General features: G+C 38.0%; 2 protein-coding genes across 2 annotated transcripts in view; one reads left to right on the top strand and one right to left on the bottom strand.

Moving 5' to 3' along the window:
• Window positions 1–42,526: 42,526 nt before the first annotated feature.
• Window positions 42,527–164,333, bottom strand: ASXL3 (ASXL transcriptional regulator 3; the record flags this gene model as incomplete). The annotated part of the gene is made up of 12 exons (XM_080611937.1): window positions 42,527–46,195; window positions 48,870–50,817; window positions 55,799–55,904; window positions 56,534–56,630; window positions 76,821–76,984; window positions 81,477–81,596; window positions 82,510–82,627; window positions 95,384–95,505; window positions 106,504–106,615; window positions 107,950–108,058; window positions 140,052–140,134; window positions 164,280–164,333. 12 exons carry the CDS (start codon window positions 164,331–164,333, stop codon window positions 42,527–42,529), a joined length of 6,702 nt encoding a protein of 2,233 aa, XP_080468063.1.
• A 35,338-nt stretch (window positions 164,334–199,671) lies between these two features.
• The window catches only part of CCDC178 (coiled-coil domain containing 178), a gene marked incomplete at both ends in the record, with an annotated part of 158,756 nt that continues 114,429 nt past the window's right edge, over window positions 199,672–243,998 (top strand). The window contains 14 exon segments of the mRNA XM_080609705.1: window positions 199,672–199,729; window positions 201,621–201,748; window positions 203,816–203,850; window positions 206,240–206,334; window positions 207,660–207,866; window positions 210,818–211,038; window positions 213,404–213,546; window positions 218,347–218,482; window positions 218,486–218,500; window positions 231,041–231,142; window positions 234,296–234,409; window positions 238,269–238,373; window positions 240,034–240,081; window positions 240,085–240,165. Of these exon segments, the coding sequence (XP_080465831.1) occupies window positions 199,672–199,729; window positions 201,621–201,748; window positions 203,816–203,850; window positions 206,240–206,334; window positions 207,660–207,866; window positions 210,818–211,038; window positions 213,404–213,546; window positions 218,347–218,482; window positions 218,486–218,500; window positions 231,041–231,142; window positions 234,296–234,409; window positions 238,269–238,373; window positions 240,034–240,081; window positions 240,085–240,165 (1,488 nt within the window).

The following is a 243,998-nucleotide window of genomic DNA, read 5'->3' as shown; positions in this document are numbered from 1 at the left end:
GACAGTTCTGCGCCTCCCTGGTACAGTAATACCAGAAACATGTCATGGGAAGATTTAAATAGAAAGTGTTCCATTTAATGGGATTTTTGTCACAGTACTCTGGATCTCTTTAGCAGCATAAAATGTACATTTGAAGCACTGCCCTTTTGCCTTAAACTTCTGGCTCATTTTATTTTGCTAGTGCCTTAATGGTGGGCACCCTTTTTTTTCCCAAAGGGAAAAATGATCTGCAGCAGGTAGAAAATTTGATGACTTAACATGCTGCACTGATGACTGCTGAAGGCAAAACACCAGCCACTGCCTCTTCACTTTATCTATGTGCTAATATTATGGGATTAATTATGGGATTGTACAGTTAATTTCATTGAACAAGAACCTTACACAACACAACTAACATGGCATTGCTTCAACTGAAGATTTTTCCTTTGGCTTCTTCAAACCCCTTGTTACCCCAACTCCTTCCTACTATACAGAAGAAGCTCAGGGTTCATGTGTGGGACCTGAGATATGGACAGTAGAGGGGGGAAAACAGATGAGAATAACTGGCAAAGATGACAGGGGAAGGGAGGTTGATGAGAGGGGAAGAAGTAAAAGAGGGAAGGTATGCCTCTACATTTTTCATCATAGCATCGTTTGCTATTGTGTGCTTCAGTTTCAAGTACAAAATGTCATGATGCATGGAGGAGCTGCCTAGTCCCACCTGAGATAAAAATATTTCTTTCATTCAACAACCTGCTCTCTTTCCTAAGGCAGACAGTAACCCCATGAGTGGGTACTGCTTTTAGGAGTACTGCAAGATTCAAACAGAAATCAATTTTAATAAGTTCCGGATAAAGGATTCTTCTACCACCAGGAATACACGGTTCTTGACCAAGTCCCACCTATTATGTAGAGCTCCTTGGAGGCTCTTCCACACCCTAGGGCCAGTGGTGCACTCCCTCCCCACACAGAAATCAGTGACAGCATATTCATTTCCACTCTTTGGGCTGGTCACCATCCTCATAAGCAGAAATAAATCTTCATTACCCTACTCCGCTCCCTGGTTCCCCACCAGGGATTAAATCATGTTTTTATAGAAGCCAGTAGCTAATAAATGTTCAATATTTGCTTATGGCTATAACATATCTGAAGTTTTTAAATGCAGGAGGAGAAACTAAGTAGGATTGGAAACATGAATAAGTAATATAATGCAAATGTGATGTGCAAATCACACTATCATTATAAAAACTATGGAATTGCCCCATAGATGATACTTTGCTCAAACACAGACATTTGAGGGCAACAGTGAGGATGGGCCATTCTGTAAAATCAGAGTTATCCTTTTATAGGCACAGGCCTCCACATGGCATAGAACTGTATTGCTAAATAACTGAAATAAACATTATTACTTCAGGTTGAAATAAAGTTAGGTTCTCTGTATTCTGCTCACTAAGCAAGTAATTGCGCACTAACAACTTCAGTGCAGGCGTATTTGTAGCACCTTCCACTGATGTGCTGATAACCATCCTATCTTCCCATCGTTTTTGCTCTTAGAATCATAGAATAGTTAGGGTTGGAAAGGACCTTAAGATCATTTAGTTCCAACCCCCCAGCCATGGGCAGGGACACCTCACACTAAACCATGCCACCCAAGGCCTCATCCAACCCGGCCTTGAACACTGCCAGGGATGCAGCATTCACAACTTCCCTGGGCAACCCATTCCAGTGCCTCACCACCCTTACAATAAGGAATTTCTTCCTTATAACCAGTCTAAACTTCCCCTGTTTAAGTTTGAACCCGTTACCCCTTGTTCTATCACTATAGTCCCTAAAGAAGAGCCCATCCCCAGCATCCTTACAAGCCCCCTCCACGCAGCCTTCTCTTCTCCAGGCTGAACAGCCCCAACTTTCTCAGCCTATCTTCATATGGGAGGTGCTCCAGCCTCTGATCATCCTCGTGGCCCTCCTCTGGACTTGTTCCAACAGTTCCATGTCCTGTTTATATTGAGGACACCAGAACTGTACACAATACAATGATGTTTGTCTCTACAAGCCACTGGACATGACCATACACTATGACCAAGCACATTTCATATGCTTGCAATAAGCTGCCTTACGTACCTCATCATCTCCTCACTGGAGCCCCATCACCCTCTGCCAATGGCACGTCTGGAAAAGTGGGTTTCCATGGGCCATGCACAGCTGAGCTGCATGCGCTTTGTGTTGGCAACAGTTTTCTAGCTCTTCTTTGTGCCCAGGAAAGCCCCAGCAGGTGACACTTGCCTTTTCCAGTGGTGACGCTGCCCAGTCTCTTTGTAGAACCAGCTTTGCACTTGTTGAGATCCTTGTACTCTAGTGGAAGGAGTTTTGGCCATCGAAAGAGGCATGACAACACTAGGTGCATTTAAAGATTCAGAGACTTCCTTCTCAGCACCATGTAGTTCACCCTTCAACAGCTTTCACTTGAGACTTCCTCTGATTACTTTTTCTGTTCTACTTTAATCTTCTTCCTCCTCGACCTCTGTTGTTATTTGCTTTGATACATCATCTACTTGCAAAGTTTCTCTGTCCTGTTACCCATTTCATTTTTGCCTTTTATCTTCTGCCAGAAGCAGCATTTCCTTGGCCTTTGCACAGAAGTTCACCTGATGCCTCTGTTTCACAATTCCACTTTGAACTTTAAAGAAAAATAATTAAAATAAACAGTAAAAGTCACAATTCACAGCATTTGCTAACAGCTACTACTATGTGGTACCTAAAGTAACATTTTCTCCCCTTAAGAAGAGCTACCAGCAATGGACCAGAGCATCCCACTGAGTTACTCACTTTTTATAAGCTAGCTTTTTTGATCCATCTTAATTTATGTGTGCCCCGCCTTTCAGTTGAAATCTTGTCCTATTGCTCATCTCCTGCTACAACAAACGAAGAGATCATGTGCTAGAGGACAATTATTAGCATGACTTTTCTTGATTAAAAATGAAAAAGTGATTCAAAAAGACTTTTTTATTATTTTAAGGGCTTTTTTGAACTCCAGAAATCTGAATTTCATGGATGAATGACAGGGCAGTACTTCTGAAGTGTAATAATCTGCACATTATCCTGTGATGGTCCTGTAAGAGCTACCTTAATCACAAATGGTGCATATTAATGAAGGTCCTCACCAGATGAAAGAGAATGCTAAAAAGCAGATGAAGCTTGATGGAATTAATACAACCAACTTTGAGTCGTGCTCAGATTGAGTCAAACAGCTTCCAGCTTCACTTCTGCAAGAGGGGGAGGGGGAAATCCTGAGATGACAGATGCTGTGCACAGCAAAGCGCTCTCTGAAGAAAGAAATAAATCATTCATGTACAGTATTCACTAAAAACTGCAGGGGGCAAAAGACTGCAGGTTTTCCTTTCGATAAGGAAGAAAAATGCACATGTAATAATTGCTGCTGCAAACATACACAGTACACAGAAAGTCAGTCTGGGTATGAGTCAGTCCCTTCCCCATGCAGGAATGTGGCTAAGTTACTCCTGGGAATCTTCTCTACTAATAGTATTGGGATTAATTTGGTGCAAAACAAAAGGAATCTCTAACTTTCTCTTTTAAAGTTGTGAATTTCTATTAACAGTCCAAAATCCACAACTACCCACACTAACAGGCACGTGCGCGCAGTCCATCTGCTTAAACATGAGGAACAGCCACAGAGCATACACAGAGCAGCAGACAGAACTGGTTGGATGGGGTTTGCAGGAAGGGGGGTAGGTAGCTGTGCTGCAGTGCTCTCACTGTTGTCGGACTCATTAGTTCAGCAATGTCAGTGATTTAAGCAACTGTTGCCACAACCACATTCTGGGTAGAGTTTCTTGCTTTTCCTTGCAATACAAAACACAGTTCAGAATAGCAATCCTCTCACTGTCGAACTTCATAAAGCAGACACCCACTTATGTGCTTAAAGCACACAAGAAAAACAAACTGCTATGGTCTAATGTTGGATGGCCAAGGCCAGCTTGGATGGGCTTTGAGCAACCTGGTTTAGTGGAAGTTGTCCCTGCCCTTGGCGGGGAAGGGAGGTTTGTAACTGGATGAGCTTTAAGACCCTTTCTAACCCAAACCATTCTATGATTCTATGAATGAATGGCAATGGATTGAAAAGCATTCTATGTGTTGGTTCCCCCTCCTCATGTTTTGATTGTTATTACTTCTATTTCTGTAAGCTGCAGGACCCTCTCCCCAGCCAGAGAAACTTCCAAGTGCAAGGGCTTCCCTTCAGCCCTGGGGCTCAGGGCTGCCAGTGCCCATCCCTCCTGCCTGCTCCTCCAGCATCAATCCTGCACAGAGGCAGGAGGGTAAGGGCTACATGGCTGCCATGATCCAGCCATTTCTGGCTGGTTTATGGTGCCTTGATAGTTATTAGCCCCAGTAGAGGAGCTCTGAGAGACCACTACTGCTCTCTGGCTGAGTCACTTCAAAGAAGGAACAGTCTGTAACTCTTTTTGGCTTCTTTCCCTGAGTTATGGTCTCAGGGGTCAACTGCAGCAGAGTATCTGGATGTCTCATACAACAAAGTAACAGAAACACTATGCATCATATGCATTCTTAGAAGTGCATTAATCATTGTTAAGATATGTGTTTATATATTTCAAGGATCTGATTTTTTCAGTAGTAACATCTGTTCTTTTCAGCGGGAAGTTTGTGACTAATATATTTGTACCAATCTCAGTTAACAGAGCAGAGACCATAAACACACTTGCAGGTCAGTGTAGTGACTAATGTATAAGCCTGCCTGCTATGTACATGGAGGCGAGAAAACTCACCCAAAGCCCAGGCTTCCAGGGGAAAAATGACCCCATGATGAAACATGAGGACATGGTTTTCAACAGCAGGTGTTGTGTCTGATAGAGCTTGGTCTTGTAGCTTTCTCCTGCTGTCAGCAGTGCAGCACCAGTTTACTCCATTTAGGGACTGGGCCCTGCGTGTTTGAGAGGGTAAAATCTGACATGATTGTAGGTGTTTCTCAAATACCCTGGCCCTGCATCTGCTGGAGGTAAGGAAACAGTGGCATATCTTATCTCCTGGAGCCCTTGCTGCGATAGCTGGAGCACACATGCTGCTGTCAGCTAAACCCACAAATGGCTTAATGGCAGGTACATAATAGCCTGTTAGTAGAGGTTTGCCTGGGATGCTGGCAGGTGTTTACATGAAATTTTGCCCTGCTTGTCACAGCATAGGACAGCCAGCACCTGGCAACCTCCTGCCGAGCAGCATGGTCTTTAATTGCTCCGCAGCGGCAGCAGCAGCTGTCACCAACCTTGTTAAATAAACAACAGGTTCTGCACCTGCCTGAGCAGAATCCTGACCCGGCTCCCAGCCAGCCAGCGGGCACACAGGTAACTGTGCCTTCCCCGCACCACGGCCTTGGGGGTTAGTATGAGTCTATCAGTACTGATTTGTCCTTCGGCTGCGGAGGTTTGCCGTGCGCTTCTCTCAGGAGTATTTCATGAAGCCAGGTAATGTGAAAATCGCCTTAATTAGATTTGTGGTTTATGGATGGCTCTTGTCTCTATACGTATACATGCACATACACATACATAGGCCCAGATGTACAGGCACAATGGTACTGAAAGAAAATATCTATGGCACCATAGCCAACTGCCAGTGCCTTGTAGAGCACTTTGACACAGTACAGAACAATTCTGAGTAGCTTGTGGGGATCCAAAGCCCTGGTGGAGGACAGAGCTTTTTATTCTTCAAAAAGCGTAGCTGTGCAAAAAGCCTGATTTTTGTTAGGTATAGTCAGCAAAGACAAGAGAATGTATCTTGACTTGTAACACATGAGCTTGTTCTCTCAAGGCCACAAATGATTGTTTTATCATTCTGCTTTCTATCAGGTTTGATTAAGTCTTGGCATCTTGTTAGAGTCTACTGTAAATACACCTGCCTTTATCCACAAACTTAGCAAATCAGGAGGAATAGTGAAGAGGAGGAGGAGAAGCTACTTACTCTCTGCCAGGATACGTCCCATCAGGCTATTTTTCCCCTCTCTTTCATGCTGCTGAAGAAGACATGCTCTGATGGACACCATAGTTCTCTTCCAGCTTCCATCCAGTGGCTGGTGCCTGAAGAGGCTGCATGTAAAGCACAAGTGAATAAAAATGAATAAAGGCAAAGGTCCTTGTGATTCATGCATAAAGACAAAAGACACTGAAGGAGACAAAGTGATTACAGCAAGTGTAAGATAGTGGAATTCCAGGTGAATGCTTGAAAAAAATGCAAGTAAAATACACCATCCCAAACAGGTGACAAAATATTGAGATGGGCCACTTAACAGCAGTATGGGACTTAGTTTGGGCAGCACTCCAAGATCAGGGCACCATGCTAATCGGGCTTCCTTCTTTTGATCCATAGAGTAAGATTTCCTCCATTTACATGTTTTCTTGAATATTAAAAGGCAGAAAATACTTAATGGCAGCTCTTATACAGAGTTCTAACACAGAGACACAGAAAAGACCATCTGTTGGGTCTCTCAGCTACAAGAGAGCTGAAAAGGAAAAGGTGAAACAGGAGCACTGCATCTATTTTGTAGTTGTATACCCATCCAGACATATGGCTATAATAACTATGCTTTGGGAGCATTAAATTCCTGACAGGTACAAGTTATTTACTACTAATGGTTCACAAAAGCAAGCTGGCACAGCAAATCCCCTTCACACAGTCATACAGAGCTTCAGGTCTAAAAAACCAGTAATGATCATCAAGAGACTATTATTTGCATTTAGCTATTTTCCAATAAATTGCCATCAGCCTGCTTTGCAACCATAGCTGATTATAAATACAGTAACTGCTGTTGAAGCAGCATACTGAAATGCCTGCGTGCCAGCAGTGACCACAGTCTCTTCTCATGCTTTGCCTTTCAAACTCCATGGTGCAGAACTACTGCCCGAGCAAAATGCTGCATTTTTAATAGATCCCCTACTAATTACACATACGAGCTACAAAAGTGATTTTATTAAGCAGAAGTGCAGGTTTCAGCTAAAGTAGCACTGAGGGAATACTACCTCTGGCTGTTCGTGGGATCACGTTGCCTTCTAGTGGCTGGCCCCAGCTCCCTCGTACCAGAAAGGTTTCAGGATTGTCTGTCATAAACTCATCCAGAGGGTGGGATATTTTCTTACTTCCCTCTAGGGGAGAAGCAACTATCCAGCAAGACTCATGATCTGTATTGCTTAGGAGGCAAGAAAGAATAGACAGAAGAAAAATCCCTTTTATTCTGACATGTTACTGTTTGAGTGTCTTCCAGGAGAAATTCTGAATATCTCTCCACAACCTGTAGCAAGCCAGAAAATATGGAAGTTTGTGATTTCATGGTGCTGAACAGGCCTCTGCCTCCTGCAGGAGCACACAGAGAGAAAGAATAATTAAAACATCAAGAAAAGTGAAGTAATTTCTTCCAAAACACTGATTGCACAACACCCATGAGAACTGGAGCGGAAGGAGAGCTCCACGACCAGGTTTGCTTACTGGACACAGAACCATCTTAGTAAGTGGGGAAAAAACAGGTATTGTTGAGAACCAGAAATAGGTTGGGTAAATATTTAAGTCAACAGATTCAGGATATGGAAAGCAGGAGAAAAAGAGAGCTTACAAAGCCAGATGGGGCAGTCTGCCCTCTCAGATATCCTGAAGGAACAATTCACTACTGAGGCAGTCAACCAAAGCTCTTTTTATCTGCATTATTCTTCATCTGAAGTGGCTACCCATCAAATGGAATGGCTGCTTCATCAAAATACTTCCTATGGGCTTGATGTTGATAATACATGTTACCTTCAGGATCATATGCAGGGCTGGGTTCTACAATGCTTATATGCAAATACAAGAAGAATACAAGAAAATACAAGAAAAGCCCTTATGAGAAGAGGAATTAGGAATGACTGCAAGAAAACAGTGACTAAGGTACATCACTGAAAGGGAAAGACACATGAAAATGGCCAAGGCCATGGACCATTTGAAGAAACATGAATATGGAAGTAAATGTTTTTCCTCCTTTGATATTCAGAACTAAGGCTGGGATTAAAATAGAGGCTGGACACAAAGAACAGAGGGAGAGAAAACAGAATTACAGCTGAAAATTAGAAGCAGAAGCCAAATCACTAGAGGAACAAAGACTGGATCATAAAATCAGAGGGTGAAAGAAAATACGACAGCAAAATATAAGGGGCCTGTTACAAGAGAGCTGAAGAAAATGAAAAGAAAATGGCAAGAATTTTGAAGGACAGACTTTCAATTGCACAGGCTACAAAGAGCAAGTGGTCAAGGACAAATGCATGGGCCTGGAGAAGAATCCAGTCAGTGATTCAGCACTCCACTACCACCCTCCTGCTTCAACAAATAAAGAGTTTATCATCTCAGGAGAAATAAGGTCTTTGGTATTTATGACTACTGATTAACATAGCTAAGGAAATGAATGTTTAAATCAAAATGGGATGTTTTCCCTCAAGCTATTTTATTCATGTATGGAACAGCATTATATAATAGGTCAGATTAGACTGTTGCATAGTCCTCCCTGTTGGCTTCGCAATCTGTGAACATACTTGCAACACATGGCTGTGTCATTCCCACCTGTTCCACAAAACTCTGCTCATGCACACATTGCATACATAACATTGAAAAAAGCAACTTATATGTGAGCAGCAACTGCCTTCAATGCAATCTGCACCAGATGAACATGACAGAGATGAGTTATACCATGAAAAAGCCAAGTCTGTTCTTCTGTTCAGAGATCCGAGTACTGGCCCTTGGGAATCTGCCAGTTTGAAGAACGTAGCTCATCTTCGTTGAATATCCAAGCAGCAGGATTGGTAGAAATATAGGTTTCCTGTCCTGCAAAGTATTCATTATATAACTGAAACTCTGAAACTCCTGCAAAGTATGGGACGTTAATTGGTAGACATTAGTATACCTTTGTTTTTAAACCCAATAACAAAAAAATAGAGGCTCCTAATTGGATTTATACATAGTAAGATTGCATGACTTACTATGATCCCTTTCCCAAAGAGATTGCCATCAAGTAAGTGATGTGCTTTGTAGAATATTCCTTTCTGTTGGTCCAGTGAAGGAACAGATGCATACAAGACTGAATTTCAGCTACTGACTGACATTTCTTTTACCCCAGAGGCCACTGGTCACCTTTCTTTCTGTCTTGTTAGGTTCTTGGGTGACATCTTACTGCATGATAATTGCAGAATGACTTGAAACACACAAATACAGTTTTCCAAACTGTATTTCCAAACTGTCACGTGAAAACTCAGGTCACAGAGAAAGTTGTGGCTCAAAACTTAATACCATTTTCGAAGGAAGTGTCACTGAAAGTATACAGAGGGCTACCTCCTGGAAAGAGAAAATACCCTAATCTTCTGTAATCACTGTGGGCTATCTAATGGGATGACCTTGAATACAATATGGACCATCAACATCAAGCCTGTATGAAGAATTTTGTTGAAGAAGTCAACATTTTTTAAGTGTAGCCACTTTAGATGAAACTGTTTTCACATGCAGCTAAAAAGAGTTTGGCTGTGGTAAACAAAAAGGAATGCACTTGGTATACAGTAATTAATCACTGCAACAGTTTGCCACTAGCTGGAATAGCACCTCCCTCTAAAAACAATAAACTTACCTCTAAACTTTAGAAAACTATCCAACTTTAAAAACAGCAATGCCTTTTTCTTCAAGGAAGATGACAAACTCCCCTTGCAATATGTTGATAAACCTGATAAGGCAAAGGAATTTATATTTAATAATTCTACAATATGATCTTTCAAGAAAGTCATAGCATAGGTCAAATGAGCTGTAGTCGTGAGACAGACTGAAAGCAGAAAAGAAAGTGGAGTTCAGGTTTTAAATATAAAATCATTGGAATTCTATTAGATGAAGTAGTGCCAAGGGAGAATTCAAAATTTCTTAAATATTCTTCAGGTTTATCATAGCACATTGAATAAAAATCAAAATGGCTGTTCCTTCATCTTCCAGAAAGCATTAATAACCAAGGTAGGCAATGTGGAACAATATTACTGTTCATGGCTATGAATTTAGATATTCACACCATCATTCTGCTTTTCTAACTTAATTTATTTAATGAGAGACAAAAATAAAGGCTGGTAGCCCTTATGTCATCATCCCCAGCTATGCTTCACAGGGGCAAGGTTCCATTCCCTTGTGGCAAAAGCTTTTTCTTCCCAAGCAGGTAGTTCTTATTTTCCAGTGTAAACTGAGCTGCAGCGCTATGTAGCTCACTGTGTATATAGCACTTCATTATTATTCTTCCCATATTGCCATCAAGGCAAAAAAAAATCAGTCCCCTGGTACCCTGTCCCTGGCACCATATTAGTCTCTCTATTTGCAAGCAGTGGGAAGTTTATCTCAAAACGGTAAAATGCCATCTTGGATTCAGAAAAAATGACAGCATGTGGATGGCTGATTTCATATAAGGAACCCTAAAATATAAACCAAGCAGCTTTTCTAGGAGGAATCCCACTCTAAACAGGGAGAGTTGATTCATCAGTTTGCTTCCTTTTGACTTGATCACTCACTCTCAAATTGAAGTGTTAAAAGAACATCATGTTTTTTAAAACCATGAGGAACTCAGTGATGTCTACATGCCATTTGCTGTAGTCATTATGTTTTTCTGCCCACGCTTGAAGTTAGCTAGAAGCAAGCGAGCTCTGAATGAACGCTTGATAGCTGTGCTTGCATAAAGCTGGGCCCAAGCTAATAAGCCTTGCTAAGAATCAATATTTTGTTGCTGTAGGTTGGAGACACATTAACATGGCTGTGTAGCTCCAGCAAGGCTCTAACATCAGTGAAGTAAGCTCATGTCTGCTCAGGGTATGTGTGGATAAATTCACAGACAGAGGGAATAAGAGAAGCAAAGCAGATTTTACGTGCTACAAACAATAGACTTAGTGCCTGTGCTGCAGTCATCCCCAGCACCTCAGCCAGCACAGTCAATCTGCTGTTAGTAAGGAGGCACCAACTAATCCTTTTGCATCACGTCTCAGGGAGCACAGAGCCATATGACAGCTTCCAGAGTCACAGCTCCATCTCTGGTCTGCTCCTGAGACAGCCCAGCTGTACCCCAAGACTGCTGCAGGGGCCAGGTTATAAAGCCAACCATTGGCTTATTGTCAGTCTTAATTTTCAGCCACAGATTTGGTCTCTTCTTTTACATATATTATAATTAAGGTGATGTGAATGCTTAGTAATCCTGATTTACAATAATGACATATTATCCATTCCTAATTGCTATTCAATACAAATTATCTCCTGGGAACACCTGATAAGAACAAGTCTTAAAAGCAAGAACCAGAGCAACTATGTGGGATCTCAGACCACTGAGAATAGGGCAAGAGAAGGTCCACCGGAGTCAGAGGAGATAGCAGTACAAGCCAGTGGAAGAGAGGCTCCACTGGGCCTCTACTTCTTCATGGAAACTCCATAGCTGTAACACCAGCTCTGCATCTGATGCATCACTCTGGAGTGTGAGACACCACATGTCAGAAGTGTGCTGTGAAACATATGTTCATGTTTTCCCTTTAAGACAGAGTATTTCACATTTCATTTTTTACATATACTTTAGATTACAGATGAATCTATTGTACCAAAATATTGACAGCTACTTTCCAACATGGGAGACTGCCTCCCATGTTCAGCAAACTCTCCAGGCTTTTGACTATAAAACATTTCAGCAGGGTCTTGTATATTGATATTCATTACCAGTACAGTTTGCATAACAGACATGTGAACAGCCCAATCTATAATATCAGCTCATATTGACTAGCTATTTCTACCCTGAAGTAGGAATGTCAAGCTTCAATTGATTTCATATTCACGTGCTTGTGTAAACATAATTCAAAAATAACATGTACAAGATAAAGAACATATATACATACATACATTCCTATGTGGGGTAGCCTGGGGATGCACCATAGCACAAAACTGGTGTACCAGACAGAATTAGTCAATAAAATGCAAAGTATAACTTGCCACCTGAATACCCCATAAACTCCAACTGCTGCTGTCTGCTACAAAGCTATAGCCCAGTAGCTCCCCGGAAGCCACAGGAAGGCCAGTGAGAAAGGGTACAAAACACGGCGGACTAAGCTGGGGCTGCCTGGGAGGAGGAGTCTAACAAAGAACAGTGACTGGTTCAAAGGGATGCTCTGGGTACCAAAATTACCAAAATACCTCTCTCTTTCCTCTAGAGCACACTGAAGAAACAGACTCCCACCTACCTTGCACAACCGATTAGAAAACTTACACGACACAGTCTAAATATTTCATAGAATCATAGAATATCTCAAGTTGGAAGGGACCCGTAAGGATCATTGATCTCAACATCCTGCTCCTCCCAGGACTATCTAAAACTAAGCCATATGACTAAAAGCACCATCCAGATGCTCCTTGAACTCTGACAGGCTTGATGCCATGACCATTTTTCCTGGGAAGCCTGTTCCAGTGACTGACTGCCTTGTCAGTGAAGAAGTTTTTCCCAGTGTCCAACCTGAGCTTCCCCTCATGCAGCTTCATTCCTATTGCTGGTCACCAGAGAAAGAAGATCAACACCTCCCCATCTGCTCCCCAACTTGGGAAGCTGTAGACTGAAGTGAGGTCACCCCTTGGCCTTTTCTTCTCCAAGCTGGACAAACCCAGTGACTTCAGCTGCTCCCCATAAGTCTTGCCCTTGAGTTCTTCCACCATCTTGGTCACCCTCCTCTGGACATAATCTAATAGTTTGATATCCTTATATTGAGGTGCCCAAACTGCACATGGTACTTGAAAGATGTTGTGAATCACAGGACAGTTGCTTAATGCTGTAGGAAGAATAGCTTTTACCCTAGTCCTGGGAAATAATGACAACAACAAAATAATTAAAAACACACGACAGTATTCATAAACTTTACTAGATTTTTCTGCCTTTCTTGTGATACCACCACAAAACTACTGACAACATTTTCCAGCTATTTTCTTACCTTGTTTTGCTTGCTTTTTAACTAAGTAAACCCCATTAAATCCAAAAGCAAATGGCTCAACACAAACATTACCATTATAATGACAGTCTGAATGAAAACAACGAAAAAGGTCATAGAGCTAAGTAGTTTGTTTTACAAAAGAGAAAGGAGTTCCTTGGGCAGAAAAGAAAAAGGCACTTCAGCTGTTGTCTTGTCAAGTCAGGCCTAGACCCTCATCCTGCAGCTCTCCATTTCCACAATTTTCACTGACACTCCCCACTGGTGATAAGAGGGACCATATTTTATCCACCAGCACCCTGATGCTGTAAGATCTGTGTGCCCTACATTTTTATCTATTGAGGGCTCATCATCTAATATTTTCAAGGGAAAAAAAAAGAAGCTCAGTGATGAGAAGAAAAAGATATCGTAGAGCAGCTGCAGCTGTAATTGGCTGAAGGGCTAACAAATGACCTAATATTCTACTAGCGAGGATTTATCCAGCTGCTCACTGTTATGATTAAATAGGACTAATCCATCAGATGAAAATTGCTTCGCTGGCTCAAGAAATAAACTTACCTGTTTCTTAATAAACTTACCTGTTTCTTAATTTTGCTTTAATTTTATTATGGGAAGATAAAGCTCCACTTCTCTAAACCTAATGTTTGCTCTAAATTATTAACGGATAATTTTATAAATTAACACATAACCCTACTCTCATGGAGCTCTCATGATGCTGCTGTTTCTGATCTTTATTTAAAGCTGTGAATTAAAACAAAGCACTGGAAGTCACAGACTTCTGATCAGTGAATATATTTCATACCAGCTGGAGAGCCTTTTCCAGTATTTGACCTCTGAAATAGGAAGCTACCACAGCTATAATTAGCATTTGATTGATCACAATATATACATATCATTTTTCCATTTCTGATAAATGCTTTGCATTGTAAGATAAATATGCCCAATTAAATTGTAATCAATATGATTTTTGAAGTAATTTGGTCCCCATCATCAAAAATAATATAAAAGGAATGTTAAAAATGATTGAACCTGTGACAGTCCTCGCCTCATTTCTGTTCTTTCTCCTGATTCAGCATCTCAGAATCCTGCCCTTAAATCCTGGCTGGCACACAGGCTCCCTTTTCTCCTGACCACCTCAGTATCACAGTATGCTAGAGATTGGAAGGGACCTCAAAAGATCATCTAGTCCAATCCCCCTGCCGGAGCAGGAACACCTAGATAAGGTTACACAGGAGTGTGTCCAGGCGGGTTTTGAATGTCTCCAGAGAAGGAGACTCCACAACCCCCCTGGGCAGCCTGTTCCAGTGTTCCATCACCCTCACTGAGAAGAAGTATCTTCTCAAGTTTAAGTGGAACCTCTTGTGTTCCAGTTTGTACCCATTACCCCTTGTCCTATCATTGTTTGCCACTGAGAAGAGCCTGGCTCCATCCTCGTGACACTCCCCCTTTATATATTTATATACACTAAAATAAGGTCACCCCGCAGTCTCTTCTCCAAACTATAGAGACCCAGCTCCCTCAGCCTTTCCTCATAAGGGAGATGCTCCACTCCCTTAATCATCTTAGTTGCCCTGCGCTGGACTCTCTCCAGCAGGTCCCTGTCCTTCTTGAGCTGAGGGGCCCAGAACTGAACACAATATTCCAGATGCGGTCTCACCAGGGCAGAGCAGAGGGAAAGGAGGACCTCTCTTGACCTACTGACCACCCCCCTTCTAATACACCCCAGGATGCCATTGGCCTTCTTGGCCACAAGAGCACAGTGTTGGCTCATGGTCATCCTGCTGTCCACTAGGACCCCCAGGTCCCTCTCCCCTACACTACTCTCTAACAGGTCATTCCCCAACCTATACTGGAACCTGGAGTTGTTCCTGCCCAGATGCAGGACTCTACACTTTCCCTTGTTATATTTCATCAAGTTTCTCCCTGCCCAACTCTCCAGCCTGTCCAGGTCTCGCTGGATGGCAGCACAGCCTTCTGGCGTGTCAGCCACTCCTCCCAGCTTAGTGTCATCAGCAAACTTGCTGAGAGTACACTCAATTCCCTCATCTAAATCATTGATGAATATATTAAATAATACTGGTCCCAATACTGACCCTTGAGGCACTCCACTGGATACAGGCCTCCAACTAGACTCTGTCCCATAGACTACAACTCTCTGGCTTCTCTCCTTCAACCAGTTTGCAGTCCACCTCACTACCTGATCATCCAGACCACACTTCCTCAATTTAGCTATGAGGATGCTGTGGGAGACTGTGTCAAATGCTTTGCTGAAGTCAAGGTAGACCACATCCACCGCTCTGCCATCATCCATCCACCGTGTTATTTCCTCATAAAAGGCTATGAAGTTGGTCAAGCATGACTTCTCCTTGGTAAAGCCATGTTGACTGCCCCTCATAACCCTCTTATCCCTGATATGCCTTAAGATGGCACCAAGGATAAGGTGTTCCATCACTTTCCCAGGGATGGAGGTGAGGCTGACCGGTCTATAGTTACCCAGGTCCTCCTTCTTGCCCTTTTTGAAGACTGGAGTGACATTTGCTTTCCTCCAGTCCTCGGGCACCTCTCCCGTTTCCCAAGACTTGGTAAAGATGATGGAGAGTGGTCTAGCAATGACTTCCACCAGTTCCCTCAGCACCCGCGGATGCATCCCATCTGGACCCATGGATTTATGGATGTCCAGATTGATCAACTGGTCCCTAACCCAGTCCTCATCGACTAAGGCAAACTGCTCCGTTGACCTGACTTCATCTGAGGTCTCAGGGGTACAGGGCTCTTCAGGACTGCCTCCGGCAGAGTAGACTGAGACAAAGAAGGCATTCAATAACTCTGCCATCTCTGTATCCTCTGTCACCAGGGCACCCATCCTGTTCTCCAGTGGGCCTACCTTGCCTCTGGTGTTAGTTTTATCTGCCATGTATTTGAAAGAGCTCTTTCTGCTGTCCTTGACCCCTCTTGCCAGATTTAATTCTAAGGAGGCCTTAGCCATCCTAGCTGCCTTCCTACATCCTCTAGCAGCAGCCTTATATTCCTCCCAAGTGGCCAGCCCCTCCTTCCATGACCTATAAACTCTCCTCTTCCACTTGAGCATACCCAGCAGTTCCCTATTTAGCCACGCAGGTCTCTTGGCCCTCTTCCTTGACTTCCTACGTGTCGGGATGCTCTGATCTTGAGCTTGGAATAAGCAATCCTTGAATGCCAACCAACTATCTTGGGCCCCTTTACCTTCAAGCAGCCTTGCCCATGGGATTTCCCCCAGCAATTGCTTGAAAAGGCCAAAGTTTGCCCTGCTGAAGTCCAGGGTTGCAATTCTACTTGCTATTCCACTGGTCCTACCACACAAGATCCTGAATTCCACCATCTCATGGTCGCTGCAACCAAGGCAGCCCTCAACCTTTACTGCTTCGACCAGACCCCTCTTGTTAGTGAGGATGAGATCCAGCAGCGCTCCTCTCCTGGTTGGCTGATCCACCATTTGCATGAGGAAGTTATCATCCATACACTGGAGGAACCTCCTGGACTGTGGCTGGGTTGCTGAGTAGTCCTTCCAGCAAACATCAGGGAAGTTAAAATCCCCCACGACGACCACGTCCTGTGACTGTGAGGCCGCTCTCAGCTGCCTGTAGAAGGCCTCGTCAACTTCCTCACCCTGATCTGGTGGCCTGTAACAGACACCCACAACAGTATCGCCCCTGCCAGCCTGCCCCTTAATTCTCACCCACAGACTCTCAACTCGCTCGTCCCCTGTCCCTGGACAGAGCTCAGTACATTGCAGCTGCTCTCGCACATAAAGATCAACCCCACCACCCCGCCTGGCTGGCCTGTCTTTCCTGAAAAGGACATAGCCCTCCATGACTATATTCCAGTCACGTGAGCTGTCCCATCACGTCTCTGTAATTGCACCAGATCATAATCTCCTGACTTAACACAGGTCTCTAACTCCTCCTGCTTATTTCCCATGCTGTGTGCATTGGTGTACAGGCATTTCAAGGAGGGAGCTGAGCTCACCGATTTCACCCTAGGATTATAGGAGGCCTCCCAGTCTTCATCAATCCTAGAGTGCTGCCCCACTGGGGCAAGCCCAGTTACAACCCCATCCCCCTTCGAATCTAGTTTAAAGCTCTCCAAATGAGCCCTGCTAATTCATGCCCCAGCATCCTTTTGCCTCTGTGAGATAAACCTTTCCCACGTGCCATCATCCAGACTGGAGCCTTATAAAACCAGCTGTTATCAAAGAACCCAAAGCCCTGCCTAAAGCACCAGTCTCGTAGCCAATTGTTTACGGACTGAATTTTCCCATTCAATCTCACATCATCACCGGAAGATGGAAGAAGCGAGGAGAAGATCACTTGAGCCCCAGACTCTTTCACCATCCGCCCCAAGGCCCTGTAGTCTTTCTTCATCCCCCTCAGACTGTGGGAAGCAGCTTCCCCCCCACCTCTCTGGAAGACCAGCAGCGGGTAGGAGTCTGTCGGGTGCACCAGGCTGGGGAGCGCCCTGGTGATATCCCTGATCCGGGCTCCAGGCAGACTACACACTTCCCTATGATGAGGGTCAACTCTGCATATCGGGCCCTCTGTTCCTCTCAGAAAGGAATCGCCTACGACAATGACCTTTCTTTCTTTCTTGTCAGAGGCAGTCTTGAGGTGCGAAGTCGACCGCCTTTTCCTATGTGACCTTGTAGGCCGGCCCTGCACCACATCCTCACCTACCTCTCCTTCAAGATCCAGGGCCTCAAACCTATTACGGAGGGGCACCTGGGGAAGCAGGGCAGGAAGGGAGGAAGGTTGCCCATGACTCCGAAATGGAACTCGCTTCCAACCCTCATCATCTTTTTGGTCCCTTACCTCTGGGCGACAGCTACAGGGCAGGGGCTGTCTCGGGCCATCCCCCTCTGTCTGAGAGGACAGGGGGTCCATCCCCTTTTGGGGGGTATCTCCCTGGAACCGTTCCGACTGGCACGCCAGGGAGTTACTCCACCAGTCCATCTCCCTTTCACTGTGTATGTGCCAGCCACAGATCACTATTCTTTAGGATTCTGCTACTGGAGCTAATGGGGCATTTTCTACCTCATCACTATCTTTGCCTTAGTCGTCCTCATACTGAGGAGAAGTGCGATTCAAAGCCTTGAGTGTACTGCTATCAAAAGAACTAGAACTTTTAGTATCAGACAGTGTACTGCAGTATATTATACACCTTTGGCTAATTTCACAGTGCTTCAGCAAACAGTATGGGTCTAGTGCTAGTAAGCATCACTTGATCTGCTACTAATTACTGCCACCAGAATACATATATAAAAAAAAATAACTAAAAAGAAGGAGAGAGAAAGGAAGAAAGCAGGAAAACTGAACAGTCCAGGAGCTTCCACTTAGAGGAGGAGCTTGTTATGAATCCATTTAATGAGAAGAATGTTCCTTTTCTGGTGACATTTGTAAAAGCCAATTTCCAACACAGCATGTCTTTTTGCACTGAAATACATGACAAATCTTCCCTATAAAGCCATTCAAGAGCTTAGATCCATACAGACAAACAAAAATTAGTCACTGTGGCAGCATTTTCCTTCCCCCATTGCTCAGGTGACCTCCATCAATATCGTGGTTTACTTCTGTTCCATATGGCTGAGATCATGTTTCAGCATCTTGCTCCTGGAGATTGCTATGGCTTCGGTTCTGGGACAGCTTCACTACTGAACCCATGAAATATAATGGAAATGCTGGAAGATCCTTCAGGCGTGTTTGCTGGAATGGACCCTTAAAAGAAATAGAAGACCAAAGACTGAAGAGTTTGTGAATGTAAGATCCAACTTCCAAGTCTCTCTTAATTTTCAAAACACAATGTAGTTTAGCCACCAGAGAAATGGAACAGCAACCAAAGCTGTAACTTGACTTGTATTTCCCCAGATGGCAGTATCAGAAACAGCCTTTACAAGATCTAACTGGCCAAATAAAAGGTCAGATTTTGGTGAATCGCACTGTTTCTTGGATCTGACAGAGTACCTCTTACAAGATGCATGTTTCAGCATTAGAAGAGTTCACAATTTTACTCTGTTCAAATCAATAATTGCAAGCCTACTACAAACTGTAAGTATACAAATAATCAAAAGAATCAAAGAGTATCAAAATGATTAATATTTACTCTTAAATTTAATTTACATTTCTTTTAATGAATCAAAAGTGTGCTTTTTAGAGGAAAAATCTGCAACCTTGTTTAGTCTGATTTTCCATCTGCTCAAATAGAAGGCAAAAACAGAAGAAAGCACTAGCAAAAGGTGCTATTTATGTTAAGTGCAAGTGAATATTATTACTGAAAGAACTGTGTATAGATCTGGTCCTTCAGCAAGAAACTTTGACTTGAGCCAGCCTACTGTCTCGCCCAAGGGACCCAATCACCAGCCATGGGTTCAATTCAGTGTTCCTGACATTTGGTCCTTAACTCTCTCTGACATCTGTGGGCCCCCTGGGACCAAGCACTCCTGGCAGAACAGGAGAGATGGCAGCAGTTCCAGGGAATTGGTTTCGCGTGGGTAGGGCGAGTATTTTCTAGTGCTAAAATTCGTGGTAGTCAGCTCCCTGCTACGATCTCTCCCCACATCCTGTCTTCATCTTGAAGATTACATGAAACCTGTGCTCTGTGTAAGGCTCTGAAAAGCTGATCTAAAAAGGCATGTCAAGGCTTTTACTGTCATAAGAAACAGAGGCTCATAAAATTGTGATTGTTAGGCCTCCTCAGCCAAGTGAAGCCGGGGAAAAAATACGTATCTAAAGGTTTTAGTAAACACATCTGAATTTGCCATCTTGGATAACTGAGTACTGCAATAAAATGCCAAGGAGAGACTAATACATACTTACACGCTACTAATTTCCCGGTTTCAATAAATCCGATACAATAAAATTGACAGATGCTGTTTTACCTACTCAAGTGATTCATGAAGGGTCTGAAACTGTAATGCTGCAACAAGATATGCCATCTGTGCTAGGGTTTGGGGCTTTATTTAAGTAAAAAGAATTGACTGGCCGAAAACTGATGACAGCTCATGATTTGCCTAGCACAAACTGAGAAACTTGCCATCTTTACCTATACAAGTAAGACAATTACTGCACTTGCCTATTATTTTGCTATTCATTGTCTACCCAGACTGTTATTTTCAAATGCTGAAAAGAAAGAAAAATAGAACAAAGAACTAATTGAAATTTAAAGCAAAACCAGATATTTTTTCATGTCTCCTTTTAAAATTATGTTAATTGGCATGCATTTTTAATGACAACATTAGCAGCAAGTAATAAAAAGTCAGCAGGATCTACACATGGATAAATAACAACACACTAATGATAATTACATAAACCTTCTGTGTAGTGACATGTGGGTCAGGAATTGAATTTGCACTCTCAAATTAAATCATCTATCATGCCCCCACATCATCAGTAACAAATGTCACTGGTAGGTTTCATTCTCCCGTATCCAGTTGAAAATAATTCTCATAAGACCAGCAGAACATGGGGCTTCCGAACAGGACTTTATTCTGTAGTACCAGGAAGCATTTGACAGAATAGTCACATGAAATGGGCTGTTTGGGAACTCTGGAAATGGCATCTGCTCTGCCTCGCTTTAGGCACAGGTAGGAATATGGTTTGCTTACAAAGCCCGCAGTCCTGAGCTACACCAACATATGAAAAATAGAAGCTAATTTAATACCTGTTGTATTGAGTATAACTGGCAGCATTTGTGTAGCTGGGGGCTGCATGGGAGAAGGTCATGAGTTACCCTGGGCAGGTAACAGCTTTGAAACTGATGTGAGCTACCCATTGCCTGCCAAAACTTCAACATCAAAAGAGCATGTGGTGACTCTGTTCAAATGCATTTCAGGAAAAAATGGCAAATGTAAAGGGCAGGGGACACATGGGGAGATGCTTTCAGGCAAGTGCATAGAGGAGCCACAAGAAAGGACACGTTTTGGAGAATAGAGGTGACCCATGTCAGCTTGGGGACAATCTCAAGGGACTGCAGCCAGAGGTGACCCATGCCGTGGCAGAGGCACCCCTCAGGGACCATGGCTGTGGGTGGCCCTCACTGGAGCAGGGGAGAAATGAGGAAGGAGCAGCAGAAAGAAACCGTCAGGCACAGGACCTGCCTATGGGCTCAGTAAGGAGAGAACTGAGTATAATCCACAGCAAAAACAAGGCGAGATGACACTAATAAGAAGAGAGCAGAGATGTTTGACTTAAGATAAGCCTGGGAAAGAAGAAAAGAGGGTTACTTAAGTGTTTGATTTCTCATTTATGTTACCCACCCCAACACCTGAATCAGAAGATGGTGTTAATTGGCAGTAAGTAAATCAAGTAAAAATTCTACCAGTTGAGACTGTTTTGCCCATAACATCTGTGTCTTTTCAGCTGCGGTTGCTGAAATAGAAAAGATCTAGTGAAATGTTCTGTCAAGCTTGACTTATAAATTTACAATGGATGATGGAGAATCCACCACAACTTTTGACGCTTCAGGACCTCTCTACCATTTATCAGTTTCCTGTCACTGTTGGAAACATATATTTTAAACTGCTCAGTTTATCTTCCAACCAATAGATTCTGTTATACCTTCAACAAATAGAGTGAGCTATTAATAATCCATGTTCAAGTCACTTCTTTAACTACCTTCAATATTTAGATACTTTGAACCTTCAGAGTCTTTTATCTTCAGCTTTTCTAGTGTTAAAATCATTCTGCAGTTACTTGGCCATTTCTTACTAGGTTTTCAGTGTTATACATTTGTTACAGGCACCTGAATTGGTGGGGTTTAGCAGAATACGCACAAAAGTCAAACAAAGCAGTAATATTATGTTTACATTTCAATACAAATCTAAACAGGATTATCTGTTGCCTAGAGTTACATTAACTTGTTAAAGACAGTCTATTATAGAATCATAGAATACTTAGGGTTGGAAAGGACCTTAAGATCATCTAGCCCCAACTCCCTTGCCATGGGCAGGAACACCCCACACTAAACCATGTCACCCAAGGCCTCATCCACCATGGCCTTGAGCACTGCCAAGGATGGAGCATTCACAGCCTCCCGGGGCAACCCATTCCAGTGCCTCACCACCCTCACAGGAAAGAATTTCTTCCTTATATCCAATCTAAACTTCCCCTGTTTAAGTTTGAACCCATTACCCCTTGTCCTGTCACTACAGTCCCCGATGAATAGTCCCTCCCCAGCATCCTTGTAGGCCCCCTTCAGATACTGGAAGGCTGCTATGAGGTCTCCACGCAGCCTTCTCTTCTCCAAGCTGAACAGCCCCAACTTTCTCAGACTGTCTTCATACAGGAGGTGCTCCAGTCCCCTGATCATCCTCATGGCCCTCCTCTGGACTTGTTCCAACAGTTCCATGTCCTTTTTACGTTGAGGACACCAGAACTGCACACAATACTCCAAGTGAGGTCTCACGAGAGCAGAGTAGAGGGGCAGGATCACCTCCTTTGACCTGCTGGTCACGCTCCTTTTGATGCAGCCCACAATACGGTTGGCTTTCTGGGCTGCGAGCGCACACTGAAGCCGGCTCATGTTCATTTTCTCATCAACCAACAGCCTCAAGTCCTTCTCCGCAGGGCTGCTCTGAATCTCTTCTCTGCCCAACCTGTAGCTGTGCCTGGGATTGCTCCGACTCAGGTGTAGGACCTTGCACTTGGCATGGTTAAACTTCATCAGGTTGGCATCAGCCCACCTCACAAGCGTGTCGAGGTCCCTCTGGATGGCATCCCTTCCATCCAGTGTATCAACCGAACCACACAGCTTGGTGTCATCGGCAAACTTGCTGAGGGCGCACTCAATCCCACTCTCCATGTCACCGACAAAGATGTTGAACAAGACCAGTCCGAACACCGATCCCTGAGGGACACCACTCATTACTGGTCTCCAGCCGGACATCGAGCCATTGACCACAACTCTTTGCGTGCGGCCATCCAGCCAGTTCTTTATCCACCGAGTGGTCCACCCATCAAATTGATGTCTCTCCAATTTAGAGACAAGGATGTCATGTGGGACAGTGTCAAAGGCTTTGCACAAGTCCAGGTAGATGATGTCAACTGCTCTGCCGCTGTCCATCACTTCCGTAGCCCCATCATAGAAGGCCACCAAATTGGTCAGGCAGGATTTCCCCTTAGTGAAGCCATGCTGGCTGTCACCAACCACCTCCTTGATTTTCATGTGCCTTAGCATGCCTTCCAGGAGAATCTGCTCCAAGAGTTTGCCAGGCACTGAGGTGAGACTGACTGGTCTGTAATTCCCTGGGTCATCCATTTTCCCCTTCTTGAAAATAGGGGTTATATTTCCCTTTTTCCAGTTGTCGGGAACTTCACCTGACTGCCATGATTTTTCAGATATGATGGACAGTGGCTTAGCAACTTCATTCACCAGCTCCCTCAGGACCCGCAGATGGATTTCGTCAGGTCCCATGGACTTGTGTATGTTTAGGTTTTTAAGATGGTCTCGAACCAGATCCTCTCCTACAGTGGGCCTAGGGTCTTCATTCTCACAGTCCCTGCGTTTGCCTTCCAAGACTTGGGTGGTGCGGTCAGAGCCTTTGCCAGTGAAGACCGAGGCAAAGAAGTCATTAAGAACCTCAGCCTTCTCCAAATCCAGGGTAGCCTGTTCTCCTGATATCTTCCGGAGGGGGCCTACATTGTCCCTAGTCTGTCTTTTACTCGCTATGTACCTATAGAATCCCTTCCTGTTATCCTTAACATCCCTAGCCAAGTTCAATTCTAACTGGGCCTTAGCTTTCCTAACCTGGTCCCTAGCTTCCTGGACAACATCCCTGTATTCTTCCTAGGCCGCCTGTCCCTGCTTCCACCTTCTATAAGCCTCTTTTTTCCTTCGAATTTTCCTGAGCAGGTCCTTATCCACCCAAGGAGGTCTCCTGGCCCTCCTGCTGCACTTCCTTCTAGTTGGGATGCAACACTCCTGAGCTTGTAGCAGGCGATCCTTGAATAACAACCAGCAGTCTTTGGTCCCCCTGCCCTCTAGGGCTGTATCCCATGAAACCTTACTAAGCAGGCTCCTGAAGAGGCCAAAGTCTGCTCTCTTGAAGTCCAGGGCAGTGAGCTTGCTGCATGCTCTTCTCGCTGTCCTGAGGATCTCAAATTTGACCATCTCTTGGTCGCTGCAACCAAGGCTGCCCTGGAGCATCACATTTCCAACCAGCCCTTCCCTGTTGGTGAGCACGAGGTCAAGCATGGCACCTCTCCTTGTCACTTGCTCCTCTATTACTTGCAGAAGGAAGGTGTCTTTCACACAATCGAGGAACCTCCTGGATTGCTTGTGCCGAGCTGTACCATCCCTCCAACAGATCTCAGGGTGGTTGAAGTCCCTCATGAGAACAAGAGACTGAGGGTGTGAGGCTTTTCCTATCTGTCTATTAAATTTGATGATTGCACATGGAAGAGTAACACACATTTAATACAGCCTTTGTGTCTGAGAATTTAACCTTGGACCAATATTTGTTTTGTTAATTTGATATAGACTCATAGAATCTTAGAATAGTTAGGTTTGGAAAGGACATTAAGATCATCTAGTTCCAACCCCCCTGCCATGGGCAGGGACACCTCACAGTAAACCATGGCACTCAAGGCTCTGTCCAATCTGGCCTTGAACATCGTCAGGGATGGAGCATTCACAGCTTCCTTGGGCAATCCATTCCAGTGCCCCACTTTCACTCAGTTTTCATGGAGAAAATACGCATTTCTTCTCATAGCTGGTGCAGGTACACAAACAGTGGGGAAGCCATAGTTTCCTGAAAGTCCAGTTATACTTTTCAAAGTTCAGTCTGATTCTCAGAAAGGATAAACTAAAAATGGGGTTAATTACGTAGCAAAGTACAATACGCACTTATAGTTGAATATTGGGAAAATGTAGCCAGATAAATATTTCACATAAAATGTAAAGAATAAGCATTTACTTCTCAGATTAACCTGTCCCCTTTTTTTTCCTTAAACTACAAATATTAACTATGTATAGATCATTAATAGAATGAAAAAGAAGGCATAAAATATAATTGCCTGTTAGATCACCTCTCACCTCTTGAATATTTCTTGTCATTATCAGAACTCCATCAGAGTAACTTCTGATTTCAAGAAGTTATTTTTATCTTGAAATCCTAATTCCAAAAGTCTTAATAGACTTGGTCCAAGGCAAAGTTGCATTTGTTGATGTGGACTAGAGAAAAACAGGTGATTAGCCCAAACAAAAGTTTGCTTTATGTTTTTGCATCTCCACTTAAATAACTTCCTGGAGTGCAGTCACCTTTCCTAAAGCAATGACAAGAGAAAAGGAGCTATAAGTCACTGAGGACACTTGCCTCATTCAGCACTGTGTTTCAGGAAAAGCAGATTTAGACTTATTAGAAATTACATCTGCATGGCTAAAGGAATTTTAATTTAAATTCATTCAGTCTTATTGTTCAGTGCCTATTTGCTACTTTGGAACAAGTTTCAGTGGGATTTACGGATCCATAATCTGTGGATTGATTTTCACTTTTACCAATGAAATCCTATGCAAACACATTTTTTACAAGCATTATTCAGGCTTACTTCTCTTGGATATAGCATAAACAGTTTTCAAAAGAACCATTTTTGTCAGAAATGTCACCTGGGCTTTACCCAAAGTTACTTCTTAAGCGTACCAAAATATACCTTGGAATCTGGCTCATCAAATATCCTCATCAGATGTTTTCAGAGGCCAAAGTGGTGGTTTTGATTCTCTTGCAAGCCAAGATTTGCTTTCAATGAAGAATTAGAGGTGAGGTTGATGCATGACTCTAGTATGGAATTGGGAAGTGCTCAGAGTATGCATTCAGCAGCACTGGAACCAATATTTTAGATGTAAATCTTAGTCACAAAGGTTGAGTGCTCAGTTAATACCTAGGACAGCATCTCCTTTGCCATATATAACTTGAATAGGAGAGTACTGAGGAAAGCCAGAGATGGTATGAACACGATGTTCATCAAGGGAATTTTCCTTTTTTGTTCTTCACTGAATGTTCTTCCAGCAGGAAGTGGTGGGACTGTGCTTCACACAGATCATATAAGCCAAGAATGAGAAGGATTGTGTTGGGAATTGTGAGACTGCATAAACAGGGTTTTGGGGTTTTCACAGTCTGTGATTGAAAGCAAAGAGAAGAAGGAGATGTTTTTGTTTTACAAGAGCATGTAGTGACAGGGGAATGTCACTACACAAGGGGGAATGGCTTTAAGCTGAAAGAGGGGAGACTGAAATTAGACATTAGGAAAAAATTCTTCCCTGTGAGGGTACTGAGACATTGGCAAAGGTTGCTCAGAGAAGCTGTAACTGCCCTATCCCTGTCAGCATTGAAGGCCAAGTTGGATGAGGCTTTGAGAAACTTAGTCTAGTGGAAGATGTCCCTGCCTGTGGCAGCAGGGGCAGAACTAGATGATCTTTAAGGTCTCTTCCAATCCAAATAATTCTATGATTCTATGATACTCAATAGCTAAATAATGGAAAACAGAAGAAGAAATTCTCATTGTTACTACTTGTAAGTACTAATCATTAATAACTAATAACTACTACTATACTCTTGTATATTATATTATATTCTTTTTAGTATATAAAGAAATAACTCTTTTCTTTATTGTAATAAAGTTTTTGTTTCGTGTTAGAAGGAATTTTTTTTCCCCAAATTCTTCTAACTATTTTTCTATTTTCCATTTTCCTGACAGCTCTGCAGATGCAAAATTGCAGAAACAGAAACCACACAGAGCTGGTACGTGGTTTTGATGTACTGTCAAATACTGAGGAGTCCTATTAAAAGACCAGAATATAGTGAAAAAAACAAAATAAACATAAGAGAAAATGGTAGTCCTTATGTTAGAAAGATGAAATTGGAAAAAAAAGATAAGACCCTATCCCTATTCACAAAAAGAGGAGCTACTTGTTCATCCATGCAGACCTCCTGCTGGAGGACCATTCTTGAGATCAGAGTAAGTCATCCTTGAAAAGCAGCCAGCTCGCCTGGACCCCTCTTTTCTCCAAGGCTCTATCCCATGATATTCTCCCAGGCAGATCCTTGGACTTGCAAATGTATAAAATAACCACTCTTCATTTGTTGCACACCAAATTCGTCTCCATTATCCTGTTTAGATGAAAATAATAGGAAAATGAGGACTTTTCTTAGAAACCAAACACAGCCTGGTTCCCTCACAATGTCAGCAGCCAACAAATGTTGAGCAATTAAACTCTGAGGAATAAAAAGAATTAAAGGAAAGGCAGCAGATGCAGGCGACACAGCAGCACCAGACAAGTTAAGAGCAGTAAAACTGGAATGAAAGTAGACATGGAGGAGATTGAACCAGAGCGTTAGAAGAGGAACTGGAGAAAGGTTACATTGAGGAGGCAGAGAAGACATAATGAAAAAGTGAGAGTGTTTACACTATGAATGTTCTTACCTGGTGAGAAATCCAATATTGAGATTTTGCAGAAGACAATGAAAATTTCCAAACTGGAGAAATTAATTATTTTCTTTATTAAAGCTCTCCATTCTCCTTTCTATCTTCTGTGAAAGAAAATCTGGCTTTCAGAAGTACAGTTGACTAACACAGCATGTTCAGAGAGAATGAAAGAACCAAATTATACTGAAATAAAGTTTAGGTGATAGATGTGTAATGTTTAGGCCAACAGTACAAGCAAGCCACATCTGTGATTCCTTCTTGAGAACATAAGTGTGCTAAGCAGCTGAATGAGAAAAACTACTGGGAAACACACCAATAAGGAGATCATGAATAAAATTTGCAGCTATATTAATCTTAGGCTTATAGCTTCTCAATAAAGCACAGTAGCAAATGATAGGAGGAAGGGTATGTCCTGAAGATCAAAAGGCTAAAATAATTCTTTGCAGACTCAGCCCCATTCTTAAGGTTACCGTATTATTGCCTGAGATTTTCAGGCTAAAAGTGTGTCTATAGTGCACACGCAGCAAGTCTGATATACCCAGAATCCATCAAATTTACTTATGACCAAGGTATGCCCATAAAATTAATGCTTCTCAAGTCCTTGTACGCTTTATGCTTGTGCCTTCACACATCACCTATGCAACTCTCATACGGGAAATGAAGCCTATATATACACATCTTGACGGACACGTTGGCTGCACCTGTGATTGTAAATCAAGAAGAGTCCAGGACCTTTGCCAGCATTTATACATGATCATGCCTACTAATAGGCTAAAGGAATATCCTCTGCTGAAGTTCTGCCCTCTGCCAAGAAGCACCATTCCAGGAAAGTCCTGAGGCTGGATCTGCAGCTGGATCTGGATCTGGCGCTGGAGCTCACAAGCATTTCCATGCACAGGTAACTCCATAGCTTATCCAGAGCCAGCATGGCCTGCTGATCAGCAAGAAATTTGGGGCAAGGTCCTCCTACCTACTAGGGTAATACTTCTCAACAGAAAAAGACTTTGGCAGATATGCTCTGTGACTAGGATGTAACTTACATGCATAGCATATCCAATGCATAAGTAATTAACAAGTAATGGTGATAAACATAACCCACATACTTTGGTACAGTTTATGTGCTTATGCTGGGTAATGCAGCTGCATTCCCAGTTCCTTCAGTATGAATACTGTGGATTCATGCACCTTCTAGTGGGAGGATGAATATAAAGTATGTTAATAACTCTGAGGGTATAAGGAAGCAGACAATTATATAGTAATAATTTTAATATAATAAAATACCAAGTACTTTATTAATAAAACCCTAACATTTCATCAGTAATAAACTTACTTCTCCATGTCATCAATCTTCAATATAAAAAGTCCATGTGTATAAACCCCACACTCTTTGACAACATTTAGCATCAAGCAGCAGAAGGATTAATTTTGAGGCACAGATAAGGAGCATTTACTTTCTAAATGTCTGATTTGCATTTATTTCTTTTCCACTCCTGCATCCACTGAAGCTGAGACCTATCCTGCTTGGTAGAATGATAAAGCATTTATTTTCTGCACAGCTCCTTGGCGAAGTGACAGGGGCATCACTGCACCAGGCTGATAGCAGCAGCTGCAGTGTGCCTTTTGCTGCACTTAGCCTGGATGCTCAAATCTGGGGTCCTCCTGCACATGCATGTCAGTTCCAAACTAACCTCGATCTATCTTAAGCAAAAAACATCAAAACATAAATAATGCCACTGAGTTTCTTTGTTTTCTGTTTATGTGCTTTGAATATGACTGTCCCTGAAACAAGAGTTTTTACTTCATGCACTTGGAATCCTTCTGAATAAGGAGGCATAAAAGCATGTAGTAATGTTAGGGAAAACTAGTTTCATGCTCACTGACAATTGACAGAGACTGTTATGCAGGTAAAACAAAGGTTAAATTCATCTCAAACCCTATAATAGGGAACTAGTATGCAGTTACTCTTTCTAACACTGGAGCAAATAACTACAAGCTGCATAGCCACAGAAAAGCAGACAAAAAAATACTGAATCCTGCAAAATGTGTGGTTAAGGAAGAAAATGCAGCTAATTTTAATCCCCTCCTTATGACAGATGAATTAGTCCTTCAAAATTATTTTTGTACAGTGTCTGAAGGGCATTTAATCCCTTAGGCTCTCCAGTTTTTAGACCATACAGGCACTATGCTCATTATTACTGTATTGTTTCACTCTAGTTAGTATATCAGTTCATTTTCTGCTGTTCAGTACGAACCCCTCTTTTTGCTTCAGGGCTAGCCTTAGCTTGATAAAAACATGTGCTGTGTCAAAGCACTGTTTTCTTCACAATTTGTCTTTATGATCTTAATGTCATAGTTCATCTCTTGTATATTGTATATTATTAATCTTGAAAATCTTTAAATCCATTTGATCTTTGATTTTTTTAGAAACTTTAAATAATGGTTGGTAAGTATTTTAACATTTAGTTTTAAATTACTTTATGGGCTTGGATTGTTCAGGGAGTTTTCTTGTGTTTCTTTTTCAGTCCAACCAAAATGTTGAAGAAGTAAGTCAATTATACAGCAGGGAAGTGGTAAGCATAGCTAGAGGACAACTTCTAATAATGGTTCCTCTTCATGAGCACTTCTTTCCTTGAGGAAAGGTAGTACACAGAAAGCTGTAAGCTATAGTACAAGCATGTAAGACTGAAATCAGAAAGGCCAAGCATAAAATTAGGCCTGACCAGCAAAGAACATTAAAAACAACAACAAAAGTCACTCTTGAAACACAGAGATCAGCAGTAAGAGGAACACCAAGATGCCAGCTGATCAGCTACTTAATGGAGAGGGAAAGCCATCCCTAAAAATGTGGACTATGAACAGATAATTAGCACAATTGGTACCAGAGACAAAAGGGTACTAACTCAGTATGAATAGACTAGAAAGCATTTGTATGAGTGATATGCTTTAAAATTACATGGGCCTTCATTGGTTAGCACTTGAAGAGGTGGCCAATTCAGTCACAGGGCCATCAGGAGTTATCTTCCAGAACTGGTGAAAATGAGTGAAGCAAGGAAGATTGGGGAAGGATGAACATCATAACCACTTGGATTTCAAAAGAGGAAGAGCTAGGGAATTAGTACCACCAGCTTCATTTCACTCTGGAAAAATTCTAGCACAAGTTAATGGTTTATAGTTGCAGTCAGAGATTAAGTAAATCAGTTAAGGTCAACATGAATTTGTCAGGAAGATGCTGGGTTAACCTGGTCTAACCTTCTTCTGTGACAGAGTAACAGGCACCAGAGACCGAGGAGCAGTAGATTTCACATCTTGACTTGAGTAAAGCTTCTAGCACTACTTCAATGACATTTTCATAAGTAAGCTGGAAAAACATGGTCTAGACAAAACTGTTACCCATTTAGACAGAAGTGGGTGGAAAATCATTCTCACACAGTTGTAGCAGCAACCACAGCAGAGTCAGTTCTGGCACAGCTCCAGTTCCTTCCAGCATTTTAGTTAATGTGATGGGTGATGGGACAGCAAGTTGTGAACAGGAGGATGAGGCTCAATGACCTTTTGAGGCCCCTTCCAACAGGAATTAACCTGTGATACTGTAGTACTGATTCTCTGATTATACCTACTTGGGAAATACTGTCAGCTTATTGACAGGTAAGACTGGAATTTAAGATGACCTGGACAAGTTCAAGTTATGATTGAAAAGCTTAGGGTAACATTAAGCACTGATAAATAGACTATTCTACACTTAGAAATAATTATTTATTCAAATACAGGATGGGGAAAAAGCAACTAGAAGAAGTTTTACTGGGAAGGATGTAGGGGTTATTAGGACCAATGTGAACCAGAATCATAGAATCATAGAATAGTTAGGGTTGGGAAGGACCTTAAGATCATCTAGTTCCAACCCCCCTGCCATGGGCAGGGACACCTCACACTAAACCATGTCACCCAAGGCTCTGTCCAACCTGGCCTTGAACACCGCCAGGGATGGAGAATTCACAACTTCCCTGGGCAACCCATTCCAGTGCCTCACCAACCTTACAGTAAAGAACTTCTTCTTTATATCCTTTATTAACTTTATATAATCTAAACTTCCCCTATTTAAGTTTGAACCCGTTACCCCTTGTCCTGTCACTGAAGTCCTTAATGAAGAGTCCCTCCCCAGCATCCTTATAAGCCCCCTTCTGGGACACAGGAGCACAATTTTAGGCTCTAAGGCATGCAAAGCAGCCCTACGTCTCTGCTCGTGCTCAGCTGAGATAATGTATTCACTCTCGGGAACTGAACAGCAAAAAAGATTTGAACTAACTGGAGAGAGTCTGCAGAAGATCAATGAAAATGGTACGAGATTGGAAAACATGACCTATAAAGAAAGCTGAATATTAGGATTGTTTAGCTTAAACAATGGGAAACCAAGAGAGACAAAGTAACAGCCTAACTATCTAATAGGCTGCTGGAAAGAGGAAAGGAAAAAGTTATTTTCAGTGTCTGTGAAGCATAGATAAGACTGAATGGTCTTAAACAGCAGCAAGGAAGATTTGGGTTAAACGTTAGGATAAGCTCTGTAGCTCTAAGAACAGTGAAGCACTGGAACAAACTGCCTTGGTGAGTGGAGGCCCTGCAGAGTGGGTGAGGCTGACCACTGTCAGCAGGACTGCAAGCCTACAGGGGACAGTGGTGACAAGCTGGCCTTGATTTCTGGTAATCCTATTTTTCAGATTCTATAATCTATCAATAAAATCAGCATTCTTTTTGCAGCACCAGAAATACCCTAATATTTAATCCCAATTTAAGCATACTTCATAGCCCAATTTCCTATCTCTCCTTTGGTAGTCCTTAAATATATATATAATATTATTTTACATATAATATATTTATTATATTTATATAATATTTATATATTATTATCATTATATTATTTATTATATTTATATATTTTTATTATTTATATTTATATATATTTAAGCATATCACAATCATCAGATGCCAGAGAGAAGAACCCCTTGTGACTGATACCTCACATGCATTTCTTTCTATTCCTCCCAAGCACTATTTCATTTTCTGCCTAAGTGTCTATAAATCCTTTTATATTAAATATTGAAGTACCATTGGCAGTGGTGTACATATCATTCCTCCTTACTGTCACCTGCACACTTCATGAAGATCTTGATAATATTTCTCTGAAAATTTAGAAGATGCAGAATGCAGAAGGTCTGTTCCTCAGTTCCAGTAATACTGTACGAAGTCCCTTGAATCATGTGGCTATTTTCACTGCCCTTTGATTTTAAAGGAACCAGAAAGACAAATGCAGGTTTCCGCTACCCAGATGAATAAATTCTAGGTAGCATTGACATATTTAACTGAAATAGGTGCCACTGAATGTATTTCTAGATTAATTTTTTGAACTGTCCTATGCAGCGGAGAACATAAACCAGGGTTGCCTGGCAATACAAGCAAAGACTTCTAGAACCAGGAAACTAAAGCAAGGATCTTAAATTCCAATTTTGGAAAACTAAAGCAAAGACCCTTAATTTGAAAAATGTTGAGCATACAGTGACTTTGAAATTTGCTAACCACAAATACTGTAAAGTGCCTTCAAACAGCTCTTCAAACAGCCAGCAAATTATGCAGTTGTTTTGTTTTGTTTTGTTTTCCTTTATACAAATGCACGTAGTATGGGGAATAAACAAGAGGAATAAGAGATGTGTGCACACCTATGGGGGTATGATATCATTGGAATCACAGAAACATGATGGGATGGCTCCTAGGACTGGAGGGTTAGATAAAGAACTGGCTGGATGGCCGCAACGTCCAATTGGAGACCAGTAACCAAGTGGTGTCCCTCAGGGGCTGGCGTTGGGACCGATCCTGTTCAACATCTTTGTCAGTGACATGGACAGTGGGATTGAGTGCGCCCTCAGCAAGTTTGCCGATGACACCAAGCTGTGTGGTTCGGTTGATACACCGGAGGGAAGGGATGCCATCCAGAGGGACCTCGACACGCTTGTGAGGTGGGCTGATGCCAACCTGATGAAGTTTAACCATGCCAAGTGCAAGGTCCTACACCTGAGTCGGAGCAATCCCAGGCACAGCTACAGGCTGGGCAGAGAAGAGATTCAGAGCAGCCCAGGCACAGAAGGACTTGGGGGTGTTGGTTGATGAGAAAATGAACATGAGCCGGCTTCAGTTTGTGCTCGCAGCCCAGAAAGCCAACCGTATCCTGGGCTGCATCAAGAGGAGCGTGACCAGCAGGTCGAAGGAGGTGATCCTGCCCCTCTGTTCTGCTCTTGTGAGACCTCACTTGGAGTATTGTGTGCAGTTCTGGTGTCCTCAACATAAAAAGGACATGGAACTGTTGGAACAAGTCCAGAGGAGGGCCACGAGGGTGATCAGGGGACTGGAGCACCTCCCGTATGAAGATAGGCTGAGAAAGTTGGGGCTGTTCAACCTGGAGAAGGCTGCGTGTAAATCCCACAGCAGCCTTCCAGTATCTGAAGGGGGCCTACAAGGATGCTAGAGAGTGCCTCTCCATCAGGGACTGTAGTGACAGGACAAGGGGTAATGGGTTTAAACCAAACTGGGGAAGTGCAGGTTAGGTATAAGGAAGAAGTTCTTTACTGTGAAGGTGCTGAGGAACTGGCACAGGTTGCCCAAAGAAGCTGTGAATGCTCCATCCCTGGCAATGTTCAAGGCCAGGTAGGACAGAGCCTTGGGTGACATGGTCTAGTGTGAGGTGTCCCTGCCCGTGGCAGTGGTGTTGGAACTAGATGATCTTACGTTCCTTTCCAACCCTACCAATTCCATGATTTTATGACTTTATAATACCAACTAGCTGCGGATCTGGGTTTTATTAAATATTGACATTTCTCTCCCGATTCAGAGCTACCAAAGATTTCTCTATATTTGCGATTCTATGCAGATGCTGAAATTAAAAAAAAAAAAAAAATTGGCAGGATCATTTGTTCCAAAACCATACCTAAACTTCCTTTTCACTAGTCTTATGCTGACTGCATCCTTATCCAAGCTCCTTTTCAATGACGTACTATCTGCGTTGGCTAACACTCTGAGGATATTTATTTGGACTTGCTGAACTGTAAATGCTCACTGTTGGATGCATTCCAGAACTATGGTCTATTCTGGCTGCTATGGGTCAGCTCCTGCTCACACTCATTAAAAATTTGGAGGTTTGGACTTTTCCATTCAATAACCTAAAAGAAGTCAAAGAATGTATGTTACGATTATTGCATTTTCACAGCTAATTTTATTCTTTTCCCCAAAGACTCCATCCCTTTCTGCACAATGCATAAGTCAACAAGTGAAGGGTGAGACACTGTGTACACCATCTTTCCACCATTGCCCAGATTCCTTTAAAAGCCAGAAATGCACACAGCAATAGCGAAGATTCTGCACCATGGATGTTGGACTGAGAGTTCACTATCAGAGGACACGAGAAAGTGATTTGCAGGATAAATCGAAGCAGTTGGGAAAGAATCAGAAGCAAATAAAGACTTTTTACCAAGGCCCACTACTAAAAAAAGCCCCAAAATCCAAACAACAGGTATCTCTTCTTTTATATCAAAAGTCATTTTGCTTTGAGCAACCTGGTCTAGTAGAAGGTGTCTCTGCCCATGGCAGGTGGTTGGAACTGGATGATTTTTAAGGTCTCTTCCAACCCGAACGATTCCATGATTCTATGATTTATTTATCAATACAGCATGATTTCTTATTTATAAAGATCAATTATCCAATATATACTCAGCTTATTTTCAGGTGTGTTTTTTCTATGTAGGATTCTAAACTGCTCTCTGCTCTGGTGGTACGTGCACGAGGATGCTCAGAGACATTGGATGAAAGTTATCAGGTTTTTGTTGGAAAGACATGGAGATAAAGACTCTGAAGGCTGAACCAAGCTCTACAAGACCAGATCAAAGACACAGATTGGAAGGGCTTTAGAAAGGTGACCTGTACACAGAACTTCACATTTACCCAAAGTGTCATCAGCTTCCTAGAAGTACAATACAGGTATTTTCTCCCATGGATATATGAAACAGCTGTCAAGTTCATAATTTCTGGTGAGGCAACAGGCACCTCCCAGGCTGGGAGCACAGAGTTTCAGTAGTTATAAATAAATGACTGCCATTTAACTGAGATACAACAAACTCCTTTCATGAGTGTCTGCTATGTGTTTGTAAAGTGTCAGTGTCCAGATGTCTGAATTATCTCCACAAGTGTTGCTTTATTTCTGTGTCTAGCTTGGTTTCCATAAAGCTGTACTAATGAGGTACTCGGTCTCCACAAGCAGATACCATCAGATACCAGTGCCTGTCTACCTGCCTTATCACAGAAAGCTGTCTCCAAGGTGATGGTGCTCAAAGGTATTTGGTGGTCCTTCAGCTGGAAGCCATGTCATCAAACAAAGACCATGCTTGATGACACCCTCTGCACACCAAGCAGCGATACCTTTGTATTTGTGAAGTGCCTCAATGCAAAGAGCTGTGTTGCTGTCTCTCTTCATCTATGAGTGGCAAAGGAAACAGTAAGAAAAAAAAATGCCCTTGTTCTAGCCTGGGGATGAATTTTTTTCCAGTGTATCAGTACTTCAATTCCAGAGTGCACAACTCAGACAGCGCCAGCTGCAGGAAAGGATGATGTGAGCTCCGGGGCATCATTTGTATTGAAAGCCAAGTTCCATGACTGAGGGAGAAGGAGGGCTTGTTTTCACTACAACTGAAGCTACAGAGTGGAGACAAACAAACCCAGACATCCTGTGTATTAGCAGCTGGCTTTCTCCCTGCTGTATGCTTTTGCTGAGGGACAAGGGAACTTGAGAGACCACATCAGCATCTTTTCTCTTGATGCCATCTGCTGGCTCAATGCTACACAAAGTCTAGGCTGACCTAAAGGGAGCACACAGACTTAAAAGCAGTCACAAGGCCTAACTTACTAATGCTTATAAGGTCCTGAGCAAACATCAGAGAAAAGCTAAATAATTATATTTTAAGATTGTGTAAAAATACGCAGAAATATTTTCGAGTTTTAAAACCTAAAAACAACGAAAGTGACAAAAGAGAATATTTAGCTAGTACAGATTTAACATGGATTTGCATTACATTGCTCAGATGAAAAAAAGCAAAACAAAAGCTGTTACTGTCAGAAGCAGAGCTGGTCCCTGATTTTGCACAGCCCCATGCAAAAATAAGTATCTAAGCAGAATGTTAAATAATCAGCATGACAGTGCTAGTGGAGGGAGTTTGCTAGGTGGGTATTGGATATGAATAAAAGGTCATAGATTATAAACTACAAAGGTTGGTGCTGTCTTCTTTGAGGATTTGGACAGGTTTTGGCAGAAAGGGCTGCCATTTGCTGCTAACAAGACCATCCAATAGTATCACATCTGAAATAATGATCACAGTAGGCTGGGCAAAAGATGGTGTTTGGGATGTGCTGCACTGGTATTTCTGAGCAGGCTTACGAAAAAGCGATTCGTTGCCCACTCACTTGCACCCTAACCACTAGTACTCAAAGCTCTCTTTGCAGTGTAATATGATAAAAACCATTGTTTTCAATTTTTAATACAATGGCCACTGAGTTTTTCACTTCAGGAAGGCCTTCCAGACTTCAAAAGATAACTGGTTTGGGAAATATAACTTGTACTGGTTACCTTTCATGTACCATGTACATTTAAATTCTTCTGCTGTGGAGATGAGAAATAATGGATGCGTGTGCCTGGATTGTTGTTAAGTATGCTCTGGACAGGGTTGCAGACAGAGGCAAAGTACTAAAATGCACCCGACATTAACTACCCAAAACAACATATCACTTTCATCCACAAACTATTCTACTTACAACAACTTAATATACAACACCTAGTTTTATTTTACTAGTATAAGATGATAATACTTGAGTTACATCAGAAGTCATTCAAACTATGTCTTACATCATCGTAATTGAAAAATCCTTTACAAAGGACTGATTTTTCTCTCACATTTCTATTTCATATACCTGTACATACAATGGATGTGCACAAGCAGGATATCCTGCCTAAGGCACTGAACATAAAATAAATAAGCAAATGACAAATATTAGTTTATCTTTTTATTTTTTTTTCAGAATATTTTAATATCGAAGCCCAAGTTGTTATTTTCAAGGGATAAGGAAGGGGAAAAGGAAAGGGAGAAGAGAGAAGTTATGAAGACAAATTATTTTATTTAACTTCTGGTTTTGTGAATGGTCATTTCTGTAGGCAACAAAAGGTTGTTTTCTTAAAAAAAAAAAATAAAATAAACCAAAGAGCACCATTAAAGAAAGCATGATCCCTGAATTCTAAACAAAACACCGCCTGAACCAAAAAAATTGCTAAAATGCTTGTTTCACCCAGTCACATCCGGTGGGGTAACAAAGCAAAGCATAACAGCATTGAACTGTAGCAACCCCGCTGAAACCAACTACACCCCCTTCTGAAGATTCAGAGAACCACTTTCCAAGCTTGTCCTGTGGGAATAATATTTTCTTTGGTAGAGGACTGAAGGAGGGTACTTACTTCACTGAATGCAGATAGAAAAAATATCTATGCACGCTAGGGATCTCCCCAGTAAATCTGTATTTCTCATGCATGTTAGGTACGAGTGGATTTCACATTGCTGTTATACTGCAGGAGTAACACTGCCCTAAAAAGGCATAGAATGGCTAATGTTGAACAGATGTAAACATTCAGAATACTGACAAAAAAAAATACGTACACACAAAAAACCCTGTACTGAAAATGTGAATCGAGTTAAGTTTCCATAAAGCAGGAAAAATATTTTACAGCAGTACAAGAGAATTATGGCAACAAAGTAAAGCACTTTTCTTGTAACATTCATGAACAGTACAAATACAACAAAGTTATTCTACGGACTAAATTATTCTTTAACTATCAAATATAGTACAAAGCGAAATATTATGTGCTATAAAAGAAGCAGCTCCTTAAATTAGACTAAAAAAATGCTTTTTTTTTCTTTTCGTTGGTTTTACAGTGACAAAGCATGATGACCGAAGACAACAGGATTTCACAGATTCAGAAACATTTAGCTACACAGGTCCATGGTAAAGCCACTGAATATTTTGTTGCTTCCCTTTCCCCCAGTGTTCTGCAGAGCCACAGAAGAAGAACCGCTGCGCTGCTGCCAGGAGACTGCAGAAGTCATTCAGTGTTCGGAGCAGGGCCCTTCACGTGTGTCAGCTAAAATGATCCCTTCCAGTGGTGTTTCTCAGCTCATCTTGAGTGTTTATCCCGGTACTTCACCACACCTTGGAGAAACTGCTCAACCAGAGGCTACAATAACAATTCTGAGATTGTGCGTGTGTTTATAAGGGGAAGGGGGTGCAGCATAAGGTAATTTTACTTCAGAAATTGCATTATAAAGCACCATATGCACCAGCTTAAAAACTGTGCAAGGAATTGCAGGGTCCTGAAAAACCATCTGCATGTTCTGCAGCTTACCCTGACAACATGCACCACCCTCAAGAAGAAAGTCTATAGTACAGGGAATATACCTTTTGCTTTATGGCTCAACCTTTATTTTTGTCTTTTAAATGCTATTTCACATACTAGACCTCAGCAGATAAATAAAATGCAAACAGGGAGCATCCAGTTCACCATTTCTTAATTATTTTTTTTTGTTAAACATTATTTCAAAGGGAGTTTCTGCTTGGAAAATTAGTTCAGAACAGAAATACACGAACACACACACACTGCAAATGCCCTAACGTTATCTGCATATCTCACAGGTATGCAATTAAAACAATAAAGAGGAAGAAAAAAAAAGAAGAGTGTTTCTCCCTCTTACCCAAAAGTGCTGCTCCAGGGGTAGGAGTGGGGAAAGAATTTTGGAGATTTAAAACAAAAAAGTAAAGGTAAATTATACACGCTGGACATTGGGACACATACGTACGTACACGCAAACACAGAGCAGTGTGTTCTTAAGCCATCCTTTCACCACTTTTCAGTGCATAAACTATTAACACTCCATGGTGTAAACTGCAGGGTCATTAGAAAACACAATGACATTGGGCCTGGAACCTGGACAATTAAACAAACAGAAAAAAGGAGTCATTCGAAATTAACTTCTAAATGTGATTATGTTCTTATTGAAGACCAAGGGTCACTCTCCCCGAAGCATTTGTATGATACCAGAATCCAAGTAAGGTTTTCAGTCACGCTAGGATTCAGTCAGGCTCCCATATCACCGTAGATGCATTTGAGTATTTTAATATCCTAACACTATAATCTGCAACAACATTTCATGTCTGTTGCTAACTAATTGGTCAAATTTATTCGTGGTGCAACTCCAATGACTCAAGAATGAAAGGAGTGGAACTGCACTACGGAAGAGTTTGGTCAGTTGTGTAATACATAACATAGCACCATCCAGTCAAATGCCATTTTAAATAACATTTTATCACGACCTCACACATGCAAGTTGCAATCCTGATACAAAAATAACAACATGACATGAATGAGTTACCTACCACACTAGTACACTCTTAGCCTTCAAAGTAAGTAAAACTATTTTGTGGCTGGAATTTATTTCTGTATTATGTCAGTCAATACAAGAAGTATTTCAAGATGCAAGTGCAAACAAATATTGACTTATGTGCTGTGGACAGGAAAACCTGAGCTAGAAATAAGGATTCCCAGCAGGCTTATATAAACATAGGTTATTAGAAGTCTAAGACTGGTCGCTCTCTTTATTTTAAATAGAAGTATCCTACCTCTACCAAGTATAAATACAACGCAATACAATTCTGATACAAAGGCTCCTCAAATATGAATTTGATATGTATTAACTGACTACACTGATGCTTAATCACGAGTATTTTCCAGTCACTGTTTTGCCAGAAACTGGTGTAACACTGGATGCTGATTTCCATGTGCTTACTTCTAGCTTTTTGCTTGGCTGGCTTATTTTCCTACCAGAAGACCTGAAAGTGCTGAGAAGCCATTTCTTAACTCACATGTCATATTAAGGAGCACTTTTGTATAGAAAAAAAATAATATTATTGTATCAGCAACAAATTTGTTAGTGTAATTATAAATGGCCTTTGTACCACACAGTGTCAAAAATAATCTTGATATGTTGCTAGTTACAATAGAAGAGAACATCAAGGTGCACCATAGAGCTTCCTGTGACAGGAATGTATGTTGTAGATATTCCAGCTCACTTTTAAGACAATAAATGGCATTTATCATGTTTGTGAAAATGGTCCCACAAGAAAATAAATGTGGTTCCTCCATTCAGTAGAACCTCACTAATATGCACCCATGGCAGTGAGACCAGTTACAGCTTATGAATAAGTATGCAACCAAAGGTCATATAAAAAAAAGTGTAGTGGAAAATGTAGCGTACTTTTTATTTACTAAATGTAGTTCTATCATTCACATTAATAGCTCTGAATGCAATACTAAATGCATCACGAAATCCAAGCAGTATTACATCTCACACATTCTTACTACATTGCTCTCTGAAAACTGTGGAAGGAAAATCAGTTTTCTTGAACAGACTGTAAGGTCTCGGGATTAGTGAGGTTCTACAGCAATGGGAAAAAATAACATTTCTCTCTGATGCTGACATTTGGGCAGACCCAACCACATATTGGCAGATGGATGACTTACACTCCATGTTTTGTGTTCTTGAAGTGGGAGTAAGAAAACTCAAGGTATTTTCATCTCCCCAGCAACCGCATGTGCTTTATCCCTTTATAATATTTTCCTTTTAGGTGAACAGGGCCCCAAATCATTGTTTTTCTCCTCTGCTGTTATGGTGGCTAGCGCATCTGGAATGCAGCTATAGTCCTGAATGTAAATACAGTACTGAATAAATACTGAAGGTTACTTTAAAGATGCAGTATCCCTTTTAAAAATGTCTTTTGCTTCCAAATTTCTAAAAGGTATTTTTTCTAAAAGGTCTGAATTCCTTTGAGAAAACAAAACAAAAAAAAAAGTCAGTGCTGTAAGTAATTCTAAGAATTACTTTAAACAGTAAAACTCTGAGATGTTATTTAAATAGAGTAACTCATAAAAGAGGGAAACCAACTGATAAACTAATATTCAACCAATATGCAATTAAGACTCTTTTCTTATTCATTCATCATAAGAATGCATCATTTTTAGGCCATGGAAAGGCTAGAACATCCAGAATGTATTACATAAATTTGACCCTATATATAATACATATATTTGGGACTGACAAACTAAGCGGACAGATGAAGAGACAAATACACGTAAAGAATATTTGAGTGGGAAACAGGAACAGAAGACAGCTTTCTAATCCCCAGTAGAGAAGTTACTTTCTCCAAACTCTACTGAAGCCAGTGTGATCCTAGTGTTGGTCCCACTAATCCATCACATACACAAATCCTTCCCAAGGAATCAACAAGAGATGATAAGTAAGATGTGAGTTTTGTTGTCCCTGGCAGGCATGTAAGGAAACTCCACTAACAATGTAAACTGTTTTTTTTTTTCTCCAGGTGAAGTGGCTATATTTTAGCCCTATAGTGCTAGTCAGTTGAAGAAAGCAATCCTATCAGCAGAAAAACTGCAAACAGAACTTAGAAGCTACAACGGCCGATACCCCATACCTTGCCACTATCCCCTTCAGAACAGTCACGATTCAGTGTGTTATTCATTCTGCATAGTTACTCCACTTCTTGGAGTTAGTCTTCCACTGATTTTTAAGCTGCAGCTTGTATCAACTATCAGAAAGTGGAGAAAAAAATGTGCTGCACTTTGTGCAAATAAATAGAAGCTACGAATGACATGCATTAATGCCTTTTTTTTTTCTTTAGCACAGCAAAATAGCTCACTGAAGCTTCAGTAACAAGGATATCTTTTTTTTCTTAACTACTACAGGTTTCCTCTTCTTCCCAGAAAATGGCACTCAGGCAGGAATAACTAAATTCTGAAAGCACCATGTTGAAGAAAAAGAAATTAAAAATAATAATAAAAATAAATCAGTTGACTAATTGCAAACCATTAGTGGCCTAAACTGTTCCAATTTCTGCATTCCTTTGTCCTGCTTTCCCACGCTGATAAGGGATACTGCATCTTTGATTCAGTTCCTACCGTACAACCAGACAAGCTACACACAGTTTGGAAGGCCCTATGCAGTCATCGTGACAGAAGGCTCCGCAGCCTTTGCACACGATCATGGCTTTCAGCCTGCAAGAGCATTTCAGTTCCAGTTCATCGGCATTGCTACTGTCAGCAAATTTCTGAACCGGGATCTGCGCGTTCTGGTTAGACAGGCCTGTGGCAGCACTGGAGCCACTTCCTAAAATCCCAATCGATTTCTCAATTGCAGACGCTGCCCTTTTGAAGCTTGTGCTACCAAAGTGGATTGTTGGGTAATTTCCACAGAGCTGCTGCTGCTGCTGCTGCGGGTGCTGCGTCTGTATTTTCTGAGCAGCAAGTTGGGTAAAAGGCTTCTGTGGCTCAGAAAGTAAATAGGAAGAGAAATCTGCATTTTTTAATGCAAACGCTTTCAACTGTTCTTTCACTTCGTTCTGATCATAGGAAGCTTGTTTCATACCCATTTCGCAGCTGCTGCTTAAACCTTCCTCAAAAGAAATAGGTTCAGATTTTATATTGCTACAGATGCTTGCTGGCTGAGGCCAACTAAGTCTTTTAGTGGTTTCCATAGTAACTGTCGGTTGTTTTTGATCAGAGGGGACTTCTACATTTGGGTGAGGAGGGGGAGGAGGTGGCAGGGGTGGAGGGGGAGGAGGGGGATGCACTAATGTTTTACTCTGCAGAGTTTGAGAGGCACTGGCAATGTCATCACCTTCCTTGATTTGAATATTAGGGGAAAACACACTTCCTAGCCTCAGCTGGTGCGCTGCTGTAGAAATATTCACGTCTCCCAAGCCCTTCTGTTCCAGGTGTCTGCTAAAAGCAAATGCGTTGCAGCCAGGTGGGCCTTTTGAAGTAGTTTGCAACAAAGCTGCCGTGGGAACGGGGCCTCTCGCAGCCATGGACATTTGGTAAAAATGCTGTCTATGTGAGGTACTAGCTTCTGCGTGAAAGCTGCCGTTTTTATCAATGTGAAACAGGCTCTGCTGGAAACTGCATGAAGGCAACGGCCTCTTCTGCTGCTTGATTTCTGGGCTATGAGCGATTCGGCTTTGAATGGCATGTTTGTTTAGCCACTCCTGCTTAAATGGCTGACCATGCCCTATCTGATTGATGCTGGAACTAATTACACAAGGAGCCACTTTAACATCTGTGTCCATTGACACCTTCCCAGGCTCACATTTAATTTGAGCATGTTCCCCTACAGTCCTGGCCATCCTCTTTTTCGGGTGGTTTTCACGCTTTCTGATTTGTAGTGGGGCTATGCTGCCTGCTGCAAAGCCTTTACCATCTGGATTAGGAGAGTTGGAAGGATGTTCAACGATATTTCTCTCGGACACTGCTGTTTTACATACTGAGGTAGTTTGCAAAGGCAAGGGAAGCCTGTTAATTTCTAGTTTGGCTCCTGATCTGGGCTGCGGCAGCACTTTCTCTAAAGGCAGATTGCCTTGCAGTAACTGTGTCACTAAAGGATTGTTGGCCTCCACTGACGATAAGCGACAGCTTGAGCTCCCGGCACTGGTAACTCTCTTTAGAGTTTCTGTTGTCAGGGGCAGGGAGTCTTCCATGGAGTCCGCAATGGATGTCTTGGAGGTCTGCGGCGGCTGTGCACTCGTGGATATTTCTGCAGTCTGGGCAGGCATTTCAGATCCTGTAAAATCCTCGGTGTCCATCCTGAAGCACTTGTCAGACTCATTAGTTTCCGATTTAACAGGAACAGCAATGCTCGTCAAAAGACTCCTGGATTGCAGTTCTGACAGTTGCGTGTAACTGGAAGGTTCAGTTTTGACATTTTTCAAGCAGTTTTGCTCTGAGTATTCCTTATGCTTACTGGGGTTGAGGTGGCTGACCACTGGCTGGTCTGTACTCATTGCCTCTTCATCATGCCAACAAATTCTATTGTTAGTGTTATACTGATTGGCACAGGCAGCATCCGCTTCATTTTTCAATGCTGAAGGACCTCTTAATTGCTCAGGAAAACCTTGGCTGGGAGTAACCACCTCAATTAATTTATCTTGAGGAGAAAGAGGCACTTCTCGAAGACTTGAACAACCTGCCTGCAAGTTCTTGCTGTCTTGCTTTGTTGTAATGGTGATAAAACTGGAGCTGTGCTCAAGGCTTTCATTAGACACCACTTCAGGCCTGCTTATGACAGACACCTGAGGACAGGCTATACTTTGTAAGGCAGCTTCTGTCCTTACAGGTTTGCTCTGCAGGTCAATGCTGTTCTCTGCATTTTCAACAGAAGAAAGTGACAGACTGGAATTCAGAGTTGTAGTGTGGTCAACAATGACTTTGCAAGGTATAGACCTGTTCATGGCAGTTTGTGTAAAGGTCACTGGCGGAGATTTACCAGAGAGATCCATTCGGTTTCGTGCTCCAGAGGTTTTTTCTAAGAGATCAGCATTTAATTTAATAGCATTATCGTAAGAGCTTATTGTCACCATGTTACCAGTAAACATTGACATGGGTGGCCTTGCAACAGAATCGGCTACTGCAAGGGCCTCACTGCAACTTAAAGCTGACCTAACAGTAGCGTGAATGGAGACAGTGCTTTGCTCATTACACCCAGTTATGGCTATCTTATCAGAAGAAAATCTGTTGGTAGTCCCCACTGGAGGAATCAGTACAGAACTACCAGGGAGATGATTTGGCAAGTTATTTGCAATAGATGAAGCTGGCACAGTGGCATAATGAGTGGAGACTGCGTTATTCACATTGCTACTCGGTATCGGCAACCGTTTGTCATCAATGGCGTTTGATAAGACCGTATTGTCTATGGAGACTGGTACATTACTGTTATCAATACATTTTTGTCCAACAGTTATGCACGGAGTATCAGCCCCTTGGATGGTTTTCAGCATATTTATATTACAAGCTGAAACTGCTGTGTTTGCACTGTCAACAGACATTAAAACAGAGGATTTATCAACAGAACTTGCAAAAGAAAGTTCTTTAATTGCTCCAGACATAGCAGTGCTGCAAACACACACAGAGACTGAACTTTTATTATAAAGCACTGGCACACTGTTACTTTCAGAAGAGGTAGATGAAATAATTTTCTCACACAATTGTGGCATAGGTATATTTTCATCAGAACTGTGCACAGGTATCTCAGTAGCAGTTTCTGGTAATGTAGCTGTGCTAAGTGACTGCTGCAATAAAGTGGTCGTCTCACGGTGATGAGCAGACTTGTTGCTAGGGGACCTGCAGTTAGGATTAACTATAATGACACCAGTAGAACCTTCAATTTTTGTGTCAGTAGATGTTGGTATCTCCAGAGATGAGGTACTTTCCTTTGAGCTGAACTGCGACTTTGATTCTTTATTGGTCTGGAGTAAATGAGCTCTGGCTTGATGCTTTGCAAATAGCTTGGCCTTTGTTTGCTCCTTGATGTGTGCCAGAGTTCTTGTCTTCCCACCTTCGCACGGGGTCCCCATTGCTCCAGAGACTATGCTCGCAGCTGCTGCCACAGCTGCTGCAGCTGCAGCTTCTCTTTGGGCTCTTGCTTGCTGAGCTCTTGCTTTGATGTCCGCAAGAGTTCTAGCCCCAGTGTTTCTCCCGCTGCTGACCGATGTACTTGGGGAAACTCGAGGTTCTGGTTTAGAAACAGGTTGGCTCTTGATGATAAAAGGTGGTCCAATTTTTGAAAGCTGAATCTAAAGGAAGAAAAAACCCAATAATTTTAATGAGAACATGGACTTGCTAAAATTGCTATCTCTTAAAGGGTTAGAGAAATGCAATGAAGAGAATTACTGTTCAGTGCAGCTGACCAGAAAAATGCTAAAATTTAATCATATTTACACTTCAGTATTTTATCATCCACTATCATGAGTAACTGACATCTGTATTAGCCTACTTACATTGATCCTACTCACAGGAATACAGATTGAAGTGGATGACAAGATGACACTTATCTGATACAATTTGTCAGACCTGTTTTATACGCAGTGTATCTAACTGAGATGATCAACAAACCTAGTGCAGTGACACTGGAAAAAAGCCTAAGAGTAAGCACTTGCTGCAAATGTGTGGAAAAAATAATGACCATGTAGTGCTTTCCCTCCTTGGTCTTCAGAGATTAAGACATTAGGAACTGCCTGTCTTTCTCTCACATACCAGACAACAAATCTTGCCTTTAGATAGGATATAGTAGTGTCTCCACTGAGCTTGTTTTTCATGTTGCACCACAGAGCACTTTAAAGTAGTGGTATAAAAGAAGTGAATTACCAAAGGATACACCTTTCCCTTCCTCATTTGCAATTTTAAGAGACTTACTTTAGTCCATCGCTGGGATACCTCCTATACTACTGCATATCAAAAATGAAATCCTGAAACCTACACGTGTTAAGAATGCAAATATTAAAGTTTTAAATACCTAAAACTTTAAGCAAAATAATAACCTGCAAATTCACTGGCATTTTTAGTATGTTTACAGTTAGTCATATCTGTTTTCAGGATTAGAGGTTAAAGTCCTGGGACCACTTTATAACTTAAACACTCTCTCAGAATACTCAAAGGTTGGCAAAAAAAAAAAAAAGGAACACATGTTTACTGGCTGGCCACAGTAAGAGGACTTTGTGGTCAATGATGTGACTTCTCTTCTGAAAAGAACTAAGAAAAGACCTAGGTAGTATTTGTAGAAAAAGTAGTCATAAGGTATGATGGGAAGTGACAATTGTATAGCAGAATGACTTAGGAGACCTGGGGTTCCTTTTCTTCTTTTTATTACCAAGGACAGGGTTTCTTTTGGTGAGATGACCCAAGAGCCAAACGTTTGTTACACAAAAAGCCATACTAGAATTGATCGTACAAAATTATTTTTCAAAATGCTTGCCAATCTTGCAGTATTCTCGTTCACTGGCTGGAGGCTCCAGGGAGATTCAGCTCTTAAGACTGTGCAAGACTAACAGCATCTGATTTTCCATGAGAGATCAGTGGAAGTCAATATTAAGATGGCATTGTAGTATATAACCATTTATATAACCATATATAACCATATAACTCTATACTGGTCTGGAGGGCTGGGATACTTCACTTTTTCTAGCAGTTAAATTTTTGGTTTATAAATAAACAGTCATGCCTAATATTGTGAGTCTTTAACATTTACATGAACATCGAGTAACACAAACTCACAATCACTTCAAAACATTTTTCTTTCTGCTTCAGTAACATCTTTTTTCAGTTTCTGCTTTGCATGACCAGAACTGCTAAAGCTTTAAGTGCTTGATTATTTTTATTATTATAGTCATGACCTTTTTTATTCCCTAGTGATCCAGTTTCCTTTGTGCTTAGAGAGTGATTAGAATTTATTAGGCTAGTCAGAGACCTTCCAAATACAAAAGAATATCACTAAACTCAGAATGGACTAACTTACAATTGCATCACTGCTCGTAAAAATAAATTAGTTGAGATATGCTTCTGCACTAGTGATTAAAACAGTTAGCCTATTTGCCCTCCCAGCCATATTAACGATGTTCAGTGACTGCAGTAGTTAAAAATAAATGCAGAAAAGGGCATTTCTGAATAATCAGGAAGTAATATTGCAAAGTCAATAGCCTAAGTTCAGCAAATTGGATCTAAACCTTGGCTGATGTCATCAAGTACAAAATTAAAGGGGCCAAAACACTGAGCTTATATATAACTAAATCTATAGATTTCTCTGTTAGGAAAAAATGAAAAAGCTTTCAACTGGAATTTACTTCCTTACACAGCAGAATGATACACGTAAAAATGTTTGCTTAGTTGGTGTGTCTTTTTTACCTTTTGCTTTGCCATTAACAAAGATATGTATACATATATCAATTAGACACTTCCCCCTGATAGCCAGGTCTACAGTGAAATCTTCTACTTCAGCCCCCAAACCCTGGGCTTGCAAAGGGATCTCCAACTATTCTAACTATAGGTTCTCTTGGTGAATGAAGGCACTGGTGTTTTTCTTGGCATTGGTTATGGTAACATTTATTATTCATGCTTGCTGGAGAAGTCATATGCAGGAGAACAAGTGGATAATATAGCTGGGCAATAAAACATCCAAGTAGCACTGCGTAAAAGATGAGGAAGCTCTTGAATTAGGTTGAGTCATAGGTCCTGGAAAACTTTCCCTCACACAAAAGCAGTTCTGCAGCAAAGACCCGATGGAACAACTATAGGTATATTTATATCAGAAGTGATTTGGAATGGTAGGAATGTAATACTAAAGCGAAACCATCGAAACTAACACCCTTTATACCTCCACAAAAAATATACCATGCACTGTGTCTGCATGCTGTCAGTAGGAGGGAGATAATAAACCTTTAGCTTCTAAGCCAGCCTGTTTATTCATTACTTTACCTTAAGGGGTGGAACTCGAGGTTCTTCCCTGGGTGGCTGTTCTTTCTCAGATGGACTCGTTGATGAAGCACTTCGGTTAGGCTGATCATCATCTATTCTAGCTCTTTTCTCTTTGCAGATTCCAAAACTGTGCTGTTCTGCTGTTTTCCTCTTTGGGATTTCTGGGTCTCTACTTTCATTCCTCACTTCAGGTGATTTTGTGGGTTCTAATGACTTGGAAGAATGTGAATTCTCCAGACGGCTTTGGGTGCTGCCTGTTAGCTTGTGAGATTTACTTCTGCATGCTTCAGAGAATGTAGCTTTCTCTAGAGATGAGGTATATAGTTTATCATGTGGCTTTGATGGAAGCAATTCAATATTTTTGCCAACTGATACTTCGACAGCTACCTCTGATGGCAAGAGTGTACCCTTCTTGTCACCTCTTTGTTGAACACTGTGATTTTTATTTTTCATCACCTCTGGAGGAGAGTGTTCTGGGATAGATGCAATGTAGGATTTATCCATTTCAGAATGTGACTTACATGGCTGATCACTGAAAGTTTTGTTTTGGGGCTCTTCCAATACTGAAGTATCAGGTATAATTGTTAGTGGACCAACTTTCATATTTTCAGGGACACTATGAAGTTGCTTTGGCTGAAGAACAAGATTCTCTTCCTGAACCACCTTAGGAATGGCAGAGCTTTCTTCTTTCACAGTGGGAAGGGAGTCTTCTGACAAACATGGTGATTTCCTTTGTTGCAGAATAAGTCTTTCATTGCTCGGGGAATTGGAAACTGGAGATGTCTCTGATGGAAGAGGCAAACTGTTTGCCATGGATGCTTCTGAAGTTAGAAGAACAGAAGATACTGAAGATGTCTCTGATGTTAAAGGCAAATCGGACATAGGAGATGTTTCTGATGTTAAAGGTAAATTAGAAGCTGGTGATGCCTCTGATGTTAAAGGTAGATTTGACATCAGAGATGCTTCTGAGGTTACAGGTGAGGTGGACATTGGAGAGATTTCTGACATTAGAGGTGTGGGCAAGTTTTCATCACTGGCCTTTTGCTGAATATCACCTTCAATGTTTTCAGTACTAGACACTTCGGATGAGCAAGCTGTTTCAAGAGATGCTGGAGTACAGGGTTCCTCTGAAGTCGACTGAGTGTCTCCTCCAGGAGAAGCAATACAAACACAGGGTCCTTCTGGACTTCCAGAGGAAAAGGAAGTTTCAGAAATACAGGCATTCTCAGATGACTGCTCCTCAGGGTCACTTTGAAGCTCCATATCCACTGCAAAGCCTCCACCAGTGAACAAGGACCCTTCCACAGCAGTATTTTGCATTCCTGGTGCAATTAGCTCTTTTGCAGACTCAGAGTCCTTCTCTGCTGTATCACTGACAGAATTTGTGGATGAAGCTGATTGTGCTGGTGATACGCAATCCTCCAGCTGATCTATCACAACAGACATCTCTTCCTGAGGGCATTCTGACTTCAACTCCACTTTAATTTCAATGTGAGATACAGTATCAGTTACCTCATTCATCGTGACACAGGACTCAGTGCTGTCTGTAAGCTGTACTGCTTCTGTTTCTTCACTTGTGCCAGCTGGACTAACTGACTCTTCAGAAAACTCATGTTCTGTTTTGTGGTTCTCCTCTTGGCATTCATAAATACTTGTCTCAACCTCTTCAGCAATCTCCTCCTGAATGATTGATTCTTCAGGTATCAGTATATCCTCTGAGTCTGCTGTTAGATCCTTGGCAGGAACCTGTTCCATACTAGGAAGAGATGGACAATAATCTCTCTCTGGTAAGGGTGGAATTTTAGCACCTTTCTCTTCTTGGTCTTCAGAGGTTCCTTGCTTAGAAGGACCAGGTATACCAGAAGATCCACGCAGAGAATTGCTTTCATCTTCATCATTGTTTTGCACCGCAGTGAGTTTCATTGATTCCCCTCGTGACAACCCCAGTCTAAAACACACAAATAAAAAGGTCTTTTCAACACAGACATGATAAAGGAACAGGATCATCTTTCTTGCCCACATATTTTATTTTCAAAAGACAGATTTTACAGTTTAAAGTAATTAAGTGGTGTCTGACTGATTTTTACATGATTTTAAATATTTTGGAAACCTAACTACACAGATTTTCTTACCAGTTTTAAGAAAACTTGATTGTTTTAAAAATAAGTAATCTGTTATTCAGTATTTAACTATTTGGCACTTCAATGAAACAAAAAAGTAAGCTATACAGGTTCACCACTACTCACTCATACTATATTTAATTTTGTTTTTTCAAATAATAGCACAACACTGCAGTAGAATCATAGAATCATAGAATAGTCAGGGTTGGAAAGGACCTTAAGATCATCTAGTTCCAACCCCCCTACTACTACAGCATGCATTGCACGGGAAATGCACAACTCTGTCTTCATCAGTAACAGTTCTAAAGGAAATCCATTTTTTTCCTCTTACATCTGAATTAAGGGTCAACTCAGGCAGCACTATGGCTTAAATGCTGCATCTGAAATTAATAAGGGAAAGCATGCATTTTGGTTTTGCAATTTGAGAGTAAGTTAAATTTTTTTACGAAAATCAAAGCAACCCCACTTCAGCTTTATTTTACAAGTCAAGAGTCAATTATAAACATCTTGGATGACAGCTTGTGTGGTTTTGCTCCTTTCTGCCAGCAAATTAAATACTTTATTAAGATAAAAACTATTTCTAAATAAACATATTGATGTAGATACTATTAATTTGATTTCATTATAATTTAGAAGTTTAACATTCATAAGAAGCTAAAAAGACACATTTATAATCTATGAATTCATTCTCGGAGATGAAGAGTAAAGGAACTGTTTCTATGTATACTTCTCTTCTGAAGTTCTTTTTACCTTTGATTCTGAATATACTACTTAAAAAAAGTTTTATTACTTCAGTAGAATTAAAAAAAACCCACAAACCAAAAAGAACCAAATATCAAGGACTGAAAAAAGCGGCTATTAAAAAAAAAGTATGCACTCTGACATCCTTGTTTTCTTCTATGGACTGTGGGAGTAGAGGTGTTCAGCATCTTTAGTAAGATATTCCAAACAAACTTTGTGCATCAGCAGTTCCATAACACATTCACACAAAAGCTTGGTTGGAGGCCTTAAAAGAATTTTCATGGTCTTAAGGATCTTCTAATCTAATTAACAGAAGCTTGATCTCTGTTCTTATTTTAATCAGAAAAGAAAGAAAAATACAGAAATAAATGAGCATAAAAGATATACAGATATAATAGAAGCAAGATAACTTGCCGATGTACAACCAGAAGATACAGAGATCACAAAGCCCATGTTTACGGAAATACAGAATAAACTTATAAAAAATACAAACCTGTGGTAGTGCATTTAAAAAATACTGAACAGATGCATTACAGACATAGCTATAAATGAAATACCCAGCCTGGAATTTGTACCCCAAAAAGTACTCTTAAGGTAACTATTAGTATTACCTACTACTAGTCACCTAACATGCATTAAATCTCTCTACCTTGTGACATCAATATGCTGAGGAAAGATCCTCTAGAGAGCAATTCAGAAAAGCAAATTTACATCTCCTACATTGAATGCATTTCAGAACCTGTCTTTCTTCTATATAGACTACAGATTCCTTATATAGTGGCAGTTTAGGTTATAGGTTTAGGTGAGTAAAGTTTAATTTACCTAGGCGTAGGTGAGTAACTTACTTCCTCTATAATTCCTTGTGTAAACAAGCAAAAAAGAAAATGAGGAGGGAGAAGAAAAGAAATCCACTGCATTACTGAAAACTGAATCAGTGGTTTATTTTCTCTAGGTGGCTTACGTCACAAAAAGATATTGCCTGATAGTTATCTTTTGAAACGAAAATCAGCAAAGAAATGAAGGATGGGATAATGGATAAAGGTGAACGCAACTGTCCCATGGACACTGCACAAATACGCGCATTCCAGTAACATACTGAAGAAGAAGAAGTATAAGAAAAATAAGATTATGTAGGATTAAGGCCAGAAGAACATGTACTGAATCTCAATCGTTTTTTACAGTATTGAAATACTACCATCTTGAAGAAGACACTGCAGTGAAGAAAAAGGCTTTCAAAGAAGACTCAAGATCAGCATGCTTAAGGCAATCTCAGATTGCAAGATGAACAGTTGATTTGTCTTCTTCCTTAGAGATAAAGACACCTAAAGTTCACAAAATAGCACAAAAGTAGGACAGCAGTAGAGAGCCACCAGTGAAAGTGCTAAGGACAGGATTCAGCTGGTAAAGGAAGGGCAGTCAGTCGTCAAACCAAAAAAACCCCAGACAGCTACTCAATGACATACGGATTCTGATGTTCTAGTGTTATGAAAAGTAATACCGGGAAAAAATAATAATAATTAAAAAAAAGGAAAAAAAAAGAAAAATTAAAAAAAAAGAAGGATTAAATCAGCAATACAATTTAGAGGAGGTCTATTCAAAATTAAAGCTTTGATTTTGTGAGCTGGCAGTACTATTCTGACATTTAGCTCTCTCAAGATTGGGAAAAGAAATTATATATTGAGACAATAGACTACAACACTTGCCATCCTGGGGCAACAAGCCAGAAGAATGTAGATTTCTGGCAATTTGCATTAGCTGATCCTAGATAAATGACAGCAGAATGAAGTTTTTGTTATTTAAAGAAAGTCAGAACAAGGAAAAATAAACAACCATAAGGAAACGGAAAGAGAATATAAATGGATGGAAGTAAACTACAACTGACAGTCCCACATAAACAGCCTGGGTACAGATAAGAGCAAACACAGGAAACATAATGTACAGAGCCAGCATGGAAGAAGCACTCTAAAGCCTTTGAATACCATGAACTGAGGAGTGTGTAAAAATGTTTACAAAGATTCTGCATCTATTAATGGTCCTTCTCTAAATATAAGGTGAAACTTGAATTTACATATGGAATATTAAAAGATCAAATTAGCTGAAGTCAGAGCACAAATACCACACTGACTGTAAAGTAAGCAATTCTGACTGCAAGAGAGCCATTTTGCAGGCATGGCATGTGAGAAATAGCTCGGGAAGCTTTCAAAATCTGCAACTTCAGTCAATCTACATAGCTGAAAAGAGACAAAGTTTAAGTGAACTTAAAAACCAAACTGAAAAAAGGTGAGAGAACTCAAACAAGGTGGAAACTATAGCAAAAGCTAACATTCATTCAGTATATGAGAAAAAATACTTAAATCTGGCCAAGCAGCAAAATAGAAGGATCTGACGACGTAACAGCCAGAAAGAAGAATCCAAGCGAAACAACACAAGCTGGGGAAAGGGCAGGGCAGACCGGATTCAATACTGTAGTCAAAATGGAAATTATTGCGCAATATGACATTTTGCATAACAATGCTGATGTCAGGAACCTATCAACCCAAATGACATGTATCACTGCAGACTGAGTAATTATCTGCCAACCACTACAGTGCCCAGCGCTCAGCTAGCACGGCAGGACTGCTGGCTAGGTAAAATCATGAGTATCATTCTCTGTGCATGTGACTGAGGAAGAGGCTTCAGCTAGAGTGAGGTACTCATGCTTTGCTGGTACTAAACTTATTCTTTTCTTGACACGCACAGTGAAAAGCCACTATATTCCTTATTTAAAAGCCTAATTAATATTTTTTGATACTAAAGGGATCAACCTTTCTAGGTTGTAGTAGTCAGCACGTAGACTACATACATTGAGGTCTCAAAGCTGTTAAGCAAGAAATTAAGCACTTGACTATAAGAAAGTCTGTCCATTTGCTGCCTTGTTTTCAATACATTTCCCAGTGGTCCAAGGCAGTAGACTGTGAGAAGTAGCATTGTTACTACAGAAACACTTTAGCTAATGTCTTAATTTTTAAGCTAATCACTTATATGAAGGGTTCCCTGTGACCTGGATTTCCTAATTAAAAATATTTATGAACAAAACTAAGACATCTTGTGATGATGGTTCCCATGGCACAGTTTTGTCTCCTAAGTATTATGCATAAATTCCATTAAAACATAACAGAATATATATACAAAAAAATCAGTAACTTTTAAAGAATTAGCTTATATTTTATAATAATTAATACTTTTAACACTTAATATTAAAAGAAAGAGAGATGTAATTCTAGGTATTGATGGATTAACTTTTTAAAGCAATTTTATAAGGAAGATTATTGAATTTAAACCAAGATGTAAATCTCCTTAAATTCTGATTTTAAGAAAAAGGTGAATATAAGAACTGAATCTTCAGGTGCTCAGAATGCTATCTTTGTATCATCGTCAATGAAATTGTGCTGACTTACCCCAGTTATGCACCTGGAGTGATACTACCCCATTCATTTTAGTCAGTTAAGGGTATTTATTTATTTTTTGCATCGCACTTCTAAAATTAGACTGGTCATTGTCACTTTCATTTGTCTCTAGCTGATGTTTCTCCTATGTCACATATTCCAATCCAGCAAAGGGAGTCAGTCAAACAATAAAACAATAAAAAAATCTATTTGATTTTAGAAACTCTGCAAGTAGCTTAGAAAAAAATAAAATAAATAAAAACATACCACAGAAATATCTCCACTGGTCTTCCAGCCTGTAGTCTCTGTATTTATATTTTGCAGGAGGGGACAATTGCCCTAATGCTCTCTTTTAAAAGCTAATTAAAAATACTCACATGCTTCGGCATTGTGCCTTAAACTCTCCTTGGAATGAATTTTTAGGGATGAGTTATGAACCTTTAAAAATGCAATTGCAATGCAAGTGCAGACACACAGCTATAATTCTATCCACAACTTCATACACTGGGCAACGACTGCCTTTGATAACTGCTTTATTAAGTTTTACAGCATATGACTGTGCTATGTGAAGCAGAGAATTATATTTTCATTTCCTCCTAAAAGAAAATAATAAAAAAATGCTTTTATTTGCTACAATACTTACTTTTCACCATAAAACCTTTCAAAGAATTTTTCTTTCCAAGGTTCTGTTTTCTTTTCCTTTTCAATCTCTTGCCTGATGCGCAGCTGCATTTCTGGTGTAAATTCGCCTAAAAAACAAATACTAACATATTGAATAAAAGCTGTCAAGGATTAGCTTAATATGGGCAATTACAGATAGAAAGATGACACACAGTGATTTGTGCTATAGTCATCCAACAAATAAAAATAACGAAAAACAAAAGTGAGTGTGACATACAAAGATTTAATTTACTTGTCATGGTTTAAGCTGAAACTGGAAAGTCCTTGATTGAAGTAAGCATTACTTAGCAACAACTAAAAACACTGGTGTGTTATCAGCATTGTTCTCAGACTAAAGCCAAAACACAGCACTGCATCAGCTACTAAGAAGGAGAAATAAAACTATGGCAGCTGAACCCAGGACATTACTATATGATATCAGTATTTTAGAAGTATATTGGTGGGATTTAGTTGCATGCATTTATGTTTCCAAGGCTGGCAGTGATGAAAAAGCTTTGTTTCTTTTTAAACTGTCAGAATAAGCTGCCACAGCAAGCTGTAAAAGCATACACTAAGTTAAAAATGGAATCAGCAATTTTGCTGAATTACTGGTGTAGTACGCTTTCTATTCAAGAAGTATTTTTCAAATGTAGAAACACGGATGTTCTTCATAAAAACAATTAACCTTTGGTAAATCTGAGAACAAGTAGACAGTTACCTTCTGCCAATCGCTGTTTCCACCCTTGTGCTGCATATGCGAAGAATTCATTATTTAGAGCGGAACTACTGAGGCGCAGAACTCCATCACTTCCCATCTAGAAAATAAGCCGATGGAAGCAGAAGACAGTCTCAGAAATAGTGCCAGCTAAGATTACATAAAAAATGAGAGTTCCAACTAAGGGAAATGGGGATGGTTAGGGAGTGGGAATAACAAAGAAATGCCCTACTACTACTAAAACAGAATTTTCATTATAGTTGTTATTGTAAATTCAAGTAGGCTAATCCAGCAGCAGTGCGCTCTCTTCAGTCATCAGTATCCTGAAGATAACTCAGTTTACAACTGATTGATGTGTTTTAATCATAGCCGTCTGTCTTGAGCCTATGTCTAGAGCTGTTGTACACAATCAAAAATCAAGATCATTATTGTACTTGTGCATCTGCCTGGAATAAGGTACAAAATAGACTAATTAGATGTAATAAAGATAGCAACCTTGCTCTTTCTAAACAAACATAACACTCATGTCAGCTAATACGCTGTACTGGCAGAAGAGTGGATAACAGGTAACCTTAACAAAATAACTGATGTAAATTCAGCATTAAAACTAAAACCAGCTATACACATAATTTTATAGACATCAACAGTAAAAACTGTGGAAGAACATTATAATTATTTTTACCTTCTACATCTGTCAGACATACAATGCTAAAGCACCATTAAAAGTCCTAATCACAGTGTTTTCTACTATAACTTTTAAAGCTATCCAACTGTTAAGTTTTCTTTTACCATAACATTTAATGATTATTTTCAGGTTGTGATGATATATCCGGCTATTGAAAGAATCCCAGTAAATGTAAAATGTAATTATATAAAACAAATTAGCAGTGGGTATCGCCTCTGGCATGATAAATAAACAGACAATATAAACAAACTAAAAAATAAAGAGAGAAAGAGGAAGCAGCAGAGGAGGTAACATTGCTAGAACAAACACTCTCATTATTTTACATCCTTTAAGGTAACTAAGAGATAAATATTTGACAACACCATTTGTGATCCAGCATAAACCCCAGCACATTTTCCAGCATATTAACACATTTTAACTGCATAATATCCCCTGATCCTCAGTGCTTGTTTCTAACACGAGCCAGAAAGAAGCAGACGTGTTAGCAATATTAAATGATATTTAGCTGTATCTCCCTTGCTGAGCTCTATATTTCACTGACAATACTGGCTCTGCTTTCAGAACAGTCTTTGCTAATTTGCTCACTGCTTAGCTGACATCTTGTCCCACAATCATCTCATAGGAGTAAACCAGAAAGATGTGAAGTAGTAAAACAAGAAATAGTGTGATAAGCACGGACTCTGAAAAACGAGCAATGCTAAAGGCATTCTATTACAGCAAGAGAACACTATGCGCATGGTACCAGGGTCCTTCAGCTGGATATGAACCTACATGCTGCTTGTGATTTCCTGATATATGGCATTTTTTTGCCAACAAATCATAGGATTTGTATTGGAGTAGGGTGGATATATAATTCTACACTCTTTATGATGTGCATTGTGGAACACATGCATACTAATTACAGTTAGGCTATGACTAATGCTGAAACTGGAGAAAAGCTGGAAAGAAACAGTGAAATGTGAAGCAGAAGCAGCAAGAAAATAAAAACAGCGAGACAAGACAAAGGCCATGAAGAACATGTACTTATTGAATAAATCAAATTGGTATGACCTATTATCTTCTTTCTGCACAAATGAACTTTTACAGAAATATTTAAATTCCAGAATTAACATATTAAAGCAGGATTCTTAGATACCAGTGCCTCTTGCTTCTGAATACACAAACCAGTATATGGTTGAAAATGTCACTTACACGATTTCCTAAAAAGGTAAGAAAAGAAGTTACAAAGAAAAGAATTACAAGTTACTAAATAAGCAATTCTTTGTTCTCAAAGAAAGGTGCTGAAGCTACCTTCAGTTTCAACATAAAAGAAGATGAAACACCCACTCATGTCACCATAGGGTTTACTCCTAACTTCAGTAAATTCAAGATTTTATATCTAAGCCTGACAGTGTGTTGCTGGAAAGAGTAATATAGACATGAAAATGTTATTATTATATTTAACCTTATTTAACTGTAAGCTGTCTCTGAAAGGCATGGTCCTCCTGAAACTCTATTGCTCAGCTGATGCCAAACAGTCTAGCCATGTCAATAGCCAGATCAAAAAATCTCATAGGAAATTTGTGGACAATAATTTTCTGTTAAATCAGCAAGACAATCAACTTATTCTAAGGTCATATAATTATTAGACCTTATGCAAAGTTGAAATGTACTACAAGAGGTGAAAAGAGAATGCCACTTTTCAGCAGCAATCCACTTTCAGATTGCATTAAACACCAGACGAAACTGTAGCCAAGTGTGATTGAGCTATTTCGCTATGCTGCATAAATCAAGAACATTATGAAGACTGCCAAGTTATATTACCATGTGAATACAAGAAGAATAGTATTAGCTTTGTTGTAACCCTGTTGTTGTAAGGACATGAGAAAAGCAAACTCTGTAGGAAAAGCTACTGTATCTTTTATTTCATTGGCTAATATACTTGGAGAAAGTGTCAAGTTTTTGGGTGCACAATTTCTTACAAGGTGTGAAAAACAAACTGCAAACTCCAAGCTAAATGCTAGAAAGAGGTTCAACCAAATTTAAATGTTAACTAGTCCACTTGAGAGAGAATCACAAGATAGAACCTCAGAACAGAAAGCAAACGTTAGGAAGGTCATAGGTAAAGTTCATTAGTTTTTGTGCATCAGAAAAAATACCAAGTAATATGTACCTGTGGAAGAAAAAGGGGGTGGGAAGGTAGCGGGCAGAGAGGGAAGAAACGGAGAACAGCAGATATGGACAATGAGAAGATTGCAGTAGGTTATCTAAGAAGAAAAATTAGTATAGGTCAGCTAGCAATAGAACAAGAAATCATTTGTGGACTGTATCGGAAAACAGATGCACATTGCATTGAGCACTTTAGGTATTAACTGTAACAGTTTACAAGTATTAGGGAACTATGTTGACAAGACTGAAAATACAATGTTAAAGATGCTTAGGTCAAGAAAAGCAAGAAGTGCAAACTCAAAAAGTCTACTGAGTCACTCAAGTGACTTGATGATAGTCACTGCCTTTGATGAAGTGGCAGAGGAGGGAGGATCTTTCCTGAGACCTGTATTCATGGTATCACACAACTCATGGAAGATTTAAGTAGCTGGAACAGCTGAAACCTAGACAGAAGAGAACAGAATGACACAGAAGATGGAAACACACTAAATAATTAGAGGAGAAGCATCCATTTATTGTGACCTGATATGAAAGATTCATTTCAGGTTGAAACACTATGAAGAGAAGTCATCATCATCTAGACTTAATATACCTAATTTAGGGGAAGAGATATCAATGGAAAAGGCAGGAAATAAAGAGATGGCTAGTCTCAGTGACTTTGCCAAACTTGCTCAGAAATTTGAGATCAAAGAAAACTTATGCTGGGAATGGAAGAGCAAGAATTTATTCAGTCAGTTAAAGCTCAAGGAAGAAAGCACAAGAACAAAAAAGCTAAAGGAACTCATAATTGCCAAAGATCTAAAGTGAATGAGACATAAATTTTCAAAATGGTCAATTTTGAAGTACTAAGCAGAAAGCAGATACACACCAAATGAGGAAAACAACCCAAACTAAACTAACAAGAAATTCAATCGCTTAGCTATTTTTGATTCTAAACAGGGAAAAAATGTTTGAACAAATTAGACACAAAATGAGCAATTTTACATCTAGTTATTTTGAAAGAGTCTATCACAAACAGCAACTCTAACAAAGATGTTTTAGTATTTTCTCAATACTTTAGTCATGTGAAATCAGGCTGACATTTTTTCTGCTCTGCTAATTTGGAAGGACTAACAGCTAGCATATTAGCTAACAACCTCTGCTGAAATCTTCCTTTCTTGCCTCACCCAGAGAACTCATTTTCACCTAAGACAAAAAATTAAAGTGGAAATTGAAAATTCTGAAGCCAAAGGGTGTATCTATTCTCTAAACTCTGATGATAGAGACAGCACAATTAACCACTAGGTCTAAATTAGGATCTGAAGAAACATGACAATAAAGCAGTTCTTAAATACACTATTAATTTTTATGGTGTTTAAAAAATACTGTCCAAAAGAGACAGTGTGTTAATGAGGTGGAACAAAAACACATTCCTTGGAAAGTTTATGCTTTATTCTGTTGAGCTTTAAATTTCTGTTTTCTGATTATACACAATAGTTGAATTATATATTCTAATTAATGGTTCTCTGCAGAATTCACAATGGTTTTTAAAAGTTCCTTTTTTTATGGAAAGCAAACAAAAAAATACCCAACTGCAAAACATATCTGCTAAAATCCAACATGTGTTTGCATTACAAAGCAAATGTCAAATGCTCTTATCAAAAGGAACTGAGTAATCTTTCTATGAACAACTACTCCAATTATTTTCCTCCAAGTTCCACTGAAAATTCTCTTCTGACAATAAGGCAGAGATTACTTTTGTAGTTCAACTGCAGCACAGCGGTGGTTTAGTAGGAATACAGCAAGTACCACGTAGGGGTGTACTGTAGTTTACCTGATCTTGGCTAGAATGTTTGAAGAAAAGGAATTAGCAAATCTATTATTTCTATCTCTCCTTCAAATGATTCAAAAGCCTCCTAATGTATTTATAAAACTACTAATGATCTACAATATATAGTTCCTGTATAGTATAACATATTTCCTACATGAAAGCTTATGTGCGAACATAATGCCATTTGACCATAATACCTTACAATACAAAACCAAAAAATCAGGGAGAGAAGATTCATTCAAATTAAGTGTTCAGTACCACTCAAGTAATTATACACTTTCTACAAACTGCTGCTAACTCTCTTTTATGCTTTTATATTTTATCTCAGAGGAAGAACAGTTCTATAACTCATAGACTTCCCCAAGGGTATGCGAAAAGAATTATGTTCAAAGGATGAAAGGTATGAGAAAATACATTTTGACTCTTTTGCATTGAAGCCTCCAAAATATTAAAATTGAAAAATTTAGCAGCATTTACATCACACAGAAAAACCCCTACATTTTATTTATGTATGTAGAGAGACTCCACTGTTGTTGTAACATAGACCAAATGCTGTTCTCCAGTAATGTGCATCAGCATAAAACTGACCTGTGATGAATGTACAGTGCAAACGTAGCATCTGAAGATGCAGCAACCTTAGCGACTGACCTTCTGAAGGCAAATACTTTGAAAAGTTGGCCAGATAGCATGCTGGGCCTGGCTCATTTTACTCTTGACAATCATAGAGAAAAAGTTCACAGGTGACAAAGAAGACCTGTATCTGTATTTCCACCCCTCTCCTCTTCCTTCTCCCCTGCCCCCTTCCCCCCCTCAGATCTCTGACATTAAGGGGAACTCTCTCCAAGAAGCAGAATTGTTTGAGTCCAAGTACACAGAAATAAAGACTTAATTTACGTACTCTGCATCAGCACTCTGGAAGAGACAACTATGTCCACATTCATGTTTGTCGATCCTATAAATTTCCACCACTTTTCTACTGGTGATCATGAAGTCTGATGCATTAATTATTCCTTCCTGTCACAGTGTCTTTCTCAAAAAACATATCTCACTGTGCTTAACACCAAGCTTGGTGATTCATGTTGTAACAGGAATGAACTGCCTTCTCATTTAATGTCCCCATTTTTTAAAATAGGCTACCTGCTCAGATCACTTTAGCCACCCAAATACAGATGTAAGCCATAACTATTTACAGATATCAACTATCTTAATGGAAAACACTGACCATAGGCCTGAGATGTATGTGTGATGTTATTTATATACATGGCCCAATAGTATGGGTAAATAATAAAACAGACCAACACAAAACAAAGCAAAACAAAACAAAACAAAACAAAATAAAATATACTGTTCTTGGACCGCCCCAAACCAAGTTGACTTATAAAAGGAGACGTTAAAGAAGAGGCCACTGTGATGATAGTGGTGCATTTATCTCAGTCTTTGATGGTTGAACACGAATGCAAGAACTACAAATGGTACGTAGGAGGACTTGGAAGATTTACTTGACAACATTTTGACTTAATTGGCAAAATGGATATCTGATCATTCATATGAGTGATAGTAATACAAAATACAAAAGCTTGTTTGGGGATAAAAAGAAAGAAGAAATGACAACAGAATAGCAAAAAAAGGTTTTAAGTAGTAATACTTTCATAAATGCAGAATTCTCTGGGAGAATCCCCAAGAACATGATGTTTGGGAAAAAGGAGTTAAAGAAACCTCTCTGTACTTTAAATAAACAATACTGACCACACAGAGTGCAAAGCCTCCTGCAAAGAAATAATGTGGATTGTACAATGAGACCACATTGTCTTACTTATAACATCACTGTTGATCTCACAGCATGCAGGGAATGGAAATGAGGTCAACTTACTAAGCAAAAAATATCACAGCAGAACATGGTATAATAGGCTAAAACCAGACACAGTTGGCAAGGGACACATCAAACTCCAGAAGAAATAATTCCTTAAGTATATTAGGACCAAGATAATGAAGGAAAAAGTCTACTGTGAAACCCAGGGGTAAAAACAGAGGGATATGGAGACAAAACTTATGTTCATACTTCCTTTTTTGTATCCATTTTCACCACAAATCTGCTGCATTGGAGTACCAGCAACAAAATGGTGCATACCAGCAACAAAAGGCAAAAGGGTAAGATTTCATCCTTGCACAAGCAAGAATAAATATTACTTAACTCCATGCAAATCATCTGAGCTTGACAGACTAGCCTGTTAAAAGTCAAGTTATGTATCTATTTCAGAAATGTTAAAAGACAGATTTCAGATCAATGAATAAGTACAAAATTGTATGTGCTAGCTATAGGCATATAGCACATTTGTATCACCTATGCCCAAAGAAAGGGTTAAATAGAGCTAAGGACTTCCAGACTAAGTCAGCCTCAGAACAACTCTATGGTCTACACACAGACAACCAATTGTTTTTTTGAGATGCCTTAGGGTGCCCTAAGATACTCATATGGACACATTCTGGGCAGATGCAACCCAGAACCTACAGGGGACCTATAACCTTTTGAACTGAAATCCAGATTTCTCTTGATGGATTTGAGAATCACTTTGGAAACAATAGGGATAAGTAGAACATTGCGGTAGTGGCAAATGTAGAGTTTTGGACTCTTAGAGTAGAGAAATACAAAAATGAAGAAACTAAGTGGCTTTGCAATGCTTCTGTAGAAAAGTATTTGTGGCTTATGAGCACATGGGCTGATCACAAACTGAATGTAAATCAACCTTGCTATAAAATTGCAAAGAAAGTGAGCACAACCCTGGAAGTTATAAATGGAAGTACTGTGTAAAAACACAGAAATCAGTTCAGCTCTCCTCGGTGTTACTTACCACTTGAGATGGAGTAATACGTTCAATTTTGATTGCTGCAACTCAGAACTTGTATAAAAGTCTTAAGTAGAGAAATGAGGCTGAGCACAGATTTAAGACTGCAATAATAATGGCTGCTTCTCAAGACAAAGAAACAGGGAGAGGAGGAGTGGGTTACTGCCTTCATGTTTGAAGGCTATTGTAAAATTAATCCAGTAATCTCTATGCTCTCCACGTAGATGTCGAACTGAACAATGAATAATAGTCAGAATTGCAGTAAGAGAGATTCAGATTAGACATTGCAGAGAAAACTTGGAGAAGCTGTGAATTCTCCAACACTGCACATCAAAAATCCTTTCAGATAGTATCTATTAAAACCCCCAGACATTGTTGATTCTGCCTTAGTGTAGAGAAGACTAGATAAATTGCCCTTTCTTTGCATATTTCCTATGTCAAGATATAAAAGATGCTAAAGGAATTTAAAAATAAATTGGTAGAGCGTTTCAACATTTTCAAAGCTAAAGGGCAGTATCAAATCACCATTTATTACACCATGATTAAAAATAAAACTAAAAGTGCTCTTGCACACATTTCTCTTCTGATCAATTGCCAATCTTTTTTTTTTTTTTAAAGAAAGGTGCTTAAGTCAGTCCTTGCGTTCTGTCTTCAATGCCTCTAGCCTCTTAATGCCCTCCCAATGAAGTCACTTTCTGCAATCTAGTACAACTGACCACAGCTCATGCTTCACATCTGAAACAACCACGCATTTGGACAGAATGACCTTCAAAACCACTGCAGTTTCATAAGATAACGACTTAGATTTGCTTACATGCAACTTAAACCTTAGATTGCAATCAGTGCCAAAATATCTTAAACGGATGTCATAGCATGGAGCATTTCACAGCCTTCTGGATCTGCGTGTATTGAGGAGACTACTTCTGGAATCGTCTTGCTCAAACACAAACCCATTGTATTAGCCACCACAATTATTCTCCATGATGTCTGGAAGGAGCCTCACTCTGTTAGCAGTTGATAGCTTGAGACATATTAAAAGCCAAGTTAGATACTCTCTGTTCTTCAGGGCAAGTGTAGCATCATAGCAGAACAGGCTTCTCATTAAGCCAGCCAGGAATTCTCATTGGAAAATACAGAATGGCTGCAAAGAGTAGTATTATAAAGCTACATACTTTTCCCTTACTAATGCTTTCTAGAAAAAATATTACCATTGCAAAATGGACAACACACTAAAAAGGGGAACAGAAATTACTACTTTATGTGGTCTTGTCAGCCTCCGGAGTGTTTAATTTTTGACTGACACATTCTTCAGAAACTCTAACAATATCTGCTTGCACTTATGTATGACTAAATTGTATATAATAATGCAAAACAATGATTCTCCTGTTCAATACTTCGGCTAATGATCTGGGAACTGATTATGTCAGAAGTTCTCTACAGCTAGAGCTCTCCCTGTAAAATAACAGCTGGCAATCATAAAACCTAACTTTTACCCATCTAAAAAACACTTTTACATGAAATTGCATGTATCTCTAGTACGAAAATCAGTGAGGAAGTTTCTCCATTTCATACAGATACTGCTGACTGTTCAAGTATTCCATTACCTATCTACAAATAATTTTTCCACTTACCCAACTACCATTCAGAGATTGTGATAAATGGGACCAAGCTGAAAGGATGCTCTAACAGTTGGCAAGTCTATAATAGAAAATGACTGTGAATGCACTTGGGTAAGAAAAGAAAAGCAGCTGTAGTTGTCACAAAAAATCTGTAAGTTCTGTTAAACAATGGCTGCATTTCTGATGATGGTGTTTCTGCTACCCAACTCAACGTTAAGCAAAGATACTATATTTTTCAGCAGTCAAGACATATGTAAGTGGAACCATATGGTAACAATACCAGATAAAATCAGAGGCTGAACTAACCCTTGATATTTGCAAGGAACAGACCATGTGAATAAGGCTTGTGAAAGATCACATAATAGCCAATTAGTAGGAAAGTTGTTAAATAAAAGATGCCTGTTTCTAGCTAGTTTAGCTGGCAGAAGACTGAAAAGGGGGATTTTTATTTCTCATAAATATTGTAGTCCATTTGATATAACTGTGGCTACTACTCCTATATATGCATCCACCATCTTCTATTTGTATCAGTTAAATTTTGCCAGCCATCAGTTCTAACTTTTAGTACACAAATGATTTCCATGGGTTAGTTGCCTATTGTACAGCACTTGTTTGTTATTAAAGTTGCTGCTCTTCACATTTAATTCAGTTCTGGTAGACTAAAAAGCCCCCAACCAGTAATTTTTTCTTTAGATATTTTTTTATGGTTCACGTAAATTTTGGTGCCCTTCTCTGGATTCTTTCCACAGCTTCTGAAGTAAACTGGACATGCTTAATATCCAAGATGATGACTTAATACTATTTGTTTAATAAGTTTAGGCTAAGTCCTAGCTCTCAAAGGCCTTTCTTCATATGAAAGATGCTCCAGTCCCTTAATCCTCTCAGTGACCTTGCAGTCTCCAGTAGCTCCATCTCTCTGTGCTGGGGAGCCCAGAACTGGACAAGGCACTCTAGGTGTGGCCTTACCAGTGCTGAGTTACACTGGGTGGTCTAGCAACTCCTACCACGATGACATTCACTTGCCTCTTCTCTGACCATCATCCCTAAGACCTGAACCAAACTGTAACCCACCCTATAAAAGAGCTCCATATTCATATGCTGCGCCCTTTGAGGGCAACCACTCCCCTTCTCAAGTGAAGCAAATTTTTGTCAATGGTTTTGGCATACACAAAAAAGAGGAAGAAAAATATGTGCAGAGAAAGGCACAGTATAATATTGGAGAAGAGAAAAAAAAAAAAAAGGAGGGGAATGAATAGCAAAGAAGTTGGTAATTACCAAGTTTAATACAAAATGTTGATTTCAGGTCTTAAGAACACAGATGGTAGGAGTGTGGAAGAAGTAATGCAGTTGGAAGCTACAGAACACTTTAAAAAACAGGGCTTGCAAAACACCACAGAGACAAAAGGATAGCAACTGCTTCTTTGCCTGATGGTAAGGAACTTAGAGGCTTATCTCAAACACAAAAATAAATGCACACATTTGCACAACAGTACTATGACTGTGAAGAAAAACTTATCATTTCTGAAAGAGTTTCCATGTATATAAAGCCATGGAAAGCAGTTCTGAGTTTAAAGTAGGTAAGCTTCCAACAACACACAACCACCAGGACCTTTGTGCTTTTGTGACCACAAAACAGTTAAAACAGAGAAGTACACGAATTATAACACAGATACATGTATCACAAAGGAATACAGTAAATAGCAATACATGTATCTGATTTAAGACCTGCTCCCAGAACTACAGACTCAACCACCCCAACTTCACTTTTTAGGTAAGTGACGTGGGAAAACACCAGATTACACTATGTCTCTCACAGCAATTTTGATGTAATACAACTTGAGTGCTAATGTTGACTCTATATAATCTCTCTTCCATGGGTCTCACCTTCTTGCAGTAGAGTATAACCTGACACAGAGAATACAGCTGTTTTATTTAGTCCTAAGTTAGGAATCCTTATAAGACATGGACAGTGGCATTGAGCGCACCCTCAGCAAGTTCGTCGATGACACCAAGCTGTGTGGTTCAGTTGATACACTGGAGGGAAGGGATGCCATTCAGAGAGACCTTGACACGCTTGTGAGGTGGGCTGATGCCAACCTGATGAAGTTTAACCATGCCAAGTGCAAGGTCCTACACCTGGGTCGGAGCAATCCCAGGCACAGCTACAGGTTGGGCAGAGAAGAGATTCAGAGCAGCCCTGCAGAGAAGGACTTGGGGCTGTTGGTCGATGAGAAAATGAACATGAGCCGGCTTCAGTGTGCGCTCGCAGCCCAGAAAGCCAACCGTGTCCTGGGCTGCATCAAGAGGAGCGTGACCAGCAGGTCGAAGGAGGTGATCCTGCCCCTCTACTCTGCTCTCGTGAGACCTCACTTGGAGTATTGTGTGCAGTTCTGGTGTCCTCCATGTAAAAAGGACATGGAACTGTTGGAACAAGTCCAGAGGAGGGCCACGAGGATGATCAGGGGACTGGAGCACCTCCTGTATGAAGATAGGCTGAGAAAGTTGGGGCTGTTCAGCCTGGAGAAGAGAAGGCTGTGTGGAGACCTCATAGCAGCCTTCCAGTATCTGAAGGGGGCCTACAAGGATGCTGGGGAGGGACTATTCATCAGGGACATGGCAGGGGTTTGGAACTAGATGATCTTAAGGTCCTTTCCAACCCTAACTATTCTATGATTCTATGAAAAAATCCTATCATTCCCAACTGATCACTCACATAACATAAACAGTTCATCCTCGAATACAAAGCAAAAAGACATTCTGGAAACAGATGGTGAAAGTAATTCTGAGTATTACTTTAGTCCTTTAAAAAATAACCAAATTAAACTTAGAAGTAAAACATCAAAGGATAGAAAAGGAACCGTCTACTACTAGAGGAATAATTGCTTCAGAAAAGAGGAGAAAAGGAGTAAGAGTCTTTTAAAGAAAAAAACAAAGACCTTTTCCATCTTCACTAAAGTGGGAAATACGCCAAGTAAGACTAAAGAATTGCAAACATATGTTTTCAAAATGAAATATGACTTGTTAATTTTGACCTTGTCTAAATCAAGAAGACAAGTGGGATAGCTATATTCATTCCAGTACACTGTAGTGTCAAAAAAGACAATAGAATCCAATCTGGTTGAGCTCAGATGCAAGAAATTAAATGAAGAATTTAAGGAGAATAATAAATGTAGCAAAACTAAAAGATAAAGCATGTTTTAAAATGAAGCAAAACCCAAGTAAAATAGAAGGAAAACCAAAATGCAGCAAACAATACTAACCATATTCAAATTGTAGAAATTACAATTAATATTTATTTTTCTATGACATCCTTTACACAAGTACCAACCCCAAGCATAAGAGACCACATAACAAAGAGCAGGCATTTTTAAAGGTACTAGAAGATGCATATAAGCCTGGAAAAAAAAGGAGAAATAGAAAAACATACATAGATGGTGATTGAGGCAAGCAGGTATGAAACTTGTTTAAAAAGAAGATAGCTGGAGACTTTGAGAAAGTAAAACGTTATTAGTCAACAATGCTCACATGTTGGGGAAGGTACAGAAAAAAAGATGTAAACAGCCAGGGTCTATTCATCTAGCTATTGATAAAAATAAGAGACATATGCCATTGACCCCGAGAAGCAGAAGGTGAAGGGATGTTACACGTCAACATCTAAAATAAGTCTGTAATTTCTGATGAGTGTCATAAATGAAAGCCTTGCACCCAATCCCTTTTCTCTAAGTATTAGAAGACATTGCCCTCCCACGCAAAATCAGCTGCTATGCCCTTAACACAAGAGAGAACAAGCTAAAGAAAAATTGAATTTAAATAATTCAAAGAATACCAAAGTTATGAAATAACTACAAAAAACCCCCTCAACCTCTTTTTCCCTTATTTATTTAAGCAAAACAAATAGTGTGTGTGGGATAGAGGAGAAAGAAAGAGTGGAGAGAGAGAGAGACTGTGGCAGAAGTACAGATGGTTCAGTTCTGCTTGCTCTTCTTTTCACTGCACCTGCATCCAACATCCTGTTTCAAGTCCTTAGCTGTCTTCAGATTCAGAACTGTAAGGAATGTTCTGTTCTCCACCTAATTCCAGTGCAGCCCTATAGTGGCAACACTGGTGGAACTGCAGACCAATTCATACAACTAAATTACTAGCACTAGCAAGGAAGAAACAGTTGAAACAGTATACACTGCAGTAGTACAGTGCATCCTTATCAGTCACATAACCTGAAGTATCTCAGACCCTTGTGCCCATATATGTTACCATTTATGTTCACATATAAGTTATTCTCTCACAGTTCCTAGCATAGCCTTTCAAAAAGACACTTGTGCAAATACTTTCCCATTGGAAAGGGTGTTTTATCAGTTCCTTTCTCTTCTTAAAGTACCAATAATTTTGTTAGATGTAACTTGTTGGAAGGAAGGAGATGAGAACAAAGCTTCACTAGTTCGCATCAAAAGGAGAACCTCGAGCTCTGAGACCCTCACACACCAGAAGGACTTATGGAAAAGGTTGCTGCAGAAACTGCTGTGGCTCTTGTATTTTCAGCTTTCAGTGGGCACAGCACAATGTCCTGCAAGATGCTCTGAGTTGAGCCTTGCTACAGACAAAAGCAATGACTATAGTTCCACTAACAACTCCACAAAGCTTGTTCATAAAGGTGAGACACGCTTGAAGTGTGATGAGAGCTTGTAGCTAGGGCTTTAGAAATTAAACAAGAACTTCCACAACATGGATGCAGCATAGTGGAAAACACTGATTCATACCTCTGAAATACAGTGATGAAGCCTGCAAAAATATAAAAACCATGTCATCTAATAAAAAATGTAAATCTTCCTGTTCATATATGTAGAAGTACTGAGGAAGACCTCTAAGGATTATTGCAAAAAAGAAAACAAGAATTCCATTACCACACCAATCAGAGCAGCGAAATTGTAATGCAACTGTGGTGAGCCTTACTGCATTGCACTAGGGAAGCTAAAAGAATATTCCTGTAGCTAAAGCCAATAAGGGTTTTGAAGTAAAATTCTTCAGCTTTCAACTCATGTAAAGTGAAACTGATGTTTGTTTTTAATACACGACTGTGAAATGTGCAGATACACCATCCATACATCTGCATTTGGTAAAAGAGGTATTAACTTGCCGCACAAGAACAGAGGGGCCAGCCGGGGCTAGGAATCTCTCTGAACACCCCTGGATAGCTGAGGTCAGGAATCAGAGCTCCAGAATCTTATTGAAAAGGCAGCTTAAATGCTTTGAAATTTCTTCATCCATCTAGTATATAATATACCTATATTAAAACTACCATAATAAAGCTGAACAAATAAAGCACATTACGACAATGCCATGCTATTTACATTAACCAGTAAATCAAATTAAAAATATCAGTTAAAGGGAGAAATGTGAAATAAAACGACCTTCAGTTACTACACACACAGGGGTGCCAATTTTACAGCTTTTAAAATGTGTTTAGGTGTATAAGACACCTTACATTTAACCTTCTATTGCAAATGTTCTCCTCTGAACTAAGTCCTTTTGTCATAACCCGACAACTATTTTGGTGTAAAACTCAAACATTTACAGGAACATCATAATAAATATTTGAAAGCTACTGGTGATAAAGAATTGAAAAGGACAGCTAAAAGGTTGCAGTATTAGCAGAAAAGACAGCTAAGTAATATAAGGGTACCATTTAGCTGCTACTACACAATAATTCCATGGAGAGAAATGTAAAACAAACCTGGGAGAAAATAATACAAACAGGACTAATTTCTGCAGTTTGATGCTTTAAAAAGAAAATGTTGACATTCCAATGGCAAATATAATCTCAAGTACTGATAAAGTTAAGAAAGCAAACAAGATGTTTACACTGCTACAAGGAAGGAACTGTGAAAATAAAGCTTTGCTTACTCTTTTTTAATATAAAACTAATATAAAGTAAGATAGATCCTAAATAGTATTTGTATTATTCTTTTGATTGCAAAGAATCAAATAAATACTAAGTGTCAGAATGGCAGACACCAGACCTCTCTCCTTGTCTTTACATGCCTAACAATTTTGTGTATTGTTCCTTACCCACTCCCCACTGCAGAACTTTAACTGATGTGCTTGGGAGTAGGAGTAATTTGCGCACAATGAAAACAATGGTTACCTCGTGTTATCACTGCTCAAATAGTATGAACAGAAATTAAGCTGATTCATACTACCTGAAAACAAAGAGGTTCTGAAATAGAATTCTGTAGACAACCTCCTCACAATTACTTCTAACTATCTTAAACAGAACTGAGAAAATCACTAACTGACATTAACCTGTGCGCTTTTCCAACATGAGATGTGAGGGAATCCTTTCAAGGTGATATAATTAACCTGGAAGTGCTAGCATCTACGTAAACAGAACAGACCAAGACATAAACACAGAACCTACTCTGACCTTGAAGTGACAGGTTGCTGTAATGTTGTCACGTAACAACAATACCGGCATTGACCCAAGAAACAGTTATTAATTTGGAATTCACTGATTTAGAAATTAAAAGAAAGAGATTAAGGTGGGTTTTGACCCATTTTAGAGTCTTTTGATTTGTAAGTCATGGCTTTCTTTGTAGCAGATTGGTTTACTATAAACATGAAATATTCACAGACACTTCTGCAATACTACATGGCTTAAGTATTTCCATGAGAGTTTTTAAGTTTTGAATTTTGAATTTAAGTAACTACCCCAACTATCTATAAACTGTAGATAGGTTCAGAGAATAAAATAAAGGATTGCTAAATTTATTTCATGAAACAAGTAAAGCTAAGACCTGATAATTTTTACTAGGATATCTTCTACTGCTTTAAATGCTCTTTGTGAGTAGGTTCTGTCAGATAAAAGGACATTGCAACCTAATACACACTCTGAGGAGCCTCTGAGATCCTTCATGGGTGTTTTTGCAGAAGGAAATTCTCATCCTATGTGAAAGAGCAGGGCAGGTGCAAACCACAAGAGGCTCAGAAGAACTCAGTATTACCAGAAGAGAAAATACAGGACACGGGGTTAAATCCTCAGAGATCAGAAAGTTGTTAAGCATTTCTAGAGTCTGTGAAGACATTTTGTTTTCAGAGCATTCAGGAAAGAACATTTTGTTTAGCTCTCTAAGCATAAGTAAAATCACTTAAGCTTTCGGCCACTATTCAGATGAGGCAGCACTTCTTGGAAGCTTACTAACTACACGGGTGTATTTCCCCTCCTTTTGCTCATACCCCAGTGTTAACAGCAGGAATTTGACTCCCTAGTAATAGCAACAACGAAAGCTGGTATAAACAAGATCAGCTGCCATTCCTTTTCAGGATCCTGTCATATAGACATGTCACTCATCCTTGCACAACAGAAGTTGTTTAATTAATATTTAAAGAGACACTGATGCAGTATAGCAATCAAGGTACACAGAGAAACTTTCTCCTTTGAAGATGAGTATTTGCTGAGAGGTGGTCAGGAAGGCTTCTGTTACATGTAATTATCCGCTTGATGTATTAATATCAGAAGCAGGTATTCTTTGATGAAAATTCAATTGTTCTTCGGCTGTAGAATGTTCTAATTAGAACTGAAAAGAAAAATGCTTTGTTGGGATTTATGACAACTGAAATCTTTTGTGGAGAGACTTTGCTTTCTATATAGTTTCTATACCTACGTGCTTTCTTATTGCCAGCTCAGTCATCTAGGTCTCCTGGGGGATCACCCAACAGGCTTCTGTATCAGCTAAGCTTCAAAGTTTTTAAGCCTTTGACTCCCTATAGATTAACAAAGAGCTGAAAACCTGGACGTTCAAATTTCAGATATGATATTCTCAGTATCCAGTGATGCAATGTTTTGGAGCAGCCTGCTAAACAGACCCAAGCCTTGACATGGCTGCTCCTTTGAACAATGTCCACATACTATTTTGCTCTGAACAAAAATGAAAGCAAATCACTGACAAAACATATCTACCATAACTGCCAACTTGCTCCAATTTCTTTTGTAAGTATTCTGAACATAGAAAATTACACACCGGCCTCATTACTACTGAAATAAAATTTAAATTAATATAAAAGCTGAAATCAATTTCAAGTGTGAAAAACTGATGATACAACTTACCTTTTCCTAAGGGAAGAAAAAAAAAAAGTTATGATCCTGCACTTCTACTTTGACAAAAATCTAGCTGGAGTAGGAAAAAGGACAGCATCAACAACAGAGCTGTTCTCAATCTATTCTGGGACATCTTTCCTATGGCCGTTTGTTCCATAAGGGACTCTCATGGCTCCTGTTCCATAAGGGGCTCCCATGGCTGCCTGACAACCACCATAAAATTTGAACACTACCCCATATGCCAAAAAAAAAATAAATTATAAAACATATTCCATGTTGCTTCTGACTTGGTGCTGAACTTTTTTTAAACATATTAGACTAGCCAGCGTTGAGAGGGAAATAATTTATTTATAATAAACACCTGCACACACAAAGAAGGAAAACCTCAACTTCCTTCACTCATGGTTTCTAAAAATGCTTATTCAAACCGGCATATGCATGACAAGTTTCAGCTCAGTACAATTTAAGGAGGAGGAATTATACCACCCAGGAAAATGGTGTTTATGACAGAAATGACAAAGAATCATTCATCATAGGGTTTTCCTATGTGGAGCAGTAATAAAGCCTAAATGAGACTGCACTTCATTAGTAATTTATTTCACAGATCACTATATATGCACAAATAGCATAACTCTATTACATTTTTATAGTGCCATTTATTACAGTGCTTCACATACTATATCCACATGACAACACAGACATGCAGCTTTCTCTGGGGAAGACAGGAGCAGCCAACTGCAGAGCAACACACAGGCAGGAAACATGGGAGCCAGAAGAGCAGGAGCAGGAATTCTCAGGCAAAACAAGAAAAGGCCAATATAAAAAAACCTGAACCCTTAGAGATAGGCAGCTAACTCAAAAGAATAGTTTCACACCATTTTTGCTTCTCTGATACCCCATTTAACTTAGACAGTAGAAATAAAAGAGGAACACTGAACACCATTGCCTTGCCCAGTTGGAGTGACCAACACAAGAGACTCCCTGGTTGGAATTCTCTCTCCCTCTCACTTGATCCTTGAGCACTACACTGGCATTTTCCACTTGCCACATGAAGGAAAAGAGTATCAGTTCAATTGTTTTCATCAGTCTGTATCAGGGATGCTACTCTTTAGGAATAGCAAAGAACATATTCTCAGGTATCAAGAAAGGGATGCAATTCTTTCTCTACTAAGACTTCCACAAAGTGAGTATTTGAGACTATTTCACTCCCAACAGAAAACTACCCCCAAACTATCACACTTAGAGGCCAAACATTTCCATTAACTTTCCAGAAATGGAGACTCCTGCCTTCCAAACTCACATTAAAATATTGTATGCTATTACACTCCCACAGAACGCTGTGAGAAGATGACAAGACAGAAGGACACCTGTAAATGTCTCATAGCACATACTCTTTTGCAACTAGTTTATTTATGAAATAAATGTACAAATATGTAGTGTCGGGCCTTTGAAATAATACCTGCAATTCATGCATTATGGGAATGTTTTCTGAAATAAATACTAAAAAGAAATGCATTGCTTTTAACTACTGAGGTGTGATTAAATTCAACAAATATTCTCTTGATTTCTTTGCCAAAAACTCTGCTGTAAGAACCCTGATATGAAGTTAAATGACTTGTCAGTTCCAGAACTTCCCTTTCTAAAAATAAATTTTAAAGCGTGAAACTTCTTAATAAGGCCCTGCACTTGAAATATAATTCATGAACACTGGGATCTTCAGTGGTTGGAGAGAAAACATAATTTTACCTAGCAGATTTTATTTTTTTTTTATCTCTTCTGGTCAATTAACTAGAAATAAAAAGAAAAATCAAACACTTGCTGGGCACTAAGTTGAACTCTGTTTTACAGCAGGGAAAAGGTTTCTCTTAAAATTTGTCAATATTGAATTTGACTGCCTTGTGGGAGCCTGAGAATAAACAAATTTACATTGTTTCTCCTTACGGCTGTGGCTTAATGCTCTTCTACAAATGTTCTATTACCAAAGTGCATAATTTTAGTCCACAACATAGTGTCTAATTTGATAGGAGGCTGAGTACATCAATACATTTTTTCTTTCTCTTTTTGTCTCATACTGTATTGCTTTCCCTTGTGTTACTGTGGTAGACACTAACTACTAGCCGTTTAAGAAATTAAACCATGGCATTTAACATAATGATTAAAGAAAAAGGTTTTAATCAGTCATTTAAGCTACTATTAAAGTTATTTAAGTTATTATAGAAAAAGAGGGATACTGACCATCTGCAAAAAAAAAAAAAAGTAAAGTCTATTTGGGTCACTTAATGTGTCAGAATTAAGTACATGAGTATTTGCCATTGAAATTGGTAAGATTGTTTATAGCTGGAAGTCAGGCAAGTGAGTAAATGGTATTGGTTTGGGCTCTTTTTGCTATTTTAACTGCTAAACATGATGGAAGGATTTTTTTCTTGCTCTAAGAAGCCTGCAATCTGGCCAACAAATGCAGAAGGAACCAGACATTGTAAGAAACAACATGAAATTGAACTTTTATTTTCCACACAGTTACTCCCCAAATCATTCTCCTCAACAGAACTGATTAACAAGTCTTATGAGCCTGCAGCTGTGATGTCTGAACAAGAACTTCCTTACAAAAGGTGTGAATGAATGGATTCAGTGCACTGGAGCCAAGCAGGTGCATACATAGGCACGTGTAAAATGTGGGGAGGAGAAGAAACTAACAGAACTAATATTGACCTGGACATTGCTGGCAGAATGTCCGGGAAGATCGCAGATGAAAAGAGACTCAACGTAAATAAACTCTTGAAGATGAGAAGTTTACCTTCAAAAACATAGGTAGGAAAGCTGATTAAGAGATCTGGCAAGTTCAGAAGATCTGCTGGCTAGTTTCCATTTAGATAAATCAGGAACTTGCACAGTTTCCAGAAAGACAGGAAGCAGGAGCTGGCTGACACTTAGATAAACTTTAGTCATGCCACATCTAATAGTTCTACCCCAGAAAGTATGGAAAACTTCTTCTTACTCTTTCCTGTAACAATTCCTTGTCAATCAAATCAGCCTATGCATACACACTGTAAAAAAAAAATCTCATTAAAGGAAAAAATATTGCATGATGCTACTTACCTGCCTGTCTACTTCTGGAAGCAAAAGCAGGAGGTATTGTTGAAAATGCTGAGGTAAAGAAGCAAAGGTGTGTTTATTTATTAAAGCCCTCAGGTTAGTGTTCACTAGAATAGATCCTGGTGTTTCTATGTCAATATCCTCAGCTTTGGTCCATTTCAAATGTCCTGGAGTAAATAAACAGAAATAACTTTAAACATATAAAAAAGGAAGAGAATAAGAACAAGTCTTCTTTTTACATTTTTAGTTTTATTTTATAATACAGTAAGCTCCAGAAAAACAGTACTGTGAAAAGGGTAGCACAGCCTTTTCTAGGTGTATTAACAGCTTCTATTTTCCCTGTATTTGTCTCTTGAGCTCTAACAGGACCCATGTTCCAGTCAATATCACAGCTGACATGTTCTTACTTCCAGCTCAAGAGACCAACTCAACTCAGCAGCAGCAGCAAATTTCCATCATGATATCATGCAATTATAAGCATCTACTTCCAAGTAAAAGGTTGCTTGATGAGTTTGATGTGAATCAATCATTACACAGAGCTTCTCTTTTGCCATGCAGTGCACTATGGCCTATGTAACTTGTCCAACAGTGTCTGCTAAAAACTACCTGTGTGAAATAGACAGTGATTATAGAGATGAGATTATTTAATGTGTTAAATGAGTGTCTGAAAACATGAATTTTTCAGAATTATCTCAAGAATATGATCTAAAATGATCAGCACACAGAAGGCAGCAGTAGAAATGATCAGAGGTTTAGAAAACAGGGTTTGTGAGGAAAAATAAAAACATGGGAATGAGTAAGATAAAGACTCAGCAGAGGGAAGGGGAAATACATAAATGGTTGATGCAAAATGGTAAAGGACACCGTCTTCTTACTGTCCATACCTAATAGTAACGTAACTCTTGCAAAGTAAGAAATATTTTTGAAGATACTGGGAAAAGACAGCTTTCAACCACCAAAGACAAAGAGACACTGGATTAGATGCATAGGAGGGCACTACAGTCACCATTAGTGCAAATCTTCAAGAATATGTTAGACAAATACCTCTCACGAATGACTGATGTATGACTGATTGCCCTATGAATGATGAAAGAAATAGATGACCACTGGAGGCTCCTTGTGGTCTCATTTTGTTATTATTTCTAGGATAAAATTTAAAAGGTGCCTTTTAAAGCTCCTTAAAGTGCAATTACTGCTACCTGCTTCAGGATATATACGTACTGCTATAATTCCATTTTCCTCTCAGTCTTAACATACTATGATACTCAATATGTAAATGGAAGAAGTGGGGAGCTCAGACGGCTCAACAAACTCAAAGCTTCTCATCTTTCTCAGGAAACTTCTCCAGATTTTGTACTTTCAAAAATTTTAAAGATGCTACAAAAGGGGTGACATTGTTTTATAACTAAATAATACACAAACTCCAGCTGAATCTCTAAAAAAGCAATTGAAAAGATTATTCCAATGCTATCAGCAATGATGGCATTTTGCATTCACATAGGACCTCTCCACAAGGATTGCAACTGACATGTTAAAAAGAAGAAACATATTTTACAAATGGGTGAATTTGGGCAAACTGATTATTAGGAACTTCTCAAATGCTACAAACTACTTAACAGTAACACCAATAAAATTCATGCAATTATGCATTAGCTTTCTTGCAAGGCCTACAATAGGCTCCCCTGAAAGGCTCTAACATCACCCACAAAATGTACAAAGGAAAAAAAATGCAGATTTGTAAATTCTAAAAGCTTCCCTTCAGCCACAGCCTCCCACAAACATTCTTGCAATTTCCTTTTACTTTACAGCAGACAATACTAACTGAATAAGACAAGGATTACATTGCGCTTAGCACAAGATAACCTTTTCCAGCACATATTTCCATTATATACTGTATTTCAGTACAGCAACGACTCCATTACAAACAAATGAATGCCCTGGTTTAAAGGACAATTGTATGGAAGAAGTGCTCATTTTCATGAATGCATCACAATAAACTGTCCTCACCATCTGTTCCACCCACTAAATATAAATACGAAAACAAAACAGTCTCCAAGTGTAACACAAGTAGTATGATGTATCTGATTTTAATAGCTGTATATATACGCTTTTCTTTAATCAATACAGAATGCACATCCCTATCTGCTAAGTGACTCAAAACTGGAGTAACATTTTCCCCAGCTAATGCTTCATATCCTATGGAAAGACATACACATATAGATGATCTAAACTAAAACAAGACAAATGACTACAAAGTCAGTAATGTCCTTCAGTGGCAGATATTTTAGTAGTGCAAAAAGCCAAGACATTATCAGAAAGTCAAACCCAATTCTGTGTGTCTGGGTCACATATTTTCTGATTTTTTTCAAGTACTACTGCTTACAGGCTGCTATGGAGGTTTTATCAACTTTCAGAAGAAACGTGTCTTATTCCTAGGATGGTAGGCCAGTAACAAACTGTGGATGCCCAGGATAGGCATACTTCAAAAAAGAAACCCAAAACTGTTCAGAAGAACCACAAATTCTCCCCCCTCACCCTTGCTATGGCTAATTTAGGACCTTTAATGAAGCTCTCAAGTCTGTAATCAGTTTTAGCAAAGTATTTTGGAGTAGCATGGAAAGCAGTATTTCTGTGGAATACAAGAATATGCCACTACTTCAAAGCTAATAACTCTGGGAGAAGTTTATAACAAAACATATGACAATGGTTTTTACATCATTTTCCACAAAGACATTTTGAATCCTTATAGAGCTACAAACCAGAGTTTGAGGAGATCACTTCCCAGATCAGAAATACAACCTCAAAGATGAGAGAGAAACTCAAGCTTACAGCTTCTTGGAAAAGAAGAGATCAGTCTCCAGCACAGAGAATTAACTATGAAAAGGTTGGAAGCACTATGGTTCTACACTGAAATATAAAAAGCAAAATAGGAAAAGGATAGAAATCGCATAGATGGCAGAATAAGTTAACTAAAAGGGAGAAAAAGTCATCATATTTAATGGGAGCTCAGAAAGTCTACCAATCACAACATACAGTGAATGTCAGGCAGATCAGCAGAGTTTCAGACAATCAAACAGTGTCTGGAACTGAATTGTGCATTATATAGGACACTGAACCTATTCTCAAAGATGCTCAACAACTGTTGTACTAGTATCCCAAGAAATACATGTCATAAGAGAAACATTTCAGTAGGTATGAGAACAGAAGTCATTAAAATTTATACACAGCTCCCCACATTCCAAGCATGGTGTCCCAAAAGGCCAGAGGATTTTTTTTTGAAGTCTACAAAAAAATTTAATGAATTCACTCTCCATTTGGTACCATCAGCCAAAAACTGATGAAATATCTGAGGATGGGGAGGAATGTATACATCAAATTCCATATTTTAGCCTTGAATATAGAGCAAAGTTACAGGAAATCATCTGAAATTGAACATATCTTTGCATAGCAAAAGTTGTAACACTGAAGGAGTATTTTTGGGTTTGAATAATATCAGTGGATGAACATGAAGGACTAGCTATCCACCTAAGATTGATCAATAATCCGCAGAGAGATCATATAGGAAACCAAAATGCACTTTCATGGGAGGCTGTGATCCAATGATTGCAGGAACTGCCAGGAACTGCCAATAGCATATTTAATAACCAAGCTATGACATTTAGGAAGTAAAATACTTTCAAGGTATTTTACAGGATAGTTACACATAAAAATAAAACTAGGCCTGATCATTAATAAAGAAGAACAATCCTATCACCATGAAGACAGATGGCTGGATCATCCAGCCACTATAAAAATCTTGTTTGCTAACTTTTCCAATATGGCCATGTTGCAAAATGATTCAGTAGTCTGCTGAATGCAAGCAGTCCTTTGTAAAGATAAAGAAACAGTTATGCAATTATTCTACTTTACTTTAGCCGAGACAAGATTCTTAGTGAACACTACATTATCTTCTCCTTAGGGAACATTTCCAATTATATTTCCTGCAGAGCGGGAAAATCTGCCTATCTCATGAAGCTACTGAGAATTTACTCTTAGCATCTCTTCAGAGAAGATTCTTCATTAATTACAGATCATCATCCATGAATCTTGCTAAAAAAACACAGAAAATAAAACCAGAAACTCTATCTACCACTTCAAGAGATGTAGCTTCAAAATAATTAAGGATCCAACCGAAGAAACAAAGGAAGAGAATCAACCAAAAATTATATGCCAAATCTCTATATGTCATGGAATAACAGAAATGAAGAAAAGAAGGTAAACTTCTAATAGTGCAGGTACGTGAGCAAGTATGCTATTGACTTTGGGAATAAATACATATTAGACTGCAAGCAAATTTAACAGGAAGAGAGTATTTGCTACACGTGTCCCCGTCCCCCAGAAAATCATAATGCAGCAATCAGAAGCTAATTGCTAAATGACCTCTCTGCCTGCAGTTGCTTAGGTCTGCCAACCTTTAAAAAGCCACTATAGAAAAGTATTCTGGGGGGGGAGAAAAATTGCCCAAGGATCTTCCAGGTAGCCAGAAAGAAAGATGCTTTCTTCAGAAATGGTCAGCTAGACAGATAAACCAGAAAAATAAAACTTTTAGGGAGAACACAGTGTTTAGAAAAATATCAGTATTACAATAACAAGCAAGGTAATTATTTCACTCCTACTCACCTAAACCAGATTTTTTTAACCTCTTTAAGTGCTGGTTGGTTTGTTTTCCAGTTGGAGACTTTTGCCCATGTTTCATCTCTTTATCAGAACCATCTGCTTCACCATTTTTAGATTCAGATCCTTAGGAAAAAAATAAAAACCGCCAAACGTGATACTGATGCACTTGTACCAATAATCCCCCCAGTACCCCTTACGAAAATAGGATTTTAAAAAACCTGACATCTATTTGCTGAAAGGCAATACACCTTTTTCTGGTTACAATATGATTCCTCATCATCAGAGGAAATGGAAGTAAAAGCTCAATAAATCAATTAAGTGCTGAAAACTAAGGTTTACTGAACACTGCAGTCAATAAAAATGTTCATTGATCTAATAAAAATAAAATTTTCCTATAACGCCCACGGGATATCTTTAAAAATACTTTAACCACAATTTATGGGGCAGTAAAGTAATATAAAGGGGAAAAAAGATCATTCCTTTGTGAAGAAACATTTATAGAAGACTATACCTGGATATATAGATATACCTGGAAATAAAATTGTCAATTTCTGTTAAACATAGTCATAGAAATCTCTTAAAATGAAGCAACTTAACCACCAGAACTAAAGGTCAAGGTTATGCTGCAGTGATGAGCATGGTACCAGAAGAAGAAAAGCTAACAAAATGATCTGAGTTGAGACACAAATTCATATTCACAGAGAAGCTTGTCTTTTTTCCCCACCTCCACTTTTCGAGACACTGAATACCAGCATGTGGTCCTCCATCAGAGTTCCAGTGCCAAACAAAATGTTACTTTGCATTCCTTTAAAGCTGCTATTATCAATTGTCACTTAACTGCATGCCTTCCATTCTATATTAAAGCAAAATCTCTATCCTTCAGACACCAGATTTGATGAGGAAATATAGACATTAAACAAAGCCACCAAGTGGAAACATTATTACAGCAGATCCAAATTCTGTGTGCTACACAGCTGATTCAGAGGAAGGCTCTGTACCTCCAGCTGATCTTGCAAAAGGTCCTTTAGCTATTTACCTGAAGGAGAATCCGACTGCTCGTCAGACACCTTTAATGGTGTCAAAACAACACGAGGAACAGTCTTGTTTACCATCATTGAGACTCCATTTCTTCTTTTCTGCTGCTGTCTTAAAGCCTACAAAAACGATAACAAAATGTAAAAATGTAACAAAAAATAATGCTTTAAATGAATAACATGAGACATTTCTCTACCATTAAACTGAATCTCTTACAATAAGCACAATTTACATAGCTACTGACTTGCCAGAATTCATACTTGTCCCCTTTATGTCATTTTCCTTTTAAATATAAAATCAGGCTTTTTTTTTTTATAAAGAGAAAGAAGATGCACCTTAGATCATTTTCTAATCATTTTGACAATAAAGAAGCACATAACTATTTGCTCTACCTTAGCAGTACAACATGATAACCCATGGAATGTGAAACTAAGACTTCTAAGTAAAGAAAATGTAAAATAAATGTTTCAAAACCAGAATAAAAATGTGTATGTCTGCACATCACTCGCAGGTGCATCCTCTCAGTATACTGCTCAGTCAATCAAGTTAACACAGAGTGTCATCAGTATGTACAGCATGTAAGGACTACAGTATTGATGCACTCACTCAGCCGTGAGTAGTGCTGCACAAAATCACTGAACATGGCAGGAATCATTTATTTTCGTGAAGGGAATCAGTCCTAATCTTGGAAACCTTGCAGCACTTGGCTTCTGTCTGCTTGACTTTGGGCATTAACCTTCAGAACACGAACACGATGGTGTTCTGGCAAATCTGGGGAAAAATGATACAGGAATAAATCTCTACAAATGGAAGTGCTTTGTGTTTCATAAATGGATCAAATACAGGGTTGATAATGTAATGCCAAATATTTAAAGATTAGAAATAGCAAATACCTGTCAGGCTGTTTTATACAAAAAATGTTATCTGATTCCAAAAATTTTAAAACATACAGATATGAATACCTGCCAATTCATAGATCTGCAGGCATTACAATTGTGGAATTAATCAGAATGGGCTGGGCTTAATACAGATCTCTCCTATCCTTCTGTCTGTTTTTCTCCAATATTACTGTGCACACTCTTTTTATAACTGTGATTTGTGTTATGATCTAGGGAAGGATTTATTAAAGTAATACTATAGCACCAAGGGACATATTTTATATGAATTATCCCTGTAGGTTTATGAACACGAATGACTGATGCCTTGTAAGGTTTAAGTCTGTAACTTCAATTAATCTGTAATATCTTGCCAAAATGTTCACACAGCTAAATAATAATAATAAAAAAAACTCTCTGAAAATAAAATCGATGTCACTCTATTGCTCTAAATAACACACTACACAACATAAAATACACCAAGCCACACAAAAGCTATTTCATCAATTAACCTTTTTTATAGTACCCTTCTTAAAAGACACATAAGCACGCTGCAATAAAAAGCAAATTAGAACACTTGAAATCAAACAAAGAGAGGAAGCTGGTCAAATCTGCACTGAACCAAGGAAACAAGCAGAAAGCCACAAAGAACAGCCTATATTTCATACATCCGTGAAACAGAAGATTTCTACTCGTATTGAGCAAGCACAGCCAGACTTGTGGACAGAAAATACAAAAATTTCTCAAAAATTCCCCAAAATTCCAAAAATGACCCTCAGTGCACAGCCCTGCCAAGCTAACCAAGTGATCCTTATTTAAATAGTAACACAACTGAGACAGTAACAAATAGTCCACTAAAAATTAACTGAAAAGACAGCCAACTTCTGTGCTAACAGCATACCAATATAACCACAGCCCAAACTTTGAATTATTGTGCCCCACAGCCTCATTTGCCTGATGAGCACAGAGAAGAAATATCCATCCTCAGTGTCATACCCTGGACACAGGAGTAAGAGCCCAAATGATGTCCCATGTTTTCCTCTAGCTTCTTCTTGCCATTTCAAGATAATTTCCACCTCTACCAGGGACCATAGCCTTGTTGCCAGCATCCCTAAGGAAATACCATTATAATGATTTATAAAGCCACTGTGACAAAGGTAGATTCTTTGTAAAGCCTCAGAGTTGATTTTCAATGCTTTAGACATAACTGCCATGAATGACAGAAAGTATGCAAAAGTGTATCCTCCAACGGTGACAGGTAGGAAGCATTCGTACACCTTAGGTGACATGTCAGTGTGTCAGAGTGAGAGCAGCCCTACCCAGTCTTTGTCAGGCACACCACTTACCTTCTTTCATGACCTTCAGAAAGCCACTTGTGGACCTTAAGCATACATTTTTGCTACTAATCTGGCACTCCCAAGCAGCACAGGCCACCCCATGCTCACAGAGCATTACTGCAAGACAGCACAGTTCATCCCAGCACTGCCTTGACACTCAGAACCACAAGCAGTAGGGAACACAGATGGGAGCATGCAAGTGTTGCTACCAGAACTATTTACTTTTAGGCATAGTCCACTTCTGAGCTCCAGGTAAGCACCCAAACACGCGAGGATCAAGTACAGATCTTACACACATCATTTCCCTTTGACATACATTTGCTTTTCAGGGTTTCCTTTCCCCTAATATCCATTGTTTCACTGACAGTCCCTCCCCCATCTCCACCAGTTTAACAATGGAAGGAACTGATCACCATACAGGACACATAGTTATGTTTGGAAAACTGTATGGGATAACTCAAACTGACAGTAAAGCTACACACATGGACACCTGGAAGACAGGCTGTAGAATGAAAAAGAAACAAACCCAAAACCAAACAAAACCATGAAGAAATCAAAATCTAAGCCAAAGTTTTAACACAAAGTGCCAATGAATTATACTGTGCCCAGAGAAGAAATTAATTGTCTTCCCTATGCCTTTCTATCATAGAATCAGAATGGTTTCGATTAGAAGGGACCTGAGAGATCCTGTCATTGCAACCCTCCTGCCACAGGCAGGAACACCTTCCACTAGACCAGGTTCCTCAAAGGCCCATCTAACCCGGCCTCGAACCCTTCAGGGATGGGGCATCCACAACTCCTCTGGGCAACCTGTGCTAGTGCCTCACTACTCCCACAGTGAAGAATTTCTTTCTAATATGTATTCTAAATCTATCTTATTTTTTGTCTAAGAAAAATATGAGACGGGAGGAGGATACAAAAGTATCAAGTAAATAACCTAACATTTGATTTGCAGGGTAAAGAGATAGCTGAGATTTTGCTCAGTCATCCTGTTTACTGGGACTTAGTATTCCTAGCTAATCACAATGATTTAGTGTTAAATTCCTCTTTGAACTTAAAGCTCCAAGATCTGAAATTTTGGATAGACAAGTCTTTGCAAGATAACACTAGAACCAGCCCAGCAGAGGGAAAAATTGCTGACACCTAGGTACCAGTAAAGCCAAACACTAGAACAAGTTAAGTATAAACCAAGGGCACCCTGAGCAGCCCCTGCTAAGGATGAACATATAACTTCTCTACACTTGGCCTGAGGGATATTAATTTTAGGAAACAAGACTACTGTAGGATAAGACAAGAATCTTGTATCCAAAGATTAATTCTACTTAGCTGGGAAGTCGATGGGATTACTCAAAGTGAAACATACACCAAAGGTTTTGCTATATTGAGCTCTTAGTGCATCAAGTTAATTTACTGTTTTCCTAGCCATTATGAGCAAATAAATCTCTAGGTTTGGCTCTTACGGTGAAGGGAATAAACACAAAGTAGATGAGTCAAATTTGTAACTGAAGAAAATGAGGAATTTTGTAACACATTCCAAAGAAAAATGGTTCCAGATCTCACTGCAGATATAGAAACAGTAACTAACACGACTACATTGGCATCTTTTACCAACACACCCTTTTGCATCTCATCCATATTTAGAAATATATAATGTGCTAGCTAGGCTTCCTACAGACCTGCAAGAAAGAGCTGATGATTTTACCAAATGGTAAGATGTTGTTTTTACTATGGAAAGCAAGAGAGAAACACATATAGCACATATAATGGCTTACATAATGTATATTTTTCTTTAACAAGACGCTGTGTTTACATTTCAAATGTATTCAATCACTTCGCACTAAATGCTTCAGTTAAAAAAGCTGCAAGTTGTAAATTCCTAGAACTGATCACTGTTGAAATATTCTATAAAACATTACTACCATCCTATCTGTGCAGCACATAAATAAACAAAGAAAGAAAATTAAAGTTCACATGGGACACAAGTTAAACATTAAAAGCTCTAGTAAAATCACCACCGAAACATAGTACTTACATCCAGCCTTTCACAAGCAGGTTTGCAAAGGACATCTGTGAATCTCTCACACATAACGAGTATGGAGTATTCCCAGTATTCTCATTCATAAAAACGAACCAGTGACCATCTGTTGAATAACACTGCTATGGTCATTATAAAGAGTTTGGCATAATTAATTTGTTTAACGAAATTATTTTTCTTGCCAAAATCTTTAAGTAACCTATCACTCCATTTTCATCCAAAGAACTCAAAATAACATAAAAAAATGAGTATTGAACACACACAAACTCTGAAGATAGATGGCAAAAGAAAAACACCATACAATCAACAGCAATCTTCTAATTCCAAGCAGTTTTTTATAAGGAGGTGACAAGAGCAAGTCTCCTCCTCTTTTTTGGGGAGTTTATGCCCCTGCTGGAGGAGAGCAGTGTGTTGGAGGTTTCATGAATGCCATTATCTGTTCTTAGGAATAATCGTTTCATATTAAGTTGATCTTAACAAAGGAAAGACTTCTTCACCAATGTGACAAAAGGGTTGACTCTCTTTACTAAAAACTAATAAAGTTGTCTTTGAAGTAGGAATCAAAGGAAATAATATCAACTAAAAGGTAACTGGAGAGAGGGGAAAAATATATCCCCAAAAGAGCACCAAAAGCAAAATGTCAAGCTCTATGCTCTGGTTTTACTGCTACTTGGGATATGCTTTCATTATTTTTCTTTCCCACATCTTTTCAACTCAGAATGAAAACATGCAGCATAGAGATAAATCATTAATGCAGAAAACCATTTTCATTTGAGCTTAAATGTATGACATGCTGAGAATGTTAAAAATTAAGTTATTAACAACAAAGATATGTAACACTTGGCTGCATTAAGCAACATCGTCCCAGATTTCTATTTGTTCCATAAATGTCAACTCTACATTCTGAAACTCCTATCATGAAAATAACCTTTGAAATTTCACACATTATGGATCAGAAATGTAAAGCTATGGAATTCTTCCGTTCTGCCATGTGAAAAACACAAGCTATGATACACTGAGAAAAGTCTATTGCACAAAATAAATAACAACTCTACATCACGGTCATGGCTCCCAAATTGGCAAAGATGAAACAGATTTATAGTTTATCACTGACTCACTTAACATCACCATAAAAATACAGTCTTTGTCCTCTCTCTTATCCTCGTTTTGTTAGTAAAATTAAGACAGCCTTTAATTCCCATGTCTCTATTAAATTAAAATTTCTCAGTGGCAACCTTTTTCATGAATACACAGAGCAGTTAAAATAAAACAGTAAGCACCACAAATTATGAAGAATAAACACATTATTATTTTCAGGATGCCACTACTTCTTATATTAAACATACATTAAAGGCATGCAAACATAAGATTAAAACAGTAACGAAGATGTATTATGAAAACAGTTACAAAGCACGAAGTGCCAATTCCAGCATAGAGGAAATTAATTTACTTCCAACCAGACTTGTACACCAAACATAACAGTAATGGTGCCAAGTATACACAACCTCTCATTTGGAGATGAAGAGTAGTGGTAGAACACCAGGCAGGAAGTTTGGAGACCTAGGGTTTATTTCCAAACTCTGCTAGTATCTCCACATATATTCTTGTTCCATGCCATCTTCTACCCTGTGACACATATCTGTATTTGGAACAAAAATAATTTCTTGCTGCTTATTTGTTCTTTAGGTCCCCACAGTGGTTTGGGTCTTTCTGTACAACTACAGTATACATTAATAACTGGACATTTGTCTGTACATTGACCAACATTGAACTAAAGTGCCTGGACATCTGTGGTGCAGAGACAGAGATGTGTGTATTCATGTAAGGTGCCTGTACACCTGCAAGCCAGCACTGTCTCCTATAGCATTACAATAATGCAATCACAGCTACAGTTGCTGCAGATCATGACAGACTGCAAAATAAACATTTTTATTGCTTTCCCAACCACAGAAACAAGAGAAGGACAAAAAACCGTGATGTGTTCAACATCTGTTCTGCCTTGCATGTGAATGGGAATGACAACGGCATATGCATCGACTCAGAGACACTTCTTTCCAAAGAGTGTTTGTTGGTTTCTTTTTGTCTGTGCTTATTTTATTTTTGTATTTTTTTTTTTGTAGTATTAAAATAGTAATACCTATAATCTGAAAAGTGCTTTAAAAGGAAATCTGTTTCTTGGAACAACAAAACACATGAAGGTAAGGAAACAGTTTGTAGAAAGCAGTTTAAAAACCAACAAAAATAAAGGTAGCAACAAAATAAAATCACAAATAAAGAATACAAACCCCTTTAACAGTAATCAACATTTTCCATTAGGTCAAATTTGCAAACATACTCTGCATAGGGTCCAAAGCACACAGTGGGAGAACGGACTGCCATTCTCCAGTTAAAAAAATCTTGTCATATTACCTCTCCAAGAATTTAAACTGCACCAGTGTAAGCGGTTGGAGTGTAATGCCTTTCTGCCAAACATCCTGTTTCAGCTTGGGTTCTACCACATGCCCACACACCCTGAGCTCACAGCCTTCTGGAGACCTACCCAACAGCTCCCGGAGCAGCATTTGTAGATAGCTGCTCGTCAGCATTTTGTAGAAGGCTTCCTAGAGCTGTTCCAACTCCTGTCTTTCCCTGAAAAAGCCAACCATTTCTAGGACACACTTCAAAATCAAGACATGATTAATTTTCACCTGGGTATAATTTCCTGTTATAAACTATTCAAATCAAAAGCTGTTACTTTCATTTGGCCCAGAAGAATATACTCAGACATCCACTGCCACTATATGGAAAAATCATGTAACATCACTGGAAAAGCTTGACTGGGGCTCCCATCTCCATGATATTTGTCATAAATAGAATAGCAATGACCAATTCACCTTAAAGAGTTCTCCAGGTTACTTAAAGAAAAACATTATCAGACAAGTGCAGTGCTTAGAACTAGGCCACTATCTTCAGCTTGAATGTCTGAGACTTGGGACAAGTCTGTAGATGCAACTGCACCTACAGAAAAGAACAAAGAGCACTTTTGACCTATATTTGGGAAGGAGATTCCACCACACAGCAGTGGTAGATTTAACCAAAGGATATTTCATGCGATGACATATTTTGAGGGACACTATAGAGAGGCAGCTATACTTCAACACAGTACTGTTCTAATGTCACTTTAAAATTTTTTTTGATTATTTCTCCGAGTAAGAAATCGTGGAAAACACATTTATTAAAACAGAAAACATGCAGGATTGCTGCAAAAAGCATGCTATGCCAACAACCCCAGGGGAAACCAAACAAGCACAATGCCCCAGCAACTGGGAGCTAGTTGTTAAAAAGCGGTACAAAAAGAATACAGGGACTGTGTGGATTCCTATCCCTTTTTTTCTATCACAGATAAGGGCCGAGGACCACAGGGATGACCCAGAAGAAAGTCTCATAAACACTGTCTTGTGTCTTACCAAAGCACTGTGTTGAGCAGCTGGTACATGCTGCCTATGCATAGGGACCTTTAGAGGGACATACCGTGCAGCCTGCCTTCGGGCAATGCATGTACTCCCTGAAGAGCTCCTGCTGGAACTCTTGCTCTTCCAGCTTCTTTTCCCCATTATGCAGTCTCCCTGCCATAGTTTCTCTGTCCTCTTCCCTAGACTTGTCTTGGCAATCAGAAAATCAGTTTAGATTATCATCTTCGAACTTCCATTTTCCTGAATGCATTTTGTAAATTCCACTGTCCCTTCCCATGTCTCTCTAGAAGTCAAAATGCAACATGTTTTCCTTGCTTTCCATTTGTTGACAGGAAAATTTGTCAAGAATCATCACTTATGTTGCCAGACATCTGAACAAATGCTTCAGCTAGGGAGCCAGAATTCTCCACCTGTGGCCTTGGTAAATTTGTAGCATCTGAAATGAAACATAGGAAAATGGTTAGCAGAGACACTGAGAAACTGCAGCAAACTCTCTACACCAAGGAATTCAGTAGAGAAAAATACTTCTCAGTTCACAGTGGATTTTCAGAGTCTTTCAGGAAGACACCCTGTGCTCAAATCTAAGTGATAAGGACATAATCATAACAATCTTCTCTGTCACCTTTGGTTCTTTGGGGGCAAGGAAGGGCGAGGAGGATAGGCAAATATTATCAGGCTTGTATAAGAACATGTGAGTAGTTGCTCAAATGAGTCAAAGTATAGACACCACAGACAGACTCATTGGATTACTTCCTATGGACAGCAAAATGCTTCAAGATAACCCACATCTGGCTGTAGTCAAGAAAAGAAGTCTTAGGAGAATGAGTGTGGAGGTAGCAACACTGGTGAGTTTGCTCTTGTTCTTCTCTCAAAGCAAGATAAGCAGTGTGCCTGAGCTGAAGACAGGAAAGCAAATCCACACCAGCATCAAGGGAGATCAGGATTTTATCTTCAGTGCCACTTGGGCACCTGTGTTCTTAAAAAAAAACCAACAACAAACCCCAAAAAAACCCAAAACAAAAAACCCAAAGAAATCTTGATAAACTAGTCCTGTGAATTTGGGTAAAACGGGGCTGACTTACACTGTTCACCATTTTGCTCTGAAATTTAGTCTCGTTGTTTCAGATTGTGGGCTGGTTTCTAATAATAACTACACTAGGGCTAGAAAAGTCAGACCGAAATGTTATTTGGAGCTGTATAGGTCTAATGTCCTATAATTTAGAAGCAACGCATGAGCCAAACCATAATAACCCACAGCTCTCTTACTGCTTGGGGCCTGACAGCATCCACTGGAAAAAAGGGATGTGGAGTTTCCACTTCCACTATAAGACCAAATCATATGCATGGGTTCCATCCTTATCCATAAAAACTGCATCTACCCACTTTATGAACAAAATAGTGGCACATATATAAACCCAGCCAACAAGCATGCAGACAAAGCCCAAAGTTAAAAAAAAAAACAAAACAAACCATGGCAATAACATACCTTGTGTAGACTCCCTTATTTCCTGAGCTTCTCTCATCCCAAACCCACTTGGCTGCTGTCTCTGGAGTTTCTGTCTCTACAAAGAGATCTGGATGCCCAGCACAGTCTCAGACATGTCCTGGTCTGTATTCAGATCCTGAGTCTGAATGGAGTATCCTCTCTTCTCCCAACAGAAAATTTATGGGTACCCTTCTTGTTGCTGATTCCAAAGTGCCATAAGTGAGGCAGGATTTTCTTCCATGTCTGGGAGGTCTACTATTATCCCAGACATCGTTATAGTGCATCTTCGAGTTCTTTATCCTCTCTTGGTACTGCCCCAGGAAACAACTGGTACACTGATTGACAAGGTGCTCTTATATTTGGCTATCAGAGTCCAACAGACACTAATACCACCTCAATGTCCTGGATATTCACACATGCTCAGTGTTACCTACAAGAGGCCAGTTTGCAGGTGTGATTGTTCTTCTGAGAAATGTTCCAAGAACCTCTTGATAAGATACAGACAAATCTGTATATAGTGAAGACTTCCAAAAAAAGTATCAACTCAAGTCAAAGGAACAGAAACTGGACCAGAGAGGAGCATGGTAGGTACTATGCCATGAATTGATGTCCATACTTGAGTTAGCCTTGTCCAGAGAAAGAATAATTCACACAGTAGTGTGACCATGTACCACTGCTAGCAGATGCAGATGTAGTTCAGTACTTTCCAAGGAAGAGGTCCTTACATGGGTTTGCATGCCAAAACTCTCGAGTGTGAAAATGAGGTAAATCAGCATGGAACTGATCAGTACTGATAAGGACTTAGCATGTGACAGCATGCCATTAAACTTCGTGTCAAAGGTACTAGATCACCAACAGCTGGGTACACATACCCATGCACTTCCAAAAGCAAAAGGGAAACAGAAATCTGTAAAATCTGCCATTAGAAAGCCAAGCACAAAAGGCAGCTCTACACCACAGACGGTTTTGTCTAAACCCTCATGAATGGGAACTATTTTGTTGGACATTACACTCAGATACTATATGAGAGCAAAACTGAAACTCCCTCAAAAATGAAAAAGAAGCATGAAATACACTCAGTGGTAAAACACTCAAAACCTTTCTCCCAGTAAGGACACTACGGAAGGCAGTGAACTCAGAAAGTTTCCAGACCAAAATGGCAGCCCAGCCTTTGAAACTTGAGGACATAAGGTTTGACTTGTGCCACAGACCTTTTGAGAGCCTACTGCAACTGCGAACCTTCTTAGCCCCTGCAAAATACTCCAGATCCACTGTTACCTGAGAGAAATCAGGACCAAGAGCCAGGGCTCAGAAAATGCCCTTTCCTCTAAGCTCCCAGTATATCTCAAGAGATGCAGTGTTGTGACTAATTTGATTCATGAGAGCATTCTAAAATGCAGGCTGTTACAAGGAAATGTGAGATTGCTGTTTGCAATCTAAACCCAGGAACGAGCCTCTAGGATTCATTACAAATGAAATCATATGTACATCCAGCATATAATACTCTAAAGAGAATTAAATATGACTAGAAAGGTTAATAAGTAGATAAAAAGTGGAGAAAATCTTCTAATTCTAGCTCAGATCTTTAAGCAGTACTTCATTTTATCAACTTGCCTCTCACTTTAATTTTAATGGATTGCAAAACAAAACCACACAAGGTCAAGTTAATGTGAAGAACCCACTGTTTTTAAAGAAATTGAGTAGGAAACTGTTTGAAAGACTGCCTTGCAGGTTTCAAATTCTCTGAAGACCGCTTAGCAATAAAAAAGCAATAGCCAGACCCCATTACAACATACATACAGTATATATATGTCCGTATAGATTAAGCACTTTCCAAGAGCATGATGATAGCTCATCTTGTGTTACTTTAGCATGGTACCAGTAAGTTAGTATGAGTTGGAGGAGTGTTTCATAAAGTCATCTAGAAGTTTGTTGTGTATTCAAAGGTACTACAGGTTCTTCTTAGTACAAATGTTAGGTATTCTGTACCCATAAAAGCAATAGAAAGATTTGAAAGTGAAAGAATAAATTTCCAACAGCAATTTTATAAATAAAAATGCTGTTAAGATTTATCCACTGCTGCTACAATATCAAATTAAATCAAATCTACACTGTGTATATGGCAGTAGCCAACACCTGAAACTAGGGAAAACAAATCAAAAATCCACTACTATTCCACAATACAAATGTTCATTTGTCTAACACTGTGCATAGAGAAAACATTTTACTGATAGCTGTAATAATACCCTCATACTCCAAAGTACAGGATCTCATTACCATTAACTTAATTAAAACTAATTTATTTTTATTGATTACTTAACTTTCTGATGTTGCTCTAACCCTGATGCCTTAGGGGATGTTTTCTAAGCTTTCCATCAATGTTCTGACTTTTTATATTAATTAAGCTATTCTGATAGGTTTGCCCTCTGAAAGATTATTCTCAATGCTATACATCTCCTAAATGACAAACAGTAGAGCTTAAACAGTTATACAAGTTCAAACATTTGTGGCTTTGCTCTTTTTTTTCCCCTCCTTTCCCTTTGCCTGCTCCCTCCAGCCCTAAGAAAGTTCATATTTTGCAAAAGAGTACAGAAGAGTTTCCAAAAAGAGCGTCTTTTTCACAATTATCCACACAGATAGTAAGCTGTTATGTGCCCACTGTTTAATTTTCCTGACCAGACAGATGTGAGACCCCAATCCAACAATCTTTTCCAGTCCTCAAAGCCTTTAAGTACAAGATTGCCTTTTGTGAATGATAAAGGTCTCTTAATTTTAGTGGATTTAAACTCAAACCGCATGAAAAACTAAGCACAAACACTGAAGTGTTTTGAAGAGATGTGGACAGGCTTTGTTTAACTTAAGCCTAAATCAACAACCCAGCAACAAACTACCCCATGAAATACTAGACCTCCATTAACCTTAACTAAGAGAGCAGTTATGAGAAAACAATAAAACCACATCATCTCTATCCTAAACCTTTAGAAAAGTTGTATTTCATTTTTTATTGTGTTTACAAGACTAAATTTCTACATACTCAGAATTTAAAAAAAAAAATAAATCATTTTCTCCTCTCAATTTTAATATTTTAGCTTTTCTATTTGCCCAGCTGTAAAGTGAACACATTTGGCACTGTTTGGAAAATAATTTTCACATTGTTATGCTTTTCATTAACATCTGACTTTCCATAATCAGCTACTTTTGCCAGGTTTTACTACTTATTGCAACCTAAATCATCCAAATCACAAGTTATTAAAAAACACCCAAATCTACCCCACTTGTATACACTGTAGTGACATATACAATATGAAACAAAAATTACTTAACAGACCATAAAGAAAAACTGAACAGCGAGTATACCCAGATTCTTACCTATCTCCAGAACTTCTTTCAAAATGTTTTTTGAAGCCTCACATAAAAATTCCCACGCAAACGCTTATGTAGGAAAAGCAGGGGTGTGATAACGTAACCAATTCTGCTTATGTGAAAAGCATTTAAAAAACATTAAACTCACGAGAGACAGCAGGACTGCACCATTGGAAAAAAAAACAAACAAACAAACAAACAAACACCACTAAACAAAGTACTAAAAATGCTCAGAAATGCCTTGAAATTCTGTTGAGATGTTATTTGTCTAAGACTGACACATATGCTAAAGGGAAGCCAATTGACTATCAGTCAATACAAGCTTACCTGCTTAAGTGCTTTCTTTGTGTGCTGCTGGAAGGAAGATACTAGCTTGCTTTGCACTGGTGCATTAGTAAGGCTTGAATCACGATTGGAAGACATTTCTTCAGATGTCTGCTTTGGGCAAACTTCATAAAGAGAGAAAGAAAAAAAAATCAGAATACTGTTCTAGGGGTTACCTTTCCTGTATCTTGGAAAGTCCTGAGGACAGAAAGATGCCTGGAAACAAAAATGTCACTCTAAGAAATTTAACTAATCTTGAGGTCCAGATAAGCTGAAAATCTGGTCATATTCTAAATAAACGCATTGCTTCACAAATATTTGTACCTCATCACACCCTTTCTATGCAGTTCTGGAGACCGGCATATTTTCACATCTTGAAAGGTAACTGAAATAATTTAACTATGGTTTTCACACATTAGACAAAAATTATCTTTCTCACTAAGACATTTTTAATGGATTATTACATGTCTAAGTTTGTATTTATACAAGAGACATTGTCCTGGGTTCAGCAGCAGCAGTCAGTTTTTCTTCTTCTTAGTAGCTGGTGCAGCGCTGTGGTTTTGACTTTCGGCCTGGGAATAATACTGATAAAGCCGATGTTTTCAGTTGCTGGTCAGAATGTTCACCCTGACCAAGGACTTTGTGAGTCTCATGCTCTGCCAGGGAGGAGGAGAAGCCGGGATGAAGCAGGGACAGGACACCTGACCCAAACTAGCCAAAGAGGTATTCCATACCACAGCACGTCATGCCCAGGATGTGTAACTGGGAGTTCCTGGAAGGGCTAGATCACTGCAGGGTGTGGGTGAAGTACCGGTCGGTAAGCGGTTGTATTCTCTTCCTTGTTATTTCCTTTATCATTATTATTATTGGTGGTAGCAGTAGTGATTTGTGTTATATCTTAGTTACTAAACTGTTCTTATCTCAACCTGTGGGAGTTATATTCTTTTGATTCTCCTCCCCGTCCCTCCAGGAGCGGAGGGAAGAAAGGTGGTGGGGGGGGAGAGAAGTAGACTACGTGGTTCTAATTTACAGCCTGGGCTTAAACCACGACAGACATTAATGAGCCTGTCTTCTAGAAATATTTATAAATATGTAACATCGTGCGAGATTATAATGGCTTTTTAGGAGCCACACTCATCTATTTTATAAGTACTTCCTGGAAAAGCTAAGAACACACACTTTCCTGTTTAACGGGTAGACTGGAATAACATTCTGCAAAGAGGAATTCTGGTCTCTCAGGTAATCCACACTGCTACTTGTCAGCCTTCTAAATAATGTATGTTTTAATGAACACACACTACAGTACTTGGATTAAACAGCCTCTTGAATACATTGGGTTATGTGAGACAGAAAAAAAGTCTCCTCGTTAAAAAATAAAAGCAAATATGATTAATTGTTTTAAAACCCCAGCCTTATCAAATAGATATGAAAGCTGTGAAAATAGCTGGAGGATCCTATTAGTCTTCGTAGTCAGTAAGCTTGACTAAAAGGGCTGCAAAAACCTTTCTCCTCTTAATGCCTTGCATTACTATTACTCTCACCAGTGTCCTAAGACAGCCCAGCTAAAACAGCATTAGTATGGATCCAGAAATTAAGCAGCCTTTTTTCCTTTCTCGTCTGCTGACTCAATTCAAGTCTCTCTCTTCCAGCACTGCACAAAGCTGGTTTGCATGTTGGCATACCTTCTTTATAATCTCTGCAGAGGTATATGGTTTTTTAAGCATTGCCACAATTCACACATCTACCAGAACAGTTCAATGACACTCAAAGCAGCTGCAGACATGAGCCAGGAACAATTTTAGCCCAATGTTTCTGTTTGCCTATGGTTTTCTCCTCCCGTCCTTCAGTGGGACAAGCAGATACCTGAAGCAGCACTCTTAACTCCCTTGCCTTTAGCAATGTTTCATAGGAGAAATATTGTAATGAATTTTTCTTTGTGTTTGTAAGAAAAAAAAGATAGACACAATTTAGTTATCAGTAATTAACGGCCACCATAAGATGTATGTGATATAAAACATTAGTTTTCACACTGAAATTAAAAATAATTAATACTTGCCTCACAAACAGAGAATACACTTTGTTTTATGGCATTGGCAATATGCCAAGATGATTTTCACATTAGCTTAAAAAATTTCATTAGCAGATAAGACTAATCCTATTTTGTCACAAGATTTTTAACTGATATTTGTCACCTTTTTCCCTTATACATGAAGGATTTGTCAAAATATACAAAGAAGCTGCAACACAAAACAGATTCTGAGTTTACAGCATCACCTGGTTTAGATCAATTTTTTCCACATAATGAGCAAAGCTCCTATGAAAAAAGACAACTTAAAGGAGAAGGAAAGCGTCAGCAGAAAACAAACAATAGCTGGTTTATATAATCTAAATCACTGCAATAGCTAAGTTCCCGAGACAATGAACACCTACACCAACATAAAAACCTGACATTTCAAATTACTCAGCTTTAGTCTTTTCCCTCAAAGAGATTTTTTTAACCAGCAAAGTCTGAGTGTCAAAGAACTGAATTAAAAACAGAAATAGTGTGAATACACAAACCCCAGAGCTTAGGATTGGAGAACAAATTTTAAAATTCTGAAGGAATAGAAACTGCTACATACTTAACTGTCCCTCCTAAGAGTGGATATAACATGACCTGTCATGAAAAACTTAATCCTGTTCTCTGGGATGACTGCACCTCCTATCACCTTCTTGTTCAAGTGGGAAATTCTGATTTTCATTACTCTGATCTAGGACATTATCCAAGAGTCTGTCCTATTTATTTTGGTGGTAAAGTTCATCCTGGAGAGGTCTGGCAACACTAACTGATGATGCTCAACACCACAATAATTAATGTCAAAGTCATGATACAGCACAGGAATAAAAATAAACATAGTTCTAGATTAATTTTGTGCTTTCATTCATTTTTCTTTTAACAATATGCTGTGAAATTGTGACAGGGTCTATTACCTCTTATTTTTATCAGTACTTCAATTTTACATAAAAATATTATCAGTGTATTGGTTGCTTTAAAGCTTTGACAACAAAGTTAAATCAAGCAACAGGGATTGTTCTAGTGGGTGAAGCAACTGGAAATGAAACACACTGAAACAATAAATATCTTTCCATCATTGTAATCATTTCTGCAAGTACAGAAGGAATACCTCACTGGTTCAGGCTGGCTCAGTTTAGAACAACCCAAACCTAGTTCTTTCAGAGTTTTGAAAAACAAACTTTTTTCTGTAGTCTATGATTATAGAAATATATATGTGAGGTTGAAATCTGCTACTTAAAAATTTTAAAATTACATTGTGACTAGAGAAACTCAACTTCATTTATAAACAAATGATACTTCCTTTCTAAAATATATTTTGTATATTCTAAATACTTTCCTTAAAATAGTAAGAATTTATTTTAAATATTGTTTTCCATGTTTTAATTAAATTTACTTTTCCATTTCAAACCAGCTTGATATAAATCATGGCTATAAAACTAACCATCTTAGTAAATAAGAGATGTCATTGCCTATTTTCCAAAAGTAGAGGATACAAACATTAAAAATCTAAATACATTATGTTAATTTATATAATTGCTTAATAACTTATACAGTCTATTAACTTTATTAGCAAACAATAATGCTACATAATATTTAATACTTAGGATTTATTTAGAGAATAACCAAGATACTAATTGTTTACAATATGAATTGACTTTTCTGTAGGAAATTAAATACAAATATAAGACAATGAATAAATTTATTCTTTAAAACATGTTCTGCAACTTAGTTATTTAAATCAATCTGTGCTAAACTACAATGCCTGTGACCACAGAATATTGTATTTATTTATTTGTTCATTTATATGGATAACATCCGACTGATTTTCTCTGAATGGGTCAGAAGAAAAAAGAGGAAAATATGACAGGAAAATGTGTAAGTGTTTGAAATAAACATCAATAATCCTAGTGAAAAATTCAGTGCCTTAAAAACAGAGCAGGCATTTCTGCTATGCAAACCAAAGAACACAGTAACCTCAAAACAAACTCAAGAAGAGCCAGCGGTCTTTGTAAAACATACAACATTGGAAATCTGCAACTACTTTATCCATAAGCACTGAAGAGGTATGAATTTTATCAGATTCATGTTTGCTTGAAAAGCTTTATCAGAAAAGAATGCTAAAAATAAACTGGATGTTGGGCAGAAAAAAAAAGAACCCTGAAAGAATGTGACAGATGAAGGAAAAATATTTGGGTAGCAAATAAAGAGGATTCACCATTATTGCTACAACAGAAAAAGTGAACAAGAGCAGTTTTAAACCTACAGGAGGCATTTCCATTTAGTGGAGAATAATTAGGCTCCATTCTTTAAATTGGCTTCTTGTAGGGCTAGGACTGAGTGAAGAAATAAAGCAAAAAAGCAACTATTAAGCCATAAACTGTTAGGTTATGAGCTGGAAAAGCAGCTGGGTTTCTGAAGATAAGACCTCCTTAGTGAGTGTTCAGAGAGTGTTAACTGGAAGGATAGAATTAGAATTACTTAGCAAAAAGAGCATATCGAAAATGTTTTCAACAACCTCCATTTAAAATAACTTCCTCTCTTTCATTTCTCCAAGACAAGTTTTGGCAATTACTATAAAAGGCTATCCTTAATAAAAATCAGCAATGCTATCTTTTAATTTCTGTAATGAAAAGATTGCATCTCTGTAATTTTCTATTACCTTTTACCTTTCCCACACAAGAAATACAACACCTACACAAAAAAAAAAAAATAAATTAGAAGATGTGTTTCTTCAAAGAAACAATTTTTAAAGGAATACAACTCAAAATTATTCTGTTTCACTGCCACTGAAAGTTATTAGGAATAATTATAAACAGATTTATGAAACTAGATGGACAGAATTCCTGGAGTGCTTTAAGGGTCTGATTTTCTCAAAATATATAGCACAATTAATTCTGATTTCAGACAGACCATACTGATTTAAAATCAAACCAGTAAAATCAACAGCAGTTCACTCCCTTCTTTGTTACAGAAACCACAGCATATGAAAAGGATTGTTTACTAATGGCCACATGACAAAATACAAATTAATATTGCTACCATATGCTAAAGAATAGATTCTACCTCAAGCATAAAATGCATGCATTCACTCTAGAGATAGGAAACTTCAGAAAGAACTCCCTCAGGAAAACACACACATAAAATCTCTCTCTAAAATATCCATAAAATTCAGTATTATCTTTGGGTGACAAAGATCTACACTTGTATTGACATAAACTGTTACACTTTGCCAACACAGAGGTATGAAGTAATTCACCTCCATCATTCTTTGATCTCTAGAGCCCAACTTGCAAAATCTGAATAAGTCAGAACCCAACTGTTGCTATCAGTTCTTGAAAATGAAAACCAGTTTGGGAGTTAGTTAATTGTACAAGCTTGCCAAAACAAGCAAAACCAGATGCATATAGCAAGGGCACTACTGTGACTGTAATAATCTTTTTGAAAAGCAATACTAGTACTGTGAAATGACAAATAATACTGAATAGTCTTTTTTGGAAAAAGACATCAAATACCACATCAGTTTGGTAGCTTCCACTGAATTGCATTATATTCTGGGCACGCTTTTGAGCCCAGACCTTTCACAAAGCTTTGAAAACTGTGAATTCATATTCCAAAGGAAGTCAACATTTTCCACTATAAATATACAGTCTGTCATCACTAAGCCACCAATTCCTTAGGCCTCATTAACTCTACTGTACAGCAAAAACCCCTCAAAAATAGATGAGAAAGATCTCTCCCTCAAGCTCCACAGTATCTTCTCTCATTCTTATGGCTCCCCTCCAGTGGCAATGAAACAAATAGAAGTTAAACTTGACCCTGGGTACGGTATTTTTATTTTATAGTTACTTGCAGAGAGATGAAAAAACCCAAGCTACCAAACAAACAAAAAAGTGAAAAACTATCTTTCTGAATTGTCATCAAACACTCTTTATGTTTGAGCTGCTCTTCTGTTACTGTCCTGCTTTTAGAAAAGCCTATCCCACATGCAGATGTTGCCATGTGCAACAGATATTCAGCAGAATCACTCAGCATTATTCCCAAGAAACAAGATGCTAATGATAACAGGTTTCCCTGAGTTGCCAGAAGTTCCATTCCAGAAAGGAACTGAACATCTAAACGTGGACTCATGTTTTAAAACATGGTGAATGTGCATTCCTTACTACAGGAATGTAGTGTCTTTCTAGTCCAGAAGGCACAGGATGTTAAAAGCAGAGTAGCTACAAAAAAAAAAAAAAAAAAATTCAGGATTCAGCATGAATCTGATCCTCTATCATCGACCATTTGATCTACTATGTCTAAGAAATAAGTTCTGCCATTTCATGTTCGCAGTTGAAGAATCATAGAATCATAGAATCATAGAATAGTTAGGGTTGGAAAGGACCTTAAGATCATCTGTTTCCAACCCCCCTGCCATGGGCAGGGACACCTCACACTAAACCATGTCACCCAAGGCTCCGTCCAACCTGGCCTTGAACACCACCAAGGATGGAGCATTCACAACCTCCCTGGGCAACCCATTCCAGTGCCTCACCACCCTCACAGGAAAGAATTTCTTCCTTAGATCCAATCTAAACTTCCCCTGTTTAAGTTTGAACCCCTTACCCCTTGTCCTGTCACTACAGTCCCTGATGAAGAGTCCATCCCCAGCATTCTTGTAGGCCCCCTTCAGACACTGGAAGGCTGCTATCAGGTCTCCACGCAGCCTTCTCTTCTCCAGGCTGAACAGCCCCAGCTTTCTCAGCCTATCTGCATACAGGAGGTGCTCCAGTCCCCTGATCATCCTCGTGGCCCTCCTCTGGACTTGTTCCAACAGTTCCATGTCCTTTTTACATGGAGGACACCAGAACTGCACACAATACTCCAAGTGAGGTCTCACGAGAGCAGAGTAGAGGGGCAGGATCACCTCCTTCGACCTGCTGGTCACACTCCTCTTGATGCAGCCCAGGATACGGTTGGCTTTCTGGACTGCGAGCGCACACTGAAGCCGGCTCATGTTCATTTTCTCATCGACCAACAGCCCCAAGTCCTTCTCTGCAGGGCTGCTCTGAATCTCTTCTCTGCCCAACCTGTAGCTGTGCCTGGGATTGCTCCGACCCAGGTGTAGGACCTTGCACTTGGCATGGTTAAACTTCATCAGGTTGGCATCAGCCCACCTCACAAGCGTGTTGAGGTCCCTCTGGATGGCATCCCTTCCTGCCAGAGGAAGTTCTCTTAAGAGAACTTAAGAGTTTTAGGAAGTGCTGAAAACCAATATGTCTCAAGAGGAGTGTCCTGGGTTCAGCAAGTAGACATACGTTGCTCACATTTGGGCAAACATCAGAACTTGCGTTTGGGTTAGGTTAGGAAGGGAAGTCACTCTACCATAGGAATTGCTACATCATTGTGCATTCCACTGGCTTCCATGAAGACAATTTTTAATCAACAGTGCTCCGTGGCTGATGGATTAGCCCTGGCTTCAGAAACCCTAGGGACAAATGCTTTTTGAGAAGAGAACATTCTATTGATGGGAAAAAGGATATTATTGTCATCATTTTCTCAGGCAATAGTAATTGGGATTTTTATTCTGTAACTGACTGCATCTTTACATGCTGCCCCTGGATTTGAGGGAAATGGACTTCATGAGAAAGATATGAGACTGCTAGAGAGCTTCTACAGAAATCCCATTCTAAACAAAACCAACTGTAGTGTAAAGAGTTTCCTTAAGCCTTTGGAGAAGGTGGGGGAAGAAAGGTTTCTCCATAGCATCTGAAAAAACCTGAGGTGTTACCATTCCAGTTGTCAGTTTAGCAACACTGATGTGGAGTAACAGCTTTTGCAAAGTCATGTGTTTATAACTGTGAGGAATTTTTATTTTACTATGCTAATAAAATCATTCAGTAGCCTGCATTTATGCTGGGAAAAATGTGCTTGCTGGGGAATAATGTGATTCTTCTCTGTTTGAGTGTCAGCTGGTACTTTTTACACTGAAAGTGAAGACTATCATCTAAAAGCCCACAAACGGACTGAGGCTGTTGCTTAGGGTTTCATCCTCTGCTTCCAGCTAACTTTAAAGTGGCATTTTTTAAACTCTTCATATCTTTTAAACACTCTGCCAGAACTGGGGCCTCTGGACTCTATCACAGTGGAAACAAGAGCAAATAAAAATGCAATCAATCGGGCAATTAAGAATACAAAGTGCAAGGAATGCCCATCGTCATAGGTATCACAGATATTAAGGCTGAAAGGAGACATTGTAGCTATTGACCTTTTTTAGAAAACAAGTCAGAGAATTGCATAAAGCGTTTTTTGTACCAAATGAAATGTTACTTTTATGGCACAGAATAGATTCCTGGAAAGCAAAAAATCCAGGCTTTAGTGTGCAAAGCTTAATTGATAGACATCTTGTTAGATTTGGTCTGCTAGACCAAATATTTTCTACAGATACGTTTCCTCAAATATTTACAAACCAATCAAGTCACCACCTCATCTTTGATGAACTAACTAGACAGTCCCTATTAAATTTCCCAGAGCAAAAGAGGTATTTGTTCACGCAGGAGTTCATGCACGTCTTTTCTAAATCCTTCCCTATTTTTCTTCTTACAGCTGTACTGAATGCAATACATACACTACTAATCATTTAACTAGTGCTATACCCAAAGGAAACACTGTGCCTGTATTCTTTAATCAGTACTACCACATTTATAGACCAAGAACTGCATTGGACTAATTAGCAAAAGCATCTCATTCACGTTCAATTCATTTTCTGTTATGATCCTTAAATGCTTTGCAGATTTACTGGTTTATTGAATACATGTTTTCACTGCACCAATGTGACCTTTTTCATCACTTTAAACTCTTAAAAAAACTCAGGCTGTTGAAATGTAATCATTTACAAGGCAATCAAGAGGGGCCTCAACATTGTTATATATTATCAATATATTTAATCAAGAAGGCTTTTCTACTTTTCAAAAAGTATTGACAAAGATATTAAATGAAGAGTGGTCAACACACCCTTAAGGGAACAGCAACAATACCTACTGTGATGGTGATTCCTACACCTTTGCCGATCTCACAATTTGTAATTTTCAATTCACTTAAGACTGGCTGCACTTCCCAGGCATGGTCTTGTTTTTAAGCCAAGCATTCTATACTGTAAATGATATCACTCATAGAATTCCACATATATCTCAATACATACCTTTAACAACAAAACTTCTAGTCTCAAGAGAAGTGATTATCAAACATGTTTGATAAAATTATGTTATGTATCAGCAGACTGATACAAGATCTGCTTTCTACAATTCCTTATTAATCACATCTAGCATCAGCCTTTCTATATGTCATACAGACTCACTACTGCTATCCAATTTACTCTTTTTAAATATATTTACCACATGACAGCAAAAAAAAAGTCTTGCTTGCAAAAAGTTAAATGTATTGCGGTTTTCCAAGATTTGTTAAAGATGAAACATGAAGGAAAATTCTTAGCTTTTTTTTTTTAATTACACAATCTAGGTGTAATTTACTGCTCTAACCCAAATATTTTTAAATGTTTAATTTTAGCAGCGGCTCCTTTATGTTACCACAAGTCCTAGAATTATTTTTATTGCTGTAAACTGTGAAGTTACTATGCAGCCTCCTCCCAGTCAAAACCCAGCAGTTTTCTACTGGCATTCTGGCACCCTTATTTGCAACTTGCCACTCCTAAATAATTGCCAGGTTTTTGCCCCTATTTTTATTTGTTTATAACAAATAACATCAACATTTGCTTTCCTATCTGTACACTTACACTCCTTTTCACCTCTGTATTCTTCCTGTGACTTAGAGAAGCGTACATCAACAAACTGTGTATCAGACGGGAAGTGTTCAAGAACTACAAATACGCATTTGTGTTCACTTATACACACAGTCATCATAAGCATAAATCCATCATAAGCATAAAACCACTGCACATGCAGATTCCATTGAATTATATCAAAGAAAATGAAGAAACAGAGCCGATTAATAAGACTTGACTTTTGTCTTTCCTACTGAGCTTCAAAACTTCACCACCAAATTCACAACCTTAGTCTCAGGTAGTTCTCTTACTCCTGTTACTAAGCATTTTGTGACTTTTTCAATGCTGTTAGCAAGCAACACTGAAACAGCAGCACCAGTCCTGTACAGGTGCAGCATGGAAACTAAGATCAAACGCGATGTTTGTAGGAGAACAAAAAGCTGAGCTGAGCCTTTTCATGTTCTAGTTGTAGACAGGACACCCTCTCACCAGATACAAAGTGAGCCAAAACAGCAGGCTGCAGTCCAGCAGTGGAACAGGTTGTGAGAGGGCAGCAGAAGAGAACTGGTCAAGGAAATGTTAATATCAGAGGTGCTGCAAACCTTGATTTTTATAAAGAGTTCACTTTATAAGCATTACAAGAGTGCAGTTTTAATAAGAATATTAATTTCTATTACTTGCAAGTAACTGTAGGTGACTGAAGAACTGTGTTTTCTTTATGAGCCATTATTACCTCTCAAAAAGAAAAGATATTCCTAAGGTTGTAATTTTTAAGTTCTTGCAATGTTTCAGTTTGCCATTATTTCAGAAAAAAAACAAATGCACAGGATTTGATACTTCAACATGTCTTTATGTCAACATGGCACCCAGGAGAATCTCTGCCTGAAGCAAAAGAGTACAAACCTTTGTCCTGCGCCCAGAACTCTACTGAGGGACCAGCCCCACATGCCTACACTGAAAGGAATGAGGTGTCTACCTGATTATGGCAAGTCTGAAGCCTGGTAAGGCAAATTACTGTTGAGGACTAGAAAATAGCTGTGGGCAGTAGAACAAAAAAATTGCAAGCCAAAAAATTATCTACACAAAACACACCCAAGAGAACTACTCATTGTCTTTTACAGATCTAAGTCAAATAAAGGCACTTGGTGTTCCTGATTTCTTTATAAGGCCAAAAAGAGAGGGAGTCACACAAAAATAGTTCTGCTAAGTAAAAAACATTACTTATACTGTTTAGAAAATACACCATTAAAATGTTAAGTAAATAATACTTATTCTTTTCCCACCCTGTTATACTGAAATTAAAACACCTACCACCATTTTCTTCTCCATTGTTATTGTTTGTCTCAGCCATTTCAGTGCCATCTAATTCAGATTCACATCCTAAATCCAATGTTCCATCAGTAGGGCATGATGATTCTTCTTTCTACAAGTAAAAAAGAAAAAATAAAATAAAATTAACAGGAAAAAAAAAATCAATCATGATTCTGCTGCATCTCTGAAAATAGATTCCTGCAGTGTGCTCTCATGCTTACATTTCAAAAAACAGAATAAAATAAATATGCTTGATATGCTTGTGAGTTACTTCAGAGAAAGACATAAAAACAGACCTCCATGAAACAATCTGCAAAGCAAAAAAGCTATTTTGTAAAGTCATAACATACGCTTAAAAAAAAATAGCAAGAACTTCCACTTTTTTTTTTTTTTTTTAACAAAAGCAGACTTGTTTGGCTGTTAATATCCTAGTTTTCCAGTTGAGTGTCCACGATGCTGCAGCAAAACACAAATCCTTTAATGTTTCTTTTCTGCCCTTGCCTGTTTCCTGAATTCAAATAACTGAAGCAACCTGGAGCTCACAAGCATGGGAGTGATTGTGAATACCTGGATTTGTGCCAAGAATATCTCCAGATTTAAAGAAAAACAACAGCATTTGGTTTAGTAAATTAGGAAAGCGAGCTCCTGAAAACTATTAATTCAATCTCAGATACAGAATTTTTACTGATCTGGAGCAGTCAAATCTATATAGTTGGGTTTTTTTATTTTTTAAACCCTTGCATCAAATAAATCTGCCATAAATTACAAAAGATTCTTCCCTTCAGCCTAGAATTGTAATTGACTCTATTTAGATCGCAAACATAATCTCACTCCCTTGTTTCTCACCTCTGCTTCACATTCCTCCACTCCTATTGTGAAGCCACTCTAAGTTTGATCATGTACAGCAAAAAAAATTTCCACCCAGAGAAACCATCAGATACATACCAGAAAAAGAAAAATAAAAAGGAGAGATAAAGAAATAGTATAAAGGCAAAATTCTATCACTTTAATTACACTTGTTCTCAAAAGCAATGCTGTGACCTGTAAACTAAAAGCTGATTTATATTAGACTTGCAAACAATTTTGCACTAAAAATCAAACACTAATACAATTACTTAATGAGAAAGTCAGTGATCCTTTTGAGCTCACTGGCCATAAAACAAAGGCCTTTCTGTGAACAACTCTGAAAAAGCAGCATTTTAGCTAAACTATATGTTTTTCATACCATATGCCAAATTCAAGAACATGTCTATGCTTTCTAGGATAAAACATTCAGTGTTTACTTTCATTATAAATCCTTTTAAAAGACATCTGAAAGCAGTTACAAGGACTATCAGGTCATTTCCTCTTCAAAGAATCTAATCTATTTACCTTTATATCTATTGAGACATTCATAAAACGGATTAATAGCGCTATGTACTTTCCATATACAAAATTTAAACTTACTTTGAGAGCATAGAGTCCCGACTTCCCAGGGATTTTGAAGAATGTTCCATCACCTACACGAGTGTTAGTATGAAGCATTGCATTCAGGCAAGCTAATGGAGAGGTTCCACTGAAAAATAAAATTGTGCAGTCCAAGATTGAGTGCCTCTTGTAAAACTATTCCCTCGTTCTATTTTTTTAAAATTCATGCTTGCCTGGCTTCTTTTTTTTTTTTTTTTTTTGTGCCCCCCCTCCCTTTTTTTCTTAATTCTCTCAATCCTGAAAACATCTACATTACAATAACAGGCCAGTTTCAAACTTAATCATATGCATCTGTCCCTTAGGCTCGAGGCAAAAAGTCTGTGAATTATAATTAGGCTTTTCTCCACATTCTAAGAGATCCAAAGTCCAAATATTTATGTGAAATTACTTCATAAATAACACCATGAAGCCTCATTTTTAAAATGTTACAGACAATGTGGCTGCTGCACATGAATGATCAAAACAGTACCAAGTTCAAGGGCAGCTGCATCCCATAGGATGAAAGGCAACAAAAGAATAATAAAGAGCCGAGGAAGAACACATTTAAAATTAAAAGTGATATATAGTTAAGCCTTCTTCTCTCTTAACATGGTCAGCCTGCATTACTACACATAAATGCAAGCACATTTCTGCCTTCTATGAATCACTGTCTTTTCTAATTAGAGTTGTTTTAGAGATTAAGAGATTGACCTACTCAACGTAGTAACTGTAATACCACTGTAGAATGCATGTTAAGGGACTATTTAAAAAGAAACACACCACATTAAGGAAAAAAAAAAAGAGTACGTGTACAGAGGTGTCTTTGTAATATATGCATGTTTACATCAGAAAAAGAAAGCATATGTTTCTACCTTTGCTACACTTACACTATTCTGAAAAGTTGATCCAAAAAATTGTGGGAAAAAAATTATTTTATTTCATTTTAACTTAAAAATTGAAGTACAAGGTTTATAGTTGTGCTATCACATCTTTGTCCCCATTTACTGACTAATGTACACGGTGTACTCAGGGACTGAATCTGAAACTGTGCTTCCTCCCTGGAGTCCCTAGCCTGCACGCACACTTATCTTTAGCCATGTAAATATATTCCACTTAGTTAAGTGGAACAATGCCTGTGCATTAAAGTAAGTGTGATGCTAAGTACTTCAGGATTAATTATATATTCAACTATAAACCAGGAACATTACTTCAAAAGTCTGTCAGAAACTACCATTTTTTATTATGCAATATTATAACACAACATCTAATCTTCGTTGAAAATTGCATGCGTGATATCTTTTTATAAATGCAACTGGACTGAAATTCTATGAAATTCTATGAAATTGTCATCTTTCACATGGTAACACTTCCTGTTGATTTGCATGGCTCTGTTACAACAAAATTCTTCCTTACTGTACATGTGTTAATTTCATGGAAAGATGGAGGGTGTGATAATTGCACTTCCAGTAAAAATTACAACTATAAAGTGTCTTCAGGACAGGAAGTCTTGTCCAATATAATTTATTTACTATTTGTTACCTAATGTATCACATCACTACATCTAAAATCAAAAAGTACAGATAAAAATGCTGCTCGTCAATAAACACATCAGATATTTAACAGATATATATTTTACAATGTATTCTAAATAAAATCATGCAATATGAAAACTCTGGTGAGTTTTTGTTGTTTCTTTTCCCCCATGCAAATAAAACTAATTCCACATCTGGTTTTGATATAATACTAGAGCAGAATACAAAACTAAATAGAGTAGAAATATAATGATACTGCTAGCAGTAGCACATAAAACATTAAGCGACTTCACTGAGTTTAACGATTACTTAAAACAGTTTTGGAATAAGCAGGATACTTCTCTTTACACGTTTCCTTTATTGTATTAATGTTTGACAAGCAACGACACAAAGCATTTGAACCAGCAGTTCTGGCTGCGTAATTTCTTCCATATGTTAACAAACATAACGTGAAGCAATTTCAACTCTCACAGTCTTGGATCTTTTCAGTGAAACATTACCACGGACTAAGACTTTCTCTGCAAGATAGAAAGAACTTGCTGACTCTGCAGTGGAAGAGAAATGCAATATACCAACAAGAAACAAAACCGTGTGTGCATGTATGCACAATTTGTATCCTTCTTCAGTTCGGATGTAGATATTCTGGACACCACACTTATTTTTACATATCATTAACCAATTAAAATAATACAAGATGAATGAACCTAAAATAGAGGATTTGGCAATCTCTTATGACCACTACTGTGCTCACAGCAGATATCTTAATCTTCAAAGTCTAGCCAACTGGCAGATGGACAATAGAAAATACTCTCTGATTTACAAAGAAATCTGTAGCAGCTACTGAGCCAAGAAGTACTTTTAACTACTGTTATGCTTGTTTCATACAGATATCTGAAGTTCCTAAATAATTTGGCATGCAACCAAAGGGCCATATCTGTCCTTCTTGAAAACTGCCCTTGGGTATGACTATAATGAGCACAAAACAAACTACACATACTTAACAAAGTTGCAAATGAACTAATAATCTGGACATTGTGGGGTGGGATATATTTTGAGCTAGGAGCTCAAGCTGGAATTCCATGGTGTCCTTTATCACTGCTGTTAACCAGTGATTTGTATACTCTGACAGCACAGGGATCCTTAAAACACTGTATTAAAATTCCCAAATGTCACCCACAAGAGATGCTGGAAATGCTCACAATATATGTTATCACAACACATGTGACTGCAATTTGAAAAGCCAGCAACCAAAGAACCTATGATGCAGTCTTGTGTCTGAATCAGAGAAGTTTCTGAGGGATCCAGACTACTTATTGCATGTTTTCTAAATTCTCCCACAACCTAAGGACATATTCGTTCAGCTGAGTGCTGCTGGCATATATTAATACAGCAGCCAAAGACTGCCAAATATAAAGCTAGGTATCTTTGGATGTCAAAAATGGCGCAGAACCTATGTTCTTGAAATACTTCAAGTCAGTTCAACATTGATTCAGTTAAATCAAATTGGATATAATAATGCTGTTACTTTGTAACTTGGTATCTATGAATTTTTAGAGCCATAACAATATCCTGCAAGTTTTGTTGCCATAGTCTACACACGAGGAATATGTTTACCATTTACATCCTTAAGATACAGAACTTTTAAATTATTTATCCTCTTTTAAGTGAGATTGCTTTAAACCACTGCAGTATTCTAAAAGTTATTCAAACATGGGAGTCACCGTCTGTAGAAGTATGCCTTTAAGATTGCTCAGTTTTATAGAATCATCAGTTCATAGAACAGTTTGGGTTGAAGGGACCTTAAAGATCATCTAGTTCCAGCCCCGCTGCCATGGGCAGGGACACCTTCCACTAGACCAGGTTGCTGGTCATATGTTTATTTTATATACCTATACATCTATATATGCATACAAGCAGTATATTCACAACCACCCACTTTAAGAAGGTTTTTAAAATGGAAAGTTACTTACTTTCTGTAAAGGTGATATGAAGTTACAACAACCAGCAACATAGGAAAAAGAAAAGAAATAAATAATTAGACTTCTAATATAATTTTTTTTAATACAATTTGATCAAAGATGTCAGGCATTTCAATGTGTAATAAATGCTCTTTCCCAGAGCCACTATAATTTGGTAGTACTTGACACATCCTTCCAACTCTAATCACGAAATTCCTGTACATCACCAAAGCATGCTTCTCACCCCAACTCCCCCAGTCAAAAATATTTCCAATATTTTGTGATTCTGGGCTCCCTCTTCTGGTCATGCAGCCCGTATTACCTAAAAGCAAATGCTGCACTACACAGTCTCTACACAAAAAGCTCTGCAAAATCATGTAGATGAAGTACAGATTTCAGTCATTCTCTCCCTTGCCACCCTCCCCAACACCCTACAAAAATATGTAAAAACACCAGTAGAAACACTACTAACTTTTATATTGGAAACTTCTCAAACACACAGTTTTGTCAGAAACCCCCTCAAAACTTCTATGGTTATACTTCAAATTCGAATGGTCTTTGCTAGACTGCTTGCCAAGAGAAAGAGATTACGATCTTGGGAAAAAAGAAGTTTTAAATATGGAAAATAAGTTGACTAAAGCCAACCAGTACAGTGTGTCAGACAGTGAAAGTTGCCTCACTATGCGGACAAGGCACCTCGGGTCCTGCAGCAGGCATCATTTCAGCTGCTCAGCCCTCCCTGCACATGGCATAGCCCCCTCCCAGAGCTTAAGATATGTTCCCAAATCGAACAACAACTGTTGTAAGAGGAGCACTCAGCTATTGTAAACATGCTCAGTATTTATTTGTTTGAAATCATCTGCTCATTTCATACAGATCCATAAATAGTCACGCGGGAGCAACAATTTTTACTCACTGCTGGAAACAAAGTAAAACCAAAAGGCTTCAGAACTAATTTCTAGACTCAATATGAAGTCACTCAGAATAAAATATAATACATGTAAGTTACACCAGGTTTGGAGTACACAAGAGTAATAACAGATAAAGAAAGTAAAACTTATGAGGGAAGGCTGCAGAAAACACATTTGTGTGGTCCAGAAAAGTTAAAGATGCAATTGTAATTTTTCAGAAAAATGTAAAAGGCTGTTGAAGTCAATGGAGATAAATATTCTTCACAGTCACTGGGGGAAGAAAAAGAAAGTGCACAGATCATCTAAAAGTGTGAATGTAGCTGTTGATGTTTTAATCAACACCAGAACAGAGCACAGAAGTTTGTAAAATGACCTTCATTAGAAGATCAAATACACACCAGTCCTGGCTGGTACATATACTGGAACCTGTCCCAGTGTTAGTGTTTGTGTTGAGTGATCTTTTCAGCATACATCCAGCACTGTATCCTAGGATTCTTCATCTCAAATAAATCTAAATTTTGGTTAAGGCTGTGGTTAATGATATACCCTAAGTTTATTTTTTCCAATGTGTACAGCATCCAGAAATGCTGAAGAATTGAGTAATGTCTAGATGTGCTCTGCTCACTGAAGTGTTTCATGGAATAATGCACACAGTACTGGATGCCCAGGGTGATGAAGCCAAGTAAGATTTTCCCCAATCTTCAAAGAGCTGCATGTCCATGATCTTGGCAGCAAAATGTCTAAACTTGCTGTAGTCATGATCTAAATTGGGACAGACACACAAAACCACCAGGAACCTAAGCACCGATATCAAGACAAAGAAGATAGGCAAACTGCCACTGACCACTCTAGAGCTGCTTGCTCTCCCTGCAGCAGGCATTAAAGCCGGGGCTGAGGCAAGCTCTTCCATCCCAGGCTCAGGATGAAGAACTGGGAGAGGTCCATTCAACAGAAGACTGAAAAAAACCCCAGATGTTTTACTGTATTCAAATGATAAAGGCACAGATCCTTCCTTGGCACAGAGGGAAGTAGAGAGCACAGAGTAAATGGCTGAAATCAATGGTGATGACTGCAAGATTTGCTGCCAACCATCTACAAACTTTTCAGCAATAAAACCTCCAAGTTCATCTAAACAAATCAAATGATACGATGATGAAGACTCCACTGTCTTCCCCGGTTATTTTGTAGATCTGTACAGAGTGTGGGGGCTGGATGCCAGGTGCCCGTGAAAAGCGCTCTATCACTTCCCCTCCTCAACTGGACAGGAAAGAGAAAATACAACAAAAGGCTTATGGGTCAAGATAAAGACAGAGAGATCATTCACCCATTATTGTCACAGGCAAAAGGGGCCTAACTTAGGGGAATTAGTTTAATTTATTACCAATCAAATCAGAGTAGGATAATGAGAAATAAATCTTTAAACACATTCCCCCCACCTCTCCCTTCTTCCTGGGCTCAGCTTTACTCCCAGTTTCCTCTACCTCCTCCCTGACAGTGGCACACAGGGATGAGGAATGGGGGTTGTGGTCAGTTAACCACATATTGTCTCTGCTGTTCCTTCCTCCTCAGGGGAAAGACTTCTCACACTCTTCCCCTGCTCCAGCGTGGGTCCCTGCTATGGGGTACAGTCCTTCAGGAACAGACTGCTCCAACAGGGCCCCCCACGAGGTTACCAGTCCTGCAGCAAACCTGCTCCAGCATGGGCTTCTCTCTCCGTGGGGCCACAGGTTCTGCCAGGAGCCTGCTCCAGCTCAGGCTTCCAACAAGGTCACAACCTACTTTGGGCATCCCCCTGCTCCGGTTTGGGGTCCTCCATGGGCTGCAAGTGGATATCTGCTCCACCATGGACTTCCATGGGCTGCAGGGGCACAGCTGTCTCAGCATGGTCTGCACAATGGGCTGCATGGCAATATCTGCTCTGGTGCCTGGAGCACCTCCTGCCCTCCTTCTACACTGATCTTGGTGCTTGCAAGAGCTGTTGCGCTCACATGTTCTCATTCCTCCCTCCAGTTGCAATTGCCAGTGCACTGGGATTTTTTCCTTTCTTTTTAAGTCTGTTATCCCAGAGGCACTACCACCATCACTGATGGGCTCAGCTTTGGCCAGTGGCAAGTCTGTCTTGGAGCCAGCTGGCATTGGCTCTGTTGGACACAGGGGAAACTTCTAGCAGCTTCTCAAGGAAACCACCCCTCATATCAAGCCCCACCCCCCCCCAAAAAAAAACCCTTCCCACACAAACCCAATACACAGAGGAATACCAGCAGCAGTACATTTGTATTTAACGTTGGAAGAGAAAGCAAACTACACAGTCCAGGTAAAATTTCATTCAGAGTCATCCTTTCAATTGACTAAACGTGCTAATCCAAAATAAACCAATTTAAATTATCAAAGAGAAAACTTGATTGGAACAATCAGTTTAAATCTTGCGTTTGAATTTTTTCCATTTATTTTCCTATTCTGAGGTTAATTCATTCACTGCTTGAAATAATTAAAATGCCTCCCTCAGCAAATACATAGAGCTTTAATGTAGTATTACTTTTTGCTGATCAGGAGACTGTAAATGCATTCATCAATTATCTACTTTAACTTACAAAAATTAATCTAAGTCATATTTTCCAATGTTTGAAATAGCAATGACATCTTATTTACTAAATCATTACAAGTGCACTTATTTCTGTTAAGTAATTTTTAGAAAGAAACTAGAATTTGATTAAAAGATTGCTTTTTAAATGTTGAATGAAAAAATACACTAGATGTGTTGCATATAAAAAGAAAAAAAAAAGAGGCTTTCAAAATATTACATATCCAACATAATTTATTTAACAATAAAAACATTATCTTCTTGGTAGTGGGTAGTAGATAGCTAGGGATCCATCTACTATGTTTATAGATTATATATATATATGTAGTTTATAGACTAGTAAAATGGTAGAGGTGGTAGATCTCAGCATCTTACACAAAGCTTTTATTCATAAACTGGAACAAGAAAAAAACATTTCCTTTTTGAACTGTCAACTGGCTTCTTAATTTTTATAGGGATTACTAATGAGAACTACATAAAATACTCTTGATACCTACAGTAGGTGTGACTGTCAAAATTATTTATGTTCTGAAATCTTAACCACTTAAATAATAAATAAAGTCATAATTAAGCCTGAAGTTGTTTGCTAAAGCTTTATAGGAATTGAATCACATACAGGTTGAATACTATTTATACTGTTTGAATAAATTATACTTAAGGCTTATTCCTAATATAAGCTCTCCCAATTGGATCTTAAAATAGATTTTAATGGATTAAAAGACATTTCTTAAAAGGAATACATGTACTTTTAAAGGTTATTTATAATCAATTTTATCCATGTTACCCAAAATTAACATCAGTTTTGTTCTCATATGGGCAGCAGCCTAAAGAAAATTTTTATATCTCTGGTCCTACTTACGCTTCACATGTGGCCTTCAGCCTTCAAATATCAGAAACACAGCCACTATTCTTGAGCAGAGCAAGTAAGCCAGAAAGCTCACAGCTATCAGGCAGCAAGACAGATGATTTGGCCATTGTCTCACAGACTACAAAGCAAACCCCAGAATCTGATATGAAATTATGTTACTAGTGTAATGTATAATAATACATTATATTACTACTGACATCACTTCATACTCAGCACTGACGTAGATTTCTTGTTTTTCTGAACCAGATGAAGATAGTGGCAAGAATATTATTAGTATGACAGAAAATACAAGGACAGCTACAGACACACTAAAATGTAACACACTCATCATAGATACCCTGCGTCTGTCTCACAAGCTAGCAGAACTTACCATCAGCTTTCACTGAAGTTATCCCAAGTAGTGAATCCCAAATACCTAAAGCAGAAGAACATAGCAATGAACTTGAACTCTGCCCTTTGTAGCTTATGAGGGAGTTACAAGCAGCCAGAATCACAGTTGACTAAAGTGTCCAAAATATCACTAAGAAACTGAATCTTTTCATTGCCCTTCAAATGTGAAACAGTCTGGAGCAATATACTGGAGAGAAATTCAACATGGATACCAAATTCAAGCCAGGTATCATGAGAGGGTATTTTCTTTCTTTTTTTTTTTTTTTTTTCATTCCTTAGCAGGAAATCTCATTTACAAACTCAGTCTGGTTTTACATTTTGAATTTACCAAACCTGGATCAGGGAAGGAGATTATTCAAGTCTTCTGTGAAAGGATATATACATAAGCAAATACTGGAGATTATATCACTACCCTTAAGACCTATTCCTACCACCTGTAGGTTCTCCTACATGAACCAATCTCCCTCCAGGCCTTTTGTACACCTACACACAGCCATTGTGTGCAGTGAGTACTGACATTCACACATGCAACCAAGCACAAATGTAATAAACCTCCAGCCATATGTCATCATGTAAAAACCAAGGTGGACAAGTGAATGAAACTGCTGGCTGAAGGAAAGCATGACAAAAAGACGGGAGATGCTGGTAAGAAAACATGGCTTTGTTTCTTAGTTTAAGAGTTTGGCAGACTGGTTGCATTTACCCACAGCCAGTCATAAGTGACTAAGCAACCACACAACCAAAGATGATACTTAGGTTTCTTAGTAGAACAAAGCTCTCATACATGACCGTCATAGTTTAAGCCCAGCCGGTAACTCAGAACCATGCAGCCGCTTGCTCACTCCTCCCTCTTCTAACTCCCTGTTCCCGGAGGGATGGGGAGAAGAATCAAAAGAATGTAAAGCCCACCTGTTGAGATAAGAACAGTCCAGTAACTAAGGTATAACACAGAACTACTACTGCTACCACCAATAATAATAATAATGATAAGGGAAATAATTAGGGGAGAAAATATAAAACTAAAAGAGGACAAGGAAAACAATAAACACAAGCAATGCACAGTACAACTGCCCACTAACCACCAACCAGTACCCATCCTGACCTGAGCAGTGATCTAGACCTATTAGGTAACTCCCCCCACTATACTGGGCATGACACGCTGTGGCATGGAATACCCCTTTGGCTAGTTCGAGTCAGGTGTCCTGTCTCTGCTTCCTCCTGGCTTCTCATGCCCCTCCTCACTGGCAGAGCATGAGAGAATGGAAAGTCCTTTATCAGGGTAAGCATTACTTAGCAACAACTAAAAACATTGGTGTGTTATCAGCACTGTTCTCAGACTAGAGCTGAAAAGACAGCACTGCACCAGCTATTAACAAGGAAAAACTAACTGTTACAGCTGAACCCAGGACAATGACGACCCATACGTTTTTGTTCTAATTCCTTCTCAGCAGCCATGAGTTTGGCTCACTTTTGCAACCCACAGACTTACGGTTTTTTCACCTCTTAGCTGTGCTGCAGCACTATGGTATACCTGATCTTTCTTTTTTCCTCAGAGCTAAAGACTACTGAAAAAACATCAGATCTGCCCTCTGTGCTGTTCCATGGCCTTTGATAGACATTGCAATCAAGTTCAGCATTTCCACCTTTACCTTTAGCGCACTCTGTGGTCTGAGGCCAGAGTGTATGAAGCTGTGGTACCCTGTAACACTGCTAATGAATCTTTTTGATATCTAGAGCAAAGTAGATTGTATTTCCTGGTGCTGGCAGCCTGTGAAAATGTCAGATGGTGTCAAACCTGGTGACAATGGCCACAGTAATATTCCAGACAAATAAAAAGCAAATGGAGTTCATCTGTAGTAAAGCCAGAGCTTTATTATGACTCGCTAAAAACAATAAAATAAAAAGCTCCGGGAATGAAAGCTCATTGCAAATCTCCGTACTCCTTAAGCCAGTGAAGCTTTTATTTTTTTAAAACCATTTTCTCTCACAAGAAAACCTTTACATACACAAGTTCCAGAACCTGTATAAAAATTAAAAGTGTTCCTTAGTAGAATTTTACAGAGTTATTGCTGTGGATTGTCCCTGAAAACATCATTCTTCACAAAAATGTTTTTGAAGGAAAAATATCCTATGGAGATAAAAATTTACTCTGGGTTTACAGTGCATTTGAAAATAAGATGCTAGCAGTACATTTGAGAAGAAAAAATAAAACACATACAAACATATCATAACAATGCCACATTATACACTGCAGACAAAGATACAAACATGCTTTCCTAAATTTAAATATCCCTTCCCATTATTTTTGCTGATTTCCCTTGTCCTTCATCAGCCATGCATCTGAGTAGGTCTCCATGAATATCCTGAATGTTCTGGAAAGTACGCTTGAAACACTATGCCCCCTCTTAAATGATATTCACATATGGCAACAAGCATTCCTCAACCAGAAAGGAAATGAGAACAAAAGTTTTATAGAGAATGTTTACACTTTTCTGTGTTCCCTAACACCTGGAAAAACCCTAAGTTTTTCTGCTTTGTGCATAAAATTCTCATAGTCAATAATAGTAAATGCACCTCTGCACTCTGAATCTATACCATTTTGTTAGATGCAGTACAATACAAGAAAAAAGCAATACTAACAAAAAAAAGGCATTTTGAATATGTTTTTGAAAGACACATGCAAAGATTAAAGAGGATCTTTTGAAATTATCCTAAAAGAAAAATGTTTCAGGAAGAAAATTATCTCAAAAGAACAAGAGACCAGCATGCGTCAGAGATGGTCACAACAGCGAAGGTGTTCTCTGGACTGAAAACACCCTCCTCATTCAACATCACTTGAAAGAAATTATTTGATTTCTTTGTGCAACGAATTCTTATACAGGTCAAACAATACAGTTCTGACTGCTACTTCCTATTCAAGGATATGAGTTCTTTATTTTCTCTTTTAATAAACTATTTCCTTTTAACAGTTTTAACTGATTTCATTAAAAAGCAGTTGTACATTTTACATTTTTTACTCTAATATGAATGATCACCATGAAGGACAAAATTATAAAGAAGGAAAAATATGCATGAAAGAAACTCTGGAGCAGAGGTTAAAAAATGGATTTCTTAAAGAAACCATGGTTTTGATATATATGATGTCTTATTTTAGTATCAGATTTCATAGGCCCTTGTGGGTTTTAAATACATATGTTTAGAAAAATGAAGTAATGACTGCTACAATCAAAAATGTACTAAACCCAAGAAAAACATTGCCACAAAATGTGCAATGTATAAAATGGAAAAAAGCCACCCAACACTTCCAAATATTCTTGGCTTCAAGTTGGATGAAGCTTACTCCTCAAAAAAAAAATTAAGGTGGAAAGTAAAGTGACTACGCTGAACAAGACATAGTCAGCAATCACTGAATGTCTTTTGGCCTCTAAAATTTAATCATCCTACACAAGGGACCTCTATGAAGTTATCCCAAGTTTTCTTGTTTAATTTGGCTTTCTAATTGGCCAGTCTCCATGACTTTCTCTGTAGTGCTTTAAGAATATCGTGAGCATTATTGAGATATAACTTGTTAGTCAAATGCAAAATAAAAAATACCCCCCACTCCCTCCAAAAAAAGTTACAGCTATTTTTAAGAACAACATTCAGCTCCACTAAGGTTTGCATACTCATATAATTGTAGCCTAATTTATACTGGAAGGAACTTTCAGAAGACATCTAGTCCAACCTCCTGCTCTAAGCACAGCCACTTGGATCTGGGCCTTGTCCAGTCAAATTTTGTGCAATCTCCAAGAATGGAGACTTCACGGCCACTCTGGACAGCCTCCTCAGTGCTTAAACTGCTCTCACTGGGAAAATATTTTTCTTAGTATCAAATCAGAATTTTACACGTTCCAGTTTGTGTCTGTTGCCTCTCATTCTTTGCTTCTCATGCTGTCACTGTACAACCTCCAAGAAAAGCCTGTCTCCATTTTCCCTACACACTCCCATCAGTGAGGTGTGGACTGCCATGAAATCCTCCTGAGCCTTCCCTTCCGTGTGAACAAGCCTGGCTCTCTCAGCCTTTCCCCATATATCATTTGCTCTAGCCTCCAGCCATCTTGAGGAAACTCCACTGGACTCACTCAATTTCTTTCCTGTACTAGAGGGCCCAAAACTGGACAAATGTGGTCTTATAAGTGCTGAACAGAGGGGAAGGATCAGTTCTCTTGACCTGCTGGCCATGTTCCTGCTAACACAGCCCAATATGGGCTTCTTTGCTGCAAGGGCACATTGCTGGACTAACATCTGGCTTGTTAACCATCTCAGGTAATTCTCTGAGAAGCTGATTTCTAGCCTGTTAGCCCCCCAGCCAGTACTGCTGCATGGGTTACTATTTCCCAGATGAAGAAGTGTGCTCTTGCCTTTGTTGAATGCAGTTAGCACATTTTCAGCCATCTTGATCCCTCTGAACAGCAGCCCAGTCTTCCAGTGTCCCAACTGCTCCTTTCAGCTGGGGATCACCTCCACACTTGCTGAATGTGCACTCTGTCCCGCTGGCCAGGTGCTTAATAGCAACGTTCAACAATGACAGCCTCAGAATCAATGCCTTAGCAATACTGCTTAGTAACTGGTCACCAATTGCAGTTAACACCTTTGATCAAAACACTTCCTGCCCTGCAGTCCAGGTGAATTTCTATCCACCTTACTGTCCACTCATTGAGTTCCTATCTCATCAATGTGACTGTGAAGATACTATTAGAAATGCTGCCAAAGGTTTTACTAAAGTCAATGTAAACAACATCCACTGCTCTACTCTCATGCACTGAACTAGTCATCTGATCACAGAAGGCAGAAAGGCGGGTCAGGCATGATTTGCCCTTGTTCATTCATATTGGCTTTCTGCCACACTTACTTGACTTTCTATGCATTGAAATTGGCCATCTTCATTCACCAAGGAAGATAGAACAGCCTTCCTGGGCCTTTTTGTCCTAACAAGAAGTAAACCTCCAGCTACAGCAAATACACAAGGTTCGCTGATGGGTGCCTGTCAGAATATGGTCTCAAAAAATTACCAGCCTCTATTTCTTCTTCATTTACATGTTTGGCTGAAGTGCAGCAGGCTCTGATGTCTCACTGATAATCTTGCTCCCTCCTTCCAAGTCACTACACCTGTCCTTCTGTGCAAGGCAGAGAAACTTCCTTCTATTGACAGATGTCAGAAATTTCCAGCTTCCCAATCTCAGTCTCTCGTTTGACTATAATCTCTAGCTGCCTTTACTTCACATTGCAGAGCTTGGGTTCTTGCCTCTGTAAAGATCCTGCTGACATCCTGTTTGTCCCCTCTCAGACTGCAAAGTCTATTAATCTCCTTCCAGAGCTCCTTCACCTCGCAACTCAGCATCTTGACCAGAGTGCACTTGCCAGGGGTAAGCCACAGCACTCTCCAGTGCCAATCTAGACCCAGGAGTGCAGCCCTGGAGCTCTCTCTGAGCTAAGACCTCTGTGGTGCCAGGAACAATCGCTGATGACCATAGCACATCAATACCATCACTCCACAGTCTTAAGGAGTCCCACATTGTCCTGAGCTAATTTTCTGCACCCCATTGTGTCTCTCTTGTACTAAATGCTGTGATAATTGCTACTTATTTAGCTCCTCATTTCCTGGGCTCTGGGAGCTGTACTCTTGCCTACCAGTTATCCAGCTACTCCTCAAGCATTCATCAAACAGGTGCTTGACACTGCTTGGTCAAGTTAGCTGAAGTCAAAATACAGAGGTAGTCCACAACCATCAAGTAGCCAAAAAAAAGCAAGAGCTGACAGAAGCAAAATGCCTCCATGGCCTAGCCCTGACGTACAGCAGCAAGCCCCTGAAGATCCCAGAAGCAGGAGCTCCTGGAAGATTTTCCCTGAAGCTTCCTGAAGAAGCCTAGAAACCTGCGCAACTGCTATGTCTCTGATTAGCTGCCTCTGCTGGAGATCTGCAAAAGACACTGGAAAAGAACAACAAGACTTCTGAGCTGCTTCACCACCCACAGAGGAAGCCCATGCAATATCCAATAGTAGCTTCATTAGCTCTGTTGCATAGTGAAAAAGGGAATCGTCAAAACAAAGCGTTGCCAGAAAACCACTGTGGGCTGGGTCTAGTTCAGAAGGCTGAGTAGTGCTCCTACTTTATCATGCTACACCAGGAACACAATCCCGATGCAGCCACAGCTTCCAGGCATACTCCTCCCTTGACTGATTAGAAGAATCTCCAGCCTTTCTTATGATCCACAGCAGGGGCTTTTGTTACCGAAGCTGTGCCCATGACAAGACACAACCCTGCAGGTATGCCAGTGATAGTGCGTCTGTATACCTGTACATAAGGCAATGGAGCACTTTCTGCTTTCAACAAGGTTTGCACCAAGATTAATACTGGGCTCATGTCTCTTTCAGCCAACTCTGCCACTCAAAACAACCGGAGTGGCTTCCCCCTAAGGCAGACCACATGCTTCTCCCTCTGTGATATGTTCTCTGTCCCCTCGTCTTCCCACTCCCTTCCCCCTGCCCCCTTCTTTTTTTCTTTAAATCTTGATTATTTCCCCAACAGCCATGTGAATGCTTGTGCCAGTACCCATGGTGGTGGGCAGCCCAGAACAGGAAAAGCAGCTTGGAGAGAGCAGGATTATTCTTTCAGCTGCAATATTAATTTACAGTTACTGGAGAAGGATGGCCTCAGACTGACACAACTGGTTCCCATTTCAGACTCCTCAGAGCGATGCCTGTATTTCACCTTTTGTCAGTAACACAACATGCTCCCTCCAGCCGCTCCCGAACCTACATGCCAGATGCAGCTGGCTTGCCTGAGCTGTAACCCCTGGGGTTGCTACGTCTGGCAGGAGAAGATGCAGAGGAGGGGAGAAACATCAGTACCACCCTGCTGAGGGAACCAAGCTTGAAAGAGCTCCACTCCCACCCACATTCTTCCACTCGAGCCCAATGGCTTGTCCCTGCTCTCTCAAAATTTCAATGCAGTTTTCCAGTCGTTGCCATTAAAACCAATTGCAACTAGGTTCATAAAATCAGAATAGATGCTTACATACAGACATCTTCTTCCGCCTTCTCCCAGTAACAAAATGAAAACACAAGAAGCAAACCATAACAGCAATAAGACCTATTATAATTAAATATTTAAAAGTAAGCATATTTCAGAGAAAAGGCTTAAATTGTGGCAATATTTAACCGTTTAAACCAAGTAATCAAAAAGTATTGCTGAGCAAAGTTCACTAACTACAGTCTAAAACTCTTGTTTATATTTTATGAGAATTACAGATTTTTTCACTTCAGAAATCTTTAAATCTTGAATATGTTACTCAGTATTGAGCTACCAGACTTTAATATGAGTGCAGTAGGAGATTACTTTATTAAATAATATTTCTCCCTGATAGAATGGACAGCATTAAATCAAATTGCTATATAGACCTTAAAAGTGATTCATTTTTCTTTCTTTACCCTCACTAGCAAAAATCTTGTTGAGTTTGAGTTATCCTAATTAAATTGTTTTAATAACCTTGCCCATTCTTAAAAACTGACACATGTCAACATGCTGGCCTGCAGACATTTGTTAGGTGATGCCATTTCAGCCCCATCACCCATCTGCCTATGTAATCAATTTTCCAAATCAGTAAGAAAGATTTTAATGCTTATAACCATTTCTATGGAAATTTTTACCTGGAAAGAAGTTATCTATTCACTGAATAGCAATGCTGAAACCACTAAAGCTGAATTACTTAAACATAAGGATTTTACAGTTTTTACTTGATGGAAAGTAATTTCCGGGGTCTTGGTTACCACATACCAGCACCACATACAAGCTCTTCCAGTCAGTAAAAAATTTTAATTCCACTGCTAACAGCATTCAGTTACACATTCCTCATCCACAGTGGACTTGCTTGGACTTGTTTCTTTTTATCCTTTCTTTTCTCTCATTTTCATTTTTGTCTTTTCTTCTGTTCTTTCACTTTCTTTTCCTTCTCTCTCATCTCCCTTCTTTCTGCTTTCTCTTCCTCTTTTCCCCTTTTTTTTTTCTTTTCTTCCTCATTTCTCTCTCATGTCTTTAATTCCTCTTTGGCTTTCTCTCCCCTTTTCCTCTCTTTTTATTTTGTCTCCCTCCCTCCTCCTCCTGTCCCTTCTCTCATGTTCTCTCTGTTTTTTCCTTTCTGCTTTTTTCTCTTAGTTGTCATTGTTTTCTCTCTGTTCTTTCCTTGTATTTTCTCTTTTTTTCCTTTCCTCTCTTTTTTGTCTTCCCCCTTATTTCTTCTTTTTCCCCTATTTTCTTTTCCTTCTCCTTTTTTTTCTCTTTTTCTTCTCTTTCTTCTCTTTCTCTTATCTTACCTTTTTTTTATTTCTTTTCTCTGTCTCCCTTGCTTTCTCTTTCTTTTCTCTTCGGGTGGGTTAGCCTTGGTCAGCAGCCAAATACCCACCCAGCCACTAACTCCTCCTCATAAGAAAACAGGGAGAAAAAGATCTTGTGGGTTGAGATAAAGGGAGATTGCTTGCCAGTTACTGTAAGAGGCAAAACAGACTCGACATGGGGAAAATTAATTTATTAAAATTTGTGTTGACAGAAACAAAGACAAAAAAAGCCTTCCACAATAACCAAACAACAGCTCCCCACTTCCAGGCTCAACTTTCCTCCTTCACTTCTGATTCCTAGTCTACCTTCCCATCCTGGAGCAGTAGATGGGGGTGTAACCATTGGTCCATAACACCTCCTTTCCGCCTCTGCTTCCTCTTGATACTTTTTCTCTGCTCCAGTTTGGGCCCTCTATGGGCTGCAGCTCCTGCAAGGAGCCTGCTCCAGCCTGGGCTCTCCATGAGCAACAGCTCCTTCAGGAAATATCAAAATATTCCAGCATAGGGTCTGCATGGGCTGCAGTGTGGATACTTGCTTAGGCGTGGTTCTTCATGGGCTGCAAGGGAATCTCTGCTCTGGTGCCTGGGGCACCTTCTCCGCTCCTTCTCTGACCTTGGGGTTGACACTACTGTTTCACACTCTTTTTTAACCTCCTCATCTGCCTGAGTGCTAGTTTTGCCCTATTAAACGTACTACTGCAGAGGCATCACCACCTTGGCTAAAGGACTCACCAGTGCCCTGCAGTGGATCCAATGGAGTTGGCTGGAATTGTCTGTGTCTGGCTGGGGCAGCCCCAGCCTCAACTCATAGGGGACACTCCTGCAGCTTCCCAGTGCCTTGTCATGGACAACTCTTCTTTTTTTTTTTTTCTCTCTCTCCCTTTTCCTTCTCTCTTTTCCTCTTCTCTTTCATTTCCTATCCCTCTCTCTTTTATCTTTCTACTTCTCCATCTTCTCTACATCTTGTTCTCTCTCTCTTAATCTGTCTTCCTCTTCTCCTTTTCTTGGTCTTCTCTTTCTCGCTTTCCTCTCTCTCTTATCTTCCTTTATTACTGCATCCTGTAATGTCCTATTCTGATAAAAAAACATATTTCTTTTAAAGCAGAAGTATAATAATAAACCTCTTTATGAGGCAAGAACTGAAATCAGTACATTTCATTTAACTTTTGTTCAATTCCATTCAAAACAAAGAAAGTGTATCATTACAGTCCTTCTCACAAAAATTCAGGGGACTCTCCACACCTTTTTTCTTTGTTTCTTCTCTCTAGTTCTCAAATAAGGCATGACTTCTAACTGAAATGTCAAATTCTGGGATAATTGTGCAAAAAGTGTTTAATTTTAGCATCCAAAACACTGTATCCAACCCCAAAAGAGTAAAGGATAAAACATGAGAACGACCTATTTTTACATCTTCAGTTCACACTCAAAAGAAAACAATCAAAATCAAAAATCTATTGTATCACATGGAGGAAAGATGAATGAAAAGAAACACTCTTTCCCTTACAAAGTATTTTTCTCAATATTCTTGTATTTAAAGAGTAATTCAGCACTTGAGAATATTTTTCTCAACCGTCAACACAGGCATAAAAATCAAACTGATTCAAAAAGATCAGATCCAAAAGAAAATTACTGTTTGTTAGTAATATTTATTCCTACAAAATACTTCTCTAAGCAAGACGATACTTTGTAACTTTACATTAAAATAAAGGCAACTTACTACAACTGACTTACACATGCCAATTATGTCCTTCAATTATTTTTGTTAAGGGTTCTTACCTTATCTTAAAGAAAGCCTGAAAATACATACAGAATGGCAATCACATACATCCTGTACCTTTAAAAATATAGCAACATATGATTTATTGTACTGCGTCAGATTAAAATATTTAGGTGGATGTGAAATGTTCAAGTTTTATTCGTTGTACATAAGGGAGTTTAACTTGGCAAAACAGTATAGCAAAAGGTCTTTCCTTCCCCCAAAGGACTGAGCAGATACTTTTATGTGTTTTAACTTAATCCAGCTGTTGCAATTCCTACTTTTAGATGATCTTATTCTTTTTTGACTTACAACAGCTAATTAAGTTAGGAACTGAGAGATTTAAGTTTCTATTCAAATTATAACTAAAAGTCAGTCTAATTTCAAAATGTCACACACAATGTTTTAAAATTATAACAATAGTAACTATGAAATAACTGGTAAAAGCAAAGCATTGATAAGTAAAATAAAAGTTTTAGACTGGCCATTACTGACAGCCACATCATTCCATCTGAAAGAAAGCCTGATTATGCTGAAGTCATTAATAAAGTCCCTTTGAATGTAGGGACTGAGACACAGACACATACAAAGAAAGAGCCAAAGAAATGTAACATATTGTGGCATCACAAACAAAATTCAGTCTTCTGATCACTATGTCTAAATATTTTTAATAAATAATTAAACGGTAAGTATAATATTAAACCAACTGATAGTACCAATCATGTAATGAATTCCTGGATTGTAACCTGGGCACAAATAATCTTGTATCAGTAGAATCATAGAATACGAGGTTGGAAGAGACCTCAAGAATCATCTGGTCCAACCTTTCCAGGTAAAGCATAACCGAGATAGAATGTCCCAGCACCCCATCCAGCTGAATCTTACAAGTGTCCAGTGCTGGGGAATCCACCACTTCCCTGGAGAGATTAATCCAATGGCTGATTGTTCTCATTGTGACAAATTTTCCTTGTGTTCAGTGGCAGCCTCATCAGGAGTAATTCGTGTCTACCACCCCTCATCTTTTCCATGTGACTCCTTGTAAAAAGGGAGTCTCCATCTTGTTTGCAGCCACCCTTTAAATACTAAACATGGTGATAAGGTCTCCCCTGAGCCTTCTTTTTTCAAGGCTGAACGGACCCACTTTTTTCCTCATACAGCAGTCTTTTTGCTCATGCAGACCTCAGCCTTTCCTCATACAACAGGCTTCACAGTCCTTTGATCATCTTTGTGGACCTTCTCTGGACCCTTACCAGCTTGTCCACATCTTTTTTTGTATAGCAGGGACCAACTGCTATACAAAACGGAACACAGCATTCCAGGTGTGGCCTGACAAGCACCGAGTAGAGTGAGATGACAACATCTTTATCTCTGCTAATGATGCCCTTGTTGATGTAACCCAGCACCCTATTGGCTTTCTTTGCTGAAGCTGCACATTGTTCTCGCATGTTGAGCTTCTGGTTCATCAGGACCTCCTGATCCTTTTCCACAGAGCTGCTTCCAACCTGGGTAGATCCCAGTCTGTGCTGCTACTACTATGTTAGTTTATACAGCTCAGTACATCTGCCTAAATAATACTTTGATGTAATTGTTTACATTAATCACCTTAAGCTACTACTACAAACAGAGGAAGGTTAACAGTTGGATTGGGTTTAGCGGTGTTGATTTTGGATGAAGGGGACAGACAAAAGTATACATACAGTTTGAAGTTGCCTAATTTTCACCGGCTATGATAAGATTCCCTGTCTCAAAGCAAGCAGTCTTTAAAAAAGCAAACAACTTCCTGCTTGTCGTATATTCTTAAAGATATCTTCTCAAAAAGTTTCTTGCTGTCCTTTAGAGGTACTTTTTTTTTTTTCATTTGTGATGATTGTTGGGGACATGTTACTTTTGACATGATTGCATATTTGGTAATGGCTACCTAAAGTATTTATCAGTCCAGGTGTATTGGTAACATAAGAAAAAGAAAGAAAGCAGTAACAAGTAATGGGGGCCATTTGCAAGAGAAAAAAAATGATTGTCTAGATCCTACCCTTGTTTTATTTTATTTGTAAATGAAATATGAAGGCATGCAAGTTAAGCTATTTTAGGGGAAAAAAAAAGGTACAGAATGGTGTATCTTGATAGATTCCTGATAGCAGATAAACATACCTGAAAGAAGCTTATTGAAACATATAAAAGATACAGCAGTAGCTATGGATGCCATAAGATGCTAAATAGGGTGAAGCAGTTAGGTATTTTTGCTTGGTTTTGCTTTAGTAAGTACTACCTTCCAGGAGAAGTCCTACTAAATCCCATTTTCCTTTTCTCATATTATAAATAAAATGAAAACCAACAGAAATTGGGTAGAGGGAGAGGAGGGAGAAGAGAGGGGAGAGGAGAATATCAATTTGTCCTCTCTTTTAGCTGCTGAGGGCAAACAGCAAAACAGTTTTTAGAAATTTTTTGAGCTCCCTCCCATCATCTCTGCTATTGCAACAACTAAACAAAAGCTGTATTTGAGTATAATTTTGTAGTTTACAACTTTATATGCATATAAGTGCATGTGTATGCATAAAAAGGTGAATTTGTGGGTGTATCTATACAGTCAAGGACATGAGCACAGTTTCATACATACAACATTTAAGTTTTTACATATTTACACTTCAATTTGATATATATGTTTTGGTTCTCAGTTCTCTGTTGCTACTGCAAATATTTGCCAGCCACATGATTACTGCTTCTAGCATACAGCTATCATAAAACAGCCTCACTGACAATGGCAGAGTTTATATGGTTTACTAGCAGAAGATGGGAGCTTTCTATACCACTGAAAGAAAACCAGATCTTCCATAAAACATGTTTTTCCTTCACATGGTAGTATGTAAGCTAGCAAAAGATATTTAGGCACTTTTAAAATCTGTTTTGAAATAAAGAGTGTGCATGTAATTTACTTTTACAATAATTAAGCTGACTACTTATAAGATCCAAAATAAATAAAATGGAATTGCTATCAGCTAGCCTTAGGAAAAAAAAAAAAATCATACGAATGTAATAAAATTTTCTTCACAGTTACACCTGATCTTTTTCAGAGTACTCAGACAGCGAAGAGGCTTTTTTAGGCCTTGATTCTATAAAAACATACTTCAAAATTTTAAATTAAATATGCCAGTGCATGACTATAAGAGAGCTACTACAATTTTCAGCTCACGCAATATGAAAAATACGAGAAAATATATTTTTTCCTATTTTTTTCCCTTTCAGTTAAGAAATGGTTTAATTACAGTTAGACTGAAACACATACCTGGATCTTTATAGAAACATAAAAGACACCCACAGCAAACTGTTCCAGAAAACAAATTATTACTAGAAAATGATGCTTTCATAGAAAGCCTGACAATGTTTTCTTCTTTCACATTCAAGTAAAACACATTTAATTCAGTCTGCCAGAAACAGCTATGCTTCTGCTCTGTGAAAAATATGCTAATAATGAAAATAGGGACTTGACAATTTACTGAATACTAAGCAGAAAATTTGTAATGCATTGCCTGTGTTGTAGTGTTACTTTAGGTTTGGTTTTTTTTTTCCCCAGTTGCTATGGAACTGGCATAATGCCAGAAATAGCATTAAAAAGAAAAAGATTACACCATTTTGTGGGATGTTGTGCATGTCCCTTAAGACACAGTCTTTAAAAGTAAAGACAAAAGTCAGCTGTGAGATAAATGAAATTCAAAGCAGTAATAACCAATAGGTTTAAAAACTATCTTTTCAATGCAAAAGAGAAATACAGACAACAAAACTGAAATGGAGAAAAAAAATAATCCAATCCCAACAAATAAATCTCTATCAGCAACTAGCAAGTTAAAACCTAGAATAATTCATTTCAAACCTGCAAGAAAAAGCAGCTTCTTAGGTTACTCAGATGTTGCAACAAAAGCTCACCAATCCATTAAACCAGGCATGTCTTCAAGTTCCCAGCCAGACTTCAATTTTCACTGCAGGTTTTAAGTCTTCAACAGCAAAAAACTCTTTTCCTAAGAATATTTTACCAGAGTGTTCCTTCAAAAGGTGACTCCTTTCAGCTAAAGTCTCCATATCATACTGTGTTTGAAAGTTTGATATATATGGCTGCTCTTGACAGGCTTATGTGATGAATCGTATTTGCCAAGTACTTCTAAAAGAAAATACAGTAGATTATTCTTGCCTTTTCTAAGCACAAGAGAGCTGAACAGGGTTGCTGGCTACTCAGCAACAGCTCTTGCACTTTGCCCCTGACTAGCATACACTGATACTAAGCTCTCTTGCAGATCTTGTTTCTGACTTGTATTTTAATAAGTAGTTTATTACCTGTGTACCTTAATGTATGCGACAGATCGTCACATCAGAACAATGACATAAAGAAGAACACATTCTATCAAATATCTGTTTCTGAAAGATATTTTTGAAGGTTTTGTCAACAACGGACAACTATTATTGGAAAGCATTTCTGTGTCCTTACTCCTCTTAAAAAGATGCTGGCAAAGCAGGTCAATAAAGGTAGTAAAATCGAAGAGCATACATATCTACCTACCTTTCACACAGTCATGGTTCAGTTTATAGAACTGCAGGCAGACTTTGGATAAAAGAACAGGAATACCCTCTGCAGACTGTGGAAGGTCTCATGCACTATGCTATAGGACACATACTGTACACACACACACACACAAATCCCAACCACCAAAACAAACAAAAAATCACAAACAAACAAACCAAAACGCTGGCACTGCTGAGAGAATGGATTAAAGATCTGATGAAACTTCCCCAAGATAACTTCTGTGAGTATTTGATTGTTTTGAATGTGTTAGATCTCTTGGATATGCATAATTAATTTCTCTTTCTGAGACATGCACACAAACTTTAAAGCAAAATTACTCTTTGAAATACAGAAACATTAGTGAAAAAAGATCTGTAGCATATTTAAATATTGCTAAAAGAGAAGTTATACTTTCTAGAAGAAATGTGGGAAGAAAGTTATCACATGATATACACTTCAGGATAATGCTATAAAAGTATGGCAACACCAATGTATAAATCAGGAGGTTTCTCTTTTCATCAGCCTGAACCAGATTATTACTTTTGAGCCTCTTCAATAGTAGTCTACACTGAGACACAATATAAGAAAAAGACAACAAAACTTAAATTCTTAAACATCAAAATATAACAAGAAATTATTACACTATTCAAAAAAGCTACACTGAATTTGTTGACTAATTCAAACTATTTAGTCACAGCTGTTGTCTTCTTATGTTGTGCTTCAACATAAAATGGTCTTTATCAAGAAGTGTTGTCATTACTGCACAAAATAACTACTAAAACTTATAAGAACACCAGCACTTGCATCTGCGCTGCTATCCATTATTTGTTACATTTAATTTGCTGGATTTCCCCTTGTATTAAAAAAGAAATATATTCATATGGCATTCACATATTAGGGGGGTCTGAATTTCAGCAAGTTAGGCTGTGACAAAGAGGACCTGGGCATGCATTCAAAGATAAAATATTTCTGCAATATAGACCTTTAGACATTGAAACATGTTTATCACATCACAAAACAGAATTTTTTTTATTACAGCTAAATAAATTAGCTTTTAAAATTTTCACATTCCTACTGAATTATTATAACTTGGCTACCTAATGATCATATGCACCACTCTCGTTTACCAGTGAAGCATCAAACAATAAAAAAGCTTTCTACACTGCACTAGCATGATGTTCTTTGAGAAAATACAGGTTGGGCATGGGTGGGAGGAGCAGAAACCTAAGAAGCTGCACAGGTAAAATAAAATATGGAAAAATAACAATTATATATATATGTGCATATATATACATATAATATATATATAAAAATATTTTGATAGTACAAAGCAAGCAAGTATGTCACACAGGCTGGATTCCTCCCTTCCCAATGCAGACATGTTTTGCAGAGCTGCTCATAGATTTAAAGCAAGCAACTTTATTGTAGATATTTTTCAAAAATAAAAAAATAAAAAAAAACCCAAGCCTAAGCAACACTATTTCCTATTATTTTCATGGCAAGTGGAAAGATGGTTACAATATATGTTTTAGCACCCAGAGAACTATTCTACCAAATGGAAAACTGAATACTGAACACTGTAAGAGCAAAAATGTTTATGGAAAAATAACATTAACATCATAATCCTTAAAAAAAGAAAACAGAGGATCAGCTGCTCTGAAATCTCATTTTACCTGCACATTCAGGAACAGACAAACAGGGCAAAGTACAAAAGAGGAAGGCATATGAACTTTTCTAAACAGCTATAAATCACCTATTGAAGGTCCCATACATGATAAAATTATGGAGTTGTGGTTTTATTTCCTTATGATTAGTCCTGAAACCAAACTAAAGAAGAAAGCTTAGTTGGTCCTGAGCCAGAATGTGAAATAGATACTGAAATCTGGGATGTCCACATTGTATTACTTAAGAAAATTTCAGGCACAAACAGATGGAGGTTGAGTTCCCATGTATGCAAAGGGAAAAAGGATGACATTGGATTAGGGTAATTAGAGACCATGGGAAGGCAACTCAGTTTGAGAAAGAGGGAAGATTAATGCTGAATTAATACCATAGTAGTTTTACGGCTACATCGCTATCAAAACCTGAAATAATTATCACAAAGGTGATATGGGTGTCATGATGCAAGTTACGGTTCCAGTGCTGGAATGCAATAATGTAGGAAAACCCATCAGTTTTTACCAGGTTAGACTGCACTATGACATAACAATGCCAGGAATGCCTAGGCAAAAAGGAGCAGGCCTGAGATTTTCAGCTGGTAAATTGCTGCTATCACAACTGCCTACCAAATTAGGCAGTTTACTGTTATACTGGGAAAAACAGCCTTTCAAAGAGGTGTCTGAAGTGAATTTATGCAGAAAGACAGGTTGTACTGAAAGTTTGTTTCTTTCACTGCTTTACAGCCAAAAGCCACATCTCCAGAGGCATAAAAATCAACCTAATAATGCCAGGATAAAGAATGCAAAAAATTTTCTCTCCCTTTTCCCATCAAGGCTTTCTTTCAGTCCATTTCAGGGAATAATTACCTTCAAGACAAAACAATGCACTCCAGCTGAAGAGGCTCCCAAATAAATTCTATCAGACATATGCAACCACAGAGGCTTCTTAACTGTCTGTACTCTTCCATTAACAATCAGAGCCTTAAGACAAAAATTGTGGTTCTTTCAGTGAAATTTTTAAGAGCTTTTTGGTTTTTGGTGGGCATTTGCCTTTTTATTTTCCTTTTTTTTTCTCCTTTTTTTCCCCTTTTTTGTTCCTTTTTTCTTTTTTTTTTTTGTGTAAGTGAAAGATAAAAACTAAAATTTGTTAATAATTATGAATCACAATGGTATCTTGGAATTATTATATAGGAAAGGACGTAAAAATTTCTCTGTCTACATGCATATAGAATAAAGGAACTTGAAAATTATAAACAACAGGAGACAGTTGCCAGCTCATTTAGCCTATTTACAGAAACAGCAGCATTCAGAAGGGGTTTTATTTTTAAGTCAATAGCTCTAAGGATGAAGTATGCAAAAGCTTAAACAGACAGTGTCAAAAAGATCAAAGGATTCAGAAGTGAAGGTAATATTTGCAGGAGTACCATCTTACTTCAAAGCTTAAGACATACCCTGCACGGATCATGTGTTGTATTCCACTGATGACTCTTCTCAGAAGTTCAAAATGGGTTTAATTCTAGCTAACCCACTAGTTTAGTATTTCTGCACAAAGAGTGTAAAATCTAGTAAGAGTATCTTGAAATTTATTAGGGTCATACTTGGCTGCTTTCCCTGACTCAAAAGACATGATATGTTATGATATCATTCATGATAGATATTATCAACACAGCAGAGTGGAGAAAAACAGTGCTATTGCCAGAGCCAGTGGCAAGCACCTCAGTCTTCTGAAAGACTACTGTCACAACAATATCAATAGGTAGCTTAATCTTGTGCAGCAAAAGACAAAATATGCAGAGAGAAAAAGGAGGAGGAGGAGTTCGGACTGATGCCATGATTTTCATAGTTGAAATTAAGATCAACAAAGAAACTTCAAGAGAAAGAAGAATAAGATTCCTGATGAAAAATTAAAACCAGAATGAGATGAAATGATTTTTTTAACCTCTTTTGTGAATTGCCTGAACAGAATAGTCAGTCACTTGACAATATAGAGGTCGGTGACTCTAGCTGAACAGCAAAAATACTATGAAATTATCCCATTCCAGGGTTCACAATCCTGAGTGTAATGGAGGAGAAAAGCACATGCTAACAGCTGTGGGTTAAAATTGCACTCCAAAAAAATAAACATTGCTTGTCCCATTTTGAAAGTTTATTGGCTTTTAACTTGTACTGAGAATCTGTGGCTTTATTCTTACCCAGACAAGTCAATTTCCCAGCCTCACCAAGCAAACAAGAAAGGGAACTACAGAAAGCCAAGACATAATCTAGAGTTATTAGCATCAAACATTTATCAGAATTTGGCTGGATATTCTCCCCTAGGACTAAAGCAACATGTACGGCCCAAATACAGCAAGCTGACCTAAAAAAAAATCCATAGAAAAATATGGATCAAGGGATATGCTAGTTCATTGTCCTAGTTTAAGACAGGATCAACCAAATCTACATAACTCCTGACACATATCTAAATTGTTACTAGAGAGATTTAGAGATCTTTTACATCTCCCCCACAGTCCATGACAGAAATCAATTATACCTGTTACAAGAATAAAAGGTTCTTCGTATTACCTAATTGGAATCTTTTCTTGCTACAATTTAAAGGCCTTATTTCTTATCCTATCCATATCAGACATGCAGGGTAACTTTTTCCCTTACTTTTTTCCCTATGTTTTACATATTGGAAGACTTATCTAAACTAAATCTTCTCTTCCTTAATCCAAACACCTAAATCATACTAACTTATTTTTATCTCCCCGATGATCTTAAACAGTCTTCAAATGGTCCTATGCCTCATGAAGGTGCAGTGCCCCAAACAGAAGGGAGTAAATAGGTTATTCCCATTAGCCCTGCAGGCAATTTTCAGTTAATCACAAAAGAGGGCAAAACCAAGAATGGCACTAGGGTCAGAGTTAAATACAGCAAGAAATGAGGAAAATTAGAATTTTTTTTCTGTAAGAATCAGCAAAAATTTTAATACACGCAACCGACTTAAATATCCCCACTACGACCATGCAGGCACCTCTTGGAGAAAGAAAGACAGAGGGACAAAGAAGAATCTGGAAAGTTCCTGGAACTGTTGTTAGGAACAAAAATCCTTGAACAGAAGATGTAAAATGCAGTTAGGATGGAAGGCATTACTTAGGTTTGACATGACCCAGTGGGGAAGAAGCAGCTGAAAACATTTGAGTGTTCATGAAGGGATGATTCTTAATTTTTAGGAAAATAAAGGAGAAACAAAAATAAGAAAACAGGTTTCGGAAAATTAAATTTCAGCAATCTTACCCACCCACCCACCATGCACAAAGACATTTCTGTAAGCACACAAACAGGAAACTGGCCTGCTCTTCTGAGAAGGGGGAGGCACTGAGCTCTTACACCAAAAGCACAGGAGTGGTAGTGCTTTTTCTTTGTTGACACCTAATTAGAAAGGTGTCTGTGATTAGACAGCTACTAAAACCAACACAAGGAACAAACACAGAAAAAAACTATTACAAGATAGTTAAATTAGATGTTCTCAAATCAGTTAAATCTGTTGAAATTCACCATAAGGTATTTAGAGCTGACTAGACCAGTCTCCAAATTATCAATTGTCATTTTTGACAACTTGTAGAGGATAACAGTGGTTCTTAAAGACTGGGAAACATCTAATGACTAGCTTAAAAAAAATATATATGAAAAAAGGCAGGACCAAGAAAGTGGAGATGCAGCAACTGAATTTCAGTTCCCTCAAATTACAGAATAAAAAATATTTAGAAGAATTTAGCAGATATGAAGTTGAGTGATACATAGACCTGTCAAGTTACTTCAGATCTATCAAAATTTTCTTTATCACACAATAGCAGACCCTGTAGTTACAGAAGCAGCAATAGGTATCATATAGGCCAACTGAATGAGTCCTTGGACATAGTTTCTCATGCAATTTTCATAAGCAGAGAAATACAATGCTGCAAAAGGAAGCAAGCTCTGATAAGCAGATGACACTAAACTTGTAAGGGTTGCATACATGCTAAAAGACAAGACTACATGTTACAGCAATCTTAAATTTGAGAAATGGTCTGCAGAAGACCTGAGTACAATTCATAAGGTGAATATTAGACCTTAACAGGAATAAGTAACAGCAGAAATATAAGATGGAGAACAACTAGTGAGTCAGCAGCACAGTGGAAAAGGAGCACTAAGGCTAAAGCAGATCATATTCTGACTAGTAGTCTCTGTCACACTAGCAAAATCAGCAAAATCTTGTGCTAGGAGAGTCCAGCAGGTTCCAAGTCTAGAAATTTACAGTGGGACAGGGAATTGTTTTCAAAAGACTAGGTCAGTGGATGCTAGGAAGGAAAACTCAAGGCACTGTGCACTGGAGTGAGTTGCTGCCTATCTTCTTCGTAAAGAGATTTCAGCGTCCAGGTGTGTTGGCCTTTTACTGTTCACTAAAAGCATAGGCATGAATGTAAAACAAATACTTCTAACACTTTTCCTCATACTCCCAGAAGAAAACCATATATTTTCTACATCCCAAAAAGGTTTGCCTTTAAAGTTTTTGCTTTTTCTAGTTAGCAGGTGAACTGTCTGCCTGCTGACCATTTTACAACCAATCATCAAAACAGGAAAGATACTTAAAAAACAAAATTAAGATACAAGAACCTGGTGTATAACCTCTCACAGGACATGTCAGTAAGTTTTCATTTTGATTTCTAACATATATCTGCTTTGTAAATTTGGAATTTTCCTTCTATTGTATTTAATTGTTTGAGTAATAAAAAAACCCTAAATGTGCAACTTGATGTCTTTATTGCAAACAAAGAAAAGAAGCTGAATAGTCTGACAGTCTCTTTTTAAAGATTACACATAATGACAATGAGATTGCTGAAAAATCATATGTTATTCATTCAGATTTACTACCACAGCAAAAAGCTTTAGATTAATTAATGCTGCAATATATTTGAAAAATGACTAAGCCAATTAATCTCATTCATCTCTAAATGGAACAGTAGAGAGGAGAATTTTTTTAAGAACTTCATTTAGGATTGCCAAGGTTCTACCAACAATGATAATCAGTATAAAGTAATAAGTAAAGTATATTAAAGTAGTAACATATTGCTGGTACAAGTTCATACTTGTACACAAATCAATACAGAACACACAAATCAATAAAGAATAAAATATGCTAGTGCCATTCTACTGCTTATGACCAGGTGACTGCACATCATAAATTTACATCTCTTGCTCATCTTAGCTGGCTGAAACATAGAGACCAGGAAAAATCATCTTTAATAATGACAAAGGTACTATACTGGCAGAAAGGTACTGAAAGTAACTGCAGAGCTGGATGACGTGAATGGAAGACTAAATTCAAGGACACTGCAAACAGAACATTACTTATGCACTGAGGCCCAATCAACAAATATGCGCAATCGGAAGTTAAATGAGAATCCAAATACTTCAGAAAAATTAATACAGAATCAACAGGTTTTGGTTCTGCAATTGCAGAAGTTAGAAATTTTAGGCTAATCAGTTTAGGATGACTTAGCCTATAATGTAGGTACAATGTTTGAATTAAGGAGTAAAGAACATTGAATTTTAACCTTACCAGTTACATAGATAATCATAACCACATATGGCATCCTGCAATCAGTAGATACATTCACACACACCTGCACGTACATAGAATCATAGAGTGGTTAAGATTGGAAAGGACCTTAAGATCATTTAGTTCCAAACCCCATGCGATGGGCAGAGAATGTCTCACACTAGATCGTGTCACCCAAGGCTCTCTCCAACCTGTCCTTGAACACTGCCGGGGATGGAGCATTTATCGTTTCTTTGGGCAACCTGTTCCAGTGCCCCACCACAATACCATGAATAAAAATCAGAATGAATCTGAATCTCCTTTCCCTGCAACTCTCAGGTTCTTAGTAACTAAAGAAATTAAAGAATATCTAGCTTTGAATCTCTTTAAATGAATCCTCATATTATTCATTGTGTAGCAATTGAAAAGGGCATTCACATTTTATGTATTTAAATCAGAAAAACACTGCCTTCACTCCCTCCCATAGATTTTCCATACAAAAATTTGTTAACATACTGTTCACAGAAGCAAGAATTTTTAAGATTACAAAGAAATGCTATTATCAGGCTTGTGAGCCTCTCGCATGCAGTTCGCATATCACAAGACATAAGAAGAAAGCAATCCATTCAGTGCTGTGAGAAGCAGTATTTTAATAAAAATGGATTTTCAAAGTTGGGTTTTCTTGATTTTTGTTGTTGCATGCAAATCGTTGCAGCATAACACACATTTGGGTATTCGTTTTCAAAAGTTTTAATGCCCTTGTTTCCATGGTATCATTACTAAATATACTGAAAGTACTATTTCTTGACTGGCACTAAAGCATTTTATATCTGCAAAAGGTGCAATTTTACCAAAATACAGCTATTACAAGCATGTTATGAGGCTACTAACAAAGCAGTGCATGATTATGCAGTGCAAATGATCATGCAGAGTGTTCTGTTTTTTAAGAACAGTGAATTCAGTAAAAATATGTCCCATGGTTACTTCTGGTTCACCAGAATAAACTCAGATGTAATAGACATAATGTGTTACTACTACTCAACACAGGCTTTGAAGTTATCTTGTCCTAGATTTTTAGGTTTCACACTAAAAGAAAGTAATTAAAATAAAGGTGAATGTCTCCCTTTGCTTTGAGACAGCAACAAGTATTAAAACAACTTACTAGAATAGAGAATTTGTACTATAACATTTGGAGAAAAGGAAACTGCATTTTGTAGGAGGCCCCCACCAACCAAACACTTTTTCCTTAACTTATTTTACTTCCTGTCAAGTTTCCATCTGCAGGTCAATCAACTAAGCAGTCAGTCAACTTGAGCTGCACGTCAATATCAGCCAGGCATCAATGGAAGACAACTGTTTATTTCCAAAGGCTCTGGATTGCCCACCTATCCTCTAACAGCTTAATGATCACAGTTGAAATCTACATCCAAGGTATGCCGAGTTGTATCCAGCCTCTGAAGCCACACAGACTAGCTCTCAGAGTTCAAAGACCCCTCTCCCTCAAATCCCAATTCTTTATCAGCACAACCCCTGTCACCAGCATGTCTTAACAGTGATTTAAGTGCCAGACCACAAACCCAAGTGAGAAAAGGAGTGTGTCTAGCTCCATCTCATGTCTGGTTCATGCACATGGTGACAGAAGCAACCCACTTGTCAAGCTTCAGTCCTTAAGCAAAAATGAAGATGTAGCATTGGACTGCCTAAGCAGATAACGTTGTCTTTCTAAAGAAAGACCATAAGATTGGAGCTGGCCCACAGACTCCTTTTAAAAGGTAAAAAGTTAAGCCAGCACTAACCATTTTAAAAGCTGTGAACTAACAAACAAAACCCATCAGCTATATTTCCCACTTCGGTAGTGAAAATCAATTCAGCCATTAGCCAGCACTTTCTGTTTTGTAAAGATAATGTACCATTCCGAGATGGTTTTCAAAGAGATAGCAAAAATACAGAGCATATAAACACTGACCTTGTTTCTTTTAACCCTTCTTTCTGAATGACTTCCAGTATTTGTTTTGCAGTCATTGGTGAGTTGGGGTACTTTTCCAATGCCTGAAAAGAAATAATACATGTGTAAGTGACAAGACACAGCTGTCCTGTGAATCTGAAAGGTTATGGGATCATGCAGTTTTTATGTAGCTATTTGTGAAAGGCAGGGAACAGCAGTGTTGAGTCTGAAGCCCTCTGTCTGCTGGAAGGCCAGATACAATCCAGGAAACTGCAGCAAGATTTACTTGCTGCTTTTGTGCATCATCTGCTACATCTGCCTGGGAAAAAATCTCACCAGGTTCCAAATAAAAAAGTTGAAATATGCAACTAATTTTATGATACAGCAACAGAGTTCCTTTCAGGCAGGCGGGAAAAAAAAAACCAAGAAAACAAAACAAAAAAAAAAAAAAAAAAAAAAAAAAAAAAAAAGAGGCAGCTAGTCTTTTTGGTTTGGTTTGGTTTTAGAAGTATTTGAGGTCATTTGAATATTCTATACTTAGGTTTTGTCATGACCTCTGGAACAAAACTGGCTGAAATCTTCCATTTGTAAAGCAGGAGCTACTGTGAGAATTGGCACAGATAGGTTTCAATTTTAAAATACTTTTTGTTTCTAAAAAAACTGAAAAATTAAGTAGCCAGAACAGTCACAGCACACAAGATGCTACATGACAGAGTGCAGTATATTTTTCCAGTTCAGCTCCATTTTCCACTCCTTTGCCTTTTCCAATTGAGCCCAAAGTAACCCACTCCGCTCTACAGATACAACCACCTTGTACAGATTTTTCTGGTTTTCCACTTCCTTTTTGTCCCCATCAGTTTTAAGCTGTTGAACAAACAGCCACTCTTTTTTCTCATGTAAAGTGCCAGACTGACAGCCCTGGAAAATGAAATCTTTCAATCAGCAGTAGAAGGTGCAGCACAGGCCACAGCAATCAAGATTCCTAGAGAATTTTGCCAACATATCTCAGCCAGATCTTGCATTTCTACCCTGGGTAAGAAAGAAATCAGTTTGGTCTCCAAATTCATCCGATCCTGAGCTTCTCTCTAGTAGTTACCAAATGATGACAATTGTGAAAGTAGCTACTACTGTGTAGATACCTGCCCACTAGAAACTAGAGACACCATCACATCATATCAAGCAAGTCATCAAACTGTGAAGGGTGCTAACCAGGGCTGTAATTCAAGCAGCTCACCTAAATCTAAAGCCTCTCTACTCACTGCAACTTGACCAGCTCAGCCCTCTCCTGCCATTGTACACTTCTGATTTACTGCCTGTTCTCCCCTTTTGCAGCCAAAGCACAGTTTACTAAATCCTTCGGTTTTTGTTACAGATGAGCTTTGTAGCCTTTACCTTTCAGTTACACAAAGGAAAATGCAGAAGTGAGGGCTGCACTAGAAAGGTCTGGGAGCTGAACTGAGCTTATCTCATGTACATCAATAGGCAGGATTCAAAAGGGACCCATCAGGAAAGGAAAACCGAAAGGTGATTTGAAAGGAGAAAGAAGAGTGGGTAGGAAAGAGTATGGCAATGAGTACAGATGGAAGGAACTGCACAGGGCTGGGAAAAGGGCCATTGCACAGCAAGGGAAGAGAAATGATACGATGTGTTAGTGACAGAACCACAATGACACATTGGAAAAATGACAATGTGTTTAAAGATTAAGACTAGGATGAGGAAGGATTAATGGTGTGAAGAGACAAAAATGGAAACTTTAACCTTCAGAAAAAAGACAAAGAAAAAGGACAAGGTAAAATGAGAATACACCAAAATAAACGCAAAAGAAGAGAACTGAATTGGGAACGTTCCAGAGGGCAAACTGGAAAGGAGACAGAAGAGGAAACTACACTGTACTGGACACGGCTATGAAGGAAACTGTGTGCGCTTGAAATTGGGGTTACTCACTGTGGAGGATTCCCTGTTTCTCTTCCTGAGTACAGGCCCCTCAGCACACCTGGGCAGCTCCTCCCTGCAATTGAGAAAATTTGGGTAGCCCTGTCCCCTTCTCTACGACATCACATCCTACTCTATAAAGTCAGTAAAAGTGCCAAGTATTACCACGTGAGTTTGACAATAACGGGAAGGAAACAATAAAGCTATACAAGCATCAGAAGTCACCCTGTTCTGGACAATGGAGAAGGGAGAGCAGTTTGTGCTGAGGAAGCTGCACTGAACTGGTTGCGGAAGCAACGGCCAGACATACGGATGCAGAGGATCATCTTCACCAAACAACAATGGAACCAACAAGCAGGATGTACAACACGACTAGGAAAGTTTAATCAAACCCACAAGGCAGATTTCAAATACCACAGTATGAAGTGAACACAGTCAGAATATAATGACAAACTGAAATGCACAGTATGTTAGACAGGCTGAAAATGCTGAAGCAAACAATTGCCCATTGTATGGACTTGTTTTATGCCAGACATGTAGCGTGGGCTGCAGCTCATATACCCCTTGAATTTAATTCTGTTCATCCAACCCCCTAAAGGCTGTTATTTAAAGAACTATTCATACCCTAACTGAAAATCATTAATTCTCCAATTCAAACACCGCTTAAGTTGCAAATCTTGTTTTTGTGTACCTGATTAAGTTTTCTTTATCAGAACAAAGATTAATTTAACAGAGAACCTTAGTAAAGATGTTTATTTCTGCCCCTCCTACCATGCTGTCATGTCATGTGTGTTCTGTCCGCATTTTTAACCTACCCATTAATCATACTAAAAAAGTAAAAATAATTACTTGCAAAACATTTTAATGATGATCTCATTTTCTTCCCTCAGTTATGGAAAACAGCATCAGAGTATTATTTAAGAGTCTGTGAGCTAATGAATAAACTGAACTAATAATTGCACCGGTGTCTCTTGCCTCTGTATCTCACCATTAACACTGCTAAAAGCCCACAATCCCTTTTGCATTTCTAGTATTTTAAAAATATTATTAGAAATTCAAACTGAATTACTGTGCCTTAAGGCAAATGAAATGCTAAAATGCAGTAGCATAGTTAAGTCACAGACTTCTTGGTCAGAAAAAGTAACAGGCAGCAGGGTAGGAAGCCTTTATCTGTTTTAAGTATCTTTCTCCTTCCTCCCACTTAATCCACCAACACTCATATGGGCAGTGACTAATAACGCTGAAATTAAAACATGCCAAAGTACTGTCATAAAGAGTATGATTTTTTCAATGTATTTTATGTAAGAAGGACAATGGCAGAAGAATGGTTTGCATTAGCTGCAACCTCTATCACAGAGGATCAAATATGCTCTATTTATCCCTGCCATTCAACAACAGCCTTAAAAAGAGACTGCCACTAAATAACTGGGACAAATAATTTGATAACCATCATGACAATCTGGAAGAGAACAGAAGTAGATGTTGCACTGAACACATTCTTGGTGTTCATTCAAACCCTGGTTAACGGTTGAAAGAAAAGAGAACTCAGATCCTACTACACACAGTGGAAATCAAACCTCCCAGAAAATGGTAACAGCCTGACAAATTGTTATGTTTGTAACACCTACATGTACCAACTCATAACTTCAGTGATATTAAATAATTACAGAGATGCTACAAACACATACAGTCCCAATTTCATCAGAATAGTCATGTCAGTTATATGGGACAATAAGAAGTCCAAATTCCTTTTCTCACCATGGCATCTATTACCTTCTGTGCATTGACAACTGCTCAGAAAACTCAGTTGCCATGCTGGGGAAAAAACACTTTCCAGTGAATTGTTGACAAGAAAACTCCAGAGCAAAGACTCTCAGCTTTGCACAAAGAGAGAAATCCTGAATGCTCAGCTCGCCTACAAAATCAGAAGATAACCTCTATATCGTTAATGGAATGATTAGTTTAATCTGTATGCACACAGGTACTTGTGACTAAGTGAACCAGATCTACTCAATCGTTTGCATTTCAGCCACTAGAGGGGGCACAAGCAGAGGGACAGCACGAAGAGAGGAGAATTAAGAAGTCGGCCTTCTTGCCACCCATAAATATTCTTGCAGAAAGTGGGAAGGGTTGCCAGAGAAGCAGCCACTGCTGACAGAAAATGACTCTTCTAAACCAGAACCAAGTGTGGTCTGATGCTGTGCTATGGTCCAATAGCAGTAGGCAGAAGAGTCCAGTGGGCTTGTTGATGCTGACTGTGCAACCAGAATACAGTTAGCTGGAACCAGGCAGAGCGTCTTCTATTTCTGGAAGCTGCCTGCAGGAATCTCAAGGTCAGGTAGCTGACAAAAATCAGGATCATTTTATCACGTCTGCTTGGTCAAATTATAGGCTGAGCCACTACTCACAAACTGAAGCAATTCTCTTTAGAACATTATTTAAAGAAGTTGGGAGGAGAAAGGAACAGTACAGTTATTGCCAGTGCTCCCACTCAACAGCTAAAATACAGGTCAGGCTGAACTGGACAACTGACAACCTTTACTACTGAAAGACAGCAGGATAAGAGAACAGAAAAATAACTCTCCTTCTCCTAAGCATAAAATATATTTTCTAGCCACCCATTACTAAACTGATGAATCGAAAGATGGAGTCCCAAACAGGGTACAAGAACAGCATCCTGGAAAAAATCCAGCATTGTCTCTTCCAGCTGCTTGTGTGAGGTTAACAGGAGGACTGACTTCTATTGTGGGAAATGCCCCACTCAAATCTTTTGTATTCATTTTTGATTAACGGCTTTAGTCACTGGGGAATTATCAGCAGCCTGGTAAAAGTTCAAAGCCCTTTGTGTGAAGACAGAGGGGTAAAGGATTAGGAGAGAAGGGTAGGGCAGGGTACAGAGTGGGGGAGAAAGGAAGGGTATAGAGATAGATGAAGGGGAGAAAGAGTAAGACCTAGAAAAAAGAGGGTGCATGATACATGAAAAAGAGGATAGAGGGATGAAAATAAGAAGGGAAGATGCACTACAACCTATTTTAACATAAATTCTCAAACAGATGCTCATGGAACTCTTGCTGATGTTGATTAAAAAAGGTAAAAAGTAGTTTCCAAGTATTAAAATATTAAAAGAAGCTAATAGGAGTAATAATTCTTGTAGGACTTTTGACTTTGAGCAGTTGCAGTTACAATAAGGAAGCTCTAAAATCTGAGCAGAATAAGGTGCATTCCACAAGACATTTTTCACTATATACTCCATACTATGAATTTCTGTCTGTAATCCACACATCACTACACATAAAAGTACCATCAAGAAAGGAAAGTAACAAAAACCTAGCATGAACAAGAAAACAACATATAAAAATACCTAAACCTGCTGAAATATATTGTTTTAATAATCAGTTATGTGCATGCATGCTAGTCCACACTTTTTTTTAGGTTCAGAGGTAATGCTATTGACTTGTAGAGCTCAAATGGTTTAAAGTACAGCCAAACCCCATTTCTCCCCAGCCCTCTTTCAGTTAAAAGCACTTTACAGATCCTTTAGCATGAGCTACAGGGAACATGTGGAAGTTTCCTGCATGAGAATTTCTGCTACAGAATGTTTGCAAGTCAGTCTGAAGCCACCTAGGCTTTTCTAACCTGACACATACATACAGCGTTATCATCTCCTAAAATACTGAATAAAAGGAAAGAGCAAGAAAGAAGCTGAATGATTTGTTTGTTGATTCCATTGCTTTGACTGGCTGGTTTGAAGCTTGTTCTGAGATGTCTGGACCCTTTTATTGTTCTTTTCTTAATTTATTTATAATGTCATATTTTAAACTGATAGAAAGGCTGTAACAATGCTTTGAAATTCCAGATACATTGCATGCTTGACATTTTGAATTCAAAAGAAATTGGATTACAATTCAGTTAAAATTAAACATACAATTGTGTTATCCTGTTAAAAGGCACAAAAGCTCTAGCAGCAATAACATCTTGCCATTCCTAGTGGCCTCATACAGCACCAGAAAACACAGGGTAAAGTTTTCAACCCTAAACAACTGACTTATAATAACTTATTGATCTGGTCTGACATACTGAACAAAACGAAACCTTCGTATTTCTCTCAACTAATGCAATCAGCCTGTCCAAGCAACCAGGAACTTTCACTTAAAGGCTCTGTCAGCACAGATCCATAAATACCTCAGTGGCTGTAACAGGATGAACCCAGTGTACACACAGAATCCTATCAGATTTCTGTAAGATCAGGATCAAAGATACATACTCCACTGAGCAGGATGTCAAACTTGCTATGCTGGTATGGGCACCATTATTAGCAACAGGATTACTAGCGACGACTTCAGTTCAAGTGATGGACCATCCAGATTCTCAGAATGACTGTTCAATTCTGACAGTGCAGTCCAGCCTTCAGACCTCTGCTTGGCCATGCAAGCCATACCCCTTCTTGCTATCACAATACCCCATAGCCTCTCACTCTACCCAGACTTTCTCTGCATTCAAAGTGACATTCTCATCTTTTGAGGTGCTGCAATACCCCGTCTCCCATGTCTTCCACCTTTGTGCATCCCTACTGGAATACCTTTCTTCAGTTGTCCCTACCACAGTACACTCCCACAGTACATTCTTGTGTCTTTCACCTCCTGCAAAATTAGCACATTCGTAGAGATGCAGCTCATTGCCATGGGTTCGCCAAAATCCACACACAGGTACAGAAGTGCTGCCTAGGCAGTTGATACTGAATAGCTAGGCAGCAGCACACTGTAGCTCATAGGTGCTGACAGGTAATATTGTACTGTGAACCTCCCATGGCTTGTAGACCATATTCTCTGCTTATTTAGTTTAGAGTAGAAGTTTCAATTTCTATTTCAGTGCACCCAGCTGAAAAACATGGGCAAAGCTGTCTACAACTATGAATAATTATTGCAGAAAAGGGGCCAGGAGCAAAACACAGTTCTGTCACCCAACAACCTTACTAAAATCTGCATTCATTTGGTGCTCCCACAGGCCACAATCCTGAAATGCCTCTAATTCCAGCAGGGATAAAAATTCCCTTTTTGCACCTACCCCTTTACAAAACGAAGAGAGTCCATGCTTAGGTGACTAGAACTAATGGAGCAGAATGGATATGAGTGCCCTGTCAGCTGCCTTTATATTACAAATAACAGAGGAAAGAACTACCACCAGTGTGAACACATTAACCACTACTAAGGAAACAAGGGAAAAAAAAACAAAACTAAGAAGCACCAAACCCCAATCCTATTCACTTCCATACATGCTGTTTTCTTGACTGAAAGCTGAAAGAGTTGTTTGATTTCTTTTTCCTGAGACATTAAAAGGTTTGCTGTATAACTTACGTTTCAGAATAGAAAAATAATAAAAAAAAATATGAAGAGCAAAACTTCCCAGAAAAATCAACAGAGGATGAATATGTGTTTGTTTTAAAAGCCTTCATCACTTAATTTCCTCAGGCAAATGTAATGTGTAAGGGTTACTTTTAATGTGAGAAATAAAATTCCTACTGGCTACTCTCTGAATGTACCAAATTTAACAGGAAGTGACAGTTATGCCGGTTTTCTTGCCATTGCTTTACAATCAGAACTTATCCTGTTAGACAGTGTCCTAAAGATACAGACCTAAGATTTCCAGAAGGCAAAAAACAAAGCAAAAAAACAAAAAGTGGGGTAGGGGGGAGGGAGAATAGCAGAATACAAATAAAATATTAAAACTATGCACTCTACCTAAATAGTCTTATGCATTAGTTTAGGCCATTTTAAGGATTACATCAGGTAAAACTCACCCACTAAAAGGGTAAGATAAGTTTCATGCTGCAAATGACATTGACTCCATTAACGCACTACAAACATAAACTATCAAAAATCACTTCTGTAAAATTGTAAAAATCAAACTTCCATTTTAATTCTGTCAGATACACAGCATGAAACTACCTCATGAAATTTACAGCGCATTTTGATGCTCACATGAAAAGCCACTACAAGTCACACTGATCTTCTTAACTTCACAACAGAACTCCATAAACTTCACAACTCAGTTGTTTGCTCTGTTCCTTGCAGGCTGATACACAGTATCTCACCCTTCAAATTAACTGGCAGGTAGAGATGCAGAAAAACCACTAAGAATCTTTCTTAGTAATTTTATCCCAGAAAGACCAGAATGTGTCGAATGCGTGGAAAACTGGGAAAGAAATTCCTGAGAGGTGTATAGCAAGTGATAAAGCTGGAAAAATTAAAAGTCCCCTGCAACCACAGACACAACAAAAAGCCACTTTCAGTTCATTGCACCTACCTGTCCAAGTACTGAAGAAAAAACGGAAAACCAAATCTCCACAAATGAAAAATTATGAAAGTTTTGGGCTTGGTTTTGGGCTTTGGGGTTTTTTTTGTTGTTGTTTCTATTGGTGTTTGGGGTTTTGTTTGTTTATGTGGTTTTGTTTTGGGGGATTTAAAGGGGGGTGTTGGCTTTTTTTGAGGAGGTGTTTTTGTTTTGTTTGGGGGGGGGTGTTGCTGCTCGCCTGTTTATTTTAAATAGGTGAGTTATTCTTTCTCATCAGGATGGACAATAAAAAAGAGTAGTCTTAAAAGAGTCCTTGGGTGTAATGCAGTTTTTTCCTTCCAGAGCTTGCACAATTATTTCATTTCAGTTCTCATTAGTCTGAATCATTACATCATTGTGTACAGAACAGAGTTCACTGGCACAATACAGATCTACTCCTTAAATTGCTCTGAGAACAGATATGGTAAGTCATGTTTTTGAACTAAAGAAATACAGCCTTCTCATAGAATGTGTAAAGAAAGAATTCTTTTGTTAGCTGTCAGTGGGATTTTGCTATCTCTGTTAAATATATAATGGTTAGTGTCATAACAAAGATCAGCCATCGTGTTACGGCATTTATCTTCATGAGTGAAGAGAGGAAGGGCTACTGTGATTTATTCCGTCTCTCCTCATGAGACGATTAATGTCATAAGAGATTAGTCTTCACTACTGACTTGTACACAGAATAAAATAGAGGGCTGGAGTGGGATGCTAGGCAGTTTTAATTGCCACAAGTTTGGAAGCCCACATTACTTACAGATGGTACAGTTGACAATTACTCATCTGAGATTTTCAAAAATAGAAGAATATTTTGCTGTTCACTAACTCATATCCATTTTGTGTCATTTATGTGTTCAGTCCTTCTTATCAGTCTTTCCACATAGTCTTTTCCCCCATCTCATGACCTTAGTCCACCCACACTTGGTAGACTTAAATATACAATTTATTGGAGAACTGAAGTCCAGACGGGTGGTTTATATTTGGTACCATCTGCTTAAAGGTTTGGAAAATACACTATTTAGCCACTATTACTAAGGCACATTTGTCACAATACAGGCAGATTAGAAACAACACATAATAGCTCTGTATCGTGCTTGTAAAGGAGCAGCTTTCCTCAAGTTCTAAGAAAAGTTACATGCTCACTTCTTCCCAGAGCCCCTGTGAAATAATCTGACCTTTCTAAACTTAATAGTCTTTCAAAGGCCTGTCACTTTGGAGAAACGCACAGAGAATATTTTGTTTACATGCTCCGCACTCCTTCTTATGAAAGCAATTCAGATCATACTGTGGTAAAAAAAAAAAAAAACAACAACAAAAAACCAAACCAAACCAAACCAATAAGCAAAAGTTTTGTTAAAGAGGGAAGAATTATTTCGCCTCCAAAAGGGAACATGAATTGTCTGTATCTTCTTAAAATCTCCTTTTCTGGATACTGCTAAAATCATGCCAAGCTAGGTAAAGTTTAATCTTTGATATGAAAGGGTTTTTTTCCATTAAAACCAGCAAGTCTTTACTATTGATTTACATCAAATAGAACACATAATTAAAAAGCTCTCACTGTAAGGCATTATCTTTATCTAGACTTCTCAAGTATTGACTTAAACATTTTTATCAGGCTGTTAATCTCATCCACATATAATGTGATCAGCAACTGAGACCAGCCCCGACACTGAGACCAGCCAGGTAACAGGGCAACATTCTGGCAGAGAAGAAGTATCGTGAAACCTAAGGACATTTCTTATTGATGGTAAGTGGATACGAAAAAAAAATCAATGGGTCCTTATCAGCACAACTGTCTACCAGCTGTATGCTGATTTCCCTTAGAGATTTAAACCAACAGAAACAATCACTTGGCATAGGTAAACAAATTCAATAGGACCTCCAGCGTGTAAAGAAGAAAGGTGAACTGTGACTTTAAAACTAGAGCTCATAAGGAGACAAAATGCTGAGTGTTAAACCAACAGTTTGTAATCAAATCTCAAACCAAAATACAGAGCATGTCTTCCTCTATGCGAGGAAAATCTGAAAATGTTCAGGATGATCCACAGTTGTTGTGGATGCTTCAAACTCCTGACCCTGCTTGAAGGCATTGTTCTGAGACTGGCTGACCCCTTACAGTCAAGCTGGACAAGCACTGACAACGTTACAGTGAGAAATGGCCATCAGCCATACACATCATGCAACTACTGTCACCAAACTCCAGAATCACAACAAGTTAATGGATCAAGAGAGGAACCACAGAGGATTTTATAAAAGAATATAAATACAGAGACTTCTCTTAATGCTAGGCTTTCTGTTCAAGACAAGCTTCTATTTTTAAGGGTCCTTAATATCACAGTATGTTTCTTCTCCTAAAACCTCTCCCTATACATTCAACAGATGCAGCTGTTATGTGTCAGGACAGTAACTGTAACACAAGAAAAGCAAACCAAGAGAGGGTAAAACATGACTGTTATACAGTATATTCAGTCACTGGTTTTATTCTTCAAAATCACCAACATACATATACATGAGTATCCAAGTTTTCCTAATGTCACATCTCAGCAAATGCAGCAGTAAAAATCACCGGCTCCTACGAAAAGCCACTGGCAAATAAATTCCATGTCTATGGGGTCTAGGCACATCTTTTAAATTTAATATTTTACAAGTTGATAATACATGTTTTAGCTGTATCTTCCATTTCCCAAAAAAAATAGTTAGCAGTAAGTGAACAATAAAACTGTTTTATGGAAAAATGACACTGCATCATCTTGGGCATCCAGTGTAACTACTGAATTCATACTGTACCTCTGAAACAATGAGAATGAGTAATAAGATTAGCTTTACAGTTCAAACCCAGGAATGCAATCTTCCTTTAGCTGTGCCAGAGAACCTCATCCAAAGACGTAAGATTATACTTAGGAGATTTACATGCTATGTTCTCTGAGGTGAAAACAAAAATAAACCAAGGTGTCCAGACTCAGAAGAGAATTACCACTCTCTTACATTCAAGCACCACACCAGACAGACTTCTGGACATGGGAGATTCTAGGAAATTTTAGTTCTAGAAATAACTTGGGCAAGATAATTTGAGACTAATTCCAAAAATTCCAATAGGATAAAATTCCAAATGGATGAGATAATATTTCAGAACACAAATTGGTCTTTTTAATTCTGTCAAAGGGATTACTTAAAATTTCAGCAATATTCCTTTGGCTAAGATAGCCCATAACATAACTTGTTTTAAAAAGAAATAGAATGAGACATAATCAAAACACAGTATTTAATTTCCAAAACAGAGGTACTGACTTTTATACAGGACAGAACATAGATTTTTCTTTTTTTCACCTTGATGTTTCACTGTTTCACTTATACTCCCAAAGTTTGAGAAGAATCCAGACTTTAAAGACAAAGGTTTGGATATTTTAGCTGGTGAAATGGTAGCAAAATAAATAAATAAAACAGTGAAATGTAATTTTATCCTAGAATTTGGAAGGGGTTTTTTCCTTCAATTCTTTCATCTCCAGTCACAGGTAATTTTTTTCCCTCCCTTCAGTATATTTGCTATTCTACTTCTCATTGGTACAAGAACATCTTCATCCCTTCTTCACTGCTTCCCAGTGTGGCACTATCATTTTTCTCCCCAGGATTACATCAGTATCACCCAGGCACACTCTTTTCACCACATGACATGCCAACAGACATAAATTCAGTTTCATTTTCTTCTATTAATCCCAGAAAATGTATGCAAGTACTAAAAGTAATAAGCTTCAGACCTATTATTATGCATGTATGTAGCACTTAAAATCTGATTTTTTTTCAGAACATTAATCCTCAGAATGCTTTCCCTAGACCCCTTACCTCCCCCTCCACACCCATATTTTTGTATAAAATTAACTCGCATTTCACAAACTTTAACACATGAAGCTTCTTGCCATAACAGCTCTAAGAATGCTGATAAAAAACAAGTGCACTGACTTTTTTAATTTTTTTAAACCTCTCACTCCCTTTGCAGCTCTTTCAGAAGCATTTCCCAACCACTATGCATATATACCAACCTCAGTTATCTAGGCAGCCACTTTGTAGATCTGCTCAGAATGAAGACAGGAGATTATTTTACTTTATTTAATATTACTTTAAATAGCTTGAAGCATTCTCAGCTTAGACACTAATATAATGAGCGCATGAAAATTACAGTATGAAATGTAGTCGGTCCTCATTAAAATTGACTACATAGACATTTTGGTTTTTAAGTTGCTTTTTAATTTAATGGAAGTGTTAAAGATTGAGAATGGTAGTAAGAGGATGTTTTGATATTGTATCAAACAGTCTATCTCCAAGCAAAGTATGCAACCCTACACATTAATGGAGACAGAGACACAAGCCCTTTTTCTTTTATAAAAATTATTTCCTACAAAAAAATTCTGACAGGTCCCTGAAGGAAAAAATAATAAAATCCCACTAAGGCCAAACTAATTTGACAGATTAAGATATCTTAGATATTTTTTGGTTGGTTGTTCTCTTCTAAGCAGATTAAAAGACAGTAAGACAATGCTTTCCTGATCTAATTTCCAAAGTCCATACAAAACATTTCTGATCAACTGCTTTGACTCTATTACTCCACGTTTTTCTAGCTTCTCATCTCCAACTGAAGTTTTCAGTCTGTAGTTCACAGATCAGCTGAAAGACTACCTTTTTGCAATCTATGCAACACAACAGCTCAAACGATTGCTCATACACTAACTTCATCCTCAAGGCCTTTCACTCTGCCCAATCCTCTTATTGCTCATCTGCACTGTATCCTGCACCCTTTCAATCAGTCAAGCGTCTGTTCACTTCTCCCACATTTATGACCTCTTTCATTGGAAAACTCCCCAGACATCCCTATATGAGTTCTGCAGTCTCCTTCTCAAGTGCCACTGCTGCTGTGGGCCTGAAGGCTAAATTAACAACCCACAATGGTTACTGTGAACATCAAACACTTACTGTGAAGGGCTTATCATCGCACAGGTTCTGAGAAGCAACCTTGGAGGTGCTTAGTAAATGCAACAATCATCAGCAGTGCATGTATACAGCATGCAGCAACTTACATGGCCAGACTGATAAAATCTCCAAATTTACCTTGTGAATCCACAGCCTTCTAGTTCTAAGTGCTTCTACAAATATGCCAAAAAAGATCATATTTTAACAACACAACCACTTAATGGGGCTCATCATCACTGGAACACTGTATCACGGGGAGCCAGAAAGATCCGTCTTCGTAAGGTTACTGCAGTGCTCAAGCTTAAAGCAGTAATTCTATTTTCATTCAGGTTTTTGCTCTTTGGGGTCAATCCCATGGTCTAGAAACCGCAGTATTTGTTAACAGACTTTTACTAAGAAAAAGGAGCACTAGTCCAAGGCAGAGACACAGGGTTGGTTATCACTGACAAGTTCCACTTAGATAGGTAGCTCTCACTCCAAAAGCAATAGGCAAAATTGTCAACGAGTCAGCTGATCCTTGAACACCGGCTGGAGAAACAGCATTTTAGCATGAAGAATTTGATTAGCAAGACAAAACAGCCACATAACTGGACCAATCCAAGAGCTGGAGCAGTGTCCATTTCATGCTATTGCTGTCTATCCAAAATGATGCTGGGACTCATTATAGGCAGACAAAATGCCTCAAGCATGTACACTTGCTTCTGTGATTCGCCCAGTCAGACTCACAGGGCTGTAATACTTGACATTATATATATATATATGTGTGTATATGTGTGTGTGTGTGTATATAGAAGATTTAGGCTGCTAAATCAGGAATATGAGCCATCACATCAAAACATGCAATCCTTATTCTGTCCTCCCATCAAATATTTCCTATTGGGATACCTGACAAAAAGCACTTCAGCTATTGCCCAGGATGCTGCTGTTGCAGTATGATCTATATTCAAAGTCTCCAGCTGCACAGATGTAGTGGGCAGGGTGAAGTAAATCATCACAAGATTCGCCATCACTATTTTAAAAGATTAGTAGCCTTATAAAAGACAGCTCAAGCTCTACTACCACTTCCCCTTTCTTTTCTGCAATCTGGCCTGATGGACCCAAGCACTTGCTGTGAACTGCCCAGGCCATTCTGCTGACCTGTGTTTAACTGATAGGAGATGTTTAATAATGCAACACAACTTGACAGCACAGGGAACAGAACAAAAGGAAGACAACCAACCTGTTTGACAAGGATTGCCAATGTAGCAAAATTGGCTGCACAGATTTTTCTTACTTTTGGAAAAGAATAAAAATAAGAAATAAAATAAAATAAAATAACAGTTTCAAATCAAAATACCTCAGTACAAGAACAATCCAGGCAAATGCTTAGCAGTCCCTGGCATCTCCAGAAAGGTACACACTTGTGGAGCCATGCAACATCTTGAAATCAATTACAAAAAAGGTATTAACTTATCTTCAGTAGTAACTCATTTGAAAATGTCTTCAGCAGTGATTTACTGAGCTTATTCACAGCTAGACAGTAAGCCCCACTAAGTTATTCTACTTTCGGTTTTTTTAAACATGAGTGCTTGCAAGATGTCTCAAAACCCTGCATTATGAATGAAACAAATTATGAAACAGATTAGAATGCATTAAACACTACTGCTCTAAGAACAAACCCGCTGCAGCATTGCTACATCAAACTGCCAAAAAAATCCAGATACAAAGTCAAAAAAAGCCACAAAAAAGCAGAGAATGTGAATGAGCACCATTAAACGGATACAAAATTCTTAATCTGTACAAGAAAATTGATGTTTTCTCTCTAGTCACTGTTAGAGGAAAAAAAAAAGAGATAACGATGCATTTGAATTCTAAATCATGCCTGTCTGACAACTTTTCATTATCAGTTTATTCTCCTCCTTCACCCATTTTTTAAGAGACCAGATTCCATCAAAGGCCAGAGAACTCCCAGTTCCTATGAGTAATGAAAGTTACCAATTGATTTTAGAGATTTCACAAAACTAATTTGGGGTGTGTGACTTATTTTCAAGTCTAAACAGACAAGGTGACCTTGAGGCACTTTCATTTTTTATTATTACTGAACTAATGCACTAATTAAGATGCTCTTCCAACTCTAAACACTGAATTCCAAAGAAGTTCTCATTGGTCTTACCTGTCTAGAATTTCTGTATGACAGAAATATCAAATGAGATGAGAGAAGCTGGTGTGATAAACAAGTGTCATAATTTGGAGATAGCTGCCATAATCTTGGTCCAGAAGAATGACAGCACACTGCGACCAGTAAGAGTCTATTTTCTCTCATTACCCTTGCTAGGAAATATTAGCAGATAGAAGCAGTAACATGGAATGTTACATGCTCCTCTGACACAGCAATGCCAATAGATATCCCAGGAGCTGGTAGATAACTAGGAATTTTAAGGCATAAAAAGAATTAACATTTATCCAAAAATAGACATCAGTAGATGTATTAAAACATCTGGATGTGGAATTTGTTCAGTCAAAACTCTTGGAACTGAAATAAAAATAAACACTTAATGATAGATGAAGTTAAGTACTTTGGCAATACAATCGTAGTGGTAGAGCCTCTTGTACAAAGAAGGTTTAAGCCACAAAGGCAAGAACAAATCATACGACACATGAAGACTAACTGTGATTTACTGGAGTCTGCAGACATTTCTCAAAGGCATCCCATCAACAATAGTAAACCACTACACACAGGCAGGTTCTCCAGGCTGCTAAAAGAAAGATGAAATGGATGATTTTGACCTTCAAAAGGTTGATGTGTACTTTGGTTAAGGCGCTTTCCCCCTTCCAGACATCAAGTTAAACGGGAAGCTAACCAGGAAAAAACAATATAAACCCTGACTAGAATGACTGCTTCACTAAATTCCTGATGTTGTCTATTCTTAACCAAGATCCCAACAAGAATGAGAGAAAATAGCTTTGACATTAAGTTCTCCAAACCAAATTATCTACTAGCTCAAGACACTTGCCTGTCAAGGAACACTTCTGAAGTTGTAGATGTTTAAAAAACATTGTTATCTCTAAGTTGGACTGTACAGGATGCAATTATCATCCATAAGATAATAATTTCTAGAGCTGAGCCTCTACAAGCAATGAGGAGATTCTCATCACCACAGGCTTGGCTACACCAATCTATGTATATAAAAGAACAAGTTTTAAAACAAAGTGTGTAATGTGTGCCTTCTAAATAAATTATTCCAAAATCACAGACAATCTAGGACATGACCTAGAATTTCTTCTACAGAGGAATATAGTCCAGTCCTCTTAATTAGTCTGTGAATACCCTGAGCAACAAACTGAACTGTGGTTGCTGATCCTGGTAAATGTTGTCAGACAGAAACTAAACTCAATGCTACACTACAAAACAAGTCTCCTCAGACACCTGAGGTACAGGATGCCACATTTAACTCAGAATCTGCAATGTAACAGCTGAACCCCATACATTGAAAATCTCATCTAAAAGGTCCTCTAATATTAAAGAAAGCTACTGCCAGGGTCCACATAGACTGTGCCCTGCTGAGCTCAAACCATCAAGGTGAGCTGAACTCTTCACATTCAAAGCATGAAAACATTACACTACCCCCACCAGTTTCTTGTTCCAATGTCAGAAACAGCAGACCTTGCTTAGACTGAAGTGAATGATGCTGCTCTAGATCCCTCCACCACTTAAGTGCAGTTCCCAGCCCCAGTCAGTACTGACACCAAAGGGGATATAGGAAGAAGGCATGCACTGCCAGATGGCTTAACTGTCTCCTGATAGACATGACTCTGTGCTAATGTACTATAGTCGTAAGTGAATTTAGGTAGTGGTCTGCTTAAGGTATGGTATTTAGCAAAACACAGATCATCTCTTCAAACCAAGATTAGCTGCAGGCAAGCTATTAGCTGCCGAAGGCACATCTCTACCCTTTTCACATTCCCAGAAAGTACATCTCCTCCCAAGAGAATAACTCCAGCAATAGGAAACTGTCTAGCAGGGCTTTGCAAAGACAGAGCAGACTCAGAGGGCCAGTACCTCAATGACTTGGGTTTCTCTGGGGAAGGTGACTGTCATTCAAATTGATAAGAGATTAAATGGGCCACCTATGGCAAATCTGTTGTGCTTGAGCAGCATGTGGATTTGCTACCTGAATTAACAGAATAAGCAAATAGACTGTACCAGGAAGTACTGCTTAGAGCATGCACTGTTCCAGGTTGTTGTTCTGCCTTTGCATTACAAGCTGACTGTTCCAGAGTGAAGGCTAAGATAGTTTATTCCTTCAGTCTGTAAGTTCCTCAGAAGAAGCATTTTGTCAGTTTCAAATGGAACCTGTGGAATCACAATTTCCACTAATCACATCTTCTCCAAGGTCTTCCTAGCAGAAAAGGAGGACACTAGTTATTGCTATTTACAGAGAATGCCAAGATTATCAACATCATACCCAGGGAAAGGGAAAACATTTTGAAGCTTACAACTTCTAAAAAAAACCCGTATTACTCCAAACCCCAAGAGATCAAGTTTAGCAAATGCCTTTCCAAGTAATGTAATCTGCTGATCACAGTATAAAGAACAAAGAAAGCCTGAAGCTGGAAGTACAGTGAGTTTGGCTTTTCACCTTGAAGACAGCATGCTACCTGGTCCAGACTAGGATGCTGCAATGACACGGTGTGATCCAGGGAACTGATGAACTGGGCTAGCAAATCTAAACCAAACTAACTATGAAGGATGGGTAAGGCCTTGGGTGTCATTAGTGGAAACTATTTCACTGTGATTCCACTGTTTTCACATGCAACTGACCAAATCTTGTTTGTGACAAACTTGTCAGCTGCTGGAAGAAGCAAAAACAGATCAGTTATTTCAATAGAAACATGCAGTATGACAGGAAAATATTGGTTCTTCTATAGAGAAAGGTAAGCCAGGAGCCATTGAAAACATTCTCTGTAAGTGAGCATTAAATCAAACCTTAAGGCATGGAAAACAGCTTCACATTGTTAAGAAATGCTCACATTTAGGTTCCTGTAAGGGTTTTCTCCTATGTTATTCTGCTTTGATAGAAGTAAGGTCATATTACTGAGAACAGGTCCCATTCCTGAGCTGGGTTCCTGCCTTCCTAAAAGTCTGTGGTGCCGAAGGTTAAAGGGCTGTCTTGAGGTAAGTTAGAAACTTATTCCTCTCAATCTGCCCTAGAAGAATGCATAAGGTAAGATGAAATATAATAAATTTATATTTTATTGTAGATCACTTTTTAAAATAAAAAATATTAACACACACTGATTTCTGCATTATTTCATACTAACAAAATAAAATACTGACACTTAAAACACAACCACAGAAGGTATAAGAAAGAAAAAGTGCAGGTTCAACCTTGTCTAACAAATGCAAAAATTACTTTGAATAAAACAAATGGGAGGAAACCCTAGAGCAAACCAAAATAAAACATAGCTCTTCAAAGCAGCATTGATTTGGGATCAAAAGGAAAGGCCATCAGAACTTCCCAAACCACAATGTTCTTGCATGTCTGAAAAAGAATTAACTCAGAACAAATATGGAAATAATAGTAGGTCTTTGTTAAGCCAACAACAAAGAAATCCTTAATACCATAAAACAAAGTTAGGTCAAATCTACCATTTTTAAAGATACATGAAGCTCCTTCCACACAATGCTTTAAAATGCTATTTATAGTAACAAAAGCAAAGACTTAACATAAAAGTCAAAGGGATTATCATCAATGGTTTAACTATGCAGAAGTTAGTCTTCTAATTTTCTGTTTCATTTGTGGTCTTTGTATTTGAAGATGCAATGCAAAAATACTTCTATACAGCTACACAATCTGTTTCAACTCCACTATCTTAGAAGAGCAGATGAAACAGCAATCAGCTTTTGGACAGCCAGCCACTTTAAACAGTAACATGCAAGCTAACAATTCCAATGGACTTGTGTGCTTTTCATGTTCGGTTTGGTTGTGGGTTTTTTTTTTCCAGCACCAGTTTTCTTAATTAATTCATATAATTTTCTTAAAGTTTACAGGAACAAGAAAACAACTCTTAATTCAGAGCTGGATCCGGTTAGGAGATTAGTGCAACTAATACAAGAATTAAGGTATGAATATTACTCCCCCAATATACACAAATCACCTGAACCATGAGGACTCTCCATAGCACTGTGAAGTGCATATTCTTCAGTAACACAAGAAAACCTTTCTTTCAGAATGCAGGTTGAAGAAGGAGCAAAAATACTGGAGAGGAGGTCCAACATATGAATAACCCAACCCTACTGTTAGTCCTGATTTTCTTCTGCTTTATTGTTAACTAGTGGTAAAGACTTAACTGAACTGTGTTTCAAAACAGCACTTACAGGAAAGAGAAGAGGGCAATAATAAGGGCAAGCTATTCATAAAAAATCCTTTTAAAATGTTAACGTAAACTATCACCTTTCATGGGTAGATGTTCTGTGCTTCATACATACACTGAGCTCTGCATTCCTGAAGTGAGAAGCCTCCATTCCTTTTGTTCAGGCCTCTTTCACCTTTCTGTACCACAAATAACAAACAATTGTGTCTAGCAGCCAAGTGATAAAAAGTTGGATCACTCCTACCTACTTAAAACTGCTATGAATTCTTGCGTGGCAGAGTACCCTTGGACACATTTTGCTCTCAGTAATTTTTGTTTCAGTATTTTTTATGCAGTATCTTATGACATGAAATTATTAAGAGACAGAATTTGCTATTTTGTGACTTTCAGCAAGTTTAAAAGCAGCTGAAACTAAACCGATACAAGTTTCTTCAAGTGAAAGGAATCATTACAAATTGCTTAAACTACTCAAGTGTTTTACCTTTGTATTTAATTTTTATGAGTTCCATGTGTGACCAGAAAACTACAATATGGTTTCATCAAATGAGGATCAACTGAAAGACAGAGGAAAGACAGGATGTTTCTCCTCCTTCCTTTAAAGATTTTCTTTTGTTCTCATTTTTTTTAGTGCATCTCATTGTACTTAAGTGTATTTCTATCTTTGTCTATCAGACACAGAAAGAAATAAAATGGCATGGAGATAACGCCCAGGTCATACATAAGCACTGCTCTAGTCTGATACAAAGTAAAAAATGAGTTGACATATTGAGTCCACATCAAAGATATGCCCTTTGGCAAGTTGTAAAAACAGGTTGCAATTTTGTCCATAAAAATGCGTGTTCTACAAAATGGATTCTGTAACATGAACTGTTAGTGGTATGCCACCATTCCATTGATCCTGCACATGTGTTCATCTCTCAGGAATGCTTGTAAGCTGGGCTATGCCTTGCCCTAAGATAAGCAGGCTTGCATGAGGGAAAAAGCAGTGTATTGTAGACAGAAAGATTCAACTCTGCAGGAGACGTCTTCCACAAAATGCAAGTTTCAATACAGGACATGCCAGTGGCTCCTGCTTTACTGCCTGTAACACATACATGGTGTTTACAGTGAGAGCTGAATATAATGAGAGTCCTTTCCTGCTTATGTTTTAAAAATTTAGGGAACAGCTTGAAAAAAACCCGCCTTGCAGGAACTTCAGTTTTCAAAGACCCTTTAATCAAATACCAAAACACAGTAAAGGTACCGCTGAATGTCAGTTTGGAGCCTCGCCACTTAAGACTTACACATTATAATGTATTTTAAGACTGTCATGTAATATATTTTTCTAAAGTACTTCTGCTTCTTTCATTCTGAATGTGGGAAATGGAGAGCTGTGTAATGATTTCAGGCTTGAGTCCAGTTTTTGTACTCCTTTTTATCTGTAACTACTACATGGTGCATTATGAGTTTCAATATAGACTGAATATAGAGACATGACCATAGCCATTTCTCTCATAATTACTGTGAGAGAAATAGTAATAGAGAGTGAATGAGGCAAAAGTGTAGCCACAAAGATGATTTTATGACTATGAAACAGAACCACTATGAAGATGCTGTTGTACCATAACTGCCTCTCCCACAGATTTTCTGAACAGCTTTGAGTAAGGTACTTAATCTTTCCATGCCTCAACTCTGCATGGGTAAAGCAGAGGTCAAAATACTTAACTTCACAGGCATGTTATAACTATAGAAACATTTGCATTTGGGAAGCTACTGGGTGTTGCTAATAATAGCTATGTATGTACGACTGAAGCATAAAAGGAAAATAAATTTTTGCACTGAGTTTGAAAGGTGTATAGAAAATCAAGTAGCACACATCAAACAAAGAAAACAGAATGAAAAATCAGCAGCTCTAGTGAATGAACTTGAAGTACTTGAGGAAATTAGCATGCACGTATGTCCTTTAAAGTCTAGATTGTAATATACAGACATGCATACCAGAGTGAAAAAGCTAGCAATGTTACCTCTGTCATTACTTACTTTTTAGCACTTCACTTTGAAAGCCCAGTATTGTTGTAATGCAAGGGCTTTTGTAAAAAATTTAACACATAAATATCCATACATTTGGTGTGTTATTCATTCAACCTCCCATTCCTAAAATAATTCAGCAGCATACAATTTTACAACATATCGATTTAGGAAACTCATAACCTTTTTTTTTTTTTTTTTTTTTTTTTCCTTGTGAGTAGGTATCAATCACTTCATTGTTTACTTGCCTTTGGAAAGAAATTGATTTAATCAAACCTTGCAGTAATACATTATTGATGTACCCCAAGAAAACAAAGTCATAAGAAACCATCATGGTCCTAATATAAAACACTGTAAGGAGTGGCAGTTCTGGCTTCAGTCTTTCATTGTGATTTGCAAACATATGCCACTATACATGTAAAGCCTGGTGCAAGACTGTAGTTGGTCTGAGCAGCACTATGTATCATTCACCTAATGGACAACTTGAGACAAGTTCTCCACAACTTGGCAACCCCAGGAGGCTGGACAAAACCAGTGTGGACCATGTATATCTCCACCACTTGTATACAGCAGTGTATGATTTTTACTCAGTTTTAGCAAATCATGACCCTTCTGGGGGGAGCATTAGGTGATACAACATCATGATAAAAGTCTTGGCCCTTCTCCTCAGCACTGGCTCAGCCTTGTTCTCCAGAGGCTTTAAACTTTTCCATATATTGGATCACATGGGAATAGCAATTTTACTCGATACACAATAAAATTCCTTCATGCACATCTCTCAAACAAAATATATAGTGGCAACTGCATTAGCAACTTGAAAGAGTAAAGTTAGAACAGCATTTGATGTATTTTATAGACTCTTGAATATATGTTACCAGTTTAAAGCACAGAGAAAGTAGTACAGTAGCAACACTCACTGACAAAATTATTACGGCAAAGGTGACAGTTAAACTTCTGTTACAATTGTGAGAAATTAGAGGACAGTAGCGACACTGTATCAGAACATCGTTGCAAAAGCTGCAGTGTTACAAAATGCTGTAGGATGTACAATGAGCCATATCAGAATTTAGCACTGACCAAGCATATGAGAATACCTTGGTACAGCTTACAGAGACATCTATAGATAGTGTCCATCTAATACCTTAGAATTATTTACATAGGAGAGAGAGAGAGAGAGGCTGAACTTCCTATGCAGGAACAAGGTGAAATTTCATACAAAGTGAAAACATTTTTACAAAAAAATGTGCTTCACTACTAAACAAGCAATAGGAATAAGAGATGACTATCCATTACCAAAACCAGATGCACAGACATGTCACTTAAGCAATTAAATCTGTATCAGTGAGAAATAACAGATAAAGTTGGTGTAGACAAAAAAAGGAATATAATCAGCAGCCTATCCTTCCATCTTTGTCATCTTTCTACGCACCCAGCTGAAGCTGAACCAGACCCAACTTTGCAGAAGACACACATACAAATGCATACAACCATATATGATGCACTGTGTGTAAGTATTTGTTGTAAAATTCCTAGGATGGAGTGAACCTGTACATACTTCAAAACTGAAAAACAACATAAACAATGCGTGCTATCACACTTAGCAAACAATAATACAGAATCATGAAAACAGATACAGTAGTGTAAGGGAGACAGTTTCTTAATGAAGTGGGAATGGGCTAGGTCTCCAGAGCCACGGAGCCTTTCCAGAAGTGCGTCCGACTGCCCTGGATATTTCCCTGCACAGTGGGGGAAGCAGAGGGGGTGAAGGGAAATCCCAGGACAGAGTTCTCTCTAACGTCCTCACCCCTCACCCCGGTCCTCCTGTCAGCACTCATGGGATGATAAAAAGCAATTCGCGGGTATCTCACTTTTCCCTAGCACTAAAATGAGGGATTTTCGTGGGATGTCTGATGCGTAAACTTGGAGAGATAGAAACAACCCCTGGCTATCTACACACAGTCATGCAAAAGAAAAAAAGAATATAGGTATTTCCTCACACATACACCGCGGAAGGAACGTAGCTATTTCTCCTCTCCAGGCGGGGACGGGAGCGGGGCAAAGGGCTGCTGGTACCGCCAGCCCGGGCTCACCAGCACTGCGAGCGGGCTGCCCCGGCACCGCTGGGGCGAGGGGGGGGACCCCCTCACCAACACCACACACGGGCTCTCACCCTCACCCCGGGGCACCCCGGCCTCTCCCTTCACACACACGCACGCACGCACACACACACACGAACTCGCACGAGCTCCGTCGAGCCCACACACCCGCTCCCGCACAGGCGCTTCCTCACACTCAGGGGCACTCCCTTATACACTCACTCCTTCGCGCTCCCTCACATACACACACACACACACATACACATGCATACATGCATACACACGCGCTCTTTCCGCTCATTCTCCCTCTCACAGAGTTCCCTCTCGCGCGCGCACGCACACACACATGCACACACACACACATACACACACACGCGTACATACATACACTCTCCCTCAGGCTTCCTCTCACACTCTCTCTCGTTCTCTCTCTCCTCCCTCCTTCCCTCACACGCACGCTCGCCCCAACCGCCGGCAACAAAGCGGCGGGCAGCGCGCAGGGCTGGCGGCGCACGCACACTCACACACTCACTCACTTATACACACACAATGCTGCCGCGGCACCTACCAGGCGGGCAGCCTCGGCCCAGGTGCGGTCCTTCTTCTTCCTCTTGTCTTTCATGTTTGCATCTCATTGAGGTGGTTCTCGGGGGGGGGGGGGGGGGGCGGGGGGGGAGGGAGGGAGGGGAGCGGGGAGAGGGCGGACCAGGGAAAACTGACGGGCGGGAGGGGGGGCCCGGAGGGGTTCCGCACGGACAATGATACGGTGACACCGAGCACTGGAGCCCCCGGGGCGGGAGGGGCGGGAGAAGAGGAACAGGAGGAGGAGAAGGAGGAGGAGGGGAGAGGGGGCCGGGCCGGCTCGGCTCCCCGCAGCGGCGGCGGCACAGCTGACAGCTTGAGGGATGCTCCGCTACGCTCACAACAATGCACTATGACGTCACGCGGGGGAATGGCGCCCGCACCAAACATCCCCGCGGCGGAGCAGCCCGCCCGAGAGCGCTCCCAACGCCAAGCCTCGCGAGAGCGGCCGCGGCGCCTCTCTGTCCTGGGCCGGGGGGCAGCGGCGGGCGGGGGCAGCTCAGGGAGGGGAGCGGTGGTGCCGCACTACAGCTCCCGTGGTGCTGCGCGGCAGGCAGGCGGGCGGGGGGGCGGCTCCCCGGGGACGCGGCGCTGAGGGCGCTGGCGGGGCGGGGCGGGTGTCTATCGTTAGTGGTCGTGGCGCCAGTTGGGCACCTTCTCGACCCCCAGCTCTCGCGGTTCTCTCTGTTTCACTTCGAAACCCTTTACTTACGGCTGGGACAGCCCGCGGACTCGGCGGGGCCGGGCCGGGCTGGGCCGCGGTGAGCGGGGTGCCGTGGGGCCGGTGTCGTGCCTGTCTCCTCGGCGGTTTCCTCCTTGCTTCGTTTGGAGCGGCGTGCCGAAGTCTGACAGACCGACCACTGTCCGAATAGGTGCCGGCTCGGAGAGATCCCACGTTAGCGTTTCGGCTCCTGTTGCTGGAGCAGGAAAGAACATCTTCGTGTGCCAGTGTAAACAAAGGAGTTGATGTGCTGCGCTCATAAAACTGACGAGGGATGTGTTCTCTTCTTGGATGACCTCGGATTAAGATACACACGAAATGCGAATCAAAAGATTTAGCACACCTTCCTAAGTTGCAGGATATTATGGTTTCTTCCCCAGTTTCTTCCTCTCCACCTAATATTAAACTATATTTGCAATACTATTGAAATACGTTTGGTATTCGTTGTTCAGACTGAAACGAGTTACAAATTATTCAGGCTTTTGTGTACCCATCTGTTCAGCCCCTGCTCCCTCCTTCGTCTCTCTCCCAGCAGCACCCCTGTTCTGCCTTGCTGCCTTGCCTTTTGTAACTTAAACCTTACTTGCCCACAAAGGTACGATTTAATGGAGTGGAAAAAAAAAAATCACTCACAGCAACCACAATGCACAGGCTGTTTTATCTAGAAAAGGACCAGGCAGCCCCGAAGGAAGCAAAAGTGGTGACTTGGTAGTATTCCTAAAACAATTTTGAGTGCTCAGACGGTGTAGAGTGTTAACAGCTGCAGACTCATTTTGGTCTTCCTCCTCACCTTTCTGTTCCCATTGGAAATGGTACATGGAAGATAGTTCTTTGCCATGACACCTTTCCAGATTTCCTAAGTCATTTCGCCTTAAAATAAAAACAAGAATGAAAATTATGTTAAAACAGCTGTTTCTAAATTTAGTTTTGATTCCAGAGTATATAGTTTTGATCAGACAGTTTGAATATGCCTTCAAAATTGTCTTGAGAAAATACGTTGTTGCAGTTGGAATGTTTTAGGTTCAACAGTTAGGTTGTGTAAAAATTTTTGCAATCATCCAGTTGTTGAAACAGCTATATATTCATTTGTGACTTACTGAATGCCATCTTTGTCACCTTAGTAACATTTGGAAAGGAAATGATTGCTACTAGTATTACTTATTTGTCTGTGTTTCTTTGACTTTGTTTTCTGCCTCTTATCTCCTACTTCCTTTTTCTCCCTTTTGCACTTCCTCACCTTTAGTAACTGTCTAGTCCTCCACTATACAGGCTTTGTTAATGTCTCACACCCCAAGCTAAAAGCCTACATCTGCAGTAATTAAGTACCTCATTAAAACTGCCTTTGACACACCTTCATTGTTTTCAGTATTGGAAGGACAACAAAACACAAAAGCATAGGCAGGTTTGTCAGTAACTCCCATCATAAGTGGCTAGTTTAATACTGAAAAATGTTCTGCATCAGTTCGCCATCTGTTCACAGGTAGATGATGATCCAGTTGCTTCATGTACGTAACATGAACTGAACTTCCATTATTCAGGAGAGCTCTGATGTTGTGGCATTGATGTGCTGGACAGAGGAGGACATTTGTCAGGTAAAAGAAATTCCATGACTTTGTAAGATAATCTGACTTTGTGAATTTTTTTATTTTTTTTTTTTTTTTTTTTTGTTGGTTTCTACTATTGCCTGTTGCAGTCAGTATGAGGCTTTTATTTGGTATTTCTATGAAATAGAAATCTCAGCCTGGAATAATCTTTTTAGTATTACATTCTTTCTGTTCACCTAGTGGAGTGTCTATGCTGTCATTTCATTCTCTTGCATAACTCCTACAAAGTCCAGGTGCTGCCAAGTTCCTTCTGTTCACTTGCAAATGGTTGGAAAACCTATACCTACAGTTAATGGTACTGACTTTGCTGGAGAAGGCAAACCAAAAGAAAGCCACTTATGCTCGGCACTGTATCAGAACAGAGAGACGGTGTGCATTCTCCATCCTTTCATGGTGGAAAGAAGAAGAATATGCTCCTGAAATTAAGTATTTCTTACTGCAATTAATGTCGTGGCTGAATCCAGTAAGCACTGCCAGCATACACAGAAACCAAATGACTCAACAACATCACACTGCTGCTTTAAGGGACTTAAAAATCAAGTGCAAGTCTAGAGGCACAGCAGGAAAAGGTCAAGTTTAGCTTATGGAAGAAAGCTTTTCCTATTGATTATAGATAGTACTTACCTCATGAATTGGACCTGACACTACAAGAGATTGTACCCATTGCTTCTCTAACTGAATTGGCAATAGGAAAATTGAGAAATGGTGAACTGCATTCAAACTGCAGCCACTAGAACGATGCATACTACAGCATACGTAACACATGAATGTGTGTGTGCATATGTGTGTGAGTAAATATGCTACCGCTGTCTTCACAGCACTTTGTAATCCATACTGGATAACCTGTAAATACTGCAGAAAGATGTTATATTAAAATATATAATGAATTTCTACCTAAGCAATGTTTATGTGGCATTACAGTGCCAAATGTACAGTTTTGACTGTGGATGAAAGCAGTTGTTTATTAGGGATGAAGTTTTCTTGCATCACAACAGTCGTATGTTACTAAAATAACACTGGACACTGGTTCCTGAGCTTCAGTACTCTGAATGCATTTGCCTGCTATGCTACAGAAGTTTGACACTTGATGTTATACCATGAGCTACATGAAGAGCGCTGTTCTTGTTTCCTGCATAGAAAACTCACTTTTGATACATACGGGTAGGGTTTTTGGTTTTGTTTTTTGTTTGTTTGTTTGTGGGGTTTTTTTGGTTTTTATTTTTTGTTAGTTTATTTGGTTTTTGGTTTTTTTGTGTAATCCTGTTAAGCAGAAATTTGGGAACCACACTACATATGCAAGTGTGTATGTGTATGTACATATATGTGGATTGCTTCAATATAACAGAACCCTACTGCAATACAAACTCCAGTTTCAGCTCTTACAAAATAAATAGTATCAGCTATTACGTGGAAATGTTTACTCATAGCATGACAATTTGATCTAAAGTGCTGTTTTTGCAATGAAGATTATATTCCCTACAACTGAATGAGAGATGCTGTTACAAGATAATTAAAAAAAAAAAAAAAAAGCCCAAAATTGTACTGATGAAACACTGCATTTTCTGAATTAGTTTCAGCACACTGTTGACAAAATGCAAACCAGAATATTGGTTTTGTGTAGACTTAGGGAAGCCAGACAAAGCCATTGAGATTGACAGTTAACCATTTACAGATACTGATGCCATTGTTGCAGAATATGTTTTCTACTCTTGATTTAAAGAATGCATATTGCCAAGTGTCCAGACAACTTGAGTTTCACAGCATTTATTACACTTAACGGAACTTTTCTGTTTTGATCGTAAGCCATATGGACCTGAATCAACACCCAGAGCTTTTCAAATATGTTAATAATTCTTAATAACAAGCCTGAAATCTAGTATTATCTGGATGATGTTAGTGTATTTGGAAAACCTCCTGAAGCTGGCAGAAAAGAAAAACCCTACAGGCTGTATTTCAACATGTCAATACAGGAGGGCTGAAGCTGAGTTTTGCTAAATACTAAATCAGATGCAGAGAGTAGTCTTTTCTTGAGCAGGTCATCTCTCCACTGGGCCTGGAAAAGGTCATAGAACATGTAGAAGAGCTCACCCTTTCCAGAAAAAATTAAAAATAATTGCAAACGTATTTTTCAGGTCTCAAAGTGTACATTATCTATTCCTTCCTATGAAACGCTTGCAGAACTATTAACAACAATACATTGTAAAATCTAAAATTTACCCAACAAAGCAAATTTTCAGACAATGAAAGCTTTGACTTCAGTGTTCACCACAATTGTCATTACTTTTGTCTCAGATCAGGAATGGTCAAATGCTATAAATGCAAGGCTACTTCCTTTACTCCCTCCCAGCCCTCTGGAAGCCAGATAAACACTCAGGTCTTTATTATGGCATTGCAGTTGACCTAATAAACCTGATTGCAGCTGACTTGAGGTCCACTCTGCCTTCCCAACAGCTGTTAGAAAGATCTTGGGTGATACCCCCAGTGTGGAGAGCTTACCAAGCAGTTGCCTTTGAGTCGAACTGCGTCCAGGCAGCACTCCCTCAACCATGCTGGCAATCACTTTTTCATGCTAGGAATATGGAGCCACTTTTCCCCAAATCTTCTCTATGAGAAGACCATTGTGTTTGAACCACGAACAGTTAGTTTATAAGATACTGTAAAACTGTTGGAAAGAAAACATTTCATTGTGCATATACTACAGAAGAGTAGGGAACCTGTCTCTGAGGCGTTGCACTCCAACTGCTTACAGAGCACACCTCCTGGCAGTTGTGTTAACGACAGGAAGACTCAGAGGAGCAGGAACTGTCTGCAGATGGCTAGCAAGATTACTTTCATTTTTACATGACACAGTTTAGTCAAACCAAAACCACAGCAGCTCACAGTTTATCTCGTCTGCAGTTTTTTAGATGCTTATCTACCTGATTATATGGAAGTTGCTGTATGGATTATAAATATGTTTGCTACAATTACAGGAGAAAAATTTAAAGTTGTTTGCTTGTACTGTCTGATTTAACAGAAATAACATATCTTCCTGTCTAGAAGGTGATTCAGGAATTCCAAGTGCATGGATGCTATTCCAATACCACATTTCAGCCTACAGAATGAGCTTCACCCACAAGATAGATATGTAATAAAATGTCACTTCACATTATATGGACTTTTAGGGAATTTTAAGATGTGACCAGCAGGTCAAGGAAGGTGATTCTTCTCCTCTCCTCTGCTCTCGTGAAGCCCCATTAGGAGTGCTGCATTCAGCTCTGGGGCCTCCAACACATGAGGGACTTGCACCTGCTGGAGTGACTCCAGAGGAATGCTATGAAGAGGATCGGGGGCTGGAGCACTTGTGCTGTGAAGACAGGCTGAGGGCTAGGTTTGTTCAGCCTGGAGAAGAGAAAGCTCCAGGGAAACTTTATAGCAGCCTTCCAATACCTAAAGGGGACGTCTGAGAAATTTGGAGAGGGACTTTTTACAAGGGCATGTAGTGACAGAACAACAGGAAATGGCTTTAGAGTAGAGAGGATAGATTTAGATTAGATATAAGGAAGAAGTTCTTCACTGTGAGGGTGACTAGAACAGGTTGCCCAGAGAAGCTGTGGCTGCCCCATCCCTGGCAGTGTTCAAGGCCAGGTTGGATGGGGCTTTGAGCAACCTGGTCTAGTGGGAGGTGTCCCTGCCCATGGCAGGGGGTTGGAACTGGGGGAGCTTTAAGGTCCTTTCTAACCCAAACTATTCCATGATTCTGTGATTCTATGAATTGTGAAGGTGTCACAGAGGAATTACAAGCAAAATTCATACATCATGTTCATGGTATGTCTGAAGTTGTCACAACAAACCAGCAATTACTGAACAAGTACTGGTGGCCAGAACTCATTATGAAGAACTGAAGCTTGACATTAAAATCACTTACCACAATTAAGACAAGTGACTCATGCAGTACCATTACAGCCTACCCCTTACAATCTTTTTCTCCATGAATGACTGACATTACAGCCCCTTTGGGTAGTTACTCTAGCTGTCTAGCTATCTTTCTGTGATAGATGGCATCATAAAATGACCAAACGGAGCATTTACATTGTATGACATCTGCTGCTATAATCACTTTCTTGTCTGTTTTCAGCCAAGAATGAAAGCTGTAAGAATGGGTACCATTTAACTTCTTACAATGTTCATTTTTTTTTCCCTGGGAATATATATAAAAGGTTATCAAGTTTCCTTAAAGCCGATGAAGAACTAGAATGTTAAGGAGCATTTTTAAAGAGGCTTCACAGCTAATGTGGAAAAAGAAAACAAAAACAAACAAACAAACAAACAAAAAAAAAACAAAACAAACCAAAACAAAACAAAAAAAACTTGGAAGACCTTCTGAGTGGACTAATTACAAATTTAAGGAGTAACATATCATGTAATCACATAAATCATTTCCTGAAGTAATGCCTGGAGAGCTACACACACTGAGTTAAATGTTGCTAGATTCAGAATCTATAAACCTGCTGTAGTAGCACAGACACAAAACACACAGTCCAACACTGTGAAAACTAATAAAGATCATTGTTGCACTACAGATCTGCAATTCAAATTTGGCTTTGTAAGTGCAAAGCCTTCTGAAAAGGGAAGTCAGTTTATGTTTTCTCTCAAGCTCTTTGGAGCAAAAGGACTATGTACATATAAACTGCCTTTAGGATAAGTGCACACCTGCTTGCACCTGCTTGCCAAAGGCAACTTAGAAATATTTCAAATTGTTTCTGCATAGTATATTGCTTTCCCTTAGCTTCTCTGCGTTACAAGACAAATGAACAATATAGTCTGGTCAGCCACCTGCTAGCTGCAGATAACTGTCTGCACACCTCAGAAAGTTTTAGACAGTAGCAAAATATAGCACAGAGATGAAATGCGAGGTTATTAGCACCACAGACTTCCTAAAAAGACTACAGTTGATGCAGTATGGGTGGAAAACGGCAGAGGGCATTTCTCAGGTGCGTTGATGCGGAAAAACAAATTCAGTGTAGGGACTCTCTGTGTGTTTAGTCTAGGCTCTTCCTGCAGACGTGGTGGCGGCTTTTCTCCTTTGCTGCTCCTTTATGGCTGTGGAAGCAATCAGCAGTTATATCACACAACATATGATATGTTGGCACAGGTCAATAAACAGCTCTGGTTCAGGTGTATTATATTACATTTCTCTATTTGAGCTGTGCTGACTGCAGGAACAATTACCATCTTCTTTCCAGAAGTTAGCAGAGGAATCTACACATGCTTGGGGCAACTCTGCTGATTAAAGCCCTGTCTCTGCAAGAGACCTGGTACTCACCAATACTTGTAGCATTAGTGCCATTTTACCTAATGACTTGTATTCACTATTTAAATTTAAATATTATAAAAGCCAAATAAAGACCAAATAACATAGTTATGAAAAAACTACAGTTATTATCAGTAAAAATGTATGTGTTGTAATCTGGGACAGGGACTGATCTTTGTGAGTGTGATTGAAGTGTGGTAACCACAACAAACACTGGTCTGTAGGCATTACAACAACAACAATATATATGTCTAAGTTAAAATTATGCACATTCAACTTACATATCCTTTTTAAACTGTTAAAACTGTTAAGACCTTAGACCCACTGTAGGAGAGGATCAGATTCGAGATTATTTTAGGAGCCTGAGTGTGCACAAGTGCATGGGACCTGATGCAATCTATCCGTGGATCCTGAGTGAGCTGGTGAATGAAGTTGCTGAGCCACTGTCCATCATATTTGAAAAATCATGGCAGACAGGTGAAGTTCCCAATGACTGGAAAAAGAGAAATACTGGAAAGGGTACTGTGGCGTATTGAAGACCGACTCCAGTTCTGGTGAAATCTGAAGACCTTTATTTCAGGTCTCCCTGTTATAGTCTACTAAGTGCTAAGTAGTAACTTTCTGCTCTTTTACTCCCTTATCATCCCGATTTATCAAAACTAATAAGGGTTACAAATATTCACATTGTTTGATCTGTCTTTGAGATGCACATCCTGCTTTATCTTGCAAACTGTCTGCTTTGTTTTGCAAACCAATCTTTACCCTTCATTGTTCTCTTTACAGTTCCCAAGGCTTAGGCTGGACCAGGGCATTAATACCTGATGTTTTCTTTACCATTCCCAGGGCTTAAGCCAGACCAGGGCGATGACGCCTGGATCCATTTTGTTAACTATTTCTATCCCGTCACCCACAGGGGACTGGAACTAGATGAGGTCCCTTCCAACCCAAATCATTTTATGTTTGCAATTTTATGTATTTTTTTTTTATGTGTGGTTCTATGAAATAATAAGTTTAAAAATTCTATGAATATCACTCAAGAAACCCTGAGTCTTAATTAAAAAAAATATACTAGTCAGAACAATGAGGTTAAAAAATTTAATATGAGGGTGTTTGGTGCTTGATTTCTTCAATGGCTCTTCTGTCTTGTCATCAGCTACCTTCTGCTATATATCTCAGATAAACTTACATCTACACTAGGACAATCCTATTCCTACTAACTATACTCCAGCCATTCAACCACAGATCACTTATGCTCAGACCTTTAAGAAATAAGGAAAATTAATATTTGGCACCACCTTTTACATTTTGTAAGAATGATCTTCCCACTATAGCTAAGAAGTAAAACTTTCATTTCTATTCATATATACAGCTCATTGTGCTCATTATAGGCTACAAAACCAAATTAAAATATAATATCAATACTGATGTCATATGACATGAGCATATGACACATCACAATTTAGTTGGCATGTATTGGCCCAATGGTATTTCAAAATTTAAAGCAAAATGAAGTCTAAGTTCCTTACTATTCCCAGAACTATACCTTTTTCAGTCTAAAGTATGTGAGTAGCCCATTGAAGTTCATGAGACTGGTTGTGTTTAGGAAATATTTAAACACTAGTAGACCCAGGTGTCCAGCATGACAGCAGGTGTACTGGAAACTATTTGGCTGGATTGCTAAGGGCACATGGAGGAGACATATACTTTTTTTAGCAGAGCCTGTTGCGACAGGATGAAGGGTAATGGTTTCAAACTAAAAGAGGGGACGTTTAGGCTGGATTTTAGGAAAAAATTCTTCACAATGAGGATGGTAAAATACTGGAACAGGTAGCCCAGAGAGGTGGTAAATGTCTCACTATTGGAGACTTTCAAGGCCAGGTGGATGTGGCTCTGGGCAACCTAGATGATCTAAATAAAGATGTCCCTGCTCATTGCAGGGAGGTTGGACTAGATGACCTTTGAAGGTCACTTCTAACACGAACTATTCTATGATTCTGTGATTCTACATCTGGATCTGCTGCTTTTTTTAAGTAAGTTATTAAAAATGAAAAGTGAGTGCGATGCTTTTCTAAGTATGCCTAACAGATCTTGTAATAACATAGAGGGATAACTTAAAGAAATTAATTTTTGAGTTCTTTAATCTCCAGCCATTTTTAAAATGCATCCTTAAAAAAAATATGAGTTTAGAAAGTTAATCCTGGCTTAACAGAATTATTTTTAAATAACAATTTAAAAATAAATTAAACACATACTCAGCTGAATTTGTTTGTTCTTCTAGAAGAATTATCACCTATGGATGTTCATTGTCAGTACTGCAAGTTACCTGCATAAGTACACTGGGTTTTATGTGCCTATTGTGAAGTTTATGGATTGGAAACACTTTCACCAAATTATGACAAGTTACAGGAAGGCTAATTTGGAAAATTTAAGGATTTGCATGGCAGATGACTCCTCTTTTTAGAGCCTGAGGTTAGGGCAGGGACAGGAAGTAAAGGTTACAAGGCAGATTATAGGTAAGTGTGCAATTCATAATAAAGGTTTGTGGACTGTGAGCTTTTTAGATCAATCACTTCAAATAGCTGGCTTTTAGGGTATACTCAACAATAATAAGGAAATTATTTTGGGAAATGAATTAATCTAACACATGATATTAACAGGAGAATATCAGTTCTGATCAGCTGCTTTTATAGCTGAGTTGGTCTACTCAATTTGCATTTAAGAGAGAATTAAAATAGTCTTAGAATTTTCTGCATTCATCTTACTAAAATTTATGAAAAAGGAAAGAAAATAGTTATGCATAATTACTGAAAATGGATGCAAAAGAATGATATGCTGCATGCACAGCATCTATCCTGCCTTTATGAAGGCCAGCTATTTACATACACGTGGGAGAAATAACCAAAAATAAGACTTCTTATATAAAAAGGAGAAATTGCCTTTTTTTTTTGATGTAAAAAATCTTAATTGGTTATTTATAAAAAAAAAGTGATGTGTAAAAGGACTGCATTATAAGCAATTTTTCAGAGCATAAGATAATGTTCTATATTAATGTCCTGGTTTTAGCTGGGGTGGAGTTAATTTTTCTTCCTAGTAGCTGGTGCAGTGCTATATTTTGGTTTTAGTGTGAGAATAATGCTGATAACACACCAATGTTTTAGTTGTTGCTAAGTAATGCTTACCTTGATCAAGGACTTTACAGTCTCTCATGCTCTGTCAGGGAGGAGGGGCACAAGAAGCCAGGAGGAAGTAGAGCCAGGGCACCTGCTCTGAACTAGCCAAAGGGGTATTCCATACCACAGCACGTCACATAAACTGGGGGGAGCTGGCCAGGAGGACTGACCACTGCGCAGGGATGGGCTGGGCATTGATCAGCATGTGGTTATCAACTGTATTGAGAATCACTTGTCTTTCTTGGGGCTTTATTCCTCTCTCTCTATTTTCTCTTATTGTTATTATTATGTTGTTGTTATGTTTAATTTATTTGAATTATGAAGCTGTTCTTATCTCAAACCATGGGATTTTACCTTTTTTTTCAATTCTCTTCCCAGTCCCACTGGGGCTGGGAGGGGAGTGAGCAAGTTGCTGGCTGGGGTTAAATCACAACAATTAATAAGCATTGTGGGAATGAAAGCATCACTTACACTGATCTAGATATAATGATATTTCAGGTAGATAAATTGGAGTGATACAGTTTAGCAGCAAAAGGCATACTGTAAAACTTCCTTAAACAGAGCACTACATATGCTAGCTAGATTCTGATATGGAAATTTGTCACTGAGCAAGAGGCAAGCTCACAACCTATATATCATTTACAGGGCTTGCTGCATGACAATATATGTTAGCAGTTATACAATAGAATCCTACAGCAAAAATGCAAAGATGTGTTTTCAAGCTACCACCTGACAGGGATTATTGCTATGTTTCAGCTGATCAGTACTCACTAAGTGGCCCGACCACATATGCTGCAGCTGCATACAGTTGCAGGTCTATTCAGCCTATAATTAAATGTATCCTTGCAATTTCAAACAAAACTTGTTCATTTCAGTTGAAATGTTTTCCATTTTTTTTTTCCAAATCTGTTTTTTTTCAAAAACAAAAGTTTTGGAAAAGTTTTTCAGTTTTCCAAATCTGGAGTAGTCCAAGGTTGCTAAGAAATATACAACACTGTTCCTTTAAATAACTCTTCTGAAGACCAGTTCTGTAGACATTTACATGGAGGAATCATTTAATGCATCCAGAAGGTGATCAAAATATTTTCCTGCTTACAGGCCATAAAAGAGGCTAAGAGACCTGAACTGGGCAGAAATGCCTGAATCCAAAGTCACAAACCCCAGAACTTTTCTCCGAGATTTTCCTTGCTTGGAAATGCATCAAGTCCTGTGGAGCCTGCCTGTTGTGCTTCCCGTTCCATGCATGCTTGCTACCACGCTGCTTCTGTGCATGCCTCCTGTGTGCAGCCACGCAATGCACCTAGAAGTCCACCTGAAAGGTAATAAGCAGAGTATGATAGGACTCCTGGTTACATTTAGTGAAGTACTGAAAGAAAACAGTCTACTTTTAATCGAAGAGTTTAGCAAGGTGCTTAATACTCTACCTCTGAAAAACATGAAATTACTGTCTACTTACTTTAATGCAGTTACACTTTTAAAAAGAACAAATAAGCTAGCTGAAATATACAGATTTTCTTTCATAAGATCGAGTTTCACTCAAAGTTACTCTAGTTTTATTCTTGTGGTTCCCCATTCGATACTGAAACATTTTTTTCTTTTGGCATTTCCTCTGTGGGGAAGAGACTGGAACAAGAGTTTCACGTTCCAGAATAAATGGTTATTCTGGTCTGAACAAGAAAAACTGCGGTCGCTGCAGTCAGGATTGCAAACCAGATTTGGTTTAAAAAGGAAAAAAAGTCATATGTGAAATCCCATAAGGCACAAAAGAAGGATAATGTTCAAATTGAGATGATGCACTATCGCAGAAATTGTACACATAGATCCTGGCTCTGTTCCCTCTTTGAATCCCTGGAAGTCAGTTGTTTCTTCTCTAGCACAGTTCTCTGTCTCTAACTAGAGATATGAATATTTCATTTCTGTCTCCATTTGTCTTCCTTGCTTATTCAAATTGAAAGCTTGTCAGAACAGGGACTGAAAATCTCTTGGTATGTATACATCATGAAATAAAGTGGAAACCTGATCTTGGTTTGGTCTCTCAGGCTACCATATGAAAGAATTCATATATATTTCTATATATATTAAGGCAAATAGCAGTTGTGTGATATTTGAAAAATACAGTTTTCCTTATAGAATTATTACCTCACCTTTTTTTCCATATAGATATCTAGGGTAAGCCAAATGTTGAAATGTGGCATGTGAACAGTCCACTCTGTCAGACTGAGTGGGAGAAAATTGTCAGCTGGCCAATGACAGCAGCTTTCTGCATATTTTGCACAACTGGAACATCAGAAAGCTATGAACCAGCAATGATTTTATCAGACTGCAAAACTGACTGCATTTGGCAATTCTGTACAAGGGAGTTTTCTGCACAGACACAAACATAAGAGTATTGTGCTAGTAGCTGTATATCCTTTCTAAGGAGAATTCTCTTCCTCTATTTTTAAATAAGAAATTTTAAATGTATGGCTGGTTTGTTTTTTGTTTTTTGTTTGTTTTTTTTTTTCTTTTCTGATAATCTCATTTCTGAAGAGTTCAAGACTGAGAACAGTGAGGTGAATTGTCATACCTCTGTTCAGTTTCAAAGGGCCCCTTAAACTCAGATCTCAGCTGTCAAAATTTTGTCACTGAAAACTGCTAAACAAAACATGATAAATATAGACAAATGTTTTAAATTCAGGTGAAGTTGGTCAGATTTAACTTGAAGAAAATTACTTTTCAGAAAGTTACTCTTTACTGGTTAAAATATGAAATACTGGAGAGGCATTCAGACGTAGATTTAGTCATACAAGACTGTGGAGCCAACATGATTTGCCTTACTTATATAACTGCTGCATCTCTGCTTTCCAATAGTGAGACCGAGCAACCTGATTTCAAAGTCTAGAGGTAGGGAATAGACCTACACTATTTTTCATGTGATTTCAGGGAGAGGTACACAACGCTGTTCATGCTGTTTGCTTTGTCCCTAAAAAATACATACACTTTTACTATGCAAAGAGGTGGGGTTTTTTCATCATCAGTGAGAGGCAAAAGGTAAGGCGACCCTTGCCAGATTAAGTGATTTTTTGTGATCAAAAAAAGAGGAATAAAAAAATGTACATATAAAAAGTGATGTATTGACTTTTAGCTGCCATTGTTCCATTTTTCCTAGATTGTTGTTCTTTTAAAATTCAAACTTTCAGTATTCTTTAAACAATTGCAATACTGTTCTATCTGCTACAGCTGGGTATTTCAGCTTTCAGAATACTATTCCACCTGGAACTTACAGGTTTTGACCTTCTTCCCTAAATGCCAAATTTCATTAGCTTCCTGTGTTCAATAATCAACATGGCATATTTTCTTCCATATTGTAACAGTCTCAGTGGGTTCTGTAATAGAGTGATTTAAAATGTAAAAAGATTGAAATGCAGAACAGTTTGTATTTATGCACCTCTATTTATAATTGAGGTGGGCTGACCCTGGCTGGAGGCCGGGTGCCCACCAAAGCTGACCTATCACTCCCCTCCTCACTGAACAGGGGAGAGGTCCTGCCAGGAGCCTGCTCCAGCAGAAGTTTCCCATGGGGTCACAGCCTCCTACAGGCATCCCCCTGCTCCATTGTGGGGTCCCCCCTGGGCTGCAAGTGGATATCTGCTCCACTGTGGACCTCTGTGGGCTGCAGGAGCACAGCCTGCCTCACCATGATCTGCACCATGGACTGTAGGGGAATCTCTGCTCCAGCACCTGGGGCATCTCCTCCGCTCCTTCTGCACTGATCTTGGTGTCTGCAGGGATGTTGCGCTCACATGTTCCCACTCCTCTCTCCAGCTGCAATCACTCCTGCACAGTAACTTTTTCCCCTTCCTAAATCTGTTATCCCAGAGGCACTACCACAACTGCTGATGGGCTCAGCCTTGGCCAGCAGGTCCAACTTGCAGCCAGCTGTTATTGGTTCTGTTGGACACAAGGGAAACTTCTGGTAGCTTCTTACAGAAGCCACTCCTGTAGGCCCCCCCGCTATCAAAACCTTGCCATGCAAACACAATAAAGTACTTCAAATAGTTCACTGACATTTTATTTGAAAACGGAGGTTTCTTTTTCCAAATAAATAATTCAGATAATGTATTACATTTTCGTAACTCAGGAATGAAAGTCAGTACTATTCATAGTGCTGTTGACATGCCTTCTAGTAATTTATGGAATAATTATGACCATATTTGGGATACGTCTCTTCCCTACATTTCTGATTTGTCCTCCTTCAATACATCGTGACAATGTTGTTGTAATTCATGTATATTGTACAGACTGAATATATTTAAAGGCAGACAATTTGTTCCAGACAAATACATTAAAAATAGAACACAGCTGTTTGGGGCTCACTTTCTCCATGAGACCTTTAGCATAGACATTGGGTTAGTAATGAAGGAATTTTGCAATTCTACCCTTTATTCTTAGTCCATGAGACCACGAATGATAATTTGTAGTGAATCATTATCAAAATCTGTTTAAGCCTCCAAAGAATTCAGAGGATACATATATGAAGTGCTTTATTTCAGTAAGTGGGCGGTTGGCAGCATTATATATATATATGGAAATAATTCTTCAATAGCTTAGCCAAACTTTATACAAACATCTAGCCTTACCATAATTTTCTCAGATCTTGTTTTTCTCAGTTAAAAGAACTACACAAAGGTATAAACTTATTCCCTTTGCAGTGTTTCTAATAATTCTTCTCATGATTGTATATTACAAGTGGTTTAGTCTTTTAAGAACTGTCATTCATTTTGAAAGAGAAACAATATTTCAAAGAACAACAGAGAACTTTCAAATGACATTAATGAAAATTTAAAAATGGGAAAATAGACTCAAGGGAAAAAAATCAGTCGGAATTTTGCCATTCTCTTCATGAGGCCAGGATTTTTTCCAGCCCCCACTGTATAACCTGGGACTGTTGATTTTATACATCTTGTTTAAATTCATGCTTCTGTAGTTCATAGTTCATGGCTACCACTCCATGAGCCTTTGAATTTGTGAGGGCAACAATATTAACAAGTAAAAAGCACAACTAATGCTTGTCAACACATGTAACATTTTATAAGCCTCCGTGCATATTGATTCATTATCATCTAAAAGCAGAGTTCCATTAGAAGTGACATGGCTATTCACTTTGCAAAAACAGCTTGTTTTAAAAATTTCATTTGAAGGTAACAGATTTGTCATGTTCTCTGAACTGAGTAACTGAAAATGTAATTAATATATCATTATTAGGTTTACTGAAAGTAATAAACTTAATTAGCAGACTCCCTTTTGTTTAAATTGACAATTTTCTTTAGAAGACCATTGATAATTTATTTAAACCAATTCCTCATGAAAATTAAGTATTAATTATGAAATTAGTATTTCATAATGGTACCATAAAAATACAGATCAGATGCAGATAAAGACTGGCATTTTTAATTGTTTTTGTCTGCTACTCATTTTCTTTCATCATAAATGAATAATGGATTGCTGTCATAACAAGATATCCCAATAATATCAGAACATTTAGAAATGTTGACTACTGCTAAAATATGTCTTGTCACATTTACCTGGTGATACACAGAATTAAGAGAATAATTAGTCTCTGAATGCTGTTCAAAAACTCAGCCCAGAGAAACATATAGAAAAGAATCAGAGGTAGACTAGTGTCATAATTACATACCCTTTGGTAAGTGGAACTGTTATTAAATCTAGAGTGGCCAAATAGGGAGGTTTGACTAATTTTATTTTAATTATTTAGCATAATTTTTATGTGGTTAAGAATCACTTATGTTTCCTTTTCTCTTTGGTCAGAACCTTTTCTTGTAGAAAGCCATAGGAAAGATTCTCTGATTTGGGAAGATGTTCATTATTTAAATTTAACAGAAACTTAAACAGAACAGAAATACATCTGCGCTCCATGCATCAAATATATAAATATATAAACATCCTGTACCAGTGAATGTTTTAGATTATTTCAATATATGTAACAGCTCTAAAAATTACCAGGGACAGTGTTATTATGGGAACATGAGTCTTGAGAAACAAACTGCAAAACAAATATTACTAATGAATTGTGAGACCTTCAAATGAAGATGAGAAAGGTAACATGTTTCTGAATGCTCACGTAACCAATAGAGCATTACTTTGTGTAGATTTTGGTTTTGTAGGCTGTGAAGTCATTATAGAAAAGCTATTCAGAGAAATGGAAAAAAAAATTAGGAACGGAGTATTTTTGATTTTTGAAAATATCATTTTGGTGTTGAAGCAAAGGAGGGCTACATCATGAAAGGAAATAACTGACTTTATTAAAGGAAAAGGTTTCAATTTGATACGTACTTTTAAATACCATGTTGCTGGAAATGTGATCACTACATTCTGATTTAGAATGACGTCCCCTCCCCCTCTAATTTACATTTTATTTGAAATAAGAATTTCAGATTCACACTGCATCTACTTGCACATTTTATTTCACGTAACTCCTTCATCAGCCAAACACCTCTTCCTGAGACTTTGCTGTGCTTCCTGTAGACTGAATTTCCAGGATTCCTCTGGGTTCTCACTTGTGCTCCAACAAAGTAGGTAAAAATCCAGATGATAAAAATGGCAAATTCTAGCTAGACCACTACAGCATTTCTGGAAAAAAATATTTCCACTGTTAGCACTTTCTGAAAACTTCTACTGTTGTATCAGTTGATTCTATTTTAATCTATAACAGCTTTTATTTAAACTGTATCTGCTGCAGTACTTTTTTAAATGAAAGGTCCTAGCAGGTTGTTGCTATGGAACCTTTTTATCCAGAGAAGAAATTCTGTTTGAAATATAGGGATACTAAAAGCTACAGCAGTGATATATCCAAACTGCTAAGTGAAAACCACTAACGGCATTTTTAATTACTGTAAATAAATGAAATATTTATTTAAAATGTAATAAACTCTTTCTTGACAAGTTCATATGGCTTCATTTTTCACCTTTAAAATAAACATTGTCCTGAATGCATTTAACAAGTTTAGCAAGGATTATAAGTAAGATGGGTAAAATATTACCTTTCTATCTTTATTTTTTTCCTTAAGCTTGCACAGGCCAATAAAACAGCAAATCCATTTTTTCCTTTCCCTTTTGGTCTTTCATTATATATACTTCTAGGCAACTTCTAGAACATTCATGAGCATAACAGTAAAAATAAATCAAAGAAAATTCTGCCACTGTTTCTCCACAATGAAACAACAACATTTAGAATGCTTTCTCAAAATATGTTATATATACATATTGCTTATTTTTGCATTCTCACCAGATACTGTGCAATGAAAATACACTGCAAATAGAAAACTGTAATTTTATTGTTCAGTAATATCCATGGTGATAATTATGTGAAATCAGAATGCCAGTTTCTCCCGATAAAACAAACCTTATCTGAAATGTTCACTAGATTAAAAATCATTACATTCATTGCAGAGATTTCTGAAATTCAGGAAAAAAAACCTCATTATTGGATTCCTTCAAACTTTTCCTATGAGGGTTATTTTCATAAGTGTTCAAACTATAAAGTATAATTAAGGGTATAAGAGCATCACTGCTGTGAGTACCTTGGCTAAAGTCAGTACAAAAGATTTAAATCTTTTGCATCAGCTAGGAAACATGCCGATAGATAGAAAACACATTGCTTTCTCACAAGTCACTAAAGTGTGAGATGTTGAATCTGCTTTCTCCTTGAAAACCAATCAAAACTATGCAATTTTGTGATCTTAGACCTTTTGTGACAGAAGTTGTGAATGGCATCTAAGTCAGGGGAAATGTGTATTTGAGTATATCAGTTGCAGTCTGAAGAAAGTGAAGAATGTGATGAAAACAGTTTTGCTTTTTATCTATCTTTAAGTATTTGCCTGAAGTTTCATTTAATCTATATAATAAATAATTAAAAATATTATCGCTTGCCATATGTGAGAGAGAAGATTAAATTACTGGCAAAACTTCAGCTTTTAGACAGCTTCCAAGTTACTAAACACTTTTTGTTGCCAGGGGTACACTTTAGAAGGTATTCATGTTGGCTGTTTTTCTTATTGTTCAATTCATTGTAAATTCTATTAAAAAAAAAAACAACCTGAAAAAGCATCTCAAGTTTACACCACTGCTTTCTGCTGCTGTTATTATTATACTGTGTATAAATATCATCGTGATTTAACCCCAGCCAATAACTAAATACCGTGCAGCTACTCGCTGTGTATAACTATGGCCATCTGAGATCTTTTTATGTGTGAAGGTGTGTATAAATTAATTCACACTTAAGTCTCAACTAGAGCCTGTGGAAGGTTTGTCTTGTGGGTTTTGTATGCCTTTTGGGATAAAGATTCATGACACTACATTGTTTCAAAGTAAGAATTTTAAAAGGGAAGTAATGACACTGAATCAATGCAATAGCAACTGGTAGTGGTTTTGCTAATGGTTAATTTCTAGTTGGAGTGCTGACAATCATGTATTAATGTACATATTTCTGGATTATGTAGAAACACAGATCCATATTTTAATATTTCTTATACACAGATTTATTTCTTGGGAAAAAAACAAAAATCCAAGTCCTCAGCTGGTTTAAATCAATACTCTGCTTTGCTTATTTTCCTAAAATTGATCTTTATGTAATTTTTAAGTCTTAGTTTCAGAATTTTCCAATCCATAACTTACCTTTAAATGAATATTAAGTCAACCATAGTTTTACAAACAGTATAATGTCCTTCCACACAGTGATGCATTTACATATCTATTATTTATGCCTTGGTTTCTACTGTCTGTTTTAAATTACTTTGTGTATATTATGCCTGTAGCCTGTATTTGTGTGCGTTATCTTCACATGCCTCATCTTGTTTTCCTGCTCTGATCTGAGTGAGGAACTTTCCTGTTTAAATTCACAGCAGCATCTTCTGAGTTATTAACAACTCTGTCACAAGAATTTGCATCTCCCACCTCATAATGGTTGGAAGACAACGTCTGTCTCCCTGTACCATGTATTTTGATACCAGATATGATCTTTATCAGTTGTTCAATGCAAACTGATTTGACTCAAGTGAGAAACTCTATTCCTGTAGTGACAGTTTCTTTTAGACTTACAGGAATCAACAAAAATTGGTTAACTAGAAAGAGGAATATGAGTGTCATGCAGAATTCCCATTACAGTCAGAGAACACAACAGAAGGCATACACAGAAAAGCTAACCCTGTAAAAAAGTTTCTGTTAATCACAGAACCTGCATTTCAGCATGAGAAGTTACAGTTTTGTGAGAGGCCATAACTGTCATGTGCAAGGGTATTAGTTTAGGCAGCCAAGACACATTTTTCTAAGCATAATATTTGGCTTTCCAGCATTGTCATAACCGCAGTCTGTTCTAAAGAGAGTTGCATGAATAATTGAATATTTGCCTTCTCAGGCAAAGTGAAAAATATATGTGGTGGGAATGAGTCATAAAGAACCAAATTTGTGGCTTTTCACACTAGGAAAAAAGAAAAAAAGTTTTACACTAAATTAAACATTTTGTTTGTTCTGTTACACAATTTTCATTTTCAGGCACTTGAAATAAAATCAAAGCTTGTAGACATCCACCGAACTGCTTCTATTTTGTAAGCTCATTATGAAGCAGTCAACCCAGATGCAAGAAACCCGTATCTAGGGTTTCTTTCTACTTTGAGGAACCCTAACTCTCATTTGCAGTCCAATGAGGTATTAAAACTATGCCTCACCAAATCTGATTCAAATACTTCAGCATTTCACACAGCATCAGAGAATAGTTGAGGTTGGAAGGGACCTCTGGAGGTCATCTAATCCAACCTCTCTGCTTAAGCAGGTCTAAATAGAGCATTTCTGAGGCCATAATAATAAATGTGAGATTTATAACTTGCTGGAAATTCTTTTCCCTCCAGTTTTCATATGAAGCTCTTCAGCATTGCTAGAGTAACTATCTGAAGTGGCTTGTTTTGATGGCATTTGACTAGAATTTTTCCAATGTTAATGTACTCTAGATAATCACAGCACATCATTATAAAATTGACAAATGTATTAATAGGATAGAGTATAAAATTCAATAAAAAAATCCTTTAAAATATCTCTCTTTAGATCCTTCCATGAACTTTTATAGAATGGTCCTGCTACTAAGTGCTCCTTCCAACGATACAGATGTTTTTGGGGTGTTATTCATACCTAGCCCTTGACTGTAATTGAAGAAACTGAGGATGAGGCAGCAGTAGTATATCCTGCAGAACACTTCATTTTCCCCAACCTATGTATTACACAATGAGCTATAGGTGTGATACAGGAAGAACTTCCCTCCATCACATTAGGAGTTTCTCAAAGCTGCAGATTGGGCAACTCATTATGCTAAATGTAATTAATTTTGCACTACTTGATTTGTAAAGGGCACACATTTTGAAGTGAATCTGGGACACAGATTCTATTTTCTCACATAAGACAATACTGTATTATTAAAATTTTTCATAAAGGCTGAAAATATAAAACCTCTTTAAAAGGCGACCTCAGGGTCTGGTTTCTGTTCTGAAAATGTATTTAATGAAAATAGTGCCCTTCTAAACAAGTAAATTTTCTCTTTGAATCTCCTGAAACATTTGTAATGAATTTAACAAGCAATTGGGAGGGGTTGCACATGTCAGCTTTATATATTCCTATCAGCACTGCAGGGTGAGTAGGACTATCTTGCTGCTTACACATTGCCAAAATTTATGTTAAGCTATAGTCAGTTACACTTCACACATGTAATTAAAGACACAACTTGGACATCTAGCAATTTATTAGTGATGAAGTGTGAAAAGGAATTAAAAAAGAAGTGGAAAAAAGCTTATTTATATTACCAACATTTTGGTTCAAGGCAGTTTCAGCCACTTACACAAATCAGACTGGACAACTCCATTCCATTTCTTGACATGCAGCTCAGAGAGTTAGCACAGGAGAAGGGAGGTTGTTCAGTGTAAACTCGTGTGCTGAGGCTTTGAGTTGTAGATGATTTAAGGCACCTCATTCTAAATGAAAGCATTTGTTAAAATCCTAATTACAGTTAGGTGTAGAAATACTGATGTAGATGCTGGCCTGCTGCCTCTTTTGATGTGGTTTAACATCTCTCCTATATTAGTTCTTTCATCTTCTCCATTAGTGGAAAAGATACATAATGCTGTGTTTGCTTTTGTAATATTTTGTCATTCATGTACAAATTTCTCTTACACTGCAGAAGGGAAGATTAAGTACTGAATTTTAGTATCACAGTTGAGCATTCAGTCCTAAGAGCTTGGTGTCTTACAGCTTCTGAACGCCCTGGTGCAGTGCATGTAGGCTGAAGAAAGGGCACAATTGGTTCCACGTTTTCAAATTTTCCTGTTCTGCAACACGCACCATGCAGACCATCTGCCCTTCCTTTATGGATTTATCTTGTGTATGTTTTACTGACAGTAACAAAAGAAAAAATCAGCAGTTTTGTGCAATATTCTCTATTCTGTTATTTTACATAGAATCATAGAGTCAACTAGGTTTGAAAAGACCTTTAAGATCAAGGCCAACCATTTCTCCAGGACTGCCAAAACCACCACTAAACCATGTCACTGAGGGCCTCATCTACACATTTTTTAAACACTTCCAGGGGCAGCGATTCCACCCCTCCACTGGATTCCTCTGGATTATAAAATAAATCGGTGAAAAAAATCACAAAACAGTGTCATACAGTACATCTTCAGGATTTTTCTTATTCTGTTCAGGTCCTAATTAGGCTTTAATGAGGGTGAAAGGTTGTAAGAGGGCTTTTAAGAGATGTTCACTGCAAATACTTTGCTGGTATTATGTGAGCAGCTGATCTCCACGGCTTTTTGCCCATTTTATTTATGCCTGAATTCCATAATCATAAAACTTTAAAATGTCTCTTAATATAACTATACATGAGTAAAACATTATGTACTTAGTCCTGCTTCTTTTGAGCAACTCGTAGTCTTAACTTTTAAAGCATTTAACTGTAAGAATAATCTTTTTGCTATTCTAAGAAAAAAAAAAAGTACCAGGCAATGCTTTCTATGAGATTAATGAATATATTAATAGACTCTTGAAGCTTTATTCCCACTTATGAATAAATTATACAGCTAACTACAAAGGCACTCAACTTTTGGGTAAATCTGGTTTTTACTAATACCATCTAAATGTTTCAAATGTATCAGATAGCTGGCAGCTATTTAGATGATTTTTTCCTTAATTTCTTTAAGAAATCTACAGCTAAGGATGACCACAGTACTCTTATGATAGCAATCAGAAGATTAGACATGTCCTTTGTTTTACAATAGTTACCAAGATCAATAACTACTCCACAAGATCAAACACAGTAACGGTGAAACTTGTCATACATTTGTGATTCAAAACAGCTCCTTTTATTGCTGCGTTTTCATTTTCCCTTGAAGAAGCCTAGGAGAAGGCAGAAAATGTGTATTGCCAAATAAGTAGTGATAAATAAAAATACAAGAAATATGTGCAACCGCTTGAGGATCTGAAGCCCTGGATTTAGCCTGGAAAAGTAAAACTGCAGTATCTATCACCTTCCCTTATCTCCTTTTTTCAGTCTTGGTAAAGATAATTATCTCAAGATTAAAATTGTCATTTCAAAGCCTATAAAATACCTGAGAACATGGTATTTCTTCTCCTGATAACTGCTGCCCCACAGCTTTCCTGAGTACCAAAGGGTATTTTTTCGTTATCTGTAAAAAGGTATTTATTTTGAAATATTTATCTCACTGCAATATCATTAGAGAGATAAGAGTGGCTTTGAATTCTACAGAGTGTCAATGCTGTTCATTCCCCTCATTGCATGAATCACAGCATCACAGAATGGTTGAGGTTGGAAGGGGTGTCTGGAGATTAACTGGTCCAATCTGCTCAACATAGAGCCAGTTGTGCAGGACTGTTTCCAAACAGCTTTTGAATATGTCCAAGGATGGAGATTCACAACCTCTTTAAGCAACCTGTGCCAGTACTCAGTCAACCTCACAGTAAAGAAGTGTTTACTGATGGTCAGAAGGAACCTTCTGTATTTTGGGTTTTTCTGCCCATTGCCTCTGGTCCTCTCAGTGGGTACCACTGAGAGGAGCTTGGCTCCATTCACTTGGCACCCTCTCTTCAAGTACATTTACACATTATTAAGATCCTCCCTGACCCTTCTCTTTTTCAAGCTGAACAGTCCCAGTTCTCTCAGCCTTTCCTCAAATGAGAGATACTCCTGTCCCTTCATTGTCTTCATGATCTCCAGTATGCCCGTGTCTGTCTTGTACTGGGGAGCCCAGAACTGGACAGGCATGGCCTCACCACTGCTGAGTAGAGGGGAAGGATCATCTCCATCAACCTGCTGGCAACACTCCTCCTAAGGCAGCCCAGTGAGCCTTTAGAGGCTTTAGAGGCAAAGGCACACTGTTTTTTCCTGGCCCAGATTTACTAAAATAAAAAACTACTTACATCTTGTCTTCACTAAGATTATTTTGAGGAAGTAAGGTGAGGCAAGGTAAACTCCTCATCACCCCTGTTTCTTTTCTCATTAAAACCAAATAGACTGAAGTTGAACATACTAGAATGCACATAAAGACTAAACCAAGATGTGATGAGAAGGACAAGGAATGCAGAGGTAATTGATTTTTGGGTTGCCTCCTTTTTCTGGGGTGTCAAAAAAAGAAAAGAGGGCAACCTAGGAACAAATATGAGCAAGGCGCCCTTTGCCTGTTTCTCTAACTTAATTTTAACCTCCCACCTTTAGAATAAGCATAAAAGGCTGAGCATATACTTCTCATGTGGAAAACCAAAGTTTAATTAAGTCCCACACTGAGCCCTCTATGAGTCCTAGAGGACTCATATCCTAAAGACTATGCATCTATAAGTCCTCTTCTTAAATCTGAGTGAAATGGCTTTTCACATCATTATACAATCATGCAAGAATTTCTAGGAATGGATTTTAATAATCAGGACGGGCAGCCAGGTTGGTTAGCAGCTAATAATTTATATAGGGAATTAAACAGGCAAGGTTTGGCTCTATTCTTCAAGGTAGTAGTTCCCCAGTTTTGGACCGTGGCGCACTGCTAACCGTTACACATTTTCATTGCACCATCAACCTCAGCAGTGAAGTCTTAAGTGGGGAGAATACAGAATTCCCTGCGCAGGAAGACGGACAGTGTACGGACAGCCTCGCTCCCCGCTTATTTAGCTCCATCAAGAAACCGCAGAGGTGCGAGGCCACAGTGAGGGGTCCCTGGCACCCCGTCGGACCCCTCGGGGGTCTCCCCGCTTCCACCCTGGGAGAACCTGGAACGGCCTCGGCGGGCCCCGCCGGGCGCCACCGTCCTCCCGCCGCCCGTTAGACCCGCGCGCTGCCGCCGTTGCCACGGAAACGGGCTGCGGGACGCCGGGCAGGACGCGGCGGCTGGCAGCCTGCCCTGGCCGCGCGCCCGATTCCCCCGCCCGGCGGCAGCGGCGGGCGCCTCGCCGGAGCCGTGAGTACCGGGAGGCGTGGCTGGGGCCGCCAGCCAGCTGTGCTGTCGGCGGCGGGCGCGCAGGGGAGGGCGGCAGCTCCTCGGCCTGGCCGGCTTGTGTCCGGGTTAGGGGCGGGAGGGGGCCAGGCCGCTGCCGCCTCCCGCTCAGGGGGACTCCGGACGGTCCTAGTGCGGGACAAGTGCCCACGGGGCTCGGCGGTGGTGACGGCTGGGCCGCGGGGCGGAGCGCGGAGCCGCAGCCGCCGGGGGTACACGGGTCCGGCCCCTCTGCGGCTGCCCCGCGTCCTCATCGCCGCTTCTGAGTGCCGTGTAGGGGCGGTGTTTGGCACGTCCAGCTGCTCCTCATTCACTGTGTTGTCGTGGCAGAATATCATGGTTAGGGTTGGGAGGGACCTTAAATAGTCCACCGCTCATGCCACGGGCAGGGCATTTTCCACTAGACCAGGTTGCTCAAAGCCCCTTCCAGCCTGGCCTTGAGCCATTGTTACATTCCCTTTCAGACTTCTAAACACATGCCAAAAATGCACAAATTTGCAACCCTTTTTTAACAGGTACTAAAGCTGTTCCAGTGCGGACCACATCATATATCTACGTAAAAATCTAGAATGACCTGCTGCTTCTTTGAGAGAAGGATCAGGATACATTCATTTGAAAACCCTGGTAAGCACTGAGTAGGACGTGATATACACACCAAATGCTGTGTATATATACATGTAATAGGACTTGATGGGGGGAGTGTTTTGAACAGAAGCTGTCAAAATTGAGCCCTACAACTACAGAATGGGGAGACGAGCCTCCAGGATGAGAAATCATTACGAAGTGCGACTGTGATTCTGGAATACATACATGACCTTCATTTTCATTCAACCATTAGATAGATAAAGTCCAGCTATTTTATAGTCTTGTATTATAAAGTTGGTTCCCTAGTACAGAGATCAATTATGCAAATTTAACAAGCATCAGGGGTCCCTGATTTCTTTATTCATGGAATTATAGAACTGTTTAGGTTGGAAAAAGACCTTTAAGATCATCGAGCCCAGCCGTTAATCCAACACTGCCAAGTTCACCACTAAACCATGTCCCTCAGTGCCACATCTACACATCTTTTAAATACCCCCAGGGATAGTTTCTAAGCCAAAATATTGGTCTTTGTCCTCAGGAGGCTACACCTTGGAGGTGTCTCAGTGACGCCTGGGACAGCACCTACAGGGAAGATTTGTGCCCCTTTGCAGAAGCATTTGGGCACTGGTACTCTGAGAATAGGTTCAGTCAGGATGGCTTGTTGGGGCTTCCAGAATTAATCCCCTTTTCTTCTTGTAATGCTCGATGCAGCAGCTAAACCATCTTGGGGAGATCGGATTTTTCAGCTTATACACCAAAGTAGTCTCTGCCCTCTTATTGCTGAGTTATTTTTAACTGATTCAAATAAATTATGACACATAAATCTAAAGAGTTTTTAGCCTTCCCTTCCAAGTTTCAGGTACATAACAAATATTTTTTGCAGGCTCATGAACATGATGAGTCACAGCTGAAGAGGAGACTTGATTAAAAATTAGATTCCCCTCCCCTCGAGGATATCGTAATTATTGTCTCCTGTGGTTTTTTTCCCTCTTCAAAAAGCGAAATGCATAAGGCTAGAAAACATAGAAGGATTTGGTATGTGAATTATTCTAGAGTTTTATTACCTTCCAAAAGCTCTTGGGCTGTTTTCTGAAGCATGGGATCTCTTACTTTCACTCTATAATAACACCATGACAAAGTTATTTTGAAGACATTATGGAAAGAAGAGGTAGCTGTTACTACAACAACGATGATTGACCTCTAATTTATGTCTTGTTATGTCTTTGGGAAAATAATTAATTAGGAATGGGAGAATTCATGATAGAGAAGGTTTTAGTGGACTTGTTCAGACAGCTTATAGGGTTGTAGAGTTTTATTCACACTCTGGTCATGGTGAATGTATTAGAGGAAATAGGGCAAAAAAAATATAAAGCACTGTAAGCTTGACTGTTGTGCTTCAGCAGAATATACGCCAAGCAGCAATCCCTTCTTGTTTATCTGAATTGATCATATTGAGACATGAATTGGAAGTTGAGGGGTTGGCTGTGATCATAGAATCATAGAATTATAGAATAGTTAGTGTTGGAAAGGACCTTAAGATCATAAATTTACAACCCCCGCTCCATGGGCAGGGACACCTCACACTAAACCATGTCACCTAATGCTCTGTCCAACCTGGCCTTGAACACCGCCAGGGATGGAGCATTCACATCTTCTTTAGGCGACCCATTCCAGTGCCTCACCACCCTTACAGTAACGAACTTCTTCCTTATATCCAATCTAAACCTTCCCTGTTTAAATTTTAACTCGTTACCCCTTGTCCTGTCACTACAGTCCCTAATGAACAGTCCCTCCTCAGCATCCGTGTAGGCCCCCTTCAGATACTGGAAGGCTGCTATGAGATCTCCACGCAGCCTTCTCATCTCCAGGCTGATCCAAATGAAAATCCAATATGTTATCATTTTGGGACTGGTCATGTTCTTTCAGATTCCCTTGACTGGAAAATTGAATACATTTGCTAACACAATGAGATCCTTTATGAATATGTTTTTGGAAAATCAGAGATTTACCATAGTTTTGGAGGGTTTTGATTTGCAATTTTTTAAGATTATTCCTTCCTCATGGAGTTGCAGTGTGAAATAGTGCCAGTATTATCGACAAAATTGACACGTGTGTATCTTGAGTCTTCTTCTCTACTTAGGGGCTTTGAATTTTTGTAAATACTCTCATCTATTCATAGCTTACAGACTGTGTGAGATTCGAGTTTATCTGTAATATTTGGTATTAAGATGTAGATATGATGGTCTGTGTTACGAATTGCCTTTTGTAAGCCTTTTTGTAAAGCGCTTTTGGATGGAGTTAAGTAAAAACGGGACAGTAGCTGTAACAGCAATGGTAACAGTAACAGCACTCGAGATGATTGTTTCAGGTTTGATACCTTTCATCTAAGACAGGTAGGTCTGAAAATGCTGGCATGAAGACAAAGTGAGGGACAGAGTCTGCTTTTGAAGGGTGATTTTCAATTTGAACATGAGACAGAAATTTCCTATTCCACTTTCAGTAGTTGATGCAGTTTTAGATTAAATTATCATTTGAAAGATTGCTATCCACACTAACATAAAAAATTAATACTGCAATAGGTGGCCAAAATATTTGCTATCGTATTTAAGATCCAGTAGAAATTCTAATGAAACAAACACTGAATAAATCTAATGGTCACATTTCCTAGATAAAATGTTTCATGGATTAGGTAGTCTCACTTTGGAAGGTAGATGGTGAGAAAAAATTAGCTTAAGCAAGCAGCAGTTCCAGTCAACTTGGAAATGTTGTTGATTTCTTAATTATGATAACCTTTTTAGTCTTTGTTGTTGTTCTTTTTTTTTTTTTTTCTCCCCATTTTCCTTTGTCTCAGAGCTGTCATCTTCTAAGGTTATATTGCAGGACAGGTATAAGAATGTACTCTCAGTATAGCTGTGTTGAATTGTATAAGTTAGTCTTCCCTTTAATTTTGAATCCTTATTAAAAAAGCTCTCTGAGACTGTATAATTTAAAAATATTTTTCTAATAATTTTCTTTTTAAAGAAGATTTCTATATAGCATCAAGAATTAATTAGCTGCTAAGATCTGAGCAGTGCCGCAAAATACATCTGAGTCCAACTGAACAAGAATGTGTTTATAGTTACTCAGCACTCCATTTGAAATTTGGCAAGATCTTATCTTCAAACTAGAAAACACACAGATGCAATTTCATGTTATTTAGTAGTCTGTTGTGTTCTCTTTTTCATTTTAAATAGATTGTATGATCCTGCCAAATTTTCAACTCATTTTGTTTCTGTAATCTTTGCAACTAAAGTATTTATATAATATACATAATGGCTAAAATTACTATTTAACTTCAAGTCCCTCTGAAACATAAAGTAATAAAATACATACAGCTTAAGATGGGAAATCAAATAGAGATTGATCAGCATTTTAAAATGTTTGTTTCTTTCTTTGAAAGCATGGTATTGGCATGTTAAGCACAAACAGTATCTTATGAACAGCACTGTAGAACAATGGAGGCACACTGTGAGTAATAGTGACAGCAAGGGCTTCCTTACTACATGAATCTTTCTCAGTTTGGACACAACGCGTTGCTCGGAGGAGCTTGCCAGCACTCAGGAGGACAGGACCATTTGCAATTTGAATGATCTTGAGAAGTCAGAGAGTAGGCTGTAAATCAATAAGAACAAGTACAAAGTACTATCCATAAGCAGAAATAATGTGTACAGAGGACAACAGAATTATAGGTAAGTTAGCAAAAGACCTGTAGGTTGAAGAGCTAAACATTAAACCCACTATAATGCTGTTGTGATAGAAACAAGGGTTGTATCAGGATATGAAACCAAAAGCATTGCATAATACTTTTGTTGTTCTTAGTACTGGTGCGGCATCAGCTGGAAGTCTGTGGTGTCTTCAGGATCTGGATCTGGAAAGACATGGACCAACTGGGGAGAACTTGGAGGAAGAGAGTTGGAACAGCAGTTGGAAAGCATAATCTCTGGGGCAGGGGTGTGTGTAAAAAAAATTAGAAGAATTTGATCTGTTTAGTGTAGAGAAGGAAAGAGATGGAAGTTCTCAACTGTTTAAGAAGTTGTTTACAAGATGAAGGCAATCTGCTATTTTCTGTGTCCAGACAGATACGACAAGGAGATTATACTGTACATTAGGATGGCTAAGTAATGGCGGGGATAGTTGTTTGGTTTAAGTTTGGTTAGACATCTGGTAGAAATTGTCTCTAAAAGATTTTAAAACAGATTTGACAAGCATCCATCAGAAACGGTTTAGATTTAGTTGAAACTGCCTTGGATCTTTCAATCTATGGAGACATTATTTTGTAAATGGAATCTGTTTTTGCATTCTACTACACTTCTGTCATTGCTAAAAAGAGAATTGTAGTGAGGTGGGGGTCAGTCTCTTCTCCCAGGTAATAAGTGCTAGAAGAAGTAGTAACCTCAAGCTGTGCCTGGTGAGGTTTAGGTTGGATATTAGGAAAAATTTCTTTACAGGGAGAGTAATCAGGCATTGGAACAGGCTGCCCAGGGAAGTGGTGGAATCACGTTCTCTGGAAGTGTTTAGAAACCGTGTAGATGAGGCCCTCAGTGACATGGTTTAGTGGTGGATTTGGCAGTCCTGGGGTAGTGGTTGGACTTGATGATCTTAAAGGTCTTTTCCAAACTAGTTGATTCTATGATTCTATGAACAGAACTGGCTTAATTGTCAATAAGTGAAAAGATAACTTAAACAGTACTTAACTAAATGGTTTAATAAAATGCAGGAAAATATATGCTAATTATCATAGTGAATGAGTGAATTAAACAAGAATATGTTGTGTTATGTATATAAATACTTGAGCTAATTTTTTGTTTCTTCATTACTCTATTTTTAAAAAATGGAGTTCAAAAGTATCTTCATTTCTAATGCTCAGAATAAGAGATGTGATTTGTATGAACATATGCAGCAATTATGTCAAAACTAAATTTCTTCAGTTCTGTGGTTACTATGGTAACCAATATTCACTGTATTTCATTTAGACATACAACAGAATAGAAGACACTAGGTTTAAGATTTAATAATCTTTGCAAAAATATTGTTCTATATAGTACATGATATTTTAATTATGTGTAAGGGGACAGATCAAATAACTAACATGCTTAGTAGCACGAACATTGGTAGTAAGCATCTTTAAAACATATTTGGATGATTCTTGTGATAATAGAATTTGGATGCTCATTTCTAACAATCGAATTGAATTAGCTTTTTTTGCTTGAGCAGGGAGATTGTTCCTACTACTGTTGGATCTCTTTGACCTTGCAGCAATAAGAAAGAGAATAGTAATTCTATTGTCTTGTTTCTGGCCTTGGAATGCATGAGGAGAGACACTGAAATAGTAGATTAGGTAGCATCTTTAGACAGAGTTATGTTTTATGTGAAGCCATGTCACAGAATGTGAGCTGTTCTTAATCTTACCTGTTTTCTCAGTACTACTTGATATAAGTGTAATTCCTCTTTTCTGATTCATGTAAGAAAGGCGGAAGACAAGAATATATATGGAAAGACAAAGTGGATCATTCATGACAATGGCATGGAATACTGGGATTTAATTTCCTTATCTATTACAGATTTCCAGAGTCCTTGTTTTTCATCCTATTTAATTGTCTGTGGGTTTGGGTTTTGGTATTTTTTTTGTTTGTTTGTTTGTTTAAAAGTTCCTGTTTGCAGTAAGGTCTGCAGGAAAAGAGTAGGGGTTAAGTTTGAGTTGCAGACTATCTAGCTGGAATGAATGACAAGAATAGTGGAATAGTGGAAAAAAAATCAAATTGACTTTGATACAGGACTATTTCAGGGACTTTTATGATAGTAGTAAGATCTCAGCTGTAATATTTTTAGTTTTTGATTCCATTAGAAGTTTTTGAGAGTGCATCATTTGATCTTAATAACCTTAAAGCTTAAAGTGGCTGGTATAATGGAGTAGTTCTTGGGATCTTGTTCCTGTGGAAGGAATAAAATGCAACAAAGAATGTAAGGAATTTTGTCTGTCTTTGGTTGCTTTTAATAAAAATAATAAGAATAATTCAATAATTCTATTTTTTTTTTAATTAGAGTTGGTGATTTATGTTAGCCAGCTTATGAAATTTTACATGAGGCATTGTTTTCAAGAGTCAGCCCTGAGTATCACTATAACAGATTTTAATGCTGCAAATTTCTGTTTAAATGACACTGAAACATCTGCACTAACTGTAGTTTGGGGAAATAATTTCAGGAACATTAATCCCTTTCTGCGCATTCTGAAGTAAACCTGGGCTGCATTTCAGTGGTTAAAAGATTCACTATGTCACTTGGGGACAGGCAGAGATTGTGCAAGAAACATTAAGACCTTAAAACCAAAAGGTAAAATGCTGTATTTGAAGCAAGTTAACACTTTGAGATCAGCAAATTATAGAATAAGATGTAGATTGTTTGTGGAATGTTAAGCTCCTTTTAACTATGAATTAGTTTATAATTTTTATTTATGTTGACTGCATTTTGGGGAAGGAGTTAAAATTCCAACACAAATAACATAGTCACAGGGAACAGGAATCAATGCAAAGATTTTAAGCAAAATTTTTCTGTGATTTGGCCATCTCTATTGTGTTTATGAGATAGATAATCTCAGTTTGCACTTAGTTTACTTGATAGTGAATTAGGGCTTTGGTGAAGAGGTAAGTATGGGAGGTGATCAGAAAAAGGTTCTTGGAGAATAAGCTTTTTGTTAAATGTATTTATGAATATCCCAAGAATCTGACTGGAGAATGGCATTTATTATGAGAAATAGCAGTAAATTCTGGATTCTGGGGGTTTTTAATTGAAAAATATTTATTGAGGATTTTACTTTTAACAAAACTTTGTTAATTATCCTTCTATTTGATAAGTTGGTGTTAGAAATTTATTTTTAGACAATCATAAATTATTTGTGTTATAGAAAAGTACCAATAAAGTAACAAAAATGTTATGTGTGTTTACTTTAGCTATAGTCCTATTTAATAATATATACAATGTACATATATTTTTATAAATATATATACACGTACCTGATGAAAGAAATGCCATTTTTCTCTTCTTTATGGAGAAGCATACAATGACTTTGAAAAGGTATATACTGTATGACTAATGTAGTGGTTATCTTTGTCAGAGTGAGAAAATTAGTTTGAATTCTGTAAAACAATTTGTGCAGAATAATATTTCCTGAAGGTCATTTTACAGAATAACCCTTCCTGAAGGTCAGAGTTACATATTACAGAATTGTGAGTACTGACTCACTGGTTTTGTTTTATTTTATATGAATAGGGCAATATAAAAGAAATTTTTTAATTTGGATTTTGATAACTACATAACTGTGAAGATAAGTAGCCTAATATTTATATACACTGAGTCTAAGATTTTCAACAGATACTAAATGAGCTATGTGCTAATTTTCTTTGCATGAAATACTGCTTTTGTCATCAACTGCCAATTTGTCCAATATATTTTTTTCCCGTATTTTGTTATGTACAGTGAAATGCATCTCTGTGTTGTGTATATGATTCCTTATCAGGCAAGTGATGTTCTCACCTTTGTGTTAACTCATGCTTGCATATCACATAATAGTCTGTTCATAACTTGTTCCAGATATATTACTGGCTATATAAGCAACAACAAATTGAAACCATTTCTTAAGTTTTTCTTCTGGATATCCTTTTTTATGCAGTATTTTTCTCATCCTTCCTCCTTTCTCTAGAGCTATTCTGTCTGTCGATACTTATTTTCTTTGAATTCCTAAGAGTTTCATATTCTTTTGTACTCCTTGTTGGAGCTAATGTCGTCCATCTGGTCTGACTGTCAGGATGAGCCTGTTACAAAAGTAGAATTTTGTTTTGCGGAGTCCAAGAAGCTGACATCCTGTCATAGATAACGCTAAAAATTCCTACTTGCCAAATCAGCTTATTTCTTTGAACAACACTGAATCCCACCATTGGAAATAATTGTTTCATAAAATTCAAAAAGCCACCAAACTTGAAAAAAATAAGTACTAATGTTCAAATGACATGCAAGAATGGCTCATATAATACATTTTCCATACATTTCCTGAGGAGAATTACATAGCTGAAAATGTGGTGATTTGAAACTTTGTTATATGTATTATGAACTTTGTTTAATTAAAAAGAATATTTTCTATAGCTTTAGTTTGAAAGGCTTTGTTGGTATTGTTCAGAGTTTCCAAGTCAATTAATTAGTTTGTTATGGTAACAGAACACTAGTGGTGACTGCATTGCAGTGAAGAGAAGTTCATGTAGATCAGCTGTGGATTCAGCATTTCTTTTGGCAAGCTTGGTGCACTTAGATTAGTCTAATATTTCTTTGGAACAGTCTCGAGTTTGAGTTTGGTGGATCAATAAATTGAGGCATGGAGAGTGTGAATAGTGTATTTCAGTTTCACTCTCTCTTCTCTGGCTGGCTGTCTAGTTGGAACCTTAGGTAACTATTTTCTGTTTCAGAGAGCTTGGAATAAACGTTTCTCTATTTTGTAATAGTACTACTTACAAAAAATATGGAATGCTAAAATCTATAGTCCATGTAATATTTCTTTTCGTAGTATTTTTTATTGATGAACACTTAACATAGGCGTTGGGATTTTTTGCTTTTTTACTAGACAGTTTTTGTAAGTTGATAATAGTTGGAAACCACAATTTACTGTGGACTTCTAACATGAGAATCACACAGTCCAGGAAGTGTCCACCTGGATCTCATTATGACAATACAGTTATTTGTCAAATATATGAATTATAAGGGTGAAAAAATATTTTGGTAAATAACCTCAGCTTGATACCCTGGGGCTTAACTATCTAAGTTTTCAGCCACTATTGTTTTTCTGAATTATGTAAATTACAAATAAATAATGTTGGATTTGTTTATTGTAGTAAACCTGAGTTAGAAGTCTATATGCAAATAAGAAGCTATTTTCCTCTCTTACATGTCATCTGTCCATTGAGATGACAGTGTTTCAGACTGTAGATTTATGGGCTTCCCTTTGGTTGGCAGTTTGTTAATTAAATTTATCTCATAGGTTATGCATTTGCTTTTCACAATTTTCCAGTTAGTGTTGGTTACTACTGTTATGATAGATTCCAAAATAACCTGTATTTTAAAATATAATTGAAAATTTAATTAAAAAAATAAAATTTTTGAAAAGCCAGGTCACATAGGTTGAAAATTGGTTGGTTTTTTTTTATTGTCTTTCTAACTGTAATTTCCTTTGTTAAATAGGATCCACTGTGAGAGAACTGTTTAGTTGCTCCTTTTCCCTTAGAAAAGTGACAATGGAGTTGCTAACCTTTAAAAATAGTGTAGATATATCACTGATGGAATACTTTTTTTTTCTTTCTGATGAAAATAAGAGTTTTTAAAATGTGCATGTGTGTATGTATATATGTATTACTATTTTTCTAATCATGAGGCTGAAAAGTGCTACCAGCAAAAATGTCTGAAACACTATCATTTTCGTTTTCGTCTGAGGTCAGTGATGAGCCGTCCCAAGGTATGTCAAGTACATCTTTAGTTTAATGAAGGGCTTAAATTTAAGACATAAAAATTTATTTTATATTTTGTATTTGTAATATTTTATAACACTAGTCCTCTTTCTTGGTCCCCATCTGCCACGCTGCTGGAAAAACCTTCATACATTTGTGTCTGCATTTGTAGACTTCGAACGTCAGTCATGGACTTACTGCTGTCACTCCATCCTCTAATGATAGTTCAGTTTTCTACCTGAAAACAAAATTGGCTGTATTTCACTTCTCAATTTAATTTTTATTTTAAATTTAATTTTTATTTTAAATTTAATTTTTAAATTTAAATATAATTTTTCTAGCTTTCTTTTACAAAGGTTTTAGAAGACTTGCATATAAAAATGTTTGCCAAGGAAAGCCAAAGCAGTAACAGAGCAATCTTTTTTTACTAAAGCTCTTAAAAAGAAAACAAATTCTTTTTTTAATGGCTGTATTGTTAGTTGCACTAGTGATGTAAAGAAAGTACACATAATTTTTACAATATTAATGTTAATTTAGGAAAAGCAAAGAATAATAACAGTAGAAACAACTAAGTAAAATTAATGTTGTTCTCAAAATCTGAACTGCGTTGTGCTTCAGAGTGCAAGAAAGTTTCAAAGTCTATATATGCTTTGCTAGGATTGTGCTGTGTAGGCATTCACTGAAGCTTGCTTGCAGTAGAAACAGGCAGAACAAGATTCTATGATACAGGTTTTGATATCCATTTTAGTGGGCTGTTTTTTCAAGCAAATCTTGCAAACTATCTTTTCTATTTCAGTGAGGCTGTTTACAATAATGTTAAGTTAAAAGAGCCTTATGTAAAATACAGATTTTTAATGTTTTAGGCTAACACTTTAATTAAAACACTGAGATTATTCTTAAAAAAACAGCCCAAAACAAAACAAAACCCAAATCTGCATACTGTGTGTGAAGGTTGTCTGGTTCTATTTTACAGTTTAATCCCTATTACTGTGATTGTTATTTTTGGTTCATCTCCAAGGAACATTAAAGCAATTGTATCCCCCTGAACATAATTAGGTTACTGTTTCATGTTTGTAGGACAGCGTCTTAGACTTTTTAATAGCTCTATTGCTAGGTTTCAGTGTCTTGTTCCTGTCACCTTTCATTAGTGACCTGTGCAGTCAGATTCCCATTCTCTGTGTTAATTAAATAGTCAACATTCAATAGTGTGCCACAGTATCATTTATTTATGTGGTTATGTGGCTAACAGAGTTTAAAGAAAACTTAATTGTGAAATCTGCATGTTCTCATAAAACAGTCCATTTGTGTCATGTAGCTTGAAATTCCCAGTGAGGGAATTACTGTTCTGGAATTTCATCCCTTCATAAGGTCGAAACAAGTATTTGCTGGAATCAAGTATTAGGTACGTAAGAGTAGTCTGAGATTGCCTTTAAGGCCCTGTGACTTTTTCTGGTTTGCTCTGGGTGTTTCTATATAGAAGCCACCATTGCCATTTTTGGTTTCTGATAATTTTTTTTCTGTTTGGGCAAAACTCTTGCTTAGGACTAGTGTAAAATCACTAAAATAGATTTATTTGGGATTAATTCTGTATAATTAGTTATACCAAATTCTATTGTGACAATAGCTCTCTTTATGATATCTCATGTCTTTGAAATTATTCCTTCATATTTTAAAGCATTTTGGAATCTTCTTGTATTTGAGAGATTGTATTTAAAAAGGAGTAACATTTTGTGCAAAACTGTGCTTAGTAAGAGACATAGCTGTTACATTCTCTTAGTCAATTTCAAGGCAGAAGCTTACCAAGTTCCAAATTTAAGAAGTAAAATCAGGTATAAGAAAATCTGGTTTCATCCCACATGTGAAGTTTATCAGCCTTCTGGATTCTCTTTCCTTTTCCAGACAAGAACGAATGGATCACCACATGGCATCATGGCTCTGCTTTTGTAAATACTGCATTACCCTATATTAACAAAGTTATTCATCACATTCAGGAGTTAGAATTGAAGATAGAGAATTGTTTTCAACAGGTACATTTCTGATTAAAAATGGTCAAGTGCTTTTGATCTTTATAGGAACAAGTATATTTGTAAACAGGATTTAATTTCATTTATGACATTTCATTTATGACATTTAATTTCATGTCATATGTACTATCCAAAATAGTGCCCAGGAGGTGCATTTACAACTCATGATATGTTCTTAATCTACTTAACAGTTTTAGCAAATCAAACTGTCTTAAAGTCAATATACCACAATATCATAATGTAATATCAATATATCATAAAGATAAATTCATATATGACAATTCAGATGCACAGAAAGTCAAGTTGCTTCAATAATATCAATTATCTACAAAACAGTTTTTGATGCAAATCTTGGGTAGATAGATAGTCAAATTGAGCTGTATGCCATTTTCTGTCATTTATAGTAAGCTATATTTTCTTCCTGAACAGTACTTAACAATTCCTCGTTTCTTTACTCTTGTATTGAGAGACATGAATTTGAAAATGCTGTAGTTCTTTCTTTAGCAGTATGTGATGTTTCCCTAGCTTATATAGATTTTGTGTAAATAGAAACAAGAATAAAGGAAAGATAAAAAAAAAATGGGTAGGTAGATTAAGAAAGAATGCAATATATACTGATTTAAAGTATAGTGATATCTTCCCATTAACTTATTTGAGAACATAATTAGTATCATTTAAATAATTCACTTTTACTGGAGAAGTGTTTTCCAAATGTTAATAAATTTTGCATGTATCTACACTGCAGTAAGATGATCTGATCACTGCTTGCACAGACAAGTTATATTTAAATAATTTATCTCCAGTACCGACAGTAATGTTGTCATAGCAGCATATCAGAAAAACTATCTTAGATTAGTATTCCACAAACACTGTTAAATACTCTGCAGGGAGATTTCTGCAACTGCAGCATAGATACTAGAAGAATCCAAGGTGCATAAACTAAAGTCATATCTTGATTTACAGTCTAGACATTAATTCAATAGGAAATTTTACATTGCCTCATTCACCTTTATTTAAAATAATGTGAAACAGTGAAATGATTTTAATGTGCTGATTTTGTCATCAATATACATGAATTAGATGGATAAGCATTGACATGTCCAGATGTTTATTCATTTTAATGTTAGCTTAAATTATTTCTGTAAATCTTCTGCATATTTTCCACATCTCTTTTAACGTGTTGTTAGTTAATATACAGAGACTCAAAATAGTCTGAGGCCTCTAGATGGTGACATCATTATAACTATGAAATTAGAGGAGAAAAAGTGAAGTTGCCATAGTATTTCATAATGCTCTTAATCTAAATTAGGCGTATATACTGAAATTGGTATACTACAAATATATAGAATTTTGATTTCACTTGTCTATATCTGAATTTATTTACTCTGCTAGTAAGTTAAGTATTATCAGCAATGTGTCCAGTTGACATGGAAAACCTCATGTCCATACTCTTAAATTCTTACCTGTCAAAACAGGATAGACATTATGTGCACTGCTTCTGAGGAATGGTCTCTGACCCTTTCCAGTTCCTGAATTGTGTTTGGAAATGATTTGGGAATGGTTTGGGCATGTGGTAATTTCCTTTTCCACAGGTTGTACCGGGAGATTTAGTACCAGTTTAATGGTGTAGGTGTTCAAGTTGCTGGGCCCATAGAACTTCTCCAGCAGTGTTTGATTTACTGTTGTAGATATAGAAGAAAAAATATGAGAAGTTCAGGCAGAATCTCTGATGGAGTTTTAAGATTTAAAAAAAGTACAGAGATTGAGAAAAATAGAATTAACAGAGATTTAAAAATTAAAGAGATTGAAAAAAAAATCTACAAAATTGAGTAATGTAACATCTATGTACAAAAACTGGAGTTTATTACCAACCTTTTGGAGATACATAGCTTTTAGGAATTCGAAAGCTTTATAATCAGTTTAAAATGTTAAAAAGCTTTCATCTGTATGTACCCTAATTAGATCCTTTTCTGATATAAAATTCGGTGGTCTGTTAGGCTTTTTGTTAGGAAATAGAAAAAGTGTGTAACATCTGAGATGTGTAATGGAGTTTATGTTTTGATTTTGCAGTATGATTATGTGTTTAAGGAGGAGAAAACACCGTGGTAAGAATCATACATACAAAATCGTACAAAATAATGCATTTGTTTTAATATCAGATAGTTATTTGATGAAAATTAGTCTGTTCACATAGCAGACTTTTTACTAAGTTCTTGTGTAACATAGAATGCATCTAATATAAACATTCCTAGTGTCTGTAGGATCTAGTTACTTCAAAAGACCAAAAGTGTTTATGGGGAATTTCTGATGTTGTTCCTACTCAATGTTTAATTTTCAAAGATTCAAGATGATCGCAGGTCTCAGGACCACCACAGTGATGAATTTCTGTTAGTAAAAGTTGTTCAGTTATTCATACTTCTGAAATTGTACCAATTCTACCAATTATCTCAGGTACTTAAATATGGGTAAGGGTATTATTTTAAGCTCTTGTTGCTTGAAGTTTGGAACATGATGTATAAGCATACTGAATGCTTCTGTATACCTACTGTGATCTTTGTGAAGTTCTCTAAATATGGTGTATAATTTTCTGAATTTGCATAAAAGGTCAAATTTACTCTCATTTCAGCTTGGCTAGACACAAAGAGACAAGTCATTAAAAAAGGGAGTAGGACAAAAGCTTGGATGAAGCAGCCATTAATTCAACAAATGCTATAATAAGATGGGGAAAAGATCCCAATATTTTTTTTCATTTTTCTTTCTTGGTTTTCCTATACTTCATACTGTTAAGATACTTATTAAATAAACGGTTTTTGTGTTTTCAATGTAGTTTGCCAGTTTCTTAGGTTTAGTTAAAAAAACTGTGTGTTTAAGTAATAAAATTTCCTTGAACCACCAGTAGTGTTTATTAACTATGTATCCTTAAAGTCAGAAAGCAAGAGAAGATTCTCGTTAAAATCAAAACAGAACATACCAACTGCATTAAAAATAACGAGTTGGAGAACTGTTTTTTTTTTTTCTAGATGTTTTCACTGGAGATATCCAGAATATATATAATGAGTTGTTAAAGGTTATAAATTTAAAATGTAATTTCAAAACATAAAACTCAAGCTAGTATTTCCTAAATTTTACATATTGTCTGCATCTATTTCAAAATACACTAAAGAACTCAGACTAGTACACAATACAATACAATTCAAAGCCAAGTACTCAGAAATTACACAGAATAAGTCTGAATGTGTGACTTCAAATTGTATCATTCATGATGCAGGGTACTTTATCATGTAGTTCTAGTTATAAAGATTGAAAGAGGAGTTTGAAGGGGAGAACATATCTCATGCACTGAGCTTGTTGTCCTGGCTGTTTTGATTTGATTTGCCTACTTACCCAACTCCTGTTTATCAGACTCCTGCTTCTGTATCTAATTTGATATATATTCTGACACCAGGTCCCAGTTTCCCTGTCCAATGTCTTACTATTTTCTATGACTGCTCACAGATTTTTTTCTATTCCCTGTATTTTCTGTTCATGTAGGAAGGCTACAGTAGTATTTCTTTCAGTTTGCTTTTGGCATAGTTTTTTGTCTGGTCCTCCTTATGGAAAAAGAACTTTTTTGTGGAGTTCTTTCAAATATATAAGTTCACATTATGCATGTATGTGCAATGTAATACTGTCACTGGAGATTTCATCTTAGCTGCATCTGAAGAACCTTTATGTGCTCCTTAAACTGCACATGTGGGCATGAACAGGTGATGGTGATTCTTCTCCTTGTTCTCAGCTCCAGTAAGCTAATGAGCCTCTTAAGTTAGCATGACAGCTATGATTTGCTTGTGTTCTTCTTTAGCTACTAGTGTTACTTCTTTCCCCCTTTCACTTGCAGGTTAAATTTGTCCTGATCTCATTTCAATGAAGCCTGCCTCATTTCTGTTTTTGAGCCTCTCAGATTTCAAATGCTTGTCTCTTAGAAACTGATTAAGCCTTACGCCTGGATTGTTTATCCTTTGTATGTCTAAAAGATATTTTTTCTTCATTGTTGTCCCTCAAGTGACACTCACAGATACAGTACTAAATGCATCTGCTGCTTAGAAGAGTGGAAAGTATAACATATATGTATTCCGTATGTGTATATATAACATATATATGTATAGCACATATATATTCTGTATGTATATAACTTGGGAAGAGTAACAGCTTTTCTGCAACAGTTTCTCTTTGGCAAATCCTTAGGTATGAGAACAAAAATTGAGGATCTGTGTGAGTACAAGATGTAAAGAAATCTGTTTCTTGTATTTCTGTAAAGAAATATGAGAAAAGCATTTTACATGCTTTTCATAGAATTAATAATTCTTCTGTATGACTTGAAATTATTTCATTTAACTAGCCAGCGCTTCATGTGTAAAATTCAGGAAAGGAAATTTTGACTTAGTAATGTTTACTTAACAATGCTAATTTAAATTAAGTCTAAAATTTTTTAGTGAGAGTGGCTTTTCTTTACAGGGTACCAAAACAGGTCAGTGCTGACTCTACTGAAGATAACTGGTTATCATTATTCACCAAGTTGGATTTTAAAGAAGCTGATGTATCTTGTGAAGGTAAAAATATTTCATAATGCTCAGTCTGAGTGGTAACAGTTACTTATCCTCATTTAATATATACTTTGCATTTGTAATAATAGGTGCTTGTTGCCTGCTCAAAGTCTTATGTAAATGATGTGAGTATCCTTTGAAATCTGTGTGTATCAGCTGTCAATCACCTGTCAAGCTAAAATGTTATATTAAGTACTATTAAATCATCCTGTTTGCAAGAAGATAATTTACATTTCTGTATTTAGATTCATACTGTATTTTAATCCATCTAGGTTTTGAACCAACTAAATTATTTATAGTGGTTGTTGGAAATTCTAGATTTTTTTTTCCATTTAGGTTTTGTAACACAAATAAGTGCTTTGCCGTCACAGGATATTCATAATGTGTTCCCAACATCGAGTTCTGTTTTTACAGTTTGCATCTTTACTCAGATTATACAATTTTTAATTAAGTTTTAAATATTAATGAGATCGTGGGCAATTTTTTTAAGCCAGTGTGCAACCTTTTAAGTACTACTAGCCTGAGGCAATCCTGTCCACAGTAAATGGTGTGATAAAATTTCTGTTGATCACAGTGAAGCCGAAATTTCACTCCAGATTTTAAGTAATTTTTCTTCTTTTTGCAGTTTTTAATAAAAAAATTTAGGGAATTGTTGACTGTGGAATCCAAGTGGAAATATCTCGGACTCTGTAGTTCGTATAATTACTGTTTTTTATAGACCAGGACAATGGATGATGACCTCAAAAAATCTTTTGTCAAGACAAATAACTGAGGCATTTTTTGATACCCAGATTTCACAGAATGAAATTATTTCTATCATGAGTAAAACTGTGTTGTTGAGATATTATACTGAATATTCTTAGAACTCTGAAGACTTTAATGAAGTCATTAATACTTACTTAGGAAAATAAAATGAAATATGTATTCTTCAAAAAGTTGAGAGAATTAAGAACTTGTACTATTATTTAGATGATTACTTACCCAAACAATGAGGCAAAGATGAAAATTTTGTACCATCTATATGCACACATTTTTATGCATTCTGCTTGAGGAAAATCCTATTGGACAGGAAAGTTTTGTTTGTAGCCAGTTGTGCTTGTCTTGATAGATGTGAAGAGGCTAGCTTTATGTTGAGAAAGAAGCAAGAATAAACACTATATGTTTAAGCATTCATAAGAAATAATTGTAATGTAGTTTTTAAAGACATTAATATAACCAATTGTTCTTACTGCTATAGATGTGAACAGACCAACTCTGTGTTGAGAATGAAGCTTGAATAAAGAGCATATGATTAAGCTTTCATAAAAAATATTTTTAATGTATTTTTAAAGATGGCAAGGCATTAACCTTGAAGCAGGAAACAGAAGCTTTTCTATTGGATGTCACTCAGCTAATTAAGCGACTGGAGGCTGATTGTGAGGAGGCAGAAAAAGCTTTGGAGTTGGAAAAACAGCTAGGGAAAAAGCTTAGCGTGAAAATGGATTGCTTGTCACTTTGGAGGCTTCAGCATCTCCCTGCAGCCATGCAAAAAGATATTGGTATTTAAAATAAGAATATTTGTTATTTTTCAGTCAGTTTATTACCAAGAATAAGAATTATGATATGACTATAGTTGTGTTCACTGTACTATGAGTTCAGTATTTGCTCTTCTGAATTTTCTTGAATAAATAGCTGGTAAAAAAAGAAAAGGAAAGTACTATGAAAAGTTCAGCATTGTTTTAGAAGTAGCAGAAGAGCAGACATAACACTCTTAAGATGATAATGAATCATCTTTGGGGCAAGGAATGACAAGCTGAAACAGAATTATAAAATAATGCATTTGAGTTAAGCCATAGATTAAAGCACAGGTAAAAAGATATGTTTTGAGAAAAATTAAAATGTGATAAATTTTAACAAAATACTTACATATTTAGTGGGAATTGTTTGGCATAACCATTGATAGGTCTCCTTGAAATCCCAGATTCTAAGGACGTTTACTATTACCTTTTGTGATGGACTGGAATCTACAGAGTAGAACTAAAGAAAAAAAAAAAGTAGAAAGACCCAAAACCAGCTTGTTAGCAGGTGTGCGTTGTTTGTTTTCTGACTCATGGTGAGAAGCAGGTACTATCTGAACCTAGACTTCTAGATAAGTTGTGTAATTTGTAATAGTGGGTCTCTGGATGTAAAATCACAGTTAGAAATCAAGTCCATATTCTGGTGCACGTCATCCTGAGATCTTTGTCAAATACCTCACAATCCAGAGTGTGGTGACAGTGCAGGAGTCCTCCATAACTGTTTACTGATGAGTAAACACTAAGTGAAAATCACTGTATAATGGAGGCAAGCCAAGAGTTGTTTGGTCCTAAATGCTTTTTTTTTTTTCCTTTCTCTCTGCCCTCCATCCATACTCCTTATGGTCCCCCAGAAGGCAAAATGTCAAATAGTCCACATCCCTAGCAATATATGAGGAAAATGTACGTTTGCTTGCTTGTTTATTTTATCCAACGGCTAACTCTTGACTTGGAAACTAGAAACCTGTGTTTCAGGTGTTGCCAGTTTGCAAATTGCTTTCCTTGAAAGAAATTGCCTCTGGAGGACAATTTATGATGAAACAGAGAAGGAGATTGAATAAAGAATCAGAATTAAAATTCATTGATAGGACAGAAACTGCTTTCAGGAGAAAATCCTGTGGCAATTGAAAGATCAATTCTTCAGAAGGACTGCAAGTAGAGAAGGTTGATAGTCCAATCATTCTTCAGCAGGATTTGAGCTGCAGGATGTTTCTTCAGGATTTGAGCTGTAGAAATGTTACTTTTTACTTTTTGGTGTACTTACCTAGAGTGGTGAAGCTGTAAATAATTTTTGCATATTGCTATACGTTCCTGTTGCTTTTAGCTTATTGTTTAGCATTCTTTATAAATATAAAAAATTTGGAATACTGGAATATAATTAATATGCTTTCAGTTTTGTTGATATATGCAATGATACAGTATTTAAAATTAAAAAAGTAAGGACAAAAAGCCATCATGAAGCACGGCTGCAAAAATTAACCAACTATACTCCCTTATCTATGTCAGTACGCTGTTGTGTCCTTGGAATAAATTCATACTTTTTAGGATTATAATTTGTCATAATATAATCTATAAGACAAAAAATATGCTAAAATGGAATTTAAGATAAAGGGAAAAGAACTTCAGGGATGTTATAATTATCCCTAATCTAAGTACTACAAACCCAGGAGATTCTTAATTAAGAGTTTGCTTGAACCATTCAGAATAGACACTGACTCCTATTTCTTCAAACTTCCCTTGATTTCTGCTATTGCTAACTCCTCCTGCATCTGTGTCTTGTAGTATGTTCAGGTAATTGCAGTGACATAGCCTCTCTTGAGAAATTACCTCCTTTGAAATATAACAAAAATCCAGTGTAAACAGCGTATTATTAATCTCAATGTTAGGTATCACTTTGTACGATGTCAAAAAGCCACTTAGTCATATAATGTCTTTTTAACTTTTAGTAGCAATAAAATAATTTTGTAAATTTGTGATTTGTGTCTTGTTAGCATGGCAAAATTTATCAGCCGTCAAGGGATTGCACTGAATATTCCATAGCAACTTCTCAGAGCTAGAGAGCCTTTTTTTCTGAGTAAAACAAGCTTCTCTCTCTCAAATTTATGACAAAGTTTATTGCTCTGGAGACATTTTCTGTTGGTTTTGTTTTGTTTTATTTTTGCTTTTCTTATCTGATAGTCTTACTTTTCCTAGTTTAATACCAGTAATTTTTCCATATAGAACATTATCTGCTGCAGGACAACATCTCTCGTAAGTTTTTTTTTTTTTCTAAGCTAAATGAAATATATATTGTCATTCAGCAATCAGTGATCTTCTTACATATTTTCTGGTAAAGACTTACAGGAAATTTATGCAAGGTCAGAAAAGTAAATGCAGCAAAATTAATTAAGACTGACATACTTCTGTGTTGCAACATGAATACGTTTTGTTTGTTGGCTTTGAGTTTGCACCTTTAGTTTAGCTCTCTTGAGGTTATGTTTAATTCAGGCAATGTCCCTGAACTGAAAATAGTTGTCATATTAAGAAGATGTGGGATTTATGCTTGCCCTGCTCTTCCTCTGTACCCACATGTCTGTTGCTGGAGACTAGGAAGCTCAGTACAGCTGTTCTTGTTTTATAATAGCCTCCTCAAGATATGCCTTAAGGCTGGATGTTTTAATTTCCTTCGTAAAAACAAGACCACCCCTTGCTTTGAAGATCTGCTTAAATTACCTACTAAGATTATTAAGCATGAATTTAAAAACAGTTCCACTGCTAATGCAATATTTATGTTTTTATATTTGATGTCTTTTGTAACCAATGTCCTCTTTTGGCCTTCAAAGTGATTTACAGCAAAATTTTGCAAGTATTATGACAATGTTTTTACTAATCTCACTATGAATTTATGGTGTCACACAGATACTAACATTTTGTTATGCTAATTACCTTTTTAACAGAATATGATCTGCATGCTCAAGATATCTTGGAGCTACAATGGCATCTCGATTGTAAAAGACATCAGCTGCAACAGATACAAAACCAAATACTTCCAATAGAAACAGACAACAGAAAGATTCAGGAGGATATAGACTTGATGAAGAAACACAGCCATCTGCTGGAAGAAAAGCTGAATCTAGAGGATGAAGCTGTGAAGGATGTGTTACTGGTTTATGAAAAGGTAAATACAAACCTCAATAAGATGTTTCTTTTAGAATCTTTTCACTACATATATGGAACGTAATTCTAACTTTGTAAGTTGATTTCATGTGGGATTTTTCACAGGAAAGTACAAGGCACATATCTGATATTTGCATAGATTCTTCTCAGATTTCTTACAGACATCAGTGTTCCAGAATATTGAGATGTTAGAGGCTGTCAAAAAATATTTTAAAGATTTAATTATTTTTTAAGTGCTGATGTACGTGTTTACTTATTTGTTGATTGTACTTATTGATAATAATGTTGATAATAATTTTTATTTGTTGATAATAAATACCTAATGTGGATAATGTCAGGCTGAATTATCAAAGCGTATCAAATTTATAAATACCTTAAAATTGATGTCTAAAAAGCAAGAGATACTGTGTTATTTCAAGTACAGATTTTAGTACTAATTATTATGTTTTCTATATATTTTTGTATAGTAGCTTCTAAATACAGACCTAGAGATTAGTACTTTTTTAAAGGTAGTTACAGTCTAAAATAGTCTTTGGTTGTAAATGATTCTAAATAAATATTGTTTATTTTTCTTTCTTTAATTTTAAACTCATATTTTGAGGCCTCAACAGTCGTGAAAATACTTCTAAAATTTAAAAGTTAATTGCTGTCCTGGGTTCAGCAGTAGCAGTCATTTTTTCTCCTTCTTAGTAGCTGTTGCAGCACTGTGTTTTTGACTTTCGGCCTGGGAACAAAGCTGATAACACTGATGTTTAGACTGACCAAGGACTTTGTGAGTCTCATGCTCTGCCAGGGAGGAGGAGAAGCCGGGAGGAAGCAGGGACAGGACACCTGACCCAAACTAGCCAAAGAGGCATTCCATACCACAGCACGTCATGCCCAGGATGTAGAAATGAGAGTGGCCGGGAGGGTTGGAACGCTGTGGGGTGGGGGCGAGGTACCGGTCGGTGAGCGGTTGTATTCTCTTCCTTGTTATTTCCTTTATCATTATTGCTATTAGTGGTAGCAGTAGTGGTTTGTGTTATACCTTAGTTATTAAATTGTTCTTATCTCAACCCGTGGGAGTTGCATTCTTTTGATTCTCCTCCCTGTCCCTCCAGAAGCGGAGGGAAGAAAGATGGGGGGGGAAGTAGACTGCGTGGTTCTGATTTACGGCCTGGGCTTAAACCACGACAATTGCTTATTACACAAATAGTATGAGAATAACCATGAGTTAGGTGTGACCTATGAAATAGCTAACAGTTCTGTCAGTGTTAGGAGATATGTTCAAAATACTGGCTAATTATAATCAAGTTGGGATTTGGGCATTTAATCTTGTATTCTTTTTTCTTGTTAATGTCTCAGAAGATGATGTATGCAGCTAAAATATTGAGGTGTACTAAAATACAACTCAGCAAGTAGATTTTTTTTTTTTTTCATGAAACCTATTTTAAATACTTTTTTTCCCCACAGGTTTTTTTTTTTTTTTTATCTTTCTTTCCAAAAAGTGACACTACGTATTGCAAGAAGATAGATTGGTGTTACTGTAACTTATTTATATAATCCATTCCAACAACATTTCAACATTTCTAACTGTAAAGTAAATTATTTATTACTTTTATTGTGCTCTAATTTCTATGCTGTTTGTTACTAAAGTTTGTTTTTTCCTCCCATGGCCTTAAAAAAGCAGCTGATCCTTAATATTATTTGCAATTAAAACAATTATTTGATTTTGAATCTCTAGCTTTTGATATCCGGAGAACTAGTTTGAGCAGTGAGGTGCTAGATTATAATAAAGATTTTCTGTCATGTTATTATTTAATATTTGTAATATTTTTAAAAAGCAGAGACAATAGACATGTACATATCTCTATTTGAGAGTTGTTGGGAGCTGAGTGTCCCAATGCTATTTATGCCACTGAAAATTGTGTTCGTTGTCTGCACTGTCTGAAGCCCCTCTTTACATAGGTGACTTCTCTAGGAGCTGTTTAAGTAATGATTTTGTCAGATTACTGAGTGAAATCTCAGTGGCTTCTTTCAACATTATTTCTTTCTTTCTGCTCCAGAGGTCACTGTTTTCCTATGGAAGTAGCCACCTTTTCACAGTAACTTCAAAGTTTTGTGACAGAGTGAAAGCCCTCTTGCTAATGTTTTCTTATGTTAGGCAATCTTACAACACATCCTGTTGTCTTCGTCTAGGATTGTCTCTATTGCAGACATTGCAAAATTTGTTGTTAAGTTGCATGACATCACAAAGTACTACTTCAACTTTAAACTTCAATTATCAAACTCAAATAATCAGAGAAATCTTGAAATAACTTTTTATTTTAAACATTACAGACAATTTTTATATAACATCTTTCAGAAAACTTGTTTTATTTTCTTAGGTGTCAAAATTATATAGTGATGTTCGTTGTGAGCTCACGGAAATTCAAAAGACTATGAAAGAAATTGCTGAAGAGTCTGAAAAGAAGATAAAATCTGTGTCTGAGGAAACTAAATGTGCTGAGACGCTATTGCATCAATGCAAGTAAGAGCTATTAATTATAATGTTATAATGCCCTGTTAGTTTTAATGTTAACAAGGAAATGATAGAAAAAATGCTTTTAGAAATAATTATAAATTCTGGTTTATTTAATTATTTAAATCAATAAAATTATGCATAAAAGAAGTATTTGCATTGTTTGTCTTAGCTTCCATAAGCAGACCCATGACAATAAGGAAGGGGTGATGTCCAGAATTACATCCAAATGGAAAGTTTGTGAATCGACTCCTTAATCATACAATTTTACCTTATTTACTTACTTAGGAATTTTTAATCTGACAGAACTTTTTGCTATCATTCTTATTGACTGCACAAGTTACTTTCATTGAACATCAGCACTTATGGTACTGTAGTTATGTTATAACTTAATTTTTAACTTGCATATTAAACAGAACAATTTAGTCAACAATACATGCTTTTGAGCTTATCAAACCAACAGACTTTCTATATCTTTATTGGATTGCAAGGCAGCTTCTGTATGGCAATGTCTTATGTTGCAGTTTCCTCACTGTAACCTCTTGCCAAATTATTAACCCTTGAATTATCAAGTAGAGTTACAAGTAACTGTCGGCCACCACCATTAATGGCCAGTCACTGATAGTCAACTCTCCTTTCCGTTGCTGAACATAGACAAGAATCAGCATGAAGAATAACTATGCCAAAGAATAAGAATACCAAGTACTTTCATGTTTGGTAGGAGGTTGTATTCAACTATGGTTAGTTGCCAGGTTTTATTTGACAAAGTAGCAAGCAACACAGTGGCTTTTATCCCCTTGAGATGGGGAAAGTTTACAGGCATAATTAAAAGACATGAGTAAAATTCTGACTTGTTTCTTTTGTCAGCATGTCTGATTTTTTCCTTTTTTTGATTCTAACCTTTACAGTGAATTTCTTTGTCTTATCTTTATTGAGTTCAGGATAATTTTGTCACTATACTAGAGGTATTTATGCTAGTTATATTTTATTACCTCCAAGATTAAAAATTCACAGTCAACATGCTGAGTTAACTAAAGCTTAACTTTTTTCATTTCAGAGCCAAGTTCACAATCTAGAAAGAATATTAGTATATGAAAATTAAAATTGTAGTAAAAAATATAGCTAAACCCCAGGTATTATATTATATAAAACCTGAGACCAGAATTCTTTAATACCAATGCTTGTCAAAACTGAAGTGACACCTGGAAATTACCATATGATTCTCCAATTAAAATCACTAGTGTATCTAAACAAAGGGAGAGGTGTGTGAAGAATAAAAGATAATTCTTATTTTTGATGGGTATGAACCTGTGAATGCAAGCTTCACAATGTCTTCACAATGTTTGGAAATTTAATTATGTCTTAAAGATTGATATAGAGATGATCTGATCGAATGCTCATTAGCTCCTCCATGGTTTCCAGCTGAGAGAAATCAGACAGCATGGACTGAGATTCTGTAATTGGTTCAGTTCATTGCAAACCTCATGTTGATTTTAATTATGGGAAATATCAGGTCTTGAGTAAGAAGTGTTACCAAAAATGTAATGTGATTAATTGCCATGTATTAAGATACCCTGCAAATCAGTTTAGTGTTTCACTGGCCTATTTAGTGGTCTATCAAGTAGTCTGAATTACTAGCTGCTGGCCAAGAAGTGTTGGCAGTGGTTGTAGTGATCTATGGCTGGAGGTGTTTTTTAGTGTGTAATACCAGAATAAATAATGTTAAAAGTATGTTATGTCACTGTTCTTTATCTTTTACTATTCCAGCATATACCTACTATTAGACTTTGTTCTTTGTCAATTCATATTTACAAAGTGTGGTCAGCAGCAATTTGTTATTGTCCACCTGCAGGCAAATTGCTGTAGTTTGGGAGTCTAAGCCTTAAGATGTATGCAATGATAAATATTGCTGTGTATTGTGATCCTCTTTCAGTAGCCTGTATTCTCTGTGACTTTGGATTTTCACTTTGTTCTTTCTCTCTGTTTTCCAAAGCAAAATCCATTTTTTTCAATGTGCTTTCAGAAGACATATGTATGACTCCTTTTCACTTCTGTGATATACTTTTGTGAAATGTATTTAACGATATTGCAGGCAGTATTCCAAATTAAGCCATGTCAATGACTATAACAGGGATGGCTTACTCTTATTTTTTATTCTAATGCTTTGCATCCTATTTTTTACTTAATCCAACACCTTCTCGGCTTCTTTAGCTGTGATAAATGTTGATTAGACTTTCCAAATGTTTGTGGAAATATGTACATGTCTTTCTTGATTTGATACAGGTAATTCAGAATTTTAAGGTGCATTTAATCTCTCTGACCTTGTACTTCTTTTGAGTTCAGACACTAAGTAGTATGTGCTCCTTTGCTCTCCAGTTACTTAGCTTGTCTTGAAATTTTTCTGCAGTTTTTTAGTTCTTTTTGGCCTTACCTGTTGTAATCACATTATATGCAGGCCTTTAATTTTACTACTCCTTGCCCTTTCAGAAAATTTGTAAATATATCAAAGCAACAGATAGAGGATTTTGAGATACTATGCTGTTGACCTATTCTTTCAATGAATATTGATCGTTTAATCCTACTTCTGCATTTTTTTGTTAGTATTAGAATTTTTCATCTTGCCTTCTGACTACTTCACTTTTTAATAATCTTTTATGCAGGATTTTGTTCAGTTCCCTATAGAATTCTGTCACGGTGTCATAGACAGTGACATAATGCTTAGCAGTTATAGGGCAGTGTGGGCACTTTTCATGAGTTTTTTTGGTAGTCTTGGTGGAAATCAAGGTTCTTGGGATTGTTTCATGTGCAAGAAAGTGGAGTGTTTTCCTGTAACACGCCTTTGTTTTGAGGTGCATTAAAATTGCTTTAAAGGAACTCTTTGTACTTTTGAGAAAAGTCATACTGTAAATAAAATCCCTGTGATAATGACAATCTTTAATACTGGAAATCCATCACCTATACTGATAGAAATATACAAAGTATGTTTTTTGTTTCACCTAGTTAATTGATTTCCTATTCATATCACATGACAGTGGTGTAGACTGTTACACATCTTGTAACCTGTTTTGTTTGTGTAAATATGAATTAAACTAAAAATGTTAATGATAGTGGTGTTTTTAGGTATAGCAGCCTTTACAGGAAAACACTGAGTAGAAGACTGTTTTTCCGTCCTTCAGCAGGCCTACTGTTTCTTCCCCCTCAGCCATTTGCTAGACTGGTAATAAGTCATACTTACATTACAGAGGATGTAGACCCTTCAGCTGCCATCTGAGGAGGACTAGAATAACATGTGGTATTTATAGGTGTGATAAAGACAGATTTGTGACGGCACAGACTTGAAAGACTGTTCTGCAGTTGATACTCTTTTCTTTATACTCAGCGCCATCCGTGAGAAAAAAGATGAAGATTGCATGAAACTTGAAATACTGGGGCTGGGTAAATCACACAGCACAGACTGTTATTTTTACACATACTTGCTGTGGCTGGTAGTACTGTATTTTCCATGAGACTGTACACAGAAAGTTGTATCTGATAGGTAATATGAGAAAAAAAATTACAGTCTATGCCTGTTACATGTCTGTCATTAGAATAGTTCCAAGTATCTTTTTTTTTTTTTTTTTCATGGATGATGGGACCTAAGAAGGTAGAAGTCTTCAAAGTCTTAGGTTTCACACTTATGTTACATACATTCTGTGACATTTGGAATGTGACTTTGCAAGGTAAATCTTTACTACATCACTAAATGAAATCTTGGAAGCAAATAAGGGAAGAATGTCTATCAAATAAGCTTGTAGGAGTGGCTCTTGAATTAGTGATGAAGTCCTTTCATTCTTGTTCTTGGTTGTCTTACTGTGTTAAAGTATGCAACAGTTGTTCAAGAGGTCTTTTGGGTTACAGTGCAATAGATGTCTCTAAAACTCAACGGTAGTTAGTCTTAGTTCTGCTGCAGTGGATTTATTTTGCTATTTAAGGCATGCTTTGAAATATGTTATTGACCAAGATAATTCTCTGTGGAGCATGAAGGAAACTCCTCTTTTCTGCCTGCTGAAACAATTGTAAAAATAATGGTAAAGCACCAGGAGTCATTGTAAAACCTGATGAGCCTTTATCTCTTTTGCCTTTCACCAAATCCATGGCTGTAACAAAAGGTCTGTGCACAGCCTGGAGTGAGGCCTAACAATGTATCATAGAAGCGTTTTCATGACTACTGTTGTAGTTAATATTATCCCTTTCAGTAATTATGGCCAATTTTGCTTCTCATAATGCTGATAAATCTGTTACTCAGAGTGAAAGTCCTTATCCCCTCCTATGACCTTGCTTACTGTCTGCAAGTTCCTTGAACATGAGGAATTGATGTCAGTAAAAAATTTTCTCTACAAATGACATTTGTCCACAAAGTGACAGTGCAGTGGATTAAGTGAAGATGGCTCTGAAGTAGATTTAGCCACCAGCAGAGAAAGAAGTTCACTCATATTTTTTTTTATTAGCATGTGAGGTATGAAACAAAGTCTTGTGTTTAGCTATACAGATACCTGTTCAGAGGTCAAATTAGAAGCTGCAATGTTGGCAGGCAGCTTTAAATCCAAGTAAACTGGTAGCATGAGTAATTTTGATATCTGGCTGAGATTACATGAATCTGCCAGGGTAGATATTTTGAAATTCTCTCATGCATACCTGTTCAAGAAATGTAGTAGAGAACCAAAATAAATCTTTACTAATTCAGATCTGCTTTACATTTTCCTTTATGGAGAGGGACTGCCTTGGAGTATTTCCAAATAGATGGATTCACTTTGTGTGTATTTCTATTAGGAATGAGTTAAAGCAGTCTGAATTTATTTGGACCGAATACTGTATGAAGTTAAAAGAAACAGAGGAGAAGATTATAAAGGATGAAAAACACCTTGAGGAGTTAGTGAAGCAAAAAGCAGAAATCCAGGAAGATGCCTAATATTGGAACAGCAAAGTGAGTCTTGAATATTTATAAACAAGCAACTAAATGAGTATCTTTTACTGAAAAGTACATGAATGTCTGAATATTTTGTATGTTTAAGAGTTAAGGTCCTCTGTAAAAGTAAAAATACAAATACAGATTTTAAAATAACAAGTGGTAGATTCTGCAGAACTCTCATGTTCATTCTTTCGTTGTAATATTATTTTTCAGCTCTAATTATTAAAAATGTCATAAACATCTTATATTCTTTTAATTGACCTGGATATTTTTAGGTTTTGGGTGCATATCTGCTTCATATTTCTTATCTTCTTTAATCATCTGGAAGAAAGTGCAGACAGCACAAGTTTCCTCTTGAATTAGTAGATTTTTTGACCTGAGATGGCACAGATGCACTTTAACAGCATACATAGTGATACCCTATTTTACTTAAAATTCCCGTTTTCTGCTATATTTGTCTAGCATTCATTTTGAAATCTTCAGCAGTTTAAAATCTGGAGTTCCTTACTGTGTCTGACTAGGAGGTTTTGTTAATAGCTTCATATGTGGAACCAGTAGAAAAAGCCTAAAACAGAATTTAGATGACTACAACAGAATTTGTTATTTTTTTATATCTATGTGTATATGTGTGTATGTATACAAGTATAAATAAAGTATGACATCAATTCTCTTGTACATGCCCAGTCCTGCTGTGGTTTGAGCATCTAGATAGCTAGGTCCTGCTAAGGATCCAATGGAATCCAGAATCTAGATAGAGTATTTTTGAGAAGCTGGATCTACCAAGCATGCCCAGAACTTAACAAGAATTGTGAAGCACACCCCCCACCAAAGTAAAGATACAGTCATATTAGACACCCACGAATGGTCATCTTCTTGCGTTTTGTTTCCAGCTATTACAATTTTCTTCCCATTACTGTACTTGCACCAGCTACCATCTGATATCTAGAAAACCATAGTTTTCAAATACATCCAGTACTTAATTTTTTTATATTTTCTTTCTGGATGTTTCCAGCTGGGTTTGCTGACCCAATAAATTTCAGTAAGTTCTACTTGTATATTAAGACCAACACAAGTGAAAGAGAGAAATACACAACAGAGGTAAGGTGGAGCATGAAACTTCTCCATTCGGTGACCACCTTCGTTTGCTAAAGGTGAGCCAGAGTTAAGTTTAGCATAAAGCTCATCTGTTATTGCCAATTTCCTTCAAAAACAACTAACTGGGTAAATCGTTATGAATAATAATGGATTTTCAGAAATCTCAAAGTGATTCTTTTGATCATCATAGAAATATTACTGGGATAATGGAGTTACTTTGGAAATCAGGAAAATATTGGGATCATTTTCATTGATTTCAGTGGGGTTTGAATTGGATCCAGATTATAACATGACAATTGTCATGTACATCAACAAGTTTGAAGACAGAATTAATAATGTGAACTAGTATATTCCTGCATTTTTTCCCCTCGCTTTTTTATTTCTTGTTTTAATTCATGCTGGTTTTTCAATTTCATACAACTTTGTTTCATACAACTTTGTTACAACTTTGGACACTGTAAGGACAAGTCGGAAAGTATCTTACAAAATCTGCTCTTCATTAGATTCTTGAGGTAGCAGTAGGAAACTACATGCCATTTAAAGTACCTGTGTTCTAATTCTGTCCTGATCTTCCCACATTTGTTCTCTAACATCCTTATCAACCCTTATCCTGCATGGACTTGTTTGTTGTCTGGTCATGTTTGAGTTAGACCCTTACCTCTATGGCAATTGTATAGGTAAATTGCCAGGATAGGTGTATTTTTCCAGCCTCTGCAGAGGAATGAAAGGTGAAGGAAACAAAGCTCATTAGTTTCAATGTGAGCAGGTGTTGCCTTTATCTAGCTACAGCCACTGTAGATGTTTTCCTTATCCTGAAGTTGCTTGCTTCCCTAACACCCAAATTTTCCCTTGAGATCCAGTGATTGATCGTTGAATCTCTGCATGAATCTGTATTAGTATCTTGAGACCTAGAGGAACTAAAGGTATTATGTTTGATCCTTCTATGATGGGGCTACGGAAGTGATGGACAGGGGTAGAGCAGTTGACATCATCTACCTGGACTTGTGCAAAGCCTTCGACACTGTCCCACATGACATCCTTGTCTCTCAATTGGAGAGACATCAATTTGATGGGTGGACCACTCGGTGGATAAAGAACTGGCTGGATGATCCGCATGCAAAGATTTGTGGTCAAGGGCTCCATGTCCGGCTGGAGACGTGTAACGAGTGGTGTCCCTTAGGGGTCGGTGTTGGGACCGGTCTTGTTCAACATCTTTGTCGGTGACATGGACAGCGGGATTGAGTGCGCCCTCAGCAAGTTTGCCGATGACACCAAGCTGTGTGGTTCGGTTGATACTCTGGAGTGAAGGGATGCCATCCAGAGGGACCTCGACACGCTTGTGAGGTGGGCTGATGCCAACCTGATGAAGTTTAACCATGCCAAGTGCAAGGTCCTACACCTGGGTCGGAGCAATCCCAGGCACAGCTACAGGTTGGGCAGAGAAGAGATTCAGAGCAGCTCTGCGGAGAAGGACTTGGGGGTGTTGGTCAATGAGAAAATGAACATGAGCCGGCTTCAGTGTGAGCTCGCAGCCCAGAAAGCCAACCGTATCCTGGGCTGCATCAAGAGGAGCGTGACCAGCAATTCGAAGGAGGTGATCTTGCCCCTCTACTCTGCTCTCGTGAGACCTCACTTGGAGTATTGTGTGCAGTTCTGGTGTCCTCAACATAAAAAGGACATGGAACTGTGGGAACAAGTGCAGAGGAGGGCCACGAGGATGATCAGGGGACTGGAGCACCTCCTGTATGAAGACAGGCTGAGAAAGTTGGGGCTGTTCAGCCTGGAGAAGAGAAGGCTGAGTGGAGACATCATAGTAGCCTTCCAGTATCTGAAGGATACTGGATTCCAGTATCTACAAGGATGCTGGGGATGGACTATTCATCAGGGACTGTAGTGACAGGACAAGGGGTAACAGGTTAAAACTTAAACAGGGGAAGTTTAGATTGGATCTAAGGAAGAAATTCTTTCCTGTGAGGGTGGTGAGGCACTGGAATGGGTTGCCCAGGGAGGTTGTGAATGCTCCATCCTTGGCAGTGTTCAAGGCCAGGTTGGATGAGGCCTTGGGTGACATGCTTTAGTGTGAGGTGTCCCTGCCCATGGCAGAGGGGTTGGGACTAGGTGATCTTAAGGTCTTTTCCAACCCTAACTATTCTATGATTCTATGATTATGCCGCATACATCATGTATGAATTAGGAGGCTGTGTGTGCTTACAGATACTGTGAAGTCTAAAGATTTTGCTAGAGTACATTGCAATGTACCCTACGTACGACTATAGCAGCAGACCTTTTAAATAATCAGATCACTCTGAGGTGCACCAGACATCTGCGAGTAAGCCTTTGCAGACATAATTTCATGTTGAGCTCAGTTTACTAAGGTTATTACAGTTTTTTTGCAATATCTTTGAAAAATCATGGAATAGACCTGTTTGCTTGTGAATTTAAAGTAAGGTAAAGTATGTTTCCTTCATTTAACAAAGTGAATGACACCCTGTATTAAAGTAAGAAAAATATTCTGGCCCCTGTTTCAGCTAAGAAAATGTGTCAACAGTGCCAGTGTGCTGTGGGTTTGCAGATTAAGTATCGGAAACAGTGCTGCATATCCTGTGAAGAACCTTACAGTACCATTTAGATTTATCATTCTAATTCAGCAGGTACTCAGTGGTAGTAACAATTTTTCAGTAATACCATCCTTCTACAAAGAAACGTTCCCTTGAAGAATATTAAGTTTCAATGATACAAAGGTTACATTCTGTCAGTCAAAGCAATATCAGTGTTTACCTGTAGGTTTTCTGTATTTGATTCAGTTCGTTTTTTGCTGTGTAATCTAACAGTCTAATCAAATGGTATTTAAAGTTTACTTCTACTAAATTTTTTTTTTCTATATAAATAAACTGGTTTATGTGATCTAAGAATTCTGCAAATAGCAATATTATTTAGAAATTTTATTTATTCAGTTGAATGGCTAACCTGTACCACTGCACTGATATGAAGCACCCTAGACATTGTCATTTATTATAGAATTATAAAATAGTGTTGGAAAGGACATTGAGATCATCTAGTTCCAACCCCCCTGCCATGGGCAGGGACACCCCACACTAAACCATGCCACCCAAGGCCTCATCCAACCTGGCCTTGAACACCGCCAAGGATGGAGCATTCACAACCTCCCTGGGCAACCCATTCCAGTGCCTCACCACCCTCACAGGAAAGAATTTCTTCCTTATATCCAATCTAAACTTCCCCTGTTTAAGTTTGAACCCGTTACCCCTTGTCCTGTCACTACAGTCCCTGATGAATAGTCCCTTCCCAGCATCCTTGTAGGCCCCCTTCAGATACTGGAAGACTGCTATGAGGTCTCCACGCAGCCTTCTCTTCTCCAAGCTGAACAGCCCCAACTTTCTCAGCCTGTCTCCATACAGGAGGTGCTCCAGTCCCCTGATCATCCTCGTGGCCCTCCTCTGCACTTGTTCCCACAGTTCCATGTCCTTTTTATGTTGAGGACACCAGAACTGCACACAATACTCCAAGTGAGGTCTCAGGAGAGCAGAGTAGAGGGGCAGGATCACCTCCTTCGAATTGCTGGTCACGCTCCTCTTGATGCAGCCCAGGATACAGTTGGCTTTCTGGACTGCGAGCGCACACTGAAGCCGGCTCATGTTCATTTTCTCATTGACCAACACCCCCAAGTCCTTCTCTGCAGGGCTGCTCTGAATCTCTTCTCTGCCCAACCTGTAGCTGTGCCTGGGATTGCTCCGACCCAGGTGTAGGACCTTGCACTTGGCATGGTTAAACTTCATCAGGTTGGCATCAGCCCACCTCACAAGCGTGTCGAGGTCCCTCTGGATGGCATCCCTTCCCTTCAGCGTATCAACCAAACCACACAGCTTGGTGTCATTGGCAAACTTGCTGAGGGCGCACTCAATCCCACTGTCCATGTCACCGACAAAGATGTTGAACAAGACCGGTCCCAACACCGACCCCTGAGGGACACCACTCGTTACTGGTCTCCAGCCGGACATCGAGCCATTGACCACAACTCTTTTCATGCGGATCATACAGCCAGTTCTTTATCCACCGAGTGGTCCACCCATCAAATTGATGTCTCTCCAATTTAGAGACAAGGATGTCATGTGGGACAGTGTCAAAGGCTTTGCACAAGTCCAGGTAGATGACGTCAACTGCTCTGCCGCTGTCCATCACTTCCGTAGCCCCATCATAGAAGGCCACCAAATTGGTCAGGCAGGATTTCCCCTTAGTGAAGCCATGCTGGCTGTCACCAACCACCTCCTTGTTTTGCATGTGCCTTAGCATGCCTTCCAGGATAATCTGCTCCGAGATTTTGCCAGGCACAGAGGTGAGACTGACTGGTCTGTAATTCCCTGGGTCATCCATTTTCCCCTTCTTGAAAATGGGGGTTATATTTCCCTTTTTCCAGTCGTCGGGAACTTCACCTGACTGCCATGATTTTTCAAATATGATTGCCAGTGGCTTAGCAACTTCATTCACCAGCTCCTTCAGGACCCTCAGATGGATGTTGTCAGGTCCCATGGACTTGTGTACGTTTAGGTTTTTAAGGTGGTCTCGAACCAGATCCTCTCCTACAGTGGGCCTAGGGTCTTCATTCTCATAGTCCCTGAGTCTGCCTTCCAAGACTTGGGTGGTGCGGTCAGAGCCTTTGCCAGTGAAGACCGAGGCAAAGAAGTCATTAAGAACCTCAGCCTTCTCCAAATCCCAGGTAGCCAGTTCTCCCGATAGCTTCCGGAGGGGGCCTACATTGTCCCTAGTCTGTCTTTTACTCGCTATGTACCTATAGAATCCCTTCCTGTTATCCTTCACATCCCTAGCCAAGTTCAATTCTAACTGGGCCTTAGCCTTCCTCACCTGGTCCCTAGGTTCCCGGACAACATCCCTATATTCTTCCTAGGCTGCCTGTCCCTGCTTCCACCTTCTATAAGCCTCTTTTTTCCTTTGAATTTTCCTGAGCAGGTCCTTATCCATCCAAGGAGGTCTCCTGGCCCTCCTGCTGCACTTCCTTCTAGTTGGGATGCAACACTTCTGAGCTTGTAGCAGGTGATCCTTGAAAAACAACTATGAGTCTTGGGCCCCCCTGCCCTCTAGGGCTATATCCCATGGAACCTTACTAAGCGGGTCCCTGAAGAGGCCAAAGTCTGCTCTCTTGAAGTCCAGGGCAGTGAGCTTGCTGCACGCTCTTCTCACTGTCCTGAGGATCTTGAATTCGACCATCTCTTGGTCACTGCAACCAAGGCTGCCCTGGAGCGTCACATTTCCAACCAGCCCTTCCCTGTTGGTGAGCACGAGGTCAAGCACGGCACCTCTCCTTGTCGGCTCCTCTGTTACTTAATGGCAGGTCACAGGTCACACTAAAGGACAGAGTGAGGCAGGGATGCCTCATTCCTAGGAAATTAATTAAGGAGTTGTTCATACCACACTTTATCATTCAGGAGTCCAGGGAGACTGAATCACCCAGACTCTTCTCCACATACTTCTTAAATCTTTCAGAAAACTGATGAATTTTCAAGCACTGCTTCCCAATGATGCTGATTCCTCTCCTATGCATCAAAATTTCCATGTGTCAGCTAAATCTTTTTTTCATTATAATTCATATTATCAGTTTGTTTCTTAGAGGTTTGCAGGTTTTATTTGCTTTGAAGTTTGGGCTGTTGCCCTCTATCATATCCTCTTTTCTAAGTGATTCATGTTAAGTCTGCCTTTAAGTGTTTCTGATCTTCTGTTGGCCTTACACTATGTCTGGCAGACTTCCTATCAGATGTGTTTGGAAAAGGACTTGATTTATGTCCCTTGCAGGTTTTCCAGAGCTCTTATTTAGTTTGCCTGATGGTATTTTTAGATTTCAATATGCAAAGTTCAGGATCTTTTCTCTTTTGTTTTTTTTTTTAGATATAATTTCAATTTTTGTATCTTGATGTTAATAGCTTCTCTTCTGTTTAGTGCTGTTGATTTCCTTTTTGATGTTTCCAAAATATCTGTCAAAACTTGGCTTGCATGTACTTTGGGCCTCCAATATGACACCTGTAAGTAATCTCGCTGTAGCTTGCGTTTTGTTTTTTCAGCTGTTCCTAATAAAGTTTTTAATAAACTCCTCTAATTTTTATAATTTTTTTTTTTTTTTTTAATTTGACTACATTTAAAATGACTACATTTTTACATTTGGCTACATACACTTTTTGTGGTTTTGTTGTTTCTGAAGCTCTCTTCTCAAGTCATAGCTAGTGTTAACATCCCAGGTATGTAGTCAGTCAGAAATGTATCTCAAAGCCATGCATTTATGGTTAGGGATGGAATTTAATGAATTAGTGAATTTTGAATATGATCATATAAATGAAGGTGCAGTTTATAGTTGATTGCCTGGTCTTTGCTGATATTCTGTGATTTGCTGATATTTCTGATTTGCTGATATTCTGTGAGAGCAATTACCCCCTGGTGTGTCTGAAAAACGTGTCTGTCTGTAACCACCAGATAAACTGTGTCCTTGGGCTACTGAATAGAATGAAAAATATATTTGTGCAATCTCCAAGTGTTAACATTAGTCATTCAAAATGCTGCTGCATTTTGGAGAGGAGTCCAGATGCCATGGTTTGCTTAATAGACTCAGGATTTGGATAGAGTTACACTATATGCATATGTGGGTAAGGAGATGTGAGGGCGGGGGCAGGGCCACGGACATAAGTTGTTGCTTGGAGTTATCCCTGGTGCCAATGTATAAACTTTTGTTTGACAAAAAGGCTGTTACTCACTGATTATAGGGTGTCTTTTCCACATGAACATTGATCTCCATTACTTCTATTTCCTTGAAGTTCTTAATAATCTTTGGGATTTGTGGTTTGAGAATATATGGGGATGCCTGGCACCTGTTTTCATATTTTCTTACGTATGTGGCGTCTGGGAGATGTTTATGACCTTGTTATGCAGAAACCTCCCCCTCCAAGTGCTGATGGCATATGCATTTACAAAGACCAGATATGGATGTGAATAAAATATCTTGAATAAATGTGTTTCACTATGAGCGTTGATTGAGTCCATTTCTTACTTTGTTTTTGGCCATATTTTGCCTAGTTTTACTTAAATAATCAGTTTTCTGTTCCCTAAATTCACTTAAAAGGAAAGAGCCCCAATTACAGTTTGAATTAGATTGTAATAAGATACAGTTATGATGGTCTGCTAATCTGACACATGTTCAGATTATGTATGTATCAAAGATCTGCAAGGTGCAAACTATAATAATGTAATACATAACTGTTATCCTAGAAGTGATATGAGTATGACGGTCATATAAAAAAAGGGCTAAAACATGTTCATTTTTTTTTACTTGAAATTGCAAAATAAGTCTCATCATGTGAAATATAGAAGGCACTAAGATTTTAAAACTTTGGACCTTTGATGTTCAATATCCATTTAGGTAAGCCAGGACAGCTTCTCAATGTATTTAATTATTTTACACTACCAAAAATAAATCATGTTAAATCTAGAAAAGTAATAAACTTTTACTTTTAACTTATAGTATGGTCTATATATTTTTACCTCTTGTTCCTGAGACTCTTCCTTTTTAAGTATAGTTTTATACTTGAAAAAATATTGTAAAGCTATGCTCCTCTTTACTGTGATGTTAATGTTAAATTTCTATCGCTGTTGTCTATTAACTTGTTTCCTTATGTTTTTTTCCCCTAAGAATTCAGAGTTGGATCTTAAAAAAGAAATTCAAGCTCAAAAAGAGTTTGGAAAGCTATCCAGGTAAACATGACAGTAACCATTTTACTTGTCTCAATTCTTCTATCTATCTTCTTTCCCTTCCTACCATGAATTACCTTGAGTGCCTTGTGACCAGCTCACGTAGAAGGCTAATGGGTTTTGCTAAGTAACAATGCCTGGTGTTCAACAATTAAGAAAATTTAAATACTTATGAAAACATGAAACACTTTCTTTGTATCCCAGTTATTCACAATAATTTCCAGTTTGCTGTATAAGATAAAATCCCTTTAGTAATAATCAGTATATATTACATTGTCATTTGAATTTGTGTTTCTTTCTTCAGTTTCTGTAGAAACTGCAGTTAGACCCTTACCATATTACCATCGCAATACATTGATACATGCATATGTAAAATAGGCAGCCCTAATACCACTTATTTTCTTCTGATGTGAAACTGCTAAATTCACACAACAAACTTTGGTGTTCCTTTTTTTGATTGTGAAATGTAGCTCTTTTCTTCTAGATTTCAGTGATGCTTTTCATCCATCCTCAGGCAAATGTTGCTATTTCTTCAGCTTCTCTGACTGAAATTCCAAGTTTGGCATCACCAAAACAAATATTCTATTTATATCCATCCTTTGGCAGAAGGATACCATCAGTTGTCTTCTGCAAGATCAGGGATACTAGCCATATTCAAACTGTTGTAATAACTACAAGGTCTTAAAGCCTCAACCACTGAGTAGAAGCTCCAGGACTATTTTCTGAAGTCCTTAATATCTGCATTCAGTGTCACCAGCTAGACATAGGAGGTCTTTAAGTGAGGTTGTTAGAACCAAAATCTGGCTTCTGTCTATGCAGCAACTTTCCAGATATCGTTCCTTCAGTCTCAGGGATGCCAGAAGATCAGTCAATGTTTCCTTCAAAGTTTCAGTCCAATAGCACAGAAACCTTTATCATACAAAAGACCTGGTGTGGTGGGGTTGACCCTGGGTGGATGCCAGGTGCCCACTGAAGCTGCTCTATCATTCCCCTCCTCACCTGGACAGGAGAGAGAAAATATAATGAAAGACTTATGGGTCAAGATAAGGACAGTGAGAAATCACTCACCAATTACTGTCATAGGCAAAACAGACTAGACTTGGGGAAATAAGTTTAATTTGTTGCCAATCAAATCAGGGTAGGATAATGAGAAATAAAACCAAATCTTAGAAACACCTTCTTGCCACCCCTCCCTTCTTCTTGGGCTCAACTTTAAATTTTCTCTGTCTCCTTCCCGTCCCACCCCAGCAGCACAGGGGGATGAGGGATGAGGATTGCAGTCAGTTTATCACACATTGTGTCTGCTGCTCCTTCCTCCTCAAGGGGAGGATATAGCCAGAACTACAGGGAGGCATTGCAGTCTTTTACTGCAAGTCCTTGAGTCAGAAACCACCTCTGGCTCCTCCTGCGGTGGTCTTAGATGAGAGAGATTTACTCCAAGAGCTGTCAAAGGCTTTTTTTCTTTAGAATTGAATGTTCAATTTACTGTGATGACCAGAAGTCCTTCTGAAATTTTTTGTTCCTTTTTGTTTGAGAGAGAAGTCTGAACCTTTTTTGTTTGCTTCACAATCCCCATTTTGCTTTTGTTGAGCTTGTTCTCTTCCATTCTGTCACTTTGAACTGTTCAATAGCAGAATCTAGTATCTACACATCCCATTTCTAGAAAGATAAGCCCTAAGAGACATCTTGCAGTTCCTGTTCATCCCAGACATTAGGAGAAAGTGTTGAATGTTCCTCTTCTAAGCCAGGTGGTGTGCAGGTTCTCTATCACATGTATTTGTGGTTGATGCACAAATTCCCTCTGATTTTCAGGCTTTGCTGCAGAGAAGGCTGGAGGGAGCAGGGCTGGTCCTGATTCTAGCATGACTGCCACAGCATGATGGGATTGATTTGGTACTTCCAAACCTCTTTCTTGCTATTTGGCATTCAATACTGATCTTTTTGATTATTCCTTGAAACTAAAAAGCTTCTTTCTTTATCTTGATTCTTGGCAAAGAACTTCAATGGCACTTTTAGCCCACTCTTTTTACAGGCAGAAACAAAAGAACACTTTCTTAGAGGGAAGTAAATTTTGTGCTCAGAATTGCTTTTTCATTGTAGTTAATGTTTTTTTCAAGATAAGGAGGTTCTTGAATGCATCTTATACTTCTATTAAGGTGGTTTTAAAGTTCTGTTTCAACTAAAGCTATTTTTATAATTTTTCTTCCAAAGCCTCATTTCTATGGGTTAGACCACCTTCATATCCTTGCTGTCAAGAGTTTTTTTCTTGACAAAACTTATGATGATGTCAAAGGATGTTTAAAGTGCAAAAGCTATCATTAACTAGCTACTGCCAAAGTGTATAGCAGTTTAGCTGAGACTCTACTGAGACAGACAAACGGAATCACCTAATGCCATCTGGGTATAAAGTAACAGATCCAGAAATGTTACTGGTTTTCTGTGAAGCTTGTCCATTCTGCCTACTAACCATAATGTCAAATGGAACGTTATCTGTAACTTAACCTAATATTGTGCAATTCTATAGGAATTCAGAAATTATGCTGCATTTCCTACTTGAAATACTCCTGGTGAGGATAACTATTTTTGTAGACTATGATTCAAAACAAGAAAAATGAGTTACTTACCACCTAGCATAGTACTTTGAAATGGATAATTCACATGAATGGTTATTTCTTTCCCTCTTCCCCATAATCTTCTTGGCTTATTCTACTCTGTTTCTACAACTGAAAGGTACTCAAAATGTTGCCATCTGTGTTCCACTTTAAATATACATAGACATTGTGCATGTGTGTCTCAGTATCAGATATTTTGCAATCTGTTTGCTACACAGGTAAATATTTAATTTCAAGTGATGGTGAATTTTGGATGTTAGAAATTGTAAGTGTATGTAAGACCTGACTGTTCTGAAAAACACAGCTGATAGTGCATAATATTTCTCTATTTCTTTATTTCTTTTGCTTGAGGGGAGAAGTTTGGACTGGGTGTATGCTGGATCTTGTATTTCTCAACCTTGAAGAGTGTTCATTTATTTTGCGAAGATTGTTCTATTTCACTTTTCAGTGTTTCATAGAATCATAGAATCATAGAATATTTAGGGTTGGAAAGGACCTTAAGATCATCTTGTTCCAACCCCCCTGCCATGGGCAGGGACACCTCACACTAAACCATGTCACCCAAGGCCTCATCCAACCTGGCCTTGAACACCGCCAAAGATGGACCACTCCCTTCTCTTTTTTTCATTCCTTTAAAAAAAAAAGAAACAAATAATTAGGAATGTGCCTATAATGATTATGTTTCCCATCAGAAAAGATTTTCAATTTTAGTATTTGGAATTTTAATTCCTTTTTTATGGACTTTTTTTCTGCTATTTGTTTAAATAGTACTGTAAATCCATTGTCTGCTTCAATGTCATTTTTACACTTCCTAATATTTCTTGCTGATTCCTCTGCTATGTTCGTGTTAGCTACCTATTTGGCATTTTGTATTCATAGGCTTCTGACATATGTTAATTTGATGGTCAGCTTTTCCTTTATTTTGAAGACATTTTTAATTACCTTATGATCTATTTGTAAACTTTTGTTCTATTCTTGTTGTTTATGTAAGAGTATAAATATTCTTTCAGATTTGAATTTTTTCATGTTCTACATCTTTTGAAATACTGAAAGCTAATTCTACATATATTTTAATAAACAGGACAGGATTAAATCAGTATATGATGAGCTAGAGGAAAAGCAAAAAGAGGAATTCAAGAAAATAAAGGAAGATATGAAGAGGATAGAACAGATTGATGGTCAAGTAGCTGCTGTAGAAGAAAAACATGAAAGAAAAAAGATCTAAAGACACGCATGAGGTAAAAGTAGTAGATTCTGGACCACTCACTAGCATAACATTTTTTCATTATTAGAAGAAAATACAAGAAGAAACAGGAATCCATAGCTCAGAAGAGTTGGATTTTGCATCTGTGCAGTTGTGCTGTGATACCACATAACAAAAGACAGCATAGTTCGAACCTTATTTTTGACCTTTCTTACTTCCTGTATTAGAAAAATCTTTCTGTTTCTTTTAACTTCTGTGATCTGTTTTCTCAGAAAAACAAAGACTGTTTCCTTTATGCTTTGCTTACTTATAAGCTTAAGAGAACAACTAGTATATAAACCCCCAGCCATGACATGCTGGGGACCTTCTTCACTTCCCTACATTGTGGATGTATGGATGATACTGATAAAAAATGTTTTTCCTTTCTCTCATGAAAGGTCTGTTTTGTATAATAAGAAAAAGAAATAGAAGTTTCTTGTCTTAAAAACAGTTCCTTAACCTGAATTGACCTAATTATTAAACATTTCTTTTGCTGCTAGTAGAGCATTCCTGTTGTTACAGTATGACATGTTTTAGTTCTCCCCACTATCATCTTAAAAGTATGAACAAAAAGCCATTTTTCTCCAGTTGTAAAGTGATGGCTTTGTAGGCTATTCCCCATATTTGCAGGGTATATTACTGGTGTTAACCTTCCCTGAGTTTAAAACTTTGGGGAATTTTTTTAGAGAAATAGCCTTCTCAAAAGAGTAATAGGAATACAAACTAAACTTGTATGACTGAGCAACATTTCTTTCATTACTAAAGTTTCCTCTTTTAGATCTGGTGATCTTTCAGATGTTTGAATGTTTCACTTATATGGAGTGCTACAACAGTTGAGTAGTAGTCCTACAAACATGAGACCTTAGGTAAGTAAACAATCTCAGATGATGTGGGAATCTTCAAAATCTCAACTATAGTTTAGCGAAAGATGCAATGCCTATCCACTGTACTGAAGCAAAGCCCTCAAGCAGAACCAGTCTTTCTTTGCAGAACTCTTTGGGATGTCATTTTTCATGTGTGTGTGTGTTTCCTCTCCTCCTCCTTCTTCTTCTTCTTCTTCTTTAATTAAAAGCATTTCCATACCTTTTCTTTATCCTTTTTTGTATGTCTTTTTCTTGAGCAGTTTCTTATTTCTTTTTATTTTTTTGGGGAAATGGCTCTGAAAATGACTTGAAACATGGGGAAAATTTAAATTGTTTTCTGTCTTTTTTCACAAGTTAAACAGAGTTCGGCTTTCACACTGGTAATTGTCCAACCAGCAACACTGAAACTGGGGCCTGTCCTATCATTACACTTAAATTAAGCCTTGTGTACTGCTCAAAGCCTTTGTTCTGTATTCCACTATGAAATATGTGCAAATACTTGCAAACAAGTCCTTTCAAATATGAACTGCCCCACAGTGTATGAATAGGTGTGCATGTATTGTTCACTGATACAAGCAGCTTTACAGTCTGGGGAAGCTTTGAAGCTTCCCTCTTTTTTTGTTTTATGGCAAAGGAAATAAGTATCTTAGGGATCAGGGCTGAAAATATGGTAATCATTGTGAAAGAAGTAATTGTTAAGTGTCTGAAAGAGGAGGGCATTTTTACTGGACCTTACTGCCAGGAAAAAAAAAGCAAAATGCCTTCATTTTTGTTTCCAAATCAATAAGAAACAAAACTAGCTATTGCTGGTTTGTGTCCAGAATTAAGTCAAGGAGTTTTCAATAAGCCATATACTTGTTATGGAACAAGTAAGATCAACAATTTTAAGCCTATTCAGTTTAGACATAGGATTTTTTATTTTTGCTCAAAGCCCAGATAAAAGAATTTCTGCTGCCTCAGTGAAAAGAAGTTTTTGTTGCAGAATCAGTCTTTAGGTTCATTGTTCTGCTATTTGACTACTAGTAAATAGCTTGTCATGGGAGATTGTCTTCTCCAGTTTTTTAATGCTGGAGAAGGGCTGTATTTTCTGGAGAATGCTGTATTTGAAGGGCTCATGACAGTCTGCATGTAGCAATACTTCACCATTTTTGGAGGAGAGATGGAGGATGTTGAATAAATTGAGTTCAGATAATGGATTATGTGATAGTTTATTTTTGATGCAGGTTTAATAAGTCAAAATGAAAAATTAAAAAAAAAAAAAAGATTCCTCTACCAGCTAATAGTATTTTCAAAACAACACATTAATGGCAGTGACTAATGTTGTTAGCCCTTCCCCAACTAAAACTAAATAGAAACAATGTGACAAAGATCACATCATTAGTTTCCTGAAAACCTAGAGAGGTGTGGTGTAAGTTATACATCATGGTCTACAGCTGTGTATTCGCTTCTCTTTTAAAAGCTTGGAAACAGTTTGCACAAGCAGATTCTTGTGTGAATGATATGCAAAAGTTATTGTAACTTCACGGAAGAACTTTCTCATTGATTAAAAGTTTAAATTATACTTTTGGAATGGTAATATTAATGTCTATTTTAATAATCTTTGTTATATAGTGTAAGTGGAATTTTAAACTTTGGATAATGTAACTATTATACCATTTATATAAGCATATTTAGTAATGTAAAGTTTTCCTTGTTACATGTATTCATAATTATTATTTAATAGTTGGTGCTCACACTAATGATGCAAAAAAAGTTACTGCCATAGTCAAGAACTTTACCTTGAGGTGCTAATTATTTCTTTCTTCTTCTTCCTCTTGTTAGCTGTCCTTAGCTATATTTTTCAGCAGTTAGTGGTAATGAGTTATAAACATTTATTTTGCCCTTTATACAAGCTCCATGGAAGTGATTATAAATATGTATTTTGACTTCAGAATTTTATTTGCACCTTCCTTGCAGAAAGAAATTAAAGAAACATGGGGAGCAGAGTAAGACTTTTTTTATGCTGTATTATGATAAACAGTATATGAAGTAGCAGAGATATTTTGTGTTTTACGTGTGCATTTTTTCATTCAAAGCAGAGAGTACATAAATCTACATAACAGAAAAATGGGTATGGAAGGGAAAAGGTAACTGTTTAATATTTAGTAACTAATATATTTTCTTGTTTCTGTAGAATTTGGGACAATAACTTTTGAATACTAACATGTCTGTTTATTCGTAAACTCTCCAGAAGCTCTCCTATTTGAATCAGAGAATAAAAGAGCTAGATAAGCAGCAGAAGCAAACTGAACAACAATTGAAAGAAAAAAGAACTATTATGCGGCACCAATTAAATGATACACAGGTGAATAATTTAATGCTTGTATGACTTTTTTTTAAGTAGGTTTAATCTCAAAGGTTAGACTGTCATTTCTACACAGTTGCCTTGGAACTATGTACATACCTATATTGTATGTACTATTTTCTGTCTCTTGCTCAAACTAACCTATGAGGCCCATAGCCTTGAGACAGTGTAAAGTACAAAGCAGAATTGATATTGGGGTCATTGAGGAGTCCTTTGCTTTCTTCATTTGCTACACTGATTCAGATTCCTTGAGGGGCTTTAGAAATGCAATGGAGAAAATCAATAAAGGACAAAAAAGATTCTAGTATAATAGGAAGTGCCTGCTGATTGCGTGTTTGCTCAGCAGATGGCATCTTTCTGTAAATGATGGCTTATATATGCTGTATCAGTTACTAAACTCTATAATCCACCAAAAGGAATTACTGAATTTCACTACTGAACACTGTGCTTTATATAAACTTGGTTATAAGCATTAGAAGAAACAAACATTTTCTTTCTAAGATTCAGTAAATTTTTATTATTCTTTCACTTGCATATTGTATAAACTTAAGTTAGATATTATGGCATTGAAGATGAGTCATATAGATTAAAAAAATGAAAGAAATGTTTTCATATTGTTCAGAGTAGCTTTTATGAACCCAGAAATCTCTATTGAGATTTATACATATATATAACAGAATAATATACATATATATAACAGAATCTTAAATTAAGCACTGGGAAACTCATTGATACAGACAGGTTTGGCAGGGAAGACAGTTTTTATATCTCTTTTTCTTAAAGATTGTTCTCTACCAAACTGCAGGTTACAAGTAGATCTTAGAACATGTGAAAATGACTGATGAGTCAACATAATCAGTAATTCTACAGTGTTTTTCAGTGCATTTATTTCCTGTACTTTTCATTATTATTTTTAGTGCTGCCTTTCCTAGTAACTAAATAACTCTATCCATTAATTACTTGAGCAATATTCGATTTGGTGTTCTGGAGGAGTATTAGAGGAGTGTTCTGGTTAAGTGAAATAAAACAAAGTACAAAGCCTATTTTATGAGATACATAGAGCTCTGAACTGGTAACAATACCTGGATACTTTAAATGCTGTGTTCTTAGAGCTTGATGTAGTTCCTTGATCATAACAATTGGTATTTTGTAAAAGGGGGGCTTTATAAAATGAGCTGTCTTATTTTTAATAATAACTCACATTTCTAGCTGTGTAAGTCACACTATATGATTCTGTTAATCATGAGGTTTTTTAAGGAAAAGTTATGTAAAGTTATATTCAGACATTTTAGTTCCGTCACATGACATTGGCTTGTTTAAAGCTTGTCCAGTGAGTAGCTTAAATGATGCCATGGAAAAAATGGCTATTATCCCATAGTATTCTTGATGCAGGAGTAGGGTCTTCAACTTCCAAATGATCAAACAATTCACCCAGTTCTTCATAGCTTACCTATTTTAGGACAAGCTGGATCGTACACTGAAGGTTACTGTGTCTCACTGTCGAAGTTGAAGTGACTTAGTTTGGTCTGCTGACATGTCTAAAAGCAAGATACTTAGATAAAAGAATATGATTTCTATCCCATAACACACCAGTAGTCCTGTTCAGCAACTAAGAATAATCAATAATACTGTTCATGTATTGAACAGCTGAATGACCAAGTGCCAAGGGACTCAGTCAGCTGAGGCAAGATACTGAACTGTTGTCCAATACAGCAACCTACAAGGAGCAGATACACAGTCTATTGATATTTGGATCACAGAATGTAGAGTATCTCACCATCTTTGGTTTGGTTTTGGTTGGGTTTTTTTTTCCCTAAAATCTGATTGCAAATTCTATGTCTTCTATAATAGATACCAGCTTGCACTTACTCAGTGGCTAGTATTTCATATGCTTGGAAGCCAGCATTTTCAGCTTTTATCTGCCTCGGTTAAAATGATCTAAAGGAAGAGAGAAAATTCTTCTTAATTGGCAGTTTTGTTCTAACACAGCTCATAAATGTGAACCTGATTCTGCAGCAAAAATCATGTTATGACTTCTTTGTGTACGTTTATGTCTGCCCCTGATATCTTGATCATCTCAGACTTCATTATTTGTAAAGTTTAAGGCCGAGACAGATCATTCAGACAGCCTGTATATCACAGGCTATCACATTTCTCCAGGTTCACCTGGCAGTGAGAACTAAAATTAATATGATTTTTCCTTAGAGGTTTGAGACTCTCTATGGGCCATTCAGTTGCATCGGAATTTGCATTAATTACCTTATATTTATTTTCTTTCTAATAATTCTGTGTTCCTGCAAGAAACCTGAAATTTCATCAATTCTATTCAGATACATACTACACTTTACGAAGTTTGTAGGCCTTAAAAATATCATGTTCTTGAGGTACCTTGCACACCTTCATATCTGTGTTAACACCTGTTACAGAAACTTTGATACCTCGTGTTTGTTATAGCTAAGAAGCACTTCTTTCATAAGAGAGAAGACCATTAGATGATGCTTCAAGTTACTGCTTCAGAAAAATGGGGCAGAATCTAAAGAAGAAATTTTTAAAGTACTGATCTTTATTTACCTATTGTGATGCATTCTTTGCCAACTGAGCTGTGAGGTCTTGTGGTATTTATATATATGTGCACTTAAATTATATGTGTATATATGTATATATAAGCATAATCAAAACGTATTTTCCTCCCTCTTAATTTAATCCATTTACATAGCTGCTTACAGCCCATTAGTATGGGTTACAAGATCTAGTGCAGCAAGACCACTTTAGAAATATCACCCAAATAGAAGATTCCCACCACTTTATTACTATTGAACTGCTACAGTGTTTTACTCTTGTTCATTGTAGGGAAGCTGCAGCTTAGTTTACCAGATACTGCTGTTTCTGTAGGTAGAGTTTGCTTGTGTCATGAATCTTTATATTTTTTGGGTCCCACGACTGTCAGTTACAGGTATGAAAAAGACACTGCAATTTAATCTTTGTTGTGTAGAATAGGAAGTTTAGTGAAAACCTTTTTAATTTAAAGGTTTTCAACAGTTTTTTTAGCTGCATACTTGTAGCTGAGGAAAGTCGGCAGGTGTTCAGGAGACATTCTCTGTGTTTTAATCCTCTGCTGTCTGGAGTTCAAAACAACTGTGGTATGAAAAACTTGACATCTAAAAGAGGACAACTCTCTCTGTAGGGAACTAAATGAAAAATGCTAGTTTTCAGACATAATGAGTAAGCCATATTCTACCTGCAGAATTGCAAATAAAAATACTGATTCTTCCTGAAAGTTCAGTTTTTTAGGTATCTACCTAAACCAGTATTATATTTTGTAAGTACCATTTTTAATGGTCTAGCAGAAAAAACTTCCAGTTAAAACACCGACTCTGCATACACTGAAATTAATAGGCCTAGACTTAGATCATATGCAAAAATTTTTACTTTTCACTATCATTAATAAAGTTTTTGCTGTGCAAGTCAGTGCTTATTTGCAAGACTTTTATGTATAAAAACAAAAATAAGAAGGGAAATGTATTTTATGAAGATGGTAACCTACAAACATACATACATCAATAAAAAAAAGGCAACTGCAAAAATACGAGTGCCATAAAAAAGCTTGTGGATATATAGTAGAAGGATTGTGCAATAAGTTGGAGAACTATAGCTGGATGTGCAACACCGTGATTTTATGGAAATGCAATTCTTCCAGTTGCACTAAAAGCTTCACCTGCCCTCTCTAAAACAAGTTCTCTTTCTTTGGATATAAAAATTTCATGAATTGTTGCCCATAATCATATGCTTAAATGACAGAATTTGGAAATCTAGCCCTGCCTAATTAACATGCTATGTTTGGGGTTTTTTTAAATCCTAGGAAAAATTTTCATTTGTATCCAGTCAGATTGCTGAAAATTCTCACACTGTGGAAAATTTAAAACATGAAATTAAAGGAATACATGAGTTATGTGACATGAAACAGGTACAGATGGAAAAGATAGAACAATCTTTTGCTGATTTGTGATAAAACCTATCTAGTATATAATTTTTAAAGGATAGTTTATTACTTCTACTGAAGTAATTTAGTAATTCTACTTTATTACTATTGCTAAAGATAGTTTTATTATTTTAAAGTATTATTTCTAGGAAATGTAATGCACTTTTCATCAATATTTGAAAGTATTTTTGTCTGATCACTGCTTGTAGTTTTAACATATCCGTAGAAGTTATTAATGATAAATTGTCTGCCTCCCAAATTGAATTTCAGGTATCAGAATTGCTTTTGGAAATCTGATAACATTCATGGTCAGTTGCATCCTTAATTAATGGAGGATTCCATGCACTCTGTTTTTTCTGGTTTCAGAAGTGTGGACCTAAGCTTGCTGTGACTGATGAATCCTGAAAATAGTCTCAAAGGGCTCTATTCAACTAATAATGCAGGCTGCCTTCTAGGCCATGCAAGCCTTGGAGGGCTGTATATGCTGATTGCACAGCAGGCTTACTCTTCAAGGATAAAGGTGAACCTGCTGTGCAATGTCAAGGAGAAAGCAGCTTGGATTGTTGCATTCTACAGGATGACTAAATAGTGAAAAAGTCATCTTTGCCTCATTATACTACAGATCCCTTTCTGTGATCTCATTCAGTTATGTACTGTTGGTGTTGAAAGATCTTTGAGAGATTACACCATGAAATTCTTGACAAGGGCGGAAAAAAATATTTTTTTCAATGTAATTTTTTAGCTGGATACATGGCACTAGATATGTTGTTTGTCTTTTTTTTCCCAAATCTCAATTCAAACACAATGATTTGGAAGGACCCAATGTACAATGGAACTTACTGAACTTCAAATATGAAGGACATGTTTCCACGTCTGAAAATCTTTTCTCATTTTCCACAGTTCTTTAGCCAGTAGTCAGTAGTTTCCTATAGTTAGACATGTTACAGTCAAAGGAAGGGATAATATCAACATAAAGTGGTACTGAAAGTTAGTTCCAATAATTCATTGTTTTTACAGCTATGAAGTGCATCTCTTTCAAAAAGGAATTTTCTTGCAAATTGTCCAACTTCTAGACCTAAAACAGACACTAATGAGAACTTTGCATTTGTCTTGAGAACCTGCTGTTGGAGCTTCCACCTAACAGAAAGAACGCTGAAGTATAAAAATCATCCAAAAAAAAACCCCTCTAACAAAATATGACACAAATGGTGTGAAGCTCCCACTTCCAGTTCCAATAAATAACAAAATAGTGGTTACCAAATACAACACTGGTTATGGACTAAATCTGTCTCAGAACATCATATTCATGTAGATGCTTCACACATGTGAGTGAATCAGTCCATTCTTTAGAAAGTTATTTTAGACATGCAAACTGTTTTTTAAAAAAGTGAGAATTATGTATTTCAATAGACACATTAGATATGGATCGATAGGCAATGTCTTGAAGTGATCTAAACATTCATGATAAGCTCCATCATAAATTTTTTTATAAGAAGCATTATTATTTGCAAGAAGACACTATTATAAAATTAAAAATGAAACCTATAAATTAAGACTAAAGCATAATATGGTAGAAGATCTCGATTACCTCATTGAATTATTTTTTTTCTTTCAAAGGTGAATGTCAGGTGGTGCGGTGATTAAGGAACAAAATGTTCGGATGGTGTTTAATCATCTTAAAGATAAGCTAGCATAATATGAGAAAAAGTTAAATCAGGAAGAGAAAACATATGGAGAATTACTACATATTAGAAAGAAAAAACTAGAAGATTCAGAAGTACTACCAGAGCTGGGTTTTTTTATGTTAGAAGTGAAACTATTATTTGGTTAGTTCTGGCTCTTTTTAGGTCTTAAAAGGATGCCAGTTTTATCAAAAGTTTGAAATAATTAGTGTCTTCATGTCCACGTGCAAGTATTTCCAATTAAATAAATTGATATTTTTCTGTAATAGACTTCTTTCTTTCTGTGGATAAAGAAGTCATTCTAGGAAAATTTTAAAATTGTTCATTTGCTTTGACACTTTTAATTTTTCATTCATTTTTTCATTTCTTCTAATTTGAAAATCTTTTTTTCTATTTTGCCAAGTGCTCAGTAACAAACAAATCTCAGATATTTTTGACTTAAGATTGACATCAGTAAATATCCATTCCTCTTTAATCACTTGAGTACAAGAATAGTGCTTGGTGCATGCAACCTTGATAGAGCAGCAGTAAAAGACAGAGTAGTTAGATAGCTGCTCTATCAACTGATGCTTGTAAAACTTTAGTCTTTTGGATAAAGCTGTTTCTGAAATGTTTGGAGCTGCCTTTTAACAAGACCCTCACCTGGATCTTAGTTGTTGTGACTGATACCAGTCAGAGAAGAGCCAGAGACTGTGTAAATGTAACTGAGAAATCAGAGCTATCTGGAATAGAATTTTAAAATACACTGTGGTAGCAACCACAAAATCTTCTGAGAAATCACAAGTGAGTACTTAATTTCTTTTCTGTATTATCTTAATATTTGAACTTTTCTCCTATGAAAATGGATTAATTGCCTAATGCTTCATGTATAATTGTCTTTGTTTTTACATGAAAATGATAGAATTAAAGTGTTTCTCCATTGGGGAGACATTCCCAGATCAAGATTTTTTCAATTGTAGCAGTGTTAAAAATAATTAATATATTAACTTTTAATCTTGTGTTCTTTATGTCTACGCCCATTATATAATTTTCTTAGCTTAGAGTAGTTTAGATAAAGTAAGCTACTAAGTTATGTTCTCTTTAGCATTCATTTTTACTTCCTATTTTCAATGTGTTAAGATATTTTTTTTGTTTTCATAAAGTCTGTACTGATGAAAAATGCCAACAATAAGAATATGGACTTTTTAAAAATAGAACTTGTCACTTTATCACTTTTAAAAGGATAGTAGTCCTTTCAAAATACCATATTTGGCTCCTTTGTTATGTTAAATTAATTCTGAGGTAAAAAAACTTGCCAGTATGTTGACTCGCTCATCTTCACCTTAACTTCGAAAATAGCTGTAGGGATAATTTAGTGAGATACCTTTCTTATCTCCTTCTTCAGGTTATCAAGATTCATTTTTCTTAATGTGTCCCATTTCATCCTGTCTTCTCTCTGCTTCTATCTCTTTTACATATAGAGTTATGGGTATTGCACGAATTTCAGAGCTCTTAACAGTATTTTTTAAATTATATTAATAAATATTTGAGTTATGAGATTCTACCAAGTTTTTGGTGGTTAAATGTAAGTAGAAATATTACACTACATGCCTGAGAGCCTGTTTGAGATTTTACTGGAACACATTGCTGGTCTCTGTGAGAAAAACTCTCCATCTAGACCTATAGCTGGAATGGAGACACATGCTGTCAACCTTTGAATACTCATGTTGTTATTACCTAGTAATTTTTATGTCATTCTTCATTATTTTTATGGAAAATATAGATAAAAGCCATAGACATTTATTCATGTCTAGGAAATCCTCAGCCCCACTGATGCATTTGATTTTTTTTCTTAATAAATGAAAAATAGAATGTGTCATAAATGTTTGTATTACATCAGAAAGCTCTCTTTTTCTCTGCCTCACATCGAGGTGGTAATAACACCAGCAAAGCCAAATATTCTATCAGTACCTTATGGACAATCAAAAAAATTCAGCAGGGTCTTCAGTTTGTTTCCCAGTGGAAATGGGCAGAAGACCTAGTACCAGTGGGTGTAGAAAGTTTTGAGGGCATTTGAACTAGGATTTACAGGCAGGCTCTTCAAGGAAGCTAGCTGTGAATTGTGGAAGTTACACTGTGGCTTTTAGGATGATCAGTGTGTCTTCTGGGAGAGGTCACTTGACAGCTTTCAGAAGTTCTCCTTAGAGTAGAAGGTCAAATAATCTACCTTGCTTTGGTATTGAGTGTTAAAGATAAATTTTCTCCTTCAATCAGGGTTGAATGAAAAAGTGTTTAAATTCTGATTTTCCATTGCACAATTTCTGTAAAAGTCCTGACTTCAGGTAATGTGGTACAATAGTTATGATGCTTTTTTCACCCTGGGTCTGGAGGTTTATTGAAGTAGTAATGGAGCTTACATGTTAGACCAGTTTTCACAGTCTCTGCTTCTCTGAGTCTGAAGCTGGGTGAGACCATTCAATCATTAACTGATAGATAATTCAATAGGAATAGACTAAGCATACTTTTAAGGTGAGAGTTGAGTAGCTGGAAAAGTTGTCCTCACAAGCTTAACACCCAAGGGGAGAAAGCAGTAAAAGAACAGTGCATTAACTTCTGGAGTACAGAGTACAGGCAGCAGTTCAAGAGGTTCTGATATAGGCTTTCTAGAAAATTCTAGTGGGATACTATACTGAATGAGAACTGCTTGTCTTCATAGTCAAAAAGTTACATTACTTTGTTGCAAGTGTCATGCAGTACAAAAAAAGGCTAGGGACCCTTGTTAGCATCGTGAAGAGAAATGGAGTTGAAAAGTGAAGAGGAATAGAGTTGAATAATGGTCCCGATGTGGGAGAATCTGCATAAGAAACAGCTTCAGCACAGATCCAGATGGAAAGAAATTTTGTGGGGCAACTCTTGCGTTGCTCTGGGGGATAGAAGCTGTCTATAAATGATCAGGGCAGAACAGGATGCAAAGCTGAAGAATCTTCATGCCTGGGTCTTGAAAGAACACTCAGCATGTGTGATTTGGCTGGAGAGCTGTGTCACTGATTTGCAGACCTTCTAGATTCTGTCTTCTCACAGGAGAATGTAACAACACAGATAAATACAAGGTGTGACTTTTGTTTTACTAATGTGCATGCTACTAAATGTGGTGAAATTTACATGTATAATGATGAAGTTATACCTTATGGGCATATTTTATCACTGTGCTATTTGTAACTACTCTTATAGTTTCTCATTACCTTATGTTCTACAGAGATGGTACAGTCCCCAAACTATCATATTGCCATTTTGTTCAGCGCTGATATGTGCTGTATTAAACACACAGGTAAGAATTCTTTGACATAGCAATTTATAATGAGTGTTATTCAGGAGGATTATGTTGTGCCTTGTTTTCTTAACCTCAGAACAAGCACATTTGCTGTTATTTTCTGCTGCTAATGTGATTATTGTACTTTCAATTAAAGTAACTGTAAAAACAATTACTGTGGTTTTGAAGATTGAGCAAGACATTTTGAATGACCACAGCTATCTTGAAATCTGAAAATTTGTCCTCATTAGTATTTGTTATTCAACACATCATAATATATTTCTGAAGTGCAGATGTGCAAATCTTTAAATTCAGAGACCTGTATATACGGACTTGTGCTTCTGCTAAACATTTTAAAAGTTGTTACTCAAAGAATTAACAGATACGCTAATACTTTGACTTTCTTGTTGCTTTGAAATAGTAGCAATATCATAAATTTCTAATTCTAGTAATTAACATTATTCTTCTCCTGAAAAATCCTTACCTCCTAATACTGTTTCTAGATTTTCTAAGAATTTATTTGACAGTTGCAAGATATTGGAAAAAAGACAGTAGTAAATTGGTATTTCTTTAGAATTTTACTGTAAAATTAAAAAAAATTCAGTAATGTTTCAGGTAAAACAATGAGAATTTCTCAGA

The sequence above is a fragment of the Psittacula echo genome, assembly GCF_963264785.1.
Source record: "Psittacula echo genome assembly, chromosome: 2".
In the NCBI taxonomy this organism is placed as follows: Eukaryota; Metazoa; Chordata; class Aves; order Psittaciformes; family Psittacidae; genus Psittacula; species Psittacula echo.
The sequence above is the reverse complement of the archived record's forward strand: the minus strand, read 5'-3'. Positions and strand labels throughout refer to the sequence as shown.